Source organism: Artemia franciscana, chromosome 13 (genome assembly GCF_032884065.1).
Source record: "Artemia franciscana chromosome 13, ASM3288406v1, whole genome shotgun sequence".
NCBI lineage: Eukaryota > Metazoa > Arthropoda > Branchiopoda > Anostraca > Artemiidae > Artemia > Artemia franciscana.
The window spans coordinates 37,329,670-37,612,993 of NC_088875.1; the positions used below are offsets into that span (position 1 = coordinate 37,329,670).

The 283,324-nt window shown below is 35.0% G+C and overlaps 4 protein-coding genes and 1 long non-coding RNA gene across 5 annotated transcripts; 2 read left to right on the plus strand and 3 right to left on the minus strand.

The window, feature by feature from the left end:
• The first annotated feature begins 41,430 nt into the window (after positions 1-41,430).
• Positions 41,431-44,134, plus strand: LOC136035107 (uncharacterized). Its single transcript, XM_065716688.1, has 2 exons — positions 41,431-41,892; positions 42,895-44,134. The coding sequence occupies exons 1-2, from the start codon at positions 41,786-41,788 to the stop codon at positions 43,529-43,531; spliced, it is 744 nt and encodes a 247-aa protein (XP_065572760.1). The 5' UTR covers positions 41,431-41,785; the 3' UTR covers positions 43,532-44,134.
• Positions 44,135-44,457: 323 nt separating this feature from the next.
• LOC136034315 (uncharacterized) lies at positions 44,458-44,793 on the minus strand. The gene has a single exon (XM_065715450.1). The coding sequence runs from the start codon at positions 44,791-44,793 to the stop codon at positions 44,458-44,460; it is 336 nt and encodes a 111-aa protein (XP_065571522.1).
• Positions 44,794-44,802: 9 nt separating this feature from the next.
• Positions 44,803-48,026, minus strand: LOC136034316 (uncharacterized). Its single transcript, XM_065715451.1, has 2 exons — positions 46,905-48,026; positions 44,803-45,149 (listed from the first exon to the last, which is right to left on the minus strand). The coding sequence occupies exons 1-2, from the start codon at positions 47,056-47,058 to the stop codon at positions 44,803-44,805; spliced, it is 501 nt and encodes a 166-aa protein (XP_065571523.1). The 5' UTR covers positions 47,059-48,026.
• A 6,573-nt stretch (positions 48,027-54,599) lies between these two features.
• Positions 54,600-177,026, minus strand: LOC136034895 (uncharacterized). Its single transcript, XR_010619278.1, has 13 exons — positions 176,847-177,026; positions 168,020-168,125; positions 124,806-124,931; positions 108,284-122,392; positions 102,168-102,314; positions 99,380-99,496; positions 98,515-98,631; positions 94,773-94,920; positions 84,626-84,772; positions 80,978-81,094; positions 77,227-77,374; positions 74,874-75,012; positions 54,600-57,467 (listed from the first exon to the last, which is right to left on the minus strand). It is a non-coding gene; the product is annotated as an uncharacterized LOC136034895 (long non-coding RNA).
• Positions 177,027-194,748: 17,722 nt separating this feature from the next.
• On the plus strand, positions 194,749-225,892 carry LOC136034896 (uncharacterized). Its single transcript, XM_065716391.1, has 2 exons — positions 194,749-194,972; positions 220,860-225,892. The coding sequence occupies exons 1-2, from the start codon at positions 194,814-194,816 to the stop codon at positions 225,750-225,752; spliced, it is 5,052 nt and encodes a 1,683-aa protein (XP_065572463.1). The 5' UTR covers positions 194,749-194,813; the 3' UTR covers positions 225,753-225,892.
• The last annotated feature ends 57,432 nt before the right edge of the window (positions 225,893-283,324 follow it).

Genomic DNA, 283,324 nt, shown 5'->3' on the forward strand with positions numbered 1-283,324 from the left:
GTTTAAAATGCATCCTTATATTGCTTTCATCATGGAATGGTTATTGATCTACATCTACAGTACTATATTCCTATGTGTTTATTATTTTATTCTTACACCTAGAACTATGGTGATTAAGGTAATATTGAATAAGCATGTTAATGACATAATTTAACGCGATAAAGCTTATATTCCTACACCTAACATTAATAAAATCCACTTCAGCAAAACTACAGGTTTACATTGAGAATACCTAGTTTAAATTATTATTATTATTTAAGAATTAACGACGCTTCTTGTTTTGATTCATTGAGTTACTGGTTCACGCAACTTATACTACTTTTTGACGTGTATACTCAACTAGATTCATCAAAGTTTACAATATTAAATAGAAAGTTGTTTTAATTTTTCAAAGTTTCTTGATTTTATTTGTCTTTGAAAAGTTTCTTGATTCTTTAATTATATTTTTCTATGACTGGTTTTATCGAGGCGCTTTTGTCTTCGCTGATCGTTGTGGGGTGGAAAATATCAGTAGTGTTGTTTTTCGGGCATACTTCGGTGGTTGATTAATCATGAAAATAGATGTAACTTGTTGTTTGATTTTATACCATAACGTGTGAGTAGTTGCTGCCATAATATTCCAGTGTCTGTAATAAAAATTTTCCGGCAGAATTGCATTCTCAATAAGTAAAATAGAACATAAAATAGGTAAAATTATTATAACAAAATTGAAAATAATAAAAAATTAACAATATTTTAAGGATTATTATTGCACCACTAATTATAGGGTTGTGGTCGTGAATACAAGAACGCTTCTATAAAATAGATAACTACTTGGTAGATGTTAGTATTGAGGAGGGGGGGTTAAGTGAGTGAAAGATTAAAGTAGTGATACGTCATTGATTAAGTCCTATATGTTTGACAAGAGAATCATGTTAGGGGTGGATGGTTTTTATTATGTTACCTTTATCTTATAGATTCCCTACTGAGTGTTCCTAGAGGTCACGAGAATAATACCTAGTATCTGGATCTATAAGCAAAGACGATATAACAAACAATAACTTTATTTCGGTACCTACATACAAATTGTCTGATAAATGCACTTCAATTGATCGAATATCCAGGCGAAGAAACGAAAAGTATAAATCAGGTTCAGAGATAATATTTCTAATGTTTCTTAGTCCTCTCAAAGTTAAATCTTGACTGCCAAAAGCCTTCAGTCATTACGTATATATTCTGTGGATATGAGATGTTTGATCTTCCTCTAAGCCAGGATCTCAGGACTTCGCAATTTCACAACGTTATTCATTTTTTTTGTATTAATGAGGTACTCTTTTCTCTTGAAATTATTTGGACGCATATCCGAAATTATGGGATATATGTTAAAAATTATGGGATGATATTAAAATTTATGGGACATATATTCAACATAATTAACATTTGTTTATGAAATCGGTTATGAACATTGTCGCAGTCACGAAGTAGTCAGAAGCTAGTTTTTTTATCATGCTTTTTGTCTAATTACTTTTTGGATAATTGTTGGCTAAATTTTCACTATTTAGAAATCGGGTTGCAAAATAACAATTTTCAAACCCATAGTGGATTGTAAGGGAGTCATAGTGTTTCATGTTACATGTTCCCCCTCCCCTCGTAGAATGATGTCATCCTCATTCAGACTAATATTGCATTTATATAATAGTTTGTTTTAAAATTTATTTTTTTATAAACTTGCTATCGTTTATCAATGTTTAAACTGCATTCTTATATATGTTTATTATTTTTTCTAACACCTGGAACTATGATAATTAAGGTAATCTTAGTGACGTAATTTAACACAGTAAATCGTACTGTCCTACACCTTAAATTAATATACTACACTTGAACAAAACTGTAGGTTTACACCGTGAATACCTAGTTTCAATTGTTTTGTTTAAAGGCGTACTATTTTTATGAGAATTGATTTTAATTCAACTATCTTTCTAATTGATTCAATGTATTCAAAAATATTAAAGCATAATTGTTGGGTTAAATTTACATCAAAAATTAAATAAACTTGACAGTTTTATAATATTCTGCAAATAGCTATTGGTATATTCTGATTAATTTTTCACAAAGTTTGTTTTATAATATTCTGCAAATAACAACTGGTACATTCTTGTTAGAATTCAACACTAAGTTTATTACGTCTCTTTCTTTCACATCTATGCCATTATCTTGTCCTTTGCCTATTTCATTTTTTGATTGGGTTAATTATTGTTCATCCCTATTAATATAAGTTTTTTGTTTTTGATTGTCCCGCTTTAACTTATACCACTTTTTGATATTTATACTCTACTAGATTCGTCAAAGTTTGTAATGTTTCATAAAAAGTTGGTTCAATTTCAGAGTATTTCTCATTTTGTTTTTGAAATGTTTTTTTGTTTCAGTTATTAAAACCTCGCTTGGATTTGTCGATTCATAAGTTATAACATTGCAGCTGACGTCAGGCAATTAAATTCTTGATTGTTGCTAATGTTGATACCTTGGGTTTCTTTATAGCTTGAGTTGCAGGCGATCTATTGGTTGTTTTGGTCGGAGTACTATTGTATTTGTGGTGGATATCTTGCTTATTTGAGTTATTGCTTCGTGTTATCCGAAATTTTTAGTTTGAAACCAGTTTGTGTATCAAGCTGTACACGTTTTCTTCTCAGGTCGGTATCATGACAGTAGATGTTACTCAATAACAATAATGAGTTGTTTGTTGCTGCCACAGTATGCCAGTCCCTACAATGAGAATTTCTTGGCGAAATTACATCATCAATAAGTAAAACAGCACATAATATTGGTGAAATCATTGTAACAAAATCGTAACTGCAGTACTTTATAATATCAGCAGCTATATATAATATCAGCAGCTATATAATCAGCAGTACTTTAATTATCATTACTTCACCACTAATGATAGTTTTGTGGGGGGTGAATACAAGAACACTATTATAAAATTACTAATTTTTTGGTAAAGTTAGTGGTCTGATTTTACAACTAATATTTTTCTGCCACCTTTTTTGTTACTGACGTATGGCTACGTCAGAAGGAAACACAATTCATTCTGTCATAGCCGCTCAACTATACATTAGCCATTTTTATTTACAATAGGGGTGGATATTGGTATATACAAGAGACGACCTCTCAACTCTCTTGTATTTGCGATATCCTCCCAGTTTTTATGAATGAGATATTATAGGGAGCAGTGTGGTTTAATTGATGCATCTTTTTTGCGTCAATTATCTCATGTTTGGGTTTTGCCCTCCCTAGTTTTAAGAGTTTTTCATAGTTCTGCGTTAGCAGTGCTCTTCTTGTTAGTGAAATGAGAAATACCAGAAATATGTTATTATGATATTGTACCAGGACTTTGGCGAGAATAATCTATACTGCCTTAATTCTAATGTTTCCTTTATCTTTGTTAATTGCGTTGTATCTTTAATTTTCTTGATTTTTTGCCACATGGAGGACTTTGTTTTCTCATTGTTTGTATTTGGGATTGTGAATGACAGATTTGTTCCTTGCAAATTATTACTTTTGGGCTTATGATTTTCGTGCTTGTTGTGATTAAGGGTGTTTGAACGGTTTTATCTTTGGATACTAGTGGCCAACCTTGTTTAATAGTTATTGTTCCAACTTCATGTAAGACTAGCTGAGTTCGATAACTGGGGCCAATTTTGTCGGTGCTATTGTAACAGGATATAGTTCTTAATGTCTTTTTTTGTACAGTAAATAACCATAGATCATTTCGTAGATTGATAAATATTTCTCCTCTTGTTCTTCCTATTAGAGCCTCACACGAGTTAGGAAAATTTTTCTGTTGTGATTCTTTTGAAAAAGATTTAACAAATATGATCATATTTTACGCTTTAGATGGGTAACATTTGTTAGCACAAACTGGACGTTTTCCTGGACGTTTGCAAGCACATATTTTCTTTTGTGTTGATCAATGAGCAGGTATTCTAGTTCCGGCACGATGCTCATGAATTGGTTTCCTTAATGTTAAGGGGAAAGGTAGATATTTTGTATAAATCGCATATGGAATGCTGATTGATGAGTAGAATTGTTACTACTGCGAAAATTTCATTATTTTTGGTGACATCTACCTTCAGTTTAGTGTAATATAAAAGTAAGTGTCCCACTTTTGGTTCTATTGGAAAATGAAGACTAAATTTTAACTGGGTCTTCATTTCATTTAGAATATTTTCGAGCTTTTGTGCTCATAAATCGTATGATAGGGTTCCACCCGTTAAGGCGAACAGTTCGAACTCGAATTTACTGACATCACTAGCCAGATTCAGTAATGATATTATCAATATATCAGTTAAATCCGTCGTAAAGTTTAAATTAGGAACTACTCATCTACTTCATTTTTCAAGTAATTCATTTTGCTGACTGTTCTGAATGTTTTTGGAAATAGCCTTAATTTTTTTTTTGATAGTTGGCTATACGTGCTTGTATTTTTTGTACATATGGCGTGGTATTAATGGCTGTATTTAGTCTTCACATTTTCGCTTAGTATACTTAAATCTTCGTTGGACAAACCGAATAGGTGAGATGGAAGTTCGTCGATAATGGGATTTAGGCTGGTTAATCTTCAGTATTTACGTCTTCGAAAAAAGACTATAAAGATTCGTGTTGTACTTTGTTTGAGCATTTGTATTTCTGCATTAAACGGTTCAAATAATCTTTCCAACCTTAGCCTGTATAGTAATAGCAAGGCTTGGTGATTAGATATTTTTAATGCATATTCTTTAGTTAATTCTGGAAGAACTTCAATTTGCTGTTCTTCAGCCATTGCTAGTCGTGCACAGGTCTTTACCGTCGATTGTTCAACACGCTTCTATATTTGTCACTCGGACAATTTTCATCTCTATTCATTTATTTTGTATTAGCATAGTCAGTATCAACGATAGGGACTTTCACACTGAATTTTGTTCTTCCTACAGTTCTTGAGAATGTTCCTACCTATCTGGTGGATTTTCATGGTTGTCTTATTATTATTACATATTTGTTATCATCTTCTTTTGGTCTTAGCTTATCAGAGATGGTTTTCGTTGTAATTTCTGAAAGAGGTATCCAAACCCTTAGGATGTGGTTAAATATGTGGTATTGTTGTAGGGGAGATATATTCCGTATACCTTGAGGTGGTAGATTTAATTTTGAACGTAGTCTTTTCTTCGTTTGGTGTTCAGAATTGCCAGAAGATAGGCGTGGTTGAATATTTCTTCGAGATGTATTTTTCCGAAGATGCTGATGCTTTACTAGTGGTTGTTTCTATATGATTGCTGATTGTAACATTGAGATATGGGGAGATATTTTAGATATGGAGAGGATGTCCATACCTATCTGGTGGATATTGCTGGCTCTCTTAATGTTATTAGATACTTGCTGTAATCTTCTTTTGGTCTTAGCAAATTAGGGATGATTTTTGTTGTAGTTTCTGAAATTGAGGTATCCAATCCCTTTGGCTGTGGGTCAGTATGTGATATTCTTGTAGGGGAGATATCTTCCATATATTTTGAGGTGGTATGTTTAGTTTCGGACGGTGTCTTTTTTTCATGTTGATGGTTTGCTAGTGGTTGTTTCTATATTACTACTGATGATAACATTGAGATATGGGAAAACATTTTTATTTTTCTCTATTTTCGTTGTTGTTTTTATTTTTTTTTTACAAAAATATTGGCATTTAAGTTTGTGTGTCGTTTTACTTAGATTATTAGTAAAATATGTCGTTTCTTATATACCTTCGGTACCTTTTAATATTTCTGATATTTTATTTCTCCATGTTACAATATTTGATTTTGATTTGAGTTGGTTGAATTTAAGGTGGCATGGTTTCTGATGTATCTTGAGGAATATTTGCCTTAGACTTGACATAGGTTGGCTTGATGTCAGTCGGTTCGGTTTCAGACATATCTCGGGCCTTATTTATAACGTTTGTAATGTCTTTATTTGTTGATTTTTATCAAAGATACTGGATAATATCTGTTTTTGCAACAGTCCCTTGCAGAAATTCCATATATTTGGGATTTCAATTAATAATGCGTAAATTCCATCATAGAATCTTTTTTCCTTTGAGAGGGTTTATTTGTTTTCTTTGCGTCCAAATGCTTTATTTGATTTATTGAAGAGGTCGGGTTTTCATTTATTGATTTCTTTCGTCTGTGTTTATTCCTATGGCTTTGTTAATTTCAGCCATTTTATTGTCAAAATCTTTCATTAAGCTTATAGATCTGAGTTCAGGGATTGTAGGGAACGAGATATCCCTTTTTTTACTTTTGCGGATGCACTTTATTACAGTATTTTGTTTGATCATAGGAGTCGAAAAATGGATTCCTTTAGTCCATTTTTAATTTTTTCAAGTTTTATTATTTGTTGGAATAATATTTAAACCGGTTTAGGATCTAGTTCTATGGATATTTCAACGCATTTTGACTGGTTAGAAGCGAATTTTTGCTTGAATGCTACTCCTTGTTTTACGTTGTACTGAGCTCTTACATGAAGGAAAATCCCTCATCAAAGTCGCCATGACCTTCATTTTGCTTTCTAATTTTAACCTTAATATTAGTTATTATAAGAATTTTACTACCCATCATAATGTATAAATACCCAAAATATGGAGTAGGAAAAATTAGGAAAAAACTGCACAGCATTACGTAATCAACAACAGATTCTCACCTACTTTCAGAAGTCTATATATCAGTTGTCGGGTCAAGATCTTGCCTGTACCGCAGTAGACGTTTTTGCACGGAAAAAAGGGGTGGGTCACTCCTTAATTCCTTGTAATATGCTGCTGTTGCTTGACCAAGGCAGAACTATCAAAAAATATTTTGCAAACTTATAAAACACTTACATAGTGCTTTATTATCAGCCTTAGTAAAAATACACCAAAACGGTACTAATGCAAGGAAGGGGGAAAACGAACGTATTATACACTTTACCTAGAATTGCTTTACAAACGTAGGATTAAATGCAATAAGAAGGCTATAAGCTTTACGAGTTTTTTCGGCAAAACAACTTTTCAGCAACTGACGAGTAGCACGAACACTGGGTCTAATTGGCAGTCCCATATATATTAAAGAATCCTTGGGCCTTAGCAACTCACCACCAATAACAATTTCAATAGGCTCTTTTGAACTAGGATTAAAAATCATTAGTTCAATTTTGCTTTTGTTGAACGATAAGCCTACTTCTGCATAGTTTGCATTAAGAATACGAAAATTCGATTCGATTCCCCTTATTTTACTGCTTATATTTAGAATGTCGTCAGCATAATTAGCCATTGATACATCTAATCCATCTAGTATACAAGTTGTGATCGCTTCTCTTGGGGTATTAATACACTACTATTAAAAAGTGGTGGGGAAGTAACTGCTCCCTGTCGGATACCTTTCTTAATAGAGATGGGGGGTTTGAGATTTTCAAGTGCATGATGAAGTACCTTTACTCCTCTATTCAGCTTATTGTATATATTTCTTAGCACTCTAATCGCAGACGAAATAACTTCCCTACAATGAGCAAATTCTAGTATATTGGCAGGAATACTAGAATCAAAAATTGAAACTCTAGGGAAAGATAAAAATGTTAATAAAACTAGTGGTATTTAATCCTATCTAAAACTTATGGTCTCCAGTCGTGTCTAAAACTTGTGATCTCGGGGGTGGACTCGTCGTCGTTCTCCTGCAGGTGTAATGTCCCCTGAATGGATCCTCTTGATATTTTTAGGGGTACTTTCGTACCTCTTGACTCCACGGTATTCATGTATTTGGTATTCTTCTCTGTTTCTGAGATCCAAAATATCTGAAAATAATTTTATTTTTCCATGTTCAAAAGTAATTATTTGAATTACACCGTTTTTTTATTTTAGTTTTTAGATAGAATGTTTGGAAGGTATTTTTTTTTATATTCTATTATCTACTTTGAGAAAAATGAATAGTCTTGAAGTAACTATTGACCATGGATCTCATTGGTCATAGTGTTCAGCCAATCATTTGATTTCTGTTGGAAACCTTTTTCTTGTTTGGTTATGCGGCAAGAGACTAAAATCAATGATTTACATATGTGCAATAGGCACAATTTTCAGAAGTAAGCAACTATTGTTAAACAAATACGAATTTATTTTACTTAGATAACTGATAAATCGTGCCATCAACGTCAGTTAAATTTTATTTTTGAAGACCTGGGCTGGGCGACCTCCAGTGCCATTAGGGCTACACTATTTATTAATTTAATTATTACTGTTTTATATTATGTTACTATTTTTATATTATATTTTATATTACTATTAATAAACTATTTATAAATAAAATGCAATTTAAAAGACGACAAATTGCCAACAATATCAGTTGAAATTTTAATTGGTTAGGTCTGGACTGGGCAACATCCAGTGCCATTAAGGCCACACTACTCACTAATGCTGATTTAGGTAATTTCTATCCAATAGTAATATAATAGGGAGTAATTAGTCCTGTTATTAAGTATCTTGTTGTACATAACAATTATAGATCAGCAGAACATATTTTTGCAAAAGCAGTCTGCTAGTAACATTACAATATCAATGTTAGTAGAATAGCTTGTAATCTACCACGAAGGAAGCATAGGCTTTTCAAATCCCGCTCCCTCCCCAACCCTTACTCTCCAATGACCTGTCTCCCAGGTGCAAGTGATGCAACATTCTAATGACGTAAGGGTAGGTATTTACAAACACCTGGTGGTTATTGCACAATTTATACTAGACTACTAAATATATGAATTTTAATTCTGTCTATGCTAGAAAAAATATGCTAAGAATAGGTCTAGTTTTTCCTAGCTTCCAATATGGTATAGCTAGTCAAAGTAAGGCGTAGGCATGAAATAATCTATTGTACAAAATAAAAAACACAAAATACATAAAATATACTAATTAAATAAAATATATACATAAATATAGTTTCCTTGTGAGAAGTTCCAGAATGCTGGAGGAGAATCCTATAAAGAAAAAAGATATTAACGATTTGCACAAATGCAAATGAAACTAAGAGAGCTATTGCGGAAAAGGGGGTTACATTCTTTTTGCCTATCTTGGTAATTACATCCTGATGGTCAGCACACAAAGGTGTTATCGAACACAGGGTTAGACATGTTTTGCAATTGTTGACATTTTTGCATTTCGATGACTGGTAAAATTAGGTGCTACAGAAAATGTGGTCAAATATCAGTCAAAAATTTGGACATATTGATATTTCAATCAGCGGCAAACTCCTCAAGTAGAATATTGATTGAAATGTTCCAGGCATTGTGAAAAGGGGAAGGGATTTCCCAATATTCATAATCTGGAGCGAAAGCTATAAAGGGCGAGGGTTTAAAGGTCATTGCATCAGTTACAGTTTTGATAATGATAAGAAAGTGTTCAGTGATTTATTATGGCAAGTGAAAATTTGAACAGTGGAAGTAGTCAGGGTTGTGGATTTTCAAAACCATCTGCGAAAAAACTAAGAGTTTCAATTAATGTTAGCGACACACAAATCAGTGTTGACTTGCTAGACCAAAATTTTTCGGATGTTGACGACGATGATCTCTTCTTACAAGTCGGTTTAGATCAACCACGTCCTTATAATCAGTTTGGAGGTGCTCAATTTGAATTGAAAAATCATGCCTTCCGCAATTACTTAAGATCATACAGCTTTAAATCCAATGTTGCCTTTATAAAACAAAGACCTGGAGAACTAGTTAATGTTTTGCGCCAAACTATCGGTGGAATTATACGGCAAATTCAAGCAGAAGAACGTACTAGTGTAAGGGCTCAACTGGCAATTAACTCAACTTTTAGCCGGGAAGATGAAGAGGATAGGACTGTTCCTTTGCTTTCGTACATGGAACGTTTGAAAAGAGGTGGGGAAATAGATGTGGAAATTAATAAATGCATCACAAAAATCAACAAATCAGCGGAGAAGTATGCTGAAAATGGAAGCAGATATTCTTTTACTTGAATTTCTTGAGTCTTGATATTTATATTGCGAAATTTTACGGGGATTTTCTCCTTCCCGTCGGCCGGAAAGGACCTCCAGTCCCGCAAACCCTTGCTAGCAAAAGCACAATTTTACGGATACGGTTCGACCGAGGGTTGCAATGTTTCAAATGGTCAGTCTTGGCAGCGGGACATCAAGTTTTAAGAGAAAATTCTGGTCAGTCTACTTTACAAGAGTTATATAAGAATCGGCTAGAAGGAAGTCATGGAGAGCCCGGCATTTTTCCAACCGTTACATTCGACTGTTTTGAGGGAAAATGGACAATCAAAATTAACGATATCTCAAAATGGAAGCAAGAAATTGCCTTTGCCTCAGTAGGAACATGTGTATTATATTCTAATGAACTAGAGAATGCAATTTGTTCAATTCGTGCCCCATCTCATTTTAATGTAAAATACTATGCCTATTTACTGTACGGAGAGTTGGAGGAATGACAACTACGCTCATGTTTGGCCTATTGTAAATCTATGCCGTTTACAATCTTCAGAAAAATTTACGCAAGGCGAGTCTATTGTCCATATTGCCTGTCACCATCAAGAAACACCATCAAGGAACATTAAACCTGCTCTCCTCACGGTTTACAAACACGGTATTATGGCTGATACGTTTTGGGACAATCTTGTTCCATATTATGGTGGCCCTCTTTCTGGCAGAACTTATTTAGCTAATTCCGATACTGACTCTTTCTTTATTAAGGTATTTGGAAAGGATTTAGTTGGCGATTTGACATCCCTAGCCTTCCGACCCATCATGGACTCCCAACTGGGACCCCACCAAATATCCCCATCTGGCGATATGTTCATAGAACTAATCGCCGCTTTGCCTAAATGCCACTATGTTGTAATGCAGAACGAGAGGGCTGCCAAAGGAACATCAAAACATCTGATGAAGAAAAATCTCACTGCGGAAAGATTTAAAGAAGCTGTTTTGAAGGAAGCGTAATTAGAACTACAGCCAACACCATAAGATCTCTCAAGTTGAAGTTATATACAACAGAAGTTATGCCCACTGCCATCTCTGGTGTTTCAGACAAAGTATATATTTCTGATGATGGAATCACTAACCTACTTCTTGGAACATTACAAAATTGAAGAAATGAAGTCATCTCAGATATGGTGTAATCATTTTCTGGTTATAAATTGAAAATTCCCAAAAATAGTATTGTATGAAAAGTGCTATTGAAACAATGTGTACTACAGTTAGTTTTCTTTTTGATTGTTTAGAAATCCTGTGTCAGGATTTAATAGTAAGATATAAATGCAAGTGTAAAATATATATGGAATATAACGATTCAGACATTTTAAATAACCGAGTTTGTATTTCGTGCAATTCTTCACCTGAGCTACGGATACGACTCGTAGAAAACGAAAGAGAAAGCTAATGCAGCGAAACAACAATTTTGGATGTTTTAACGTTGGAAGTAAAATTAACAGGCTATAGTAGCCATAGTGGGATATACGACTTTGAAGATTCAATTAGTAATTGTCTACAGAACACAATGCTATACCATATTGATAATAAAGATTAGAACAATTATACAAAAACGGAACAAGCTTTTAATCCGTTGCTCTGAAGACTACAAGAAATTTCTTAAGGACATTTAAAACCAACACTTTTTTTCTTCGGAGGACTGGATATAGATAATCTATAAGAGGAGTGGATCATCTTGAAATGCGACAGTTTAAAGAAGAAAAGCAATCAGTCAACATGTTTTAAATTGAAATACCATTTCGGATGATTATTTCCTTCCCATCGATGTCGGAGATAAGCATTTTCATATCTAAATTAATTCAAGAAAACGAAAAACTGTATGAGAAGCCTCCAAGGAAAAATTTATTTTTGTTATCGAGCAGCAGACACCATATGATAAAATATAAGAAGAAGTACCATGTCCATTTTATTCAGAATTTCGATGTTCTTGAGAACCTCAAGCCAAATTCTTTAGTGATTTTTGATGACCTTGCAACGCACACGGAAAAGCACTCGGAAAAGCTGTTGGATTTATGGACAATCAAATCCCATTATATGAACATTTCAGTGATATTAGTATTGCACAATCTTTTTCAACTAACAAAAAGTATTCGAACGACGAGTTTAAATACAAACATATGTGTATTATTTCGACAAGTACGAGATCAATCCTCTATTAGAACCTTAGGGAAACAAATGTTCCCACGAAACCCTCGCTATTTGTCCGACAGCTATAAAATGGCAACCGATAAATCTTTTGGACACTTATTTATAAATTTATATAGCAAGGAAAGAAATCTTATGCGATCAAGTAACGTTTTCGACAAAGAAACAACAGTATATCTACCATACGCATGGAAACTTACATCAAAAACTACCAAACACATCAAAACCTTTTGAGATTCTTGTTGAGATGTATTTGCAGCCAATGCAAGACGGCTTGGAGAGGAAAGAGCGCCAAACTCACCAATATTTTCATTAACTTGCTTTAATATTTGCAATTTCCCTAGTAACGAAATCTGTGTCGGGTAACAAGTAACAAATGTTCGACTCAAACCAAAAAATCTGACAAAATTCCGACTTTAAAAATGAATTTTCTCATTTTCTACAAATTTATTGACCCATTTATACCTTTTTCTTTTCTGCGGGAAGAAAGCTTGAGCCTTTCTTTTTACAAGCAGCTGCGCAAGAAGTTCATTGCGCCGACGTTGATTTTTACGGTTGATTCGCTGTGGACCATGGGCTGATTGGCTAGTCCAGTTCAGGTTCTTGGACCTTGGTAGATGGAACTGATAATCTGGTTAAGGAACCGATACAAGGCTATGATTTCAAAAATGCATAACTACTCATGGCTAGTCCAGTTCAGGTTCTTGGACCTTGGTAGAAGGAACTGATAATCTGGCTAAGGAACCGATACAAGGCGGTGATTTCAAAGATGCTTAACTACTCATGAGAATTCATTTAGTGGTATCAAAAAGCACATTAATAATGTAAACAGTTATGGCCGCCTTTGGCCATAGTTCAAAACAATGTCCAATTATTCAAAACAATAAGAAAAAAGCGCTGTAGCTCTGCCCTTGTAGATAGTACAGGTTCATAGGGCTATGCACAAACGAGTGACGTAAGGCTGATGCCAGAAGCGTAAGAACAGTTTATTTATTTTCAGCTCACGACTTAAGCTCGGCAATTTTTGCTTTATACGAGACACCTGAAACAATGGAAAAGTAATAAAAAGCAGGGTTTTCGAATTGATTTTAAGAGAGATATTTTCGGCTCATATTTTTTATGCTCCTTACCCTCTTATATCGTTCATCCGCGCCTAGCTTAAATAAAAGCTGCAGCTGTACTAGACTGAGCTCAATCGTCTGCCCTCGCGTTTGTTTTCACAGATTTTAGTAGTTTTAAGAGAGGAGCATCGACCTTTAAGTAATGGGACACATGTTTCTTTTTTTTCATGCCAGACTTGGCCCGCATGATAGAGGTAAGGGTCACACTTTTGAACTACTTCCTGTGATCTGTTTTAACGTCTTTCAAGGTCGAAAAGAAGTGTTCTAGAAAAGCGTTAGAAATTGGCAAGATCAGAAGATATTCCACAATGCTAACTATGTTGGGGAACCTCTGCTTACCATTTGGCGTTTTTATAGAAGCCACATGACGCCAAAAATCACAGACATCTGTCACGGCTGGAAGGTCAAAAAGCAGTAAACTTCGCCATTCTTCTACTATTTTTCTTAAATCCCACGACGCCGCATTATATCCCCTAAGAATCTTTTGCAAAATACTAATTGCACCTATATCCAAAGTTTTCCTAGGGTCAAGGAATTCGCACAATGTAAACAGTTCGTCTTTAAACGAGAATCGCTGCTTGATTTGCTTCACCGCCTCCACATATAACTTACGAGCACATTCATAGATGACTTTCACATCACTTTCATCTGCTTTGTACTCAGATCTGACTGAAATGTTGGAAGAGACTGGTGAGATGTCATTCCAAAGTACACATCTTTAACTTGAATGTATTCACTTGTTTTGTCAGGGTGGAGATTCAAAGGCGATGTTGGTCTAACGTAGCTAGTCTTCATGAAATTCATGGTCAGTTTTCTCAAAAGTATCTCCACCTCTACTTTTATTTTTTGAAACAATGGCTTTTCACTTTGGAAAAAGATTAAAATCTGTAAACATCTCAAGCACATAGAGCTGGAACTCAAGTTGAATCAGATGCGATGGATTCTTTAGGGCTTTTGATGCCCTGTCATTTACATGAGTGAGATCTTCTGCTGCTACTCCCTGAAATTAGCTACTAAGCGCATACCAATCATAGTCGGTCAACGCACATCCGAAGAGACAGCCAACGTGTCTGACCTGGAGCAAGCACATTCAGGACTGCGGTTTCAGTAAGCTTCTGATGCAATTCGAGCTCAAAGCGCCTTTTGGCGCTCATGCTGAAGTGATTATATACAGTGCGACACAGATCTTCCAGCTGCTTGGGCAATTGCTCGCAAGTGTAAAAAGCAATCAAACGAATTGAATGGCTGCTGCATTTGACACATATCACAGATGGGAATTTTTCTTTGACTCCGCTCACAACCGAGTAATCACAGCCAAATATAGTATTACATGTGTCCCCACAGAATCCAACCCAATTCTCTGTAGGTATATCCTTATCTTGAAGAACCTTGCAAATAAAGTTGAAAATGGTTTCCACATTTCCATCACAACACTCAACGTATATCTAGGAGGTCTAATTGTATTACAAACTGTTTATTGCAGGAAAAACTGTAACAGCAAGTTGTTTTTTCACAGCCACATCAGTTGTTCCACCGATAATGAGAGAAAAGACGTCACTCTCAGCTGATTACACTAAATTTCATTGTAGTGTGGTCCTAAGGCATATCTGATCACATTTGTCTTATTCTGCTTGCCCAGCTTGATTTTTTATACAACAGCTTTTTTTGTGTGTCAAGCTATTCACAAAAGGTACAAGTTTCTACAAATGATAAAGGAAGATTGTTTTCAACAATGAAAACAGCAATCTTGGCTTTTAGAGTTTGTTCTTGGTTTTTGTCGGTGTTAAGGATATGATCAATCCTTGTGGTGAACTTCTTTGTAGACTCTAGTTTCCTTGTACTGTCACTGTGCTTTGCACTCTTTGCATGTTTTTAGAGTTTGGATTTACCACAGCACAAGGACTGACTGCAATACTAACAGAAAGCGTTTTCATCGGAAGACTTGTCCTTAGAAAGCCGCCCTTTAAATTCAGGGACGTACAGCCAGCTGTGCGGGAATTTCGCTTTTTCCCTCTGCACCTTATTTTTCCGGAAGGGCCTTCTTTCTTTTTCGTTTTTTTTTTCGCCACTAAGATTTTCAATGTCAGTTTCAGAACTTTCAGAAGATGAGATTTTGTCTAACATGACGGTACTTCCGGCAATCAGACTTAATAAGTAAAACAAACTAATTATATTACAGCGAAGGATCTTTATTCAGCATGCTTTACTTCAAAAGAAAATATCTTCACTATCTCTTCACTGATATTCACAAATATCCACAAATACAGTAGGGCTATGATGGTTTAATGCTTTCCAGCTAGGGTAGCCACTAAAAAAAAGTAATTAAACCTGAGCTTTTGAAGATCAGAATGTGATTTTCCTATATTTATGCTTTAATTTGAGACCAAAATCACTTCTCTATCTTGCCTCTAAGCATTTTAAATTTTTTAGAAAACAATATTTTACAGGAGGAAATACCTATGTTCAACTATTGAATTTAGGGTTCTGTCAATCTAGTAGCCAAATTGGGACTATATGTTTCAATGAAATTCTATGAAAGTGGGTGGTTTTGAGCTGGTTTTGGGTACATAGGGAACCCCAGCAAGTAAGTTAGATAGGAAAGTATGAATATGACCAGCAAGGCTATAGTCTCATAGACCTATTACTGCTGTAGGTTGCTTACTTTTTCTCCTTAGTATCTATAAATTTTTGTAGGCAAGCTCAGCTGTTTTTTTACATCTAAATATACATTCAAAATTAAGAAATAATATTAAATAGCTAGGACATCTTACCGGTGGCCTTACAAAACACAATTTTGTCCAGAATGCAATGATATTTTTAAAATACTTTTTAGAGATGTTTTAGATAAGTAAACCTAAAAAGAAAAATTCACAGCTATTTTGTTCTTTGACAAATAAATCGCCAATTTGTGTCACTAGGTGTTTATGTGGCAACCCTATTACATGTTCAATACTCCGTACCAGACACTGTATCCTGCTTGGCCCAGAATCCGTTTAATTCTGATTTGCCGTAGTGGAGTAGGCTAAAGCAGACTTATGATGGCCCTGTGTGCTTCACAAGCTCAATTTTAGGTAATATAATTGCAACAGCCTAATCCCTATTAGAATGAAATTTTGACCAAGAAGAGGGACAGTTTTATCAATCTTCTACTATTGTACTCTACATACCAGGGCCCAGACCCAATTTCTTTCTTCTATTTGGTGGACTTTGTCTTCATTTTTTTCAACATTTTGGACCTCTGGCTATGAGTAGCCATAGTAAAACTAGAGTATAGCTAGCTCTCATGTACTTTATTGACAATAGAAAACAAAGCTATTGGATCATTCCTTTTTCATCCTATACTGGCAAAAAATCTCACCTTAACTTTACTTAAATCCCAAATTGGCAGCAGCAGCAAACACACATATGCAAATTTTCAAAAGTTTTGCCTTTCTCAAACTAGTGGAAAGGATTTTTTTAAAATCACTAACAGAACGGCCCACCAGTGTTGCTAGTTTGAAAATCCTTCACTAGAAAAAAAAAAATCTAGAACCATTCAGAACAGGTGAAATATCCGTTCCTTATTGAAAATCCGACAAAATTTATATATACAATCTACGATTTACATCACTTCTCTCCATTTTGCGGAGCTTTAACTCAAAAATTTAATTTTTACTCTCTCTTGGAGAAATTTTGGGAGTTGGATTACAAACGACTGGATGATTCTGACACGCAACTTACAGTTTTTGAAAGATCGGCTTATCACCACCCCTGGCCGAAAGTTCATGACCCACACGGGAACAGTCAGTTTCCACCACATAACTATCACTTGTAAACAAACTTCCATGACCATTTTTTACTTTTTGATGACAGCGAGACGTTAGGAGAACCAGAAGGATCTAATATGTAAATCAGGATCACATTCGTAAATAAGGATCAAATACGTATTATAGGATCAAATTGGTAAATCAGGATCAAATGCCTAAATCAGGGTCAAATACGTAAAGACAGCTCAATGTAAAACCTGGGATGCGACAGGTGCTTCTGGAGATAACTAGATGACATTAATAGATGTACTGCATACAAGGATGATAGTTGTTTGAATGATTACTTAAGATGTACTTCGATAGGATTAGTCCAACTATTTATATACTGCAGGCAAATTCCTTGGCTTCCTCTTCTGCCTACATGATGCTTCAAAGAAAGTTTGGAAAATGGAGAACTGAATACCAAGTGATGTCTCGTCTTCAAAAAGTATGGTTCTCATATCACGTCGATGAATCTACTCTGGGCCGACCAATGAAGATTCAAAGTGCTTTTTTTCTTCAAAACGTAATGGATATGGATGGATATAGAAAAGAGCCATGATTGAAGATCGATGTGGTGTTGGTGCGCTGCCGGGTGTAGGTCGTTGAACCTAGATGTATGGTGACTATCAATTACTTATAAAACACCAAATTAAAGGGAAGCTTTACTCTGAGTAACGTTTTACTCCCAGGTTTTTGAAATCTATTTCTTGTTTCTTTTCAAAATGTAGATTAAAGAATATTGTTTCTATAAAACGTTCATATAAATCTGCAATGCTAAGTTGATTTTGTAGGGCTGGTTCTTTACTCATAATTTTAGTATTATTTAAAAATTCTTTACATCCTTCCCATTGTTTTGTTTGCTGTCTCTCTTTATTCTCATAAAAAACGTTGCTACCATCTAAATGTGCAACGGAATGCTGGGAATTTTCTGTTTCTTTACTGCTAGTTGACGCAGAAAATCGTGCAATTAATTCATTGCTATAAATTTCTAGCTGTTGGTCATCAACCTGAGCAACTTTTTCTTGCTTGAATTTTTGTTTCCAAAATTTGACTTAATATTAATCTACTTGATCTGAATCTTTACAAAATGGCTTTTGATCATAGCCATGAACACGAAAGGAACTCTCTAAATCCGTTTTTATATTTGGCGTAGTAGTTACCAGCAATCTTTCCAGCTTAGTCTTTTTTTACTCAGCAAGCAAATTAATTACTATATTGTTATTATATGTTGCAATTTCATCGAAACCTTCAATTAGGATTACTACCTGCATTCCATCTACAGAACCAATAAGAAGATTATTCTTTAATAATTTCTTCTCTAAACCATCATCAAGCTTTAATAGTCTGTTGAGCAAAGAATCTATTCACTGATCCATTAAACTGGCTACTATTAACCGAGTCATTTAGTGTTTTCAACTGACCAGTGTGCTTGATTAAACCAATTCTTATCATCCATCTACTGAGATATTTATATATTTTTTTCTCTGATAAGGTAGTCAGAACTGTCGTTTTCCCCATCCCTTTTGTATCAGAAATGATTCTTACTTTTGTTTCTTTAATGTGATCCCCCATCCCATTCAAATGAACCAAACGAAAGATTTTTTTTGTTATACGTTATAGTTATGCTAGCTACTATTAGTTTGAATGTATTGTTCAAATTCTTTGAAGAAACATACGGCCTTTTCCCATCAATCCATCCAGAAGGACGACCCCCTTTTTTAAAATAGGCCTTCTTCTAGACTTTGTTGATACTGTTTAAATGAATTACCAAGTGTTTCATTAAAAGGAGTACCTTTAAATATTTCTTGCTGATTTCGACCACTAAGTTCCAAATCTAATAAATCTGCCTTAGGTTGATTAATTAAAAAACTAACCGATTTAAAAAGTTGTTTATTTCGTCTTTATGTTCGAGTTTTGTTAAACATTGTTGGTTGTTATTTTGACTTTCAAAATGACAAATTGTTTGCAATAGCCTTGTTTTCAATTCATCACTTATTGCATCTAGCTGTTTATTGTTCTTATTGTATTTTTTTTTTAGGTTTTTCTGGCGACAGGTCAAAAAATCTAAAATACCTAAAGGTTTTTCCTTTTTGAATAGGAAGTTTACTCTTTCTAACTGTTCATTGTCAAAATAAGCACTAGTAAACAAGCCCATATATTGTACTTCAGCTCCTTATAAATATTTTTTGTTATTTCCTCTTCATTATCCCTTTCCCTTCCCTTGGTCTGAGGCCTTAGGCTTTGTCCGAGGCTACTCTTTTCGTCGGTAAATATTCTAATATTCTGTTTAAAGTTGAGGTAAGAAAAGTAGTATTGTGTACTGTAGTTTTGCTGGTAATATAGTACATTTGGCTGGTTCTCAATCCTACGCCTGAACGGAAGCGAGAGCTTGGATACTACTTTATTTATATGATATTACTAAACTAGAAACATAAATACTCAGAATATATTCAACATTGCTTTTCTTCACTAGACTTGAAATTGAACTGAACTCGTTTAAACACTCCCCTGACTGACGACATACAAAAGAGTCATTACTGACGATCGATTTCTTTATTTGTGGTTTCTTATCAACGATACTGTATAATATTTGTTTTGCCACAATCCCTTGAAGTAATTCCATATATTTGGAATTTCATTTAATAAAGCTTAACTTCCGTCATATAATCTTTTTTCTTTTTTCCTGTTTCTTGTTCTTTTTCGTGTTTGGTTATACGGCAGGAGACTAAAATTAATTATTTACATATGTGTATTAGGCAGGATTTCTAGAAGTGAGTAAATATTGTTAAACTAATATGAATTTATTTTATTCTAGTCATATAACTGATAAATCGTGCCAAGAACATCAGTTGAATTTTTTTGAAGACTGGGGCCGGGCGACCTCCAATACCATGAGTTCTACACTACTTATGAATTTAAAAAAGAAAATGCAGTTTAATAAGCGATAAATTGCCAACAATATCAGTTGAAATTTTAATTGTTTATGTCTTGGGCAGGGCAACATCCAGCGCCATTACGGCCATTCTACTCGCTAATGCTGTTTTCGGTGATTCCTATCCTGTTGTAATATAATAGGGAATAATTACTTTCTTGTTATTAAGTATCTTGTTGCGCATAACAATTATAGATCAACTCGACATATTTTTGTAAAATCGGCATGCTAGTAATATTAGAATATCAATGGTTTTTAAACTTGGGAAAAAGAAAAAAATATTTGCATTAAGTTTTAAAATAGGATAAAACATTGTTTATCAGTTATTATAAGAGCAGATAAGATAGAAGGTAGGGAACTTATTAATATTTAAATAATAACAATTATGATAGAATTTATTAAATTGGAAAGAATTTTCTTACTTTGGATTATTCTTTTTATGGCAAGTGTGTTTAGTCTATGTTCATTCAATCTTTCGTATTAGGTTATAAAGGCTTGCATGTTGATTCATCAGAAATCTAAGTAAAAAAAAGATCTCAAGAGTTTTAATTACACTTTCCCTATGTAGAATATGGATAAAATGGAAATTTCACACTTGGGGTATCAGAAATGATTCTTACTTTTGTTTCTTTAATGTGATCCCCCATCCCATTCAAATGAACCAAACGAAAGATTTTTTTTGTTATACGTTATAGTTATGCTAGCTACTATTACGAACGTTTGAATGTATTGTTCAAATTCTTTGAAGAAACATACGGCTTTTTCCCCTCAATCCATCCAGAAGGACAACCCCCTTTTTTAAAATAGGCCTTCTTCTAGATTTTGTTGATACTGTTTAAATGAATTACCAAGTGTTTCATTAAAAGGAGTTCCTTTAAGTATTTCTTGCTGATTTCGACCACAAAGCTCCAAATCTAATAAATCTGCCTTAGGTTGATTAATTACAAAAACTAACCGATTTAAAAAGTTTTTCATTTCGTCTTTATGTTCGAGTTTTGTTAAACATTGTTGGTTGTCATTATGACTTTCAAAATGACAAATTGTTTGCAATAGTCTCGTTTTCAATTCATCACTTATTGCATTTAACTGTTTATTGTTCTTATTGTAATTTTGTTTTAGGTCCTTCTGGCGACAGGTCAAAAAATCTAAAATACCTAAAGGTTTTTCCTTTTTGAATAGGAAGTTTACTTTTTCTAACTATTCATTGTCAATATAGCACTAGTAAACAAGCCCCTATATTGTACTTCAGTTCCTTATAAATATTTTTGTTATTATCTCTTCATTATCCGTTTCCCGCAAAAACGCAAAAACGAGGCTTGGCTTTCCCTGTGAATACTGTGTTGAAAAGGTGTTTTAGACAGAGGTAATTATGACGTTAACTTTTTTTAATTAACCTTTTCTTTAAGAGATGTACCAAACGATAAAAAAATGGAAGATTTTAAAAAATTAAAAAAACTTCTTATGAAACATTATAAACTTTGACGAATTTAGTGAGGAGCATAAAAGGTGATATAAGTGAAAGTGAAAAAATCAAAAACTCGAAATACATCTACCACACATACAGCAGTGCTCTCATTGTTATGTGCCATGGCAATGAGTGCTATCTCATTGCCATGGCAATGAGTGCTACACTACACATACAGTAGTGCAGCACTCATTGCCATGAGTGCTACACTACTTATTAATTTAAAAAAGAAAATACAGTTTAATAAGCGATAAATTGCCAACAATATCAGTTGAAATTTTAATTGTTTATGTCTTGGGCAGGGCAATATCCAGTTCCATTACGGCCATTCTACTCGCTAATGCTGTTTTCGGTGATTCCTATACTGTAGTAATATAATAGGGAATAATTACTCTTGTTATTAAGTATCTTGCTGTGCATAACAATTATAGATCAACATGACAGATTTTTGTAAAATCGGCTTGCTAGTAATATTAGAATATCAATGTTTTTTAAACTTGGGGAAAAGAAAAAAATATTTGCATTAAGTTTTAAAATAGGATAAAACATTGTTCGTCAGTTATTATAAGAGCAGATAGGATAGAATATAGGATACTTGTTAATATTTAAATAATAACAATTATTATATAATTTATTAAGTTGGAAAGAATTTTCTTACTTTGGATTATTCTTTGCATTGGTCTACCATCTTGTTTAAAAGTTTGTATTGAAATAAACATTTATGGCAAGTGTGTTTAGTCTATGTTCATTCAATATTTCGTATTAGGTTATAAAGGCTTGCATGTTGATTCATCAGGAATCTAAGTAAAAAAAAGATCTCAAGGGTTTTAATTACACTTTCCTTATGTAGAATATGGATAAAATGGAAATTTCGCACTTGGGGTTAAGTGACAATTAAGACTGATGGCTGTCAATGTATACATTGACTTAAGGTCAAGAATTTAGTTAGCAGTCTACCTGAGAAAAAATCTTCAACTAAATGGCCCATATTCTATGTCCGAAGGATTTTATCCTCCTTCAGGCAAGGTCTTTCAATAATAGATTCAACCCACCGTTCAATAAACGTCACAAGTGATCCAATTGAGTGCTTAATATATGTCTATTAATAAGTTATAACATAGCAGCTTACGTCAGGCATTTCTCATATTCATGATTGCCGAAAATGTTGATGTTTTGGGTTTTTTCATAGCTTGGCTTCTAAGCGATCTGTTGTCTGTTCATTGTCCATGTCGGAGCACTGCTGTATGTGTGGTAGATGCATTTCGAGTTTTTGATTTTTCTACTTTCACTTATATCACCTTTTATGCTCCTCACTAGTTTAAGCAGGGACTTTATGCAGGTTGAGTTTGGAGCATGTACACAATATCCTCTTTTTCTGATGGTCAATTTTCGTAATAAGTTTTGATAGTCTCCTGTAAATTCCCCTGAAAACAGAACATTTGTATATGTTTATAATGGGGAAAATCCAGGGGCATGCAGGGTCTTAAAACAAGTGGAATGGCTTATCTGTGCAGTAGGCGTATGACTGACGTTCGCAGTATATACTCGCTGTGATATATCGCAAAATAAATAATTATCTAAAATTTTTAGGAACCGCTTGGGACCAAATTTGAAAAAAATATATCTGGGCAGTAATTGACGTTCATATTATATGGAATTGGTAATTTTTTTACGATCACATTTTGTGTATCCGCATATTATTCTGCACTCTTGTCAATCTTGCAGTCAAATGCGTTTATAACACTAAACGCAGGATCAATCTTCGCCATTATGTTTGTATAAATAACGTCAGTCTATAAAACTGTCCCGATTTTCACTTTTCTTACTGGAATATTGTTGTCGTTGAATAGTTTAGGCAGGGACTTTACGCAGGTTTAGTTTGGAGCATGTACACAATATCCTCTTTTTCCGATGGTCAATTTATGTGATAAGTTTGGCTGTAGTGTGGCTGTACTCAACAGGTGGGCTAACACCGAAGGTTTGAGCAGAGGAAGGGAGTGTTTTTGCTCGGAAAGTTTATTTTGAAAGACCTCGTTCTAGTCAATGCCTTAAAAAGGAATTCAAAGTTATATTTTAATGACGACATATGAATTCACTTTTATCTTTAGTACCTAGGAGCAAAGACTAGGAACTGCTGAGCTATATTTTTAACGGTTAGCTGTTCCGTATTTTTTTTTTTTAGAAGTTCTTTGTTATTTCATTTCTGACATTTTCCGATAATTAAGGGAAGGCCAGTGCCCCTTTGAACCTTTCAACTGATGCCTCTTGCTTTTTCCTTGTACTTATACAACTAAAATTTCAGGTTTATTTATTTTATTTTCACATGTTTAATTTTAATACTTGTGATCCTTATTATAAATGTCTCAAATGCGATTATAACACTAAACGCAGGATCAATCTTCGCCATCATGTTTGCATATATAACGTCTGTCTTTAAAACTGTCCCGATTTTCACTTTTCTTTCTGGAATATTGTTGTCGTTGAACAGTTTAAGCAGGGACTTTACGCAGGTTGAGTTTGGAGCATGTACACAATATCTTCTTTTTCTGATGGTCAATTTTTGTAATAAGTTTTGATAGTCTCCTGTAAATTCCCCTGAAAACAGAAGATTTTGTAAGAACGGAGATATCATTTCTTCATATTTATCAGCTTAAGAAAAGGAATCTGCATCACACACAAACAGATAGATCCTTACACAAACAAACACACACACACACAGATATATACACACAGACGGACACAATTAAAAATTCTAGTGCCCTTTTTAAGTGACCAAAAAGATTTAGAGGACAACTAAATCCCTCTTACTCCCTTTTTTTCCCAAAACTCGTCAGATCAAAATATTGAAATAGTAACGTTCATATTGACGTTCATATTATATGGAATTGGTAATTTTGTACGATCATATTTTTTGTATCCGCATATTTTTCTTCACTCTTATCAATCTTGCTGTCAAATGCGATTATAACATTAAACGCAGGATCAGTAATTGACGTTCATATTATATGGAATTGGTAATTTTTGTACGATCACATTTTTTGTATCCGCATATTTTTCTTAACTCTTGTCAGTCTTGCTGTCAAATGGGATTATAACACTAAACGCAGGATCAATCTTGGCCATCATGTTTGCATATATAATGTCTTACCTTAAAATTGTCCCGATTTTCACTTTTCTTACTGCAATATTGTCGTCGTTGAATAGTTTAAGCAGGGACTTTACGCAGGTTGATTTTGGAGCTTGTACACAACATCCTCTTTTTCTGATGATCAATTTATGTGATAACTTTGGCTGTAGTTTTTGGCCAGACATATATCCAGATATGGGATTCTATCTAGACATGCATAAGACCGCTGATTAATGAAAAGTTCTTGTTTCAAATTACAGTAAGATGTTTATGTGTAATAAAATAAAAGTTTATAAGCTGACTTTTTGCTTCCGTTTAAAACATTTAGAGTAATATCAAAGTATAAAAAGAAAAAAACCTTTATAGTTTATAACACCATCACCATCCATGTATGTTTAATCTGTGGTCATCGTACATGACTTCACACCACCAGCACGGCGATTTCTTCATATATTTCTTCATTCTTTTTTTGCTAACCCTACCAAGCAGCATTTTTGATTCGCAGAGCCAAGACGGTTCTTCGCCTGGGTGATGATTTACTTGCAGATGACACGGCAAGGATAGTTTCCTTACAGAAAATTTGTCGGCCTGTTTATCAACTGGAACGTCGAAAGCAATGATGCTATACAATACGGGATCCAAGTGTGACATTATGTTGGTATGTTGAATGTCTTTCTTATACACTGTACCAATTTTGGCACGACAAACAGGAATGCCGTGGAAGTTGAACAGTTTCATTCTGTCATTTTAAAATTAAAATGACAAATTTAAACATTTCACGTTTTTTGTATCCGGATATTTTTCTTCACTCTTGTCAATCTTGCAGTCAAATGCGATCTTAACACTAAACGCAGGATCAATCTTCGCCATCATGTTTGCATATATAACGTCTGTCTTTAAAACTGTCCCGATTTTCACTTTTCTTACTGGAATATTGTTGTCGCTGAATAGTTTAAGCAGGGACTTTACGCACGTTGAGTTTGGAGCATGTACACAATATCCTCTTTTTCTGATGGTCAATTTTTGTAATAAGTTTGGATAGTCTCCTGTAAATTCCCCTGAAAACAGAACATTTTGTACATGTTTATAATGGTGAAAATTTAGGGGCATGCAGGGTCTTAAAACAAGTGGAATGGCTTATCTGTGCAGTAGGCGTATGCCTGACGTTCGCATTATATACTCGCTGTGATATATCGCAAAATAAATAATTATCTAAAAATTTTAGGAACCGCTTGGGACCAAATTTGAAAAAAATATATATCTGGGCAGCAATTGACGCTCATATTATATTGAATTGGTAATTTTTTTACGATCACATTTTGTGAATCCGCATATTATTCTGCACTCTTGTCAATCTTGCAGTCAAATGCGATTATAACACTAAACGCAGGATCAATCTTCGCCATTATGTTTGTATAAATAACGTCTGTCTTTAAAACTGTCCCGATTTTCACTTTTCTTACTGGAATATTGTTGGCGTTGAATAGTTTAGGCAGGGACTTTACGCAGGTTTAGTTTGGAGCATGTGCACAATATCCTCTTTTTCCGATGGTCAATTTATGTGATAAGTTTGGCTGTAGTGTGGCTGTACTCAACAGGTGGCTAAAACCGAAGGTTTGAGCAGAGGAAGGGAGTGTTTTTGCTCGGAAAGTTTATTTTGAAAGACCTCGTTTTAGTCAGTGCCTTAAAAAGGAATTCAAAGTTATATTTTAATGACGACATATGGATTCACTTTTATCTTTAGTACCTAGGAGCAAAGACTAGGAACTCCTGAGATATATTTTTAACGGTTAGCTGTTCCGTTTTTTTTTTTTTTTTTTTTTTTTTTTTTTTTTTTTTTTTTTTTTTTTTTTTTTTTTTTTTTTTTTTTTTTTTTTTTAGAAGTTCTTTGTTATTTTATTTCTGGCATGTTCCGATAATTAAGGGAAGGCCAGTGCCCCCTTGAACCTTTCAACTGATGGTTCTTGCTTTTTCCTTATACTTATACAACTAAAATTTCATGTTTATTTATTTTATTTTCACATGTTTAATTTTAATACTTGTGATCCTTATTATAAATGTCTCAAATGCGGTTATAACACTAAACGCAGGATCAATCTTCGCCATCATGTTTGCATATATAACGTCTGTCTTTAAAACTGTCCCGATTTTCACTTTTCTTACTGGAATATTGTTGTCGTTGAACAGTTTAAGCAGGGACTTTACGCAGGTTGAGTTTGGAGCATGTACACAATGTCCTCTTTTTCTGATGGTCAGTTTATGTAATAAGTTTTGATAGTCTCCTGTAAATAACCCTGAAAACAGAAGATTTTGTAAGAACGGAGATATCATTTCTTCACATTTATCAGCTTAAAAAAAGGAATCTGTATCACACATAAACAGATAGATCCTTACACAAACGAACACACAAACACACACACAGATATATACACACAGACGGACACAATTAAAAATTCTAGTGCCCTTTTTAAGTGACCAAAAAGATTTAGAGGACAACTAAATCCTTCTTACTCCCTTTTTTTTCCCAAAACTCGTCAGATCAAAATATTGAAATAGTAACGTTCATATTGACGTTCTTATTATATGGAATTGGTAATTTTGTACGATCACATTTTTTGTATCCGCATATTTTCTTCACTCTTGTCAATCTTGCAGTCAAATGCGACTATAACACTAAACGCAGGATCAGTAATTGACGTTCATATTATATGGAATTGGTAATTTTTGTACGATCACATTTTTTGTATCCGCATATTTTTCTTCACTCTTGTCAATCTTGCAGTCAAATGGGATTATAACACTAAACGCAGGATCAATCTTGGCCATCTTGTTTGCATATATAACGTCTTTCTTTAAAACTGTCCCGATTTTCACTTTTCTTGCTGGAATATTGTTATCGTTGAATAGTTTAAGTAGGTACTTAACGCAGGTTGAGTTTGGAGCATGTACACAATATCCTCTTTTTCTGATAGTCAATTTGTGTAATAAGTTTTGATAGATCCTGTAAATTCCCCTGAAAACAGAACATTTTGTAAGAACGGAGATATCATTTCTTCATATTTATCCTGATCTGAGGACATTTACTTTAAAGTTAGACCTCAATTTGCCAAAGATGCACTTACGAATTTTTTCAATATCTTTTATTGAGAAGTGAATGACCTTATCTACCCCTGAAAGTCGGATAGCTGACATTTCCCGTAGTAAGTAAGGAGAGGGGTTTCTTGATGGTTGTCTTGGGGCTGAAGACCTTTTCTGGGGTTGTCTTGTTACTGGGGAGGGGGGGAATCTACAGGCCTCTCTCTCTTATTTCTCTTTGGTTGTTGGACTATCTGAAAGCCATCTTTAGTAAGGTAATCAGGTGGTAGTGGTGTTGGGCTTATGTCCTTGGTGAATCATTTACATTTATAAATGCTGCTATTTCTGAATCAGCTTCATCCATAGATTGCTCTGGAGAGACATGGTCTTGGATATCCGCCTAGTAGGGGTTTAATCCCCAGCTCATCAAACATCAAAAAGAGGGGTGTTGACTATTTATATAGGCTTATATATAGGCTATATATATATATATATATATATATATATATATATATATATATATATATATATATATATATATATATATATATATATATATATATATATATATATATATATATATATATAGGATTGACTATGTATAATGGGGAAAATCCAGGGTCTTAAAACAAGTGGAATGGCTTATCTGTGCAGTAGGGGTATGCCTGGCCCTCGCAGTATATACTCGCTGTGATATATCGCAAAATAAATAATTCTCTCAAATTTTTAGGAACCGCGTGGGACCAAATTTAAAAAAAAATTATATCTGGGCAGTAATTGACATTCATTGGTAATTTTTGTACGATCACATTTTTTGTATCTGCATATTTTTCTTCACTCTTGTCAATCTTGCAGTCAGATGCGATTATAACACTAAACGCAGGATCAATCTCTGCCATCATGTTTGCATATATAACGTCTTTCTTTAAAACTGTCCCGATTTTCACTTTTCTTGCTGGAATATTGTTATCGTTGAATAGTTTAAGTAGGTGCTTAACGAAGGTCGAGTTTGTAGCAAGTACACAATATCCTCTTTTTCTGATAGTCAATTTGTGTAATAAGTTTTGATAGTCTCCTCTAAATTCCCCTGAAAACAGAACATTTTGTAAGAACGGAGATATCATTTCTTCATATTTATCAGCTTAAGAAAAGGAATCTTTATTACACACAAACAGATAGATCCTTACACAAACGCGCACACACACACCGATATATACACGCAGACGGACACAATTAAAAATTCTTGTGTCCTTTTTGAATGACCAAAAATATTTCGGACAACTAAATCCCTCCTACGCCCTTTTTTCCCCAAAACTCGTCAGAAATAGTCGTTTTGTTTAGCTTAGTGAATGTCAGAGAATTTTTACCTTTGGAAATACCAAGTCCTCCACCCTCCAGCCCCTGGGGTTAGGTATGTAAGTGTGGAAAACTGTGTGGTTGTACTCAACAGGCGGCTGAAACCGAAGGTTTGAGCCGAGGAAGGGAGTGTTTTTGTTCAGGTCTCTCTCTCTCTTATTTCTCTTTAGTTGTTGGACTATCTGAAAGCCACCTTTAGTAAGGTAATCAGGTGGTAGTGGTGTTGGGCTTTCTGTCCTTGGTGAATCATTTACAGTTATGAATGCTGCTATTTCTTAATCAGATTCATCCATAGATTGCTCTGGTGAGAGATGGTCTTGGAAAACCGTATGGTAGGGGTCTGTTGTCCTCTCATCAAGACAGCTGCTTTTTATTTCTTCTGTTGAATAATCAGATGTGCTATTGTATACAGGATTACGATACCGACAGCTTACAGGATTGCTTCCCTTTGAGTTTTATTTCTTCTGCCTTTACTGCAAAGTTAAGGACTTCTTTAATCTGCAGGGCTTGTTGTATAAGTTGCCTATTCTAGAAATAAATGTCTATGTCACCTGATCTGAGGACATTTACTTTAAAGTTAGACCTCAATTTGCCAGAGATGCACCTACGAATTTTTTCAGTATCTTTTATTGAGAAGTGAATGACCTTATCTACCCCTGAAAGTCGGATAGCTAACATTTCCCCTAGTAAGTAAGGAGAGGGTTTTCTTGATGGTTGTCTTGGGGTTGAAGACCTTTTCTGGGGTTTCAAAGTCCTTGGCTTCCTCTTCTGCCTACATGATGCTTCAAAGAAAGTTTGGAAAATGAAGAACTGAATAGTAAGTGATGTCTCGTCTGCGAAAAGTATGGTTCTCATATCACGTCGATGAAGCTACTCTGGGCCGACCAATGAAGATTCAAAGTGCGGTTTTTCTTCAAAACTTAATGGATATGGATGGATATAGAAAAGAGCCATGATTGAAGATCGATGTGGTGTTGGTGTGCTGTAGGGTGTAGGTCGTTGAACCTAGATGTATGGTGACTATCAATTACCTATAAAAAAACAAAATAAAGGGAAGCTTTATTCTGAGTAACCTTTTACTCCCAGGTTTTTGAAATCTATTTATTGTTTCTTTTCAAAATGTATATTAAAGAATATTGTTTCTATAAAACGTTCATATAAATCTGCAATGCTAAGTTGATTTTGTAGGGCTGGTTCTTTACTCATAATTTTAGTAGTATTTAAAAATTCTTTACATCCTTGCCATTGTTTTGTTTGCTGTCTCTCTTTATTCTCATAAAAAACGTTGCTACCATCTAAATGTGCAGCGGAATGCTGGTAATTTTCTGTTTCTTTACTGCTAGTTGACGCAGAAAATCGTGCAATTAATTCATTGCTATAAATTTCTAGCTGTTGGTCATCAACCTGAGCAACTTTTTCTTGCTTGAATTTTTGTTTCCTAAATTTGACTTAAAAAAATCTACTTGATCAGAATCTTTACAAAATGGCTTTTGATCATAGCCAAGAACACGAAAGGAACTCTAAATTCGTTTTTATATTTGGCTTAGTAGTTACCAGCATTCTTTCCAGCTTAGCCTTTTTTTACTCAGCAAGCAAATTTATTACTATATTGTTATTATATGTTGCAATTTCATCGAAACCTTCAATTAGGATTACTACCTGCACTCCATCTACAGAGCCAATAAGAAAATTATTCTTTAATAATTTCTTCTCTAAACCATCATCAAGCTTTAATAGTCTGTTGAGCAAAGAATCTATTCATTGATCCATTAAACTGGCTACTATTAACCCAGTCATTTAGTGTTTTCAACTGACCAGTATGCTTGATTAAACCAATTCTTATCATCCATCTACTGAGATATTTATATATTATTTTCTGTGATAAGGTAGTCAGAACTGTCGTTTTCCCCATCCCTCTTGTATCAGAAATGATTCCTACGTTTGTTTCTTTAATGTGATCCCCCATCCCATTCAAATGAACCAAACGAAATATTTTTTTTGTTATACGTTATAGTTATGCTAGCAACTATTACGAACGTTTGAATGTATTGTTCAGATTCTTTGAAGAAACATGCGGCTTTTTCCTATCAATCCATCCAGAAGGACGACCCCCTTTTTTGAAATAGGCCTTCTTCTAGATTTTGTTGATACTGTTTAAATGAATTACCAAGTGTTTCATTAAAAGGAGTACCTTTAAATATTTCTTGCTGATTTCGACCACTAAGTTCCAAATCTAATAAATCTGCCTTAGGTTGATTAATTACAAAAACTAACCGATTTAAAAAGTTTTCTATTCCGTCTTTATGTTCGAGTTTTGTTAAACATTGTTGGTTGTTATTTGAATTTCAAAATGACAAATTGTTTGCAATAGCCTTGTTTTCAATTCATCACTTATTGCATCTAGCTGTTTATTGTTCTTATTGTAATTTTTTTTAGTTCCTTCTGGCGACAGGTCAAAAAATCTAAAATACCTAAAGGTTTTTCCTTTTTGAATAGGAAGTTTACTTTTTCTAAATGTTCATTGCCAAAATAAGCACTAGTAAAAAAGCCCATATATTGTCATTCAGTTCCATATAAATATTTTTTGTTATTTTCTCTTCATTATCCCTTTCCCATCCCTTGGTCTGAGGCCTTAGGCTTTGTCCGAGGCTACTCTTTTCGTCGGTAAATATTCTACTTTTCTGTTTAAAGTCGAGATAAGAAAAGTAGTATTGTGTACTGTAGTCTTGCTGGTAATATAGTACATTTGGCTGGTTCTCAATCCTACCCCTGAACGGAGCTTGGCTACTACTTTATTTTATATGATATAACTAAACTAGAAACATAAATACTCAGAATATACTCAACATTGCTTTTCTTCACTAGACTTGAAATTGAACTGAACTCGTTTAAGCACTCCCCTGACTGACGACATACAAAAGAGTCATGGCTGACGATCGATTTCTTTATTTGTCGCTTCTTATCAAAGGTACTGGATAATATTTGTTTTTGCCACAATCGCTTGAAGAAATTCCATATGTTTGGAATTTCATTTAATAAAGCGTAATTTCTGTCATAGAATTGTTAGCTGGAACATTAGTTTTTTCTTTCTGATAAACTAAAATGATCTTTTTCTTAGAACCTAATTGAATTATGCTAGACAATAAGGATTTATATAGATCAAATAGACTATCTTGACTGTATGACCGATCATTACCTGCTATTATCAATAAGTTTATGACTGAGCCATTGAATGCGTTTACTACAGCTTCTTTATGTTTACTGCTTCGTAAAACGTCTTCTAGGGCTACAGACATTCAATTATCTTTCCCATGACTATAGCCGTTTCTGGTGTTAAGGTACTACAAAAGTTTTATACGACTCAATGGGGGTTTTGAAGTTTGTAGAAACAATACATGTCCATTGTCATCATCTAGAGATCGATTTAGTCCAGTTGATATATGTGAGCTTTCAAATGAACAATACGAAAGAGTTTGTTTGTTATACATTTTAGTTATGCTAGCTACTATAACGGACGTTTGAGCCATGAATGAAGATCGATGTGGTGTTGGTGTCCTGTCGGGTGTAGGTCGTTGAACCTAGATGCATGGTGAGTATCAATTACTTATAAAATAACTAAATAAAGGGAAGCTATATTCTGAGTAATCTTTTACTCCCAGGTTTTTGAAATCTATTTCTTGTTTCTTTTCAAAATGTATATTAAAGAATATTGTTTCTACAAAACGTTCATATAAATCTGCAATGCTAAGTTGATTTTGTAGGGCTGGTTCTTTACTCAGAATTTTAGTAGTCTTTAAATATTCTTTACATCCTTGCCATTGTTTTGTTTGCTGTCTCTCTTTATTCTCATAAAAAACGTTGCTACCTTCTAAATGTGCAACGGAATGCTGGTAATTTTCTGTTTCTTTACTGCTAGTTGACGCAGAAAATCGTGCAATTAATTCATTGCAATAAATTTCTAGCTGTTGGTCATCAACCTGAGCAATTTTTCTTGACTGAATTTTTGTTTCCAAAATTTGACTTAAAAAAATCTACTTGATCTGAATCTTTACAAAATGGCTTTTGATCATAGCCAAGAACACGAAAATAACTCTCTATATCCGTTTTTATACTTGGCCTAGTAGTTACCAGCAATCTTTCCAGCTTAGTCTTTTTTTTACTCAGCAAGCAAATTAATTACTATATTGTTATTATATGTTACAATTTCATCGAAACCTTCAATTAGGATTACTACCTGCACTCCATCTACAGAACCAATAAGAAGATTATTCTTTAATAATTTCTTCTCTAAACCATCATCAAGCTTTAATAGTCTGTTGAGCAAAGAATCTATTCACTGATCCATTAAACTGGCTACTATTAACCGAGTCATTTAGTGTTTTCAACTGACCAGTGTGCTTGATTAAACCAATTCTTATCATCCATCTACTGAGATATTTATATATTTTTTTCTCTGATAAGGTAGTCAGAACTGTCGTTTTCCCCATCCCTTTTGTATTAGAAATGATTCTTACTTTTGTTTCTTTATATGATACGTATGTGATGATTTTTTTGTTATACGTTATAGTTACGCTAGCTACTATTACGAACGTTTGAATGTATTGTTCAAATTCTTTGAAGAAACACACGGCTTTTTCCCCTCAATCCATCCAGAAGGACGACCCCCTTTTTTAAAATAGGCCTTCTTCTAGATTTTGTTGATACTGTTTATATGAATTACCAAGTGTCTCATTAAAAGGAGTACCTTTAAATATTTCTTGCTGATTTCGACCACTAAGCTCCAAATCTAATAAATCTGCCTTAGGTTGATTAATTACAAAAACTAACCGATTTAAAAAGTTTTTCATTTCGTCTTTATGTTCGAGTTTTGTTAAACATTGTTGGTTGTTATTTTGACTTTCAAATGACAAATTGTTTGCAATAGTCTCGTTTTCAATTCATCACTTATTGCATCTAACTGTTTATTGTTCTTATTGTAATTTTGTTTTAGGTCCTTCTGGCGACAGGTCAAAAAATCTAAAATACTTAAAGGTTTTTCCTTTTTGAATAGGAAGTTTACTTTTTCTAACTATTCATTGTCAAAATAAGCACTAGTAAACAAACCCCTATATTGTACTTCAGTTCCTTATAAATATTTTTTGTTATTATCTCTTCATTATCCGTTCCCCGCAAAAACGCAAAAACGAGGCTTGGCTTTCCCTGTGAATACTGTGTTGAAAAGGTGTTTTAGACAGAGGTAATTATGTCGTTAACTTTTTTTAATTACCTTTTCTTTTTGAGATGTACCAAACGATAAAAAAATGGAAGATTTTAAAAAATTAAAAAAACTTTTTATGAAACATTATAAACTTTGACGAATTTAGTGAGGAGCTTAAAAACTCGAAATACATCTACCGCACATACAGCAGTGCTCTCATTGCCATGTGCCATGGCAATGAGTGCTATCTCATTGCCATGGCAATGAGTGCTACACTACACATACAGTAGTGTAGCACTCATTGCCCTGAGTGCTACACCACTTATTAATTTAAAAAAGAAAATACAGTTTAATAAGCGATAAATGCCAACAATATCAGTTGAAATTTTAATTGTTTATGTCTTGGGCAGGGCAACATCCAGTGCCATTACGGCCATTCTACTTGCTAATGCTGTTTTCGGTGATTCCTATACTGTAGTAATATAATAAGGAATAATTACTCTTGTTATTAAGTATCTTGTGTGCATAACAATTATAGATCAACATGACATATTTTTGTAAAATCGGCTTGCTAGTAATATTAGAATATCATTGTTTTTTAAACTTGGGGAAAAGAAAAAAATATTTGCATTAAGTTTTAAAATAGGATAAAACTTTGTTTGTCAGTTATTATAAGAGCAGATAAGATAGAATGTAGGGAGCTTCTTAATATTTAAATAATAATAATTATGATATAATTTATTAAGTTGGAAAGAATTTTCTTACTTTGGATTATTCTTTGCATTGGTCTACCATCTTGTTTAAAAGTTTGTATTGAAATAAACATTTATGGCAAGTGTGTTTAGTCTATGTTCATTCAATATTTCGTATTAGGTTATAAAGGCTTGCATGTTGATTCATCAGGAATCTATGTAAAAAAAAGATCTCAAGGACTTTAATTACACTTTCCTGATGTAGAATATGGATAAAATGGAAATTTCACACTTTGGGTTAAGTGACAATTAAGACTGATGGCTGTCAATGTATACATTGACTTAAGGTCAAGAATTTAGTTAGCAGTCTACCTGAGAAAAAAACCTTCAACTAAATGGCCCATATTCTATGTCCGAAGGATTTTATCCTCCTTCAGGCAAGGTCTTACAATAATAAATTCAACCCACTGTTCAATAAACGTCACAAGTGATCCAATTGAGTGCTTAATATATGTCTATTAATAAGTTATAACATAGCAGCTTACGTCAGGCATTTCTCATATTCATGATTTCTGAAAATGTTGATGTTTTGGGTTTTTTCATAGCTTGGCTTCTAAGCGATCTGTTATCTGTTCATTGTCCTTGTCGGAGCACTGCTGTATTTGTGGTAGATGTATTTCGAGTTTTTGATTTTTCTACTTTCACTTATATCACCTTTTATGCTCCTCACTAAATTCGTCAAAGTTTATAATGTTCCATAAAAAGTTTTTTTAATTTTTTAAAATCTTCCATTTTTTTATCGTTGGGTACATCTCAAAAAGAAAAGGTAATTAAAAAAAGTTAACGACATAATTACCTCTGTCTAAAACACCTTTTCAACCCAGTATTCACAGGGAGAAGGAAAGCCAAGCCTCTTTTTTGCTGAAATTCTGGTTATAACCTTCTAAAAAATGGCATCTCTTGGGTTGGCATTCCCTGGAAATATATTTCTTCGTTATTCCCTTGAATTTTCTTGCCTTTTTTTCTCTTTTGCAAAATCTTAGTGCCACACCTTAAAATAATATCTGAGGGAGCCTTAAATTCGTAGTAATTTTTCCGATCTATGAATATAAAAAAAAAATTTACTTACATGTAAGAATGTTGCCTTAAGACCACCATTCAAGTGTAAATTAAGTTTTTATCATGAAACCTGTAACTGAGCTAAGTAACTAACTATTTTATCACAGAGACTTTTTTTTTATAATAAACTTTCAACCTTAGATTGAGCGTCACAAGAATAATGTTGAAAGTGAAGTTAGCTATGAATACTTGCAGTAAAAGTTCTCTTCAAATCGCGAACCCATAAACAATTTTTATCAGAAGAATTATGAGCAAAACTCGTATTTCTTGTTATGTCAAATGATGTTATTGGGTTGCAATGAACGTTGGTTAACTAGTGTTTCCAACTGATCAGTATGCTTGATTAAACCAATTCTTATCATCCATCTACCGGCATATATATCTATTATTTTTCTCTGATATGCTTTTCAGAACTGTCGTCTTCCATATCGCTGCTGTATCAGAAATGATTATCACTTTTTTTCTTTAATGTGATCTAAAACTTAACTGTAAATATTGACCATTACAACTTCCTCCAGACTTGACATATTTACGTAATAGAGATACAGAGCCTTTTGATTTTTGCCAAATTAATTTTTCCAGGCTTTCTTTTTAGCCAATGGGTGTTGGCATCAGGTTTTCTTTCACAAAACAGATCAAAACTTTCGTTCGTATTAAGTGGCGTATCCTGAATTGATGTGTCATTTTCTATTCCCGTATTTATTTTAACCTGATGGAATTTACGATCTATATAATAGTCCTTAGTTTCAACAAAATTTTTTAGTTGAAAACCCATATTCATCTCTTTACCTCGAACAAGATTAGCAAATGTATGTATATCTAGAATGTCTCGAGGAAATGGATGTGTCAGTTGCTTAAAACTTATTCTTCTACTTTACTACTACTACTACTACTAATAACTCACTGCAGCACCAAGCCGCCTGAGGCCAACACAGCTACGCACGCTCCTCCTCCAACCTATTCTATTTAAAGCCTCCCTCTTTACACCCTCCCAGGAAGTTCCCATTTCCTTTAAATCCTTATTTATGACATCCTCCCAACCCAGACAAGGACGACCTGCTTTCCGTGTAGCCCCAGACGGTTGGCCAAAAAGGACAATCTTCGGTAATCTGTCATCCTTCATCCGTAGAACGTGGCCTAGCCATCTCAACCTTTCTTTCATTATAGCCCCAGAAAGCGGGATTGAACCACACTTTTCGTACAACCTACTGTTTGAAATACGGTCAGTCAGCCGGGTACCCAGAACAATCCGTAGGCAATTTCTCTGGAAAACATCTAGTAAATTTTCATCTGCTTTTCGGAGTGTCCATGCTTCAGAGCCATATTTGACCACTGTCATCACTTTAGCTTCCAATATTCTAATCTTGGTTTGTAGGCTTATCTTTCTATTCTTCCAAACTTTTTTTAACTGTGAAAAAACACCCTGAGCTTTAGCTATTCTACTTTTAACATCTTCACTGCTCCCACCATCTTTACTAATAATACTACCAAGGTAACTGAAGCTCCCAACCTGATCAATCTTTTCGTTACCTAAGGTCACCTGTTCATCTTCACTTATTCCTAACCTTAGTGACTTAGTCTTCTTAACATTAATTTTCAAGCCTATTTTAGCACCCTGAACTCGTAAAACCTCTAAAAATTCATTCATTTTGCTCACACTTTCATCTAATATGCTTAAATCATCAGCATAATCTAAGTCCAGGAGCGTTCTTCCTCCCCATTTGATTCCATGGTCTCCAATTGCCTTTCCTGTGCTCCTTAATACGAAGTCCATCAAAATGATCCATATAAAGGGGGATAGAACACAACCCTGCTTAACTCCTGATTTAATACAAAACCAGTTGCTAACCTCATTTCCTACCTTAACCGCAGCAGTATTATTCTCGTACATAGCGCAAATCACTTTAATGTATTTTTCTGGTATACCATATAACGATAAGACCTTTGTTAACGCTGTTCTATCAACAGAATCGAAAGCTTGCTCATAATCGATAAAACTAAGGACCAAAGGTGTTTGACAACGAAGGGACTTCTCAATTATTAACCTAAGAGTGAAAACATGGTCGACACATCCTCTACCTTTTCTAAAACCGCATTGTTCTTCCCTTAAAACTTTGTCTACAGCATGTCTCAGTCTAAAAAGTATCATATTACTCAGTAATTTGCTACCTACAGAGACCAGACTAATGCCTCGATAATTACGACATTCACTCTTGTCACCTTTCTTATACAGTGGTTTAATTAAGGTTTTCCTAAAATCATTGGGTACTTCCCCTTTTTCAAAAATCATGTTCATAATCTTCAGTAGCTTATTCCTAACCTCAGAGCCACCATATTTAAAGAACTCATTAATCATACTATCAGCACCTGGGGCCTTATTATTTTTTAATCCTTCTAGTACTGTCGCTAATTCTTCCTCACTAAACAAATCTTCCTTCACATCCAAGGTATCACAAACTTTTTCATTTTCATCTATATCTTTTCCTGCAACTGTATCTCGGTTTAGCACATTTTCAAAATGTTCCACCCATCTTTCTTTAACTTTTTCCTTATCACTAATTGTGACCCCATTTCTATCTTTAACTGGGACTAGTCCGGATCGGCTATTCCCTTTCAATTTATTAACATGCCAGTATAATATTTTACTATTATGCCGTCTAGCCGCATCTTCCAGATCCTCAGCAATTTTATCCATCGCCTCCATTTCACATCTCCTTAGTTCATATTTTAATGCTTTCTCCACTTTCTTTACATTCCTTTTGTTTTCATACGACCTATCGCTCAGATAATTCTTATACAAACCCCTTCTACTCTCTATTAAACCTAAAGCTTTTTCACTAATATTCCTAGTTGCTGTCTTAGCACTCTTCCCTAGGACACCATCAGCAACTTCACAAATTGTTTTTCTGAAATTATTCCATCCATCTTCCACATTGTCAAATTTTAGTCATAAAATGAGCAATTAGTATTCTATTATTAATACCTTCCCAGCCTAAACAAGACTTAGCAGCTTCCTTATTCATCATGAGCCCTACTCCCTGTCTATGTACCCCATCCTTCCTTCCTGAGTAAACAAATTCTGTCACCTAATTTCATGCTTCCTACCCCTGGGATATGAGTTTCTGAAACTCCTAATAAATCCAGTTCAAACCGTCTGAATTCGTCAGTCAAAATGTCGATGCGATAGTCATTTTTTAACGTCGTAACATTCCAAGTTCCAATTTTCATGTTCTTTAAATCTTTGAAATTATTTTGGCCTCAAGAAAAGCAGTGATCCCGGATACCAGTGCAGGATGGGGACCAACATATCTTCTCAAGTCTACACCGAAGCGCTTAAGCCGGCTTAGAACCGGACAGCAAGAAGTTTCTGGGACCTCCAGTAAGTTGGAGGCTTTGTGCAATCCTGGGCCCATCTTGGTCACAACATGGTTTTCAGCACTTGGCGATGCTCTTCTATCAACAAGAGTCGAAATCCTGCACAGACAGTCCCAAAGGCTCTGCACATGGTTTCAAGTCCTGCAGATGAATTTCATCATCTACTTCATAATAATTTAGTGCATTATTACATTGAAAATTGTTAGCTGAAACATTAGTTATTTCTTTCTGGTAAACTAATTTTTCTTAGAACCTAATTGGTTTATGCTAGACAATAAGGATTTATATAGATCAAATAGACTTTCTTGACTATATGACCGATCATCACCTTCTATTATCAATAAGTTTATGGCTGAGCCCTTGAATGCGTTTACTACAGCTTCTTTATGTTTACTGCTTCGTAAAACGTCTTCTAGGGCTACAGACATTCAATTAACTTTCTTAAAACTATACCCGTTTCTGGTGTTAAGGTACTACAAAAGTTTTATACTACTCAATGGGGGTTCTGAAGATTGTAGAAACAATACATGTCCTTTGTCATCATCTAGAGATCGATTTAGTCCAGTTGATATATGTAAGCTTTCAAATGAACAATACGAAAGAGTTTGTTTGTTATACATTTTAGTTAATCTAGCTACTATTACGGACGTTTGAATGTTTTGTTCCACTTCTTTGAAGAAACTTACGGCTTTTTCCCCATCAATCTATCCAGGGGGTGCGGTTTTTCTTCGAAACTTAATGGATATGGATGGATATAGAAAAGAGCCATGATTGAAAATCGATGTGGTGTTGGTGTGCTGTTGGGTGTAGGTAATTGAACCTAGATGTATGGTGAGTATCAAATACTTATAAAAAAACAAAATAAAGGGAAGCTTTAGTCTGAGTAAACTTTTACTTCCAGGTTTTTGAAATCTATTTCTTGTTTCTTTTCAAAATGTATATTAAAGAATATTGTTTCTACAAAACGTTCATATAAATCTGCAATGCTAAGTTGATTTTGTAGGGCTGGTTCTTTACTCAGAATTTTAGTGGTATTTAAAAATTCTTTACATCCTTGCCGTTGTTTTGTTTGCTGTCTCTCTTTATTCTCATAAAAAACGTTGCTACCATCTAAATGTGCAACGGAATGCTGGTAATTTTCTGTTTCTTAACTGCTAGTTGACGCAGAAAATCGTGCAATTAATTCATTGCTATAAATTTTCAGCTGTTGGTCATCAACCTGAGCAACTCTTTCTTGCTTGAATTTTTGTTTCCAAAATTTGACTTAAAAAAATCTACTTGATCTGAATCCTTACAAAATGGCTTTTGATCATAGCCAAGAACACGAAAGGAACTCTCTAAATCCGTTTTTATATTTTGCCTAGTAGTTACCAGCAATCTTTCCAGCTTAGTCTTTTTTTACTCAGCAAGCAAATTAATTACTATATTGTTATTATATGTTGCAATTTCATCAAACCTTCAATTAGGATTACTACCTGCACTCCATTTACAGAACCAATAAGAAGATTATTCTTTAATAATTTCTTCTCTAAACCATCATCAAGCTTTAATAGTCTGTTGAGCAAAGAATCTATTCACTGATCCATTAAACTGGGTTCTATTAACCCAGTTATTTAGTGTTTTCAACTGACCAGTATGCTTGATTAAACCAATTCTTATCATCCATCTACTGAGATATTTATACATTATTTTCTCTGATAAGGTAGTCGGAACTGTCGTTTTCACCATCCCTTTTGTATCAGAAATGATTCTTACTTTTTTTTCTTTAATGTGATCCCCCATCCCATTCAAATGAACCAAACAAAATATTTTTTTTGTTATACGTTATAGTTATAGGCTACCGAAGAGATGCCATTTTTTAGTAGGTTATAACCAGAATTTCAGCAAAAAGGAGGCTTGGCTTTCCCTGTGAATACTGTGTTGAAAAGGTGTTTTAGACAGAGGTAATTATGTCGTTAACATTTTTTAATTACCTTTTCTTTTTGAGCTGTAACAAACGATAAAAAAAATGAATGATTTTAAAAAATTAAAAAAACTTTTTATGGAACATTATAAACTTTGACGAATTAAGTGAGGAGCATAAAAGGTGATATAAGTGAAAGTGGAAAAATCAAAAACTCAAAATACATCTACCACACATACAGCAGTGCTCCGACAAGGACAATGAACAGACAACAGATCGCTTAAGGTTCCTTCACATTGAAAACGTAAGACCTTACGTTCCGGTTAATGCTACGGTTGTTACGTTTCATATTACGGGTCTTACGTTTATGTTCTTTCACATAAAAATTCTTCCCTTCACACCGAACCGTTTATTTGTAATAAAGTTATAGACCATTATCGCAGAAAATCGATCACAATCATCATCTGCTAAAGTTTGAATTTGCAAAACATGGAATCAACAAGTTGGAATTGGAACACTGGAACAAGTAGTGACAGTGAAGAGGATATGATAATCGCTGCTGTGGCTATCCTTGCGGAATCTAAACAGCTAAAAAGGTATGTTGTCCTATTTATTCCAATTTTCTTTACAGAAAGCTTGCGTGTTTTTGCTCTCTTTACTTTGAAAAGACTTGTCTTTACTTATTTTCAGCGCTCATATTTTTGTTTGAGGATTACTTTCCTTCCAAACAAAATTTGTAATAAATGCTTATAATAAATGCTTTAATGGTCATGTGATTTTTTTCCAATAAATTGTACTCTTTGTTTAAAGAAGCAATAGCAGCTAGAAATCAGTCTGCATCTATGTGACCTAACTGATAACTCTGAAAATAGCAACGAAGACCACACTGCTTTTCCATAACAAACAAACACAAAGTAGAAACAATAGGGAAAATCTTTTCAAGACAGTGGATATTTTGGCCCTATGTCCAAGGCTCTCTTCAGCACAATACAAGAAAGAATATATATATATATATATATATATATATATATATATATATATATATATATATATATATATATATATATATATATATATATATATATATATATATATATATATATATATATATATATATTTATATATGAATAAACTTGCATTAAAATTTGAGAATTAATTAGAAAAAGTGTTTTTAAAAACAGCCCTACCATCCTTACTTCCACAAAGTTCAACCAGGGCTACATTGATGTCCACTGTCTTGAAAAGATTTTCCCTATTGTTTCCACTTTGTGTTTGTTTGATAACTTTGAAATTATTAACTGAATAAATAAGCTTTTTAAATTCTTACTATTTTTGGTAATAATATTCCAAAATTGAAGCAAAATACAAACTGGTTCCTTTTGTGCTCATTAATTATTACTAGATGACAGCAATTGTTATTAAGGTTGGGAAAGGGACATTGCTTAAGAATTCTTACCAGACGGTAGGCTATATTATAATGGCTTTAGATTCAATTGAATCAATTCCTGGTTCTAAACCATAGTTCCAGTAGCATATTCACCTCTGTTTGGCAACAGGAATAATACTAACCTCCATTAAAATCCTGGTTTTTTTTTTAGAAAGAAGAGAAGAATATGGGTCCGTCCAATCTTCAGTCAAAAGGAAAGAGAGGAGAAGGGCCAGATTGCCTTGGTACAACACATGTTGCTTGTTGATGATGAGGAGAAGTTTTTTAACTATACACGGTTTACAAGACATGAGTATTTTCAAATATTTGACAAAGTAAAGAACAAGCTGACAAAGAATCATACCAACTTTCGGAAGCCAATCTCACCAGAAATAAAGTTAGCATTAATATTTAGGTACATTGCCACAGGAATGTCAATGACCTCTTTGCAATATGATTTTAGAGTTGGCCTTTCAACAGTATCTGGCATAATAAAAGATGCATTGAATGCTATTTATGAAGCTATCAAGGATGACCATTTAAAACTGCCTGATACCTGTGATCTAGAAGAAATAAGCCAAACATTCAAGGCAAAATCATCACTTCCAAACTGTGTGGGAGCCATGGATGGAAAACACATTAGAATTCAGTGTCCATATAATTCAGGCTCCCAATTTTACAACTATAAAAATTACCATAGTATAGTTCTGCTAGCAACATGCAATGCAAATTGCCAATTTAAATTTGTTGATGTTGGTGCATATGGAAGTGGAAGTGATGGGGGTGTCTTTTCAAGATCAGAGTTTTGACAGAAAATTGAAAGTGGTGCAATTAAATTCCCAGATCCAAGCCCATTGCCTGGAACTCATGATAAATTCCCTTTTTTCTTTGTTGCTGATGAAGCATTCCCTCTAAAAGACTACATAATGCGCCCATACCCTGGAAACAGGCTTTCAGAGGAACAAAAAATCTATAACTACAGAATATCAAGTGCCCGCCGATCAATTGAGAATGTGTTTGGTATTTTTGCCCATCGATTTAGAATATTTCGGAGTGAGATTATTCTCCAGCCAGAAAATGCAAAATTACTAGTTTTAGCATGTTTATGTTTGCATAATTTTCTCATCCAGACTCGTGGAGCTCAGAGTGATCAAAATGAAACATCAACTAGCTTTGTCTTATCTGAACACAGACGGTTTGGAAGCAACAATGCATCACGAAACTCCCAATGTCTCAGAGACAGTCTGGCTAGGTATTTAGTTTCACCTACTGGAAGTGTACCTTGGCAAAGGGAAAGAGCATTACGTGGCAGTTTCTAAATTGTTACTACTTTCACATTAATTATAGGGATATGACAGCCATGTCTTTTGACATATTTTAATTTACTGTATATTAAAATTGTCTCCTCTTTACTTTGTTTTTCTCCATCTCCCTAAGAAATAGGAGTCTAAACTAAAGCTATTATAAGAAATTTTGTTTAAAAAAATATTTATAGCCAGCTACTCTGTTTCAAACACAGCCATAAAATGTTGCAACTATTTTCTCAAATTACGTTTTATTTTTGTACTAGAATAATTATTCTTCATTATTTATATTGATGGCCTATTTATAATTTTTTTGACCTACTAACCATTTTTTTAATTTAATACAATGCTTAAATTAAATCGGAAACTAAAAAGCTTTATTTTATTTGTCTATAAAACTGATTAAATATACTTCAAAATACACTATCTGATTAAATATACTTCTTAATTGTTTGTAACATATCTAGTCGACAATCCAACATCAAATCATTTGGTACTTTTTTTAAATGAGGCAAGAGTGACTGTAAAAAATATTTGTCTGGATCATGCTGATCCAAGTTGCTATCTGGATTATTTTTTTTGCAACCTCTTTGCTTGAAATAATCTGTCAGAATTTTATTCAAGTCACTTGAATCTGCAGACACAGTCCTTTTTCTTTTTGAAGTTCCTGGTAGTGGGGTTGTGGCATTCTGATGAAAAGATGAAGCACTTGATTCATTTGCCATAAAAGTCTCTTTGCTTGGTGTAATAAAATCAATACACTCCATCAATATTCACTACTCCATCACTATTTGAAGGCTGGTTTCTGCAGACTGTGAAAATTCTGACTCTTGATTATCTGCAGACTGTAAAAATGTTGAATCATGACTATCAGCAAAAATGGTGGTGGTGTAGTCCAGTGGATTCTCATTAGTAATACCACTTCCACGCTGAACAGTATTTCCTGTAGTTTTTCTGCTTCTCTCCACAATATGGCTATGAAGGAAGTTAATTTTTTCAACAAGTTTTCGCTCTTCTGGCTTTAAGCTTGAATCAGCACTAGAGCCACTGGGAGCTTTTCCTTTTTTCTTCAGACGGACATAGCGATCCCTCAAATTACCCCATTTTTTCACAAGCTCAGTAACTGGAAAAACAACAATAATTACTATGTTTAGCAATTTTAGACATGCTCTTTTTACAGCAAATTCAACTGGGACCTACATAGCTATTCCCTATAAACAATATTTTGTAGATAGAAAGGGTAATGAAATGTGAAAGAAAGATCCTTTAAACCAACTTAAGCTTGTTGTCACTTCAACAACATTAAAAATTTGTAAAATTCTTATATCAATACTATTCATTGATTCTGAGTTAAAGTACTTGTAGCAAGAAAATTATTGTCTTTGATGCGCTCAACCCATATATTTCTGTTTTTATTTCTTAGCACTATGTTTAGTAATAGATTTGTAAAGTATAGTTATTCTGTTTTTGTTTTTTTTTTTATAAAGTTTTCAGCTAAAAATGATGTAACTGTTCAGTCTTCAAATGTTCAAAGTTACTTTGTTTTGAAACTGAAGGAACACAATTGCTGAAAATTAGTTTCAATAGGGTATAAAATCTGAGTGAGTAAAATAGTATGTGGGATAATGACTTAAGTTGACTTGTAATATATTACTTGAGCTTCTTTACAAAAAAGACAAAAAGCAGATATGAAATCATTCACATCCCTTAAAGGCTCTTTGCCATAAAGTTACACATCTCTATATGCCCTATACGTTTTACCAAATCCTCATTTATAAACTTCTTCACAGTATAAATACAAAACAAGATGCCAACAGTACATGGAACAACATAAGAAAAAGATATTGCTCAACATATATGCAAATAGGGAGACTAATAGGGGAATTAATCATCACAGTTTTGAAATTATAAGCAATGACCTCCTTTGATTTGAAAGCTTTGTTAATAATAAAGATAATCTAACAGTGTCATTCAATCTCTTTTGCTACATGGTTTACTAATGACAATGTAAAATATATAGCCAATGGTATGGACTATATATGAAACTTTAGTGATTGTTTTGACTTGCATTGTTTATTGTAGGCTACTTATTTCCAACAGTATTGCCATTTTCAGAAAAAAATCAACAGACTTTCATGTACAGCCTGGCTATTTTAATAGGCTATATTATAGCTAGATAGCTCAAATTGAAGAATATCAGGTGAAAGGAGAATAGGCTAGGATGCAAGGTAGGCTACTATTCTAGATCCAGAGTTCCATAGGAGGAAACAGTCTATAAGCCTAATACTGAAAGCAGTAGGCTACCACTAGATTCCTTATTTTATGTTCTCTTTATGTATCACATTTGTGTTTTTGACAACGCACCTTACCCTCCTCTTAAATATGGGCTACCAGATTTAGCCCTCAGTAGCCAACCTAAAAAAATACCAAATTACTGAATAATGATTAGGTTCTTAAATATAAAACATATCATGTATTTTATCAATCAGATTATGATGTTTCTAGCATTATTAACCACATTTTAACCATTTTAGCCTAGCCTATCTTAAATTCTTTATTTTTTATGATCTTAAATTCTTTCCACATTAAAGAATAATTTCAACAATGGGTCTAATTATGAACAGGCCTAGAAAAAGATTACTTCCAAAAGAGTTTCACTTATTATAACAGATACAGTTGGCTAGGGTAAAATACCAGTAGGCTAGGCTAATTTTGTTTCAAATATTTGAAAAAAAAACAACAACAGAAAAATCAATTCAAATATATAATGCATTGTTAATTTTTTCAGCATTACTTACAGACTGCTAGTAAGTGAAATAACAATATTTAGCAAAACATACCCTAGCCTACAAATCAAGAAAATGCCAAGAATACTCACCACTAATGTCTTTACCAACTGAAGCAAAGCTTTGGCTCAGGCTTTCCCACGAATTCTGCTTCAATTGCCTATCCTTGAAACCAGGGTCCTTTGAGCTATATAAATATTTCCTAGCTTCAACAAATTCAATAATTTGGTCATCAAAAACATCCATTTTGGCTTTTAACGTAAACGTAAGAAGTTAAAATAAATTGAACTTCTCCGTTAAAGCTCTCGTATACGGTTACGGTTACGGTTACGTTAACGTAAGATCTTAGGAAGGATTATTGAGCCTTACGGAATCCAGTGTGAAGGGGATAACGGAACGCCAAAACTCAATGTGAAGGAACCTTTAGAAGCCAAGCTATAAAAAAACCCAAAACATCAACATTTTCTTATAATAAACTTTCAGCCTTAGATTGAGCGTCACAAGAATAATGTTTGAAAGTGAAGTTAGCTATGAATATTTGCAGTAAAAGTTCTCTTCAAATCGCGAACCCATAAACAATTTTTATCACAAGAATTATGAGCAAAACTCGTATTTCTTGTTATGTCAAATGATGTTATTGAGCTGATCAGTATGCTTGATTAAACCAATTCTTATCATCCATCTACCGGCATATATATCTATTATTTTTCTCTGATAGACTATTCAGAACTGTCGTTTTCCATATCGCTGCTGTATCAGAAATGATTATTACTTTTTTTCTTTGATGTGATCTAAAACTTTACTATAAATATTGACCATTACAACGTCCTCCAGACTTGACATATTTTTTACGTAATAGAGATACAGAGCCTTTTGATTTTTGCCAAATTAATTTTTCCAGGCTTACTTTTTAGCTAATGGGTGTTAGCATCAGGTTTTCTTTCACAAAACAGATCAAAAGTTTCGTTTGTATTAACTGGCGTAACCTGAATTGATGTGTCATTTTCTATTTCCGTATTTATTTTAACCTGATGGAATTTACGATCTATATAATAGTCCTTAGTTTCACCAAAATTTTTTAGTTGAAAACCCATATTCATCTCTTTACCTCGAACAAGATTAGCAAATGTATGTATATCTATAATGTCTCGAGGAAATGAATGTATCAATTGCTTGAAACTTATTCTTCTACTTTGCCTTGGAGAAGTATTAGCTTTTTGTCCAAAGGCTCTGCAAATGGTTTAAAATCCTGCAGATGAATTTCATCATCTACTTCATAATAATTTAGTGCATTATTACATTGAAAATTGTAAGCTGAAACATTAGTTTTTTTCTTTCTGATCAACTAAAATGATCTCTTATCTTAGAACCTATTTGGATTATGCTAGACAATAAGGATTAATATAGATCAAATAGAATTTCTTGACTATATGACCGATCATCACCTTCTCTTATCAATAAGTTTATGGGTGAGCCATTGAATGCGTTTACTAGAGCTTCTTTATGTTTACTGTTTCGTAAAACGTCTTCTAGGGCTACAGACATTCAATTATCTTTCTCAAAACTATAGCCGTTTCTTGTGTTAAGGTACTACAAAAGTTTTATACTACTCAATCGGGGTTCTGAAGTTTGAAGAAACGATACATGTCAATTGTCATCATCTAGAGATCGATTTAGTCCAGTTGCTATATGTGAGCTTTCAAATGAACAATACGAAAGAGTTTGTTTTTTATACATTTTAGTTATGCTAGCTACTATTACGGCCGTTTGAATGTTTTGTTCCAATTCTTTGAAGAAACTTATGGCTTTTCCCCATCAATCTATCCAGGGGGTGCGGTTTTTCTTTGAAACTTAATGGATATGGATGGAAATAGAAAAGAGCCATGATTGAAGATCGATGTGGTGTTGGTGTGCTGTCGGGTGTAGGTCGTTGAACCTAGATGTATGGTGAGTATCAATTACTTATAAAAAACAAAATAAAGGGAAGCTTTATTCTGAGTAACCTTTTACTCCCAGGCTTTTGAAATCTATTTCTTGTTTCTTTTCAAAATGTATATTAAAGAATATTGTTTCTACAAAACGTTCATATAAATCTGCAATGCTAAGTTGATTTTGTAGGGCTGGTTCTTTACTCAGAATTTTAGTAGTATTTAAAAATTGTTTACATCCTTGCCATTGTTTTGTTAGCTGTCTCTCTTTATTCTCATAAAAAAACGTTGCTACCATCTAAATGTGCAACGGAATGCTGGTAATTTCCTGTTTCTTTACTGCTAGTTTACGCAGAAAATCGTGCAATTAATTCATTGCTATAAATTTCTAGCTGTTGGTCATCAACCTGAGCAACTTTTTCTTGCTTGAATTTTTGTTTCCAAAATTTGACTTAAAAAATCTACTTGATCTGAATCTTTACAAAATGGCTTTTGATCATAGCCAAGAATACGAAAGGAACTTTCTAAATCCGTTTTTATATTTGGCGTAGTAGTTACCAGCAATCTTTCCAGCTTAGTCTTTTTTACTCAGCAAGCAAATTAATTACTATATTGTTATTATATGTTGCAATTTCAAGGAAACCTTCAATTAGGATTACTACCTGCACTCCATCTACAGAACCAATAAGAAGATTATTCTTTAATAATTTCTTCTCTGAACCATCATCAAGCTTTAATAGTCTGTTGAGCAAAGAATCTATTCATTGATCCATTATACTGGCTACTATTAACCCAGTCATTTAGTGTTTTCAACTGACCAGTATGCTTGATTAAACCAATTCTTATCATCCATCTACTGAGATATTTATATATTATTTTCTCTGATAAGGTAGTCAGAACTGTCGTTTTCCCCATCCCTTTTGTATTAGAAATGATTCTTACTTTTGTTTCTTTAATTTGATCCCCCCCATCCCATTCAAATGAACCAAACGAAATATTTTTTTTTGTTATACGTTATAGTTATGCTAGCCACTATTACGAACGTTTGAATGAATTGTTCAAATTCTTTGAAGAAACATACGACTTTTTCTCATCAACCCATCCAGCACTAGTAAACAAGCCCATATATTGTACTTCAGTTCCTTATAAATATTTTGTGTTATTTTCTCTTCATTATCCCTTTCCCATCTCTTGGTCTGAAGCCTTAGGCTTTGTCCGAGGCTACTCTTTTCGTCGGTAAATATTCTACCTTTCTGTTTAAAGTCGAGGTAAGAAAAGTAGTATTGTGTACTGTAGTCTTGCTGGTAATATAGTACATTTGGCTGGTTCTCAATCCTACGCCTGAACGGAGCTTGGCTACTTCTTTATTTTATATGATATAACTAAAATAGAAAAATAAATACTCAGAATATACTCAACATTGCTTTTCTTCACTAGACTTGAAATTCAACTGAACTCGTTTAAACACACCCTGACTGACGACATACAAAAGAGTCTTGGCTGACGATCGATTTCTTTTTTTGTTGTTTCTTATCAAAGGTACTGGATAATATTTGTTTTTGCCACAATCACTTGAAGAAATTCCATATGTTTGGAATTTCATTTAATAAAGCGTAATTTCTGTTATAGAATTTTTTTTCCTGTTTCTTGTTCTTTTTCTTGTTTGGTTATAGGGCAGGAGCCTAAAATTAATTATTTACATATGTGTATTAGGCAGGATTTCTAGAAGTGAGTAAAAATTGTTAAACTAATATGAATTTATTTTATTCTACTCATATAACTGATAAATCGTGCCATGAACGTCAGTTGAATTTTTTTGAAGACTGGGGCTTGGCGACCTTCTTTGCCATGAGTGCTACACTACTTATTAATTTAAAAAAGAAAATACAGTTTAATAAGCGATAAATTGCCAACAATATCAGTTGAAATTTTAATTGTTTATGTCTTGGGCAGGGCAACATCCAGTGCCATTACGGCCATTCTACTCGCTAATGCTTTTTTCGGTGATTTCTATCCTCTAGTAATATAATAGGGGATAATTACTCTTGTTATGAAGTATCTTGTTGTGCATAACAATTATAGATCAACATGACATATTTATATAAAATCGGCTTGCTAGTAATATTAGAATATCAATGTTTTTTAAACTTGTGGAAAAGAAAAAAATATTTGTATTAAGTTTTAAAATAGGATAAAACATTGTTTATCAGTTATTATAAGAGCAGATAAGATAGAAGCTATTAAACTTATTAATATTTAAATAATAACAATTATGATATAATTTATTAAGTTGGAAAGAATTTTCTTACTTTGGATTATTCTTTGCATTGGTCTACCATCTTGTTTAAAAGTTTGTATTGAAATAAACATTTATGGCAAGTGTGTTTAGTCTATGTTCATTCAATCTTTTTTATTAGGTATAAAGGCTTGCATGTTGATTCATCAGGAATCTAAGTAAAAAAAAGATCTCAAGGGTTTTAATTACACTTTCCTTATGTAGAATATGGATAAAATGGTAATTTCACGCTTGGGGTTAATTGACAATTAAGACTGATGGCTGTCAATGTATACATTGACATAAGGTCAAGAATTTAGTTAGCAGTCTACCTGAGAAAAAACCTTCAACTAAATGGCCCATATTCTATGTCCGAAGGATTTTATCCTCCTTCAGGCAAGGTCTTACAATAATAGATTCAACCCACCGTTCAATAAACGTCACAAGTGATCCAATTGAGTGCTTAATATATTTCTATTAATAAGTTATAACATAGCAGCTTACGTCAGGTATTTCTCATATTCATGATTGCCGAAAATATTGATGTTTTGGTTTTTTTTTATAGCTTGGCTTCTAAGCGATCTGTTTTCTGTTCATTGTCCTTGTCGGAGCACTGCTGTATGTGTGGTAAATGTATTTCGAGATTTGATTTTTCCACTTTCACTTATATCACCTTTTATGCTCCTCACTAAATTCGTCAAAGTTTATAATGTTCCATAAAAAGATTTTTTAAAATCTCCATTTTTTTATCGTTTGGTACATCTCAAAAAGAAAAGGTAATTAAAAAAAGTTAACGACATAATTACCTCTGTCTAAAACACCTTTTCAACACAGTATTCACAGGGAGAATGAAAGCCAAGCTTCCTTTTTTCTGAAATTCTGGTTATAACCTACTAAGAAATGGCATCTCTTGGGTTGCCATTCCCTAGAAATATTTCTCTTCGTTGTTCCCTTGAATTGTCTCGCCTTTTTTTCCCTGTTGCAAAATCTTAGTGCTACACCTTAAAGTAATATCTGAGGGAGCCTGAACTTCGTAGTAATTTTTCCGATCTATGAATATAAACAAAAATTACTTACATGTAAGAATGTTGCCTTAAGACCACCATTCAAGTGTAAATTAAGTTTTTAGCATGACACCTGTAACTGAGCTAAGTAACTAACTATTTTATCACAGAGACTTTTTTTTTTATAATAAACTTTCAACCTTAGATTGAGCGTCACAAGAATAATGTTGAAAGTGAAGTTAGCTATGAATACTTGCAGTAAAAGTTCTCTTCAAATCGCGAACCCATAAACAATTTTTATCAGAAGAATTATGAGCAAAACCCGTATTTCTTGTTATGTCAAATGATGTTATTGGGTTGCAATGAACGTTGGTTAACTAGTGTTTTCAACTGATCAGTATGCTTGATTAAACCAATTCTTATCATTCATGTACCGGCATATATATCTAATATTTTTGTCTGATAGGCTATTCAGAACTGTCGTCTTCCATATCGCTGCTGCTAAGTGATTATCACTTTTTTCTTTAATGTGATCTAAAACTTTACTGTAAATATTGACCATTACAACTTCCTCCAGACTTGACATATTGACGTAATAGAGATACATAGCCTTTTGATTTTTGCCAAATTAATTTTTCCAGGCTTACTTTTTAGCCAATGGGTGTTAGCATCAGGTTTTCTTTCACAAAACTTTCGTTTGTATTAACTGGCGTATCCTAAATTGATGTGTCATTTTCTATTTCCGTATTTATTTTAACTTGATGGAATTTACGATCTATATGACAGTCCTTAGTTTCACCAAAATTTTTTAGTTGAAAACCCATATTCATCTCTTTACCTCGAACAAGATTAGCAAATGTATGTATATCTATAATGTCTCGAGGAAATGGATGTGTCAATTGCTTGAAACTTATTCTTCTACTTTGCCTTGGAGAAGTATTAGCTTTTTGTCCAAAGGCTCTGCACATGGTTTAAAATCCTGCAGATGAATTTCATCATCTACTTCATAATAATTTAGTGCATTATTACATTGAAAATTGTTAGCTGAAACATTAGTTTTTTCTTTCTGATAAACTAAAATGAGCTTTTTCTTATAACCTAATTGGATTATGCCAGACAATAAGGATTTATATAGATCAAATAGACTTTGTTGACTGTATGACCAGTCATCACCTTCTATTATCAAGAAGTTTATGGCTGAGCCACTGAATGCATTTACTACAGCTTCTTTATGTTTACTGCTTCGTAAAACGTCTTCTAGGGCTACAGACATTCAATTATCTTTCTCAAAACTATAGTCGTTTCTGGTGTTAAGGTACTACAAAAGTTTTATACTACTCAATGGGGGTTTTGAAGTTTGTAGAAACAATACATGTCCATTGTCATCATCTAGAGATCGATTTTGTCCAGTTGATATATGTGACCTTTCAAATGAACAATACGAAAGAGTTTGTTTGTTATACATTTTAGTTGTGCTAGCTACTATTACGGACGTTTGAATATTTTGTTCCAATTCTTTGAAGAAACTTACGGCTTTTTCCCCATCAATCTATCCAGGGGGTGCGGTTTTTCTTCGAAACTTAATGGATATGGATGGATATAGAAAAGAGCCATGATTGAAGATCGATGTGGTGTTGATTTGCTGTCGGGTGTAGGTCGTTGAACCTATATGTATGGTGAGTATCAATTACTTATTAAAAAACCAAATAAAGGGAAGCTTTATTCTGAGTAAACTTTTACTCCAAGGTTTTTGAAATCTATTTCTTGGTTCTTTTCAAAATGTATGTTAAAGAATATTGTTTCTAAAAAACATTCATATAAATCTGCAATGCTAAGTTGATTTTGTAGGGCTGGTTCTTTACTCAGAATTTTAGTAGTATTTAAAAATTCTTTACATCCTTGCCATTGTTTTGTTTGCTGTTTCTCTTTATTCTCGTAAAAAACGTTGCTACCATCTAAATGTGCAACGGAATGCTGGTAATTTTCTGTTTCTTTACTGCTATTTGACGCAGAAAATCGTGGAATTAATTCATTGCTATATATTTCTAGCTGTTTGTCATCAACCTGAGCAACTTTTTCTATCTTGAATTTTTGTTTCCAAAATTTGACTTAAAAAAATCTACTTGATCTGAATCTTTACAAAATGGCTTTTGATCATAGCCAAGAACACGAAAGGAACTCTCTAAATCCGTTTTTATATTTGGCCTAGTAATTACCAGCAATCTTTCCAGCTTAGTCTTTTTTTACTCAGCAAGCAAATTAATAACTATACCTGCACTCCATCTACAGAACCAATAAGAAGATTATTCTTTAATAATTTCTTCTCTAAACCATCATCAAGCTTTAATAGTCTGTTGAGCAAAGAATCTATTCATTGATCCATTAAACTGGCTACTCTTAACCCAGTCATTTAGTGTTTTAAACTGACCAGTATGCTTGATTAAACCAATTCTTATCATCCATCTACTGAGATATTTCTATATTATTTTCTCTGATAAGGTAGTCAGAACTGTCGTTTTCCCCATCCCTTTTGTATCAGAAATGATTCTTACTTTTGTTTCTTTAATGTGATCCCCCATCCCATTCAAATGAACCAAACGAAAGATTTGTTTTGTTATACGTTATACTTATGCTAGCTACTATTACAAACATTTGAATGTATTGTTCAAATTCTTTGAAGAAACATACGGCTTTTTCCCATCAATCCATCCAGAAGGACGACCCCCTTTTTTAAAATAGGCCTTCTTCTAGATTTTGTTGATAATGTTTAAATGAATTACCAAGTGTTTCATTAAAAGGAGTACCTTTAAATATTTATTGCTGATTTCGACCACTAAGTTCCAAATCTAATAAATCTGCCTTAGGTTGATTAATTAAAAAAACTAACCGATTTAAAAAGTTTTTTATTTCGTCTTTATGTTTGAGTTTTGTTAAACATTGTTGGTTGTTATTTTGACTTTCAAACAAATTGTTTGCAATAGCCTCGTTTTCAATTCATCACTTATTGCATCTAGCTGTTTATTGTTCTTATTGTAATTTTTTTTAGATCTTTCTGGCGAGAGGTAAAAAAATCTAAAATGCCTAAAGGTTTTTCCTTTTTGAATAGGAAGTTTACTTTTTCTAACTGTTCATTGTCAAAATAAGCACTAGTAAAAAAGCCCATATATTGTACTTCAGTTCCTTATAAATATTTTTTTTGTTATTTTTTCTTCATTATCCCTTTCCCTTCCCTTGGCCTTAGGCTTTGTCCGAGGCTACTCTTTTCGTCGGTAAATGTTCTAATATTCTGTTTAAAGTTGAGGTAAGAAAAGTAGTATTGTGTACTGTAGTTCTGCTGGTAATATAGTACATTTGGCTGGTTCTCAATCCTACGCCTGAACGGAAGCGAGAGCTTGGCTACTACTTTATTTATATGATATAACTAAACTAGAAACATAAATACTCAGAATATACTCAACATTGCTTTTCATCACTAGACTTGAAATTGAACTGAACTCGTTTAAACACTCCCCTGACTGACGACATACAAAAGAGTCATGACTGACGATCGATTTCTTTATTTGTTGTTTCTTATCAAAGATAAGGTAAAGGTAAAGGATACGGCATTAGACTTTACAGTCCCTACCGGCGGTGCTGATCTCCGTTTCTTGGCCCTTCAGCCAGGAAGTGCAATGGGGGGTTGGGGGCCAGCCATCCTGTGCTTTCACACACCCTTCCTGTTTACCTTCCCCAGATTTCTCCAGGTACCCATTTAGAGCTGGGTCGACTCTGGCTAAGCTTACAGAGTCACGCCACTGACCCCCGTCCCAACTGAAGAATTGGGTACACTGGGATTCGAACCCGCGTCCTCTCAGACAAAGGATCCCGAATCCAGCGCACCAACCAACTCGGCCAGGACGGCTCAAGATATACAGTATTATTATACAGTATCAAAGATACTGTATAATATTTGTTTTTGCCACAATCCCTTGAAGAAATTCCATATATTTGGAATTTCATTTAATAAAGCGTAACTTCCGTCATAGAATCTTTTTTCTTTTTTCCTGTTTCTTGTTCTTTTTCTTGTTTGGTTATACGGCAGGAGATTAAAATTAATTATTTACATATGTGTATTAGGCAGGATTTCTAGAAGTGAGTAAATACTGTTAAACTAATATGAATTTATTTTTTCTACTCATGTAACTGATAAATCGTGCCAAGAACATCAGTTGAATTTTTTTGAAGACTGGGGCCGGGCGACCTTCAATGCCATGAGTGCTACACTACTTATGAATTTAAAAAAGAAAATGTAGTTTAATAAGCGATAAATTGCCGACAATATCAGTTGAAATTTTAATTATTTGTCTTGGGCCGGGCAACATCCAGTGCCATTACGGCCATTCTACTCGCTAATGCTGTTTTCGGTGATTCCTATCCTGTTGTAATATAATAGGGAATAATTACTCTTGTTATTAAGTATCTTGTTGCGCATAAAAATTATAGATCAACATGACATATTTTTGTAAAATCGGCATGCTAGTAAAATTAGAATATCAATGTTTTTTAAACTTGGGGAAAAGAAAAAAATATTTGCATTAAGTTTTAAAATAGGATAAAACATTGTTTGTCAGTTATTATAAGAGCAGATAAGATAGAAAGTAGGGAACTTATTAATATTTAAATAATAACAATTAGGATATAATTTATTAATTTGGAAAGAATTTTCTTACTTTGGATTATTCTTTGCATTGGTCTACCATCTTGTTTAAAAGTTTGTATTGAAATAAACATTTATGGCAAGTGTGTTTATTCTATGTTCATTCAATCTTTCGTATTAGGTTATAAAGGCTTGCATGTTGATTCATCAGGAATCTAAGTAAAAAAAAAAGATCTCAAGAGTTTTAATTACACTTTCCTTATGTAGAATATGGATAAATGGAAATTTCACACTTGGGGTTAAGTGACAATTGAGACTGATGGCTGTCAATGTATACATTGACTTAAGGTGAAGAATTTAGTTAGCCGTCTACCTGAGAAAAAAACCTTCAACTAAATGGCCCATATTCTATGTTCGAAGGATTTTATCTTCCTTCAGGCAAGGTCTTACAATAATAAATTCAACCCACAGTTCAATAAACGTCACAAGTGATCCAATTGAGTGCTTAATATATGTCTATTAATAAGTTATAACATAGCAGGTTACGTCAGGCATTTCTCATATTCGTGATTGCCGAAAATGTTGATGTTTTGGGTTTTTTATAGCTTGGCTTCTAAGCGGTCTGTTGTCTGTTCATTTTCCTTGTCGGAGTACTGCTGTATGTGTGGTAGATGTATTTCGAGTTTTTGATTCTTCCACTTTCACTTATATCACCTTTTATGCTCCTCACTTAAGTCGTCAAAGTTTATAATGTTCCATAAAAAGTTTTTTTAATTTTTTAAAATCTTCCATTTTTTTATCGTTTGGTACATCTAAAAAAGAAAAGGTAATTAAAATAAGTTAACGACATAGTTACCTCTGTCTAAAACACCTTTTCAAAACAGTATTCACAGGGAAAGCCAAGCCTCCTATTTGCTTAAATTCTGGTTAGAACCTACTACCAGGGGGTTTTCCCTGGAAATATTTCTCTTCGTGGTTCCCTTGAATTGTCTCGCCTTTTTTTCTCTGTTGCAAAATCTTAGTGCCACACCTTAAAGTAATATCTGAGGGAGCCTTAACTTCGTAGTAATTTTTCCGATCTATTTATTTATTTTATTTTTTTTTATTTCCCTCAAAAAATGAGGAGTACGCTACAATATAATATAAAGAAAAAACAACTGATAACACTTACAATCAAAACGTATCAAATATTGATCGAACACTTAAAAAAAAAAAAAAAAAAAAAAAAAAAAAAATATGAAAAAAAAGATGAAATTTACCATCTATATTACAGTCCTTAGTTTCACCAAAATTTTTTAGTTGAAAACCCATATTCATCTCTTTACCTCGAACAAGATTAGCAAATGTATGTATATCTATAATGTCTCGAGGAAATGGATGTGTCAATTGCTTGAAACTTATTCTTCTACTTTGCCTTGGAGAAGTATTAGCTTTTTGTCCAAAGGCTCTGCACATGGTTTAAAATCCTGCAGATGAATTTCATCATCTACTTCATAATAATTTAGTGCATTATTACATTGAAAATTGTTAGCTGAAACATTAGTTTTTTCTTTCTGATAAACTAAAATGATCTTTTTCTTATAACCTAATTGGATTATGCTAGACAATAAGGATTTATATAGATCAAATAGACTTTCTTGACTATATGACCGATCATCACCTTCTATTATCAATAAGTTTATGGCTGAGCCATTGAATGCGTTTACTACAGCTTCTTTATGTTTACTGCTTCGTAAAACGTCTTCTAGGGCTACAGACATTCAATTAACTTTCTCAAAACTATACCCGTTTCTGGTGTTAAGGTACTACAAAAGTTTTATACTACTCAATGGGGGTTCTGAAGTTTGTAGAAACAATACATGTCCATTGTCATCATCTAGAGATCGATTTAGTCTAGTTGATATATGTAAGCTTTCAAATGAACAATACGAAAGAGTTTGTTTGTTATACATTTTAGTTAATCTAGCTACTATTACGGACGTTTGAATGTTTTGTTCCAATTCTTTGAAGAAACTTACGGCTTTTTCCCCATCAATCTATCCAGGGGGTGCGGTTTTTCTTCAAAACTTAATGGATATGGATGTATATAGAACAGAGCCATGATTGAAAATCGATGTGGTGTTGGTGTGCTGTCGGGTGTAGGTCATTGAACCTTGATGTATGGTGAGTATCAATTACTTACAAAAAAACAAAATAAAGGGAAGCTTTAGTCTGAGTAACCTTTTACTTCCAGGTTTTTGAAATCTATTTCTTGTTTCTTTTCAAAATGTATATTAAAGAATATTGTTTCTACAAAACGTTCATATAAATCTGCAATGCTAAGTTGATTTTGTAGGGCTGGTTCTTTACTCAGAATTCTAGTAGTATTTAAAAATTCTTTACATCTTTGCCATTGTTTTGTTTGCTGTCTCTCTTTATTCTCATAAAAAACGTTGCTACCATCTAAATGTGCAACGGAATGCTGGTAATTTTCTGTTTCTTAACTGCTAGTTGACGCAGAAAATCGTGCAATTAATTCATTGCTATAAATTTCTAGCTGTGTGTCATCAACCTGAGCAACTTTTTCTTGCTTGAATTTTTGTTTCCAAAATTTGACTTAAAAAATCTACTTGATCTGAATCCTTACAAAATTGCTTTTGATCATAGCCAAGAACACGGAAGGAACTCTCTATATCCGTTTTTATATTTTGCCTAGTAGTTACCAGCAATCTTTCCAGCTTAGTCTTTTTTTACTCAGCAAGCAAATTAATTACTATATTGTTATTATATGTTGCACTTTCATCAAACCTTCAATTAGGATTACTACCTGCACTCCATCTACAGAACCAATAAGAAGATTATTCTTTAATAATTTCTTCTCTAAACCATCATCAAGCTTTAATAGTCTGTTGAGCAAAGAATCTATTCATTGATCCATGAAACTGGCTACTCTTAACTTGGCTTAATATGGATCAATGTTAACTCTTAACTTGGCTTAAACTTGGCTTAATATGTGTATTAGGCAGGATTTCTAGAAGTGAGTAAATATTGTTAAACTAATATGTAACTAATAAGTTAAACTAAACTAATATCAATCCATCCAGCTACCTTCTTTGCCTTGAGTGCTACACTACTTATTAATTTAAAAAAGAAAATACAGTTTAATAAGCGATAAATTGCCATCAATATCAGTTGAAATTTTTAATTGTTTATGTCTTGGGCAGGGCAACATCCAGTGCCATTACGGCCATTCTACTCGCTAATGCTATTTTCGGTGATTCCTATACTGTAGTAATATAATAGGGAATAATTACTCTTTTTATTAAGTATCTTGTTGTGCATAACAATTATAGATCAACATGACATATTTTTGTAAAATCGGCTTGCTAGTAATATTAGAATATCAATGTTTTTTAAACTTGGGGAAAAGAAAAAAATATTTGCATTAAGTTTTAAAATAGGATAAAACATTGTTTATCAGTTATTATAAGAGCAGATAAGATAGAAGGTAGGGAACTTATTAATATTTAAATAATAACAATTATGATATAATTTATTAAGTTGGAAAGAATTTTCTTACTTTGGATTATTCTTTGCATTGGTCTACCATCTTGTTTAAAAGTTTGTATTGAAATAAATATTTATGGCAAGTGTGTTTAGTCTATGTTCATTCAATCTTTCGTATTAGGTTATAAAGGCTTGCATGTTGATTCATCAGGAATCTAAGTAAAAAAAAAGATCTCAAGGGTTTTAATTACACTTTGCTTATGTAGAATATGGATAAAGTGGAAATTTCACTCTTGGGGTTAAGTGACAACTAAGACTGATGGCTGTCAATGTATACATTGACTTAAGGTCAAGAATTTAGTTAGCAGTCTACTTGAGAAAAAAACCTTCAACTAAATGGCCCATATTCTATGTCCGAAGGATTTTATCCTCCTTCAGGCAAGGTCTTACAATAGTAAATTCAACCCACCGTTCAATAAACGTCACAAGTGATCCAATTGAGTGCTTAATATATGTCGATTAATAAGTTATAACATAGCAGCTTACGTCAGGCATTTCTCATATTCATGATTGCCGAAAATGTTGATGTTTTGGGTTTCTTTGTATCTCGGCTTCTAAGCGATCTGTTGTCTGTTCATTGTCCTGGTCGGAGCACTGCTGTATGTGTGGTAGATGTATTTCAAGTTTTCGATTTTTCCACTTTCACTTATATCACCTTTTACGCTCCTCACTAAATTCGTCAAAGTTTATAATTTTCTATAAAAGTTTTTTTAATTTTTCAAAATCTTTCATTTTTTATCGTTTGGTACGTCTAAAAAAAGGCAATTAAAAAAGTTAACAACATAATTACCTCTGTCTAAAACCCCCTTTTCAACACAGTATTTACAGGGAGAAGGAAAGCCAAGCCTCCTTTTTGCTGAAATTCTGGTTATAACCTACTGAAAAATGGCATCTCTTGGGTTGCCATTCCCTGGAAATATTTCTCTTCGTTGTTCCCATGGATTGTCTCGCCTTTTTTTCTCTGTTGGAAAATCTTAGTGCCACACCTTAAAGTAATATCTGAGGGAGCCTTAACTTCCTAGTAATTTTTCCGATCTATGAATATAAAAAATTACTTACATGTAAGAATGTTGCCTTAAGACCACCATTCAAGTGTAAATTACGTTTTTATCATTACGTCGGTAACTGAGCTAAGTGACTCTTACTACTTTATCACAGAGACTTTTTGTTATAATAAACTTTCAACCTTAGATTGAGCGTCACAAGAATAATGTTGAAAGTGAAGTTAGCTATGAATACTTGCAATAAAAGTTCTCTTCAAATCGCGAAACCCATAAACAATTTTTATCAGAAGAATTATGAGCAAAACTCGTATTTCTTGTTATGTCAAATGATGTTATTAGATTGCAATGAACGTTGGTTAACTAGTGTTTTCAACTGATCAGTATGCTTGATTAAACCAATCCTTATCATCCATCTACTGACATATTTATCTGTTATTTTTCTCTGATGGGCTAGTCAGAACTTTCGTCTTCTATATCCCCGCTGTATCAGAAATGATTATCGCTTTTTTTCTTTATTGTGATCTAAAAATTTACTCTGAATATTGACCAATACAACTATTGACCAAGACAATAAGGAATTAAATAGATCAAATAGACTTTCTTGACTGTATTTCCGATCATCACCTTCTATTATCAATAAGTTTATGGCTGAGCCATTGAATGCGTTTACTACAGCTTCTCTATGTTTACTACTTCGTAAAACGTCTTCTAGGGCTACAGACATTCATTTATCTTTCTCAAAACTATAGCCGTTTCTGGTGTTAAGGTACTACAAAAGTTTTATTCTACTGAATGGGGGTTCTAAAGTTTGTAGAAACAATACATGTCCATTATCATCATCTAGAGATCGATTTAGTCCAATTGATATATGTGAGCTTTCAAATGAACAATACGAAAGAGTTTGTTTGTTATAAATTTTAGATATGCTAGCTACTATTACGGACGTTTGAATGGTTTGTTCCAATTCTTTGAAGAAACTTACGGCTTTTTCCCCATCAATCTATCCAGGAGGACGACCCTGTTTTCCAATTCCTTCTAGATTTTGTTGATTATGTTAAAATGAATTACCAAGCACTTCTTTTTTTTTTTCATCTCAAAATTTTGATTGAATATGTCATATATATATATATATATATATATATATATATATATATTCCATTCGGTGTTTCCATTTGTCATTCCTTCGGGATTTGGCTTGCTGCACGTGTGACTATATATCCATTCGATAACACCTTTTCCTATCACGAGAAAAGAATAAGATCAAAGATGAAACATGACAATTGTGGAAACGGCGGTAACTACCCATTCCCAGACACCTTAATTCATGATGCCAGATGACCAATTCCAATGATATGTCGATTGCTCCTCAGGAGCATTAAAAGGAGTACCTTTAAATATTTCTTGCTGATTTCGACCACTAAGTTCCAAATCTAAGAAATCTTCCTTAGGTTACATTAATTACATAGACTAACAGATTTAAAAATTTTTTTATTTTGTCTTTATGTTCGAATTTTGTTAAACGTTGCTGGTCTTTATATTGACTTTCAAAATCAGAAATCGTTTGCAATAGCCTCGTTTTAATTTATCACTTATTGCATCTAGCTGTTTATAGTTCTTATTGTTATTTTTTTTTAGGTCCTTCTGGCGACAATTCAAATTATCTAAAATACCTAAAGGTGTTTCCTTTTTTAATGTGAAGTTTAATTTTTCTAATTGCTCATTGTCGAGATTAGCACTAGTAAACAGGACCATATATTTTCTTCGGTTCTTTCAAAATATTTTTCTTTATTTTTTCTCCATTATCCCTTTCCCTTCCCTTAGTCTGAGGCCTTAGGCTTTGTCCAAGACTACTCTTTTCCTCGGTAAATATTTTAATATTCTGTTTAAGGTCGAGTTAAGAAAAGAAGTATTGTATACTTTATAAATATTCTGTTTAAGGTCGAGTTAAGAAAATAAGTATTGAGTCTTCTTGGTAATGTCCGGGCGCCATATCCGGAAAATGTGACACCCCCCTCACCCAAAAGGTGCACTATTTTGAATGTGGATTTCCCATCAAATTCGAACGCGCTGATTATGACTATGCCGGGAACAGCGATCTGAATTGGGTGCTTAAAATAGAATTGATGCCTAATACAATCGAATACTTTCCCTTCAGTAAGTGTTTGAAAATTGTTCAGTAGTTTGAAAAATGAAATCTAGCCGAAATCGATCATGCTCACAACGAAAAGATTCATCCCCCCCCAAAAAAAAGGCTTCAAATCGGACAAGCTTACTGGTTAAGGACAGATACATATCCAATATATTGCTTAAATATATTAAATCAAAAACTGTTCTAGTAATTATGATTCACAAATGATGCTTGAATAGATGACTGTACTTCTTTGGCTTGTAGTATTAACGTCATGAAAGACAAACGTTCGATTAGAAATCAAGAAAGTTCTCAACAAGCATCTCAAATAAGCTTATTAAAAGATAGAACGATTCAGAAGAAGTTTCATAAAGGGGGTCGAAGAATTTTGGTAAAAGTAGGCTTGGTAAAAGTAGTTTGGTAAAACTTTATGTGAAGCTACATCACACTCGGATTAGTCACATTAAAGATGACTGGGTGAACAAGCGCCGATTATCTTAGCGAATAGTTGATTAATGGATATTAAATTTGAGACAAGTCACGATTTCCATTTAAACATAAGAAAAAAAGATAGGAAATGGTTAAGCAGGTAAGACATGCATGAGAAACTCACCTTTCTTTATTTTTCATCGGAATCTATTGAGCAGCTGCCACTACATGGGCAAAGTAGATCACACTTCCCATCAAATGAGCAAGGGCACCGTTCTGCATATTCATTTTTGCAAGAGCATGATTTGGGTACACCTTTAAATGTCGAAGACCACTGCAGAAGCCTTTTAGTTATTAGAAATACCCCATTTGCATGGCTATATGCCAACCCGAAATACAATGGTTTGTGAATATATGGCTGTGTTTCTGAGGCTTGCAGCATCAAAGACCACTGAAAGGCAGCTCTTTTCACATGGTATTTGAAAGTGGTTTTTGTTGGTGGAAGGCACTTTAGACAGCTTTTCTTGTGAAATAAGTGAACTCGCAGATAATTTAAACTGGAAAACTCTTCATATCGCTTGCCGTAGGCAACAATGACAGCGTTTCTAAAAATGTTTGCTAGGTCCTCCAGAAACTCTGTTAAACACCGGGGCGCACTAATCACCTTCGCTGTTAACTTCCAGCTCGTCCAGGACATCGGCTTAAGAGCCGCAGTAAAGTAAGTCTTTTTGCCTTTTGAATAGAAGAAGCTTACAGTGTCACAGTCGGTAAAACAGTAAAGAAAGAAAATAGTGTTTATGACGGCGACCGGGATCTTTTTCACTAATTGGTGGATCGGGAATGTTTTATCTCTAAACTTGAGGTACAGCTCAGGATCGGATGCAGTACACTTATAAGTCATAATCTTGAAATGCTGAATAAGCATGGCCAAAATATCTGTGTCGTTGGTTTTCACTATCACCTGGTGATGACCTCTGCGAAAACAGTGAGCGACATGTAGTACCAGCCCCGTATCAGCTTCCTCATGGGTACTCGCTAGGCTATCAGTAAGTTCAGAGCAAACATAAATGGTAGACCTTTTACTTAGACTTCACGTCTATCACTAAACCCACCAGCAAGCACCAGCGGAAAGGGCGTCTTTTCTGTCTGATCTTTCCAAATTTCAAGTATAACCTCAGCAATTCTCGCCTTCGTCGATTACTGCGTCAGTATAAGTTCCCAGTTTTCCAAGGTCACAGACCGAGGGATTGCGAATGTTCTGATAGTGCCCTCGCCCCTTCTACTATGACAGCCGCTGCTTTTTTTAGGAGAATAGGACAATCCTCTGGGTCCTTTATCAAATAAAGGCCATCGTATCTGTCTGATATGACATTTAGTTACGTCAAATCTGTCAATTCTTTCGTTATTTTTCGCAAAATTCTCCAAGGTATCGGTTTTCGACGGAAATTGGGTTCTAAAGAATGCCACGAAGTCTAGCAAGACTGCCTGCTTTGCCTCAGGTCTTAGAGTGACATTCATAGGTTAATCAGTACCAAATACTTAAATCAGGATCAAATACGTATATCAGGATCAAATAGGTAAATTCGGATCAAATTAGTAAATCAGGATCAAAAGCGTAAAAACAGCTCAATGTAAAACCTGGGATGTGACAACTACGTCTGGAGATAACTAGATAACTTATTTACTAGTGTTTCTTAGTTGTTTGAATGATTATTTAATATGTACTTCGATAGAAATAGTTCAACTATTTGGATACTGCAGGGGAAGCCCATGGCTTCCTCTTCTGCCTAAATGATTCTTCAAAGTAAGTTTTGAAAATGGATGAATGAATAGTAAAACAAGTAAAAGAAGTCTCGTCTGCGAAAAGTATGGTTCTCATATCACGTCGATGAAGCTACTCTGGGCTGACAAGTGAAGATTCAAAGTGCAGCTTCTCTTTGAATCTTATTGGATATGGACGGATACAGAAATGAGACATGGTTGACGATCAATATGGTGTTGGTGTGCCTTCGCGTGTAGGTCGTAGCATCTAGTAGTATGGTGACTATCAATTACTTAGAAAAAAATTAAGGGATGCTTTATTCCAAATAACCTTTTACTCCCTAGTTTTGTGAAATTTATTTCTTGTTTCTTTTCAAAATGTATATAATAGAATATCGTTTCTACGAAACACACCTAAGAATCTTTAATGCTAAGTTGTCTTGATAGGGCTGGGTCTTTACTTAGAATTTTAGTGGTATTTATTAATTCTTTACATCCTTGCCATTGTTTTGTTTGCTTTCTCTCTTTATTCTCATAAAAAAATTGATTTGATTTGGTGTTGGTGTGCCGTCGCGTATAGGTCGTTGTATCTAGATGTATGGTGAGTATCAATTACTTATAAAAAAATAAAGTGAAGCTTTTTTCCAAGTAACCCTTTGCTCCCTCGTTTTATGAAATGTATTTCTTGTTTCTTTTCAAAATGTATATTAAAGAATATTGTTTCTACAATACGTTCATATAAATCTGCAATGCTAAGTTGATTTGGTAGGGCTGGTTCTCAGAATTTAGTAGTATTTAAAAATTCTTTATATCCTTGCCATTGTTTTGTTTGCTTTCTCTCTTTATTCTCATAAAAGAAACATTTGCCACCATCGAAATGTGAAACGGAATGCTGGTAAATTCTGTTTCTTTACTGCTAGTTGATGCAGGAAATCGTGCAATTAGTTTATTGCTACAAATTTCTAGCTGTTGGTCATCAACCTGAGCAACATGTTCTCGCCTGAATTTTTGTTTCCAAAACTTGACTAAAAATCCTACTTGATCTGAATCTTTACAAAATGGCTTTAGATCATAGCCAAGGACACGAAAGGAACTCTCTAAATCCGTTTTCATATTTTGCCTGGTAGTTACCAGCAATATTTCCAGCTTGGTCTTTTTTAACTCAGCAAGCAAATTAATTACTATATTTTTACAGTTTGGGTCAATTTCATCAAAACTGTCAATTAGGATTACTATCTACACTCCGTCTACAGAACCAATAAGAAGATTATTCTTTAATAATTTCCTCTCTAGACCATCATCAAGCCTTAATAGTCTGTTGAGTAAAAAATCTATTGCAAAAATCTGATCCCTATTAAACTGGCTACTATTAACCCGGTCATTTTGTGTTTTAAACTGATCAGTATGCTTGATTTAACCAATTCTTATCATATATCTATCGGAATATTTATATATTATTTTCTCTGATATGCTAATCAGAACTGTTGTCTTCCCCATCCCTGGTGTATCAGATATGATTATTACTTTATTTTCTTTAATGTGATCTAAAACTTTGCTCTGAATATTGATCAATACAACTTCCCTCAGACTTGACATATATACATAACTAGCTTATCCTGAATTAATGTGTCATTTTCTATTTCCGTATTTATTTCAACTTGCTGGAATTTACGATCTATATAATAGTCCTTAGTCTCACCTAAATCTTTTAGATGAGAACCAATATTTATCTCTTTACCTGGAACAAGATTAACAAATATATGTATATCTATAATGTCTCATGGAAATGGATGTATCAATTGGTTGAAACTTATTTTTTCTACTTTGCCTTGGAGAAGTATTAGCTTTTTCTTCAAAGGCTCTGCACATGGTTTAATATCCTGCAGATTAATTTCATCTTCTACTTCATAATAATTTAGTGCATTATTACATTGAAAAGTTTTAGCTAAAAGATTAGTTTTTTTCTTTCTAATAAACTAAAATGATCTTTTTTTTAGAACCTAATTTGATTATACCAGACAATAAGGAATTACATAGATCATATATACTTTCTTGACTGTAGGACCGATCATCATATTCTATTATCAATAAGTTTGTGGCTGAGCTATTGAATGCGTTTACTGCAGCTTTTCTATGTTCATTGCTTCGTAAAACGTCTTCTAGGGCTATGGAAATTCTATTACCTTTCTCAAAACTATAGTCGTTTCTGATGTTAAGGTACTACAAAAGTTTTATACTACTGAATGGGGGCTCTGAAGTTTTTAGAAACAATTCATGTCCATCATCATCATCTAGTGATTGATCTAGTCCAGTTAATATATGCGAGCTTTTATATGAACCATATGAAAGAGTTTGTTTTTTATACATTATAGTTATGCTAGCTACTATTACGGACGTTTGAATGTTGTGTTCCATTTCTTTGAAGAAACTTACGGCTTTTCCCCCATCAATCCATCCAGAAGGACGACCCCTTTTTTTCAATAGGCCTTCTTCTAGATTTTGTAGATACTGTTTAAATGAATTACCAAGTACTTCATTAAAAGGAGTACCTTTATATATTTTTGCTGATTTCGACCACTAAGTTCCAAATCTAATAAATCTGCCTTAGGTTGATTAATTACAAAAACTAACCGATTTAAAAAGTTTTTTATTTCGTCTTTATGTTCGAGTTTTTTCAAACGTTGCTGGTCTTTATTTTGACTTTCAAAATCAGAAATTGTTTGCAATAGCCTCATTTTTAATCCATCACTTATTGCATCTAGCTGTTTATAGTTTTTATTGTTATTTTTTCAGTTTAGGTTTGATGCAACCAACCTGGGAAAATACTAAAAAATTTTATAACTCTAACAAAAATATATTGTAAATAAAGACGCAGTTGTTCGGCTAAAGGAAGTATATATATTTATTATTCTTGTGTTTTAATTCACGAGATGTGAAATAAGTTGTCACAATTGAGTTAAGAAAATCCGGTGTGAATTCAATTCTCCCTTCCTGTTAATATATAGAAGAATCATCAATTTTATAGGATTTTTTCTTCTGGAAGCTGTTGAGATTCTCACCGTTACATCTCTTGTGGTTTTACCAGCTTCTGCTTCAATCTTACCGATAAAATTTTGTCAACGCCCTTGGAATTATCAACGTCCTTAGCTATTGCTTTTCCTTACCTAATAATTTGTATATGAAGTTCAATTGAATCTGATGCAATGTTTACCATCTTTGTTACCATCCTATAAACTCCAAACCTATATTTGCTGCTATTTCATCGCTAAAAGCTCTTATAAAATGTTGAACGTTTTGATCTACTGCTTTTTCTTCGATTAGATCTTTAACTTTTGGATCGGCTTTTCTTATGTCTTCATGAAAAACATAAAGCTGAATCTTTCTTTTTTTTAAGAGAGAGTGATGTATTATCAGCTTCTTCGTTAAGGTCCTTATAAACTCCAATTAGTAAAATGTCAAATAATAATGTGCCATTTCGAGATTTCACAAGTTAGTGTTTATGATATATTTTCTTTTGTTCAGATCCCATTGTCTGCCTATGCAAACTACTCATTTAGAATCGTAGCGCTAAATGAAAATGATCTTTCCGTGCCATCTAAAATGTCCCATGAATGCTAATACGCCTGCCAAATTTCATCTTCCTAGCTTATCTGGAAGTTCATCAACTAGCAAAACCGGGATAGACAGACCGACAGAATTTGCGATTGCTATATGTCACTTGGTAAATACCATAATTAATAAAGTGCCATGAAGTGCCATAATTAATAAATATAATATACCTGATAAACATTAAAATTGGAAACGCTGCACCGAAAGCTCTCTGATGTTACTCTTGATGGGGTTTCTCCACATAATCGGTGTACTTTTGTCGAGAATTTCATTTCTTGTGTGTATTTAATGTTGAAATTTTCTATTTTTCTTTAGTTCTTTTTTGTGCGTTTGCGTTAATTTAATGTTAATTTTTTCCTATAGTTATTATTTGTCGCGTTTTTGTCTGGTAATTTTTTACCAGACATTTTAAAAATAGTATAGTGTTTTGTGAATAATAAATAAATTCTTTATATTATTATTAAAATGCCCAATAAGCAAGGACTTTCTGGATTGCATAAAGGATTTCAAATTTCACCCACGTAGTTATTTCAGTGATTTTGTCGGTCTTGACTCTTGATTAAAGAAGAAATATTTTTTAAAAATCAATTTGGGAATCTTGCGAGTTTTATGACTATTAATCATGAAACTTTAAGTCTGGTTAGTGTATCAAAGTTTGCTTTTTTTTTTGGGGGGGGGGAGGGTTGTATGTGGGTAGCTGTTTCCAAATACAGTTCTCGTTCTTGATTTAGACTTGGGATCCATTGAGAATATTAAGCCATAACCTAAGGAACCATTTGGTTCAAAGGAATCTTCTTGAGATTTATTTTCATTTCAGATCTGATTCTAAAAATCTCATTAAAACAAGCTCTCCAAATATTACAGCCACTACCATTGAAATTGCATCTTGGCCTTATGCCCTTCTGAGGCCATAGAGGCCCTGGTGAAGGTACTCTATTGCAATCTACAGCTTACAGTTGACAGCCTAGCAAATTAGGCTTTAGAGAAATAAACATGTTTAGAAGACAATTCTTGCTTTATAATATGGAGAAAAATTATAGTTGGCAAGTTTTGAAATTAATTTGATTGGCCTATGTTGTACTCTCTCCCTCTGTAATGCAAATATATAGCCCAACGTATGAATTTCTCTTGCATTCTGCCATGTTATCAGTTAAAAGAAGAGATTTTTATAGGTTTGTCAGTTTTATCAGTTGTTATCAGTTTAAAGAAGATTTATCAGTTAAAAAGAAGAATATTAAACAGAAGCGCCGGAAATTAGTGCAACAAGGAAGTGGCTTTTTTGGTGTATTATTACCAATTATTGGAAATTTAATTGGCTCTCTAGTTACCAGAAATGGCAGCAGTTCGACCGTACAAGCTCATTCCACTAGAGAAGGCTATTCAGCCAAGGCAGCGCTTTGAATATGAGATGGCTGATTTCTTGAATAGCGGTTCCATATCTAATTCTGAAAAACTACTAATATTTCAATCTGCAATGTCTCGCCTTCAAAAGTATCGAAGTGATATGACAAAACAAATTAAAGTGAATGTTGTTTCAAAACCTAGCCTACCCTCAGAATTACAACCCAGCGGACCTCTAGCATCACGACAGGACCCAACCGCGGTAAATCAGAATCCGGGCCCGTGCGCTGCGCCGGTGAATCAAAATCACGGTCCGGGGGTGGCGGAACCTTTTTCACCACAGGCGAGCACATAAGAGTACGAAGGTCTTTTTGAGAAGCTCCCTGTATCCTACCGACAGTCTGCAGAATTATTATATCATCACTTGCATCAACTGGATGGATTTGAAAATGAACGTGGATTTAACAACATAAAAATTCACGACAAGCTCTATAATGCAACAGATTTATTAACAGACCTAATTTCGAATAGGAAGTCACGATATGCTATTGATTCAAACATTTTAAACTTTTTGGCTGACAGCAATATCCCCCTCAGTCTAATCAGAAATAAAGGCATTTTAAAAGACGTGCAAAATTTAAGAAGAATCAGTTCAGAACAAGTCACTGAAAGTGACCGATCTTTTGCAAGTGTCAACTCTACAGTTCTCGAGTCACCAAGCCAGTCACCAATCAAATCGCGACAACGATTCAAGACTGGTACTTTTAGAAGTCATTATCGACGATCATCAACAAGCCCAACACAGATTTCGTTACTAAGGAAATGGCAAAAAAATTGAAGCAAGTTTCTGAAAATATTGGCAAGTTTGGCGCTATTTCCTCTCCACGCCGTCTTGCATTGGCTGCAAATACATCTCAACAAGAAGCTCAAAAGTTTTTGGAGAAGCAAGAGTCCCATACTTTGCATAGGAGATCTGTTAAACCGAAACATTTTAGAAAAACTATAGCCCTCTACCCCTTTGAGATTGCTCAAGCAGCTTTAATGAGTTTGGATGGATCTTATGCCAAGCATAATGCACCATACAAGTTTTTACTGGTCATTATTGATATTTTTTTACGCAAACTTTTCGTAAAGCCATTGACAAGTAAGCATGGAAGTGAAGTTGCAAAACAATTGGAGCAAGTGTTTTCTGAACAGACATTTAAAAAGATTCACATAGATACAGGAAAGCAATTTTTGATTCCAAGTGTGAAAAAGACTCTTGAAAAGTATCAAATTGAACTCTATCATACCCATAGTCATCTGAAAGCTACAATAGTTGAAAGAAGCATACGTACACTTTGTTCTCATCTAAGTGCATTTTGTACTCATTTTAATACATTTTCTTTTGTAACAAGACTTGACTTAACTGTTTCTCAGTATAATAATTCACCGCATCGTAGCCTTGGAAATTTAGCACCGAATCAAGTGATCTTGCAAAATACACCTTATATTGCTGATTTTATGTATGGAAAAAATTAAAGCAAGCAGAAAAAGTTTAGGAATCAATTACAAGTTGGGCAAAGTGTTAGAATTTTACGTGGTAAAGGAATCTTTGAGAAAGGACAGTTTAATTTTAGCAAAAAAAATTTTCGAATTGCTAGCGTTCAATCCACAGATCCAGTCACATTTAAATTAGTGGATTTGTCAGATGAGCCTGTTCTTGTATGTTTTTATCAAAGTGAACTACAAAAAGTTCAAGAGCCGATGAATACGTTATAGCTAAAGTACTTAAACGGCGAACATATCGTGGAGTTAAACAGTTGCTTGTCAGTTGGCTAGGATACCCCACCTCTTTCAACACTTGGATAAATGCAGATCAAGCTAGAAATGTCGATTGAATCCTTCTATGTTTCATTTACTTCGGACGTCCCAGACCCTGTTTATGATCAAACAAACACGATTGCAGATTTCCTGACAAAGCTTAACCCCCCGATTGTGCTTCAAGGATCAGGATGGAAAAAGGCCTTAGTATCCCTCCATTTAAGCAACTCTTTCGATTCTTTGAGACAAGATCAAGACTATTTTTTCCATTTTTTTGGTGATAGCAAAGATCCAAGCAAACGTCTAGGCACTAAAATAACGCTTCCAAAGGATAAGAGGTACAATACAATTCCGGAAATTATCAGAGACATGAATAATTTGGTTTATACCGGCAAAGACTCGGTTAATTTTCACTACAATAAACTATACGATCGAGTCTATATACTGGGACTAAAAGTCGGCGAATCCTGCTATCTTAGTGATGGTTTGCGAGAAGTTCTTGGATACAAAAAAACATTATTGAGCCAGAACCGGATAATAATTTTCACCAGACTTATAGCATTGAAGGACCATTAGTCCCAGGACTTTGCTATCAGTGGAATTCAATCTTTGTGTACACGGACATTGTTCAGCGTTCACGTATTGGAAATACATCTGCTCCCATCCTAAGAATACTCCCGAGAAAAATGACAAGCCAGGAAGTGATTAGCTATTCGTTCCAGCCCCTTATTTATTTAGATATAAGTAGACAAAACATTGAAATTGTTCATTTTAGTTTTAGAACTGAAAAGAATAACACCATACCCATTAATAGAGGACCAATCTCGCTTACAGTCGAATTTAGAAAAGATGAATAGCCGTAGACAATTTGTTTGTTCCTCTGTAGACTGTTTTGTGAAAACAATACAAAATGGAGGTGGAATGGATTACTATCAAGGAAAAGCTACACCTATGGTTGGATATGGTGCCTTTAGCCAATTTTTTGGAAAAATGATGCGATTTGCCATACCTCTTTTAAAAAGATTTGTTATTCCTGCGGCGTCTGATGTTGTTGGCAATACAATCACTGACTTTTAAAAAGGACAAGATTTTGGTTCATCCTTGAAAGAAAATATACGAAATAAAGTACGTGACATTACAAAAAGTATGAAACAACGTGGAAGTGGTATGAATAGACCACGCAAACAAAAATTGATCAGTTTGCATCGATCCAAGGTGAAAACAAGACCTCTCCGGAAAATTAACTGCTCAAAAGCAGATTTTTTGGCGAAAAATGAGTTTCATTCCAACCGAAGACAGTGTGCCCTCAGTTAGTCCAGCCATCAGCTATTTTCAAAGCCCAAATGCTGATGTATCTGTCAAGTCTGCATACTTTGATCCAATCTACCCAGTAGTCCCTTTATCGAATGGTTCACCTATTCACTTTCGCTTTTCAAGTAACGAAAACTATTATTCTGATATGCGGAACAGTATTTTAGAGTTAAAATTCAAAGTTTTTAAATCAGATGGAAATCCTGTAACAGATAGCGACAAAGTTTCATACGATGATGGGGGCATTATGAATACTTTATTCCGAAACATTCAAGTATTTGTCAATGATAGGCTTGTATCGAGTAGTAATTTGTTGAGTGCCTACACTTCATTCGCATCGTATACATTATTAACGCCAAACAGTACAAAAAAATCATTTGGATCAAACTATGGTTTCTACACAAAAGAAGATGGTACTTCGGATGCTAAATTTGCGGTACTCGCCACTAAAACTTTACACCTTGCTGCGCGACCATCGCACGGTTTCTTCCAATTAAATCAGTTTATACCACCTGGATTAAAAATTGACATAAAGTTTTTCCCATCATTGCCTGGATTCATTTTTCGAAAACCAAAAAAGCCGCTCCTGATGTTACACTTACAATAAGTGAAGCAGTTTTACATATCCGAAAAGTAAACATTGTATCCTCGCTAGCATTGGCAGTAGAAAAGGTCAAAGCAAGCGGAAATCATCTGGAAATCATGATTCCAAAACTGCTGCCTACAGCAAGAATTATTCCAACTGGAAGTCTCTCTTTTGCTGAAAGTTCATTGACGACATCCGGACATCTGCCTTCCAAAGTTATTATTGGCCTTGTAAAAACGTCAAATCAGCTGGGAAGCTACGAATCCAGCCCGTTTAAATTTGAGCTTTTACATCTATCTTCTTTGCATCTTAAAGTAAATGGACAGACAATTTATTCACTAAGCTTTTATGATCAGAGTTACAGACTTCTTTACGAAATGAGCATGCGAACTTTGGGACGAGACGAAACAACCTTTGAAAATGGACTATCGTATGATAAATGGATACGTGATTCTTCCCTTATGTGCTTGGATATTTCTGGAACTCCAGATCTATCTATTATTAAAGACGGAACTCTTCGGTTAGATCTCACTTTTTTACAAGATACAGATGCGTCTGTTAGCCTTATAATTATCGGATTTCAAGAGAAATTGACAATTCAGGAGCAATATTTCTCCCGATTGCACCATGAATACGGTTCAAGTGCTAGCTGTTTTAAAAAAGGTCATTGTTGCTAAATAATACAAAAGTTTCTGCTTACCTTCCGACTTTCTTGTTCGTCCTGCAATTACCAGTTTCCCGACAATCATTGTGGTAAATACCAGTCCATCTAGGCTGCTTTTTGGGCATTGGGTTGGTTTACTAGTGATAAACCGGAAGACGATTGAGGTTTTTGACACCTAAGGAAGAAATTATTCTGAATGGAAGAATATTGGAGAATTTGTAGACAGATTTGAAATAGTGACTCCGAATCAAAGAAAAACTCAAAATACAATCACTATGGCTTGTGGATTTCATGTTTTAGTGTTTATTCTTTTACGCTTACGTCGTTATTCATTTCAAAGTAGTGTTAATATTTTTACACCTAATTCGTTGTGGAAGGATTTTTTAAGTGAGAATATTATTGTGAAATTCTCTAATGTTGATTTTAAATTATTGTCTCCGTTCTGTATTGATAAGCATTGTGAACAAGTATCACTTTCTTATTAAATTTTTGTATCTATCAGCTTTGTTCAATAAAAAATTTTAAACTCAAAAATGTGTTTATAGAAAGTTAGACATTTGAGACAACAAAGTATAAACACAAGTGGTTGAAAACTGGACCTTTTACGTACTTTTCCGGTGGAGGCTCGAACCAAAGTCCTGTATGAAAAAGTTGGAAATGCCAGTCCAGTGTAGAAAATATAGTCCAAGCTGTATCTAGCCTAGGTAGATTTCTCTATTCAGACTTTGCAAGACTTTAACTACTTGTCAACTTTTGCTTGTCAGTTGGCTAGGATACCCCACCTCTTTCAACACTTGGATAAACGCAGATCAAGCTAGAAATGTCGATTGAATCCTTCTATGTTTCATTTACTTCGGACGTCCCACACCCTGTTTACGATCAAACAAACAAGATTGCAGATTTCCTGACAAAACCTAACCCCCCGATTGTGCTTCAAGGATCAGGATGGAAAATGGCCTTAGTATCCTTCCATTTAAGCAGCTCTTTCGATTCTTTGAGACAAAATCAAGACTATTTTTTCCAATTTTTTCGATTTGTTGGTAATAGCAAAGATCCAAGCAAACGTCTAGGCACTAAAATAACGCTTCCAAAGAATAAGCGGTACAATAAAACTCCGGAAATTATTAGAGACATGAATAATTTGGTTTATACCTCTTGACATTCATATTGCGTAATTTGACGGGGATTTTCCCATTCCCGTTGGCCAGAAAGGTCCTTCAGTTCCGCAAGCCCTTGCTAGCAAAAGAGGAATTTTACAGATACAGTTCGAACAAGGATTGCAATGTTTCAAATGGTCAGTCTTGGCAGCGGGACATCAAGTTTTAAAAGACAATTCTAGTCAGTCTAATTTACTAGAGTTAAATAGGAATGGGCTAGAAGGAAGTCAAGAAGAACCCGGTATTTTTCCAACCGTTACATTCAACCGTTTTGAAGGAAAATGGCCAATCAAAATCAACGATATCTCAAAATGGGAGCAAGAAAACGCCTCAGCCTCAGTAGGTATATGCGTATTACATTATAATGAGCTAGAGAAAGCCATTTGTCCAATTCGTGCTCCATCTAATTCTAATGTAAAATATTATCCCTATTTACTGTACGGAGAGTCGGATGATGCAGACAACGCTCATTTTCGGCCTATCTTAAATCTAAGCCGTTTACTATCTTCAGGAAAAACAGCACGATTCTTTTGCCCATTTTGCCTGTCACCATCAAGGACTGAGGATAAATTAAAACACCATATCGAAGCCTGCTCTCCTCACGGTCCGCAAACAGTATCTATGCCAAAGGGCGAAAAAGCAATAATCGAATTTAAGGATTTCTATAATAAAATGCCCTTTCAATATAGAATTTTTGCAGATTTCGAGTCAATCATCAAAAAAGTTGATGAACCTATTCGAAAAGGAATAATTTCAGTGCACCGGCCAGCAGCGTAAGCACATGCCGTCGTCAAATACGCTAAAAAACTTGAGCAATACCGAGATACCTATGGACCAACTTGCAATATTGACGGCACGATATTACTCATTCAAGACGCACAAAACTGCTTAGACGAAATATATGATACTTGTCACGAGATGATAATTACCGAAAAAGATAGTCATAAGTTTCAAGAGACTAATTGTGGTATATGTGAAAAACCCCTGATCGAAAAACCGAAAAAAGTAGGAGATAGAACAGTCAGACACCACTGCCATTATATTAAAGGACCGAATTTTGAATGTTTGGCTCACGCGACATTTAACACCGTTTTAACACATAAGCGGTATATTCCGGTTGGGTTCCATAATTTAAGTTATGTCATAAAACATGTTTTGGAAGCCTTTTCACAAATTTAAGGTTCTAATCTACAGTACGAACCATTGGCTAAACCAAGCGAAAAATTTCTCACCTTAAAAATTAGCTGCTCCCGGAGCCATGAAAATAACCAAGAACACCGCTATTCAATTCTCTTCTTTGACACTTTTGCATTCCTGCCAAAATCCTTGGAAAATTTGATTGCTGTACAAAAGGCTGAAGATCCACAGTCTTTCCAAATCCTATGACAGAAATTTTAAAATGATCATCAATACAATCTACTTGCGCAAAAGGTTTTCTCGTATTGTTATATGAATGAATTTACACGGTTTTTTCTCGTATTGTTATATGAATGAATTTACACGGTTTTAAGAACCAAGTTTAATATCCCAAGCATCTTTTTATGATGATCTCAACCAAAAGGATATAAGTACAGAAGAATACGCTCTTGCGCAAGAAGTTTGGGATGTCTTCGAGTGCAAAAATTTGTGGCATTATTGCGGAGTTTATCTTGCATCAGACGTGTTAACTCTAGCCGATGTTTTTATGATCTTTGTTGAAGATGTACTAGAGATTAGTACATTATATAGTATAGACCCAATGCATATTTTTCAAGACCATCTTTAGCATACCAACTAATGCTGAAATTTGCAGCTCCACATAAAATCCACTTAATTGAAGATTTATAAAATTCATCTTAAGATTGAAAAAGCTATATATGGTGGTCTGGTATTCCATAATGATCGGTACATTCAATGTGACCCTACTCATCCTGATTCTCCGAGCTACGGTTTGTGTTTAGATTATAATGGACTCTATGCAAACTGCATGTCAAATTATAAAATTCCCACTGGTGACTATAAAATTTTAGAATCTCAGGATTACCCCGACTTTTCTACTATAGAACAGAATGGAGAGAATGGCTATTTTGTGAAAGTTAGCGGAGAAATTCCACGAGAGTTCCACGACTATTATCAAATGATGCCACACCCTATTTCCAGGCAGAAAATCTGCTTTGAAGATTTGTCCCCATACAACCAAAAACGCATAAAGGAAGACAAGATTCCATGGACGTCAACAAATAAATTGCATGCATCTTTTGGCTACAAAAAGGAAATTACCCTACACCATACATACTTGAAATTCATAGTCAATCATCATTTTCGTCTAGATAAGATCCGTAGTGTAATTCAATTCAAACAGGAATTTTTTTTAACCGTACATTGACCATTTTATGGAAAGAAGATCACAAACAAAATCTAAAACAAAAAGTGAGCTCTATAAGCTATTTAACAACATTTTTTTTAGGAAATCTGTAGAACAAGTACGAAAAAGGACGTCGTGTGTATTTACAACAGATCTGAAAACTACAAGACGTCTGGTTGGAGACTGTAATATATCTTCTTTCTCAATAGTTAATGAGAATCTTGCGCTGATATCTTGAAAAAAGAGACACGCCCTCCTGAACAAAAATATTGCAGCTGGTGCAGCCCTCCTGTCTATATCCAAGAAAATTATGGCTTAGACGTTTTGTGACAATCTAGTTCCATATTATGGTGGGACTTTTTCTGGTAGAATTTATTTAGCTTATTCTGATACTGACTCAGTCTTTATTAAGATATTTACAAAGGATTTAGTCGGCGATTTGACATCCCCAACCCTCCAACCCATCATGGACTTTTCCAATTGGGACCCCATCAAATATTCCCATCTAGTAAAAAGCCAGAAGAAGAATGATTTTGGCAGGCTTAAAAACGAACTAGAAAGCGATACGTTCATGGAATTAATCGCCACTTCGCCTACATACTATTGTGTTGTAACGCAGAGCGAGAAATTAAAGAAGGCTGCCAAAGGAACATCAAAACATCTGGTGAAGAAATATCTAACGGCGGAAAATTTTAAAGAAGCTGTTTTTGAAGGAAGGGTCATTAGAACTACAACAAAGGCCATAAGATCTCTCAAGTTGAAATTATATACAATAGAAGTTGTCCGCACTGCCATCTCTGGCGTTTCGGACAAAGTGTATATTTTGGATGATAGGATCACTACCCTTCCTCTTGGACATTACAAAATTGAAGAAATGAATTCATCTCAGATATGATTGAAAATTTCAAAAACAAATTTAGTATTGTATAGAAAGTGCTAGTGAAAACATGTATACTACAGTTAGTTTTCTTTGTGACTGTTTTTTTTTCAAGTTCTATTTATTTTCATAAAATAACAATAACAAAAACAATATCCCAAAGGGCTCAATGGCCCGTTATTTGGGAAACGGCATACAATAAATAAAGAATCATAAAAACTTGTCATAAACATACTAAACAACATCTAAATATAAATATGTAAGGAAAAGAAATCAACTCACCGGCAGTCCCCACGAAACAGCGACCCTCACACCACCCGATAATAAAATACAAATTAAAATTCTCGCGTCATCGAGGATACAACACCAACAAAAAAACAACCCAAAAAAAGGAAAAAAAAATAATAAATAAACCATAAGAAACATTTAATAAGAAAATCCTATGTAAGAATTTTATAGTAATATATAAATGCAAGTGTAAAACATTTATGGACTATAACAATTGGAACATTTTAAATAGTCGAGTGTGTATTTCACGCAATTCTTTACCTGAGCTACAGATAAGGCTCTTAGAAAACGAAAGAGATTGTAAATGCAGTAAAACAACAATTTTGGACGTTTTAACGTTGGAAGCAAAATTAGCAGGATATAATAGCCATAGTGGGATGTGTGACTTTGAAGATGCAATTAGTAACTGTTTACAGGACACAGTGTTATACAATAATGATAAAAAAGAAACACAACCTCAAGAAGTTAGAGCAATTAATCAAAACGGAACAATTTTTTAATCCATTGTTATGAAGACTGAAAGAACTTTCTAAACGACATTTACAACCAACACTTTTTTTTCTTCAGAGAACTGGACATAGATAGTTTATAAGAGAAGTGGATAATGTTGACAAGTGACAGTTAAAAGAAGAAAAGCAATCAGTAAACATGTTTAAAATTGAAACACCATTTCGGATGATTATTGCTGGCCCATCGATGTCGGGGAAAAGTGTTTTCATATCTAAATTAATTCAAGAAAACGAAAAAAGATTTGAATAGCCTCCAAGAGAAATTTACTATTGTAATTCAAGTGCTGGTCTATATTAATCACTTATTTAGGAAAACACTTTTCCCTTTCTCCTTCTATCTCCTTTCTTTTTTTTTGTGTTTGTGCTGTTACTTTGATGATTTCTCTTTTCATTATATATTTGTATTATTTCGACAAGCGCGAGATCAATCCTCTATTACAACTTTAGGGAAACAAATGTTCCCAGGAAACGCTCGCTATTTATTGGACAGCTATAAAATGGCAACCGATAAACCTTTTGGATACTTATTTATAAATTTGAATAGCAAGGATAGAAATCTTACGCTAACAAGTAACATTTTCGAAAAAGAATCAACAATATATCTACCACACCCACACGCATTGAAAAAGTGACACTAGTCTTGAAGATAGAACGACTGAAGCAACTTCATCCTTTTGTAGATATTTTAGCTAAAGCTAAACCCAAGCTAAGACATGCTTTATTAAAAAATTTGGACAAGGATATTGTGAAAGCATTTTCACAACTTTGTTTAAATATCACCAATTCAAATATTTCGATGCCATTATGTCAAAAGAAACGGTGCAGTCAACATCGTAAAATTATCCATGATTTATCAGGTAAAAAGAAGAATATTAAACAGAAGCGCCGGAAATAGTGCAACAAGGAAGTGGCTTTTTTGGTGTATTATTACCAATTATTGGAAGTTTAATTGGATCTCTACTTACCAGAAATGGCAGCAGTTCGACCGTACAAGCTCATTCCAATGGAGACAGCTATTCAGCCAAGGCAGCGCTTTGAATATGAGATGGCTGATTTCTTGAATAGCGATTCCATATCTGATTCTGAAAAACTACTTTTATTTCAATCTGCAATCTCTCGCCTTCAAAAGTATCGAAGTGATATGACAAAACCAATTAAAGTGGATGTTGTTTCAAAACCTAGCCAACCCTCAGAATTACAACCCAGCGGACCGCTAGCATCACGACGGGACCCATCCGTGGTAAGTCAGAATCCGGGCTCGTAAGCTGCGCCGGTAAATCAAAATCACGGTCCGGGGGTTGCGGAACCTTTTTCACCACTGGCGAGCACACAAGAGTATGAAGGTCTTTTTGAGAAGCTCCCTGTATCCTACCGACAGTCTGCAGAATTATTATATCATCACTTGCATCAACTGGATGGATTTGAAAATGAACGTGGATTTAACAATATAAAAATTCACGATAAGCTCTATAATGCAACAGATTTATGAACGGACCTGATTTCGAATAGGAAGTCACGATATACTATTGATTGAAACATTTTAAACTTTTTGGCTGACAGCAATATCCCCCTCAGTCTAGTCAGAAATAAAGGTATTTTAAAAGACGTGCAAAATTTAAGAAGAATCAGCTCAAAACAAGTCACTGAAAGTGACGGATCTTTCTCAAGTGTCAACGAGTCACCAAGCCAGTCACCAATCAAATCGGGACGGCGATTCAAGACCGGTACTTTTAGAAGTCATTATCTACGACCATCAACAAGCCCAAAACAGATTTCTTTACTAAGGAAATGGCATGATATGATGAATATGAGATGGCTGATTTCTTGAATAGCGATTCCATATCTGATTCTGAAAAACTACTTTTATCTCAATCTGCAATCTCTCGCCTTCAAAAGTATCGAAGTGATATGACAAAACCAATTAAAGTGGATGTTGTTTCAAAACCTAGCCAACCCTCAGAATTACAACCCAGCGGACCGCTAGCATCACGACGGGACCCATCCGTGGTAAGTCAGAATCCGTGGTTCTTCAAAACTTAGCCTAGTTCGTGAAAATATTGGCAAGTTTTGCGCTCTTCCCTCTCCAAGCCGTCTTGCATTGGCTGCATATACATCTCAACAAGAAGCTCAAAATTTTTTGGAGAAGCAAGAGTCCTATACTTTGCAAAGGAGATATCTTAGACCGAAACATTTTAGAAGAACTATAGCCCTCTACTTCTTTGAGAATGCTCAAGCAGATTTAATGAGTTTGGATGGGTCTTATGCCAAGCATAATGCACCGTACAAGTTTTTACTGGTCATTATTGATATTTTTTTACGCAAACTTTTTGTAAAGCCATTGAAAAGTAAGCATGGAAGTGAAATTGCAAAACAATTGGAGCAAGTGTTTTCTGAACATACATTTAAAAAGACTCACATAGATAGAGGAAAGCAATTTTTGAATCCAAGTGTGAAAAAGACTCTTGAAAAGTATCAAATTGAACTCTATCATACCCATAGTCATCTGAAAGCTACAATAGTTGAAAGAAGCATACGTACACTTTGTTCTCATCTAAGTGCATTTTGTACTCATTTTAATACATTTTCTTTTATACCAAGACTTGACTTAACTGTTTCTCAGTATAATAATTCACCGCATCAAGTGAACTTGCAAAATGCACCTTATATTTCTGATTTTATTTATGGAAAAAATGAAAGCAAGCAGAAAAAGCTTAGGAATCAATTACAAGTTGGACAAAGTGTTGGAATTTTACGTGGTAAAGGAATCTTTGAGAAAGGATAGTTTAATTTTAGCAAAGAAATTTTTCGAATTGCTAGCGTTCAATCCGCAGATCCAGTCACATTTAAATTAGTGGATTTGTCAGATGAGCCTGTTCTTGGATGTTTTTATCAGAGTGAACTACAAAAAGTTCAAGAGCCCGATGAATACGTTCTAGATAAAGTACTTAAACGGCGAACATATCGTGGAGTTAAACAGTTGCTTGTCAGTTGGCTAGGATACCCCACCTCTTTCATCACTTGGATAAACGCAGATCAAGCTAGAAATGTCGATTGAATCCTTCTTTGTTTCATTTACTTCGGACGTCCCACACCCTGTTTACGATCAAACAAACAAGATTGCAGATTTCCTGACAAAACCTAACCCCCCGATTGTGCTTCAAGGATCAGGATGGAAAATGGCCTTAGTATCCTTCCATTTAAGCAGCTCTTTCGATTCTTTGAGACAAGATCAAGACTATTTTTTCCAATTTTTTCGATTTGTTGGTAATAGCAAAGATCCAAGCAAACGTCTAGGCACTAAAATAACGCTTCCAAAGAATAAGCGGTACAATACAATTCCGGAAATTATTAGAGACATGAATAATTTGGTTTATACCTCTTGACATTCATATTGCGTAATTTGACGGGGATTTTCCCATTCCCGTTGGCCAGAAAGGTCCTTCAGTTCCGCAAGCCCTTGCTAGCAAAAGAGGAATTTTACAGATACAGTTCGAACAAGGATTGCAATGTTTCAAATGGTCAGTCTTGGCAGCGGGACATCAAGTTTTAAAAGACAATTCTAGTCAGTCTAATTTACTAGAGTTAAATAGGAATGGGCTAGAAGGAAGTCAAGAAGAACCCGGTATTTTTCCAACCGTTACATTCAACCGTTTTGAAGGAAAATGGCCAATCAAAATCAACGATATCTCAAAATGGGAGCAAGAAAACGCCTCAGCCTCAGTAGGGATATTCGTATTACATTATAATGAGCTAGAGAAAGCCATTTGTCCAATTCGTGCTCCATCTAATTCTAATGTAAAATATTATCCCTATTTACTGTACGGAGAGTCGGATGATGCAGACTACGCTCATTTTCGGCCTATCTTAAATCTAAGCCGTTTACTATCTTCAGGAAAAACAGCACGATTCTTTTGCCCATTTTGCCTGTCACCATCAAGGACTGAGGATAAATTAAAATACCATATCGAAGCCTGCTCTCCTCACGGTCCGCAAACAGTATCTATGCCAAAGGGCGAAAAAGCAATAATCGAATTTAAGGATTTCTATAATAAAATGCCCTTTCAATATAGAATTTTCACAGATTTCGAATCAATCATCAAAAAAGTTGACGAACCTATTCGAAAAAGAATAATTTTAGAGCACCGGCCAGCAGCGTACGCACATGGCGTCGTCAAATACGCTAAAAAACTTGAGCAATACGGAGAAACCTATGGAAAAACTTGCCATTTTGACGGCATGATATTACTCACTCCAGACGCACAAAACTGCTTAGACGAGATATATGATACTTGTGACGAGATGATAATTACCGAAAAAGATAGTCATAAATTTCAAGAGATTAATTGTGGTATATGTGAAAAACCCCTGATCGAAAAACCGAAAAAAGTAGGAGATAGAACAGTCAGACACCACTGCCATTATATTAAAGGACCGAATTTTGAATGTTTGGCTCACTCGACATTTAACACCGTTTTAACACATAAGCGGTATATTCCGGTTGGGTTCCATAATTTAAGTTATGTCATAAAACATGTTTTGGAAGCCCTTTCACAAACTGAAGGTTTTAATCTACAGTACGAACCATTGGCTAAACCAAGCGAAACATTTCTCACCTTAAAAATTAGCTGGTCCCGGAGCCATGAAAATAACCAAGAACACCGCTATTCAATTCTCTTCTTTGACACTTTTGCATCCTGCCAAAATCCTTGGAAAATTTGATTGCTGTACAAAAGGCTGAAGATCCACAGTCTTTCCAAATCCTACGACAGAAATTGTCAAATGATCATCAATAAAATCTACTTGCGCAAAAGGGCGTTTTCCCGTATAGTTATATGAATGAATTTACACGGTTTGAAGAACCAAGTTTACTATCTCAAGCATCTTTTTAATGATGATTTCAACCAAAAGGATATAAGTACAGAAGAATACGCTCTTGCGCAAGAAGTTTGGGATGTCTTCGAGTGCAAAAATTTGTGGCATTATTGCGGAGTTTATCTTGCATCAGACGTGTTAACTCTAGCCGATGTTTTTATGACCTTTGTTGAAGATGTACTAGATTTTTATAGTTTAGACCCAAATGCATTTTTTCAACACCATCTTTAGCATACCAACTGATGCTGAAATTTGCAGCTCCACATAAAATCCACTTAATTGAAGATTTATAAAATTCATCTTAAGATTGAAAAAACTATATATGGTGGTCTGGTATCCCATAATGATCGGTACATTCAATGTGACCCTACTCATCCTGATAATCCGAGCTACGGTTTGTGTTTCGATTATAATGGACTCTATGCAAACTGCATGTCAAATTATAAAATGCCCACTGGTGACTATAAAATTTTAGAATCTATGGATTACCCCGACTTTTCTACTATAGAACAGAAAAGAGAGTATGGCTATTTTGTGATAATTAGCGGAGAAATTCCACGAGAGTTCCACGACTATTATCAAATGATGCCACACCCTATTTCCAGGCAGAAAATCTGCTTTGAAGATTTGTCCCCATACAACCAAAAACACATAAAGGAAGACAAGATTCCATGGACGTCAACAAATAAATTGCTTGCATCTTTTGGCTACAAGAAGGAAATTACCCTACACCATACATACTTGAAATTCATACTCAATCATCATTTTCGTCCAGATAAGATCCATAGTGATCTTGTCTAGAAAATTATGGCTGAGACGTTTTGGGACAATCTAGTTCCATATTATGGTGGGCCTCTTTCTGGTAGAATTTATTTAGCTTATTCTGATACTGACTCAGTCTTTATTAAGATATTTACAAAGGATTTAGTCGGCGATTTGACATCCCCAACCCTCCTACCCATCATGGACTTTTCCAATTGGGACCCCAACAAATATCCCCATCTGGTAAAAGCCAGAAGAAGAATGATTTTGGAAGGCTTAAAAACGAACTAGAAAGCGATACGTTCATAGAATTAATCGCCACTTCGCCTAAATGCTACTCTGTTCTAACGCAGAATGAGAAATTAAAGAAGGCTGCCAAAGGAACATCAAAACATCTGATGAAGAAATATCTAACGGCGGAAAGATTTAAAGAAGCTGTTTTTGAAGGAAGGGTCATTAGAACTACAACAAACGCCATAAGATCTCTCAAGTTGAAATTATATACAATGGAAGTTGTCCGTACTGCCATCTCTGGCGTTTCGGACAAAGTATATATTTTTGATGATAGGATCACTACCCTTCCTCTTGGACGCTACAAAATTGAAGAAATGAATTGATCTCAGATATGATTGAAAATTTCAAAAACAAATTTAGTATTGTATAGAAAGTGCTAGTGAAAACATGTATACTACAGTTAGTTTTGTGACTGTTTAGAAATCCTATGTCAGAATTTTATATTAATATATAAATGCAAGTGTAAAACATTTATGGACTATAACAATTGGAACATTTTAAATAGTCGAGTGTGTATTTCATGCAATTCTTTACCTGAGCTACAGATAAGGCTCTTAGAAAACGAAAGAGAATGTAAATGCAGCAAAACAAAAATTTTGGACGTTTTAAAGTTGGATGCAAAATTAGTAAGCTATAGTAGCCATAGTGGGATATATGACTTTGAAGATGCAATTAGAAACTGTTTACAGGACACAGTGTTATACAATATTGATAAAAAAGAAAGAAAACCTCAAGAAGTTAGAGCAATTAATCAAAAACGGAACAATTTTTTAATCCATTGTGTGAAGACCGCAAGAACTTTCTAAAGGACATTTACAACCAACACTTTTTTTTCTTCAGAAAGCTGAATATAGATAATCTATAAGAGGAGTGGATAATTTTGACAACTGACAGTTAAAAGAAGAAAAGCAATCAATGAACATGTTTAAAATTGAAACACCATTTCGGATGATTATTGCTGCCCCATCGATGTCGGGGGAAAGTGTTTTCATATCTAACTTAATTCAAGAAAACGAAAAAATATTTGAAAAGCCTCCAAGAGAAATTTACTATTGTCATTCAAGTAATGGTCTATATTAACCAATAATTTAGTAAAACAGTTTTCCCTTTCTCCTTCTATCTCCTTTCTTTTTTGTGTTTGTGCTGTTACATTTATGATTTCTCTTTTCATTATATATTTGTTTCAAAACCAAGCCTACCCATTACAACCCAGCGGACCGCTAGCATCACGACGGGACCCAGCCGCGGTAAGTCAGAATCCGGGCCCGTGCGCTGCGCCGGTAAATCAAAATCACGGTCCGGGCGTAGCGGAAACTTTTTCACCACAGGTGAGCACACAAGAGTATGAAGGTCTTTTTGAAAAGCCCCCTGTATCCTAGCGACAGTCTGCAGAATTATTGTATCATCACTTGCATCAACTGGATTGATTTGGAAATGAACGTTGATTTAACAATACAAAAATTCACGATAAGCTCTATAATGCAACAGATTTATGAACGGACCTGATTTCGACTAGAAAGTCACGACATGCTATTGATTAAAACATTTTAGCTGACAGCAATATCCCCCTCAGTCTAATCAGAAATAAAGGCATTTTAAAACAATAACAGACATTTAAAAAGATTCACATAGATAGAGGAAAGCAATTTTTGAATCCAAGTGTGAAAAAACTCTTGAAAAGTATCAAATTGAACTCTATCATAAGCATAGTCATCTGAAAGCTACAATAGTTGAAAGAAGCATACGTACACTTTGTTCTCAGCTAAGTGCATTTTGTACTCATTTTAATACATTTTCATTTGTAACAAGACTTGACTTAACTGTTTCTCAGCATAATAATTAACCGAATCGTAGCCTTGAAAATTTAGCACCGAATCAAGTGAACTTGCAAAATACACCTCATATTTCTGATATTATGTATGGGAAAAATGAAAGCAAGCAGAAAAAGCTTAGGAATCAATTACAAGTTGGACAAAGTGTTAGAATTTACGTGGTAAAGGAGTCTTTGAGAAAGGACAGTTTAATTTTAGCAAAGAAATTTTTCGAATTGCTAGCGTTCAATCCACAGATCCAGTCACATTTAAATTAGTGGATTTGTCAGATGAGCCTGTTCTTGGATGTTTTTATCAGAGTGAACTACAAAAAGTTCAAGAGCCAGGTGAATACGTTATAGATCAAGTACTTAAACGGCGAACATATCGTGGAGTTAAACAGTTGCTTGTCAGTTGGCTAGGATACCCCACCTCTTTCACCACTTGGATAAACGCAGATCAAGCTAGAAATGTCGGTTGAATCCTTCTATGTTTCATTTAGTTCGGCCGTACCAGACCCTGTTTACGATCAAACAAACAAGATTGCAGATTTCCTGACAAAGATTAACCCCCCGATTGTGCTTCAAGGATCAGGATGGAAAATAGCTTTAGTATCCTTCCATTTAAGCAACTCTTTTGATTCCTTGAGACAAGATCAAGACTATTTTTTCAATTTTTTTCGACTTGTTGGTGATAGCAAAGATCCAAGCAAACGTCTAGGCACTAAAATAACGCTTCCAAAGAATAAGCGGTACAATAAAATTCCAAAAATTATCAGAGACATGAATAATTTGGTTTATACCGGCAAAGACTCGGTTAATTTTCACTACAATAAACTATACGATCGAGTCTATATACAGGGACTAAAAGTCGGCGAATCCTGCTTTCTTAGTGATGGTTTGCGAGAAGTTCTTGGATACAAAGAAAACATTATTGAGCCAGAACCGGATAATAATTCTCACCAGACTTATGGCATCGAAGGACCATTAGTCCCAGGACTTTACTATCAGTGTAATTCAATCTTTGTGTACACGGACATTGTTCAAAGTTCACGTATTGGAAATGCATCTGCTCCCATCCTAAGAATTCTCCAAGGAAAAACGACAAACGAGGAAGTGATAAGCTATTCATTCCAGCCACTTATTTATTTAGATATAAGTAGACAAAACACTGAAATTGTTCATTCTAGTTTTAGAACTGAAAAGAATAACACCATACCCATTAATAGAGGACTAATCTCGCTTACAGTCGAATTTAGAAAAGATGAATAGCCGTAGACAATTTGTTTGTCCCTCAGTAGACTGTTTTGTGAAAACAATACAAAATGGAGGTAGAATGGATTACTATCAACGAAAAGCTTCACCTATGGTTGGATATGGTGCCTTTGGCCAATGTTTTGGGAAAATGATGCGATTTGCCATACCTCTTAAGAAGATTTGTTGTTCCTGCGGCGTCTGATGTTGTTGGTAATACAATCACTGACTTTGAAAAAGGACAAGATTTTGGTTCATCCTTGAAAGAAAATATTCGAAATAAAGTACGTGATATTATGGAAAGTATGAAACAACGTGGAAGTGGTATAAGTAGACCACGCAAACGAAAATTGATCAGTTTGCATCGATCTAAGGTGAAAGCAAGACCTCTCCGGAAAATTAAGCGCTCAAAAGCAGATTTTTTTTGGCGAAAAATGAGTTTCCTTCCAACCGAATACAGTGTGCTCTCAGTTAGTCAAGCCATCAGCTATTTTCAAAGCCCAAATGCTGATGTATCGGTCAAGTCTGCATATTTTGATCCAATCTACCCAGTAGTCCCTTTATCGAATGGTTCACCTATTCACTTTCGCTTTGCAAGCAACAAAAACTATTATTCTGACATGCAAAACAGTATTTTAGAGTTAAAAGTCAAAGTTTTTAAATCAGACGGAAATCCTGTAGCAGATAGCGACAAAGTTTCATACGATGATGGGGGCATTATGAATACTTTATTCCCAAACATTCAAGTATTTGTTAATGACACGCTTGTATAGAGTGGTAATTCGTCAAGTGCCTACACTTCATTCGCATCGTATACATTATTAACGCCAAACAGTACAAAAAAATCGCGTGGATCAAACTATGGTTTCTACACAAAAGAAGATGGTACTTTGGATGCTAAATTGGCCGTACTCGCCACTGAAACTTTACACCCTGCTGCGCAACCATCGCACGATTTCTTCCAATTAAATCAGTTTATACCACCTGGATTAAAAATTGACATAAAGTTTTTCCCATCATTGCCTAGATTCGTTTTTCGAAAACTCGAAAAAGCCGCTCCTGATGTTACACTTACAATAAGTGAAGCAGTTTTACATATCCGAAAAGTAAACATTGTATCCTCGCTAGCATTGGCAGTAGAAAAGGTCAAAGCAAGCGGAAGTAATCTGAAAATTATTATTCCAAAACTGCTGCCTACAGCAAGAATTATTCCACCTGGAAGTCTCTCTTTTGCTGAAAGTTCATTGACGACATATGGACATCAGCCTTCAAAAGTTATTCTTGGCCTTGTAAAAACGTCAAATCAGCTAGGAAGCTACGAATCCAGCCCGTTTAAATATGAGCTTTTTCATTTATATTCTCTGCATCGTAAAGTGAATGGACAGCCAATTTATTCACTAAGCTTTTCTGATCAGAGTTACAGACTTCTTTACGAAATGGACTATCATATGATAAATGGATACGTGATTCTTCCCTTATATGCTTGGATATTTCTGGAACTCCAGATCTATCTCTTATTAAAGACGGAACACTTCGATTAGACCTCACTTTTTCACAAGCTACAGATGCGTCTTTTAGCCTTATAATTATTGGATTTCAAGAGACTTTTTTTGGAAATTGACAATCCAGGAGCAGTATTTCTCCTGATTGCACCATGAATACGGATTAAGTGCTAGCTGTTTTAAAAAAGGACATTGTTGCTAAACAATACGAAAATTTCTGCTTACCTTCCGACTTTCTTGATCGTCCTGCAATTACCAGTTTCCCGACAATCATTGTGGTAAATACTAGTCCATCTAGGGTGCTTTTTGGCCATTGGGTTGGTTTACTAGTGATGACCCGGAAGACGATTGAGGTTTTTGACACCCAAGGAAGAAATTATTCTGAATGGAAAAATATTGGAGAATTTGTACACAGATTTGAAATAGTGACTCAGAATCGAAGAAAAATTCAAAATACAATGACTATGGCTTGTGGATTTCATGTTTTAGTGTTTATTCTTTTACGCTTACGTCGTTATTCATTTCAAAGTATTGTTAATATTTTTACACCTTATTCGTTGTGGACGGATTTTTTAAGTGAGAATATTATTGTGAAATTCTTTAATGTTGATTTTAAAGCATTGTCTCCGTTCTGTATTGGTATTGATAAGCATTGTGAACAAGTATCACTTTCTTATTAAATTTTTGTATCTATCAGCTTTGTTCGATAAAAATTATAAACTCAAAAATGTGTTTACAGAAAGTTAGACATTTGAGACAACAAAGTATAAACATAAGTGGTTTAAAACTGGACCTTTTACGTACTTTTCCGGTGGAGGCTCGAACCAAAGTCCTGTATGAAAAAGTTGGAAATGCCAGTCCAGTGTAGAAAATATAGTCCAAGCTGTATCTAGCCTAGGTAGATTTCTCTATTCAGACTTTGCAAGACTTTAACTACAGGTACTAGTTGAAGTACAGTATAATTTTCTAAAACCTACCTATGCTAGAAAACATAATGTAAAAAAAAACTTACCTCTTTTAACTGCAATCTATCCATAGGTGTGTGTTTTTATTCACAGTCTAATCTAAAATTGTTGCAAATCCATACTTCACAATAAACCCAACGTATGAACAACGTTTTGGTCCCAAGCTTTTGACCGCTAGCTTTGTTGAAACAAACGTATGAACAAAAATTAAGCATTGCCCAGATCGACTGCTATCTGCGTAGAATTTAGTTTATTTTAAATTGTATCGGGTCACACGTAATTTTTCCATGTCTTTAATTAGGAATGCGCGAATAAGAAATAAAAATTAAGAGTAATGTTGGGTGGGGGGAAAGGGGTAGAGAATCGAGGATCATTTAGTAAAGGCTTAATTATACCTCCTAGATACTTATGCCATATTGGAAGCTAGGAAAAACCTAGACCTACTCTTAGAAATATTTTTTCTAGCCTAGACTATATTGTGTAAAACCGCCAGAATCGAATATACTTACCTTTGCGACATCGCAATTTTGTGTCACTTGCTTCTGAAAGACAGTTGATTGGAGGATTGGGGTGGGGGATTTTCTTGAAAAGCATATCCTGGTCGTGTGAATTGTTACGACCTATACTACTTCAAAAAGTAAAGGCCGTAACAGTTCATACGACCAGGATAGGCTTTTCAAGCCCCACCCCTATCCTCCAATCAACTGTCTTCCAGATGCAGGTGATGCAACATTGCGATGTCGCAAAGTTAGGTATTTACGAACCTGGTGGTTATTACACACTATAGTCTAGGCTAGTAAATTTATGAATTTTAATTCTTTCAAAAATATTTCTAAGAGTAGGTCTAGGTTTTTCCTAGCTTCCAATATGGCATAAGTAATTAAGAGTAAGAAGTAGACATACAATAATTTATTGTACACAATAAAAATACACAAATTAAATAAAGTATATACATAAATATAGTTTTCTTGCGAAAAATTCAGGAATGCTGGAGGAGAACCCTGTAAAGAAAAAGAATATTAATGATTCGTACAAATGCAAATGAAATTAAGAGAGGTATTGCGGAAAAAAGGGGTTACCTTCTATTTGGCAATCTTGGTAACTACATTCCGATGGTCGGTAAACAAAGGTGTTATTGAAAACAGGGTTAGACATGTTTTGCAATTGTTAAAATTTCAGCATTCCAATAGGTCATTGGATTTTCCAATCAAATTGTGAAAAGGGGGGATTTCCCAATATTGCACAAATTTCACAAAATTGCATAATCTTGAGCAAAAGCTATAAAAGGCGAGGGTTAAAGATTATAGCATCAGTTACAGTTTTGCTAACGATAAGAAAGTGTTCAGTGATTTATTATGGAATGTGAAAATTTAGACAGTGGAAGTAGTCAGGGTTCTGCATTTTCATAACCAAAAAAGATAAGAGTTTCACTTAATGGTAACGACACACAAAACAGTGTTGACTCGCTAGTCCAAAATTTTTTCGATTCTAACGAAGATGATCTCTACTTACAAGTAGATTTAGATAAACCGGGGTCCTTCTAATCAGTTTGGAGGGGCTTAATTTTAATTGAATGGTAGCGACACACAAACCAGTGTTGACTCGCTAGTCTAAAATTTTTTAGATGATAACGACGATGACCTCTTCTTACAAGTAGATTTAGATCAACCGAGTCCTTCTAATCAGTTAGGAGGAGCTCAATTAGAATTGAAAGATCATGCCTTTCACAATTACTTAAGATCGTATAGCTTTAAATCCAATGTCGCCTTTAAGACCCAAAGATCTGGCGAACTAGTCAATTTTTTGCGCCAAACTATTGGTGGAGTAATACGGCAAATTCAAGAAGAAGAACGTAGTAACGTAAGAGCTCAACTGGCAGTTAATGCAATTTTTAGCCGGGAAGATGAAGAGGATAGGACTGTCCCTTTGCTTTTGTACATGGAACGTTTTTATAGAGGTGGGGATATAGATATAGAAATTGACAAATGCATCACAAAAATCAATGAATCGACGGGTAAGTATGCAGAAAATGGGAGTGGATATTCACTTACAGGAATCCAGAGTCTCGACATTCATATTGCGAAATTTGACGGGGATTTTCCCATTCCCGTCAGCCAGAAAGGTCCTTCAGTTCCGCAAGCCCTTGCTAGCAAAAGAAGAATTTTACAGATACAGTTCGAACAAGGATTGCAATGTTTCAAATGGTCAGTCTTGGCACCGGGACATCAAGTTTTAAAAAACAATTCTAGTCAGTCTAATTTACTAGAGTTAAATAGGAATGGGCTAGAAGGAAGTCATGGAGAACCCGGTATTTGTCCAACCGTTACATTCAACTGTTTTGAGGGAAAATGGCCAATCAAATTTAACGATATCTCAAAATGGGAGAAAGAAAACACCTCAGCCTCAGTAGGGATATACGTATTACATTATAATGAACTAGAGAAAGCAATTTGTCCAATTCGTGCTCCATATAATTCTAATGTAAAATATTAGGCCTATTTACTGTACGAAGAGTCGGATGATGCAGACTACGCTCATTTTCGGCCCATCTTAAATCTAAGCCGTTTACTATCTCCAGGAAAAACAGCGCGATTCTTTTGCCCATTTTGCCTGTCACCATCAAAGAGACTGAGGATAAATTAAAACACCATATCGAAGCCTGCTCTCCTCACGGTCTACAAACAGTATCTATTCCAAAGGGCGAAAAAGCAATAATCGAATTTAAGGATTTGTATAATAAAATGCCCTTTCAATATAGAATTTTTGCAGATTTCGAGTCAATCATCAAAAAAGTTGATGAACCTATTCGAAAAGGAATAATTTCAGTGCACCGGCCAGCAGCGTAAGCACATGCCGTCGTCAAATACGCTAAAAAACTTGAGCAATACCGAGATACCTATGGACCAACTTGCCATATTGACGGCACGATATTACTCATTCAAGACGCACAAAACTGCTTAGACGAAATATATGATACTTGTCACGAGATGATAATTGCCGAAGAAGATAGTCATAAGTTTCAAGAGACTAATTGTGGTATATGTGAAAAACCCCTGATCGAAAAACCGAAAAAAGTAGGAGATAGAACAGTCAGACACCACTGCCATTATATTAAAGGACCGAATTTTGAATGTTTGGCTCACTCGACATTTAACACCGTTTTAACACATAAGCGGTATATTCCGGTTGGGTTCCATAATTTAAGTTATGTCATAAAACATGTTTTGGAAGCCTTTTCACAAATTGAAGGTTCTAATCTACAGTACGAACCATTGGCTAAACCAAGCGAAAAATTTCTCACCTTAAAAATTAGCTGCTCCCGGAGCCATGAAAATAACCAAGAACACCGCTATTCAATTCTCTTCTTTGACACTTTTGCATTCCTGCCAAAATCCTTGGAAAATTTGATTGCTGTACAAAAGGCTGAAGATCCACAGTCTTTCCAAATCCTATGATAGAAATTTTAAAATGATAATCAATACAATCTACTTGCGCAAAAGGTTTTCTCGTATTGTTATATGAATGAATTTACACGGTTTTTTCTCGTATTGTTATATGAATGAATTTACACGGTTTTAAGAACCAAGTTTACTATCCCAAGCATCTTTTTATGATGATCTCAACCAAAAGGATATAAGTACAGAAGAATACGCTCTTGCGCAAGAAGTTTGGGATGTCTTCGAGTGCAAAAATTTGTGGCATTATTGCGGAGTTTATCTTGCATCAGACGTGTTAACTCTAGCCGATGTTTTTATGATCTTTGTTGAAGATGTACTAGATATTTATATAGTATAGACCCAAATGCATATTTTTCAAGACCATCTTTAGCATACCAACTAATGCTGAAATTTGCAGCTCCACATAAAATCCACTTAATTGAAGATTTATAAAATTCATCTTAAGATTGAAAAAGCTATATATGGTGGTCTGGTATTCCATAATGATCGGTACATTCAATGTGACCCTACTCATCCTGATTCTCCGAGCTACGGTTTGTGTTTAGATTATAATGGACTCTATGCAAACTGCATGTCAAATTATAAAATTCCCACTGGTGACTATAAAATTTTAGAATCTCAGGATTACCCCGACTTTTCTACTATAGAACAGAATGGAGAGTATGGCTATTTTGTGAAAGTTAGCGGAGAAATTCCACGAGAGTTCCACGACTATTATCAAATGATGCCACACCCTATTTCCAGGCAGAAAATCTGCTTTGAAGATTTGTCCCCATACAACCAAAAACGCATAAAGGAAGACAAGATTCCATGGACGTCAACAAATAAATTGCATGCATCTTTTGGCTACAAAAAGGAAATTACCCTACACCATACATACTTGAAATTCATAGTCAATCATCATTTTCGTCTAGATAAGATCCATAGTGTAATTCAATTCAAACAGGAATTTTTTTTAACCGTACATTGACCATTTTATGGAAAGAAGATCACAAACAAAATCTAAAACAAAAAGTGAGCTCTATAAGCTATTTAACAACATTTTTTTTAGGAAATTTGTAGAACAAGTACGAAAAAGGACGTCGTGTGTATTTACAACAGATCTGAAAACTACAAGACGTCTGGTTGGAGACTGTAATATATCTTCTTTCTCAATAGTTAATGAGAATCTTGCGCTGATATCTTGAAAAAAGAGACACGCCCTCCTGAACAAAAATATTGCAGCTGGTGCAGCCATCCTGTCAATATCCAAGAAAATTATGGCTTAGACGTTTTGTGACAATCTAGTTCCATATTATGGTGGGACTTTTTCTGGTAGAATTTATTTAGCTTATTCTGATACTGACTCAGTCTTTATTAAGATATTTACAAAGGATTTAGTCGGCGATTTGACACCCCCAACCCTCCGACCCATCATGGACTTTTCCAATTGGGACCCCATCAAATATTCCCATCTAGTAAAAAGCCAGAAGAAGAATGATTTTGGCAGGCTTAAAAACGAACTAGAAAGCGATACGTTCATGGAATTAATCGCCACTTCGCCTACATACTATTGTGTTGTAACGCAGAGCGAGAAATTAAAGAAGGCTGCCAAAGGAACATCAAAACATCTGGTGAAGAAATATCTAACGGCGGAAAGTTTTAAAGAAGCTGTTTTTGAAGGAAGGGTCATTAGAACTACAATAAAGGCCATAAGATCTCTCAAGTTGAAATTATATACAATAGAAGTTGTCCGCACTGCCATCTCTGGCGTTTCGGACAAAGTGTATATTTTGGATGATAGGATCACTACCCTTCCTCTTGGACATTACAAAATTGAAGAAATGAATTCATCTCAGATATGATTGAAAATTTCAAAAACAAATTTAGTATTGTATAGAAAGTGCTAGTGAAAACATGTATACTACAGTTAGTTTTCTTTGTGACTGTTTTTTTTTCAAGTTCTATTTATTTTCATAAAATAACAATAACAAAAACAATATCCCAAAGGGCTCAATGGCCCGTTATTTGGGAAACGGCATACAATAAATAAAGAATCATAAAAACTTGTCATAAACATACTAAACAACATCTAAATATAAATATGTAAGGAAAAGAAATCAACTCACCGGCAGTCCCCACGAAACAGCGACCCTCACACCACCCGATAATAAAATACAAATTAAAATTCTCGCGTCATCGAGGATACAACACCAACAAAAAAACAACCCAAAAAAGGAAAAAAAATAATAAATAAACCATAAGAAACATTTAATAAGAAAATCCTATGTAAGAATTTTATAGTAATATATAAATGCAAGTGTAAAACATTTATGGACTATAACAATTGGAACATTTTAAATAGTCGAGTGTGTATTTCATGCAATTCTTTACCTGAGCTACAGATAAGGCTCTTAGAAAACGAAAGAGATTGTAAATGCAGTAAAACAACAATTTTGGACGTTTTAACGTTGGAAGCAAAATTAGCAGGATATAATAGCCATAGTGGGATGTGTGACTTTGAAGATGCAATTAGTAACTGTTTACAGGACACAGTGTTATACAATAATGATAAAAAAGAAACACAACCTCAAGAAGTTAGAGCAATTAATCAAAACGGAACAATTTTTTAATCCACTGTTATGAAGACTGAAAGAACTTTCTAAACGACATTTACAACCAACACTTTTTTTTCTTCAGAGAACTGGACATAGATAGTTTATAAGAGAAGTGGATAATGTTGACAAGTGACAGTTAAAAGAAGAAAAGCAATCAGTAAACATGTTTAAAATTGAAACACCATTTCGGATGATTATTGCTGGCCCATCGATGTCGGGGAAAAGTGTTTTCATATCTAAATTAATTCAAGAAAACGAAAAAAGAATTGAAAAGCCTCCAAGAGAAATTTACTATTGTAATTCAAGTGCTGGTCTATATTAATCACTTATTTAGGAAAACACTTTTCCCTTTCTCCTTCTATCTCCTTTCTTTTTTTTGTGTTTGTGCTGTTACTTTGATGATTTCTCTTTTCATTATATATTTGTATTATTTCGACAAGCGCGAGATCAATCCTCTATTACAACTTTAGGGAAACAAATGTTCCCAGGAAACGCTCGCTATTTATTGGACAGCTATAAAATGGCAACCGATAAACCTTTTGGATACTTATTTATAAATTTGAATAGCAAGGATAGAAATCTTACGCTAACAAGTAACATTTTCGAAAAAGAATCAACAATATATCTACCACACCCACACGCATTGAAAAAGTGACACTAGTCTTGAAGATAGAACGACTGAAGCAACTTCATCCTTTTGTAGATATTTTAGCTAAAGCTAAACCCAAGCTAAGACATGCTTTATTAAAAAATTTGGACAAGGATATTGTGAAAGCATTTTCACAACTTTGTTTAAATATCACCAATTCAAATATTTCGATGCCATTATGTAAAAAGAAACGGTGCAGTCAACATCGTAAAATTATCCATGATTTATCAGGTAAAAAGAAGAATATTAAACAGAAGCGCCGGAAATAGTGCATCAAGGAAGTGGCTTTTTTGGTGTATTATTACCAATTATTGGAAGTTTAATTGGATCTCTACTTACCAGAAATGGCAGCAGTTCGACCGTACAAGCTCATTCCAATGGAGACAGCTATTCAGCCAAGGCAGCGCTTTGAATATGAGATGGCTGATTTCTTGAATAGCGATTCCATATCTGATTCTGAAAAACTACTTTTATTTCAATCTGCAATCTCTCGCCTTCAAAAGTATCGAAGTGATATGACAAAACCAATTAAAGTGGATGTTGTTTCAAAACCTAGCCAACCCTCAGAATTACAACCCAGCAGACCGCTAGCATCACGACGGGACCCAACCGTGGTAAGTCAGAATCCGGGCTCGTAAGCTGCGCCGGTAAATCAAAATCACGGTCCGGGGGTTGCGGAACCTTTTTCACCACTGGCGAGCACACAAGAGTATGAAGGTCTTTTTGAGAAGCTCCCTGTATCCTACCGACAGTCTGCAGAATTATTATATCATCACTTGCATCAACTGGATGGATTTGAAAATGAACGTGGATTTAACAATATAAAAATTCACGATAAGCTCTATAATGCAACAGATTTATGAACGGACCTGATTTCGAATAGGAAGTCACGATATACTATTGATTGAAACATTTTGGCTGACAGCAATATCCCCCTCAGTCTAGTCAGAAATAAAGGTATTTTAAAAGACGTGCAAAATTTAAGAAGAATCAGCTCAAAACAAGTCACTGAAAGTGACGGATCTTTCTCAAGTGTCAACGAGTCACCAAGCCAGTCACCAATCAAATCGGGACGACGATTCAAGACCGGTACTTTTAGAAGTCATTATCTACGACCATCAACAAGCCCAAAACAGATTTCTTTACTAAGGAAATGGCAAAAAATTTAAAGCAAGTTTGTGAAAAAGTTTGGATCTCTACTTACCGGAAATGGCAGCAGTTTGACCGTAAAAGCTCATTCCACTGGAAACAGCTATTTAGCTAAGGCAGTGCTTTGAATATGAGACGGCTGATTTCTTGAATAGCGATTCCATATCTGATTCTGAAGACTACTTTTATTTCAATCTGCAATGTCTCGCCTTCAAAAGTATCGAAGTGATATGACAAAACCAATTAAAGTGGATGTTTCTTCAAAACCTAGCCTAGTTTTTGAAAATATTGGCAAGTTTTGCGCTCTTCCCTCTCCAAGCCGTCTTGCATTGGCTGCAAATACATCTCAACAAGAAGCTCAAAATTTTTTGGAGAAGCAAGAGTCCTATACTTTGCAAAGGAGATATCTTAGACCGAAACATTTTAGAAGAACTATAGCCCTCTACTTCTTTGAGAATGCTCAAGCAGATTTAATGAGTTTGGATGGGTCTTATGCCAAGCATAATGCACCATACAAGTTTTTACTGGTCATTATTGATATTTTGAAAAGTAAATTTGGAAGTAACCATTGAAAAGTAAGCATGGAAGTGAAATTGCAAAACAATTGGAGCAAGTGTTTTCTGAACATACATTTAAAAAGACTCACATAGATAGAGGAAAGCAATTTTTGAATCCAAGTGTGAAAAAGACTCTTGAAAAGTATCAAATTGAACTCTATCATACCCATAGTCATCTGAAAGCTACAATAGTTGAAAGAAGCATATGTACACTTTGTTCTCATCTAAGTGCATTTTGTACTCATTTTAATACATTTTCTTTTATACCAAGACTTGACTTAACTGTTTCTCAGTATAATAATTCACCGCATCAAGTGAACTTGCAAAATGCACCTTATATTTCTGATTTTATTTATGGAAAAAATGAAAGCAAGCAGAAAAAGCTTAGGAATCAATTACAAGTTGGACAAAGTGTTGGAATTTTACGTGGTAAACGAATCTTTGAGAAAGGATAGTTTAATTTTAGCAAAGAAATTTTTCGAATTGCTAGCGTTCAATCCACAGATCCAGTCACATTTAAATTAGTGGATTTGTCAGATGAGCCTGTTCTTGGATGTTTTTATCAGAGTGAACTACAAAAAGTTCAAGAGCCCGATGAATACGTTCTAGATAAAGTAATTAAACGGCGAACATATCGTGGAGTTAAACAGTTGCTTGTCAGTTGGCTAGGATACCCCACCTCTTTCATCACTTGGATAAACGCAGATCAAGCTAGAAATGTCGATTGAATCCTTCTATGTTTCATTTACTTCGGACGTCCCACACCCTGTTTACGATCAAACAAACAAGATTGCAGATTTCCTGACAAAACCTAACCCCCCGATTGTGCTTCAAGGATCAGGATGGAAAATGGCCTTAGTATCCTTCCATTTAAGCAGCTCTTTCGATTCTTTGAGACAAGATCAAGACTATTTTTTCCAATTTTTTCGATTTGTTGGTAATAGCAAAGATCCAAGCAAACGTCTAGGCACTAAAATAACGCTTCCAAAGAATAAGCGGTACAATACAATTCCGGAAATTATTAGAGACATGAATAATTTGGTTTATACCTCTTGACATTCATATTGCGTAATCTGACGGGGATTTTCCCATTCCCGTTGGCCAGAAAGGTCCTTCAGTTCCGCAAGGCCTTGCTAGCAAAAGAGGAATTTTACAGATACAGTTCGAACAAGGATTGCAATGTTTCAAATGGTCAGTCTTGGCAGCGGGACATCAAGTTTTAAAAGACAATTCTAGTCAGTCTAATTTACTAGAGTTAAATAGGAATGGGCTAGAAGGAAGTCAAGAAGAACCCGGTATTTTTCCAACCGTTACATTCAACCGTTTTGAGGGAAAATGGCCAATCAAAATCAACGATATCTCAAAATGGGAGCAAGAAAACGCCTCAGCCTCAGAAGGGATATGCGTATTACATTATAATGAGCTAGAGAAAGCCATTTGTCCAATTCGTGCTCCATCTAATTCTAATGTAAAATATTATCCCTATTTACTGTACGGAGAGTCGGATGATGCAGACTACGCTCATTTTCGGCCTATCTTAAATCTAAGCCGTTTACTATCTTCAGGAAAAACAGCACGATTCTTTTGCCCATTTTGCCTGTCACCATCAAGGACTGAGGATAAATTAAAACACCATATCGAAGCCTGCTCTCCTCACGGTCCGCAAACAGTATCTATGCCAAAGGGCGAAAAAGCAATAATCGAATTTAAGGATTTCTATAATAAAATGCCCTTTCAATATAGAATTTTCGCAGATTTCGAATCAATCATCAAAAAAGTTGACGAACCTATTCGAAAAAGAATAATTTTAGAGCACCGGCCAGCAGCGTACGCACATGGCGTCGTCAAATACGCTAAAAAACTTGAGCAATACGGAGAAACCTATGGACAAACTTGCCATTTTGACGGCATGATATTACTCACTCCAGACGCACAAAACTGCTTAGACGAAATATATGATACTTGTGACGAGATGATAATTACCGAAAAAGATAGTCATAAATTTCAAGAGATTAATTGTGGTATATGTGAAAAACCCCTGATCGAAAAACCGAAAAAAGTAGGAGATAGAACAGTCAGACACCACTGCCATTATATTAAAGGACCGAATTTTGAATGTTTGGCTCACTCGACATTTAACACCGTTTTAACACATAAGCGGTATATTCCGGTTGGGTTCCATAATTTAAGTTATGTCATAAAACATGTTTTGGAAGCCCTTTCACAAACTGAAGGTTTTAATCTACAGTACGAACCATTGGCTAAACCAAGCGAAACATTTCTCACCTTAAAAATTAGCTGGTCCCGGAGCCATGAAAATAACCAAGAACACCGCTATTCAATTCTCTTCTTTGACACTTTTGCATCCTGCCAAAATCCTTGGAAAATTTGATTGCTGTACAAAAGGCTGAAGATCCACAGTCTTTCCAAATCCTACGACAGAAATTTTCAAATGATCATCAATAAAATCTACTTGCGCAAAAGGGCGTTTTCCCGTATAGTTATATGAATGAATTTACACGGTTTGAAGAACCAAGTTTACTATCTCAAGCATCTTTTTAATGATGATTTCAACCAAAAGGATATAAGTACAGAAGAATACGCTCTTGCGCAAGAAGTTTGGGATGTCTTCGAGTGCAAAAATTTGTGGCATTATTGCGGAGTTTATCTTGCATCAGACGTGTTAACTCTAGCCGATGTTTTTATGACCTTTGTTGAAGATGTACTAGATTTTTATAGTTTAGACCCAAATGCATATTTTTCAACACCATCTTTAGCATACCAACTGATGCTGAAATTTGCAGCTCCACATAAAATCCACTTAATTGAAGATTTATAAAATTCATCTTAAGATTGAAAAAACTATATATGGTGGTCTGGTATCCCATAATGATCGGTACATTCAATGTGACCCTACTCATCCTGATAATCCGAGCTACGGTTTGTGTTTCGATTATAATGGACTCTATGCAAACTGCATGTCAAATTATAAAATGCCCACTGGTGACTATAAAATTTTAGAATCTATGGATTACCCCGACTTTTCTACTATAGAACAGAAAAGAGAGTATGGCTATTTTGTGATAGTTAGCGGAGAAATTCCACGAGAGTTCCACGACTATTATCAAATGATGCCACACCCTATTTCCAGGCAGAAAATCTGCTTTGAAGATTTGTCCCCATACAACCAAAAACACATAAAGGAAGACAAGATTCCATGGACGTCAACAAATAAATTGCTTGCATCTTTTGGCTACAAGAAGGAAATTACCCTACACCATACATACTTGAAATTCATACTCAATCATCATTTTCGTCTAGATAAGATCCATAGTGATCTTGTCTAGAAAATTATGGCTGAGACGTTTTGGGACAATCTAGTTCCATATTATGGTGGGCCTCTTTCTGGTAGAATTTATTTAGCTTATTCTGATACTGACTCAGTCTTTATTAAGATATTTACAAAGGATTTAGTCGGCGATTTGACATCCCCAACCCTCCTACCCATCATGGACTTTTCCAATTGGGACCCCAACAAATATCCCCATCTGGTAAAAGCCAGAAGAAGAATGATTTTGGAAGGCTTAAAAACGAACTAGAAAGATACGTTCATAGAATTAATCGCCACTTCGCCTAAATGCTACTCTGTTCTAACGCAGAACGAGAAATTAAAGAAGGCTGCCAAAGGAACATCAAAACATCTGATGAAGAAATATCTAACGGCGGAAAGATTTAAAGAAGCTGTTTTTGAAGGAAGGGTCATTAGAACTACAACAAACGCCATAAGATCTCTCAAGTTGAAATTATATACAATGGAAGTTGTCCGTACTGCCATCTCTGGCGTTTCGGACAAAGTATATATTTTTGATGATAGGATCACTACCCTTCCTCTTGGACGCTACAAAATTGAAGAAATGAATTGATCTCAGATATGATTGAAAATTTCAAAAACAAATTTAGTATTGTATAGAAAGTGCTAGTGAAAACATGTATACTACAGTTAGTTTTGTGACTGTTTAGAAATCCTATGTCAGAATTTTATAGTAATATATAAATGCAAGTGTAAAACATTTATGGACTATAACAATTGGAACATTTTAAATAGTCGAGTGTGTATTTCATGCAATTCTTTACCTGAGCTACAGATAAGGCTCTTAGAAAACGAAAGAGAATGTAAATGCAGCAAAACAAAAATTTTGGACGTTTTAAAGTTGGATGCAAAATTAGTAAGCTATAGTAGCCATAGTGGGATATATGACTTTGAAGATGCAATTAGAAACTGTTTACAGGACACAGTGTTATACAATATTGATAAAAAAGAAAGAAAACCTCAAGAAGTTAGAGCAATTAATCAAAAACGGAACAATTTTTTAATCCATTGTTGTGAAGACCGCAAGAACTTTCTAAAGGACATTTACAACCAACACTTTTTTTTCTTCAGAAAGCTGGATATAGATAATCTATAAGAGGAGTGGATAATTTTGACAACTGACAGTTAAAAGAAGAAAAGCAATCACTGAACATGTTTAAAATTGAAACACCATTTCGGATGATTATTGCTGCCCCATCGATGTCGGGGGAAAGTGTTTTCATATCTAACTTAATTCAAGAAAACGAAAAAATATTTGAAAAGCCTCCAAGAGAAATTTACTATTGTCATTCAAGTAATGGTCTATATTAACCAATAATTTAGTAAAACAGTTTTCCCTTTCTCCTTCTATCTCCTTTCTTCTTTTGTGTTTGTGCTGTTACATTTATGATTTCTCTTTTCATTATATATTTGTTTCAAAACCAAGCCTACCCATTACAACCCAGCGGACCGCTAGCATCACGACGGGACCCAGCCGCGGTAAGTCAGAATCCGGGCCCGTGCGCTGCGCCGGTAAATCAAAATCACGCTCCGGGCGTAGCGGAAACTTTTTCACCACAGGTGAGCACACAAGAGTATGAAGGTCTTTTTGAAAAGCCCCCTGTATCATAGCGACAGTCTGCAGAATTATTGTGTCATCACTTGCATCAACTGGATTGATTTGGAAATGAACGTTGATTTAACAATACAAAAATTCACGATAAGCTCTATAATGCAACAGATTTATGAACGGACCTGATTTCGACTAGAAAGTCACGACATGCTATTGATTAAAACATTTTAAACATTTTAGCTGACAGCAATATCCCCCTCAGTCTAATCAGAAATAAAGGCATTTTAAAACAATAACAGACATTTAAAAAGATTCACATAGATAGAGGAAAGCAATTTTTGAATCCAAGTGTGAAAAAACTCTTGAAAAGTATCAAATTGAACTCTATCATAAGCATAGTCATCTGAAAGCTACAATAGTTGAAAGAAGCATACGTACACTTTGTTCTCAGCTAAGTGCATTTTGTACTCATTTTAATACATTTTCATTTGTAACAAGACTTGACTTAACTGTTTCTCAGCATAATAATTAACCGAATCGTAGCCTTGAAAATTTAGCACCAAATCAAGTGAACTTGCAAAATACACCTCATATTTCTGATATTATGTATGGGAAAAATGAAAGCAAGCAGAAAAAGCTTAGGAATCAATTACAAGTTGGACAAAGTGTTAGAATTTACGTGGTAAAGGAGTCTTTGAGAAAGGACAGTTTAATTTTAGCAAAGAAATTTTTCGAATTGCTAGCGTTCAATCCACAGATCCAGTCACATTTAAATTAGTGGATTTGTCAGATGAGCCTGTTCTTGGATGTTTTTATCAGAGTGAACTACAAAAAGTTCAAGAGCCAGGTGAATACGTTATAGATCAAGTACTTAAACGGCGAACATATCGTGGAGTTAAACAGTTGCTTGTCAGTTGGCTAGGATACCCCACCTCTTTCACCACTTGGATAAACGCAGATCAAGCTAGAAATGTCGGTTGAATCCTTCTATGTTTCATTTAGTTCGGACGTACCAGACCCTGTTTACGATCAAACAAACAAGATTGCAGATTTCCTGACAAAGCTTAACCCCCCGATTGTGCTTCAAGGATCAGGATGGAAAATAGCTTTAGTATCCTTCCATTTAAGCAACTCTTTTGATTCCTTGAGACAAGATCAAGACTATTTTTTCAATTTTTTTCGACTTGTTGGTGATAGCAAAGATCCAAGCAAACGTCTAGGCACTAAAATAACGCTTCCAAAGAATAAGCGGTACAATACAATTCCGGAAATTATCAGAGACATGAATAATTTGGTTTATACCGGCAAAGACTCGGTTAATTTTCACTACAATAAACTATACGATCGAGTCTATATACAGGGACTAAAAGTCGGCGAATCCTGCTTTCTTAGTGATGGTTTGCGAGAAGTTCTTGGATACAAAGAAAACATTATTGAGCCAGAACCGGATAATAATTCTCACCAGACTTATGGCATCGAAGGACCATTAGTCCCAGGACTTTACTATCAGTGGAATTCAATCTTTGTGTACACGGACATTGTTCAAAGTTCACGTATTGGAAATGCATCTGCTCCCATCCTAAGAATTCTCCAAGGAAAAACGACAAACGAGGAAGTGATTAGCTATTCATTCCAGCCACTTATTTATTTAGATATAAGTAGACAAAACACTGAAATTGTTCATTCTAGTTTTAGAACTGAAAAGAATAACACCATACCCATTAATAGAGGACTAATCTCGCTTACAGTCGAATTTAGAAAAGATGAATAGCCGTAGACAATTTGTTTGTCCCTCAGTAGACTGTTTTGTGAAAACAATACAAAATGGAGGTAGAATGGATTACTATCAAGGAAAAGCTTCACCTATGGTTGGATATGGTGCCTTTGGCCAATGTTTTGGGAAAATGATGCGATTTGCCATACCTCTTAAGAAGATTTGTTGTTCCTGCGGCGTCTGATGTTGTTGGTAATACAATCACTGACTTTGAAAAAGGACAAGATTTTGGTTCATCCTTGAAAGAAAATATTCGAAATAAAGTACGTGATATTACGGAAAGTATGAAACAACGTGGAAGTGGTATAAGTAGACCACGCAAACGAAAATTGATCAGTTTGCATCGATCTAAGGTGAAAGCAAGACCTCTCCGGAAAATTAAGTGCTCAAAAGCAGATTTTTTTTGGCGAAAAATGAGTTTCCTTCCAACCGAATACAGTGTGCCCTCAGTTAGTCAAGCCATCAGCTATTTTCAAAGCCCAAATGCTGATGTATCGGTCAAGTCTGCATATTTTGATCCAATCTACCCAGTAGTCCCTTTATCGAATGGTTCACCTATTCACTTTCGCTTTGCAAGCAACAAAAACTATTATTCTGACATGCAAAACAGTATTTTAGAGTTAAAAGTCAAAGTTTTTAAATCAGACGGAAATCCTGTAGCAGATAGCGACAAAGTTTCATACGATGATGGGGGCATTATGAATACTTTATTCCCAAACATTCAAGTATTTGTTAATGACACGCTTGTATAGAGTGGTAATTCGTCAAGTGCCTACACTTCATTCGCATCGTATACATTATTAACGCCAAACAGTACAAAAAAATCGCGTGGATCAAACTATGGTTTCTACACAAAAGAAGATGGTACTTTGGATGCTAAATTGGCCGTACTCGCCACTGAAACTTTACACCCTGCTGCGCAACCATCGCACGATTTCTTCCAATTAAATCAGTTTATACCACCTGGATTAAAAATTGACATAAAGTTTTTCCCATCATTGCCTAGATTCGTTTTTCGAAAACTCGAAAAAGCCGCTCCTGATGTTACACTTACAATAAGTGAAGCAGTTTTACATATCCGAAAAGTAAACATTGTATCCTCGCTAGCATTGGCAGTAGAAAAGGTCAAAGCAAACGGAAGTAATCTGAAAGTTATTATTCCAAAACTGCTGCCTACAGCAAGAATTATTCCAACTGGAAGTCTCTCTTTTGCTGAAAGTTCATTGACGACATATGGACATCAGCCTTCAAAAGTTATTCTTGGCCTTGTAAAAACGTCAAATCAGCTAGGAAGCTACGAATCCAGCCCGTTTAAATATGAGCTTTTTCATTTATATTCTCTGCATCGTAAAGTGAATGGACAGCCAATTTATTCACTAAGCTTTTCTGATCAGAGTTACAGACTTCTTTACGAAATGGACTATCATATGATAAATGGATACGTGATTCTTCCCTTATATGCTTGGATATTTCTGGAACTCCAGATCTATCTCTTATTAAAGACGGAACACTTCGATTAGACCTCACTTTTTCACAATCTACAGATGCGTCTTTTAGCCTTATAATTATCGGATTTCAAGAGACTTTTTTTGGAAATTGACAATCCAGGAGCAGTATTTCTCCTGATTGCACCATGAATACGGATTAAGTGCTAGCTGGTTTAAAAAAGGACATTGTTGCTAAACAATACGAAAATTTCTGCTTACCTTCCGACTTTCTTGATCGTCCTGCAATTACCAGTTTCCCGACAATCATTGTGGTAAATACTAGTCCATCTAGGATGCTTTTTGGCCATTGGGTTGGTTTACTAGTGATGACCCGGAAGACGATTGAGGTTTTTGACACCCAAGGAAGAAATTATTCTGAATGGAAAAATATTGGAGAATTTGTACACAGATTTGAAATAGTGACTCAGAATCGAAGAAAAATTCAAAATACAATGACTATGGCTTGTGGATTTCATGTTTTAGTGTTTATTCTTTTACGCTTACGTCGTTATTCATTTCAAAGTATTGTTAATATTTTTACACCTTATTCGTTGTGGACGGATTTTTTAAGTGAGAATATTATTGTGAAATTCTTTAATGTTGATTTTAAAGCATTGTCTCCGTTCTGTATTGGTATTGATAAGCATTGTGAACAAGTATCACTTTCTTATTAAATTTTTGTATCTATCAGCTTTGTTCGATAAAAATTATAAACTCAAAAATGTGTTTGCAGAAAGTTAGACATTTGAGACAACAAAGTATAAACATAAGTGGTTTAAAACTGGACCTTTTACGTACTTTTCCGGTGGAGGCTCGAACCAAAGTCCTGTATGAAAAAGTTGGAAATGCCAGTCCAGTGTAGAAAATATAGTCCAAGCTGTATCTAGCCTAGGTAGATTTCTCTATTCAGACTTTGCAAGACTTTAACTACAGGTACTAGTTGAAGTACAGTATAATTTTCTATAACCTACCTATGCTAGAAAACATAATGTAAAAAAAACTTACCTCTTTTGAATGCAGTCTATCCATAGGTGTGTGTTCGTATTCACAGTCTAATCTAAAATTGTTGCAAATCCACATTTCACAATAAACCCAATGTATCAACAACGTTTTGGTCCCAAGCTTTTGACCGCTAGCTTTGTTGAAACAAACGTATGAACACCAATTAAGCATTGCCCGGATCGACCCCTATCTGCGTAGAATTTAGTTTAATTTAAAATTATATCGGGTCAAACGTAATTTTTCGATGTCTTTAATTAGGAATGCGCGAATAAGAAATAAAAATTAAGAGTAATGTTGGGTGGGGGGAAAGGGGTAGAGAATGGAGGATCATTTAGTATAGTCCTAATTATACCTCCTAGATACGTATGCCATATTGGAAGCTAGAAAAAACCTAGACCTACTCTTAGAAATATTTTTGAAAGAATTGAAATTCATAAATTTACTAGCCTAGACTATATTGTGTAATAGCCACCAGGTTCGTAAATAACTACCTTTGCGACATCGCAATGTTGCGTCACTTGCATCTGAAATACAGTTGATTGGAGGATTGGGATGGGGAGGGGGCGGGGCTTGAAAAGCCTATCGTGGTCGTGTGAACTGTTACGACCTATACTACTCACAATGGCTTCTTAAAATTTTTTTTTGGAAATTGATGGCTTGGAGTGGGTGGAAGGCCTCTTGTCCTCCAATAACTTTTTAATATTAAAAAGAGCAATAGACCTTTCCATTGCTAATTGAATAAGCCTTTTTTGGAGTTTCTCCGACAACAAGTGGTAATCTTAAAATTTCTATCAGATGTATTTCGAGAAAATCGAGGCTTGAGGGGTATCCCCCCGTCAATTCGTTTGAACCTTAAAAAGGGCACTGAAACTTCCGATTACCAATCAAATGAGCCCCCGACGAAGTTCATACAACCATGCCATCTTATAAAAAACCGTATTTGCCCCCGGAGGGTAACTTACAAACCCTGCCCTGAGGGCTATGGGGGGAGGGGGTCGTCATCCTCAATGACACAATTTCCAAATCTTTCAACCACGCTGAAAAAATTGCGGTATCCAAATTTAAATTGGGTGTTTCTGGGGAAATGGGAGGCTTGGGAGAGAGGTTAGTTTCCCTCTAATCACATTGATTATTTAAAAGGACGATAGCTTTTTTCAAATCGAATGAGCCCTTTTCGAAGTTTCTACGACAACTCCTTCGGCACGAAGTGCCCTGGTCTAGGAAAAAAATACATTGTACCCACATCGTTCTTTAGATAGACTTTGCTATTGCACTGTTTATGATAGTGTTGTCTGCTTCTTTTTTATTCTAATGAGGTGAAAATAAACATTTGAACATCGATTACATTCAATCCTTATTCAAAGAGAATACCATTCAAAAAGCTTCATGAATAATGGAAATATTCATCCAATTTATTTACGTGTCAATTATTTGAATACTGTTGATTTTTATCAATCCTGCTATCCTTTCGGGCCACTCGTTGAGGCAAAATACTAAATTTAAGTTGCACAAGAACCTTTTTAAGGTTCCTTGTACTCATTAAACAAAGGTTCTTTATCCACAGAGAATTATATTACTCCTAGTTTTACACGCTCTGTTGGCATTGTATAGATGGTTCGGGATGTTAATTTTTATATGTTGTTATTCTAACAATTTAAGCTTACTTGGGGCATAAACAATCCTCAGTTTCTATAAGGTTTAGAAGGTTCTCTATTTATAGCTACTACCCCGCACCTCTTGTCAACTTCCTTGGATTTTCCCCTGCCAAAAAACATAACTTTTGTTCTCTGATTTTCATTGCAAACCAGTAAAAAGTAAGTTTAAAGAGTCCAGAACTTGGAGGGAGATAAAATTTATTTTTTTGATAAGAAAAAAGGGTATTGAGTTATAATTAAATTTTGGGCACAAATTTTTGTATAGTTTTTCGTGGTTTTTTTAGTTTGAATGAGTGATCTCAGAGAATCTGAAATGGAAACTGCTGTCGCCACCTGTGTGCAGCTTAGCATTCTATTGGGGTCAGGTATTTAAATACATGTATTATCACAGGTGTACACAAGGTTGATCCTGAGGACGAGGGGGTCAAAACACAAAAGGTTATTTTAAAATAACGTTTTGAAAACTACTGGGGGGGGGGTCTCAGACAATGCGTGTAGACCGTCATGCAGATTCTCTGTTTGTCCTCTAACTGTCTGTTACTTAGGTAATGCCAGAGATTAAACTAAGCGGTCCAGGGTTCTTCTATGGAATGTACTGGCGTCAAAATATTACGGGATCTGAGTTCGAATTTCGCAAAGAAAACGATTGGACGAAAAGCTGTGTTGTTATCTTGAACCAGCAAACATATGAACACATCAATGTGAAGGTTGTTGCCATCAATGACCTGGGCAGGCCAATGGCCTGAAGAAAAGAACGATTACAGTAGCATGGAAAGTGAGAACAAAGTCTTTTAGTTATAGTTTTAGTTATTGGTTGGCTTATTTTAAAGCTATCTTGTTGACCGTTGGCGAATCCGGATATATTTTTAGTTCTGACCGTCAAGTTTGACTTTGAAATCCTGACGAGTGATAGGACTGGAGACGAGTTGTTCTTTAAATAAAACTGAGGCATTAGATAACGTATCTTCATGTGCGATACCACTTGGTCACTAGGTTAATTATGTAAATTACATTTTGTGCGTTCTTTAGTCCCGAAGCAATCTTGACCTTATCTTTTTACAACCTTTAATTTAGAGAAATACAGGTCCAATATTTTATTAAAAGAATGCTGTTGTGTTAAATTCTATGGCATCTGATTATTAGTTTAAATTGTTTTTAAGGAGAAAGAGTATATCTTGCATAAACCTATTTTATGGACTGTAATTAATCTGATTAGGTACTCCTCTCTCCTCCAACTTCTGTCTCTGTCTGTTTATATTAATTCTTTGTATGTTTGAATAAAAATTGGATGGTATTATTTTTACCAACTATCAAACTTTGTGATTATTTTATTAATGGATGTTACGAGTCCAGGCATAAAGTTGGATTTATCATATGTGAATAGGTTCAGAGAGGGTTCCCCTGTTTGTAAAATTGCTTCCTTGTATTTGAAAAAAAAATAATTGCTTTTTCTTTTTTCTTGTATATATATTTATTTTATATACGTATTATAGATACCAATTCAATACCAATCGAAATACCAATTCAAATAAAATAGTACGGACTTTCTGCAAGTTCATGCAAGATCGACACAAATCCATCGTAATGGTCTTCGCCTTTAGTCATCAATCAATGTGTTATAATCACTAGTTACGCAGCTTTTATGCCGTACTTTATCGATTTCACCGGAAACGAGCTTCATCAACAAAAATGAAAAAAAAACATCATTTTCAAAACTTGAGGCAGTTACATATAACGTATGAAAAATGTAGACATCACATTAAGCCGTGACGATGGCAATAAATTGAAAAACAGTGTTATTTTGTTTTAGACGAACTACCCACTTATATGTAGGTTTGAATTTTATTTCTTTGCCTAATAGATGAACCCGATTCTAGAAAATGTCAGGACAATTTTTGGGGTTCTACTTGGTTTATGTATCATGGTTGTGGTGTCCGTTTTGACGCATGTTGTGTGTCGTCAGTTACAAAGAAGAAACGCAGAATCTGGGATGACTAGAATTGAGTCCGACGTAGCTGACTCGAATTTAGTTTGCAGCTAAATTTTTTTCTTTATTCTTTTTTTTTATCTAATGATAGATTATTATATCAGCACTCTCTCGTGAGAAATATCTCTCGTTCATTAGCAAACTCGTCAAGTTTGCTAGTAAATAAAAGAAAAAAAAGATTTTGAGGAATATGATATTGCATGAATCATTGTTTTTCTTAAATTGCCTTCTAATATTTCATGATTAAAAATTTTAGTTATTTCCATCATTAAAGTTTTTATAGTAAAATTTGTAGCAATACAAAACTTGCAGCATAATAAGTAATCGAAAGGGTAGTTGGTTTAAAACAACTCATTTCTTTGGTACAAATATGCACATTGTCTATGATTCATTTCAGTCTGATTTGGTATATCCCACCTATAAAATCTGAACACGAAATTACTTCTTTCATAGTGTTTTACACAATGGTTGACAGCTTTTCACGTATGTCTGAATTTCACAAAAGAATTAAAATCAGAAAGTTGTAGCGGTACTAATTTCGATTTTTTTTTGAAGTTTTTAACAAGAATTAAAAGTGAGAAAAAAAAAGCGCTAGTTGAGGCCACCAAGCTTAGGCGGCGACTTATCCTATTCCAGTTTAATTTTAGCACAAAGATTGGGGCGAACGGAAGCACCAATTTTTGCAAATGATTTCACAAATTTAACAAAATTCCTGTACCTTGGTCTTCTTGATGCCAATGGCAATTACATTTTCTCTCATGACCATCACTGCTAAATACTGGAATACGAGCAAATACAAAAGGAAGAAGAGGTTGTTAAAGAAAAATAAACTGGAAAGTTTTCACAATTCTAAGCATGTCCAGGAGATCAACTGCGCTAATATTAACAGATACCACTACTTTGTTTCCACTTTCCCATGCTATGGCATCTAAGTAAACCCGCATGTTGGATTGAAAGTTGAGCTTTTTTATATTCCAACTAGTTCTCGGGGCGCTCAAGTTTTTTTCTACACTTCATCGTTTTTATCACTCGAAGAAGTGACCGCGTTTGGAAAATTTGACTTCTATTATCCTCATTATTTCCACCTATTTTGAGAACCAGAAGGATTGAAGCCTTATATTTTATTCAAACATATTGTCGTTAGTCTTAGGAAAAAGTACCAAGGAACTAAATTTATTTTCTGCATCCCCCTCCCCCCAGAAATGGAAATCTAATATTTGTTTAAAACTTGAAGAACTAGACAATATATCATAAATTAACAAATAAAAAGGTTCCAACTAGAAAACAGTTTACTGAAAACACACTGTATTTTAAGTGCATTTCACTCATTTAACAAATAAAGAAGCGTTATGTCTTTAAGGAAGAAATATCAGAATATGTACATTAAACTGACGTTCCACAGTTATTTGTTTTTAATCAAGTGCAAATTATGTTTTGGTGTAAGACATGGGGCGTAAGCCCTAATCCTTTTAGTTTTTGCTCGTTTTGAGTTTGGCTAGGCTTTCTATTATAATTTCTATTCGTTTAGTTTCGTTTATTTACTAATTGTGATTTGTAGTAGTTTTAAGCTTGGAAGATGAGAAAAACTAACTCATAGAATTTGAAAATGCTTTCGTCCGTAAAAACTTAAGCAATACGAATTTCCAGGGGGCATTTTCTGCGGGGGATATTTTTCGGGCGGGGGGTATTTTCTGGTGAGGAGGGGTATTTTTCGAGGGGTAAATTTTCTGCAAGAGGTACTTTTGGGAGTGGTATTTTCAGTGCACAGGGGGAGGGTTTCTGGGGGTATTGTCCTAAAGGGATAAGGATTAACGCCTAGAACCGTTTAATTCAGTAACCTAGATTAACCTAGCCTAAATCTAGTCTAGTTTCCCTTAATCTTATATGCTTTAGATCTTCGGCTGTATTTGGTTCCTTTTAAATACATTCCTTTCTAATTTAATGTAAATCAACTGATGAATCGTTTACTGATTAGGTGACCCAAAAAACAACTCCAAAAAACTAGAGAGACTGATTCGGAAGTTACAAATATTCACTTCAAAATTTTAATTTGGTATCCGTTTCATCTCTTTTTGAGGTAAATAGAATCAAGAGAAAAAATTTTGACCAAAGAACCCTTTTAAATGCTTCAAAGTAAATTGAAAGCTAATATTATAATTATTCTATGAAATGCTTATTTTTCCTTCCTATAACCTTGATTAGTATTATGGTAAATTTCTTAGTTGATGTTTTGGCAAATGATGTTTTCGTTGAGTTTTTGAAAAAAAATTGACTTCTCAATACCAGAAAATAATTTGTTCTTTACTTCAAAAATATACCTTTAAACTGTGTTCACTTTTTACTTTTATAAAAGCATCCTGAAACTTTAAGAAATAAATATCTGTATATGTATATTAAACTGATATTCCAGAGTCATTTTTTTTTCTTCTCTTATTTTTGAATTAAAATCAAATCGCCATCAAGCCATGGCTAGTTGGTGATAAAGCCATGACTGATAGTCTGAGTATAAATGCAATATTCAAACATGCATATCTTTCTCAATAGTATATACTATATGCAAACAATGAACAAATCGCCTAACTTAGAGCCCTTAACCTGAGGAATCTGGCGAAGTTGAAATTCCTAAAGACATAATTACTGGACCTTTCAACAATGCTAAACAAAATAGTTCTCTTACAATTTTAATCAGATTTGTTTAGAAGAATGACAGACCTGTGGGGGAAGGATAGGTTGCTTTCAATTCACTTTTGATACTTTAAAAGGACAATAAATCTTCAAACTTCCAATCAAATGAGCCCCAGCCAATCCAAAGTTTATACAAAAATCTGTTCCATAAGATAGTATTCTCGGGGCACAATATTCAGCTCTTGCTCCTGGAGGGTTCTTTCTTTCCGGAATGCATTGTTGCATGCTCGTTGGATTATTTTGAACAAATTTGCTGTTTCCACATTTTGATAAGATGCATTTGGGAGGCCTAGTGTCAGGGGCCTAGTGTCTAGTTTTCCCCTTAACTTTTGACTTAAAAGAGAAGTAGAACTAGATGCATTTGGGAGGCAAAGGGTCAGGGGGAGGCCTAGTTTTCCCCATAACTTTTGACTTAAAAGAGAAGTAGAACTTTAAATATCCAATCTAGTGAGTCTTCTCTAAAGTTTAAACAGCCACACCTTCCCTGAAAAGCTTATATACCCGTGAGGCATAACTTTAAACCCTCATCCCCAGACTAAGTGTGTTGTGTCATCCCCAAAACCTTTTTGTGTGATTTTTTACAGATTTTGAACAATTGGCTATCTTAAAATTCATATTGGATGCACATGGGGAAAACAGACCGTAAGAAGGGGGTGGGCCTAGCTGCCCTCCAATCACTTTGACTCTTCTGAGAAACTTCTAATTTCTAATCAAATATGTCCCTTCTGAAGTTTATACGACCACCCTTTCCATAAAAACTTTATATGCCCTGAGACATGACTTGCAGCCCTTGCTGTGAGGGCTTTGAAGGAGGGTCATCTCCAAAAACATATTGACTGAAACGCTGGACAAAATAATGTCTCAAAATTTTAATTGTATGCGTAAGGAAAAATGATCGGCGGGGGGCTGGCTGCCCTCCAGTCACTTTCAACTATTCAAAAGGGTATCATGAGCAGCGCTATTGCGATGCCCATGATAAATCCTGCATGTGAAAAGGGACAAATTCCGTAATTTATAAACTCTGTCCGCAGGGCTAAAGGGGGCATTGCATCCCTTGACATATACATACTAAGTTCTGTTCATGATGTATGCTTTTCTTCTCAGCCCTTTGACTCCCAGGCCTCAGGAATGTTCTCTATGTTCAGGTATGTTGTATTTTTCTCTTTTTTTTGTAGTTGTTGCTTATATTATATCCCACTTGTATATATTGCTTATATTGTAGCTTTTATTTGTATTTTTTTGTACCCCCCTTGTATCCCTGGCCATGGAGCCCTTCGAGGGGGGAATACGTGTATTGTAATGCCATTTTGAATTGTATTTTGTATTGTATTGAATAATTATAAACCTCTTCTTCTACTTCGAAGTCTTTTGATTGTTTTCAATGAAATCGCATTCTGAAAAATTTCGTCTGTGATCAGAATAGGGTGATAATCTCAAAGGGCCATGGGGGCCTGGTTTCTAATATATAGCTCTTAAATATTCCCCTCACCATTCCCTGAAAATTTCAACTTAACACCCTCAGCCGTTCCTTAGATTAGTTCCTTAGTCAAGTGCGGGAGTGTTTGTTTTAAAAATGTGAGTTCTTGTTTCTTTTATGTTTGATTGTTTATATTTTTAGTTTGGTTTAGTTGTCGTGGCATTTTTTAAAATGTCTTAAAAATAGTCTTAAATTGTTGTAATTTTCTCCCTTTTTGTTTTTTTTCCCGTTGAGAAAGGCTCCCAGAGGTGGGGCCGAAATATTCGGAGTATTTTTATTTTTTGTTAGTTAAAGTGTAGTTTTTATTTTATTTTGTTGTCACTGCTTTATTTATAAAAAAATTAAACCCGTTTTTTCTTCAATTATTTGTTTAGATATTGCTAATACACCCTTTTCAACTGATAAATCCTGCATTGGAAAAGGGACAAATTTCATAATTTATAAGCCCTGCCCAAAGGGCTAAAATACATAGTTTTGGTTTTCAAAATTATATAAAGTTTTGAGCCGTTTTATCAACTTAAAGGCTCAAAAGGTAATTTTCCCCAGAAGCAATTGGTGAATTCTGAAATCGTATAAAGAAGGCAGTGTAAGCCTAGAATCGGGACCACTGAGAAGGAAATTAATTAAGAAAACATAATGTGCTGATAAATTGTAATTAGCTCATTTTGACTGCGATTCAACTATACTTTACCTCCAACCCCACTACTGCACAGATAGCCCAAATTGTATATTTTCTATGCATTTTGTCATACGTTAATCCTGTGCTTCAATCCATCTACCCGTAAATCGAATCAAAGCGGACGAAATCAAAAAGCCAAAAGCAAATGGGAAATATATATTTTGGGCTATGTATTTGCACATTACAGAGGAAAGGGTAATGTATTGTGGAGTCTTAGTCCAAATTTGTTAACTAGAATTATTCTCCATATTATGAAGTGAGAAGTGTTTTCTTAACATGTTTCATTTTCAACAGCTCCAATTTTTCCATTCCACCATTATTTTTAACTTATTTTTTAACAAGTATGAAAAGTATTCATTTTTTGGGTTTTCGAATTTCTGGTTTTTAGAGTTCGCTTCCTTTCGTTACTTGTACGGTTCACAACCATCAGCTGTTTGAAAATCGAGTCTTTTTCAACAATGAAAGATAATCTACGCAAATTTATGTGCCAAATGTTTTTCTTGTCAATTAAAGGAGAAAGCGTGAGTCTTTTCATATCTCACCAAGTTCTTAAGAGTCACTTACCAATAGAGGGTGTGCATTAGCCAAGCCGTTGGAGTCACTTACCATTAGTGGTTGTGCATGAACCAAGTCATTGAGTCATTTACTAATAGTGGTTGTGTGTGAGCAAGTTTCTGGAGTCACTTACCAATAGTGGCTGTACGTGACCCAAGTTTTTTTTACCACAGTACCACTAACGTTCACAAAGCACAGCTTCGCTTCTCACCTCTTGTGCATGTCAGACGAGAAGTCAACACTAAATGGGATACCTAAGGTGGTAGCTGAGGTAAAAAAAAGTGGAATCGCTTGGTGCTGGAGAAATTCGCGTTTTAGCAGATTGAAGCTTGAATTGTTTTATGTGCTTTTGTTGACTTGAAAAGCTGATTACAGTAGTTTGTTCTGAAACCGTCGAAACAGTCTTGTTCAAACCGAGTCATGGCCTGTGAAACTTCGACTATGTTCACGAAGTTCTGGCAAATCAACGATGTATTTGAACCAATCATTGAAACCAGGAGGGACGTAATTGATAACAGCAAGGAAATTCAAAGCAGCTAGTTTAGCGCCTTGTGATACACCAAATTCAAATTCCGTCTATTCTGATTCGAGCAACCATCGGAAAAAGGGTGTAAGCTTTTCGATACAGTTGCCCAAGAAAAATCGACTAAAAATAGAAGAGTAGACTTACGAGTGCTCAAGGCTTTGAGATCGTGAGCTGCAAGAAGATTTTGGGTCCACTCAATAGCCTTTCGGTAGTCTACAAGAAATAAATGAGCAAAAGAAAATTCAACTACCAATAAATGAGCAATGTAACTATTTAACTACTAAACGGTAAAGCCGCAATAAATAGCAGCTACAGGCTAACAAGCAACCATATTGGAATGGGTCATGTGGCAGTGGGTACCTAAGTGACTGACCATATCTCAAACAGTAACCTCTACGAAAAACATAGTTCAATCCCACTTTCTCTGGCTATAACAAGATAAAGATTGAGATGGCTGGGAAACGTTCTGCAGATCAAGGATAATAGATTGCTGAAGATCGTCCTTGTCAGCCAACGGTCTAGGGAAACGAACAATTAGCAGGTCGTCCTGAACGGAATGGGGAGGATGTCGTTTTCTAAGAAAAGATTTAAGGAAAATGAGAACTTCTTGGGAGGGATTAAAGGGGGTGACTTAATACATCGGGATGAAAAAGGACCTTGCATAGTTGTGTCTGCCTCAGGCGGCTTTGTGTTGCAGTGAGTTGTTGGTAGTAGTAGAGCAGTACTAAGCGACGGTAATACTTGTGGAACTAGTCGGTAGAATAAAGATTCTGTAAAAATTTGTTAAGTTCTTTGTGTTTAATATACATCTCAGCATATTGCAAATTTTGATCCTTTAACTTTTGAAACAACACGAACACAGAAATGCTTCTGTGCACCGAGAAATGTCTGTTCAGTGAACCACTGATTGACCATCGATTCCCAAGTTTGGCTAAAAATATCGCAGACTTACGAACGAGTTTGACCGACAATTTACCGACACGGTTGATGGTGATGATTTGGTTTCGAATCTTCGGCTGCTGCAACTGCTTCCGCTAAAATAGTCATTTTGTTTTTCCTCGGCTTATAGATACCTTTTTTGCTTGCCAAAGAATGTTCTAGTGATCAGGGCTTGACGAGAACCCAGAGGTGGGCTTTTCAACAATAGAAGTGATAGAATTTTAAAGGATGTTTGAATTTGTTTTTGGAAATTAGAGGAAGGAATTTTAGAAAATTACTAACATAATAATCAGTAATTTGGTTAAGGTTTGGCGTCGTTTCGATTATTTTATCTAGTAGAATAGCGGTGTGTAATTTGTTGTTAGTAAAAATTAAGGTAGTAGGCTAGGACTAGGTAGGACAACATATCAAGGAATGGGGGATAACCCCAGCTCAAAATCTGACATGGCCAGAGGTCAAAAGGGGGTAACAGATGGAAATCAAAACGAACTGTATATATTAGGGCATCTGACCAAAGGTGGAAGTGGGTCAAATAGCCCAAAGCAAACTGGAAAGGTCCCTGAAGCAGCAAAAAGATATGTGGCAAAAAGCTCAGTATTCTGCTAAAGGCAAGTGGTATAAAAGAGGGCTATGGTGAGGTTATGAACAGATCAGGGCCAGGAGGCTCCATAGTGATTCATGTAAAAAATGAATTGTATGCACAAAAGATTCTTGAGATGAAAGAAATAAAGTTCAATGAAGATTTGATTGTATTTGAAAAGGGTGACAAAGATACAATGTTTAAAAACAAAATTGCAAAAGAATAGGAGTGATGTTTATGGATAAAGAAGTTGCAAGCTATGAAGAAACAAAGCAAGAACTACTTGAAAATGAATCTGTATCAGAGATACGCCTAATGGGCAAACCAAGTGATGAGAGAAACGCTTTTGGTGTGATCATTACTTATAAAGCTGATCAAGAATTTCCCACGAGTATTGGAGTCTGGGGTATCAGAAAACGTGTATCCCAGTATCTGCCACAACCAGTACAATGCTTTAGATGTCAGAGGTTTGGACACCGTGCTCTAGAATGTAGAGGGAAAGAGAGATGCATGATTTGTGCAGGAGCTCATAGCAACAAGGACTGCACCAGCAGAGGAGACATGGGCACAACAAAATGCATAAACTGTGGTAAGAACCATACAGCAAACTCAAAAGAATGCCTAATAAGACAAGAAAATGCTCTTATACTTAAAAAAGCAATCCTTGAAGACCTGCCAGTGCATGAACCAAGAAAAAAAATTGCTAGTACACAACTGCAACTGCCACCAAATTTCCAAGATGAAAATGCCTTCCCACAGTTAGTGTCTAAAAATTCATTCCCTCTGACACACAAGAAAATGATACAAATAAACAAGCACTAGCAACTCTTTCAAAAATGGTAGAGAAACAAAATGAATTGATTACCAAACTAAGTAATATTGTTCCAAGCTTAATTATGATCATTCCAACAACCACAGCAAACAAAAAGAAGTTGAAAGAAATAAAAAAGAAGACGCAAGAAATAAAAGAAGAATCTGAAACTGAAGAGAATAGTGAAGAACATGACTCAGATGAGGCCATGGAAAATCAAAACTTCAACTCAAAAAGAAAGACAAGTTCAGAGTCCCCACCCACCATGCTTCCAAAAACAAAATCAAGAAGATCATGAGGATTATGCAGATTAATGCCAACTGTTTCTCACAATCAAAAAGAATATAATTAATAAATGTCCTTGTAAGAGAAAAACCTGATGTAGTGTGTGTTCAGGAAACATTCCACACAGCTGCTGATAAAGCTCATTACCAAGGATACCAGTCATTTAGATGGGACAGAAAATCAGGAAAAGGAGGTGGTCTTTTAACACTGGTGAGTGACAGATATACTGCAGAGGAAAAAAAATTAGTTACAGATGGATCTCCTGAATTTAGAGTGGTTAAGGTAACAAATACTAAAGACAAGGCAATTAACATAGTTAACTATTATAATAATAGAACAGGAAATTTCAGCAAATCTCAGTTTAGAAAGATACTTAAAGAAACAGAACACCCATAGATAATAACAGGAGATTTTAATCTTCATCACACTCTATGGAATGACAGTCACACTGAAGATGGTAAAGCTAAAGAATTAATAGAGATACTGATTGATCCAGATGAACGGATATGGTTCACTGTTACTTCTAGTAACAGTGAACAATATCTAAATGACTGGTAAGGTTTCTTTTATTCTATAAACTTCGAACTGCTAAGTTGCGTAATTAGTGTTTACATATCCTCTTCAAAAGTAGTATCAGACCTTGAAAAATCAAACTCATAATTTAGAGATATAACTTTAACCTCGAAAGCAACATTTTTCGATTCAATTTACTATTACACTGAAAAACTGTTATTTTCATTTATCTGACAAAAGACTTACGTTTATAAGCTACGGCCAACGCTCATGACTATAATATTTTTCTAACTATAGTGGAGAGGTATAAAATACCCAGAAACTAGTTCTGGAAGCTAGACTGTGTTTCTGAGGATTCACCTGCATTTTATTTTTTTTTTTTTTTTTATCAAACTCTCAACCTTAGATTGAGCGTCACAAGAATAATGTTGAAAGTGAAATTAACTATGAATACTTACAGTAAAAGTACTCGCCGAATTGCGAAACAATAAACGATTCTTATAAGAATTATAAGCAAAACTAGTAATTTCAAATGATGTTATTGGCGTAACATCATCACTTATTGCCTCCCACTCAACACTGGCACTTCCTAGGTTGCATTGAACGTTGGTTAACTTTGGAGCATTAGGTACATCTGAAAAAGAAAAGGTAATTAAAAAAATGTTAACGACATAAATAACCTCTTTCCAAATCCCCCTTTTCAACACAGTATTCATAGGGAGAATGAAAGCTAAGCCTCCTATTGCTAAAATTCTGATTATATCCTACTCTTTCATAAAATTAATAAAAAGTTTTTAAACAAAAGTAAAAAGTGAAGCTATGTCGTAAGTAGAACAAAATCAATAACTGAAATTATAATTAACAATGAACTAAAATTGAAAAAAAACAAATATTATGCTTAATCAAAAAGAAGTTTTTTCTAGGTTAGTTAAAGTTTTTTTTTTAAAGTAAAACATACCAACTGTCTTCAGTATATGTGTTGAAGATGGTCAATGTATACGGGACCGAAATAGCCAGAGATTTTGTTATTGTTTTCACTGTCAAATAAAATGATTTATCCCTACTAAACTGTTATTTGTACGTAATAAAAAGGTAGTGTAGAATTCAAAAATAACTACAAGGGACTTCTTTTCCCCTCCAAAGTCCTGTGGTGGTGCAGTGGATTTGACCTTAGCTTGGTAATACGAGACCCAGAGATCAAATGACGCTGCAGGAATGCACTGCAGGGCCGACACAGGGAGCTTAGTAGTCAAGAAGCGTCGTTAATTCTTAAATAATAATTTTCCCCTCCTCCCAAATGATTATCAACTTTTAATAGGATTCTTACTGCGTATTCAAAAATAACTCATATGATCTCCCTATTTCCTTTGGTTGACTTACTCAGTTTTCTACATCGAATAGAAATCAACCTATTTGTCAACTTAATCACCATTTAATTTATTCTAGTCAGCTCTGCTTTCCGTTTGAGTGGAAGTGTGACTTTCTTGGAGATTAACAATTTTAGCTAGTTTAAGCAGCAAAGTAGTGGGTTACAATATCAATTTTCCAACCAATAAAAATTTCCTAACTTTCATAGTTTGGTTACTTTTCATCATTTTTTTTTAATATTAAACAAGAAGCAATGCTATAATATAATTATATTGATTAATAATAGGCCGTAACTTTAGCACGGTGCATAAAACTACAAACCTAACTTTCAGCTGTATGTTAAAATTGGAAGCAAAATATGACTAGTATTTCCTACCTAGCGTAGAACATTTGCAACTCTGTAACTACAATGAGCAGAAAAAAAATACATAATACATACTATCCTTAAAAATATTCTCCTCCTTAAAGAATTCCGCCTCCCTACCTTGGCAGTCCAATATGTCACTCAATACTAATTTTGGGAATAATCTGCGTTGTAACCAATGCTTTCAATGCATACTATCAGCCCCTTATTGCTCTCTAAATGACTGTTTATCATTGTTTTGGCCTTATGGTGGTTCAGTCTGATATGCTAAAAATTATCCAGAAGAAACCCCTGAATATTATTTAAAGTCAGGTCCACCCTAAGTCCAAAATGCCACATTGGACATGCATACTCAAGCAGCGGAATGACAAAAGATATGTAAAGGTGGAGGATATGTGCTTTTGGGCATGAAAATTTAGCAAATAGCCTAAGGAGAGACAGAAATGCACTAGCCTGTTTAACAAGAGTAAATGTAGGCCTCTCATTTCAAATCGCTAGTCAGTGTGACCCATAAAAGTGTAAGCCTCCCCCCCCCAAAAAAAAAAAACTTTTTTTTAGAATTTCAGTCTAATCCCTTTCAAAATATCATCTAAAACAACAACCCTGGAATGTTGGCCATATATACAACAATAACTTCTCTATTAAATAACAAATAAAATTAATAGAAGGTAAACCACCTGCTATCAGCAGGCAATAATTCAACCAGCATGATCTTAATTGCATTGTTATCTCCAATTATTGGCAGTTTTGGGCATTTTAAGGGTGAAAAATAGGTGGTTTGCTGACAACGTCTACCTTGAGGAAAAAAATTGAGCTTTTTATAGAAAAAATCTATTTCAAACTGCTTAAATTCAAAAGCTGGCAAACTAGTAAAGTCAAAATGTTTTTAGATGCCAGCAAATAGTACAGAACATTATTCTTCAAACAAAGAATTGTTTGTGTTAAGACAGTATAATTAATTATACATATTTCCAATCATTATGAGGAAGCCATACCCTTTTTTTTAGTGGAAGGTGACTTTCCCTTATCCTTTAGTAAGAATCCCCCCATACACAGAAGTGTTCAGGATTTTTTTCTCTCTTGTAATGGAGGTAGTTTTTTTTAAGACCACACTTGCCACACTACACAGGAGAATTATCACCAGCAGATATACTCAGTTTATTTGCCTGTGACAGCCACTTTATATGTGATCAAAATGAGTAGAGATTATTTTGTTGCAGTTCACTGTCTAATAAAAGTATTTTCCATATTGATATGTTATTCATAAGTAATAGAGGTTGAACCACTGTCTTACAAAAACACAAAAAAAGCTTACCTATCCACAGTGTAAGCAGCCTTGTTTAAGCCCCTTGCGAGGCCATCATTGATAAGAGCGTGTTTAAGGACCTCTTGAAGGGATGAATTCAAACCCATAGGCCCAGCACCAGCAGGGACATCATCCCTAAAAAAAGGTATCCAATAAAAACAAGCTTGAACAAGCAGTGAATAATCATGTTATTTAATCAAAATAAATTGGTATTTAGTCTTAGTCTTTATCATGGCAAGTCCGTGCAGATGGTTGAGTTAAATTGAAAACTTGGGATAGACTTGTATAGAAGTGGCAATAGTATCTGCATTGCAACATACTTGAATAAACCTACTATAAATAATTTTGTGAATTACAATTTGAAGTCAAGATATTCATTAGGTTTTCTCATGGGCAATGAAGCAACACAATTTCATTTTTTGTAGCATTGTAAATGAAACACAATTTCATTTTTTGAAACTGTAAATGAAGCAACACAATTTCATTTTTTGTAACATTGTAAATGAAAATGACCACATTCCCTATGAATGTGCCTTATTTGATTTATAATGGAAAAAAATTCCTACATCATAAGTAAGCCAACCGAAATGGAAAAAGTAAGCTGAAATGAAAAGCAAAAATGAATAGTTGGTTAAGAATTCAAAAAATCTTGAGCCAAATTTATGGTTAAATATGGTTGCCCTGACTCCAAACCTGTCTCACTGTGGCTAATTGTAACTACAATTGGAAGCAAGAAGAGGAAGATTAGAAGCAATTAAGCGAGTGAAAAATTTGTATGAAGCTAAAAGCACTGTTTGGACTCCAAGTGCTGGTTTTCAGAAGAATAAGTTATTTTGTTTTTTAAGATGTTGAGAATGTCTATAACACTAAACCTTCCATATTTCTTGAAGATTGTTTTAAGCTTCAAGTTATGAATTCCTTTTAGAATAAAATACTATAAATAAATATCTTCACTGTAAAGATAAAAAATAATAATAGCCATAACAAGAGCAGAGCATATAAAGTTGTGAGAAGAAAGCTCAGAAATAAAGATGATTTGAAGAGGAGTTTAAGTCCAATGATGTATCATTTTCCCAATTTCAGGCCCCATTAATAAAACATCCCAACTTTACCAAGGATTAAACCTGCGCGTAGGCATGGCTAATGCCCATAGATGGACAGTTATGTAGCCCAAAAAAAATGACAGAGCACCAATTTATGAAAAAAAATTCTCAAAATCTAGGGGCAAGGGACAAGTCTTTTGCTTTTTTTAGTGAAAATACATAAAAAGGATACTTTTCAATAAATATACCAAAAGTTATTTTTCAAATCTAGAGGAAAAAACATAGGGGGAGGGCAAGTAATCCCCTCTTCAATTGGTGCCAAAGAGGGGGGAGGGCAGGATTTCCCCAAAGGATTGCGAATACCAAAAGTAGGGAAGAATTTTCAAACCCCTACAACTTCTCTATGCAGACTTTATCAGTTCATGAAACTTCTAAGACCCTGTACTGCAAGTTTGTGACCACGCAAAGAAATATCTTCCAGCATGCATCAAAATTGTCCACCCCCCCCCCCTGGATGTATCTACCCAAGGCTCCAATACCAAAGTTAGTAAGTGTGCAGCTGTGACCTTTGGGTATAACAATTTCATAAGCTGTTTGTCAATTATGGCATTGCCCCTCAACTCCCTACAATCCAAGGCTGGCCCATGTATCTGGCAAAACACTGATAAAATAATTAACTGTCCTGAAAGCTAGGATAAAAAACATATCTAGCATAATACTGACCCAATAATTAGCCCCTTAGAATTAAAGACTAGCTAGGCCCACATATCTAATCAAACTCCACAAAATAATCAAATCTCCTACAAAGCTACAAAATAAAATTATCCTAAGATGATTCCAAAGGCAAAGGGTGTCAATCCTTTTTGCTACCTTATAGTCTCTTTCATTCAGATAGTAATGCTGTAGCTATGAAACAGGATTATGCTTACAAGAACACATGTTGAAAATGACTTACATGAAACCAAAGCAAGAGAAATATTAGTCCTTTTCCAGGAGAATTACATATAGGCCTATAATATATTACCAGAAACCACTAGGCCAGGGCGAAAAACTAAATTAAAAAATTGTATCTAAATAGGATCTTAAGAATATAAACAGATTTACATTAAAGCTACACAAAAGTCTAGTAGTATGTAAATGTAATTTTTCACTTCACTTTCAAAATATGTTACAGTAATTGGGAAGCGAAATTCAATTAGGCTATACAGGCAGATCGCTCGCTGTACCACTGCAGATTTAACCAAGATATTATGACATAAACCTAGAATTAAGGCAAGGAACCATATTAATGAAACAACTTCAGTAAATATTTTGCTGTTCATTATTGAATAATAAATAAAGCAAATTTACCCCTTGATGTCTTTTTTTTAATGCTCTTTACAAACATAATAATTGTTTTTCTTGAAAATTCAAATTTAATCCACAGCAATGATTTAATAATCCACAAGCATTGATTTATTACAATTAAGTTGGATAGGATATTCAAAACAATTCCTCCATTTTTCTGTCCACCATGTTTCTTAAATCACAGCTTGGAGTGACATAAGGATTTTTTATCCTTGTGATGCTCCAGTGAGAAAAAAAATTTGTTTGGTGTAGATTGTGGTTGTTGATCTAGACTCTTGTGGAGGACTCCCAATTGTAAAGGATAGGGAATGGCTCTGCCAGGAGCCATTCCCTATCAAGGTGGGACTCTTGTGTCAGCTTTTATATTTTTTGACATATAGGTTAAGTGGCATAAAACTGAATATGGTGGATTTATTTTGAATTTCTTTCATCAACTTAATCTTGACAAATCAATGTTTAAGAATTAGCCTATACAACTTTTACAAAATTGATTTATAATGAAAGAGTAAGTTTGAAACAAATGTTATAACCTAACTGATCTGGTAAATTTATGGCAAACCATATACTGGTAACTGGCTTTTGTATAAAGTGAATATACCACTTGATGCCTTTTTTTATGCTCTTTACAAAAATAATAATTGCTTTTACCTTAAATTCAGATTTAAGCACTTTTTTTGCTCTGACTTAGCTCTGACATATAACTGACTTACCAATAAAGCAAACATACCACTTGATGCCTTTTTTATGTTCTTTATGGATATAACAATAACTTCTACCACAAATTCAAACTTCAGCACTTTTAAAGCTCTTAAAAATTACAAATTTTCAATTAAAATGTGAGTTATCTGTTGTTTCTGACAAAATAATACTATGTTTTCTCCATGCTGTTTTTGACAAAATAACTAAGCTATATTTTCTCAGTGCTAAAATTATTTGTAATAAGGTTAGTTTATGTTAGGTTAAAAAGTGCTTAAATCTCAATTAAAGGTAGAAGCAATTATTATATTTGTAAAGAGTATAAAAAAGGCATTGCGTTGTATATTCACTTTGTACAAAAGCCAGTTAGGATAGTGGTTTGCTATAAATTTACCACTGATCTTTATATCCCAAAAGTATAGAATGAAATTATTATTTTATTGGGTCCTACCAAGGGCTTAAAATTGGATTGGCAAGAAAAAAATTATATTCAGAAAGAGCATCTAGTGGTAGGCTATGTTCAATTTATGTGTAGGTGAATAATATGAACAACAAAATAGGTAAAATTCTAGTTGATTGACTTCTTGCTATCTTGGAAAGGGGTTAGGTTAGGCAAATGAAACTTTCAGGGATGGATCTAAAGGCTAAAGTATGTCCCGGAAAGGTATTTTGAAGTACTCACCTCCACTCCATCTCCCTCTAGAGCGCCCCAGAATATGCTTACATGAATGGTCTATACCTATTGAAATTTTGACAAACCAACATTTTACCTTAATTTTCAGTTACCAGTTGCTTTTTCTCCGCCTTTAGTTCTGAAAATAAAATTCCTGTTATTTGAGTAGAATTCTGAGCCATGTCAATATTTTTTTTTTCAAAATTTAGGAAATGTATTTGCATATCTGTAAAACCTCATAAATTGGGATTAATCAAAATTGTGAAGCTGAAAAAAATTTTATTGTACTTCATTTGAAGCAGAAGATATATTTTGTAACGTTTCACTTTTATAACACACATATTTATAGGGATCATCAAAAGTGTGGACCCTCTAGAGGGAGAAGGAGTGGAATTGGGTACTTCAAAATACCTTCCTAGGACATATTTTAGCCTTTAGACTCATCACTGAAAGTTTCATTTTCTTAACCTAGACACCTTTCCAAGACACCCAAAAGTCAATCAACTAGAATTTTACCACAAAATGTTTACCACAACTTTAACTTCATAATATGCAGAAGAATAGTAGGCCTAGTTGTCAAATTTTGAAAAAAAAATTCTACATAGCCTACTTTGCCCAAAACCTTTACCTAATTTGCCAATATATAGCCCAGATTGCATGAACTAGGCTTGACTTCAGATACTTTTTTCCATTTCTTGACTTGGTCATCATTAATCAAATTTATTTTCATTAATAATGACCAGTAACATGGCAGAATGCAAGAGAAATTCATAAGTTGGGCTATATATTTGCATTATAGAGGGAGAGAGTACAACATAGGCCAATCAAATTAATTTCAAAACTTGCCAACTATAATTTTTCTCCATATTATAAAGCAAGAATTGTCTTCTAAAAAGGTTTATTTCTCTAAGGCCTAATTTGCTAGGCTGTCAACTGTAAGCTGTAGATTGCAATAGAGTACCTTCACCTGGGCCTCTATGGCCTCAGAAGGACATAAGGCCAAGATGCAATTTCAATGGTAGTGGCTGTAATATTTGGAGAGCTTGTTTTAATGAGATTTTTAGAATCAGATCTGAGATGCAAATAAATCTCAAGAAGATTCCTTTGAACCAAATGGTTCCTTAGGTTATGTCTTAATATTCTCAATGGATCCCAAGCCTAAATCAAGAACGAGAACTGTATTTGGAAACAGCTACCTACATACAACCCTCCCCCCCAAAAAAACTTTGATACACTAACCAGACTTAAAGTTTCATGATTAATAGTCATAAAACTCGCAAGATTCCCAAATTGATTTTTAAAGAATATTTCTTCTTTAATCAAGAGTCAAGACCGACAAAATCACTGAAATAACTACGTGGGTGAAATTTGAAATCCTTTAAGCAATCCAGAAAGTCCTTGCGGACTTGAGGAAAACAGCTCAGCGTGGTATATTATTTTTGAATTGAGGGTTTGATATTTTTGTTAATTTTTTGGGTATAGTGGTGTGTTTTACCTGGGATGCAGGTAAAATGGGATCCACATCACTCTCCTGGAGTGATGGTGGGGCCAAATGCAGTAGGTCCAAATAATGAGCAAGGACAGGCCCCCATGTACACAACATTAATTCCACAAGTTGTACCTATGTCTCAAGCTGTACAGTACCAGGGTCAGGTTATACAGCAGACACCAGGATTTAATCAGGCAAGACAATCACCATATGTCACAACTCTAGCCCCCCCACAATAGTCAATACAGTCAGCAGCAAATCTATATCTCACCATACTCTCAAAATAGATTCATTGCTACAGTCCCTACATAAAATTCATTTGAAATTTTGAATTCAATAGATGAAAATTACCCACCTCTTTCCCCAGATGAAGCCATGAATTTAGGCAGTGCAAACCCTAAAGAAGTGGAGGGTATCATAAATTTCCCTAAGCTAGGATTATCTCATGACTTAGGAAAAGGAGCCAAAAGAGCTATATCCCCAACCCTCATTGAGGAAAACAATAGAGTTGCAAAAAGTCGCTACACAGCTCCTCCTAAGTACAACCCAAAAAATAAGAGAATCCAGATTCTTGACAGATTTGACAATAGAGTAATCTTGTCTAGCAAAGTTGAAACAAAAATCTTGCCTATGGAAAGAGAAACCACTTTAAGCCTAAAAGAAGCATTGAAACCTGAGCACTTTGAATTTGAACTGAGCAAAGATAAAAAGAGAGTCACAATATTTCTTACAACTGAATCTGCTGTAGCAAAAGCATTGACAATTAAGAAAAGAGGTGAAACAGAAGTCCAAGCAGAGGAATTTAAACCCAGATGTCAAGGAGTAATAAGAGGAATACCTAAAGAAATCACTGAAGAAGAGATTAAAAGTGATCTTGAATCTGAGTCTAATGCTAATGTGAAATCTGTAAAAAGATTGAAAAGAATTTAATAGAGAAACAAAAAAATTAGAAGATAGCCTATCAGTCTGTATTACATTTGAAAATAATCTCTTGCCCTCAGCTCTATGACTATATGGTAGGAAAAGAGAAGTTCAAGGATACCAAAGGCCTATTATCCAGTGCTTCAAGTGTCAAAAGTATGGACATATGCATGCACAATGCAGGGCACCACAGCCAGTTTGTCTCAGATGTGCAGGTCCTCACCAGTCAAAAGATTGTGAACTTAAGAAAGTGACATTAAAAGAAGAAAAATTCAAAAAGTATAGCTGTTTAAATTGTAGGGGTAACCATTCTTCTACTTGTGGATTGTGTAGGGTAAGAGATCAAAATAAAAATATTTTAAGATTATCTCAAGAAAAAAATATTGGCTTTAATATGGCTTCCATAGCATATAGATCCTATGCAGATGCATTAAATAAGAAAAAGGCCATAGAGATCAATGAACAAAACCAAATCCAAAAAGAAATTCTAACAAAGCTAGTGATTTTTGTTTCAAGTGCACCAGAAGTGGTTGACTTGAGGGACTTGGAATTACAAGAAAGGGTCCAGAAGTTATGCTCTCTTATGAAAACATTATTCAATGAGAAACTAGAATCAAGTGAAATTCTAAAGCTAATCAACATAAGCCCTTAAATGAGAATTTTATCTTTCAACACTCAACCAGTCAAAAGAGTTAAAAAGGAATTAATTGAGAACTTTGCAAAGAATAAAGGAATTGATATTATCTGCCTACAAGAAACATGGCTGACAAGCAGAGATACATGTTTAATGAAAGATTTTCACATAATTCGAAAGGATCGAGAAGAAGGTAGAAGAGGCGGATTGATTACAGCCATCAAAAAGACAGTGTACCATCAGGTATTAAATTTTGGATCATTAGTAAATCAGAAGGTAGAAGTGTTGTTGTGTAGAGTTTATAGATATAGAAAACCAGCACTGATATTAGCCAATGTGTATAACCCAGAAGAAAACAATATGGATTTGGAGACTGTTTTTAATTTTGTAAAAAATGATGTAAAACCAACAGAAGAGTTTTTAATAGTTGGGGATTTTAATGCCCACTCTGATATTTGGTGTGGTTGTGGAAATAAAAATGGTAGTGGAAATGCCTTGGAGAAAATCCTAGAAGGACAAGATGAAATAATTCTTTTGACACCATATGGATTACCCACTAGGGCAAATCCACACAGGGGTTTATATTCAACAATTGATTTAGCCTTTGCATGTGGTAGAATGGCAACTAAGACAGCTGTCACATCAGAAATAACTAGTGACCTCATCAGTGACCACTTTCCTGTAATTGTGGATATTGAAGGCAGAACTGAAAGCCCAAATATTCATAACCAGCCAAGGTTCATTTTCAAAAAAGCTAATTGGAAAGAGTACAGAACAAGTCTGGGATCTATTGAACTGGAGAAAGAACTCAATTCTTTTCAAAACATAGAGGACAAAATTTGCAAATTCCAACAACTTCTGCTGGAGACAGCAGAAAAAATCATACCACAGAGCAGAAAAGGGAAGACTAGCCACAAAGAACCTATACAGTGGAATACTGAATGTGAAAATACCAAGAAAGCAATGAATAGGGCAGCAAACAACTATGGAAAAATTCTATCTACAGAGAACTACATTAAACTAAAGCAAGCTAAAGCAAAATTTGTAAGAGCCACAAGTGATGCTCGAAGTGATTCATGGACAAAGTTTTTAGAGGGTTTAAATTTTAGAGATTCATATGGGAAAGTCTACAAATTTATAAAAAGAATGGGTAGTAGAAATAGCCCTCCAAATCGAAACACCCCAGTGCAATTTAATGGAGAGCTAATATTTGATGACAAGAAGAAAGCTGAAGCAGGAGTTAGGCACCTAAGTCAGACCATAGGCAAAGAGGATCCATTTATAAAGACAGTCCTTCACTCTAAAGTATTTTCTAAAGCAAGGAAACTTGCAGAGGAGGAAAGTAATGAACCATACAATTTGCCTTTCACAGATGTAGAACTAGAAGTTGTGTTAAATAAATTGCCAGAAACAGCCCCTGGGCCTGATAGAATCCACCCAGCATTATTGAAGAATTTTCCAACTAGATGGAGACAAGAACTATTAAAAATAATTAACATTTTATGGAAAGAGGGAAGATTTCCAGATTGTTGGAAAAAAGGCATAGCTTTAATGATACCAAAACCGGGTAAAGATAATTTAGTGGAAAATCACCGATTTATAACATTGCTGCCGGTTGTAGGAAAGATCTATGAAAGACTGGTCAAAAAAAGGTTGGTTTACACAGTGGAAAAAACACAAATTCTTCAAGATATTCAAAATGGATTCCGACAAGGGAAAAGCACAACTGATAGTCTTCCAAGCATTTTGAGAGATTCACTCTATGCATTAAATAACAGGAAAGTCATGATACTTATATTTCTAGATGTTAAAGGTGCATTTGACAACATTGTTTACCGACAAATATTAAATGGACTTGTAAAAGCAAACATCCAAGGCACACTGATGAATTTTTCAATAGAATATATGTCTGGCAGAGAAGTTGCTGTACTTGTTGGAGAGTCAAAATCAGCATTAACATTAAATAAACGCAAACGCACAAAAAAAGAACTAAAGAAAAATAGAAAATTTCAACATTAAATACACACAAGAAATGAAATTCTCGACAAAAGTACACCGATTATGTGTAGAAACCCCATCAAGAGTAACATCAGAGAGCTTTCGGTGCAGCATTTCCAATTTTAATGTTTATCAGGTATACTATATTTATTAATTATGGCACTTGGTATTTACCAAGTGACATATAGCAATCGCAAATTCTGTCGGTCTGTCTATCCCGGTTTTGCTAGTTGATGCACTTCCAGATAAGCTAGGAAGATGAAATTTGGCAGGCGTATTAGCATTCATGGGAAATTTTAGATGGCACGGATAGACCATTTACATTTAGCGCTACGATTCTAAATGAGTAGTTTGCATAGGTAGACAATGGGACCTGAACAAAAGAAAATATATCATAAACACTAACTTGTGAAATCTCGAAATGGCACAAGTGCATTAAATGATTCTGTCTAGTCTTCATTAGTGCTGTTCGGGGTACAAAGAAACTATTTAAAGGGTATTCTTCTCATTCATAGCACAAATAATAGGTTTACTTTTTGGAGCACAAATCAACGAATTTTACATCTATTATTATTTGACATTTTATTAATTGGAGTTTATAAGGACCTTAACGAAGAACCTGATAATACATCACTCTCTCTTAAAAAAAAGAAAGATTCAGCTTTATGTTTTTCATGAAGACATAAGAAAAGCCGATCCAAAAGTTAAAGATCTAATCGAAGAAAAAGCAGTAGATAAAAACGTTCAACATTTTATAAGAGCTTTTAGCGATGAAATAGCAGCAAATATAGGTTTGGAGTTTATAGGATGGTAACAAAGATGGTAAACATTGCATCAGATTCAATTGAACTTCATATACAAATTATTAGGTAAGGAAAAGCAATAGCTAAGGACGTTGATAATTCCAAGGGCGTTGACAAAATTTTATCGGTAAGATTGAAGCAGAAGCTGGTAAAACCACAAGAGATGTAACGGTGAGAATCTCAACAGCTTCCAGAAGAAAACAAATCCTATAAAATTGATGATTCTTCTATATATTAACAGGAAGGGAGAATTGAATTCACACCGGATTTTCTTAACTCAATTGTGACAACTTATTTCACATCTCGTGAATTAAAACACAAGAATAATGAATATATATACTTCCTTTAGCCGAAAACTGCGTCTTTATTTACAATATATTTTTGTTAGAATTATAAAAATTTTTAGTATTTTCCCAGGTTGGTTGCATCAAACCTAAACTGAAGCCACGACACTATGAAGAACCTGATATTATGTCCAGTTATAAGAAAAGCGACAACCAGAGCCAATATATGCGAACCTGCCCGAGTTTGCCGGGGCCCAAACTTGAAAGCGGCCACAGAGTTTTATTTTCAGCTTACATTTTGAGATATCTGGTGAAAAAACTACTACAACTACTAATAACTCACTGAAGCACCAAACTGCCTGAGGCCAACACATTTACGCACGCTCCTCCTCCAACCTAATCTATTCAAGGCTTCCCTCTTTACAACCTCCCAGGAAGTTCCCGTTTCCTTTATATCTTTATTTGACATCCTCAAAATCCAGACGAGGACGACCTGCTTTCCGTGTAGCCCCAGACGGTTGGCCAAAAAGGACAATCTTCAGCAATGAGTCATCCTTCATTCGCAGAACGTGGCCTAGCTATCTCAACCTTTCTTTCATTATAGCCCTAGAAAGCGGGATTGAACCACATTTTTCGTATAAAATACTGCTTGAAATACGGTCAGTCAGCCGGGTACCCAGAACAATCCGTAGGCAATTTCTCTAGAAAACATCTAGTAAATTTGCATCTGCTTTTTGGAGCGCCTATGCTTCAGAGCCATATTTGACCACGGTCATCATTCTAGCTTCTAATATTCTAATTTTGGTTTGCAGACTTAACTTTCTATTCTTCCAAACTTTTTTTAACTGTGAAAAAAAAAACACCCTGAACCTTAGCTATTTTACTTTTAACATCTTCACTGGTCCCACCGTCTTTGCTAATAATACTACCAAGGTAAGTGAAGCTCCCATTCTGATCAATCTTTTCGTTATCCAACGTAACCTTTTCATTTTCACTTTTTCATATCCTTGGTGACTTAGTCTTCTTAACATTAATTTTCAAGCCTATTCTAGCACCCTGAACTAGCAAAACCTCTAAAAATTCATTCATTTTGCTCATACTTTCATCTAATATGCTTAAATCATCAGCATAATCTAAGTTCAGGAGCGTTTTTCCTCCCCATTTGATTTCATGGTCTGCAATCACCGTTACTGTGCCCCTTAAGACGAAGTCCATCAAAATGATCCATATTAAGGGGGATAGAACACAACGCTGCTTAACTCCTGATTTAATACAAAACCAGTTGCTAACCTCATTTTCTACCTTATCCGCAGCCGTATTATTCTCATACATAGCAAAAATCACTTCAATATTTATTTCTAGTATATCATATAAGGATAAAAACTTTGCTAACGCTCTTCTATCAATAGAATCTAAAACTTTGTCATAATCGATAAAACCGAGGACTAAAGGTGTTTGACAACGAAGAGACTTCTCAATTATTAACTTAAGAGTGAAAACTTGGTCGACACATCCTCTACCTTTTCTAAAGCCGCACTGTTCTTTCCTTAAAACTTTGTCTACAGCATATCTCAGTCTAAAAAGTGACATATTACTAAGTAATTTGCTATCTACAGAGACCAGACTAATGCCTCGATAATTACCACACTCACTCTTGTCATCTTTCTTATACAGTGGTTTAATTAAGGTTTTCCCAAAATCATTACGGACTCCTCCTTTTTCAAAAATCATATTCATAATCTTCAGTAGCTTATTCCTAACCGCAGAGCCATCATGCTTAAGAAACTCATTTATCACACTATCAGCACCTGGAGCCTTATTATTTTTGAATCCTTTTAGTACTGTCGCTAATTCGTCCTCACAAAACAAATCTTCCTTCACATCAAAGGCATCACAAACTTTTTCCTTTTCATCAATAACTTTTCCTCCAATTGTATCACGGTTTAGCACATTCTCAAAATATTCCACTCATCTGTCTTTAACTTTTTCCTTATCACTAATTGTCACCCCTTTCCTATCGTTAACTGAGACTAGTCCAGATTGACTACTCCCTTTCAATTTATTAACATGTCAGTATAATATTTTACTATTATGCCATCTAGCTGCACCTTCCAGATCCTCAGCAATTTTATCCATGGCCTCCACTTCACATCTCCTTAGTTCATATTTTAATACTTTCTCCACTTTCTTTACATTCCTTTTGTTTTCATACGACCTATTACTCAGATAATTCTTGTACAAACCCCTTCTACTCGCTATTGAACATAAAGCTTTTTCACTAATATTCCTACTTGCAGTCTTAGCACTCTTCCTAAAGACACCATCAGCAACTTCACATATTGTTTTTCTAAAATTATTCCATCCATCTTCCACATTGTCAAATTTTAGACTCATAAGTTTAGTATTCGACTGTTCCTGGAAGGTTTTTCTCAAATTTTTATCCTGGAGTCTACCAACATGATAACTTTCTAGGACTTAGTTATCCTTCCGAAATATGAGCTTTAAATTAACCTTAGACACTACTAGATAGTGATCTTTACTTTTAACATCAATAACAGCATTCCTATACAACCTACTACTTTGTATTGATCCTGCTAGTCTTCGGTTGACAATAACATAATCAGGACGGTTTGCTGTTTTACCATCACGTGAATACCATGTCAACTTATGGACCATTTTGTGACCAAACACTGTATTGATTATAACTAGGTTGTTATACCTACAAAATTGAAAAAGTCTATAGCCATTACTGTTTTCTTTTCCTACACCAAATTTACCTGACCAACCTGGGCGTTAAAATCTCTAGCAAAAACACCATATTTCTACCTGGTATCCTGTCTATTTGCCCCTGTAACTGTAAGTACAATTCATCTGAGTCACTAGTATCTCCGTCAGTTGATTCAACAGGGGCGTATACTACTATAACTGATACTCTGAACTTTTTAGTCATAAAGTCAGCAATTAGTATACTATTATTAATACCTTCCCAGCCAAAACAAGACTTGGCAGCTTCCTTATTTATCATGAGTCCTACTCCCTGTCTATGTACCCCATCCTTCCTGCCTGAGTATACAAATTCTATGTCACCTAATTTCATGCTTCCTACCCCTGGGATTTGAGTTTCTGATGAAAATAAGTCATATCAACAATCTGGTGAAAATAAATCACAACTTTGAAAAGGGTCATTCCATGTGAAATCACCCAGTAAATAATTAATTTGAAACCCACCTCTTTAGATTATGATGAAACTTGGCACAATTGTTGCATTTGCTATCCTATTGATAAATACCTAATTTTATTTCTCTATCTTTTAGTTTTTTTTTCTACAAATTTTTTAATTTTCTTAATTTAACGCAATTTTAGGCCTCGGATTTTGCGTCTAGAAATGTAACTTGTAGCTTAAAAAATTAATATCTTGAAAGCTATTTGAGATATCACCATGAAACTTTGCACAATATTTAATTAATATATTTAAAATAAAGAAAAAATACATTCACCAACCTATCTCAACTCCGAAATATAATAAAAATATTATAATCAGAATTTTTTTTATTTGTAAACCATTGTCAGGATTTACTAAAATTGCAATATCTCAGGTCTCAGACCTGGTAGAGTGTTCATATTTTTTTTACATACTCCTAGATACATAGGCTAACAGATAAGCAAAAAAGATGCATGGCTTTTTCACATGTTTGAGGGATATTCAACATTATTTATGAGTAACAAAATTACAGACCAACTAAAAGAATACGCAATTTGAAACATTTGGTTTGAAAGTAAATTAAAGTTTAATTTTAACTTCTCTTGTATTAAGTTGTTATCAGAATAAAAATACTCAATTAAACAGGATGCTCAAATCACTTTGAATTTAAAAGTATTTACAAAACCTTTATGAAGATACATTGTAAATTATTTACTACTGATCATGTTTGTATCAACTATGAAGTGTTTAAAATTTTATATGTCCACTTATTTGTTATAATTATTTCTAAAATCAATTAATTATTGATAGAGCAAGGAGTGAAGACCTATAGTGCAAACTTCTTGTACAGTGATGGTGATTTTTAATTTTATTAAGTGAAAAGTGAAACATAACAGTTACAGCATATAACTGTGATTTCCATTAAATGTTTTTTAATAAAACTATTTAGTTTTGAAGTAAAGATGCATCTTTTAATTTTGGAAATCAACAAGAGTCAATTTTCTCTGACTCGGTGATTGCGTAAAACTAAGTGAATAGGCTAGTTACAGGTTGTACCTATTTTCTTCTTGGATTTTAAAATGGGGTAAGCCAAAATAAAAATGACAAATCCTCAAGCTTCTAGTATTGGTCTATTTAAACAATCAGACTGTTTAAGACAACTTATACACCTTCCAAAAAATTACAATCTTTATCAGAATTAACCGAGGAAGAAAAAGAGTTAATTCAACTTAGTACTCGAATCGATTTAATTGAATTTAAAAATGTTTGTTCCCATCACAGCTACTACTTTCTCAATGTGACTATTAAGGGTGAAAAATATCAAACAGTATGCATAGATCCATTAAAAAAACACAAAAAGTCACTAAGAAGTGTATCTTTAAGTTTTCAAAACAATTGTGTGACAAAAAAAGTATTTTAGATCAAGGTCCCAGTGATAACCGGTCGACCTTGCGGACGTGGTTACCAGATCTACTTAGAGCCATAAGACCTACAAATTCAAATTGTTGTCAAATTAACGCATGGCCAGACAAATCGGTGGCGCTTCCCATTTTCATGACAATTGTTCTAATTTTTATTATGTATTTTACCGGGTTATTTACCATTTTAAGGATGTTTGTTGATATTCTTTTTTTTGTTTTGTTTTTTTAAATTTCCTTCATGTCAAAACTCCTGTGAAGAAAAAACTAAAATCACTGAAAATGAATCTGATGACAAATTAATGATTGAATTGGATTCATTTGAATCTAGAAATGTCTCCCTTTCACAAACAAATGCAACCTTAGATGATTTGGGTTTAACTCCAATTAAACTTCATAATTTGTCATCATGTAGTAAGGGACCGTATTACAAAAGAAAAGTTGAAAAAGTAACAAAACAAGTAAAGAAAAAATCTCCAAACTCTAGATTATGACATTGAAATGTCAGAAGACGAAAAAGAAGACAAAAGAAATTCTTATCAAACAAGCAGAAGGTTTTGATAAGCTCGTGGGCCTTTTAAAAGAAAAACTTATGTCTGTTGGGAAATCCCAAAAAGTTCAGATTCTGACTTTGGTGCCTGAATCTTGGAGCCAGAAAAAAGTTGCTACAGAATTTCAGGTGATCGAATATATGGTAAAACAAGCAAGAAAACTTAAAGGAGAGAAAGGTATCCAAGCTATCCCTGACCCTAAAAAAGGTAACACACTCCGAAAACACAGTTAAACTTGTGACAGACTTTTACCAAAGTGATGAGAATTCAAGAGTTTTACCCAGAGCAAAAGATAAAATGAACATTAAAAAAATATTTATATGCAAAAAAGACTTATTCTCAGTGATTTGAGAGAGCTTTACTCTTGTTTTAAATGCGGATGCCCTTACTTGAAAATAGGATTCTCCAAATTTTGCAGCATAAGACCAAAGTGGCGTGTCCTTGCTGGGTCAGCAGGTACCCATACAGTATGTGCATGCAGCATACACCAGAATGTAAAATTTTTACTAGATGCTGTAAAAATTGAAGAAAGTTACAAAGATTTGATCAAGATGTTGGTTTGTAATGTTGAAAACAGTGAGTGTATGCTACGCCATTGTGACAACTGTCTGTCTGATGATGCCCTGATTGAACACTTAACTGCAAAATTGAGCGAAGATTATGATTTAGAAGAAGAAATAATTCTAAGCCAATGGGTTAATACTGACAGGACAGAAATGGTTAAGCAATCAATCAGCGTTGAAAGCTGTATTTCTTTACTGAGCAAATCTGTAGAAAACCTAATCCCACATTCATATATTACAAAATCACAGTCTAAAACTTTCAAAAAACTGAAAGAAGATCCGCCTTTGAATACAGCAATTGTAGTAATGGATTTCAGTGAAAATTATTCTTACACCATTCAAAATGAAATCCTAAGTTATCACTGGAACAGAGGTGGATGCACAATTCATCCAGTTGGACTCTACTTGAAAAAGAATGATGGAGTTTTTATTTCTAACCATTGTTTCATAAGTGATAATTTACAACATGACACTTCTTTTGTGAATTATGTACAAAAAGAAATTTCAGAATGGCTGAAAGAAAATCATCCCAAAATAAACCAAGTTCATTATTTCACTGACGGCTGTACTGGTCAATACAAAAATAGAAATAGTTTCAAAAACCTAACCAACCATCATGAAGACTTTGGAATGAAAGCCGAGCATTCATTCTTTGCAACAAGCCACGGGAAATCAATATGTGATGGCTTGGGGGGAATTGTTAAGAGAATTTTGCGAAAACCCAGCCTTCAACTTTCAGATGAAAATCAAATCAAGACATCAACAGCAGCTTATGACTTCTGTAAAGTCAACATTGAAAAAGTAAACTTTCACTTTATTGACAAAAAAAAATGCTGAAGCTTTCAGATTGGAGTTAGCATCATGATTTTTAATCACCAAGACTATTCCTGGTACTAAAAGTTTCCATTATTTCGAACCATTAAATACAAATGAAATTGAAATAAGGAGGACTACTGATAGTCCTAATCCTACTCTAATGTTTTCTTTTGATTCTGCTATGGATTGGGTCTGCATTCAACCATCTTTAAACGATTATGTTGCTGCAAACTACAATGGAAAGTGGTACTTTGGACTCGTTAAAACTGTGTTTCATGAAGAAGAAAATGCTGAAATTCTTTTTCTTCACACTCCAGGACCTGCTGCCAGCTTTTACTGGCCTCAAAGAGAAGACTTGTGCGTAATACCTTTGGAGCACATTATAGTACAGTTGATGCACTGCAATCAAGTAGCACTGGCAGAATGTGCTACTTCAAAAAAGAGTATCAGAAAAACAGAAGAGTGTTGGAGGAAGTGGAAAAAATATAACAAGCAGAACTAATAATTGCTGTAAAAGATATTGATTTTTAGACTTCAGTTTTTATTTTATTTCACATTTATTAAATGTAAGTAAACCGTAATATTTATAATTTCTTAATAATATTCTACTTTTTGGAATATTAACTAAACATGTGAAAAAGCCATACATGATATATAACTCTGACAGTGCTATTTTACTTTTTAGCTATGAATGTACCCTCTTTGACTTTCTATCTATTCTGTTAGATCTTTTCGGCGGTATTGTCTTAACATCTCTAATAATTTACTTTCTTACTGTTCACGGTTAGTTTCCGGTCCCTGGCTGTAGATTAGGGTTATTTACTCAAAGATCGTTGGTATTAGAGGGAAATATAACTGTAAATCTCAATGGAATTTTTTTTTTATATTAACTTAAGTTAATTGCCACCCTTTCATCCTCTTGAGTCTGTGCCTTTTTTTCCGAGTTTTCTTGTTTTTCCCTCTTTTTGTCCTCTACTGTTTTACAATATTGTGTTAGAGAGTTGGTGATAAACTAATCCGAATAAGAAGAAATGTTTCGTCTATTTCACCGCCAAAATTGATATCGGTACATGATTCATCATTTTTGTGTGTATGAGCTATTGAAAAAATCAACCCTTAATCGTAGGACCTAACCTTTTATTGGTAGGGCTCTAAAATGTCAAAGGATTAACATCCTTGGAATCGAACCCAGGTCTCCAGGATAAAAGCAAGATACCCCAGAGGTCTGTCCTGGGCCAAAATCAACATGATCCATTTTTGCTGCCCTGGATAAAGCTATGGAAGTTGTGTCCGAGGGGTGGGGCTACTGAACACTCGTGTGCTTAAAAAACATGGAGACAGGTTGGCTTTTACAAGCCTTGTGTATCTTGCAGCCATTATGACTCTCCCATTTTATACCTTCATTAATTTTGTCCTCTACTCCCTTATTATTTTGGTCACACTAGTACCATTAGGCAAACCCTGCAAAAAGAAAATAGAAAAGAAAATTATGAGTACTGATGAGGACAGCCATTACTTGAGGGGAAGGGAAGGGATATCGGGATTTTATTTCGGTGGACAAGTAAAACCAGTCATGACTTTTTAACTTTGTGTCAAGATAAAAGGGGTGTGCATTGAAGCCACCTCCCTCGATGTAAAGGTATGAGACTCGTTGCAATGAAAAATTAAAGTTTGTCAGCTCTAACTAGTGGTACGCTGCGGCAAAACGAATAGATCGGTTCAGGAAAAAAAATTCTGGGGAAAGACTAGGGGCTCCATGATGTAAAGTCTTCGAGAGATTTCAAAAATCTTCCTCTATCCTCCTTCTGTTTGGTGCAATTTCTGCCCAATGTATCTTTGTTGATACTTTACCTGTATTTCCTCTCTAAATTTCTCTTATGTAAATCTTATCCTTTTTTTATGCGCTTGTATTTTCAAGATCGTTTTCGTGAGGTTCAACGCGAGGACCGACGGCGTTGAAAGAAAAAAATGGTCGCGCAGTCAGAATCAAGCAAGGAGGGAATAACCCAAAACCTTTCATATTTCCGCTTTGATTGATGATTGCTAGATTGATTGCCTTATTAAATAAATGTAGATTTCTTTCACAATGTGTGTAAGATTTATTAGAGGCAGTTGAAAATTACTCTTCATCTGAGAAAAATCAGGAATTATTACTAAGATTTAAAGAAAAATAAGAGAATATAAAAGGTTGATAAAAAAATGACAGAAGCTTAGAGAAGAACAGAAGGAGTTGGAGTAAGCTTTCAATCTAGGTAATATAAAAGATTTCTGGTCAAAAATGAAATCTAAATGTTGATAACAGAAAGCTTATCAGATACCCCTGCGCCGATACTAGGTCAATTTATTTAGAGAGTGTAGAATGCATAGAATTAAGTAATGAAAATTGGAGCGATTTTTCGTTGTTCCCTATGAGAGAAAAGGATTATGATTCGGCAAGAGAATTTTGTCAGAAGAATTAGAAAAGTTGTTAGGAATATGAAAGGAAAATCTGGACCAGGAGCTGATGGAATACAAGCAATTTTGATAAAGAGGTCACTTAATGTGATATTGCATGTGTTAGTTTACTAATTTAATAGAATTATTAGTAATGAAGTATGGTCTTCTACATGGAGAACATCGATAATGGTACCTATATTTAAAGGGGGAATCCCAGAGACCTCAGAGTTAAAGGCTGATAGCGTTAGATCCTATATTTAGCAAAACCTTGGATAAAATTTTAGATAGCCAGTTAAATGATTGGCTAGAGGGTTTTGGAGTTATGAAAGAAGAAGAGGAGGATTTTAGAAAAGGTTTTAGTACTACGGATAGAATATTTATTTTAAGTTGATTCATTGAAAAGTGTGGATCAGGAGAAAATAAATTATGTGTTGCGTTTTTGGACTTAAAAAAAGTGTTTGATAATGTTAATAGAGTTCTGCTTAAAAAAAGGCCTAGATGATGTGAGGCTGCCTTCTTGTTTTATTCGTTTGGTTGTAAATATGTATTTTGAATCTAGTGCAATATTAAGAGTTCGTATTTTAAGAGGATGTATTTTGAAACTAGTGCAATATTAAGAGTACGTGGGTCGGGTCTTTCAAGACCTTCTATAGTTAAGAAAGGAGTAAAGCAGGGAAGTGCCTTGTCACCTCGACTTTTTGGTCTTTTTATTAATGTCGTTACTGAATTTTTAACAAAAAATGGGCGCCAACAGTCAGATTAGGTAATAGAAACGTTTCAGTGCTGTTGTTTGCGGATAACACTGATCTAGTGGCAAATTCAGCACATAATTTACAGAAGCTACTGGATTTGACAGAAGATTATCTTAAGATGAAGTGCCTTCAGGTAAATGTTCATAAACCAAAAGTAGTTGTATTTAACACGAGGAATGATAACTATGAAAGTAAATATTCATTTAAGGGGAGAGGAGATTACCAATGTAATGGAAGATGGAATTCACATATAAAGGGAATAAAAATTTTTCGTTTCATAAAAGGGTTTTTTTGTTGAGAATAATTCCCATTCTACATTACAGAGTAGAGATTTGGGGTAATGAAAAACCGGCTCAGCTACAGAATTTTCGATAAGTGTACTTCAAGAGATTGTTTGGGCTGGATCGAACAATTCATTCCCGGTTTTTAAATGGCGATCTCGTTATATGGCCACGAAAAATTGCAGAGTAGTTTCAATGCAGCTTATGAAGATTTACTCTCACAGAGGAAAAATGATCATATCCATTAAAAATAAAAGAAATTTTAGACAAAACCACATTTTCTTTTGTTTGGAATGAAGGCAGAGGACCAACGGAAGTACAAATTGGGAGAATGAGATTAAGATAGTACTAGAGAGTCGAATGATCCAAAAATGGAGAAAAATTCAGAAACATTAAAGTTTAATAAGGATGTTATGGAGGCTTATGGGCAGGAGTTCTTCTTTAAGTTGATTTTGCCAGCTAGATATTTGTCGTTGTGGATGAAGCTCAAGACTGCCTGCTAATTAGTGCAAGATTTAAATTAAGCGCTAAAGAAAGATGTGCCAATGAAGACAGATATAGTGAACCACTTTGCAGAGCTAAATAGAATTATTTAGTGCATTGCTTAAGCCGGTTAAAATGGATAAAATTTTAATAAAAAATGGGATAAAATGGGTCGATACTTCCAGGTGTCTTAACTAGTACGTCCCTTAAGTTCATTTTTAGAATAGCAAAGTATCTGGAAATTTTGTTAAATAAAAACAAAAAATAAAATAAAAGAATTACAGCATAAAGTAAATATAATAATTTATTTATGCATTTTTCCAAGTATTAAGTGTTTTCAATGATTGTGTTTTCAAATATTAAGTACTATTAGATTACTGTAGTGTTTCATTCAAGTGTTTTATGATGCTAACTCATCGGAGTTTATGTTATTTATATCTTTCTTTTATTTTACTGTGTTCATGGTCGTATATTTGGCTTTAAAATACACTTATCTGTCTATGTATAATTGACGATAGTTGTAATGATTCCAGATACCTTGAGTAAGAAATCAGTATGGTTGTATCTCTTCTTTATATCTGCATTCACTTGAGACTAACTGAAATAATGCCAGTTGATTTGCCAATGGGTCTTTTTGGGAAAGTCTTTTTAATTAAGACCAGTATCTGGTAATCCTCTGTATATACCTCCGACACGGCTTGAAGTAACAAAGAGGATTGAATCAATTGGTACTTTCAACCGCTGGTATTTATTCGAGAACGAGAAACAAAACATAAAAGTGAGACAGAAGATGGACCTGTGATAGGTTCATACACTTGCTGAAGTTAGAAAAGGTTTTTTGCACTGATGAAAATCTGAATATTCTTCACAAGAAAAAGATCAAGAAACCTTACAGAGTATCAAATGATGAAATTATAAATCTATACTCAAAATTATCTACAGTTAAAAAAAAAACAATCATTCTTATGCCTACCCGAAAAGATTGTATGGCTAATAGGCATATAATCATATACATTACACGTTACAGGATCCTTTGTCAAAGAGGGAGATGGTTCGAATCCTGGTGTTCCCAATTATTTTGTTTGGGAAGGGGGTCAGTGGTTTGACTCTGTAAGCTCAGCCAGAGTCGACCCAGCTCAAAATGGGTACCTGGAGAAATCTGGGGAAGGAAAACAGAAAGGGTGTGCAAAAGCACAGGATGGTAGGCCCCCAACCCCCCAATGCACTTCCTGGCTGAAGGGCCAAGAGACAGAGATCAGCACCACCAGTAGGGGCTGTAAAGTCTAATTCCATATTCTTTACTTTTTTATTAGATACAGGAAAAGCCTATGGACCTTTCCCTTATTTGGAATAGTAAAATAGAAACCACGGTGTTCACCCAGCTAATTCAATCAAATATGGGATGACAGCCAGAGAAGCGGCTTTTCAGAAGTTGCTTCTCGTTACTGTCAACTGTTTACTTGTTACTGTCTACTGTCAACTCGTAACTGTCAAGAATCCCCTTGATAGTTACAAAACTTGAACTTAGGTGTAAGTACTGAGTTTTGACAGGGGCAACAGCCTATTTCATACACCCTATTTTATTTGAAAAGTATATAGCGTATTCATTTTATTTGAAAAGTATAATGAGCTCCAATTATCTAAGCCTTGCTATACAATAGTTCAGTTTCTAGCGTAAAAAGCAACGGGTTGATGGGAGAACTGCCCTGCTGTATTGAGGATGACTCTTAATGTAACATTAAACACAGCAATCGTACTTATATCAACAAACTCTTTCAAATGCAGTTGAGTAGTGACATTAAAATTCAGAATGTCCAAAAATGTCCTAGGGAAGGGAGGGGCTGCTACTTTCGACTCTCCACTCTTTATACTAAAGTTTTACTATCGTTGTTTCAGTGCTTTAAGTGCGATTCAAGGTCAATATGAGGGCAGTATGATGAAGAGCTTAGTGTTCTTCACACAACGCTTTCAGATTGAAAGTTTCTCTGTTCAAATTTCCTTCAAATAACAAAACCTTTGGTTCATATATTTGAAAGTCAGTCAGGTAAATATTAAGAAAAGCCACTCTTATCGAAATGTTACCATTAACAATAATATAGAAAGAACCACAAATAAAACATCAGCATCTTCAGAAAAATGTATCTCGAAGAAATGTATAACCAAACCTATCTTCGGGGAATTCCTCACTCCAAACACAAAAGACCATACGTCCAAAACTAAATATACCACCTCAACAGATATGTAAAATGTCACCCCTAAAAAAACACACATATTGACCCACATCTACAGGAATTTGATACCTAAATTTCAGATACTACAACTAAAACCATCCCTGATATGGTAAGACCAAAAGATGATTACAACAAGTACCTAATGACACTAAGACAACTAGAAAAATCAACCAGATAGGTGTGGACATTCTCACGAACCTTAGGAAGAATACAATTCAGTGTGAAAGTCTCTATTGTTGATACTGACTATGGCAATACAAAATGTGTGAATGGAGATGAAAATCGTCCAAGTGATGAAAATATAAGCGTTCAACAATCGACGGTAGAAAGACCTGTGCGCGACTTGCAATGGCTGAAGAACCAGCAAAGAACAATTTCGAAGTTCTTTCGGAATTAACTAAAGAAAATCCATTCAAAATATCTTCTCACCAGGCCTTCCTATTACTATACAGGCAAAGGTTGGAAGAATTATTCGAGCTGTTTAATGCAGAAATACAAATGCTCAAACAAAGTACATCGGGAATCTTTAAAGTCTTTTTTCGTAGAAGCAAATGCTGAAGGTCAACCAGCCTAATTGCTATTATCGGCGAACTTGCATCTCGCATATTCGTTAGTCCACCCAAGATTTAAGTATACTAAGAGAAACTGTGAAGACTAAATACACCCACTAATTCCAGGGTACATTTACAAAAATACAAGCAAGCATAGCCGTCTATTAAAAAGACAAAATTGTAACTATTTCAAAAACCGTGAGCACAATGAATTATTTGAAAAATGAAGTAGATTAATTTCTGATTCAAGCGCTACAATGGTTTCGATTGATATATTGACAATGTCATTACTGAATATGGCTACTGATATAAGTAAATTCGAGTTTGCACTGATTGCTTTACGGGTGGAACCCTGCCATACGACTTAGTAGACGCCACAAGCTTGAAAAACATCCTACATGAAATAAAGACCCACTTAAAATTTGGTTCCCATTTGCCAGTAAAACCAAAAGAGGCAAATTTTTTTTATATTACGTTAAACTGAAGGTACATATCACTGAAATAAATGAACAACTTTTTGCAGTAGTAACAATTCCACTAATCAATCAACAGTGTTTGGTCACAAAATGGCCCATAAGTTGACATGGTATTCACGTGATGGTAAGACAGCAAACCTTATTGATTATGTTATTGTAAACAGAAGACTAGCAGGATCAATACAAGATACTAGGGTGTATAGGAGTGCCGTTATTGACGTTAAAAGTAAAGATCACCATCTAGTAGTGTCTAAGGTTAATTTAAAGCTGAAATTTCGGAAGAGTAACTCCCTCCCGGAAAGTTATGATGTTGGTAGACTTCAGGATGAAAATTTGAGAAAAAAATTCCAGGAACAGTTGAGTACTAAACTTGAGGGTTTAAAATTTGACAATGTGGAAGATGGATGGAATAATTTCAGAAAAACAATTTGTGAAGTTGCTGATGGTGTCCTAGGGAAGAGTGCTAAGACAGCAACTAGGAATATTAGTGAAAAAGCTTTAGGTTTAATAGAGAGTAGAAGGGGTTTGTATAAGAATTATCTGAGCGATAGGTCGTATGAAAACAAAAGGAATGTAAAGAAAGTGGAGAAAGCATTAAAATATGAACTAAGGAGATGTGAAATGGAGGCGATGGATAAAATTGCTGAGGATCTGGAAGATGCGGCTAGACGGCATAATAGTAAAATATTATACTGGCATGTTAATAAATTGAAAGGGAGTAGCCGATCCAGACTAGTCCCAGTTAAAGATAGAAATGGGGCCACAATTAGTGATAAGGAAAAAGTTAAAGAAAGATGGGTGGAACATTTTGAGAATGTGCTAAACCGAGATACAGTTGCAGGAAAAGATATAGATGAAAATGAAAAAGTTTGTGATACCTTGGATGTGAAGGAAGATTTGTTTAGTGAGGAAGAATTAGCGACAGTACTAGAAGGATTAAAAAATAATAAGGCCCCAGGTGCTGATAGTATGATTAATGAGTTCCTTAAATATGGTGGCTCTGAGGTTAGGAATAAGCTACTGAAGATTATGAACATGATTTTTGAAAAAGGGGAAGTACCCAATGATTTTAGGAAAACCTTAATTAAACCACTGTATAAGAAAGGTGACAAGAGTGAATGTCGTAATTATCGAGGCATTAGTCTGGTCTCTGTAGGTAGCAAATTACTGAGTAATATGATACTTTTTAGACTGAGACATGCTGTAGACAAAGTTTTAAGGGAAGAACAATGCGGTTTTAGAAAAGGTAGAGGATGTGTCGACCATGTTTTCACTCTTAGGTTAATAATTGAGAAGTCCCTTCGTTGTCAAACACCTTTGGTCCTTAGTTTTATCGATTATGAGCAAGCTTTCGATTCTGTTGATAAAACAGCGTTAACAAAGGTCTTATCGTTATATGGTATACCAGAAAAATACATTAAAGTGATTTGCGCTATGTACGAGAATAATACTGCTGCGGTTAAGGTAGGAAATGAGGTTAGCAACTGGTTTTGTATTAAATCAGGAGTTAAGCAGGGTTGTGTTCTATCCCCCTTTATATGGATCATTTTGATGGACTTCGTCTTAAGGAGCACAGGAAAGGCAATTGGAGACCATGGAATCAAATGGGGAGGAAGAACGCTCCTGGACTTAGATTATGCTGATGATTTAAGCATATTAGATGAAAGTGTGAGCAAAATGAATGAATTTTTAGAGGTTTTGCGAGTTCAGGGTGCTAAAATAGGCTTGAAAATTAATGTTAAGAAGACTAAGTCACTAAGGCTAGGAATAAGTGAAGATGAACAGGTGACCTTAGGTAACGAAAAGATTGATCAGGTTGGGAGCTTCAGTTACCTTGGTAGTATTATTAGTAAAGATGGTGGGAGCAGTGAAGATGTTAAAAGTAGAATAGCTAAAGCTCAGGGTGTTTTTTCACAGTTAAAAAAAGTTTGGAAGAATAGAAAGATAAGCCTACAAACCAAGATTAGAATATTGGAAGCTACAGTGATGACAGTGGTCAAATATGGCTCTGAAGCATGGACACTCCGAAAAGCAGATGAAAATTTACTAGATGTTTTCCAGAGAAATTGCCTACGGATTGTTCTGGGTACCCAGCTGACTGACCGTATTTCAAACAGTAGGTTGTACGAAAAGTGTGGTTCAATCCCGCTTTCTGGGGCTATAATGAAAGAAAGGTTGAGATGGCTAGGCTACGTTCTACGGATGAAGGATGACAGATTACCGAAGATTGTCCTTTTTGGCCAACCGTCTGGGGCTACACGGAAAGCAGGTCGTCCTTGTCTGGGTTGGGAGGATGTCATAAATAAGGATTTAAAGGAAATGGGAACTTCCTGGGAGGGTGTAAAGAGGGAGGCTTTAAATAGATTAGGTTGGAGGAGGAGCGTGCGTAGCTGTGTTGGCCTCAGGCGGCTTGGTGCTGCAGTGAGTTATTAGTAGTAGTAGTAGTAGTCTATATACGATTTATATAAAATATCTATTTTTCAAGTTAACATTAAGGAATATAACTATTTCATGAGCATCGTGCCAGATGTAGAAAACCTGCTCATTGATGAAGACAGAAGAAAATGAATGCTTGTAAACGTCCAAAATCAAAAGAACATGTCTCATTCAAAAATTTTGTTTGCTAACAAATGCACCCATCTATTGCGTAAAAATTGGTTTGTGTATCTTGGCCCTTTTTTATAAGAATCACAACAACAAAATGTTCCTAACTCAAGAGAAGCTCTGATAGGAAGAATAAAAGGAGAGATAATCTAAGAAATGATCTATAGCAATTTACTGTACCAAGAAAGACAGTAGGAACTCTATCATGTTACAATGACATGGAGAAAAAGACCCCAGTTATAGAACTGAACTACTCTGACAGGAGGTTGGAACAATAACTATTAAAAAAGGTTGCCAACTGGTAACAAAAGAGACAACCGTCCAAACATCCTTAATCAAAACAAGCACGAAAATAATAAGACCAAAAAGTAATAAATTTCAAGGAATTTATCATTCACAATCCCAAATACAAACAATGAGAAAAAAAAGTCTTCCATCTGGCCAGAAATCGAGAAGATTAAAAATAAAGTGCAATTGACAAACATAAAAGAGGCATTAGACTTACAAATACCACTCTTCACTAATGAGGACCAAAGATTAAAATATGTGGAAAGGCAGTATGGATATTTTCGCCAAATTCCTGGTACAATATTATTATTATAATATTTCTGGTATTTTTTATTTCATTAACAATAAGAGCACTGCTAACGCCGAACAATGAAAGCTCTTAAAATTGTGGAAAACAAAACCAAACACGAGATAACTGACGCACAAGAGATGCATCAATTAAAACCCCACTGCTCCCGACAATATCTAAACCATAAACACTGAGAGGATATCACAATACAAGAGAGTTAAGAGGTCGTCTCTTTTATACACCAATCGTAAATAAATTTTGCTAATATATAGTTGAGCGGCTAAGACACAGTGAATTGTGTTTCTTTCTGGCGCAGCCATACGTCAGTAATAAAAAGTGGCAGAAAAATAATAAATGTAAAATCAGCATCTAACCTTTACCGAGTAATTAACTATTTTATAAGAGTGTTCTTTTATTCACCGCCACAAAAATATAACTAGTGGTGAAGTCATAATAATTAAAATAGTGCAGATAATGTACTATTTATAATTTTGTTATAATTATTTTACCAATTTTATGTGCTATTTCACTTATTAAAAATGTGATTCTGCCAAGAAATTTTCATTACAGGAACTGGCTAACTGTGGCAGCAACAGACCACTCATTATGGTCATCAAGTAAAATCTACGGTCATGATTTTATCAACCGCCGATGAATGCCCAGAGAAGCCAAACATCTAAAATTTTCCCACCCCAAAACAGAATAGAGAACGCATCTAGTCCCAGTCATAAAGCAGATAAATACAACTACGATTACTACATTAATCACCTTAAATCCACATCTTAATACCAATACAGCAAGACCGAGTCGACCTAAGAAGAAAGCGTATACAGCTGAATACACGAACTGGTTTCAAACTAAAAATTTCGGATAAGGCTTGAAACAATACCTCAAAGAAGCAAGACATCTACCACACATACGATGATGCTCTGACAAGAAAAATCGACAGATAACCCGCAACCCAAGCTATAAAGAAACCAAAGGTATCAACATCAGCAACAATCAAGGAATAAATTACCTGACATTCGATGCAATGTTATAATTTATGAATCGACATATCTAAGTACGCTTTTAATTACTCTGAATCAAAAACATTTCAAGAAAAAAAATACTCTTTGAAAAATTGAAACAACTTTTTTTGAAAAATTATAAACTTAGACCAATCAAGTGAAGAGTATAGACATAAAAAGGGGTATAAGTTAAGGTGGAAAAATCAAAAACTAAAAAACTTTTATTAATAAGGATGAACAATAATTAATCCAATCCAAAAGTGAAATAGGCGAAGGACACCAAAAGATTATGGCTTAGGCGTGAAAGAGTGTTTTTAATTGTTGATGTATATTTAACCAAACTATTATACTTTAATATTTTTGAATACCTTGAATCAATTGGGAAGATAGCTGAATTAAAATCAATTTTCATAAAAATAAGTACGACTTATCGAAAAACAATTGAAACTAGAGTTTGAAAAAAATTTATGTCTCATTCAATTAATACATGTGGTGGAATTTTTGATTAAGCTGATGCAAATTATTTTTACAGGAATCTTGTACTAGTGGTTCAACAAAGAAGGATTAGAGATCCAGAAGAAAATCCACTATTGGCGGATTTTATCGGCTTCTTGAGTGAACTGGCTATTTTCATCCAGTATCACGATGAAATTTCAGTTGACTGGTTACAAAACTGTTATGGCTTCGACGGTGTAGCATTTCTGTATTATGTGACTTCCCATTTTATTGTTTGGCTACTAGTAAGAAACCCAAGATCAAGAAACGAACGCCATTGCGTCTTGGAGTTTATTTATACGCTGCAAATCTTGTGATTTATCTTCATTTTTATAGCTACGCTATTCCCCTGTTTAGCCAAATTAATGTATTTAATAGAGCAGGACGAACAGGTTTCAGCCTTTCACCATTCTGCCACCTATAAGGTCGAACGTCTCACCATCATGGTCTTCAGTTCTAATTGCATATTTGTTCTTTGTTGTCTGCATACCTGCCAAGAAGAACCAATTGGAGGTGCAATTGGACTTGCTCGATGATGATTTTTTTTCTGCATCTAATGGCCAAGTTAATTTATCGATTCGCCAGCTACGTTTCACTTGAGGGGATATTGGCAATTCCTTTTCACCTTTTCAGTCGCAGCGGCAATATCAATAAAAACTTCGTACCAATATCCCCCCACCCCCGAAAAGAAGGCAAGGGCAAGCAAAGATATGGCTCCTACTGCAGTAACTTCAAGATCAACGGCTGAAAATGCTCAACTAAAGACTAAAAAAAGCTAAACCTCAACAAGCCCACCCTCTAAATTAAAGAGTTTTTTCGTCCCCTTCATCCGCAAGGTTTTCTAAGCAGAACTGTTGAATGAGTCCATGACAGCTTATTTTTGGTTGGAATGAGGATTTTACTTTTGAAATACTAATGTTTTTTTTTAGAAACAATTATAGTACATTCCTTCAATTATATTATATTCATTGGTATTCACAGTGTAAAGCTGCAGTTTTGCTCAAGTGTGTTATATTAATCTAAGATGTAGGAATATGAGATTTATTGCGTTAAAATTATGTCATTAATTTTACTTTGATTATCATAGTTCCAGGTGTTAGAATAAAAATAAAAAACACAAAAATTTATAACTGAAGATGTAATCATTAGCCATTCCGCGGCGAAGGAAATAGAAGAATGAATTTAAAATATTAATAAACGATAAGAAGTAAAAAAAATTAAAATAAACTATTATATAAATGTAAGATAAGTCTGAATGAAGAGGACATCATTGTACGAAGGAAGGTATATATATTTAGGAGGTATATATTTTTCTGTATATATAATCTATCTCTTTAGGAATTACTACTGGCCCAACGAGCTTACGACGGGTAAGGTATGGGGAACTGTTGAGTCGTAGCAATTGCCACCACCAGCTCAAACCCGGGCGTTCTCCGGGACATCTTCGGGCTAGAGCGGAGACCCGCTGTGAGGGGCGGTGCGAAAAAAAAATTACGAAAATTCCAAATATGAATAAACAGAATGCCTCGGAAGTTCAGCCAGGTAGAGCTGCTTCAGCTCGAACTCGGGAAATAAGCGATAATATAATCAACGATCCGGGTAGGGCTTCAAATGACCGGACACGGGATTTAGGAGAAATAGTCAAAGAGTTGGGGTTTGAAGTGAGTGACGAGTCGGTGACACGCGAAGCACCGGACCGGACTGTAGCCTCGATAGATTACAGTAACATAGACATCATTTTAGAAGGTGTTCCACCTATGAGTTACTTTGGCCAGACACTTAAGCCGTCTAAAACACCTATGGAGATACTTGGGGATATAGTAGGGGATGTTAATATGGAGAAAGACGAGAGCGGGATACCTCCTCCCTTCCTCTTATGGAAACAGCGGAGAGTTCGGAGTCTAGCGAGGAAGAGGGTGAAAATGCTGCTTCTCAGGGCAGTCAATCTAAGCCAGTTCTGAGTCTACGCAATCGGGTAGTTAGACGCACTATCTCGGAAACCTCGGACAGCAAGAGGTTTATGGAGGCAGGCACAAGCCCTATCTCAGACTCTTTTATTGAGGCTGCTTTAGCGGGAAAGGGCGAAATCTACACTGTACCGGTAGTCCATACAGCAGAGGAGGTTGAACCAGACTCCGATTCGAAGGGGTCTCGAGAAGAGAAGAAAGTGACTGATATAATAGGGTATCACGGACGTGAGTGTGACGACCCAAGCCATACCAACATAGACTTGGCAGAATTGGGACACAGTGGGCTAGGTGGGGATCTTCCAGCCGTGTCCTTACTAAAGAACAGTTGGACATGGCTTCACCCGGAGAGGCCACTCGATTCGTAATCGAACGTATTTACGGAGTTACGGCTAACGCTCCAAAAACGGTAATCTGGAAGTTTCTGCTCTGGGAAAATTCGTCCTGGATAGGGAGATGTGCCAAAAGGAAGGATTGGAGTACTCCATTCCCACACGAAACTGGTATGCACTGTTAGATTCTATTGACATTGAAGATCAAGCCGGAATAGATCCTGAGGAATTACAGGAGTTATAAGAAGTATTTAAGAGCGGGACGGGTTGCCAACAGTGCGAAACCGAAGAAGTTAGTGCCGGTTGCCAAGCCAACACGAGATAGGGCTAAGCCCTTCCAGTCCTTGAAGAATACTCAGGAGCCAATGTCACCAGGAGTGAAAGCAAACAGGGCCAAGATACGACAAAACTCCATCCGGCGTATCCGAGAGAAGCTAGCCGCAGCTGTTTCTTTATACAATCTGACGTCTACAGCGGGGATTTTTCTGAAGCATTCCTTCACCCCCTTGACTGAATCATTAATGGAGCACTCGAACATGAGTCTGCTGACAGCTCCAGTGCCTTCAGCTCCGATTTGAAGAACTGGCTGCTATATTGCACACGTGCCCAGATCTCAAAACGCCAGGCTCTTTGGGACAGTCTGCATTTTATACTGAATTGTGACTTCGGCATTGTGACAGATACCTGCTGGATTCGTTGTCTAGCAGAGGATGGGGACGTAGAGACGAACTCTGGACCTGTCAATTTTTCGATGGACGATGTGTGTGATTGCAAAGATACTTCAGCATATCTATCCGATGACCTGTCTGACGCCGGAAGCGCGATTAATGTAATCCTATCCGGAACTGTGGAACAACGCGAAGAAGGAGAGATGCCGGGACGCGAAGTAGATACGATCTTACACCAACGCTTGGCGGTACACGACCGCGACAGGGTTAGGACCACCAACACCCATTTGCCTATATTTTAGTCATCTTTATTTCCAAACTACGTGATAACTACCACTGCACGGAGGGTTGCTCGTGACGTGGGCACGCCTATATTATTTTTTCGAGGAGACACCTTTCGGTGTGGAGGGCCTTGGAGAGTGCCACAGGCAATAATAGACGTAGCCAAGAATTTTGACACTGGAACTCCTCTGAGCTTGCGTCTTTCCATCAAATACTTGCACCATGTCACTCATGACACCATTGCGATAGCAGGGAACCTAAACGGCTCATACAGAAGTTGTAGAATCATACAAAATTTCAACTTTTACTTTTCTTTAGGCTACTAGGCTGTGTACCATAATTAAAACTCAAACATCCAGTAATTCAATTTGACCAGTTTCAGCAAATATGTTGCTCCTGTACTAGGTTCATGGCATTTAAACAAACCTTTGACATTACCTATCTAGTTCCATGAAGAATAGAACAGATAATGATATCACTACATATTCTGAAGTGTCTTATCCCTAATAGGCCTACCTTGAAGCAATTGTTCATTGACATTATCTAGACTGCTTACAACTAGAAAAATGAAATAAAGATTTTGAAAAATAAACTAATGAAAATAAAGAATTGGATAAAGGAATAACCAAGGACAAGTTTTGAATTTATTAAATTGATACAAGAAAATATATATATATATATATATATATATATATATATATATATATATATATATATATATATATATATATATATATATATATATATATATATATATATATATATATATATATAGTAAATAAAAAAAAATATTTTATATATATATATATACATATATATATTTATAGTACCTTTTATTTATGTTTTTACCTGCGATATTCCTCGAATTACGAGTATAGATTGCCAAATTGCTGAACAAGGAGAAAAGGTTCTAACAAAGAAGAACACAAATTCAAGCAAATTACCAAGTGATTCGCATAGAAATATTTTAGCTGAATATGCTGAAGGAGATTGTGAAGTAGTTTGTGAAAAAATATCTTAGCAGAGATGCATGAAATATCCGCCCGCTTCTTCCTTGCTATATTTTAGAGTGGCGTTCGTTAAAGGTTGCTTTGTCCTTAAATGTGTCATTTAAGGAGGATTCAAGGCGACATTTACGAAGCTAATTTATAAACCTTGGTTCTAATTATAAAGATATTAAACATTTCAGTTGCAAAAGATTGAATAACCCTTACATAAGATTTACTTCAAGTTATATTAATCTTTATCAATTTAAACACAACCCAGTTTAAACCTACCTTTAGAGTAATAAAATATACAACTAATAAGCGGCTGCGGAAAATTATTTCTAATTCTTAAGGTATATATGAACTTGAGATATACGCCAGTATATTCCATTTACCAGTTATATTTGGGGTGATGTTACTTGTGAAGTCAGTTACTGAAGTTGCACTATGCAGTAAATAAAAAAAGAATTTTTTCTGTTAAATGTTATTTTTCTTCAGCCAAAAAAATACAATGTATATATTATGAGGAGGATAATTAAAGATATTTCTTTGCGAACCACTTTCATGTATAGCCCTCTAGAATTTTTTTTCCGTTTCTTTATTTCAATTATTATTAAAATGACTTAAACGCTATAGATTTTCGGCTTCAGTGTTTCTTAATTTTTTCACCTTTCCAAAAAATCCATATCATTTCGTCCCAGCTAAAGAACGTCTTTAGTCGAAACCAGATAATAGGACTACGTATTTTTCGCCGTTTTACAATGGTTTTAGAGGTTTTGTGGGGTCCAAGTATAGGAATGGGGTTCAAAATACATCTTAAGGATATCAAATTGCTAATTTTAGGTAACAAGAAAATGGATCAAGTCAATAGCTTCTCTTGCCTGAGGAGTTATGCTAGTTATTATAGTGGATACAATGATAATTTAAAAAGTAAACTGGCTAAGTGGCAGGTTCTTTTTTTGTGTTCAAAAATTTTGGTAGAATAGGAACATTCAACCTGGTATTCAGATTATTTCAAACTTTGAAGTACAGCTAAAGTATTCTAAACCACATTAATAAAAGTGACGAAGTTTGGCTCTGAAATGCTTAAGTACATCGTCGTTATGTCACGTTACGTCAGAGACATCCCTTCAAACTGAAACAAGTTCCTTCACAATAAGCTAACATAGAAAACGATAAAACCATCATAATCATCGTCAAAACCATCTTAATCATGATAAGGAAACTATTCTAAATTTGATTGGAAATGGAGATTCAAGCACTGGTCAATTATGTAAGGCTGTCAAGGATAAACTTATTAATATAATTCGAAGATTTATTATTTACTCATCCATAAATTCTCTTTGCTGCTATGCTGGCTTTCTCACGATGTAGCATACACACATGTACGTTGAATTTTCTTGTTTGATACCGCTTTTCTTTAAAGAACACATTTGTGAAAACCCTGTCCCATCTCAAGGTTTTAAGTAGTAGCTATGAGATTAAGGTGGGTCAGCTTTTGTCATAGCTTGTCATTCACCTCCCTTTTATATAAATCTATGGCAGAATGTTCTACAAAAAGAAATTATGCCCGAATCTAGATATTACAGATGTTCCCAGATGAAAATTACGTAAGATACACCGCTATCCATTTTACGCCGTCGTCAAAATTGGACGGCATCACTTCTTCTGTGAAAGTCAGATACTTTGTTTAGAACGGTAAAATAAAACAATTGATCCAGTAAACGCTTAATTAGATGTAGTAAAATGGGAACATAACACAAATAGAGACGACGTATGAACATAAGATTCATCGGCCAGAGTATAGACTTTTTTTATTCTCTAATAAGGTATTTCTTGGCACTAGATCTTTTAACAAGATAGTATTACTGAGAAAACTCAATTTCCATAATTCAGTAATTTTTTCTTTTTAGTCAAAATCCCTATATACTTTGAAAAACCATTTTTGGTCATAATCAACGCGACTACCAATATCTGGAAAACAAAGCAATTAGCTATATTTTTTCCAACAAAAGGCTTGAGATGGAAGTTGACTTGCTGGACTTAATTGAGTGTCCTGATGGCACAGCAGCCACAGTTTTTGCTAAACTCAAGGAATGCTTCGATGGTCTTGTAAGACATGGAGTTACTGTTCGCAACTTTATAGGCTTCTGCAGTGGCACAACTAATTCGATGATGGGGCCCCAAACTCGTTGGATCATATGCATGTAAGAAACTTCCCAATACTCTTCAGTTCAGGACTTGATTCGAAATATGAACAGCCACTTCAGTCATAAAGCAAAACGAGTGAATTCATTGAAAGCTTTCCAAGACTTCTTAGAAATGGACAATCACCAGATATTGTCCCCTGAACAAACTAGATGGTTATCTGTACATAGCTGCGTCAGAAGGATTCTTGAACAATGGGATGCTCAGACATTATATTTTACTGAGACTGTGTTTTATGATCCTACCCATGGAAACGATTTAGCTTTTGGTGGCTTGAAAAACACCTTTATGAAAAGCAAGAGAATTTTAAAAGGGAGCAGTTGCCACAGATGAAAACCAGGTACATATTTGATGATGATTTGTATGAGATGTCCTGTCTTATAGAGTCTTCAAATGCTGCTAAACTCAATCCTTCTAGTCTTGCACCACTTTTAGTTAAGTATTTCCCACCTACGCGTCCTAGAGCTGCCATTGAGCGACCATGGCGTGAACTTAGCTCTATTGATGTTTTGAAGGATCTGTGTCAGTCACCAATAAAATATTGGAGATTCGTTTTGTCCATTGTTACCCCAAGCGGCCGACCAAGATTTGCAAATCTAAGGCACGTTATTTACTTTTTCTTTTCATTGCCTTTCTCGAATGTTGTTGCAGAACGTCTTTTCAGCACTTTAAAAGAGTGAAGACTGATAAACGAAATAGATTGTCGACGCTGACCTAATCTACCACCTTGCGTACCAAATGAAGGACGAAGAGGTTGAATATGCATTCTTCATCACTGATAGTTGATTATGAATTAGAGAAACGGCTAAAGGAAGTACGAGCATCTGAGACCGTTGAAGAGTGTATATGAGTGATCAAAGTTAGTCTATTATAGCAAAAGTTTCTGTTTTGTGTTGCATTAGATATTTAAAACTACCACTGTTCCTGAATCGTTGTTTGAAGACAAAAGTGTGCTTTATTGATTTATTGTGATGGAAAGTACTTATATAGCAGATTAGAATTCAATCAACGTATGTATTGATACGATCCTAGGCTGTAGCTTCAGAATGTTAGTGATGTATATCTACGGTGGAAGAGCAAAAGTTTCTGTTTTGAGTTGCATTAGATATTGGAAACTGCCGCTGTTCCTGAATTGTTGTTTGAAGACCAAAGTGTGCTTTATTGATTTATTGTGATGAAAAATACCTACCAAGCAGATTTGAATTCAATCAGCGTAATCTACCGATGCGATCCTAAGCTTGGTTCCATCGTTTGCAGTTGCGTATCAGTTGCTTTAATCATTTGAATCCAGTATCTGATTTGTTGTTTGAAGTCCAATTTTAAGTGCTTTACTATGATGAACAGTACCTGATTAAGTAGAATAGGATTCCATCAATAGTAACTGAGAATATTGAAAGTGCGTTTTATTTTAGCCCCGTTGCGTGTCTAGCTAAGCATCGGAGTTTATGCCTGATGTGGCAAAATATTCGTGTCGGAACATATCTTGTTCCCACGTAGCCATAAACACCAAATGCCAATTAAATTAATATATGAAAATCATTCTTTCCTTATGTGAGCATTCGGATTCACAGATGCTGCAAATTTGCAGCAACTCCTACAAATGCCACGTTTGCAACACTTTAGAATCGCCGCTAGCTTAAAAGTGTACCATATTAGTATACTAGCGATTTACAAGAACCACTGCAAACGCTGCATTTGCAATGACTGCAACAATTCGTAACTGTCATTATTACGAGATCAAACAACGCCCAATTACTCTTTTGCAGTTTTAAACAAAACATGGCTTTAAATCATCGTATGATCAATCGTAAGTCGATAGACCGTTGTAGAATGGTCTAAATCTGAATTGACCTGGGACTTCAGCAGGAAATTGAACATTTTTGCGAACTTAACATGCACTAAGAGGGTTTGGGCATGTCTAAAAATTCCCTAAAGATTTTTCTACTGATAGCCTGACGCCATCTACCGACTTTCGAATCATGCGAAGTGGAAACACTGGACACACGATCAAACTGTAATAATAACCATTCTCCCTCGACTTTCTCTATGTTCAAAAAAAAGGAAGTTCTCTTGCGACATAGAGAACATAATTGCAGCCCATTGGTTAGGATTCTGGCTTGGGAAGGCTGAAGAAGGTAAGGCTCCGGAAAACTCGTTATAAACAGTGCATTTCGCCAAAAAATACATGTTCAGCTGCTTCGACGTGCTTCCTAACTCATAGGGAAAAAGGTTTCTATCTTTCTGAGTCACTTTTGAAAAAGCAAGAGCTGCAAGGTTGCTCTAGACATACTTCTGCTGCACTATCTACGCTCTCGATTTCCGCGGCGAAGTGATGGTTGACATCATCGGTACGTACAATCTGTCCGAAAAGAATTGTGCATAAACGAAGCAACTAAAAATTCAGTGCATAATTAATGACTTTTGTCATTAAAACAATCCAGTGAGTGAAGTGAAGGTATTTGCAGAACTCACAAAAGATTCGATTTTAGCTTTTATCGTTGGTTTTCTTAGTCAACCGACAATTTTCAGATACTTAGGATTTAAAATAAATTGCTTTAAGCTCTTTTTCTATGGCAAGAATTACAGAAATTATTCAATCATAGCAGGCCATTGCTCAATCAGGCGGTTTGCAGCTTTTTTCATGGTGGGCCACCTAGTGGGGACGTGCTTTACGACCTCATATGTATAGGAACCTTAACTTTTAGCCAAAAGTGGCTAAAATCGTCACAACAAGCAGACCATCCGCTGAAAAAATGGTAAACGGCAATTATCAAATCAGGACATTTTTCCCCAAGTTCTGGTAGTCCTTTTTAGAACGTATTATGCCCTGCATCGATGTTGTAGGTACCAATATTTAAATAACCTTTCAATACCGTTTCTTATTTTCCAATTCAACAATTGACCAAACTTTCATATTGACAGCTAAAGTTATGAAACTAAATTTTGTCCAGTAGCTTCAGTTACTGGTCTGGATTTTCATAGCTTCATTTGTAAAGTAATCAAATGTTTTCTTGATGTGGTTATATTTATCTATTTATTTTTTATCTATTTTATTCATTTACTTACTATATATTTCATTAGTATCGTTGCTTTGTTAGGTAGGGACTTAGTGCTCAATTAATTACTTTTTTTTTTGTCTTCATTATTTAGGGTATCCTCTAGAGGACAGTCATCATGAATTATCGTCAATTATTTATTAATAACAGTGGCCTAAAATGGCAGAAATAAATGAATCTTGCCTTTATAATACTTATTCTGCACCAAAGATGCTAAATTTTGTTAGTCCATTACGAACTTAAATCAATAATGATTCATGTGCATTTTTTTATCTGTTGTTTGAAAAAAAAACTCTGTTTGAAAGTCTGGACAAGATTCCTTGAAAATATTTATTAAACTCTCTTGATTTTAGACTCATGAGGTTCTCTGGACTGAAGTCGCCGCATGAATTAAGTCAATAAAATGTAAACACAAAATTATAAATTGTATTTATTTCTATTTTCGATTTATTCTTTTTACTTATTCCTAATTATGGTCCCTAGGCCTACTTGTAAGCTTTGACGAAATAAAATCACGGAGCCTTTGGCTAGCTTAACGAAGCCTTCAGAAAATGAAAGGTTGGCACAGGCAGGTTTGCTTACTAAGTCCTAGCATATGTCAAGAGGCGGTTTTGGGGGAGGGCAAAGGGGCAGTTGCCCAAGGCACAGAAATTTACAGACCGTAAAATATCAAATAAATAGTCTAACAGTTAGAATCATTTTGTAATTTTGATATTTTGTTTGTATTAAAATTAAGTAGAGGATGCAGTTAATAAATGAGAATAATTGATAAATTATTAATTAATTAATTAAATGTAATAAATTAAAATATAGAGATCATTAAATAATAATAAGTAAAATAGTTAAGCTAAAATCATTAAATAATTAAAATTATAAATTAAAAGATGATTAAACAATAAATTAGTAATCAATTAATAAACTGAAAATAATTTTGTTAATAAATGATATTTTTGTTAAAATTTGGCCTAGAAACTTTGTGGGAGACCGAGAGGAGGGGGATTTTCCCTGGGGAAGAGGAGCCAAAATCGCCCTGCATATGTGGTAGCTCTAAGAGGAGATACTTCCTATCTATGTTCTGATATATTCTATTAGCTGACAGTTGTTTGAAATAGGCAATAGTTCGGACAATCCTCTAATACGATTAAATCATTAAGTATTTCTACTCTTTAAGTAGGATGAACTTTCTTTTTTGTTTTAAAGAAAATACTAAAACCAGGCGAATCAAACTTTCAGGAGAACTCAAATGCCAAATCCTAAAAACCTGAAAGTTTCATTTACTTTGCAGAACCAATTATCAGTAAAAGCTGAAGACGGTTTGTCCGAAAAGCGACTTTCGGACTTTATTAATTTTGATTGAATTTAAAGCAAAATAAGTTTGGACAAAATTATCAGGTCGTAGAATGTGGAATCTTTCAGCTGTAATATGGAATAAGTAAATTTACTTGACTTAAAAGTAAATATTCAACTTTAAGCCAACTCTAAAAGTAAATGATAAGAAATTTCGAAAAAAGAAAATTTCTGAACACATTTTTCAGAGAGGAGAGAGTAGACTAAATTGGTAACACAAAAACAAAACAAAAATATCTAAACCGAGTAGGAGAAGAAACAAACACTTTCAAAGTCTTAAAACACAAAAATACCCATTTTTTAAAGGAGAGTAGAATAAAATGCCAAAAAGAAGTTAAAACGACTTCAAAAAAGACAAAATTTCAAAAATTACTTAGGACAAAAATACCCTTATTTTGTAAAGAAGAGAGTATAGTAAAATGGCAAAAACAAACGACATCTGAAACGATTGGGAGAAAAAACACAAAATTTCAAAAACACAAAAATGCATATTTTTCACTGAGGGGAGAGGCGTAAAACGATGAAACAATCAGTTAAGACAACTAGGAGAAATAAACTGACAATTTCAAAGGCACAATCCACACAAAAATACCCATTTTTCGGAGAGGAAAGTAGAGTCAAATGGTAAAAAGAACAGGTAAATCGACTAGGAGCAAAATGGTGAAAATGTCTGCGATGTTTCAAAAGGCATAAGGTTAAATATATTACAACCTCTAAAAATGAAACTCCCTCTAAAATATTTTGAAGAGCCTCTTCTCTCAAAAATAGAGGCCATTAGATTCAATTGATTTGATTTTGATTCCTTTCTGAAAAATATCTCTGATCCGTCAGAAGAGTTTTCAAGGAGGGGGGTCAAGTTGAAAACAAAGTGTTACATATTAAATCAGCTTCCTATGTGACACATTTAAGATTTATAACCTGTAAGTATACCAACTAATTTTATACCTTCTAATTGTAATTACAGAAAGAGATGAGCACAAAAATAAAAAAAGGGGAAAAATTAAGATTTACAAAGAGAAAAACCAATCAGACCAGAATTTATAGGTTTTCTCACTTGTAACAAGGCGCCATTTACAGCCATTTTTGATCCAAACTGGTGTGTGATTCACTTCATAAAGGCTCCTTGCTAAAAATTGACCATAAAACATGAATAATACTTACTTAAAGATAGGTTATTCAAAAAAAAGGCACTAGATACCTAATTTGTTTCACGTTTCATCGTTCTGTAAAACGTTCTTTTACAAAAACTAACAGTTCCTTTCTTTTTTTTACAAATTTTATGTCTGTTTTTACCCGAAGCTCTTTAGTCAGAAAAACCAACTTCATTGATTTGGTCTATCCAGAAACAAATCATTGTCCAAACCTCCTTATTTACGTGACACAACGTCACTAGGAACGAGTGGATCTAATTTTGATCATCCCTCTTTTTTTGTGCAACGTTAAAGGAGGATAGAAGTTTTTTCCCTATATAAAACTCTTCTGGATTCTCTATTTTTCTCAACAGTTACATTTTTATATTAACATCGCAGTAGTGCTCTAATTTAAGGAATTTCGCTCAATAAATACTAAAATACCTACAAAACTGTCAAACTGTCAGAAACATAAAGGCTACATGCTAAAAATTGACCGTAAAAGATGAATAATACTTACTTCAAGATAGTTTATTCAGAAAAGAAGCACTAGATACCTAATTTGTTTCACGTTTCATCGTTCTGTAAAATGTTCTTTTACAAAAACTTACAGTTCCTTTCTCCTTCTTTTTTTACAAATTTTATGTCTTTTTTTACCCTAAGCTCTTTAGTCAGCAAAACCAACTTCATTGATTTGGTCTACTCAGAAACAAATCATTGTCCAAACCTTCTTTTTTAGTACTGGATACTCCTTATTTAGTACTTATTTTCTGCTTGCTTAGTATTGAATATGCATAAATAAGAATAACTTTAAAACTCAAGCCCCCTGACTCCCTTCCTCCCTTCACCGTTTTCAAGCAAAAAAATCTTTCGCATTATTTGGCCAGCAATCATCGTGACACAACGCCTCCTCTCCTCCCTTCCTTTGATAAAGCAAATCGCGTCTTAAAATATTTCAAAATAATCAACTGTAAAAAAAGAACACAATTTAAGTTATTAATGCCAAACCATTATTTGCCAACCATTGAAGTATACCAGAACCCTCAAAACAAATAGTTTGTCTCCAACTCCACCCGATGCAACCTCATTCATATTTTTCTAACAGAATTATATGATTCTATCGCATTTCATCTTTAGGTGCGTACAAGTCCAACCTTTAGGGGGAGAATCAAACCACTCTCCGGGGGAGGTTAACTTTCTGTGGTTATTTTTCAGTTTTTCTATCGTAACGGTATCTCATACCAATCTCAAGGACCCATCAACCGTATCTTGTTTTTTCGCACAGATCCATCCGTGGAATTCTGAGATTTTTGGGGAACACCGGTTGAGGAAGGATCAGGTAAATGGAGGACGTCAACATTGTCTGTTATAAAAAGGACACCAAAAGGAAAAAATCACCGCATTTGGTGACAAATCCCCTATGGTGGCAACACTGCTTAGGTTTATTCATATCTGAAAAACTATAACTTTCTATAATTCTTTTTTTTATTATAAAAATTTCAGGGCAGTATCAGATTTCCAACATTTCATCATATTCCAACCTTTAAGGGGGGAGAGAAGGGGCATAATGTCAATTTTTCTGCAGTACAATTTCCCCATGGGAATTGAATCTCAGACCATTTTCAGGGATCTCCTCCTCTCCTAACCTGTACTCAGGTATGAGTCAACCGTAGCTTGTTCTGAGGAATCCTGATATTTCTGAGGAACACTGTTCGAGGATATCTTATGCCAGACAATTGGAGGAATTCAACAACGTCTATCATAAAAAGGCCACTGTGCCGTTGGTGGTCACTAGGAACGAGTGGATCTAATTTTGATCATCCCTCTTTTTGTACAACGTTAAAGGAGGATAAAAGATTTTTCCCTATATAAAACTCTTCTGGATTCTCTATTTTTCTCTACAGTTACATTTTTATATTAACATCGCAGTAGTGCTCTAATTTAAGAAATTTAGCTCAATAAATACTAAAATACCTACAAAAATCTCACAATCTTAGGCTCCATGAGTCTCAGTCCCACGGGCACTCCTCCCTCCCATCCCGGCCAAACTTTCCGCTTTAACCACCTTCCAGGAAATATTTAGAGATGCTAGTCTCTTTCTTTCTTTTCTTACGACCCCAGAGTATTCTAGCTTTTTCAACCTATCATTGCAGTTCATGCAGACTTTTAGTTATAGGAATTGTAGAGACCATGTCTTTGCATATCTATAAGACAAGCCCAAGCCAGTCTTCTATAAAAGGGGACGCCCATGTTCCGATCCAAATTAGGGGATCATAACGCGTAGCTCATTAAGTCGCAATTAGCACCTTCTTTTTTTTATAATACTTAGTAGTATCAGGCATATTGAATGTATAATAAGTCGTTAGTTCATTAGTAAGCTTAACCACTAGGTTTTATACATCTACAAAATCTTTGTTTGAAACAATTAATAGGTGACTTTGGTCGGATTACCATCTCAGGAGTCAGCTCTAAACAGACATGCAACGGCAAAATAGATGCTTTTCGTCTAATCTTATTCACGCGTTTTCCCTGCCATTAATTCTGCTAGACAGGGTTGGTGCCTAAAATTATCCTTAGACAATTCTCTGAAAACATCCAAGATTTCCATAGAGGGATTCCTTGTTCTTCTTCAACTCTACATTGCTCAAAACAATCCAAAAATCAAATAAAACCGTCTAATCTTATTCACGCGTTTTCCCTGCCATTAATTCTGCTAGACAGGGTTTGTGCCTAAAATTATCCTTAGACAATTCTCTGAAAACATCCAAGATTTCCATAGAGGGATTCCTTGTTCTTCTTCAACTCTACATTGCTCAAAACAATCCAAAAAACACGTGAAAAAGATAATTTCATTATTAACAAACTGCAGAGGTGAAAGTAAACACAATGCACGAATATACACAATGGACTCACCTCTTCAGCCTTTTCTTCTAAGGAGTCCTGAACTCGTTTGATTTTTCTAAGCTGAAGTTTGCAAATATCTATTGGAGGAACTTCTACTGGTATTGCTAAATCTTTCCTAAAAAAAAACAACCAGAAAAAAAAAGCAAATACACAAAAAGAAAAGACAAGCCTGTCCATATAGCAAAGGAAAGAAAGGAGAAGAAAAGATGAAAGAAAAAGGGAGCTAATGTGCACCTTAACAAAATCTTAAATAGAAAGATTAAAACTTCAATATACTTAACAGCTTTGTTTCACAGTGTTTGCGACTACAAAAAGTTCTATTTAAAATGATTATTTTAACGTCTTCCCAATTTTATTAGATAGGCTTTCCCAATTTGGTCGTTTTTTTCTGTGTTCTTTTTTTAAGTTCTTCGTTTTCAAAAGTTCCACTACAGTAGGCCACCTACTTTCATGCATAAATCAAACACCTCAAAGTACCCCCGCAAACATTCGTTAAGAAACGCGATACTATTACTACTACTTCTACTACTACCAACAACTCACGGTAGGACCAAACCTACCGTGAGGTAGGTTTGGTCCTACCTCAGGACCAGTCACCTTTGTCACCTCTTCAGCCTTTTCTTTCCCTGAACTCGTTTGGTTTTTCTAAGCTGAAGTTTGCAAATATCTATTGGAGGAACTTCTACTGGTATTGCTAAATCTTTCCTAAAAAAAACAACCAGAAAAAAAAGCAAATACACAAAAGGAAAAGACAAGCCTGTCCATATAGCAAAGGAAAGAAAGGAGAAGAAAAGATGAAAGAAAAAGGGAGCTAATGTGTACCTTAACAAAATCTTAAATAGAAAGATTAAAACTTCAATATATTTAACAGCTTTGTTTCACAGTGTTTGCGACTACAAAAAGTTCTATTTAAAATGATTATTTTAACGTCTTCCCAATTTTATTAGATAGGCTTTCCCAATTTGGTCGTTTTTTTCTGTGTTCTTTTTTTAAGTTCTTCGTTTTCAAAAGTTCCACTACAGTAGGCCACCTACTTTCATGCATAAATCAAACACCTCAAAGTACCCCCGCAAGCATTCGTTAAGAAACGCGATACTATTACTACTACTTCTAATACTACCAACAACTCACGGTAGGACCAAACCACCTGAAGCCAATACAGCTACGAACACGTCTCCCCCATCCTAATATATTCAATGCCTCCCTTTTTGCACCCTTGCAGAAAGCTCCCTTATCTATTAGATCTTTTTTCACAAAGTCCTCTCACCACCCCAATCACAGACAACCTCCGTTTGGCACTAAATACTTGGCCGAAAAGGACAATCTTCGGCGATCTGTCGTCCTTCATCCGCAGAACGTGCCCTAGCCATCTCAACCTTTCTCTCATTATGGCCTTAGAAAGTGGGATTGGACGCGAGACTGAAACTTTAATTGACATAATCGGAACTGATTTGCTCTCTTTGGGGTAGTTGGGGGGGGGGAGTAATTCTTAAAAATTAGAAAAATGAGGTATTTTCAACTTACGAACGGGTGATCGGATCTCAATGAAATTTGATGTTTAGAAGAATATCGTGTCTTAGAGCTGTTATTTTAAATCCCGACCGGATCTGGTGATGGGGGCGGGGAGTTGGGAGGGGGAAACCTAAAACTTGGAAAACACTTAGAGTGGAGGGATCGGGATGAAACATGGTGGAAAAAAATAAACACAAGTCCTAGATAGATGATTGACATAAACGGAACGGATCCACTCTCTTTTGGGTAGTTGGGGGGGGGGGGTATTTCTGAAAAATAAAAAAAAATGAGGTATTTTTAACTTACGAACGGGTGATCGGATCTCAATGAAATTTGATATTTAGAAGGATATCGTGGCTCAGAGCTCTTATTTTAAACCCGACCGGATCTGGTGACATTGGGGGGGGGGAGTTGGGAGGGAGAAACCTAAAAATTGGAAAACACTTAGAGTGGAGGGATCGGGATGAAACTCGGTGGAAAAAAAACACGAGTCCTAGATACATGATTGACATAACCAGAACGGATCCGCTCTCTTTGGGGTAGTTGGTGGGGGGGTTAATTCTGAAAAATTAGAAAAAATGAGGTATTTTTAACTTACGAACGGGTGATTGGATCTCCATGAAATTTGATTTTTAGAAGGATATCGTGTCTCCAAGCTCTTATTTTAAGTCCTGACCGGATCTGGTGACATTGGGGGAAGTTTGGGGGGGAACCTAAAATGATGGGAAACGCTTAGATTGGAGGGATTGGGATGAAACTTGGTTGGAAAAATAAGCAGAAGTCTTGCATACGTGATTTACATAATTGGAACGGATCCACTCAATTGCGGGGGGGGGGGTAATTCTGAAAAATAAGAAAAATGACGTATTTTTAACTTACGAAGGAGTGATCGGATCTTCATGAAACTTCATATTTAGAAGGACCTCGTAACTCCGATATCTTATTTTAAATCTCAACCGGATCAAGCGTAATTGGGGGGGGGGGGAGTTGGGGGGACCGGAAATCTTAGGAAATACTTAAAGCGGTGAGATCAGGATGAAACTGACCGGTCTGTCTGTCGGTCCCGGTTTTGCTACTTTAGGCACTTCCAGGTAAGCTAGGACGATGAAATTTGGCAAATGTATCAGGGAACGGACCAGATTAAATAAGAAATAGTCGTTTTCCCGAGTCTGTCTGTCGGAAGAATAGAAACCTGTCTAAGATACGTGACTGACATAACTGGACCGGATCTGCTCTCTTTGGTGGAATTGGGGGGGGGGGGGGGGTAATATTGAAAATTGAGGTATTTGTAACTTACGAAAGGGCGACCAGATCTTAATGAAATTTGATATTTAGAAGGATCTTGTGCTTTAAAGTTCTAATTTCAAATTCCGACCAGATCCTGTGACATTCGGGGGAGTTGGAGGGGGGAACCGGAATTCTTGGAAAACATGAAAATTGGAGTATTTATATCTTACGAATAGATGATCGGATCGTAATGAAATTTGATTTTTAGAAGGAATTCATGTTCAGAGCTCTTATTTCAAATCCCGACCAGATCTTTTGACATTGTGGGGATTTGGAGGGGGAAATCTTGGAAAAACACTTGGAGTGTAGGAATCGGGATGAAGCTTGGTGGATAGAATAAACAAATGTCCTTGATACGTGATTGAAAGAATCGTACTGGATTCGCTCTCTTTGGGGGAGTTGGGGGGAGGGGTTCAGTGATTTGGCGAGTTCGGTGCTTCTGGACGTGCTAGGGCGATGAAAATTGGTAGGCGTGTCAGGGAGCTGCACAATTTGACTTGATAAAGTCGTTTTCCCAGATTCGATCATCTGGGGGGCAAAAGGGAGAGGAAAAATTAGAGAAAATTAGGTATTTATAACTTACGAGTGGGTGATCGGATCTTAATGAATTTTGATATTTAGAAGGACTTTGTGACTCAGAGCTCTTATTTGAAATCTTGGCCGGCATTAAGCCTCTTATTTTCCTTTTTAAATCAATCTATTGATTCATAGAATTTTGTTAGAGCTCATACCATATGATCTCTTGGCTCTTAGCTCTTATCGCCTCGTCACAAGTGCCATATGAGCTCTTAGCTCTTGTTTAGTCAGCAAACTACAAAGGCCTAATCAATGAAAAATAAAGCGAATCTTAAGCTCATCAAAGAAGTAAACACGTAATTCTCAGGCACTGTGGCTTTATTAATTGATTATTATTTTATTAATTAATTAGTAATTTATTAACTATTTTTATTTATTAAGTACACTGTACTTTCTTAGACAAAAATAAAATAAAAAAATAAATAAAAATACTCATAACTGTTAGAATATTTATTTGAAATTTTGCGCCCCTTAAAACTTCCATGCCCGTGACAAGTGCCACTATACCCCCCCCCCCCGAATAAAACCGTTTCTTCTCCTTCTTCAAAATAATCACCTTCGACTCTAAATATGTATGTTTCACTTGAGGATATACTTCAGGATATAGCACTAATGTGAATAGCAGTCGGTGACAGTTTGAGGAGAGGTTCAAAGAAATGGCATTTTTGTTTTCCAACGTTGCCAAATGTGGTACTTGCGTAGATTCCCGATTATCTCAGGGGAGGGGCCTTAAAATTTTTAGACTTAATTGCTACTCGTTCAAGAAGGTCACATTCGGGTCTACTTGTATCTGTCTCTACTTGTCTATGTCATTGTCCTTTCACTTAAAAAGTGAAGACGAGATGCCCTTTCAGAGATTTTGACTGTGCCTTCCATTTCTACCACCTGCTTCAAGCCACTTTTAAAATAAGCTTGGTTTCTGGCCTTCCAGGCGAAGCTCAGAAGATTTTACCCACTACCCTCCCCCCCTTCCATGAAAAAAAAGTGTCTTACCAACTCTACTTGTTTATGTCTATGTCCTATCACTTAAAAGGGCAGAAATTATAAGGTGAAGACGAGATGCCCTTTCAGATATTTCGACTGTGCTTTCCTTTTCTAGAAAGGTAGCTAATATTGTAAAACCACTCTTGGGACCAACGAGATGAATCTTAACTGTCGTTCCCTGAAGTTAATAGGCTGATTACTCGACCTTTTTCCCCTATAAAATGGAATGTTAGGAGATTCAAAGTATTCCCAAGCCCTTAGAGAGTAGATGGGTAAACAAATGAGTCGTTAAAATATACTCATATGCCCATCTGGGCTTTTAATACACCCCAGATATAAGATGTGCCACAGAAGGCACACATCATTCTGATCATCCTTGCATCAAGCCACCTGTAAAATAAACTAGCTTTCCGGCCTTCCAGGCAAAGCTCAGAGGATTCTAACCTCCCCCCCCCCTTCCATGAAAACAAAGTGTCTTACAAATTGTGCACGGTACCGTATATCGCAGAAATTACACCTTGCGCAAACAGTTGCTATTTTTTTTTCAATCAAACACAATTATTTGCCCTATGGTGACAAATGAAATAAAGCTGTATTATGAAACCCCAGGTCTTGTATTACTTCTGGTACATCATGTTTATATTCCCATTTTATTGCTATTTGCATTATCCTAGTTGTTTTTGGGTTGCAAAATTTTAGGAAATCCCCAGCTTAGTCTACGTCAGTTTGCTCAAAAGTTCCCATTGATCATTAAGCCATCTTTAAGTGGATGATTTAAGTCCTGTTCTTCGAATTTTTAAGACCCAATTTTATGACAGTAGAATTTGGATTTTTAGGCAGTTCAAAACGTGGTATTTCGAAAATTTCTTGTTATAAGCTTCAAGTATGTGACCATCAAATTTATAGTCTATATAGTCCTATCATTCAATATATAGGTGTTGTTCTTTATCGCTTTTGTCTTTACAAACCTGTATTCATCACTTAAGCGTAAAACTTTGATAAAATACTGAACCGATGCATTTTCTGTCCAATATTTTCTCATTTTCAATTAAAAAAGTATCCTTCTTTGATTCCTTCTCATTAACTACTTCTCTTTTATCAATCTACATACTTTATACAACAAAAATTAAACCGCCCTAGATCTCCTTAAAACCAACAGAGAAATAATACATGTTAGATCTGAAGCTTTGAAAAGAAGTAATATTTCAAAAAGTTATTTAGAATAAGAATATTATTGAATATTTTCACGAAAAATTCCAGTTAAAAAATTTTTTCCTCTTCAATTTGCTCTTAGGTTTTCTAATACCACTGTAAACAAATTTATACAATATAATCAAACTCAGTAATTTCTGGCTACTACATTATCGGCGCGTACAAACAGCTCCTCCCATTTAATCTGCCATCAGCAGTCCAGTTTATAGTACCCTGGAACACATATTTTGGCAGAAATTTTCAAAAAATGCCTTTGAAACCGAATCAAGACTTTGAAACCAACTTATAATTTCTAAACACGTCTAATAATAATATTACACTACTAATTATCAATTTTTATATATGTATTAGAATAAATTATTTCAAAGTTAGACTTTAAAAGTTACAAAGGTGAAGCCAAGTTTGGCATTCAAGAGAAATCTGACTTTTCTACCCATTCGGAAATCTATGTTTCTGCTTGCTTAAATGTTCTCCGGACCACTTGCATCTTGGCCCGGCTTCGTCTAATGGTTTACTAACATTAATATTTTTAGGCCCCTTCTAAGTCGGAGGAGTCCATGCTATCGATATCCTGTTTCAAACTCTCAAATCCGGCATCAAATAAACCTTCTAAACATTCACGTTTTACAGAAACAGCAGATTGCTGTTCTTTGAAGTCTTTTTGCAATTTCTCGATTGTCCGTTTCAAACCTTCAATTTCTGGCAATACCTTCCTCTAGATTGAACGCTACCTTGGTGAGAGTCACTTATTTCATGATTCGTTTACTAACGTTAACGGAGTTCGTTTAACGCAACAGAAACGGATAAGGTAACGTTTGCGAAAAAAGTGAGCATTTACTTAATATTTAATTCATAGGTAAAGGGGATTGGTGTAGGAAATCCTTCAAATAATTTTAAACCCGTTTTATTAATTTATTACCTATTAAGTTATTCTGTTTTTTTTATTATTATTTATTGTATTTAATGTCTAATAAAAACGGTCACTTAATATGAACTTAGGTTTACCATGAAGATAGTGTCAAACAGAAGAGGGGAGAATGGAGTGATGTCCCATTCTACCTACTGTTTCTACTATTTATTTTAATAAATTTATTCAAATCTACTTACTTGTTTTTTACTTAAAAATATTTTCATGTCTACTATACATAATCTTTTTTCTCTGTACAGCTTAGTATTTTATCTACAGCAGCCAATAGTTAAAAATAAGTGTAAATTTCATTTTTCACCTCCAAACTAAAATCTTGAAAATTAACTGAACTGAACGGTATACAAGTAAAGTCTTGAGCCAATAACGAGCAGGAAAAATAAACGCCGACAGTAAATACTTGATAAATTCTGTGGTTTTTAAAAGTGCGCATTCGATGACAGTAATAATGAAAAAGAATTCAGATTACCTATAATTATCAGATTACCTGTGAAAAAGAATTCGTAAAGAGTAGCTAAAGTTTAACAACTGAATAATTTTTTTAAACAAAGATTTGCCAGAAATATTTACCCTATGCAGTAATTTCCGGAGCTGCAAATTACGCGACAAAGAAAAAAAAATGACAAATCAGAAATCTTGCTTAGGAGGCCGGTTGAAAGTAAAATAAGAAAGCACTGATAAAAAAATTTAATAGACCTACGGCGACCTAAGTTTTGAAAAGAATACCATTAGCAACAGGAATACCATTACCAACAAAAGTATTCTAGAAATCAGGAAAGGACATATATTTCACGAGAGGAAGGCTCAATCTTTTGTGATGGGAGGGGAGCCTGGGGAAGAAACAAAACTAGCCGAAATACGTGGTAAATATATAAACAAAATCTATTTTCTGTTTAGGTTAGAGCATTTTCACCGATGGGTAGTTTTTAGTTTTTTGGCGTCCATAAAAATTCAGGAATAAACAACTTATTGGTTTACACCTTCAAAAGAAAGCTGTACCTTCTAAGCTATTTTATGTCATTTTGTTTTAGCTGATTTTCCACCCACGTTTTTTTCTTATAAATTGGACACCCGCTAATGCCAAAAACTATACAACTCCTATAGAGATTTTTCTATTGAAATGATGTCCCAGTTTTTGTAACTATTAAAGATTGATATAAGTCTGTAAGTTTCCAATTCAAACAACCAAATTTCGTTTTCACTGTCTTTACTGCAACCAATATGATTTTAAATACCATAATAAGTTTTAATTTTTAAAAACAATATATTTTTAAATATCCTTAGCAGGATGTCACCAGAGATACTCTGCTTTTAACTACTCGTTTTATATATTTGTGGTTGTTTCTTTATTGCTGAAATAATATATCTATTTTACATACTGTTTTAATAATTTATTTACCATAAACATCAAAAACAAGAAAAACAACAAGGAATTCTTTTTGCAAGACAGAGGAATTATTTTAAATTCATTAAAATGTTTTTATTTCATATATTTTATCAAATATTTTAAATTCATTTTGACCTTATATCCAAGGTCCGTCTTCAGCAAAACATTAATATATAAAGAGACTTACAAAGAATACGGCCAATAAAGCTAAAATGACATTTTTTCAAAGCAGTCCCAGCATGCTTACTTCAGGGAGAATGAAGAAAGTCCTGGTAAAGGATTAAACCAAGATTTATAATCAGTCCTGGATAATAAAATTGAAACCTGGTTAAACTTAGCTGAAATAAGGATATTGGGACTGTTTAAAAAAGAATCGTTTTATTTTTAATGATCGTATTTTATTATCTCTTTTCTTTTATATACTTATGTTTTGCTAAAGACGGCCCTTGGATATAAGGTCGAAATATTCATTCAAATTAGAATTTCAGTCTTGTGAATAGAATTTCCTGCTGTTCTTCTGGTTTTTTATATTTTTGATAAAAAGGCAGTGTGGTCTTCGTCACTATTTATTTTGTATACCGTCAACCCTCTGCCTCCATTTTTACACGCCGTGGAGCTTTTGCAAGAATTAATCTCCCTTGTTTTTATAACGGTTGTGTGCTTTCACGAATATATAATAAATAAAATTAGCAACTTCCGCTCAATTCTTAACCTGAAAACATTCATTTGACGTTATGAAGCGGGTACCTGAAGCTCTATCGTACAATCAGTCATTTTTTTGTCTCAATAGACTCGTAGGCTATTTTAGAAATACTTATCTTAAAGAATTATCTTCTATGAGAAATACAAAATTTAAGTAAAAATTTGTCGTATCTAAGAGTTCCAGAGTATGGGGGAAGAGGAGGGAGTAGGGCTACCGTCCCCCTGCGTACAAATCTGCCCGAGGAGCCTACGATTAGAGTCCCTTCTTGGACTACTTCTTCCACCTGTGTCATTATATTTGCAACTTGATTCCTTTTTGGCATCTTCCTTTGATGATTTTCTTTTTTCTTCTGTTTTATCTCCTTTTTCTGTTCTTCCTGGCTCTTCGTTTCCTTTCTTTTGAGCTTCTGAGAATGAAAGCAGATTCATCGCCTAAAAAAAAAATTCATAACATACAAGCAATCTAAGACAAACCCAGATGACTTTACTAGATCAATCATTTGAGTTACAATAAAAAGAAGAAAAAGATGTATATATTTGGTACAAAATAATAGCAGCTTTTTCTTAAAACAGAAGACACTTGTCTACAAGGCCGTTAACCGTCATCGACCATTAATAGAACTATAGTACCTTTTTTTTTGTCTAATTCAGAATAATTTTCCGATCTTCTGTTTCAATCTCAAATATAAAGACATCTACCTGTCTAAAAATAGGATTTATTTGGTGGAATTTACATGAAACTATTGAAGAACAAGAGCTAAGAGCTCATATGGCACTTGTGACGAGGCAAGAAGAGCTAAGAGCCAACAGCTCATATGGTATGAGCTCTAATAAAATTCTAAGAATCAATAGATTGATTTAAAAGGAAAATCAGAGGCTTAATGTCGGTCAGGATTTAAAATAAGAGCTCTGAGTCACGATGACCTTCTAAATATCAAAATTGATTAAGATCCGATCACCCACTCGTAAGTTATAAATACCTCATTTCTTCTAATTTTCCCTCTCCCTTTAGCCCCCAGATGGTCGAATGAGGGAAAACGACTTTATCAAGTTCATTTGTGCAGCTCCCTGACACGCCTACCAATTTTCATCGTCCTAGGCACGCCCAGAGGCACCAAACTCGCCAAACCACTGAACCCCCCCCCCCCCAATCCAGTACGGTTACGTCTATCACGTATCAAGGACATTCGCTTATTTTATCCACCGAGCTTCATCCCGATTCCTCCGCTCCAAGCGTTTTCCAAGATTTCCCCCCAATGTCAACAGATCTGGTCGGGATTTGCACTAAGAGCTCTGAGAAATGAATTCCTTCTAAATATCAAATTTCATTAAGATCCGGTCACCCGTCCTTAAGTTAAAAATAATTCAATTTTTCTAATCTTTCCAAACCAACATCCCCCCCAGCTCCTCCAAAGAGAATGGATCCGTTCCAATTATGTCAATCACGTATCTAGAACTTGTGCTTATTCTTCCTATCAAGTTTCATCCCGATTTCTCCACTCTCAGCGTTTTCCAAGATTTCTGTTTCCCTCCTCCAACCCCCTATGTCCCCATATCCAATTCGAGTCAAAAGTGGAGCATCTGAGAGATAAGATCCTTCTATATATATCAAGTTTCATTAAGATCCGATCACCATTAATTAAGAATTTTTTTTTAGTCTGTATGGTTTAGAAATTATGTTTTTGACAACCCCTATACCATCTCAAACCAGAACATAATTTGCACTCTACTGAAAAAATAGCATTATACTGAAAAGTATATATATATATATATATATATATATATATATATATATATATATATATATATATATATATATATATATATATATATATATATATATATATATATATATATATATATATACTTTTTCAGTATAATGCTATTTTTTCAGTAGAGTGCAAATTATGTTCTGGTTTTGAGATGGTATAGGGGTTGTCAAAAACATAATTTCTAAACCATACAGACTAGAAAAAAAATCAAATGTCTCTGGTAGTTGTATAATCTCGTAGAACAGAGAAGTGAATTAGTAGAAAAATACAAGTATAGTATCAATTGAGGCCTGTCAAGACTGAAGCCCCAGTGATGGATTCCTCATGTTTCAAAAATATCGCGAATGTTGTTGAAAAGTTTCTATTTGCTAAGGCTTAGTATTGTGGATACTGTTAGATAAAGCCACTTCAACAAACGGTGGAAACATTTCAAAACGGGGGGAGACACCCCCTAAAAGTCAAAGAATCTAAATTAAAATCACAGCATCAGATTCGGCGTATTAGAGAACCCTTCTGTAGAGGTTTCAAGCTCCTATTTGCAAAAATGTGGAATTCTTTATTTCTTGCTAGACAAAAGATCATGGATGAATGTGTATTTGTTTTTTGTTGTTGTTTTTTCCAGGGGTGATTGTATTGACCCAGTGGTCTTAGAATATCGCGAGAGGGCTCATTCAAACGGAAATTAAAAGTTCTATGAGGTTGTTAGCCCCCTTGTCAATGCCTTGCTCTTTGTACTAAAGTTTAAGTACTTTCAAAAGAGCTATTTATTCTAATTAAAATCTTTGTGATCCAGGGGTCATTCTTGAAGAGTTGGAACAAACTTTGAATTTCAGCGTAAAGAGCAATACACAGACGAAGAGGTGAACCCCCTCGTATACATAATAATTTCTGCTCGTTTCAAATTTTAATCTTGCTCCTTACCTTCAGCTGAAAAAACTTGTTTTTTTATTTAATTTTTAATCAGTTTAAGGTTTCTGCCGCAGATACCAAGAATTGTTCAGATTTCTGGATATTCTTTGTCAAACAATCCCCAGATATTCTTTGTTAAACAATCAGGTAAGTTAATAATGCTAACTTTATTTTCGAATACTTTCTAATTTGAAATAAGGTCACTATTTAAATGTAAGGAATATGTCACAATATAATATTACACAATCTGTGGTAATACTTTGACTTGTCCTGTACCTTTGCTTGTACAGCGCTATTGTGCTGCCAATGATTTTTGTTTTGGCTTTATGTGGCTTACTGATGCTAATGCTATTTATTAATATAGATCAGCGAACCCACAAAAACATAAATGTAATAAAAAATCATAAATAATATTTCAATAAATCACATATATTAAAAGTCTAGCACAACAAATTAAATCTTACAGAGTCAAAGCCCATTCAAAATTATATGCAAAGTCATTCTTCCAAATTGAACTTCTTGTTTTTGCTCTAAAGCGACATAGGGAAACAGCTACCTCTTCAGACCTCTTTAAGCACGATACAATGTGGCTATAATAAATATTAAGCTGAATTCTGGCTTGCGGGACCCAACGCTTGTACACAACAGATTAAAAGGGACTTTAATCGTTGATAGAAGGCTAACAAACGTAGAAAAATAAAGAAGCCAATCAGCTTTGAGGCCAGTCTTCTCTTCAGTAGCATTAAGGGTAACAGTGAGGGATAGGGGGAGATGGTCGTAATCACGCTCATCCTGATCAACATGGACTTCGCCACAGATGAGACCAGAAGAAATGATACAATGGTCAATGTCTGAAAGTGAGCCACTATTATGGATATGGGAATGGGAGGCATCTTTCTTCAAAATTTTGTAACTATTCGGTAAGGAATCTAACGGAAGCTCAGTCCGCACTGATGAAGAGTTAATGTTACAGTTCAGATCACCAATTAATAACAAATCCAGTCCATTTCTCTCAATGCCATTCAAAAGACTTTTTATTAATGCGAAAGATTTTGTAAATTTAGTTAAACTTCGGAGGTATTTCTGGTCGCAGGGGAGATAAACATTAATGAGGACAAGGTTGGCAAGACAAAAAGCAATATAACAATCACTCTCGTGATAGCATAAAGGGGGTGGTGAAAACAGCGTCTTTTTTATTAAACATGCTAGGCCACCTGATGGTCTGCCAGATGTTTTGCGTGCACTTTTAGAAAAAACTTAGTGTTCGTTACTTCTCTGTAGGGAGTTTAAGCTCACTAAAGGTAGGAGATGCTCCTGGAGGAATAAAACATCAAAATTTTCTAATTTCTGATCTAAAGAAACGTCTTTATCCTTAGTACCGTTAATATTGAACGAACATATAGTGAAATTAGTCTTAGCACTCATTTTCTAGTATAGGACGATCGTTTCGACAGAAGTTCACGAAGAATTCGGCATTTCATTGAGAATGACACATGATTGCCTTGACAGTTCGCACATTTTGGTGTAGCCTGGCACGGAGAATCAGACGAGGATTCATGTTGCTCTGCGCAACGGGAGCAGCATTTTTCTTTATCACAATTTGATTTTAAGTGATTTGGTGATTGGCAATTATAACAGGATTTGGGTGGGCGTTGGTATTCGTAAGCTCGATATATCTCATACCCAATCCTTATACCAAGTCGAAGTGCATTAGCGAGCGCAACAGCGTTTTCAAAAAACACTCTAAAAGCCAAAGAATCGCCTATTCGTTTCGCATGAGTAATATTGTTGCAATCAATTAACATTCCCTCATCAAAATTGGTCGGTATACCTTTAATGATTCCAATATATTTCGTTTCTTTTACTTTGACGTCACAATCTCTCATTACAGTTGGAACGGCATTGCAAAAGTTCCTTGCAGCAATCTTGTCAATTCGTACCACTAGCTTATCGCCAGAGGGCTTAACGCTGTGAATACATTCATGACCTGGAATAGAGTCTATTATTTCGCGACGCTTGGCAGGATTATCTAGTTCCGATGGGACTTTAGAAATAACAACGGTGGTCAGATCGGGATTCAATGAATGAGCGCCAGGGCTGCTAAGAGGGGGGAATTTAAGATCATACGACGAAATCTTCTCACGGATTTGCCTAAGTTCCGAATCAATGCTTACAAGCTTTGAGGCGAAGCTAGAATAAGCCACAGCAGGAATAACAGGAACCTCGGTAGGTAAAATAATCACGTATGTAGGCAAAGACAAATTTTCGCTGTCACATTTCTGGAAGATTTCCATCATGTCCTTAATGTGACGGTAATTAGCTTGATCGCCTTGGCGTCTTTGCACACGTTCACCCTCGTAAACATGAGACCATAGTTCTATTTTAGCCGCCATAATAGACTTCTCATCGAAAAACCCAACAGCATGGTTAGCAATAACTTCATCACTTACTCCTTTTTTAAGATTTGATTGCACGAAATTCAACACTGACGAATGTACATATTCCGTCATAATGGTATAACCAACAAATATGGACAATTAGCCAAGGTCCAAAATCAAATCAGTTTATTACTCACCATGCTGTCAAACAGCTAACATCCGATTAAATTAGTTTCAAAATAATCCTTTTCAAAGTAACTGAATTCGTTATTTTCGTCACACTAAAGCAGACCGGTTTTACTCACAGTTCATAAATATTCAATTTAAACCAAATCCTTTTACTTTGAACTCCGAATCAATATAATCCAGTTATTTGAGATGTTCTCACTCTGAAAGCTAGGTTAGCACTGAAAGTGTTGTATTTATTATTTCCAGAAGATATAGAATTCCTGGCTAAATCGGCCTCGAATTTTCAAAACAAGTTAGAAATTTTGAATAGTTATCTAGTATGTAAAAAATTAGTTTAAGTTTTAGTTTGGTAAAACCAAATTTAGTAACCAAAATTAGTTTGGTAAAATTTATCATATTTAGTTTACCTATTGTTGCTAAAAAGAGGGATATATTAACAGGATAAGCTTGTTTTGGTGTTACTTGGTTGTTTTACATTTGCTGTTTTTTTTTCATAGGCATGTATTTGGGGGTGATACCTGACACGGGGATGCCATGGATATTCTGTGGTAGCCACAACACTTGGCTGGGTAGAGAATTTAAAGTGGCGAAACCCTATAGGCAAGTTTATTCTCCTGATGAGCCCTTGTGTTGGTTTGTTGCCTCTGAATTATTTGTCTTTATTATTTTTTCTATTGTTTGGTAAATGACGACTTATAATTATTTACGACATGACTGCCTGTCCATGGATTATTCTTTATGGTTGATTGTGTATGGCTATGATGTTTGACCTATGTGATTGTATGGATGAGTAGGGTTAAGGCCTCATTCAAATACTGGTCTATAGTAATCACTAATTTAGGAAAACAGTCTTCCTTTTCTCCTTCTGTCTCTTTTTTTTATGTGTTTGTGCTGTTGCATTGGTGATTTCTCTTTTCATGATATATGAGTTATATTAGTTTTTAGTAAAGAGACAAGGTAAAAGAATAAATATTGTTTTAATGGGAAAAATAAATGAAGTTAAGGGTTTTATTTATTGGCGATGTAAGTTTACAAGCTCAGGAAGGTGGAGTGGCCAGTTCTACATCGTGAGCTAGAAAGATCAGAAAGCGTTTCGGGTCCTAGCCCCCTTAGTCATTTAGTACTAACAGATATTAAGTTACATAAGAAATTTTTTTTGTTAAAAATAGGAGTACTTGTGAGCTATGGTAGGGAAGTTGGTGGGAGGGCTTAAAAGCTAAAAAAATCGAAAGATTATATTATGGGTATCACAAGAAACATTAATGTTTAAGTGAAAAGTTGAATAGTTTCGCATTAAAGGGTAATTTAGAATTATTTTCATTAAGTGTAAAAAGGTTGGTTAGAATAATAGGAAATCGGTCAAATGTGATAAATTTACCGAAAAACAGGTTAGCATATATATCTTATCTTGAAGTGTTGCAGGATGGAAAAAAAGTTAATGGACTTTGCAGGTGAGATCAACTTTAGACAGCTGTGGGTTATCAGTTGTTTGGAATGAAAAGATGGGACAGGACTGGAGATAGGAAATGTAGCAAGATTAGTGAATTGTGTGTTGAAAGATCAGGATATTCAGAAAAAGGTAGTGTGTAGTCGCAGCCTCTACGTCCCTTGAAGTTTAGTGACGATGGATGGAGATATAAGGATGTGATGGGAAATAGTGAAGAATTTATTTGAATTAAAAGAATTTAATGCTAGGACGGATAATAATCTAGCACACGGACAAAAAGGAAAATATATATGACACATGCTCATAGCACTTAGAATAACAAAACATTTGGTGGAGGGTTTTTATGACATGTAATATACACCACCCAAAAAATATAAACGCCTTTTCTTTGAAAACTTCATTGTTTCGCATTTTAATTTCAAGTTTGTCAGACCTTGAAAATTTGGCAAATAATTTGTCAGCGATACAAGATTTGTGTCCATGTTTTGCCTTTATTGCCTTTGCTTTCTCATACTTAAATTTCTGGGAAATATGAAAATTTGCTGCGATTCTGTCAATTATGATACTGCAATATTTAAGACGATTTATATTTAGAGTAGATTACCTGATTTTGGACCTGACTATTTTGGATGTTTTGAAATTCCTTCTTTTCTTCAGTATATTCATTTGCAATATTTTCTACGTGGCTGCTCAGCTTTGCATTTGAAGGGAATTTCCCATGGAGAGGGAAGGGAATTAGGGGATAATTCCATAAAGGGCAATTACCTAGGGGGAATGAGCCTAGTACCGAAAGAGAGGACTCAATATTGACAAACAGAACAAATAAAAGCAGAAATTCCACTGGGGGTTGAAGCTGGTTACTATCTGATGCGAGCCGAGCACTTAGCTTAGGCAGGAGGTACCGAGTAATGATGGCTTGATTTATATTTTCTCATGTAGGGCTCAAGTGACCCACCCAGCCCCAGGAGCAACGACTCCAAATTTTGCGAATTGCCTACTCTTCAAAGATAGGTTATACAGTAGAGAAAAGGCAAAGCTTGATCTTGGTTGTCTGGTTAGCTACAAAACTTCTGAATATCAGCTTTTTGCAGGGGAGGAAAGGTGTTTGGGCCCATAAAATGGAACGAAACCTTTTCTCTTCTTTGGGTTTGAAAATTTTACTTGTTAGTGACTGGGCTAAGGGGGATCTCAAGATAGATTTAGGTTATGGGCACAGGCCATAAAAAATGGAACCCCGAGAACGTTATTTTTTCGCTCTGCGTGAAACTACTTACTTTATTCTTTAAATTTCTTATTGACTTGAAGCAGTTATCCTATGTAAATATGTAGCATACGGAGAAGGTTTATTCTTGAAACATGTACTCAAGAAGTTGACCACAAAAAGATCCCAAAAACCCTTTTTGAACGATATCAGACTTGCAGCGTAAGTCCCAGCGTAAAGAGGACCCTTAAGTACCAAACAATCTTAGGCTGGAGAACATTGGGATATGGTCTTTTCTAAGAAGAACAATACAAAACATATTGGTTCGACCAGATATGGAGTCAAAATAGATTTATAAAAGCATTTGGAAAAATAAATTCAGAAGTTCCTACACCAGTTCCTACCGGCAATAGGGCACTAAACTGCAAAAAAAGACTGTCCTGCACGAAAAAGCCCCAAAACAGTTTTCCTACAAACGATTTGAGTTTTGTATCTCTTAGTGTTTCTTGTGTCTCTAAGTGTGTTTAAGTGTTTCTAAGGGCCTTAGAAACACTATCGGAGGAAATATTTAGATTGGGGACGAAGGCCCTTAGAAATTAGGCCTCAAAGTTGACAAAAGAGCGTTCTGTCGATTGGCTTAAAATTAAATCTGTAAATTTTTGGGCTAAGAGGACCACTATGCACAACGAGGAGCTAAATTCTGATTGCCCTATTGGAATCCTTGTGCTTCATTCACTGTTACATATGCATAATTCAATTTTGAACAAAATGGCACATGTCCTGCTTTTAATTAAATAGATGTTAGATTTTTTCCCCCGGTCTATTACTTCCTAAAATCTTTCAGTTTAAGATAAAATTTTCTTGTTTTAAAACTTTCAAAAATCAATATGAATACACCCTCTACATCTGGAAATAGAATAAAAATGGAATAACTGAAAAACAAGAAATCATTGAAAACAAGAAGTTTTTTCATTGAAAAGCAGGGAAAAGAAATCATTGAAAAAGAAAATAAGACGGTGCTTTTTATAATGATATTCGTACCGCAGCTAGATAGGCCAAATCAGGTGTAGTTCAGTCATAGATGTTAGTAGGGGGGGGGGGAATCATCTCTAGGAATTATTTAATTGTTTTAATTTTTTAACGTAGATAACTTCGAAGACCACACTGCCTTTCCAAGACGAAAGTAAAACAGTTCAAAATAGGGATGAAACCTTTTTATTAACAGTGAACAGAAATAAAATTTAACTGGATATTTCGAACACATATGCAGTGTTCATCATCAGCAGTAAAACTCTGCTGATGATGAATACTGTATATGTGTTCGAAATATCCAGTTAAATTTTATATCTGTTCACTGTCAATAAAAAGGTTTCATCCTTATTTTAAACTGTTTTAATTTAATTTTTTAATTTCAAATATTTAAATCAAAACTTCAATATAGTTTTAATTTCTCGTATATGTAATTATGACGCTTAATAAGCGCTTCCTTGAGTTTTGGATTCATATACCAAGCCATAAATGTAGAACTGTCTCTATATACAATACCATGATGACTTCTTAATATTTTTGCTTTTTTTAGATAATTCTTTTAACCAGCGCCAAAAAACGAATTAACATAAATATACTGAGGGTTATTACTGGTATTAGTCACATTTCACATAAGACCAGCGCTACCTGTGTAACATCTATCTCTGCATCAGCATGCTGTCCAAAACGTCTGCTGCAAGAAGGATAAAGTGAATCCAATCAATATATGTGTATTTTTCTCATGATTTAGATGGTTTATGGTCACACCTAAGTTGTACCAACTCACACTCAATATCTATTGTTATCAGTTTTAATATGCAGCACAAGGAGACCAAGCCTCGCTTGATGAAAGGAATTTTAGACATAAAAATATATTCATTACTCCCCCTCCCCCCATTCCGGAAATATATATCCGAATACATCGATGCACATAAAAAAAATATGTGATTTTTTTTTTTTTTTTTTACTCGGATACAAAGAGAAAGGTAATTTTTAAACTCCAGGTGTAATTTTTTTTCGATCCGATTAGTATCCCTGGCAAGTTTTAAGTAATGTAAGGCTTCAATGACTATGCTAAAAATAAGTAGTCAAATTTTCTGGATTCTTAATCAGACAATACTTAACGAGGATTTTATAAATCACAATTTTTTTCGAATACTTTAAATTAAAAATACTGCAGCTATTTCAAATGTAAGGAAAATTTCCATGGCGATTCTCCATGGAGAATTTACGCAGGGGTGAGAGAAATTTGTCCGCAAAGTTTTTTTATTGGAAAACATTCTTTTTTTAAGGAAAACAACCAAAAGTACACCTAGGTTCCATATAGCCCTTTATGATTGCTTTATTAAGTCAGATTTATAAAGAGCAATTTAATATAAAAATTAGTTTATAAATGGGCAAACAATTAGCCCTCTATGATTTACATGTTTTTGGACCAGCATCTCTATTCCAAACATATAAGATTGTGCTTTTAGATTACCATGTGGCCCTTTATGTCTATCATAGGCAGCACAATACCACTGCCTAAGCAAAGAGCGATGTGGGCACAATGTATTTTTTTTTCTTTTCTTTTCAGACCAGGGCACTTTGTACCGAAGGAGTTGTCGAGGAAACTTCGAAAAATGCTCATTCGATTAGAAATTGGAAGGGCTTGCGCCCATTTTAATGGTAGAAAGTGATTAGGGAAAACTACTAACACCCCTTCCACGCCCACCATTTCCCAAAACATATCCAATCTAAATTTTGAGATAACTATTTTGTTCAACGTAGTTAAAAGGCCTGGAAATTATGCCTTTGAGGAAGAAACCCCCAACCCCCAGAGCCCTCAGTGCAAAGGTTGTAGGTTTCGCTCAGGGGGCATTTAAGGTTTATATAGAAAGGGTGATCGTATAAACTTCGGAAAGGCCTCATTAGATCGCTTGTCATAAGTTTTAGTGCGCTTTTTGAGATTAAGAGTGATGGGAGTGTGGAAACCCCCCGCACTTCATATTTTGCCAAAATAAAGCTGATGGAAATTTTGAGATGGCTATTCTCTGTTGTAGAAATATAGACAAAGGCTCATTCGATCGGAAATTGAAAGGGCTAGTGTACCTTTTAATGGTCGAAAGTGATTAGAGGGCAATTAACCCCCCTCTCACACCCACTATCTCCCCATACACATCCATCAAAATTTTCAGATAGCCATTTTGATCAATGTAGTTGAAAGACACGAAAATTATGTCTTTGAGGATGAACCCCCCCCCCCCATAAGAGCCCTCAGGGCAGGATTTCCCAAAATACTTCTGATAGAAATTTTGAGATGGCTATTTGTTGTCGTAAAAACTTTGAAAAAGGCTCATTCAATTGGAAATTGAAAGGGGTAGTGCCCTTTTTAATAATCAAAAGGGAATGGAAGGCAACTAACCCCCCTCTCACGCCCACCATTCCTCCAAACATATCCAATCAAAATTTTGAGATAGCCATTTTGTTCAATATGATTGAAAACTCCGGAAATTATGTCTTTGAGGATGACAATCCCTTTAAATTCTACAGGACAAGAGTAGTAAGTTTTTCCCTGGGGACATATAAGTAAATTTAGAGAAGGTGATCGTATAAACTTCGGATGGGCTGATTGGAATGGCTATCAAACTTTTTAGTACCCTGTTTAAGGTTCAGAGTGATCGGAGGGTGGATACCCCCCACACCTCGTATTTTTTCAAAATGCATCTGATAGAAATTTTGAGATGGCCATCTTCTGTCTTAGAAACTTCAAAAAGTGCTCATCCGATTAGAAATTGAAGGGGATAGTGCCCTTTTTAATAGTCAAAAGTGATTAGAGGGCAGCTAATCCACTCTCCCACGCCAATCATTTCCCTAAACACATCCAACCAAAATTTTGAGATGGCTTTTTTTTAGCTTAATTTTAAGGCCTGGAAACCATATCCTTAATAATGAAAATTCCCCCAAAGTCCTCAGGGCAACGGGTTCTAAGCTATGTCTTAGGGGTATATAAGGTTCATGTAGATGGTTGATTGTTTAAAATTTAGAGGGGCTGATTGGATTGATGATCGGAAGTTCTAGTGCCATTTTTAAGATTGAGAGAGGTCAGGGGGGAGATACCCCTTGCTCTCACACCTCGTAAATTCCTGAAATGCATCTGATAGAAATTCTTAGATGGCCATTTATTGTCGTAAGAACTTCAAAAAGAGCTCATTCGATTGGAAATGGAAATGGCTAGTGTCTTTTTTAATAGTCAAAAGTATTTGGAGGGCAACTAGCCCCCTCCCAAGCCCACCATTTCCCCAAAAACATCCAATCAACTTTCAAGTCTCCATTACTAGTTTTGAGTGTCCCTGCCCTTAATCTGAATTTTTTCTTACATTAGGTCTTCTTGGCCAAGGAAATTAGGCAGCCGGTTTTAAAGCCTTTTGAGAAAACGTTATTTAGTCATTTTGTTTTGCTCACCGGTTTTCAGCGAACCAATATTTTTCTTTTTTGTCCTTTGGGATCCTCTTGACTTAAGAACTTATAGATATAACTCTTGAGGCGATGAAGACAACAGTTTTTTGGGCTTATTTATGGGGGCTTGCGTCCCCGCTTAAATTTTGGATGATAAATTAGAGTTCACTTGGCAAAAAGTATAACCGATGTAAATTTAAAACTATTTGAAAAAGAAAATGTTTCTCTGCCCATTTTTGCCTCAATTTTTCAACTTGTTGTGGACATTACATTATGTCTCTTTGACAAAAAAACTCACAAATATAAGTCATATGTTAATAAAAAGACTATTTGTTTCATTTTTTGGGGGTGGAGTATATAACTCTTACCTAATTTTTTGTGCATTACATTCTCGTTCACTCGCGAGACTACGGATGCAACTTTTAAGAAATTGAAAAAGAGAACATTTTCTTGCCTTTATTTGGGCCCCAATACTGGTTGAACCAATTGGTGCTGGGGTCTGCTTGCTCCAAGGACTTAAGGATGCAATATACGAACTGACTTGAATAGCATGTGATTTCGCCCTTTTTGGGTCCCATTTTCGGACGAACCAAATTTTTCTTCAGCTCCTCGTTGTACATAGTGGTTCTCTTAGCCCAAAAATTTACAGATATAATTTCAAGCCAATTGACAGAAAGTTGTTTTTTTCAACTTTGAGGCCTAATTTCTAAGCGCATGTGTTCCCAATCTAAATGCTTTCTCCGATAGTGTTTCACAAGCCTGGGGACTTATAGATACAAGACTCAAGTCGTTTTTAGGAAAGTTGTTTGTAGGAAAGTGGGCCCTTTTTTTGCAGGACAGGCTTTTTTTTGCAGTTTAGTGCCCTATGGCCCAAATCTTAAGAAAATAAGTTTTAAGCTGATCACAAATAAAGGGACCTTTCCCTATACTTTATTTGTTTTGTAGAATAGGATTCCATTATCTCAGGGTGATAATGAGATCTTTTTTGTCTATATTAGGTACCCTTTCTCCCAGGGACTGACATATGCAAGTTCCAAATCGATTAGAGAGAAAAAAACGTTTCCCCCCGAGGTTGTTTTGAAAGCAACTGACATGACTACTCTGCAGAAAAAAAAAATTAGGATTGACTATTTTACGTTAACACAGAGCAAGCTAAGGCTCTTACAAACCTCCAAACTTCTCAATGCTTCATTTGCTTTCAACACAACCTCTTCAATCGATTTAGCACACAATGTCAAAGCTATATCATCAGCTAAGGTTGTTATACAGACATATTGAAGATAAAAACGCATCGCATCTGCGTAGACAAGATAAAGTAAGGGGCCTAAATTGGAACGTTGCAGAACTCCAAATTTTAGTCGATAAGAAGATGAAGTCACATTATTAAGTACTCCATGCAAGGCTTTTCCAAGGAGATAACTTTCAAACCAATGTAAAGAAGTGCCGCGAATTCCCAGACACTTGAGTCGGTTCAGCAAAATCTTGAAATCTACAGTATCAAATGCTTTCCTTATATCAATGAAAATTGACATTAGTAAGTAACTTTTATCCAACGCACGACTAACACATTCCACCAGATACGTCAAGGCTTGAGTTGTGGAGTGTTAGTTACGGAGCCCAAATTGGGTTTCGCTTAATAATTCGTTAACCTGGAGAAAATCATATAGGCGTTTATGGACAACTTTTTCTAATATTTTTGAGAAAAGAAATAAAATCGAAATCGGTCCCCAGTTTTCAATATCCCGTCTCTTTCATCCCACTCATCAGTTTTCACCCCACATGTTTTTCCATGCAGGGCTCAAGTGACCCATCCAGCCCCAGGAGCAACGACTCTATATTTTGCGAGTTGCCTACTCTTCAGAGATATGTTATATAGTAGAGAAAAGGAAAAGCTTTTTCTTGGTTGTTTGGTTATCTAAAATAGTTTAGAATATCAAATTTTTTTCAGGGGAAGGGGAGGTGCTTGGGCCCATAAAATGGTACAAAACCTTTTTTCCTGTTTGGGTATGAAAATTCCACTTGTTAGTCACTGGCCTTAGGAGGTCTCAAAATAGATTTAGGTTATGGGCACAGGCCATCAAAAATGGAACCTCAAGAACATTATTTTTTTCGCTCTGTGTTAAACTCCTTACATAATTCTTTAAGATTCTTATTGGCTTGAAGGAGTTATACTATGGAAATATGTAGCATATGGAGAACATATTTCCTTGAAACGTATACTCGAGAAGTTCATCAGAAAAAGATCCCAAAAAGCATTTTTTTTGAACGATCTCAAACTTGCAGTGAAAATCCAAGCGAAAGAGGACCCCTATGTACCAAACAATTTTAGGTTGGAGAATATTGGGATATGGTTCTTTCTAAAAAAAAAAAAATAGAAAAAATAATGGCTCGACTAGAAATGAAGTCAAAATAGGTTTATAAAAGCTATTTTAAAAATAAATTCAGAAGTTCCTACACCAGTTGGACTTAAGCATATAAAGAAAATTAGGGTTGGAGCACAGGCTTGTCAAGACTAGGCCTAAAAACGGGACATAAACTTAATTTTGATATCAGGTTGAAAATTTCATGGAACATTCCTCCGGGGCAACAGGACCTTAATTTTTGTTAAGGCGTTCAGGGGGAACCGTGTTATGTCTCTAATCGATTTGGAACTTGCATATGTCAGTCCCTGGGAGAAAGGGTACTTAATATACAAGAAAATTCATAATTTCCCTGAGATAATAGAATTCTAATCTACAAAACAAATAAAGTATAGGGAAAGGTTCCTTTATTTGTGATCAGCTTGAAACTTATTTCCTTAAGATTTGGGCCACAGGGAACTAAACTTCAAAAAAAAAACTGTCCTGCAATAGAAAAGGGCCTACTTTCCTACAAACAACTTTCCTAAGAATGACTTGAGTCTTGTATCTACAAGTCCCCAGGCTTGAGAAACACTATCGGATAAAGTATTTAGATTGGAGATACAGGTACTTAGAAATTAGGCCTCAAAGTTGAAAAAAAGCTTTCTTACGATTGGCTTGAAATTATATCTGTAAATTTGTGGGCAAAGAGAACCACTATGCACAACGAGGAGCTGAAGAAAAATGTTGGTTCGTCCGAAAATGGGACCCAAAAAGGGCAAAATAACTTGCTTTTCAAGTCAATTTGTAACTTACATCCTTAAGTCCTTGGAGCAAGCTGCCCCAGCACCAATTGGTTCAACCAGTTTTGGATCCCAAATAAATGCAAGAAAATGTTCTCCTTTCCAATTTTTTTAAAGTTGTGTTTGTAGTCTCACGAGTGAACGAGAATGTAATGCACAAAAAATTAGGTAAGAGTTATATATTCTGCCCCCAAATGAAACAAATAGTCTTTTTATTGACATATGACTTATATTACATATGACATATGACACCTTAGGGTTAAGGTGTCACGGATTTTGGGTATCATTCGCAAACCTAGACTCACATTTCCTGGATCTATTCTAAAACTTCTTTTTTTCTGTCTTGTCCAGTCATATGTTTCTTATTGCCCCATTGTATGGATGTCTACTTTTCCGTCTACGCTGCGGTCACTTTCTGTCATGCATAATAAGGCACGGCGTCTGGTTATGGACACCGACCGTTCCTCACCAACACCGCTCTAAGTCTACAGTCTATTTACATTATTTCTTGTGCTTTTGTATTCCGTCAGCTTCACGGCAATCTTCCAAAATCTCTTCAGAAAACTCATATGTTTATTTCTAATTTAGCTCCATATACCCTTCGTTCTTCAAATAATATCTACATTCCGCCTACCCCAACTAGTCGATCAGACTTCAATTCCCTCATTGCTTGTCAACAGGTCTGGAATTCACTACCTTCTTCTGTACAGAGATGCCACTCTTTTGGGACTTTTAAAAAGTCTTTTAAGGATCATTTAATAAAGAATAAAATAGAATTACTTTTTTTTATAGTTGTTGCTTATATTGTATTCCCCTTGCATATATTGCTTATATTGTAGTTGTTGCTTGTCTTTTTTCTGTTAATCCCCCTTGTATCCCTGGCCATGGAGTCTTCTGAGGGGGAATAAGTGCATTGTGATTAAATTTTGAATTATATTTAGTATTATCTTGTATTTAATAATAAACCTCTCTCTCTCTCTCTCTCTCTCTCTCTCTCTCTCTCTCTCTCTCTCTCTCTCTCTCTCTCTCTCTCTCTCTCTCTCTCTCTCTCTCTCTCTCTCCCTATTTGTGAGTTTTTTGTCAAAGGGACATAATGTACTGTCCACAACAAGTTGAAGAATTGAGCCGAAAATGGGCAGAGAAACATTTTCTTTTCCAAATAGCTTAAATTTACATCCGTTATATTTTGTGCCAAGAGAACTCTAATTTATCATCCAAAATTTAAGTGGGGGCACTAGCACCCATAAATAAGCCCAAAAGCGGTTGTTTTCATCGCCTCAAGAGTTGTATCTATAAGTTCTTGAGCCAAGAGGATCCCAAAGCACAAAAGAGAAAATATTGGTTCGCTGAAAATCGGTGAACAAAAAAATGACTAAATAATGTTTTCTCAACTGGCTTAAAAACTGCTTGCGTAATTTCCTTGGCCAAGAAGACCTAATGTAAGAAAAAAAATTCAGATTAAGGGGAAGGACCCTCAAAATTAGTATCTGAAATGGGCCAAAAATTTTGTTTCCCAATGAGGTTGAAACTTAAAGAGATCATTCCTTGGGCCAACGAGTACCTCCATTGTTTGTAAAGGGAATGTCTTGGATCAGTTCGAAATTTTATAAATCTAAGCTCCTGGGGTACCTAATTTACAAAGAGATTAAGTTTGGTAAGGGCCCCTCAAGAATAGGTTCCCAATAAGGTTTTTTTTCCAATTCGCATGACACTGAGATGCCTAAGTCTTTGAGCCTTTTGTACTTTTAAAATCCTATAAACACTCTTTTGCAAACAACTTTCGACAGATAATCTTCAGCTTGTTACGTTTTGTTTAATCGGAATCGTTGTAACAACGGGTTTCTTTTAACGTGAAAGGATAGTATAAAACCAAAAGTGGGCAGAAATAAAACCGTCCTGTAAATATAACATATAGCCTATCAAATGGATGTTACTATAGATAAATAAATCAATAATTGAGACCTAAAGCGAACAGCTTTTAATTTGAGCAAATGAACAAAATTAAATGAAAATTCAAACTTAAAACGAACAAAATAACCCTAAAATTAGGACGGTGCTTTTGCCCTTTTAAACCCTCTAATTAACAGAATATCCATGACCCCTAGGCTCATCTGGAGTCCAGAATAACTTCCTCTTTCTATTGTGATACATAATTCTTATTTAAAAAAAAAAAAAAAAAATCTGTTTTGGGGGGTTTGGGACATTTGGAACCCAAGCCATTTTTTGTCTTTAATATAAATCCTCCAGAAGATCATATCAACCACTTTATTTTCCTTGTCGAATTTTCGATCATTTATGAAAGTCATGTTTTTTTCTTACTTTTAAGCGCGTATCCACTTATTGATCGTATTTGAAGAATTTATACTAAATTCTGGTATAATTTCAGAAACTAGTAAATTGGAATTTTACAAGCGCTATTTCTTCTCAAGACAAAACACTAAGGTATGGAAGATAAAATTACCCATTAATTAAGTGTTCTAATGCACACAAGTTTTTTCTGTTGCTGACCAGTTTAGCAGCGATTTTGCACTCTCATTAAGACCACTAGAGTTTGGCAGAAGTACAAGAAAAACAACAAAAAACACTGTGTATTAGCGACGCCAAAATCTGACGTGGTTTGTATTTCCCAAAGAAATTGTTGAAACTATAAATTTTTTCTATATATAGGAGAAGTAGTAGTCTACATGTTTCCAATCACACAAGTCTTTAAGCTAATATGAATTGGTACTTGGTGTGGTTTTTTATCTCGTATTTTGGCCAAAGTCACTGTAACTATAGTTATTTTGAACAAAATGTTGTCAAATTGGTTGACTTTGTTGATACTATTGACTGGATTGATTTGGACAATGATCTGATCCTGGAAGGGGGCGCTAAGGTATGGTTCAGTTAATTGTTATTCCTTCAGTGAAAAGACCAATCAAATAATTAATATTCTAAACAAAACGATCACTTTCTGGACCGATATCAGATAATTAACTGAACTGGTCGAAGAGATAAAAGGCATCTATAATTTAACATTTCAGCTAATTTCTGAAAGTGTACTTACCACTAAAAGTACTTACAATTATAAGGTTGTCAAGCCCCTTAGTATTTGTTCTATGTTGACTGAACCCTTAAAAATTAAAGTTTTAATAGTTTTACGTAATTTTATCACTGTACTTTTCGTTTTTATTATTCCTCTTTTCTGATACTTCTCTTCGTGTGTTTATCTTATGTACCGGTGATAAAACTAAATTATTATTAGTAGTAGTAGTAGCAGTAGTAAGAAAGATTACCCTAATACAGGAATTTGTTTAACTGTATCTTTTTATTCTTTTATTTCATTATTCTATTTTTGTCAACAGTGTCATTTAGTATCATGTAAATCAAACAGTTCGTGGTAACGAACTTTAGTAAAATAAACACACGAACTGTGTGATTATTTGTTTTTTTTTTGTTTTTTTCCCCAGGGGTAATCGTATCGACCAAGTGGTCCTAGAATGTCGCAAGAGGACTCATTCTAACGGAAATGAAAAGTTCTAGTGCCCTTTTTAAGTGACCAAAAAATTGGAGGGCATCTAGGCCCCTTCCCACGCTCATTTTTTCCCAAAATCAACGGATCAAAATTTTGAGATACCCATTTTGTTCAGCATAGTCGAAAACCATAATAACTATGTCTTTGGGGATGACTTACTCCCCCACAATCCCTGGAAGAGGGGCTGCAAGTTACAAACTTTGACCAGTGTTTACATATAGTAATGGTTATTGGGAAGTGTACAGACATTTTCAGGGGGGATTTATTTTGTTTGGGGGTGGGGCTGAGGGGAGGGGGCTATGTTGGAGGATCTTTCCTTGGAGGAATCGGTCATGGGGGAAGAAAAATTCAATGAAAAGGGCGTAGGATTTTCTAGCATTACTATAAGAAAACAATGAAAAATAAACATGAAAACGTTTTTTCAAATGAAAGGAAGGAGTAGCATTGAAACTTAAAACGAACAGAGATTATTACGCATATGAGGGGTTCTAAAAACACTTTAGCATAAAGAGTGAGGTATTTAGGAGGAGATAAACACTCGCTCTTTATGCTAAAGTATTTTTAGTAATTTCAACTATTTATTCTACGGCCTTTCTGATTCAGGGGTCAGTCTTAAAGAATTGGGACAAAACTTACGATTTAGTGTAAAGAGCGAGGTATTAACGAGGGTACAAACCCCCTCGTATACATACTAAAAATATAAGATTATGAAAGTTTGTTATGTAAGTGAATTCTTAAGTTACGTATATTTTTTACTAATAAAAACGTTCGTTAAAAATTAAAAGTTCTAGTTGCCTTTTTAAGTAACCGAAAAATTGGAGGGCAACTAGGCCTCCTTCTCCGTCCCTTATTTCTCAAAATCGTCTGATCAAAACTAAGAGAAAGCCATTTAGCCAAAAAAAGAATTAATACACAAACTTCATTTTAATAATTTATGTGCGGAGAGCCAAAACCAAACATGCATTAATTCAAAAAGGTTCAAAAATTAAATAAAAAAAACTAACTTTTTTAGCTGAAAGTAAGGAGCGACATTAAAACTTAAAACGAACAGAAATTACTCCGTATATGAAATGGGTTGTCCCCTCCGCAATCCCTCGCTCTTTACGCTAAAGTTTGACTCTTTGCCACAATTCTACTTTTTAAAAAAATTAAAAGCTTTAGCGTAAAGAGTGAGGGATTGCGGAGGGGACAACCCATTTCATATACGAAGTAATTTCTGTTCGTTTTAAGTTTTAATGTCGCTCCTTACTTTCAGCTAAAAAAATTAGTTTTTTTTATTTAATAAAAGTATATAGAGCAACCACCCGGTCACCAAAGAACAAAATTTTCATACTTTATTTCACTCTTGGTAATAACCCTAACAGTTATTCCATTTTACATGTTAAATAAAAAGTTTTTTATATAATTTGTCACCTTACAAGCTCTCTAAACAGTGTGTTTTTTCCCTTATAACAATCTGCTAGAAAAGATTACAATTTTTTGTGCTTTCCTTTAACAATCTTAGTTTCCTAATATTTTTTCGTATAAATTACTGATATTTTGAGCATTTTAAAATTCAACCATGTCAAGAGTTACCAAGTTGGAAATATGTTAAAATAGAAAATATATTTTAAAGATATTTTAATATTTACCAAACCTTCGCTTCAGCAAAGGAATTTTTTAAACTTCTCAATAAACAAAAACTAATAATTAAATGTATATTATTAACAAAAATATAAAATTTACAAAAAATAAACAAAATTTTTTAATAAGCAAAAATTAAATTTACTGTAAAAAAATAAGAAAATGTTTCAGGCTACCGGAAATAAAATTAGACCAGTCGATTTTTAATAGTTTGGTTTCCTTTAAATTTACTGACACGGTGTCAGTGTCAGTGTCAGTATAGTGTGTAGTGTGTTTTATTGTCAGTGACACTATATAACTACTCGATTGAAATAATTTCTCAGGTATACAATAGTTGGTTTACAGCTGTTTTGTACCAGTAGAATTATTTCTTCCTGAAAACATCAATTCTTCCTTTCTTCCAAGAAGTAAAACTTCGTGACGATATTCATGCCAAAGACGCAAGTATTTTTCCTTTGCGTACAATCTGGAGAAGATCGAAGATGTATAAATTCCTGATAAACTAATGATTTTTTATTTATTTAGCTAATTATCAACTCTGACTAATAACACTTTTATTTAACTGGTTACTATAATATTTTTTAACCTTTGACTTTCCTATTCAATTAACCAGTATGATGATAATTAGTCTCAATGTTTAAAACTTAATTGAAAGACTTTAATTTCCATTCAAGGATTTTTTTTTACCAATAAAGTAACGGTCAACCCAAGGTCAACCAAGCGCATCATTTGAAAAACTTGGCAATTTACTTTGTCTCTTTAACCATATGTTTTGGGGAGGTTTCATGAGTGATGTTATTCAATGTTGAGCAAATTAAAAAGGTTGCCTTTGGTTCTTTAATTTTGTGAGAAAAAAAAGCATGAAAGCATGATTCGATTTCATTTTCATACTTTGTGATGCATTTTCACAAGTCCTTCCCACCATTCCTTATTTCTACGCAGGGAGGGGGAGGAGCCTAGTTTGTCAGAAAACGGCAGGAAATTTCTGGAGAGATGAATAACTGTGACTTTTAAGAAACTGATTGTTTCTTTTTTGAGAAATCATAAGCCAGTAAAAAGCACAACAAGTTTTTGTTGCGATATTTCTTACAGGTAAATGTACTTAATATTCGTAATAGCGAGGAAGCTAAATTTGACGTCAAATGAAAACCCACATTGGATAATAGACTCGATTTGGTCAAACAGTTCGTGGTAACGAACTGTAGTTAGGAGCGACCCGGCTCAATAGTAACCAAAACTCTAAAAAATGGAATTTTGATACCAATAGCTACATCAAAAGAATCGCATTTTAATGCTGGTTTTAAATATATAAGTTTCATCAAGTTTAGTCTTACCCATCAAAAGTTACGAGCCTGAGAAAATTTGCGTTATTTTGGAAAATAGGGGGAAACGCCCCCTGAAAGTCATAGAATCTTAACGAAAATCACACCATCAGATTCAGCGTATCAGAGAACCTTACTGTAGAAGTTTCGAGCTCTTATCTACAAAAATGTGGAATTTTGCATTTTTTGCCAGAAGGCAGATCACGGATGCGTGTTTATTTGTTTTTTTGTTTTTTTGTTTTTTTTTTGTTTTTTTTCCCCAGGGGTGATCGTATCGACCCAGTTGTCCTAGAATGTTGCAAGAGGGCTCATTTTAACGGAAATGAAAAGTTCTAGTGCCCTTTTCAAGTGACCAAAAAAATTGGAGGGCACCTAGGACCCCTCCCACGCCAATTATTTTCCCAAAGTCAACGGATCAAAACTCTGAGATAGCCATTTTATTCAGCGTAGTCGAAAAACCTTATAACTATGTCTTTGGGGACGACTTACTCTCTCACAGTCCCCGTGGGAGGGGCAACAAGTTACAAGCTTTGACCTGTGCTTACATATAGTAATGGTTATTGGGAAGTATACAGGCGTTTTCAGGAGGATTTTTTTGTTTTGGGGGAGGGGTTGAGAAGAGGAGGATATGCTGGGGGAACTTTCCTTCAAGAATTTGTAATGGGAGAAGAAAATTTCCATGAAGGGAGAGCAGGATTTACTAGCATTATTAAAAAAAAACAATTAAAAAATAAAAGTGAAAAAGCTTTTTCAGCTGGAAGTAAGGAACAGCAATAAAACTTAAAACAAACAGAAATTATTACACATATGAGGGGCTCACCTCCTTCTAATACCTCGCTCTTTACGCTAAAGTATTTTCGGTAATTTCAACTACTTATTCTACGGCTTTTGTGATTCAGGGGGTCATTCTTAATGAATTGGGATAAAATTTAAGCTTTAGTGTAAAGAGCGAGGTACTGACGATGGGGCGAATCCCCTCATATATGTAATAAAAACATGAGAATACAAAAGTTCTTTGCGTAAGCTAATTTATAAGTTACGTAAATCTTTTACCAATAAAAAGATTCGTAAAAAATTAAAAGTTCTAGTTGCCTTTTTAATTAACCAAAAAATCGGGGGGCAACTAGGCTTCGTCCCCCGCTCTTTTTTTCTCAAAATCATTCGATCAAAATTATGAGAAAGCCATTGAGCCAAAAAAAAAATATGCAAATTTCGTTTTGATTATTCCTCTGCGGAGAGCCAATATCAAAACATTGATTCAAAAACGTTCAGAAATTAAATAAAAAAACAAGTTTTTTCAACTGAAAGTAAGGAGTGACATCAAAACTTAAAACGCACAGAAATTACTTCGTATATGAAAGAGGCTGCTTCCTCATCAACGCCCCACTCTTTACGCTAACGTTTGACTCTTTCTCTCAATTCTTCTTTCTAAAACAGTAAAAAACTTTAGCGTAAAGAGCGGGGCGTTGATGAGGAAGCAGCCTCTTTCATATACGAAGTAATTTCTGTGCGTTTTAAGTTTTGATGTCACTCCTTACTTTCAGTTGAAAAAACTTGTTTTTTTTATTTAATTTAAATCAGGCTCCGGAAGTTACATGCGAAGCTGTCATATCCCTAAGCCTGTCTTAAATTATGAAATAAAGTTAAATAGGTGGCTAAACATTAGGAAGCTTATGCAGACATTATAGAGATCAAAAGGGACCGGAACTTTTATTTTCTTTGTGAGTCTCCTTATTTATAGCTAGCTATAGGAAGATCAGAAGAGGCACTGCCTAATTAATTGGAACGTAACCAATCCTCTTTCATGCCCATTAGGTTATCCACCACCGTTTGACCCCCATGAACTTCAATCAAATTTGAAAAATAGCCATTTTCCTTAGAATAGTTGAAAAAAAAGTGTGTCCTTTGGACATGGACTCGAAATAATACAAATTACCAGTTGTTTACACTGAGATCTTGTAATGAATTAAATAAAAAAACAACAAGTTTTTTTTTAAACTGAAAATAAGGATCAACATTAAAACTTAGAACAAACAGAAATTATTACGTATATAAGGGGGATCGCCCCCTCGCTAATACCTCGCTCTTGACACTAAAGTTCGAATTTTGTTACAATTCTTTAAAAATGACCCCTGAATCACAAATTCCGTTTAGTTAGAATTAAATAACTCTTTTGGAAGAACTTTAAAAAGAACTTTAGCTCAAAGAGCGAGGTATTGACGCTCTTTAATTATTAGAGAGGTATAACCTCATATACGTAATAATTTCTGTTCATTTTGTTTTAGTGTTGCTCCTTACTTTCAGTTGAGAAAACTTGTTTTTTTAAATTTAATTTCTGATCATTTTTTACATAATGCATGGAAACCCTTCATAGAAAATTCTTTTCCCCCATTTAAAAATCTTCCATGGAAAGGTCCCCCTACGTAACCTACTTCCCACCCCCACCAGAAAAAAATCATACTACAAAACGTCTATATACATCCCAATAGTATATGTAAACAATTGACAAATTTCATAATTTGCAGCCCTTTCCCGGGGGACCGTGAGGGATATAGTCACCCTCAAAAACATAGTCATTAGATTTTTCCACTACGCTGAACAAAAAGGCTATCTCAAAATTTTGACTTGGTGACTTTGGCAAAGAATGTGTGTGGGACGGAGCTTTGTTCCCTTCAATTTTTTTGGTCACTTAAAATGGACACTAGAACTTTCAATTTTCGTCAGAATGAGCCCTCTCGCAATATTCTAGGATTACTTGGTTGATAAGGTCACCCCTGGGAAAAAAAGCAAAAAAATAAAAATAAATCTAAAATAAAATAAACACGCATCCGTGATCTTTCTTCTATAAAAAAAATATAAAATTCCACATTTTTGCAGATACGAGCTTGAAACCTCTACAGTAGGGTTCTCTGATACACTGAATATATTGTGTGATTGTAATTGTAATTATATGACTGTTAGGGGGTGTTTCCCCCTTTTTTTGAAAATAAGGTAATATTTTCTCAAGCTCCTAGCTTTTCATGAGCTAGACAAAACTTGATGAAACTTATATGTTTGTAATCAGCCTTAAAAAAATCTGATTCTTTTGATGTGTCTATTTGTATCAAAATTCCATTTTTTAGAGTTTCGGTTACTATTGAGCCATTCACTTCATAATGCGAGTCGGGAGGGTGACAGGGGGTCCTAAAATTGAGTAACAGACACTTTGTACCTTATCAGTTTGCAATTCAGAGCCTTAAGCCCACGGACCAAGAGTGCCATAATGTTAAAAAAATAGTTTGAGGGCATTGGTCCCTCGAAAGTTGGGTCCAAAAAGGGCTAAAGGAGTTTTGTTTTCATTGGCTTGAAATTTGTACCCTATAGTCTCTCGCGAAAAGACCCAAATACAGACAGAAAAATGGAACAAGAAATATCGGTACCACCAAAAAAAAGTCCCAGAAAAGGGGCAATTATTTTCCCTCGGCCACTTTATGTTGAAGGGGTGGCCATAAAACGTGGCAGGGAGTGCATTCGATTGGATATCAAAGCTTCTAGTGATGGTTAAAAATCGTCGGAAGGCAAAAATATACCCTAACAGGAAAGTAGCTTTTCATACCTTTTTATGCCACCCGGCCTCCGATACTCTGCCAAAATTTTGAGATTTTGAGCCATTTTTTAGAATTGTTAAGAGGTCTAATAATTTAATTTTACTTGGTCGGTATCAACCCTTGCAGCCCCAGGAGCGGGGGCCCTTAGTTATGTGAGTTTCACATTGTTCACAGACGAGCTTAGAAAAGGCTGCCATGTTTGGCTTTGGCTGTCTAAACAGTTAGGAACCCTTAGGAATCATTCGCTAGGCCATGATTCCTGTATTTTCCGAGGCTATACTCCGAAACGATAGGCCTGAATAAATTATAAGATGATACGTGACATTCAGTTTTCAAATTATTTATTGTATCAGGAGAATGGCTTGGTGAATCGACTTGCAACATTCAAGGATCGTTAGAGGGTCAAGTAAAACTAAAATTTTCACTTTAGGGGAGGGAAAGATAAATCAAAAGATGCGATGTGGTTTAAAAAGCCGATATGTATTATTTTGGAAACAGCTTGGGGGTTGGAGTTGAAACTTTAAATATACTACTTTGGGAGAGGAAGGGAGGCGGGTAAGACATGGGTACTTCAAATTTTGTGTTGAGAGAGAGGGGCTGAAATTTTTTTGCTTCCTATTCTTCAAAGCATATTTGCAGTATAAATTATAACTTACGGACGGTTAGGCAGCATCTTAAATGAAAAGATACCATGTGTTGCCACGTTATAAAAATGTTGTACCTTCAATATCACAGGAACGGCTTGAGGTTTCAAGATGAAGCTTTCATTGAGAAGTGATTGGGAGGGGGGATATTTAATTCTGGATAGGAGGAGAGTGCAGAACTGTATTGAAAGGCATCAGATGCACACAGGTAATCGAAGTAGCATCTTTGCAAAATTCCAGCAACGGATTGGGGGATGGAGTTAGAACTTTCAAGTAGTGTTGGAGAAGGAAGTTTCCCACACCTTTCATCTTTCCTCCGTAACTTAGACTAACTGTTCCTGATTCGTATATTGGCTCTTTGAAATATTTATAATTGTCTTAAAAACTAGGCATTTCAATATAGGATTGCTTAGGATCATATGTGTATCATATATTAAAGATTCATATGTGTTCCAATAATTTGTAGTAACATTTTTAGGCGAAAATCTAGACCGTTCGGAGACAATGAAAGGCACAGGAAGCTTACTTAAAGGACAACGAGCATTATATGGTCGGACTGAGGGAGAGCCTGGAAAAAATGATTTAAAACAATCTGGTTGTAGATCCTTTAGATAACGGACACGGAAAAGTATACATTGAAAAGCTAAAATTTGTCTAAATTTGTTAATCATTGGCACTTCCTTTCTTATTGAGATTAAATAAAAAAAAATAGTTTTTTTAACTGAAAGTAAGGAGCGACATTAAAACTTAAAACGATCATAAATTACTCCGTGTATGAAAGGGGCTGTTCCTTCCTCGCCCCGCTCTTTACGCTAAAGTTTGACTCTTTTACTCAATTCTACTGTATAAAACAGTAGATAACTTTAGCGTAAAGAGTGGGGCGTTGAGGAAGAAACAGCCCCTTTCATACACGGAGAATTTCTGTTCGTTTTAAGTTTTAATGTCGGTCCTTACTTTCAGTTAAAAAAAAAAATGTTTTTTATTTAATATCTGAATGTTTTGGAATTAATGCATGTTTGATTTTGGCTCTCCGCAAATGAGTAATTAAAACGAAATTTGCGTATTTTTTTTTTTTGCAAATGGCTTTCTCTTAGTTTTGATCAGACGATTTTTAGAAAAGGGGTGGGAGAGGAGGCCTAGTTGCCCTCCAACTCTTCGGTTACTTGAAAGGCAACTAGAATTTTAATTTTTAACGAACGTTTTTATTAGTAAAAGATATACGTAACTTACAAATTAACTTACGTAACGAACTTCTATATTCGTATATTTTTATTATGTATATGAGGGGGTTTGCCCCCTTGTTAATACCTCGCTCTTTACACTAAAGCTTTAAATTTGTCCTAATTCTTTAAGATTGACCCCTGAATCACAAAGGCTGTAGAATAAATAGTTGAAATTAATAAAAATACTTTAGCGTAAAGAACGATGTATTTAGGATGAGATGAACCCCCCATATGCTTAATAATCTTTGTTCTTTTTAAGTTTTAATGCTGGTCCTTACCTTCAGTGGAAAAAACTTTTTCATATTTATTTTTTCATTGTTTTTTTCTAAAATAATGCTAGAAAATCCTGCGCCCCCTTCATGGAATTTCTCTTCTCCCATGACAAATTCCTCCAAGGGAAGATTCTCGCACGTAGCCCCCTCCCCTCAACCCCCCACACCAAAAATACCCCTGAAAAGGTCTGTTCACTTCCAAATAACCATCACTGTATGTTAACGCTGGTAAAAGTTTGTAACTTGCAACTCCTCCCCCGTGGACTGTGGGGGAGTAAGTCAGCCCCAAAGACATAGTTGTTATGTTTTTCGACTATGCTGAACAAAATGGCTATCTCAAAAGTTTGATCCGTTGATTTTGGGAAAAGAATGAGCTTGGGAGGGGGCCTAGGTGCCCTCCAATTTTTTTGGTCAGTTAAAAAGGGCACTAGTACTTTTAATTTCCGTTAAAATTAGCCCTATCGCGACATTCTAGGACCACTGGGTCGGTACGATCACCTCTGGAAAAAAAAAACAACAAAAAACGAACAAACAAATAAACGCGCACCCGTGATCGGTCTTCTGGCAAAGAATACTAAGTTCCACATTTTTGTAGATAAGAGCTTGAAACTTCTATAGTAGGGTTCTCCAATATGCTGATTGCGATGGTGTGATTTTCGTTAAAATCGTATGACTTTTAGGGGGTTATTCTCTCTATTTTCAAAAAAGGCAAATTTTCTCAGGCTCGTACCTTTTGATGAGTAAGACTAAATTTCATGAAACTTGTTTAATTAAAATCAGTATAAAACCCGATTCTTTGATATATCTATTAGTATCAAAATTCCATTTTTTTAGAGTTTCGTTTACTATTGAGCTGGGTCGCTCCTTACTACAATTCGTTACCACGAACTGTTTGACTGCCCGAGGTAAAGACTCGGTTGTAGTGACCGTTTTATATCGCATACAATAAATCTCCATTTATTATATATTTAAATTATTAAACAAATTAGATTATGAAACATAGTGATAAACACTAACATATTTCTATGTTCTCAAGAAAGTCTTAAGAGTTGTAAATAGCAAGAAATTAAAATCCTCTTGCTTGACTATTTTTTTAACGTTTGGAACTTGGTTTAATAATATCAGCTCCTAATAAAAGACTGATATTGCAGAATTGGTTAAAGGTTGTTTACAACAAAAATCCGAATTTGTCAATATAAACAATCGATTACCGCATCGATTAATACCCAGGTTGGTTGAAATAGGGATAGATGGTATTCTAGCCTAGGTAAATTTGGTGTAGGAAAAGAAAACAGTAATGGCTATAGGCTTTTGCAATTTTGTAGGTATAACAACCTAGTTATAACCAATACGGTGTTTGGTCACAAAATGGCCCATAAGTTGACATGGTATTCACGTGATGGTAAGACAGCAAACCTTATTGATTATATTATCGTAAAAAGAAGACTAGCAGGATCAATACAAGATACTAGGGTGTATAGGAGTGCCGTTATTGATGTTAGAAGTAAAAATCACCATCTAGTAGTATCTAAGGTTAATTTGAAGCTGAAATTTCGGAAGGGTAACTCCCTCCCGGAAAGTTATGATGTTGGTAGACTTCAGGATGAAAATTTGAGAAAAAAAATCGAGGAACAGTTAAGTACTAAACTTGAGAGTTTAAAATTTGACAATGTGGAAGATGGATTGAATAATTTCAGAAAAAACAATTTGTGAAGTTGCTGATGGTGTCCTAGGAAAGAGTGCTAAGACTGCAACTAGGGATATTAGTGAAAAAGCTTTAGGTTTAATAGAAAGTAGAAGGGGTTTGTATAAGAATTATCTGAGTGATAGGTCGTATGAAAACAAAAGGAATGTAAAGAAAGTGGAGAAAACATTAAAATATGAACTAAGGAGATGGTGAAGTGGAGGCGATGGATAAAATTGCTGAGGATCTGGAAGATGCGGCTAGACGGCATAATAGTAAAATATTATACTGGCATGTTAATAAATTGAAAGGGAGTAGCCAATCTGGACTAGTCCCAGTTAAAGATAGAAATGGGGCCACAATTAGTGATAAGGAAAAAGTTAAAGAAAGAGGGGGGAACATTTTGAGAATGTGCTAAACCGAGATACAGTTGCAGGAAAAGATATAGATGAAAATGAAAAAGTTTGTGATACCTTGGATGTGAGGGAAGATTCGTTTAGTGAGGAAGAATTAGCTACAGTACTAAATGGATTAAAAAATAATAAGGCCCCAGGTGCTGATAGTATGATTAATGAGTTTCTTAAATATGGTGGCTCTGAGGTCAGGAATAAGCTACTGAAGATTATGAACATGATTTTTGAAAAAGGGGAAGTACCCAATGATTTTAGGAAAACCTTAATTAAACCACTGTATAAGAAAGGTGACAAGAGTGAGTGTCGTAATTATCGAGGCATTAGTCTGGTCTCTGTAGGTAGCAAATTACTGAGTAATATGATACTTTTTAGACTGAGACATGCTGTAGATACAGTTTTAAGGGAAGAACAATGCGGTTTTAGAAAAGGCAGAGAATGTGTCGACCATGTTTTCACTCTTAGGTTAATAATTGAGAAGTCCCTTCGTTGTCAAACACCTTTGGTCCTCAGTTTTATCGATTATGAGCAAGCTTTCGATTCTGTTGATAGAACAGCGTTAACAAAGGTCTTATCGTTATATGGTATACCAGAAAAATATATTGAAGTGATTTGCGCTATGTACGAGAATAATACTGCTGCGGTTACGGTAGGAAATGAGGTTACCAACTGGTTTTGTATTAAATCAGGAGTTAAGCAGGGTTGTGTTCTATCCCCCTTTATATGGATCATTTTGATGGACTTCGTCTTAAGGAGCACAGGAAAGGCAATTGGAGACCATGGAATCAAATGGGGAGGAAGAACGCTCCTGGACTTAGATTATGCTGATAATTTAAGCATATTAGATGAAGGTGTGAGCAAAATGAATGAATTTTTAGAGGTTTTGCGAGTTCAGGGTGCTAAAATAGGTTTGAAAATTAATGTTAAGAAGACTAAGTCACTAAGGCTAGGAATAAGTGAAGATGAAGAGGTGACATTAGGTAACGAAAAGTATGATCAGGTTGGGAGCTTCAGTTACCTTGGTAGTATTAATAGTAAAGATGGTGGGAGCAGTGAAGATGTTAAAAGTAGAATAGCTAAGGCTCAGGGTGTTTTTTCACAGTTAAAAAAATTTGGAAGAATAGAAAGATAAGTCTACAAACCAAGATTAGAATATTGGAAGCTACAGTGATGACAGTGGTCAAATATGGCTCTGAAGCATAGGCGCTCCGAAAAGCAGATGAAAATTTACTAGATACTTTCCAGAGTAATTGCCTACGGATTGTTTGTTCTGGGTACCCGGCTGACTGACGTATTTCAAACAGTAGGTTGTAGGAAAAGTGTGGTTCAATCCCGCTTTCTGGGGCTATAATGAAAGAAAGGTTGAGATGGCTAGGCCACGTTCTACGGATAAAGGATGACAGATTACCGAAGATTGTCCTTTTTGGCCAACCGTCTGGGGCTACACGGAAAGCAGGTTGTCCTTGTCTGGGCTGGGAGGATGTCATAAATAAATATTTAAAGGCAATGGGAACTTCCTGGGAGGGTGTAAAGAGGGAGGCTTTAAATAGATTAGGTTGGAGGAGGAGCGTGCGTAGCTGTGTTGGCCTCAGGCGGCTTGGTGCTGGAGTGAGTTAGTAGTAGTAGTAGTAGTAGATTACCGCATTATACAATTAATGAATTGCGGTCACATGCCAAAGATAATAAATTAAAGATAATTGACAAGAACTTAAAATATTCAATACCATAAACGATCATCTTAATAATAAAATATCAATGTGCGATCACTATATTCAATGGTCACGAAATTTCTAAATAGAAAAGAAAACATAGTGAACCTGAATTAAACCTAAAATTAGAGAATAAAATCAAACAAAAGTATAAAATGATTTCAGAATAAAAACTTCAATGTAATAGTGACAAAATAAAGATATTACTAAACTTAAATTTTTTAAAGATCGAAACAGATTTCAAGTGCTAGAAATTGTAACAACATAAAGGTAAAAAAAGGTAAAGGGTACGGCATTAGACTATACAGTCCCTACCGACGGTGCTGATCTCCGTTTCTTGGCCCTTTAGCCAGGAAGTGCAATGGGGGGTCGGGGGCCAACCATCCTGTGCTTCCGCACACCCTTCCTGTTTACCTTCCCTAGATTTCTCCAGGTACCCATTTAGAGCTGGGTTGACTCCCACTGACTGAGTCACGCCACTGACCAACGTAACGAATAAAGTAAAAAGTTATTTTAGTAATCAAATAGAAGTCAATAAAAAGGATGCTGATGAAAATCGACAATTCATGCGAAATGTAACTGGTAGAGAGTTTGTTAAAAAACAACGGAATATTGATAATTTGAATTTACTTATAAATAAGAAAAAACAAATGAAGTTCCAGACAACCCAGAGTACATGTCTATAGAAAAAACACGATAGTAATTCCTATTCAATGGATTAGACAACATTCCATTACAGTTTATATTTCAATAAATGTAAATGGAGCTGATTTTGAACCACTTTTTGACTCTGGTGTTCGAGATTTAAACAATAGAATGAATGATAGAGATAGCTATAGGATTCAAATTACAACACGTCTAATATTTGATTCTCAGAAAGTCCTGTGGTGGCGCAGTTGGTTTGACCTTAGCTTGGTAATACGGGACCCAGAGATCGAATCATGCTGCAGGAATGCACTGCAGGGCCGACGCAGGGACCTTAGTAGTCAAGAAGTGTCGTTAATCCGATACAATACAATTATTCTCAGAAAGATAATTAATAAATCGAACCTATTCATTATCTTAGCTACTCCTGGAATTTTTAATATAAATAGTGATATTGAAAAAGCCATGTAAGTAATAATTATAGGAATATACACACAATAATCATAGAGAATGCACCCAGATCAGGTTTACAATTTGAGAGAATCGATGGAGCTGATTTATTGAATGACAAGACTACCAAATCATGTGAGAGGTACTTATAAAGAATTACCTGAGGTACTTATAAAGAATCACCTGAATTTGCAAAAAATTTAAAAGCTTGCATTAATATAACAATAATGATAGTAAATGCTTTCTTTGGTCAATACTTAATTATCTTCACCCAGTTAATGACAGACATGTTGATAGACTATCAAAGTATAAACCCTATGAAAATGAATTCCACTTTAAAAGGCTCACTAAATTTCCAATGGATATTCGAGATATTTATAAATTTGAAAATAAATGTAATATTGAAATTTGTTTATTAGAAATAAGTGAAAATAAAGTGGGTAGAGCTTATTCCTAAGCTCTTTATTCCTAAGACTAAGATCAATGTAAAAACTGCTACACATGGGATTATTTTACTCTCTTTTGATAATCATTTAGTTTTAATTAAAGATTTAAGTAGACTAGTGCTAACTCAAATTACTAAACGTAAATCCAAAATTTATCTTTGCACCCTCTATGGAAGAAATTTCACAGAAGAGCAAAAGTTTGAAAAATATTCTAAAAAGGATAACTGTGATATCAATAAATATTCCAAAGGATCCTGACATCATTGTGACAAAACCATGATCTGAAATTGAATTTAAAAATATAGCTAAACAAGTTCAAGTACCTTACTGTATTATAGCTGATTTTGAATCGCATAGTGCAGAATTTAATCAAAAGAGAGGTAAAAAATAGTTGAAGTACAAGAGCAAAATCCATTTGCTTCTGGATTCCAGGTAAGTTGTTCTTTTGATACAACACACAATAAAAATTACAAATACTTTGGCGAAGATGCTAGTGGGCATTGCGTAACTACCATGACAGAAGCGTGTACAAAATAGCCAAATAGTTTGAAAATAGACAGAGATCATGGTTATACACAAGAACAAGTAAAAGAAAAATTGAATAATACAACTATTAAAAGCTGTCATATTTGTGAAAAGGAAAAAGTAGAAAATAATCTTCATTTAGACCACGACGATATGACTGGTAATATCCGTGGATTTACTCATGCAAATTGTAATAAAAAATTTATTATTCCTAAGCATATCCCTATTGTAATGCATTATCTCTCAAAATATGACTCATTTATTTCTTAAGAGTATTAGTACCTGATAAAAGTATGTTTGATTCAGCGGAGAGTTTTATATCATTTTATAAAACAATAAGTGTTAATGCAACCCAATACGAAATGCATCTCATAGATTCACTCTGTTTTATGGCTTCATCGTTAGATAGGCTTTCTAAAAATTTAGCTAAATGTAAATGTAAAGTAAATTCCAATTGCTTAACAAATAATTGTAAGTATAATTCTGATTTGTTTCAAGATACTGAAGAATTCAAAGAAATAATAAGGAAAAGGATTTATCCCTATGAATATATTAATAGCAATGAAAATAATGAAAAAAATACCTTCAATAGACAAGTTTTATTCTAGATTAACTGGGAAAAAATATTTCTGAAGAAGAATATATAAAAGGGAAATCTATATGGAAATTATTTAAACGTAAAACACAGTTAGATTACACTAGATTATATCTGAAAAGTGATGTTTGAATTTTTTCATATGTCTTAGAAAATTTTATAAATGTATGTTTAAGTAATTATAAACTAGATCTACTGCAGTTCTCCTCAGCAACAGGACTAACGTAGGAAGCTTTTCTCAAACACCCTAAAGATGAATTTCCATTATTTTATGACGAATTTATGTATACGTTTATGTAAAAAAAAGAGGAGCGTGTATCTCAGTGTATGAAAAGATATGCTGGAGAAAATCATAAATATATGAAACACTCTAATAAAACACAACCTTCAAATTATTTGATGCATTTATATGCTAATAATTTATACGATTGGGCAATTTCACAAACTTTACCAGAAAAATATTTTTTATTTATTAATATACCCGACAATTTTAAAACAAAACAACACTTCACACTATTACCAACAATTTTTCTTAATAGTCTAAAATTCCAAACTTTACACTATTACCAAGACTACTACATTCAATCAGAAATGAATAAGGATAATGTAGGAGCCATTTAGGAAGTTGACTTTGAATATGCAAGAGGGTAATATAATTTACATAATTTTCCACTTGTTCCGGAACATTTTTCATATAAATTAATTACAACTTTAAATAATAATATAAATTATGTTGTGCATTATAAGAATTTAGAATCTTATCTAAAACATGGCTTAGTATTGAAAAAAGTACATAGAATACCAGAATTTATTGAGTCACCCTATTTAAAAGAATGTATCAATCATAATACTAAATTACGACAAAAGGTAACGAATAAGTCCGAGAAATATTTCTTTTAACTGTCAGAAAAAGAGCAAGTATTGAAATAATTACTAGTTATGAACAAAGACAAAAAATAATTAAAAACATAACTTTAGATCAGAAGTAATGTTTAGCAAGAATTTCTCAGTAGGCGGAATGGCCAAGTCAAAAATAAATATAGATAAACCTATTTATTTTGGATTTGCTGCATTAAAGTTATCTTAGTTACTTGTATATGAATTTCATTAGGAATACATGAAACCAAAATATAGTGAAAAATTTGACTTATATTATATGGATATGGAGAACTTTCTTTATGTTATTCTAACTGAGGAATTTTATGAAGACCTTGGAGCTGACCTCCAAGAAAAATTCCATACTTTGGATTATACAAGGATAACCCTTATGACTTCTCTTCAGTCAATAAAAAAGTTATAGATATGATGAAAGATGAATTATCTGGAACAGTAATTAAAAGTTTGTAGGTTTGAGATCAAAAGTATATGCTTATTTAAAAGAGGTTGACGATGAAACGAAACCAAAGAAAGAATTTAAAGGTATTAAATAGAATATCGTGAAAGTTCGAATAATATTACAGAAGTATAAAGATGTGCTTTTCGGAAAAGTGGAAAGCTTATCAGAAAATCAGTATACTTTCAGACTGAACAAAAATACAATTTTCTAAGAAAAACAAAATAAAAAATCTCTAGACCCTAATGATGCTAAAAGAAAGTTTTTGAAACATAAAGTAAACAAGGTGCCCTGGGAATCTAATCTCTTAAAGCTACAAGCTATTTAAAGTATTATTAAGCTAATTAAGATATTATAGTTAAGCTAGTTAGGTATAAAAGTTAAGCTTCATAACTAAAGTTAAGCTATAAGCTTCAGGTCTATAAGCTTCAAAATTGAATTTTACTTAACAAAATTTTCACCTCGTAAATGGATGGGAAAGCACCTATTAAGGTATATGAAGATGGAAAAATAGCGATCTTTTTAAAAATAAATATTTGCTGACACCTCAATCACCATTTCGACTGTTGATTTGTTGTAATTCTTGATTTGGTAAAACGAATTTACTCTTGAACTTGATTCATGATTATTCGTAATTTCAAAAAATTTATCTATATGCTAAAGATCTTGCAGAAGATAAATATAAAGATTTAATGATTCTTGGATGAAAAAAAACTGACATGAATCTTTTGGTTGCGAGTAATGATAAAAGTGATATCATTAATGTAGATGACCTAGATCCCGATTGTCAAAATTTAGTTATCTTTGACAATTTTGTAACAGAAAAAGATCGGAAGAAGTTGAATATTAATTCGTGAGAGGTAGAAAATGAAATGCATCAATTATCCATATTTCAAAGAGCTATTTTGATACACCTAAAATTATATGATTAAAATGTAATTATTTTGCGTTTTCAAGTTATGTAATCCAAAAAAATTCATATAATCACAAAAAATCCTGCATCTGACTTGAAAAAAGAAAAATTTATCAACTTCTTTAATGAAGCAACAAATAATCATGGATTTTACTAACTGATATGAAAACAAATGATGCATCTTTCAAGTACAGAAAGAACATGGATATTCACTTAATAAAATTTGGTATACTGAATGAGCAAGTTTGGAAGCCTAGGAAGCAATTATCAGAAGTATACAAGCAACGAAAGTAGATTCTTTGATGCTAATGGTAATCTTGATTTACAATTAAAAACAATTAACCAATTCAGGTGATCCAAAATCAGAGAATTACACAAAGAATTTACAAATGTAAAAATTATTTTAAACGATTTCAAGGGTGAAGTTGTTAACCAACAAATTCTTAGAAATCATGTTTAAGTGACGATATTAATAGATTAAATAAAATTTATCAATCACCCGACAATATATTGACTAGAGTTAATGACAAAGGACTATTAGTAAAAATACCTTAAAAATAACGAAAGAACGTATTAATGCAGGAAATAGAAGAATTATAAATTTTGCAAACCCAAACAATGGCGCAGATGCAGTAAATTTGCATTAAACTTACCTCTTATGACTTAAACTTACCTATAACGAGATTATGCGAAACATAAAGAAGAAATATTACTCAAATGTAGGAATGAGTAGTCTTGACTCGAAGAAACGTAGCAGTTTCGTTAAAACCTCTAAGAAGAAAATTAATGCAAAAATGAGTCTCTTTCTTACTGCAGGTGCATCTAATAGAGCAATAGAAACGAGGTATTTTCAATAAGACCTCTGAGAAATGCCTCTTAATATGAAAAATAATTGTTCCTCTGGAAATAGTTACTATGGTCTCCCGGCTTTCTTTAATTAACGCTTGTCTTGCTTTGATTTTATTCTATATCTTTTTTTGGCGTTTTGTTTTTGTGTTTGTTGAGTTTTAATTGCTTTTCCGTGGTTTCATGGTTTTGTAATATTTTTTTTATTTATACAATTTGAATGTACAATGGTTTTTGTCATTTATATTTCGTGTTCCAGGATAAATCTTTAATACGTAATCATTTACAATGAAATATCTAAGTCTAATGCTAAGGAGCATCTGACATGTAACTTACCCTGTCTAGGTCACGTTAGAAAGTTAATAACATTGCTAGGAGCAGGTGCGCGGCACATGTAAATAATTTGCAAGCCATCGATTTTCTTCTTTTAACTCATGTGGAAAGGAAAGGAAAACATGCGATCCATTTAATCACTCTAGAAAGCGGGCAGGGAATTCCCTCGTGCGTAGAATAGGTTATCACATAGAAGTTATTTCTTGAATCAATATATCATCGATGGCTTTTTGGTCCAAGTCTCTAACGCCCCATTCCATTGAAGTTAAATCTCTTTTGAATCCAAAAGCAGACAAACATCTTCGAAATATAAAGGTTCGATGAGAAAAAGGGAATGAAAAATCCTGAGGTAAAAAGAAAAACATCGCTTAAAGTATTATGTAACATCTCGTGTTTGCATTGTCATTACGTATCACCCTAAGTGTGTATCCTCCGCAGTTACAATAGGGTATTCCCTACGTCCCCTGAAGAAATATGTCATGCGAGACTACGTCATCCTTAACATAAGTAAACATTCTCCTATTATGTAACAATTTGGATATCGAGTACTTTATCTCTCTGGCTTAAGCTCTGCCTGTTTAACGGCAACGTCCTACCCGTCCTCCTCTATGCACTGAAACTTGACATCTCATTTTCACGGCGCATTTTCATTAAGACATGTCAGAAATATATCTTGATGTTCCTTAAATTTACCTCTAACGAGATTTTGCAAAATGCAAAGAAGATAATGTTTAAATGTGTACTTGTCAGCCTGAAACACATAGTCTTGGCTCAAAGAAACGAGGTAAGACCTCTAGGAAGTCCCTCTTAATCTGACTTAAACTTACCTCTAACGAGATTATGCGAAACATGAAGAAGAAATATTATTCAAATGTAAGAATGAGTAGTCTTGACTCGAAGAAACATAGCAGTTTCGTTAAAACCTCACAGAAAAAAAAATAATGCAAAAATGAGTCTCTTTCTTGCTGCAGGTGCATCTAATAGAGCAATAGAAACGAGGCATGTTCAATAAGACCTCCGAGAAATGCCTCTTAATATGAATAATCTTCGCCTGTTCATTAGCAACGTCCTACCCGTCCTCCTCTATGCACTGAAACATGGCATCTCAACCACGAACAAGAGAGGAGAATTAAGTCGTTTAAAAACATGTGCTTACGTTGACTTCTCAGCATCTATTGGACCCTGAAGGTAACGAACGAGCACATTAGAAACATCACAGGTCAACCGTCCCTCACCGAGACCATACGAGGCGCAGGTGGAGCTACCTTGGACATGTGCTGCACATGGACGATTCCAGAATTTCTGGTTACCCGAAGGCACCCGACACAGAGGAAGACCCATAAATACACTCCATCGTACCTACAATAACGACCTGCAGCACCTTCACGCCTCAATACAGCCATAGTGGGAAGACATCGTCGCAGCCGCAAGTTTCAGAGACGACTTGAGACTCTTCTTGGATGCCCTAGGCGCCTCTGGAGGCGCAGGAGGATCTAAGGTCTAAGGTAAGGTAATTGTATAACAACCAAAGGAATTTTGAAGAAAATTGTCTTAAAGAAAAACTTTTTGGGAAAACGTTTTGAAATATCTCGAGAAACGTCATGAAGAAAAATATCATGAAAAACATCTGGAAAAGTCTTGAAAAATGTATTGAAAAACGGCTTGAAATGTTTTGAAATGTCTTGAAGAAAATGTCTTAAAAACGTCCTGAAACGTCTTGAAAAAAGTCACGAAGAAAAATTTCTTAAGAAACTTCTTCAAACTTTTTGAAACATGTCTTAAAGAAAAATGTCTTAAAAGCGTGTTGGAATGTTTTGAAACGTTTCGAAATCGTCTTTTCGGTGAAATTGGTTACTAGGGGCTTGCGGTGAAATTAGATGCTAGGGGCCCGATTAAATTCGTTACTAGGGCCCCTTTCCGTTGGATTTGATTGGTTGCTAGGAGCCAATTGGAATTGGTTACTAGGGCTCAGTGTCTTGAAGGTCCCCCACCAGGGCCTTGAAGGTTTTTCCCGGCCCTCTTAGGTTATTTTAAGTAATCAAAGAAATTTCTCTCTATTATATAGCAACCAAGCCCTATTACGGAACGACCAAAGAAATCCTGATTTGCGGGCCCCTGAAGGTTGTTTCTCTGCCCATCACAGGTGCCCATCACACTTGCATTGTCTCGAAAATATTTCCTATTACGTAACTTACTGGTGAACTTTAAAGTTACAGATGCACTTTAGTATTGCGTAAGACCCAGGTTTGCGTAATTACGTGTTGAGGGAATAGCAACTTCAAATTTACCCCACATGGGTACCTTTAGATCCAAAGGACTGCCACTGCTCTTACAACCTTGACTTGAACTCCTGCATTTTCGTTTCCGTTTTTTTAGCTGTCGGTGCCCCCATTTCTTTATGTAAATTATTGCTTTACTGCGACTCTTGACTACTTTTCTTGTAATTTTGGCTTCTGTTTTCGCAGTTTCGGTGATATTTTTTTGAATTCTTCGTGAAAATTCCTGCATTCTTAGCAAAATTTTTGTAATTCTTAGCCCAACTTTTCAATATGTGTCCTATTCTTTTGTAAAAATCAGCTACTTTTCTTGCAATCTCTTTTCAATTTTGCGTACTCTTGGCGATATTTCTTGAAATCCTTGGTGACAATTTCTGAAATCTCAGCTCCAATTTGTGCAATCACGGGCACAAACTTTTTGGTCTCGTCAACACTTCTGCATTTCTGGTTGATTAGTTTTTTCTTATGAAAATCTTAGCTTCAGGGTTGTTACTTTTGGCTCCAAACAGGGGAACCTTGGACCCACTAACTCGTTTTGACCTAAAAGAAATGCTATAGCGAGAGAATGGAAAAATTAATTATAATGCTAACTATTTTCCCCGACCCACATAATTTGAAAGGGTGATCGTAGAAATTAAAAAGTTCTAATGCCCTTTTTAAGTGTCAAAAGTGACTGGAGAGAGACCTGACCCCTCTCTTCTTTGTTTGCTACTCAGCCCTCTATTACCGCATTAGACGTTTGTTTAGAATTTTGAGATAGACATGTTGTTAAAAGAAATGTCAAAAGGTCCAATAAATATGCGTCCACAGACGGCATGGTCCCAACAGGCTCTTGGGGAAGGGCGGTAGGCCTAAGTATGGTAAATTGACAATTGTTTTAACATATTTTTTATAAGGGAAAAGAGGGGTTGGTGCAATATATAAGGAACAGCTAAAGTTATTAAGGTATTAAGTTGAAGCCTTGAGGTAATAATGAAGGAGAAGTTGAACTGAATCAAAAGACAATATGAGCATCCAGCTAATCAAAAGAGCGTACCGGTAATATTTCAGGAACCGTTAAGGAATAAAACTTTAAACTTTAAAAGAATCTTTAAGGGAATGTTGAGAGAATATTGAGCCAAATCTAAGGACACCATGTTCACCGGGTTGTCTAAAGGACATATTTGCAATATCTAAGTAAATTTTCAGTGAATTTTTAGGGGTGCTTACCACCCTATATGCATCCAGGTTGTCATAAAGGCGCATCTGAAATACCTTGGAAATGGCTGTGGGTATTAAGTTGAAACTTTTATGGAATTTTAATGAAGATGTTAAACTAAAGCTAAAATCACTATATGCCTCTAGATTATCTAAGGGAGTATCTGAAATATCTCAGAAACAGCTAAGGATATTAAGTTAAAACTTTCAGGAATTTTGAGAGGATGATGAGCTAAATCAAAAAACCCAGTGTGCGTACAAGTTTTCAAAATGGCGGTGTGCATCCAGGTTTTAAGAAGAATGAATGTACAATATCTCGGAAACGACTAAAAGTATTAAGTTAAAATTTTTCGGGAATTGAGCGAGATGTCGAACTAAATCAAAAGACAGTGTGGACATCCAAGATTTCAAAAGAGTGCCTCTGCAAATATTCAAGAACGGCTATGAGTGTAAATTGAAACTTTTATGGATGGATTCAGAGGAATGTCAAAATAACTCTAAATACATTGTGTGCATCCAGGTCGTCAAAAAGATATATCTCCAATATCTCAGAGACGGCACATAGTATTATATAAAGAAGCATTATATTAAAGATCCTGTAATTACAGGATCTTTAGTAAACCCAGACAAATACGTAAATCCAAAAAAAAACATAAAAAGTGGGTGTTTAGGATAGCCTATATTGCTCATTTTGCAAAATTTTAAGTTGTTAGAACCCAACAAAATTTAGAAAATTTTGAACTCCAACAACACAAAATAGCAATATATTTTTCCGTAAAGTATTATAAAAAACCAGAAAACTTTCGATTTAATAGTTGTGGAACATATATTTAATAGTCTATATTATAATAAACTATTTAAAAAAACGAAAATGATTTGTAATTGTTTTGGACAATAGGAAGATATCGATTAAATTCAATTTAAAATAATTTAATTAAGTAAAAGTCAAGATAAACTAAACTTTGTAAAAAGTCATCGAGCTTTTGCTATTAAAGAATTATATTCTTTAATTGAAATTAAATTGAAAATTTAATTGAAAATCATTACAGATTAGTAATGAAAGAAGTTCGTTTAATGTGTCAAACACAATAGTTTCTTGACATGTTGTATGTTTTTAATTAATTCAACCTAGGGCATAAATAAGATTTTCAAATAAAAAGACTGTTTTATGTTGCTAGGGTACCATATCAGAAAATTAACTCAGGCATATGCGTAAAGTAATATAAAAAAGGTTTGCAGAAATATTGCATAGAAATTTAAGACAGTATAATAACTTAGACTTCAAGTTGCATCACAAATCGATAGGGCTTGCAATGTTCTTTTCAAGTATAAATATTTAAGAAACACGCCCAAATGATCAATAGCTATGAATGATCTTTGAAGCATCTCTTCTATAATTTTGTGGTCACCTGCTAGTTCAAGTGGTGTCAATAGAGGGAGACAGGGGTGCCTGTACCCTCTAGTTTTTGCCCAGCCAGATTTTGCTTTTGCAGTGTTTTCCTTGGAAAATGCCTTCTTGTCTGTGTTTCTATTGAAACAAATGACAAAACAACAAATTTGGCCTTCACTTCGCGATGTTAAAAATACAATTTAACTCCCCCCACTAATTTTTTGTGAATCTAGTTTTGCCTAGAATTACCCTGGCCTATATAATTAGAGCATGCCTTTTAGTCAGTATATGATTTTTAATTTATATAATTATTGGGGGCGCTGAGAGGGGGACTATAAATGAGTGGGAATTTAAAGCCTCAGGTGTAGGGTTTTCAACCATTGGGATTACGACAGTGCCCTCTTTATTCTTCCCACCCTTTTTGCCCCAGAAATGGCACCCAAAATCTCTTTTTGTGTGCCATATGACTTGTTATGATAACATCATAAAGTCGAATTCTACCAAACATGTAGATACAAAAGTTACTCTGAAGGTCATAAAAAGGATTTAAGACCTGTATTTACTATACCTTGGGGAAACGAGTCTTATTATTAATTGTATTTTCATTCCACAATGATTAAAAAAAAAAAAAATAGAGCACTGAGAACTGATCATCTGAAAGAATTTTTTTATACAAGATTCTTACTTAGGTTACCGCGGCCAAGGTGAAAAGTCGTTGGCGTTAGACTGTAAAGCCGTGTATAGAAAAGTTTGTTTTATACCCTTTGCTGATTCCAATCATCCGTTTTTTACATGCTAGAAATTTAAGATAATATAAAAAGCTGAAAGATACCTCTGATGTATATTTCTTCTCGTATTCTATTTTCATTCCTCTGTTATGTTTTGGAGTTTCTCATCGGAGAATCAAGAGCCTTTCCAAGCTTTGGTTTCAAATTATATAAAATTTAAGGAACAGCTTGGTTTAATGCAACCAAAATCAATGTCAGATCAACTTATGTAACTGCAGTGATTCTGTTTTTAAATAGTTTAATTTAACTTATTCAGCGTGGTGAAATTTTATTCTTGTATGATCAACCAGATCCACTTCCAGATACATTGAGTTTGTAGATACATTGAAACTACCTTCAGCAAAGGCTAAAGACTTTAGAAAGACTAAAGAACAGCTTTAGCTTTATAAATCAAATGAATCCAGGTTAATTGATCTGATATTTTAGATACGGATTGATTTTTACTGGCAATACACACATCAATTACCATTAATCAACTAATTCTAAATTTAATTAACCCTTATATATTCTTTTTGCTTACATAGTAGGCCTACAATAAAATACCACTTTATCTATACCTCATATTTTCTGATAATGACTAAAAACTAAAATCAAAGAATAAAAACAGTAAAGTGATAATATTGAAAAACACTTCTTTGAAACGTCCTTATATCTCCAAATGCAAGAAATATTGTACAAACAAAAAATATGTCCGTGACTCATTCTAAGATAGCTACTTCTATGTTATAGATAATCAACCAAAACGAGCTATAGTTGATGGTAAATAATTCCATTATTCAATTTACAACCTATTGTATCTAATGAAACTATTACCAATAATTAATAACTATGACTACCATCGCGTAGTAAATAATTGAGCATTTATTGATTAGTTAAATTTCTTGACGTCTTTTGGTTCAGACTAGAATTTTATTTTAGTCTGTCAAGCAAAACTTTCAAGTTGGAAAAAAAACGAATTCCGTATCACGATACACCATGTATGCTAAGAATGGCAGTGACTCAAAAATCTAATCAATATTTATCACTATTTTTTGCAGGTGCAAAGCAGAAAAAGAAGCCAGCAGCTTCTTCTTTACAAAGATGCTTCTGCAAAGCTTTCAGTGAAGAATGATTTCAAATACTTATTGCTGAAATCTTCCTGTACAAGAAATTCAAAGATGTTTGAGATTACGTTAGATAGTAACTCTGGCGGCAAACCCCTTTTGTATTCAAGCTGTATTAATAGTACATGGACATTTTTACTAAATAAAAAATCCCGTGGTACCTTAACGATGAAGAGTAACTACCCAAAAGAAATTACAGTTCACAAATTAGGAACAGGAGAGGTAACAGAAGAAAAAACGCTTGGTGTTCTCCAAGAGAGCGGGAAAATTAGGTTAGAAGAACTTGGCACCTTTTCTAGGCCACAAGTACTTGTGGCTCTTTTGGGACTCCGTGGATCCGGAAAATCAACAATTGCCTCATTGCTATCAGGAAATGAAAAAATGTTTCTCCAGGGAAGAAGAAGCACGAAAACAACAACTTTGGGAATTGACATTTCCCCAATAATTTCTACTAATGAATATGTTCCTGCAATATATAATGCATTAAAAAATGGTTTCGATAACAGTGGATCACCCTTTCCGTTAGTATTTACTGACAGTGAAGGAATGGGAGTGAGAGGCGACAGCATTGATTTCGTTTCAACAATTCCTCCTTTGCTTTTTTCCAACGTTATAATTTGGGTGACAACTGATTCTTTACGTGCAGACGAGGAACTTACAAAATTGAATCGCTATCTGAATTTGGCAAATAAAATCCAAGATGAGAGTGGTGAGCTTTGCACTGACTTTATGGGTGGGCGATTAGTCGTAATAGTGAATAAAATGCAAGGCTATGAAAGTGACGAAGAGCTTACAGACGAACTTTTAGAAGAAGAGTTTGAATCAGAAACCCAAACTGCAACAAACAGAAATTCTATACGCAAAAAACTAAAGCAATGTTTCAAGTCAATTCAAGTTGTAGGATTCCCTTATTTGTATCTGCCGAGGACAGATGAGTATTTAAAATATACTAGCCTTAAAGGGGAAGGATCAGATCGTTTCAAAGAAAGCCTTACTAAAATAATAAAGTTAATTTTAAATGCACAAAATGAAGTTAGAATCTTGGCTGGGACAATCATTACGCCATCTGTACTGACACCCCTTTATGGTCTTATCCTTGAAAAGATTAATACTAATGCTGAGTTCTTAGATGATGACCTGAGAGATGCCCTGTTTATTGTCAAGATAAAAAATAATATAACTGGATATGAAGTCCGCTTTAATAAGTATCTAATTGAAATTGAAAGAAATAAGAAAAATGAAGCCCTTGTTGTTGCTATTCATGCATTGATAGATGACAACAAAAAGGCATTAGCTGCGCTGTTGGAAGAAGGCAAAACTAAAAGACAGACAAATATTGTTATTAAAGAATGGGATATAGTTCAACCTCACTTGATAGATTCTTTAGAAAAGCTCGTATATTTTTATTTTAATACGACTTTAAGCAATAGTCGGTCATTGCTGCTAAAATTCCTTCCGGTATGCAAGTACTTACCCGCAGAAATTCATCACTGTTTGAAAGATCACTTTTCAGCAAGAATCTCTAGATTTCGAAGTCAAATGGATGAATTACCGTTAGAAATTTTAAAAAGAAGCCATAAGCTAGCAGACTTGTTTGATGAGGAAAAAGAAGAAGTTTTTGGTTTCTGTTCTGAGCAAAGAACGGCTTATGCCAGTACTGAACGTGCCGAAGCAGAACAACTTTTAAAATCTGGAATTAGTATAATTGAATCTGTAAAATCAGCAGGGAAAATTGACAAAGCCCTTAAAGCCTTTGCAAGTGTGCAAGATATTATAGTGAAAAAGCCAAAGTTTGACGTTTCTTCATCTGTTCTTCCCTGTAATGTATGGGGTTCCTTGAAAAAAGTACAAGCAATTTTTAGATACATTGAAAGTACCTTCAGCAAAGGCTTAGATAGACTGAAGAACAGCTTTATCTTTAGCAATCAAATGAATCCAACTGAATCCCATTTTGACTTTATCAGTGTAACTCCTAATATTGTCTCAAATGGCAAAAAGGCAAGAATCTTTGACCAGATTTGTGACCTACCATCAATTTTATCATCGCTGGGACCTGATATAGAAGAACTTAGTCTAATTTGTTTTAATACAACAGCATATGGATATACTAGTACACCACTCAAGGTATTATTAGTTGAAACTGGGTATCTTCATATCAATATTAAGGGTTCTACTGTCCGTCTAACTGAACCACCTTCTCCTCCAAAGTCAGAACCTGGTCAACCGGGGTTGATTGGCCTTAGTGGAGGAACTGTTCTCATAAAAGTTCATTTTGCTGTCAAAGGTGGTGTGTTGAAAATCATTGGAAATGGAGGGGATGGTGGCGATGGTGGAGATGGTCTTCCTGGTTTAAAGGGAGAAGACGGGAAGAATGGGGTTATTTCTCCTAGCCTTTATGACAAATCGTATTATGATTCCTTAAGCCCTAACGAGTTAAATCTAATACATACGGCCGACCGAACATGCACACGTAGAAGAGGTGGTCTAAACAAATATTTTAAAAGGGATAGAAAATGGATATGCGGACAAACTCGGAATTATGAACAAACTTTTGTACATCTATCAACTGGGGCCACGCCTGGAGCAACAGGCATGACTGGCTATTCAGGTCAGCCCGGAGGCGCCGGGGGTGAGCCAGGGGAGCTAAAACTTGATACTGATATAAGCTTCAGGAAATATTTTATAGTACTCGCCCAAGGCGGAAAAGGAGGAAAGGGCGGTAATGGTGGTTTTGGAGGTGTTGGAGGTAGAGGTGGAGAAAATAAGATTTTGGAGGTAACATACACTCGAGTTTGGGAATGGAAGGAAAACCAACCCGATAAAATGCTAAGTAGCACTATAGGATCAGGTGAAAAATTTACAGGAAGACAAGATAACGGTGGCCTTGGGGAAGTTGGAGCCAAAGGCAAAGATGGGGAAGACAATAAAAGAAAAAGTCAAATTCAGCATTTAACGGTTGTTGGGAACAGCCTCTTTTCCATATTTGAAGCAATAAATTCTTTTATTGCAGAAAAGTCAGAAAGAAGGTATGACGGTGAAAAATCCGTTCTAAGAATAATAGATTATATTGAAAATTTGGTAATACTTATGAATCAACAGAAAGATGCTTTATCCACACTTAGAGCTCACTATACAACCCAGTTGATCGGAATGAGTTTAGACAGTCTAATCAGAAGTGAAATGAATTTAGCTGATGCTTTAATAGTATCATACAAAAATAAACAAGAGTCTTTATCGACTGATTTTCAAAGTTATATAGAAGCATTGAAGTCTGTTGATGACCTTATAAGTCAAATTAAAACAGGCAGCTTAAAATACATTGTCGACAAGTTAAGAGATAAACTTTTATCGGAGGCACAAACTGGTTTAGCTCATGGAATTCAAGAAGTTGAGGAGGCAAGAAAACAGACAAGAGGCTCTATTGGAGCTTTTTTTTCAAAAGTGTTCGCTGTGGTGAATATCATTTCAGGTTTTTATGGTAACCCCGGGGCCATCACTGGGATTCGTGGCCTTTTTGATTCAACGAAAGATTTATTTTCATTGGCAAAGAAGAATGACCTTGAGGGGTTAAAAAATACTTACGATGATATTAGAAGTAAGTTAGAAGATGTCCAGATTACTATTAATGATGTGAATACGATTTCTGAGCCTAAGCCTCCAAGAAGCCCAACCGACATGAATGCAGTGTTCGAAGACTATTTCTCACTCGTTAATGATACCTTTGATGCAACTGAATCGTTAAGTGACTACATGGAAAATTTTATTAAGGATCTAGATGATATCGGAATAAAAAGTCAAATAGAACTTGGCATTGAAGTTTCTGATCTAATGAAAGCCTACACCCCAGCTTCTTTTGCAAGTAGCGATGTCAGTAATAGATTCAAGCGTCATGAAGTCCGTCAGCTAGTGTCTCGATTGAAATCAGTTTTGTTCGAAGCTTCAACTGAATTAGGGGCCCAAAATATACCTGACATTGATTCATTGATATCAGCTATTGATATGAAAGTTGAGCTTGGTGAAAAGCTGATTAAGGCCAGCTCAGATATTTCAGATATACAACTGACGATTGATGGACTCAAAAGGCGCAAAAGCAGCTTGCTTCAAACATCTAAAACTACAGTAACCAATTTGGCCTCTGCCCAAAATGCACTCGATAACATAGTGGCCAACTCGGTACTAAATCTACTGTCAACAGGAAAACAAATTTGTTCTAGTTTATCTGACCTTACGAACATTGCTGCACATATTCGACAGAACAATAATTTTTTATCGAAAATGCAGCCAGTTTCACCCACATCATCCCCTGTGAAATTTAGAACAGCCTTAAATCTTCTTAAAAATGAACTAAATGAATGGAATAGTATGCAGGATGGTAAAATAGAAATAGTGCTAGATGCAATCGATTTTCCTTTCGAGTTTGTGCAGCTCAAAACTGAGCGACGTGCCGTTTTTCCCATTTTTGTCGAAGGAAAAAGTAATTTCTGGATTGAAAGTGTTCATGCAACTCTGACTAATATTTCAACTAATGGTGCATACTACACAATATTATTGGAGCACAGTGGCTCACATCTCTTTGATTTTGGCAACGATCTAAAGCTTAAGCCGACGGTATTTGAGAGTACTTATCAAACTCCAGGGCCTCAATGGAAAAGTGTACCAAAGTCAGCTTATAATACTGTTGAACTTACAAATTACCCATTATCATCTTACTACAAAATTGAAATACCAGAAAACTATAAAACCTTGAACATCGTCAGCAATGTTAATATAAATATGTCCTTGGTTCATCAATTAGTGTTGATTTTTAAAGTTTGGTATGAAAAATAAGAAACTTGCAGCAACTAGGCTACTATATTGTAAGAGTTTTAAAAAAGTTTGTCTCTAACTATTTAGAAATTGGTAAGAAGACTTTCAGATTTGGTCATTGTTGTACAGAAATAGGAAATCCAATAAAACATTGAAAACTATTCCTAAATGTAAAAATATTCAGTAAAGGTATAGATACATTATCCACTATTCACAAATGAGACAAAACTAGAAGCCAGTTCATGCTAGGTTTTCATAAAAAAGTTTGTATTTCTTTATGATTAAATGAAAAAAAAAAAGTTTTTAACTGACAGAAGAGACATTAAAACTCAAAACGAGCAGAAATTATTTTGTATATAACAAAAGGCTGTCCCCTCCTGAATACCCCGCTATTTACGCAAAAGTTTTTTATTTCTTTAAGAAGTGGAGTTTTTACAAAGAAATAAACTTTAGTGTAAGGAGCGGGGCGTCGTCTTTTTCATGTACACAATCATTTCTGTTCGTTTTAAGTTTGAATGTCGCTCCTTACTTTCAGTAAAAAAAAATATTTTTATTTTAATATATGAACATTTTATAACTAATGCAGGTTCAACTTGGATAATCGAATTTGGATCACCGGCTTCTGATCCATAGAAAATTTCTTCCCCTAACAATAAATCCCTCCATTTAAAATTCTTTCCAAATAAAACACTCCCCTACCAGTAAAATCCCCCCAGACAATTCCATTCTAGCTGAAAATTATCAGCGAAAACTATCTTGCGGACGATTCCGGCTGAAAATCTTTTCTTATCCCACTTTCATTTGAAAATTTCATTTTCAAATGTTATTTTTAAATCTAGTTATTCTAGTTATTTTTAAAATAACTCTAATAAAAATAACTAGGAATCTAGTTATTTTTAAAATCATGCCGAAACACCCTCCTTGGAAAATTCTTCTCATCTCCCCCCATCCCCTAGTAGATTGGTGCGCCCACAGAAAATACCGTCTGGAGAATTTATCCTGTGGAAAAATCCCCCATCGAGAATTTCTCCCGTAGAAAGCCCCCCATCTACGGGAAGATAACCTAGACAATTTCAAACTGGTAAATATTTCCCTTGGACAATTCCCTTTGATATTCAAATGTAAAATTGAGTCTGCAAGGAAAAAGTAAGATAAACAAAAATAATTTTTTATAGGAATCCTGGCAAATTCCCCCAGTAAAGAATTTTTCCTGAAGTTCAACCCCCGGTAACTTTCCTCCCCAAAGAAGATTAGCCCCGTAGAAAATCCTGCTTGGATAAAATTTCTGTATACTCCCCTCTCCGGAAACTGTATACTCCCCTCCCCGGAAAATATATGTATACTTCCCAATAAGAAACACTATACGTAAACAGTGGACAAGTTTCATGGCTTACACATTTTTCCCAGGGGCTGTGGGGGTTATGTTATCATCAAAGACATAGTTATTGGACTTTTCGTCTATGCTGGACAAAATGGCTATCTCAGAATTTTCATCGGGAGGCTCTTAGAAAAAAAGGTGGTTTGCAGGGGGGCCAGTTGCCCTCCAATCTTATTACTCGCTTAAAAAGGCCACTAAAACTTTTAGTTTCCGTTCAAGTAAGCCCTTCCTGGATATTCTAGGACACGTGGTTCGATGTGATTACCCCTAGGGAAATTTAAAGGGAAAAAAAATCAAATAAACACGCATCCGTGTTCTGTCTTCTGGCAAAAAACACAAAAATCTACATTTTTGTATACGGGAGCTTGAAACTTCAACATAGGGTAATGGCGTGATTTTAATTAAGATTCCATGGCTTTTATGGTTTTTCCTGATCTTTTTTAAAAATCAGGCACATTTTCTCGGGTTCATAACTTTTGATGGGTAGCACTAAACTTGGAGATGTATATATGAATGGAGTCAACATAATAATCCGATTCTTTTAGTATATCTATTGATATCAAAATTCAGTTTTTTAGAGTTTTGGTTACTATTGAGCCGCATCGCTCCTTACTTACAGTTTGCTACTACGAATGAGGAGGGAACAGTCCCTTTCATATACGGAGTAATTTCTGTTCGTTTTAGTGTTTAATGTCGCTCCTTGCTTTCAGCTCAATTTTTCTTATATTTAATTTCTGAACGTTTTTGAATTAGTGCATGTTTTAATTTTGGCTCTCCGCATATGAATAATAAAAATAAAATTTGCATATTAACTTTCAGTTAAATGGCTTTATCTTAGTTTGAAGGGGCGGGGGAGGAGGCCTAGTTGTCCTCCAATCTTTTGGTTACTTAAAAAGGCAACTAGAACTTTAAATTTTGTACGAACGTTTTTATTAGTAAATAATAATCATAACTTACGAATTAACTTACGCAACGAACTTCTATATTCGTATATTTGCATTACGCATATGAGGGGGCTTGCCTCCTCGTTAATACCTCGCTCTTTACAGCAAATCTTAAATATTGTCCCAATTCTTTAAAAATCACCCCTGAATCACAAAAGCCATAGAATAAATAGCCGAAATTACTAAAAATACTTTAGCGTAAAGAGTGAGGTATTTATGAGGAGATGAACCCCTTATATGCGTAATAATCTCTGTTCGTTTTAAATTTTCATGCTGCTCCTTACTTTAGGTTGAAAAAACTTTTTCATATTTTTTTTTTCATTGTTTTTTGTTTTAAATAATGCTAGAAAATCCTGCACCCCCTTCATGGAAATTCTCTTCCCACTTGACCAATTCCTCCGTGGAAAGATCTTCCCATTTAACCCCTCTCCTCAACCCCCCCCTCCAACCAAAAAAAAATTCCCCTGAAAATATCTGTACAATTCGCAATGACCATTACTATATGTAGACACTGGTCAAAGTTTGTAACTTGCAGCCCCTCCCCCAGGGACTATGAGAAAGTGAGTCGTCCTCAAAGACACAGTTATTAGCTTTTTCAACCATGCTTTACAAAATGGGAATCTCAAATTTTGATCTGTTGACTTTGGGAAAAAATGAGCGTGGGAGGGGGCCTAGGTGCCCTCCAATTTCTTTGGTCACTTAAAAAGGTCACTAGAACATCTGATTTTCGTTAGAATGAGCCCTATCACAACATTCTAGTCGACTGGGTCGATACGATCACCCCTGGAAAAAAAGAAGACAAACACGCACCCATGATCGGTCTTTCGGCAAAAAATACGAAATTCCACATTTTTTTAGTTAAGAGCTTGAAACTTCTACAATAGGGTTCTCTGATACGCTGAATGTGATGGTGTGACTCTTAGGGGGTGTTTCCCCCTATTTTCCAAAATAAGGAAAATTTTCTTAGGTTCCTAACTTCTTATGTTTAAGATTAAATTTAATGAACTTAAATATTTAAAATCAGCATAAAATCTAATTCTTTTGATGTATCTATTAGCATCAAAATTTCGTTTTTTTAGAGTTTCGTTTACTATTGAGCCGGGTCGCTCCTTACTACAGTTCGTTACCACGAACAATTTGATAGAAGGTAAGGAAGCAAATTAAATGAAAATAAATAATCAAAAATTTAAGGCTAACAAAACTGGATCATTTTTAGAAAATAATTTCCATTATTTGTCTGTCATCTAATATTGTCTCTGAACACTTTTTAAACTATAAAAACAGGATGTTTTAAAATAATAAATGTATAAAGCACATTTTCTAAACAGGTAGCTTTTGAAAGAAGAGTAAAGGACCAGATTAGAATTTGTGACGAGCAGATAAATTTTGTATAATAATTCAAACTTAAAAAGAACAGAAGCAATCGATAAATGAACGAAACAAAAAACGAAAAGAAGCTGGAATTATGCTGATTAGGCAGCTTAAAGTGTTACAACCACTCTTTGTCAGCTTCACCAACAAAAATTTTGATCAGAAACAACATTTTGATCAGGAAGCTAAAAAAGTAATTTAAAAACATTGAGTTGACTTTGTAGCCAGTGTAGATAACTTCGAAGACCACACTGCCTTTCCATGACGAAAGTAAAACAGTTAAAAATAGGGATGATACCTTTTTATTGACAGTGAAATATAAAATTATTTAACTGGATATTTCGAACACATATACAGTGTTCATCATCAGCAGTAAAACTCTGATGATGATGTGCAGAGTTTTACTGCTGATGATGAACACTGTATATGTGTTCGAAATATCCAGTTAAGTGGTTTTATATTTCACTGTCAATAAAAAGGTATCATCCCTATTTTGAACTGTTTTACTTTTGTAGCCAGTGGAACCTTAAATTTATATGAACCATGTCCCCTTAAATATATCGGTAGCAAATTATTGACTTTGTAGCATGCTGAAAATATATAGATCATCAGCTCGTCCAATTCATCAATTTTCACTACAGGGAGTACCCACTCAAAATTTCCCCAGTGATATCAATTCTGACTAGGACACGGAGAAAATATAAACTAATTTGCGAATGTTCAAATGCCTTATCCTCGAAAATAACCATCTTTCCAATTTTTACTTGCATGTTCCTCTCCATAGCGGACGTAAAAACCAAATTTATCGTATCCTTAAATGTATTGGAGGCCAACACTAAGGAACCCTATTGGCGAAAAATACCAGCCCCTCAAGTTTAAAGCTGATGGTGGTATAAGAAAAGGAGCTATTCTTTACCATAATAATTGTGAAACTGTGTCATTGTGATGCATTTTTATTAACAATCGCGTCGTAACCGCTTGGAGACCGAGTTTTTTTGCTACTACCACTATTAGCAACTCACCGCTGCATCAAGCCGACTGAGACTAACATAGCTACGCACGCTCCTCCTCCATCCCGATCTATCCAAAACAGCCCTGTATATACCCTCCCTGGAAGTTTTTATTTCCTTTAAATTTTTCATTATGTCATCCTTCCGCCCCAGACAAGGACAACCTGCTTTCTGTATAGCCCTAGACGTTTGGCCAAAAAGGACTTCGGCAATCTGTCATTCTTCATCGATAGAACGTAACCTAGCCATCTCAACCTTTCTTTCGTTTTAGCCCCAGAAAACGCGATTAAACTACATTTTTTTACAACCTACTGTTTGAAATATGGTCAGTCAGCCGGGTACCCAGAACAATCCGTAGGCAATTTCTATGGAAAACATCTAGTAAATCTTTATCCACTTTTTGGAGTGCCCATGCTTCAGAGCCATATTTGACCATTGTCATCACTGTACCTTCCAGTATTCTAATCTTGTTTTGCAAACTTATTTTCCTATTCTTCTAAACTTTTCTTAACTGTGAACAAATGCCCTTAGCCTTGGCTATTCTACTTTTAACATCTTCACTGCTCCAACCGTCATTACTAATAATACTACCAAGGTAAATGAAGCTGCCAAACTGATCAATCTTTTTGTCACCTTTTATATTCATAGGTTCCTAGCGTTAGTGACTTAGTCTTCTTAACATTAATTTCCAAACCTATTCTAGCACCCAGAAATCACAAAACCTCTAAAAGTTCATTCATTTTGCTCACACTTTCATCCAGAATGCTTAAATCATCAGCATAATCTAAGTCCAGGAGTGTTTTTCCTCCCCATTTAATTCCATGGTCTCCCATTACTTTTCCTGTGCTCCTTAAGGCAAAGTCCATGAAAATTATCCATATAAAGGGAGATAGAACACAACCCTGTTTAACTCTTGACTTAATACAAAAACAGCTGCTAACCGTATTTCCTACTTTAACCGTAGCAGTGTTATTCTCGTATATACCACTAATCACTTTAATGTTTTTGTCTGGTATATCATAAAAGTATATGACCTTTGCTAAAGCTCTTTTTTTAACAGAATCGAAATTTTCTAGCATTAATTAAAAAAAAACAGAAAACCAATAAAAAAAGGTTTTTTCACCTGGAAGAAAGGAGCGGCATTAAAACTTAAAACGAACAGAAATTATTACGTATATAAGGGCGTTCGTCGCCTCCCCAATCCATCGCTCTTTAAGCTAAAGTATTTTTAGTAATTTCAACTATTTATTCTACGGCTTTTGTGATTCAGGGATCATTCTTAAAGAATTGGGATGAAATTCAAGCTTTAGTGTAAAAAGCGAGGTATTGACGAGGGCGCGAACCCCCTCATATACGTAATAAAAATATACAAATATAGAAGTTCATTACGTAAGTTAATTCGTAAGTTACGTGTGTTTATTACTAATAAAAACGTTCATAAAAAAGTTCTTGTTACATTTTTAAGTAAACAAAATTGTGCTTGGCCTCCTCCCCCACTCCTTTTTTTTTATCAAAATCGTCCGATCAAAACTATGAGAAAGCCATTTAGCCAAAAAATAAAATAATTTGAAAATTTTGTTTCAATTAATTCTTCCAATTAATTTGTTTCATTTAATGCTGCTCCTCAGATTCAGTTAAAAAAAAACTTTTTTATATTAATTTTTTCATTGTTTTTATTAAGAATGCTAGAAAATCCTAACCGCCTTCGTAGCATTTCTCTTCCCCTTTGATAAATTCTCATGGAAAAATCATCCCACATAACCCCCTCCCCTCTACTCACTGCTCACCAACCAGACAAATCCCCCTGAAATCGTCTGTACACTTCCCAATAACCATTGCTATATGTAAATAATGGTCCAAGTTTTTGACATGCAGCCCTGGAGAAAGACATAGCTTTTAGGTTTTTCGACTATTCTGAACAAAATGGCTATCTATAAATTTTGATCCGGTGACTTTGGGGAAAAATGAGCGTGGAAGGGGGCTAGGTAACCTCGAAATTTTTCGGTCACTTAAAAAGGGCACTAGAGCTCATATAGGTAATAGGAATATACAAATGTAGAAGTTTAATGCGTAAGTTAATTTGTAAGTTACGTATATTTATTACAAATAAAAAAAAATCGTAAAATAAAATTAAAAGTTCTAGTGGATGTTTTAAGTAACCACAAAAGTTGGAGGGAAACTAAGCCCCCTCCTTTTTAAGCCGCCTCTTTTTCTCAAAATCGTTCGATCAAAACTTTGAGAAAGCCATTTAGCCAAAAAAGTAAAGTCAATATGCAAATTTCGTTTTAATTGTTCATGTACGGTGGGCCCAAATCAAAATCTGCATTAATTTAAAAACATTCAGAAATTAAATAGAAAAAAACATGTTTTTTCAACTGAAAGTAAGGAGCAACATTACAACTTAGAAGGACAGAAACTTTTGCGTATATGAGGGTTTCATCCCCTCCTCAATAACTCACTCTTTACGCTAAAGTATTTTTAGCAATTTCAAAAGAGCTATTTATTCTAATTAAACGGCTTTCCCTTCCTCAATGCCCCGCCCTTTATACTAAATTTTGACTCTTTCTCATAACTCCACTTTTTAAAACAATAAAACACTTTTGCGTAAAAATGGGGCATGGAGGAGGGGACAGCCCCTTTCATATACAGAATAATTTCTGTTCATTTTAAGTTTTAATGTCGCTTCTTAATTTCGGTTATTTTTTTTTTTTTAATACTGTTAAAGCATGATGAAAAGTCCACTTCTTTTGAGATTAGGGGCTTCTTAAAGCCCCTAAAAACTATCGAAAGGGCCCTGATATTTTGCCAATTATTAGCCGAAAAGAAACTATTTTGTGAAATGGGCAATACCCTCAACCCCCCTCCAGGAGTAGCAAACAAGGTATTCAAAATCTAATTATTTCCCAATGCCGAAAAGCAATAAGTTGTCTACCGCTAAAACGTTAAGCTTTTCGGAAAATATCAAAGAGAATCCGTGACTTTACTTACGCTTGGGTTGGCAACTTCATCTTGCATGCTGGTGCCAGCTCGTGAAGGGCCCGCATCATGGGAACAAGCATTTTGGGAACAAGGTTCCCAAAATCCTAATTATTTCCCCATGCCGGAAAAACATTAAGTTTCCAACCGCTAAAACATTAAGATATAGGAAAAATATCAAAGAGTGTAAAAGACTTTCCTTACGCTAGGGCTGGCAAACCCATCTTGCATGCTGGACCAGCTCATGAAGGTGCCCATATCATGGCATTGTAGAGCGGAAGTGGCTGCATCTCTCTGCTTTGTTGGGGACCGCTGAAGGGCCCATACCTTCGCTTTGTATGGCGGAGGTGGTTGCATCACAATCGCACGACTTCGCTCTTTTTTTGGGAGGAGGACATTTCTCAGAATTTTCCTTATATAGAAATATAATTTTTGTTTTTCCTGAAACCAAAGGGTTAAAAATACATCTTATTTTAACCATTTAAAAAAGTTGGAAAATGCTTGAATTGTCAGCTTTATATGCAGTATTTAAGCTGAGAAGCATTCTTCGAATGTATAAACAAAAAAATTCTGGAAAAAAGTTTTTTCACAGAAAAGTAAAGAAAAAGGTTTAAGTGTTGTTTAAAAAAAAAATTCGTCATTCTAATGCCAGAGAAGTACAAAAGTGCCTCAATTCTCTGCCAAGAATTCAAAATTCATGCCGAAATGGGGTATTCAAATGATAATAAAGAGTTTCGCTTTGACGTAAGTGCACAGATTAAAACTTATTTCCTTTGAGGGTGATAAAATAAGCTTATTAGGTGCCTCAAAATTCTTTCCTAGGACATACATTAGTCTATAAATCCGTCTCCAAATCTCTAGTATCTTCTTTCTTTTTTTGCAATCCAGTATTTCAGATAATATAATTGTTTTAATTCAAACGATACATAGGTGAAAAAATAAGGAACTCAATCTCTGACACAATTTCTTGAAAGAACTTCAAATAATACAGAAGTAAAATATAATGAACAAAACAATCACACAATATCTTTGGAACATTGAAAGATTTATTTGCACAATACGCACAGAAGTCATTTATTATGGTCAAAGAAAAAATTATTGGTTTTCTAATATACCCGTGTTAAAAAGCATCCTTGAATTCTGTTGGTCTATTTCTGTGACTTGTCTTAATAAGACAGTCATATTTTTCCTTTAGTCAATTCGGATAAGGAAGCCGAAGAATCTGCTTTTTATTTTACTCGTGTTGCTGTGTCAAAATTTTTATCCAGTAAAAAATAAGGTAAGCCATGGTTGGCTCTTTTCTGGAAATTTTTTAGAAAATTTCAAGCTTTAAATAAGATTCGACAAACTATAATTGCACTATACGAGAATTATTGCATTAAAACACTTTTACAAGTGAAGTCTCTGTTTCTATGTGCTTTTGCTCCTGAGTCATATTTAATAATTTGTTGGTTTCACTAGGTATTTCAGTGCTCCTTGTAAATCATCACCTCCCCTAGGGTCAGTCATGAACATCGTATGCTTCAAAAACTTAATCGAAAATGGTTTAGGGTCTGTACCCCAATTTGGAAAAAATGTGAGGTGTTGCTATGGAAACTGTCGTAGTATATATTTACATATAATATAATTTATTATGATTTGAAATTTTATGTCACTTCCGTGAAAATATCGTAAAGTCAAAGATCAAATTATCAGATCTAGGCTTCATATTCATCAGATTTAGAGGGTCAAGTCATCCTCAAAGACATAGTTATTAGATTTTTCGACTATGCTAAAAAATAGCTATCTCAAAATTTTGGGAAGGAATGGGAGTGGGAGGGGGGCTAACTTCCCTACAGTATTTTTAGTCATTAAAAAAGGCACTAGAGCTTTTGACTTCCGATCAAAGGAGTCCTTTCCCGATATTCTACGATCACTGGTTCCATTTGATCACCCCTGGAAAAAAAACACAAATTAACACGCATCCGTAATCTTTCTTCCCTCAGAAAATTCAACACGCTATCCAGTTCACATTTAGCAGTCAATGAATAAACTTGTCTGACTGCTTTTGCCCGGATACAACGGTTGCTGTGTTGTGTTGTAGACTTATGAGAATAATTAAATAAAAAAAAACTAGTTTTTTTAACTGAAAGTAAGGAGCAACATTAAAACTTAAAACGAACAGAAATTATGCGTATATGAAATGGGTTGTCCCCTCCGCAGTCCCTCGCTCTTTACGCTAATGATTCCTCTCGCGACATTCTAGGACCACTTAGTCGATAAGATGACCCCTGGGAAAAAAAAAACAAAAAAAAAAACAAACAAACAAATAAACACGCACCCGTGATTTGTCTTCTGGCAAAAAATACAAAATTCCACATTTTTTTTAGATAGGAGCTTGAAATTTTTGCTATAGAGTTCTCTGATATACCGAATGCGATAGTGTGATTTTCGTTTAGATTCTATGACTTTTAGGGGATGTTTCCCCCTTTTTTCCAAAATAGGGCAAATTTTCTCAGGCTCGTAACTTTTGATGACAAAGACTAAATTAATTGAAACTTATATATTTAGAATCAGCGTAAAAATTCGATTCTTTTGATGTATCTTTTAGCATCAAAATTCCGTTTTTTAGAGTTCCGTTTACTATTGAGCCGGGTCGCCCCTTACTACAGTTCCTTACCACGAACTGTTTGAAAAGAAAATAATTCGGTATTTCGGGGCTTCTGACATTATTACTCCTTTGCGGAAGTTAGGCTCAAAATTGAAAAAGGATTATATTTTTTCTCTGGGCCCCTTCCACCTCTTAGTTCGTTTATTTTCCCGTTAGTTTTCACCTGTTTTCGCTTCATAGTTGTGTTATCTCTTAGCAGTTCTTTCGTTAGTTGAGTTATGGTTGTGGTATATATGTTTTATCGCTCGTATAGTTGTGTTATTTTCAAATTATACTCCATAATAGAGAGGCTCCGAACACCCAGCATTGTATATTAAGCTCTTAATTTGACGTTTTTTTCTAACGTGACCAGATTCGTCCTGCGCCCTTTTCATTGAATTTTTTCCCCCATGGCATATTTCTCCAAGGAAAGATCCTCCCACATAGCCCCCTCCCTCAACCCTACCCCCAAAACCAAAAAAATCCCCCTGAAAACGTCTGTACACTTCCCAATAACCATTATTATATGTAAACACTGGTTGAAGTTTGTAACTTGCAGCCCCTCCCCCAGGGACTGTGGGGGAGTAATTCATCCCCAAATACATAGTTATTATGATTTTCGACTATGCTAAACAAAATGGCTATCTCAAAATTTTGATCCGTTGACTTTGGGAAAAAATGAGCGTGGGAGGGGGCCTAGATGCCCTCCAATTTTTTGGTCACTTAAAAAGGGCACTAGAACTTTTCATTTTCGTTAGAATGAGCCCTCTTGCGACATTCTAGGACCACTTGGTCGATACGATGACCCCTGGAAAAAACAAAACAAAAAAAACAACAAATAAACACGCACCCGTGATTTGTCTTCTTGCAAAAAATGCAAAATTCCACATTTTTGTAGATAGGAGCTTGAAACTTCTACAGTAGGGTTCTCTGATACGCTGAATCTGATGGTGTCATTCTCGTTAAGATTCTACGACTTTTAGGGGTTATTTCCCCCTATTTTCCTAAATAAGGCAAATTTTCTCAGGCTCGTAACTTTTGATGGCTAAGACTAAACTTGATGAAACTTATATATTTAAAATCAGCATTAAAATGCGATTCTTTTGATGTAGCTATTGATATCGAAATTCATTTTTTTAGAGTTTTGGTTACTATTGAGCCGGATCGCTCCTTACTACAGTTCGTTACCACGAACTGTTTGATATCGTGATAATTGCTTGAATTAATTGTTACAATTGAAATCTCGGATACAAAGGAGTATTTTACGTTCGAGATAGTTCCTGAGGAAACCGGATGTGGGTGTCAGCCGTGCCCTTTTAACGGTTTATGCAAATTGCACGTTCTAGACTAGCGCGGGTAAATGTAAGTTTTTGCAAAGGTAGGTGACTTATATTATTTTGATAAAGTCAGAATGGGAAATTAAAATTTTTGAAATAGTCCAATCTATTTATGTGAACATGGAAACCATAGAGAAGAGTCTACTTGAAATTCAGAATGATTTGGGTACAGTTAACAGTCGTGTTATGCTGCTAGAAAATTAAATAAAAAACTAGTTTTTTTTTTAACTGAAAGTAAGGAGCGTCATTAAAATTTAATATGAACAGAAATTACTCTGTATATGAGATGGATTGTCCCCTCCGCAAGCCGTCGCTCTTTACGCTAAAGTTTTTAATTGTTTTAAAAAGTAGAACTGTGGAAAAGTGTCAAACCTTAGCGTAAAGAGCGAGTGATTGCGGTGGGGACAACCCATCTCATATACGAAGTAATTTCTGTTCGTTTTAAGTTTTAATGTCGCTCCTTACTTTCAGTTAAAAAAAATAGTTTTTTTATTTAATTTCTTAACGTTTTTGAATTAATGCATGTTTGATTTTGGCTCTCCGCATATAAATTATTAAAATGAAATTTGTATATTAATTCTTTTTTTGGCTAAATGGCTTTCTCTTAGTTTTGATCAGACAATTTTTAGAAATAAGGGGTGGGGAAGGAGGCCGAGTTGCCATCCAATTTTTCGGCTACTTAAAAAGGCAACTAGAACTTTTCATTTTTAAAGAACTTTTTATTAGTAAAAAATATACATAACCTAAGAATTAAATTGCGTAACAAAATTTTATATTCTTATATTTTTATTATGTTTATGAGGGGGGTTGTACCCTCGTTAATACCTCGCTCTTTACACTAAATCTTAGGTTTCGTCCCAATCTTTAAGAATGACCCCTGAATCAGAAAGGCCGTAGAATAAATAGTTGAAATTACTAAAAATACTTTAGCATAAAGAGCGAGGTATTAATACTAAAAAAACTTTAGCACAAAGAGCGAGGTATTTATCTCCTCCTTAATACCTCGCTCTTTATGCTAAAGAATTTTTAAAACCCCTCATATGTGTAATAATCTCTGTTCGTTTTAAGTTTTAATGCTACTCCTTACTTTCAATTGAAAAAACTTTTTCATGTTTATTTTTTCATTTTTTTTTTATAGTAATGCTTGAAAATCCCGCGCCCTTGTCATTGAATTTCTCTTCCCCCATGACATATTCCTCCAAGGAGGGATCCTCCCACATAGCCCCCTCCTCTCAACCCCACCCCCAAACCAAAAAAAAACTGAAAACGTCTGTGCACTTCCCAATAACCATTACTGTATGTAAACACTGGTCAAAGTTTGTAACTTTCAGCCCCTCCCCCAGGAACTGTGGGGGAGTAAGTCATCCCCAAAGACATAGTTATAATGGTTTTCGACTAAGCGGAACAAAATGGCTATCTCAAAATTTTGATCCGTTGACTTTGGGAAAAAATGAGCGTGGGAGGGGGCCTAGGTGCCCTCCAATTTTTTTGGTCACTTAAAAAGGGCACTAGTAATTTTCATTTCCGTTAGAAAGAGCCCTCTTGCAACATTCTAGGACCACTTGGTCGATACGATGACCCCTGGGAAAAAAAAACAAAAAAACAAATAAACACGCACTCGTGATCTGTCTTCTGGCAAAAAAATACGAAATTCTACATTTTTGTAGATAGAAGCTTGAAATTTTTGCTATAGGATTCTCTTAAACGTTGAATGCGATGGTGTGATTTTCGTTAATTGATTCTACGAATTGGTAGAATCGAAATTGATTTTCGTTTCTACGACTTTTAGGGGGTGTTTCCCCCTATTTTTCAAATGAAGGTAAATTTTCTCAGGCTCATAACTTTTGATGACAAATACTAAATTTGATAAAACTTATATATTTAGAATCAGCATAAAAATCCGATTCTTTTGATGTATCTTTTAGCATCAAAATTCCGTTTTTTAGAGTTTCGTTTACTATTGAACCGGGTCGCTCCTTACTACGGTTGGTTACCACGAACTGTTTGATAGAAGCAGTGCAACGGACAATGAAATTGCAACAGTGAAATCAGAACTTCAGTGAAGCTCTGCAAAGTTTTGTGAAAGCCCAGTCACTCTCTTGTTGATGAAAATCGGGACAAGTTGCACAATTTGCTGTTTTGGGGCCTTAATGATGTCCTTTAGAATGATGCTGCATCTCGGGTTTCCGAGGTAATTGTTCGGTATCTTCGCTATCTCTAACCATCCTGGAATATTTAAATAGGGGGGCCTTTGACCACAGCAATTGATCGACCTTTCTGTTACATTACAATGTTTTTGGGTCTGATTACTGCATATTCATGTTATTTTCTGCGGATGTAGTTTTAGTACCATGTCATTAAAGTTGGCCATTGAATATATTTTCTCATCATGTAATTTTTTGGCCCGTATTTACTTAATTGAATAATGAATTTCCTATTGCTTTCGAACCTTGTTAAAAAAAAAGACTATGAGGATTTACTAGGATTTATTTTTATATACCCAAGTCAACCTTAGCAAGTTCCAGAAAATTTCCCCGAAAATCACCAAATCACAGTGTCACCTCTAGTAACTATCTCTAGTAAATATTACTTTACATCCAGTGCTGCAACAAGTACTCCAAATTTTTACTTAAGCATCAAGTATTAAGTACTCATTATTTTTTTTTACTTAAGTATGAAATAATAAGTACTTTCCAAATTCTTACTTAAGTATCAAGCATCAAGTATCTATACCTACCAAATACAAAAATAAAAAACACTTAATAATTTGTTTTTTAAGGAGTATTTCGACTCTTATACTTAGTTTGAAGCAAATACCTACATGCATCTTCATTAGAGTTCATATTTTTCTGACGATTTTGGTCTTTATTCAAATATTTTTGGATGAATAGAAGAGGAAATACTGACGAAGAGCTCTAAACTGACATAACTATAGACTGACAGGACTAGTCATTACAAACATTCACCTAAATATTGAGGTAGACATCGACTTTGCAATAAATAGATATGGCGGGAGTGGAAATTGAGGAATAGACTTTTTCTTATAAAAGTGTAATTCTGTAATTTAAGTGAAATATATCAAACTTTAAAACATGGAAAGATACGCTCTGAAAAGTATAATTTTGATTAGTAAATTTTTGAGATTTCGTCAAAGTTGACACTCTTTACTAAAACACTATTTATAAAAGGAAACAGTGATTAGTTAATGCTTTATTGCCTGTACTTAAAACCCTCGTTTTAAATGTTTTCTATGCATTTCTGTCTGTCACTTTATAACAAAAAGAAAACATTCTGTTTTTTCTTGTTACATTCCTAAAAGAGCTAGTATTTAATGTTTAACATATCTTTTACGAATATACAAGTTGTATCTTTATCCTCATTCTCTATTCTTCATTACTGCTATAGTTACTAAGCGATGCTACACAGTTAGGCGACATGCTAAATGCTTTGACCTGTACAAATTGTCACAAAGTGTGCATGACTCCAAAAGATGTTTTAAGATCATTTTCTTTTTCACAATAATAAAATTAACTCACTCGCTATGGTGGTAAGATGTGTAAAAGCAAAAAATTATGCAGAAAATATTAAATATAATTTTTTTATAGATGGTGAATAGCTTTTTATTTTTTTTTTATGGCGGGATGGTTTTTATAACTTACTATTATTGTATCAATATTTTTATACCATTTTAATTTCGACAGCTTTATTAGAACTTTAACCCTCACCAGGTTTTGGAATAGATTACGACCATTTCCACTACCTACTTACGGCACGTAGTTGTCGAGGTTCCCTTTAAATTGCAGGCATTTCTTTGTTCTCAAGTTTATCAGAGCAACTTATTATGCGCCCTCCCTAAAGAAAATCCTGAATCCGCCCCACTTCAATAATAACCGAAACTCTAAAAACAGCAGACATATCAAAAGGATTGGCTTATTATGCTGGTACCAAATATATAAGATACTTTAAGTCCAGTGTTACCCTTCAAAGACTACAAGCCTGAGAACATTGGCTTAATTTTTTTTAAAGTTGAAAACACTCCATAAAAATTTCAGAGATCCTTAACGAAAATAACACCATTAGATTCAGCGTATCAGAGAATGCAACTGTATTGGGTTAAAGCTCCTATCTGCGAAAATGCAGACTTTCCCAGAAGATGTATTTTTCCATGAGGATGGCAACTATGCCCCCTTCCGCGCCCTTCCCCCCTTAAATTGCTTGATCAGAATTTAGAGATACCGTAGTCATTTTGTTCAGCATAGTAGAGAGACCCAATAACTTTGTCTTTGGAGTTAATTTGACTTCCCACAGAACCTGGGGAAAGGTTTTAAAAATATATAATTTGCCCATTGTTAACGTATAATATCTGCTATTTGGAAGTATGCATTCTTTTTTCGGGTAAAGGATTGAACTTTCTGCTGGAGCATTTTCTGCAGCGAGAACTTTCCATTGGGAAGCATATTTAAGGGGGATAAAATTTTGAGGGGAAATTTTACACTGGGGGATTGGCCAGAAATCCTAAACAAAATTCTTTTTGTTTATTTTAAGTTTGTTTTTGGAGACCCAATCTTAAGCGTGGAGATGTTAAGGGTAATTGTCCGGGATAAATTTTCACCGGTATTGAATTGTCAAGGCGTTTTTTCCGGGGAGAGGAATAATTTTTTCGTCGAGGTGGAGCTGGATTTCCTGGCATTAAAAGAAATTTTTTTGAAATAAAATAAAAGTTTTTTTTCGTCTGAAATTACGCCTAAGGAGCAACACTAAAATGAACAAAAAATATTACATATGTGAAGGGGATTGTCCCCTCTTTCTTCACGCTTAAGGTTGAATTTAGTCCCGATTCCGTAAGAACCACTCCCGAAACACGTTTGTCGTTTAAGCAGAACAATGAGAAGCGAAAGTACTAAAAAACTTCAGCATGAATAGTTGGGTGTTCAGAGGGGGCAATCCCCTTGTTATGTTACTGTTTCTATTCGTTTTAATTTTTACTGTTGCTCAATGCTTTCAGGTGATTTTTTTATTAAATTCCTGGTGTAAGTTCATGTTTACTTGCCGAAGAATATTCATTAATTTGAAGAAATCATTGTATTTGTTACTGCTGTGTATGCGATTATTGCCTTTCTATGCTTTATTTTTGTCGTCTTTCTGAAAATAAATGACATAAAAGTCTTTTTTTCTGGCTAAGAGAATAAAGCAGCAAAGATAATATAAAACCTAAAGCAACAAAGTTTCAGAGTGTAATTCAGCCTATTTGTTTTAGTTTGAAAACAGTTTTGAGGTTTTGTCCGTAATATCAGCAATAATTGTTTTTAGCTATGGGTTCCAATCCCGTACTCTGGCTCTAAAACCTACTCTGTTAAAAACTTGATCTACTACGTGGACCCAAGCACTGCTTAAGCCTGAAAATGAAGCTATAACCAATATTGGCTCCCAAATTTTTGGCAACGAAATTTCATTTTGAACGTGCCCCCGAAAATCTCCCGAATCTTGAAGACTTGTCCCAGAAAACTCCCCAAATTTTTTAAAACTTGTCCCCGAATTTTGAGATTCAAGAGTGGAAGCACTGAAATATAGGGTTATTCAGAAACATGTGGGAATGGTGGAAAAAATAGGGAAAATAGAAAAACAAACTTCGGATTGGCTTTAAAACAGATAAAAGGTAATAAAGTAGTTCATTCTCTGATTCAATAAGTTAAAACGTTAGCAACAAAGAAAAACTATATTTTAAAAGTAAGGAGTCAAGTGAGTCAGTTGCAGACGTTTTTGATAAAAGAAAGAACAAAGCTCAATAAAAAGGAGCAGCAAAAATTCACACATTCGGCAGCTATCTGAAGGTTGTCAGCGTGCTGAAAGTAAAGAACAATTTGAAAATGATGTCTTGATTCATACTTTGACGACATGTCTCGCCCTCGACGTCTTTCAAACAAACTGCCTCAAGTTTTCAAATTATTAAATTAAAAAAAAGACAAGTTTTTTTTAACTGCAAGTAAGGAGCGACATTAAAACTCAAAACGAACAGAAATTATTCCGTATATAAAAGGGGTTGACCCCTTCTCAGCGCCTCGCTCTTTACGCTAAAGTTTGACTATTTCTAACAGCTCTACTTTTTGAAACCATAAAAAACTTTAGCGTAAAGGGCGACACGTTGACGAGGAGGCAACTCCTCTTATATGCGGAATAATTTCGGTTCGTTTTAAGTTTTAATGTCGCTCCTTACTTGCAGTTAAAAAACTTTTTTTTTTAATTTTATTTCTGAGCGTTTTTTGATTAAGGCATGTTTTGATTTTGGCTCACCGCACATGAATAATTAAAACGAAATTTGCATATTATTAATTTTTTTTGGCTAAATGGCTTTCTCATAGTTTTGATCGAACGATTTTAATAAGAAACTGGAGTGGGCAAGGGGGCCTAGTTGCCCTCCAATTTTTGTGTTACTTCAAAATGCAACTAGAACTTTGAACTTCTATATTTGTTTATTTTTATTACCTATATGAGGGGGTTCACCCCCTCGTCAATACCTCGTTCTTTACACTAAAGCTTGAATTTTGTCCCAAATCTTCGAGAATAACCTCTGAATCACAATGGCCTTAGAATAAATAGTTGGAATTACTAAAAATACTTTATCGTCAAGTGCAAGGTATTGTGGAGGAGAAGAATCCCCTTGTACATGTAATATTTTATGTTCGTTTAAAGTTCTAATTCTGCTCAATACTTCCAGTTGAAAAAAAAATATATTTATTTTCTCATTGTTTTTTTTTTAATAATGCTAGAAAATACTGCGCCGCCTTCATGGAAATTCTCTTCCCTCGTGAAAAATTCCTCCATGGAAAGATCCTCCAACGTAACCTCCTACTCGCAACCCACCCCCAACCCAACGCGAAAAAGTCCCCCTGAAAACGTCTGCACACTTCATAATTAACAATTACTATATGTAAACAATGGTCAAAGTTTGTAACTTGCAGCCCCTCTCTTAGGGACTGGTGGGATTAAGTCGGGGGATTACAATCACCCCTGGAAAAAATGCATCCGTGATCTGTCTTCTGGCAAAAATACAAAATTCCACATTTTTGTTGATAGGAGCTTGAAACTTCTACGTTGAGGTTCTCTGATACGCTGAATCTGATGGTGTGATTTTCGTTAAGATTCTAAGACTTCTGGGGGGGGGTTTACCCCTATTTTCTACAATAAGACAAATTTTCTCAGGCTCGTTACTTTTGATTGGTAAGACTAAACTTGATCAAACTTATGTACTTAAAATCGGCATTGAAATGCAATTCTTTTGATGTAACTATTGATATCAAAACTCCGTTTTTTTAGAGTTTTGGTAACTATTCAGCCGGGTCGCTCCTTACTACACTTCTTTACCACAAACTGTTTGAAATTTCAGACGCACTATGAAAAAGTATGGCATCTACATCCAATGGCCGGTTTTTACTCAAGCAAGCCGCATGCTGCGTAGTCAATTCAGATGGTCGGTAAAACTCCCTACACACATAAATTATAAAATCATGGGGCCTGCAGCAAGCCCGCTGATTCAGATGTTTTCCATACGGTTGCTCAAACTGCAGAAGTTACAACTTATCTATTTCTAGCAGCAGTTTACACACCATGAAGTGGCAAAAACCATAAGACTAAGTCGGAAATCTCACGGGAAAAAAAGGCATAAAAAAAGTAAATTTTCTCTGGGGATGGAATATTTGGTTGAAGGTTGGCTTCAGTATGGCTCATTTTGGAAAAAGGGTTATTTCCTGGCTTTGGGCAAGTCATGGGTGGAATTAGTTATAGGCCCTACTAAATTGAAGAAAAACTCAACTTTCTTAAAACTTGAGACCCCCTCCCCCTTGCTGCATCCTAGGCATCTTTGATCTAGCTTTCATTCGGATCTGTTGCTCCATTCGTAAGTTATACTGAATTCAACAAAAAGTTCGACTTGTTTCAGCACTTAAAACCCACTCCCCCTCGTTCTATTTGAGTCTCTTTCGTTCTATTTTGGTTCTCTTTTGGCATCTTTGGTTTAATTTTCATTGAGATCCATCACTCCACTCGCAAGTTACACTGAATTGAATGAAAAACTCAACTTTTTCTTAGCACTTAAAGCCCTCTCCCCTCACCCTAATTAAGCTAGGGTCCAACTCCAAACATCATGTGTCTTATGGTTTTGGCATCTTTGACGTAATTTTCATTGAGATCCATTACTTCATTCGCAAGATAAACTGAGTTAAACGAAAAAGTCAACTATTTCAGCACTTAAAGCCCCCTCCCCCTCGACCTAATTAAGCTAGGGCCTCCGTCCCAGAACTCAATACGTATCATACTCTTAGGCATCTTTATTCAATTTTCATCAAAATTCGTCTCTCCATTCGCAAGTTACACTGAATTAAACGAAAAAATCCTTTTTAACTTAAAGCCCACTCCCCATCGCCCTAATTAAGCTCAATGTTAACCCAAATAGTTCAATTTTAATCCAAATCCGACCGGCGGTTCTCCCGCTATACTCGATCGCACAGACGGGCGGACGGACAGACATATCCCCAAAACCTATATTGATGGATTTTTTCCACCATCAAAATAGGTGACGATGCCTGGATGATGATATACTATTCTTTCCTTTTTTGGGATCCAATGAGCCAACATGGCTACCTAAGACGTTGCAAAACCTGTCCGTCCGTCTGTGCAATCGAGTATAGCGGGAGAACCGCCGGCCAGATTTGGATGAAAATTGAACCATAGGTGCCAAGGACCATGAGACACACAAGATGAAGACCCTAGCTCAAATAGAACAAGAGAGGGGGGGCTTTACTTGACAAAGAAAAGTTTTTCGTTCAATTCAGAGTAACTTGCGACTGGAGTGATGGATCTTAATGAAAATTGAACCAAAGAGGCCTAAGACCATTACACGTATCAAACAGTTCGTGGTAACGAACTGTAGTAAGGAGCGACCCGGCTCAATAGTAACCAAAACTCTAAAAAATTGAATTTTGATATCAATAGCTACATCAAAAGAATCGCATTTTAATGCTGATTTTAAATATATAAGTTTCATCAAGATTAGTATTACCCATCAAAAGTTACGAGCCTGAGAAAATTTGCCTTATTTAGGAAAATAGGGGGAAACACCCCCTAAAAGTCGTAGGATCTTAACGAAAATGACACCATCAGATTCAGGGTATCAGAGAACTATACTGTAGAAGTTTCAAGCTCCTATCTACAAAAATGTGGAATTTTGTATTTTTTGCCAGAAGACAAATCACGGGTGCGTGTTTATTTTTTTTTTTTTTTTTTTTTTTTTTTTTTTTTTTTTTTTTTTTCCAGGGGTCATCGTATCGACCAAGTGGTCCTATAATGTCGCAAGAGGGCTCATTCTAACGGAATTGAAAAGTTCTAGTGCCCTTTCTAAGTGACCAAAAAAATCGGAGGGTACCTAGACCCCCTCCCACGCTCATTTGTTTCCCAAAGTCAACGGATCAAAATTTTGAGATAGCCATTTTGTTCAGCATAGTCGAAAACCATAATAACTATGTCTTTGGGGACGACTTACTCCCCCACAATCCCTGGGGGAGGGGCTGCAAGTTACAAACTTTGACCATTGTTTGCATATAGCAATGGTTATTGGGAAGTGTATAGACGTTTTCAGGGGGATTTTATTTTGTTTGGGGGTGGGGCTGAGGAGAGGAGGCTATGTTGGAGGATCTTTCCTTGGAGGAATCTGTCACAGGGAAAGAAAAATTCAATGACAAGGGCGCAGGATTCTCTAGCATTACTATAAGAAAACAATGAAAAATAAACATGAAAACGTTTTTTCAAATGAAAGGAAGAAGTAGCAATGAAACTTAAAACGAACAGAGATTATTACGCATATGAGGGGTTCTAAAAATACTTTAGCATAAAGAGCAAGGTATTTAGGAGAAGATAAATACCTTGCTCTTTATGCTAAAGTATTTTTAGTAATTTCAACTATTTATTCTAGGCCTTTCTGATTCAGGGGTCATTCTTAAAGAATTGGGACAAAACTTAGGATTTAGTGTAAAGAGCGAGGTATTAACGAGGGTACAAACCCCCTCGTATACATAATACAAATATAAGGTTATGAAAGTTTGTTACGTAAGTTAATTCTTAAGTTACGTATATTTTTCAAACAGTTCGTGGTAACGAACTGTAGTAAGGAGCGACCCGGCTCAATAGTAAACGAAACTCTAAAAAACGGAATTTCGATGCTAAAAGATATATCGAAAGAATTGAATATTTATACTGATTTCAAATATATGAGTTTCATCAAGTTTAATTATTGTCATCAAAAGTTACGAGCCTGAGAAAATTTGCATTATTTTGGAAAATAGGGGGTAACACCCCCTAAAAGTCATAGGATCTTAACGAAAATTACACCATCGCATTCAGCGTATCAGAGAACTCTATAGAAAAAATTTCAAGGTCGGATCTACAAAAATGTGGAATTTCGTATTTTTTGCCAGAAGACAAATCACGGGTGCGTGTTTATTTGTTTTTTTTTTTGTTTTTTTTCCCAGGGGTCATCGTATCGACCAAGTGGTCCTAGAGTGTTGCAAGAGGGCTCATTCTAACGGAAATGAAAAGTTCTAGTGCCCTTTTTAAGTGACCAAAAAAATTGGAGGGCACCTAGGCCCCCTCCCACGCTCATTTTTTTCCCAAAGTCACTGGATCAAAATTTTGAGATAGCCATTTTGTTCCACATAGTCGAAAACCATAATAACTATGTCTTTGGGGATGACTTACCCCCCACAGTCCCTGGGGGAGGGGCTGCAAGTTACAAACTTTGACCAATGTTTACATACAGTAATGGTTACTGGGAAGTGTACCGACGTTATCAGGGGGATTTTTTTGGTTTGGGTGTGGGGTTCAGGGGAGGGGGCTATATGGGAGGATCTTTCCTTGGAGGAATATTTCATGGGAGAAGAGAAATTCAATGAAAAGGGCGCAGGACTTTCTAGCATTACTATAAAAAAAACAATGAAAATATAAACATGAAAAAGTTTTTTCAATTGAAAGTAAGGAGAAGCACTAAAACTTAAAAAGGAACAGAGATTATTACGCATATGAGGGGTTCTAAAAATACTTTAGCATAAAGAGCGAGGTATTTAGGAGGAGATAAACACTTCACTCTTTATGCTAAAATTTTTTTAAATAATTTCAACTATTTATTCTACAGCCTTTCTGATTCAGGGGTCATTCTTAAAGAATTGGGATAAAACAAGATTTAGTGCGAAGAGCGAGGTATTAACGAGGGGACCAACCCCCTCATATATATAATCAAAAATATAAGAATATAAAAGTTTGTTACGTAAGTTAATTCTTAAGTTACGTATTTTTTTTTTACTAATAAAAACGTTCGTTAAAAATAAAAGATCTAGTTGCCTTTTTAAGTAACCGAAAAATTGGAGGGCAACAAGACCTCCTTCCCCACCCCTTATTTCTCAAAATCGTCTGATCAAAACTAAGAGAAAGCCATTTAGCCAAAAAAAGAATTAATATGCAAATTTCATTTTAATAATTTGTGTACGGAGAGCCAAAATCAGTCATGCATTAATTAAAAAACTTTCAGAAATTAAATAAAAAAAAACAAGTTTTTTTAAATGAAAGTAAGGAGCGACATTAAAACTTAAAACGAACAGAAATTACTCCGTATATGAAAGGGGCTTTTCCTCCTTGACACCCCGCTTCTTGCGCTAAAGTTTGATTCTTTCTCGCAACTCTACTTTTTAAAACAATAAAAAACTTTAGCGTAAGGAGCGGGGTGTCAAGGAGGAAAAGCCCCTTTCATATACGGAGTAATTTCTGTTCGTTTTAATTTTTAATGTCACTCCTTACTTTCATTTAAAAAAGCTTGTTTTTTTTATTTAATTACTAATAAAAACGTTCGTTAAAATTAAAAGTTCTAATTGCCTTTTTAAGTAACCGAAAAATTGGAGGGCAACTAGGCCTCCTTCTCCACCCCTTATTTCTCAAAATCGTCTGATCAAAACAAAGAGAAAGGCATTTAGCCAAAAAAAGAATTAATATACAAATTTCATTTTAATAGTTTATGTGCGGAGAGCCAAAACCAAACATGCATTAATTCAAAAACGTTCAGAAATTAAATAAAAAAAACTAATTTTTTTAGCTGAAAGTAAGGAGCGACATTAAAACTTAAAACGAACAGAAATTACTCCGTATATGAAATGAGTTGTCCCCTCCGCAATCCCTCGCTCTTTACGCTAAAGTTTGACTCTGCCACAATTCTACTTTTTAAAACAATTTAAAGCTTTAGCGTAAAGAGCGAGGGATTGCGGAGGGGACAACTCATTTCATATACGGAGTAATTTCTGTTCGTTTTAAGTTTTAATGTCGCTCCTTACTTTCAGCTAAAAAAATTAGTTTTTTTTATTTAATCAAGTCTTAGGATGAAGACCCTAGGTCAAATATAACAAGGTGGGTTTTAATTGCTGAAAAAATTTAAGTTTTCTGTTTAATTTAGTATAACTTGCCAATGGAGCAACGGATCCGAATGAAAGCTAGACCAAAGATGCCTAGGATCAGGGTTCATATCAGGTTCTGGTATCACAAGCCCTATCTCAAATAGGGCGAGGAGGAGGGGGTTTCAAGTTTTAACAAATTTGAGTTTTCCTTTAATTTAGTAGGGCCTATAACTTATGAATGGAGTGACAAATCTGAAGTCAGATTTGTCTGAATACCTGAATTTGCTGGAATGAATTTGACAAAATACCCCTGCATTGGATCCAGCTAGAACTCCACAGACTTGTTTATTGCAGACAACATTTGGATGGGTAAAGATTCATAGCTTCAGTAGTCTTACCAATAATATGGTCCTGAAGATGATGAAATGGTAGAAATCTGGATAATTTGACAAGATGACAAACTTAAACACAAATGTCAGAAACACAAGCCCAAATGGGACTACAGTATACACCATTTAGCACAAAACAAAGGATGCTAGCTCCCTGTCGACCAGTGAACTGTGAAATAATTAAAAAAAAAATTATTATATAAATTTTAAACAAAATTAAACCAAGTGGTAATCATACTATATTTTTTTTCGTCATAAACAAATACCTTATTTCACATACAATCCCGTTTTCTTGTACATTGCCAAAGCACACGCACAAAAAATTTCTGTGTCAAAGGTAAAGTATTTGAAAAACAAGTACATTATCAGTATCTTGAGTAATAAGTATTTCGTAATCTTACTTAAGTACCAAGTAAAAAGTACACCCTAGAGTTTATACAAAGTACAATTACAAGTAATGGAAAATTTTACTTAAGTAGTACTTCAAGTAAAAGTACTTCAAGTAAGTCGTTCGTGGTAACGAAATATGCACGAAAATTCAAAATGTTACCCATCAAAGGCTAAAACCTGAGAAAATTTACCCAATTTCTGAAAAAGGGGGGAAATACCCCCCAACAGTCAACGATTCGTAATGAAAATCACATCATCATATTCACCGTATCAGAAAACCGTACTGTAGAGGTTTCAAGCTCCTATCTGCAAAAATATAGAATTTTATATTTTTCGCCAGAAGAAAGATTACGGCTCTGCAATTATTATTATTATTTTTCTCAAGATGTGATTGTATCACCCCCTTGGTTCGTAATGTCGGGAGAAGGCTTATTCAAACAAAATTAAAATTTCTACAGCCCTTTTTAAGTGAGTAAAAATACTGGAGGTCTATTATGCCCCTTCACACGCCCCTTTTTCCAAAGCTCGTCAGATGAAAATTTTTAGATAGCCATTTTCCAGCATAGTTGAAAGACCCAGTAAATATGCTTTGGGAGATAACATGACCCCCCACAGCCCCTGGAGAAAGGTCTTTAAGTTATAAAATATGCCCATTGTTTACTTAAGTATTTGTTATTGGGAACTATGCACATATTTTTTTCAGTGGAGGGGGGAAGGTATTTTCTACCTGGGGAATTGTCTAAGAGAAAAATTTTTATAGGGAGGGAAGTTTCCCGAGGGTGAACTTTTCAAGAGAAATTTTTCACTGGGGGAATTTGCTAGAATTCCCATACGAAATTCTTTTTATTTACCTTGCTTTCTCTTTGCTGATTCAATTTCAAGCGTGGATATGTTAAGGGTAATTGTCGCGGTAAATTTTTACAGGGATTGAATTGGCTAAAGGATCTTTCTATGGAAAGGTGGGATTTTTCTGTCGAGGCGGAGCCAGATTTCCTGTCAATATTTAAAAAAGATCAGCAATTAAATTAAAAAAATAAGTTTTTTCAACTGAAAGTAAGGAGTAACATTAAATCTTAAAACGAACACAAATTATTACGTATATGAGGCGGTCTGCCCCCCCTCAAGCTAAAGTTTTGCCCTTTAAGCTAAAGTTTGAATTTTATCGCAATTCTTTAAGAACGATTCTTGATACACAAGGATTGTTTAACTAGAACAGTAAAAAGCTTTTTTTAAAGTACTTAAAAATTTTTTAAAAGTACTAAAAGTACTAAAATCATTTCCTAATATTATTTGATTGAAAAATCAAGTTTCTTCAACTGAAAATAAGGACCAACATTAAAACTTAACATGGACAGAAATTATAACATATATGAGGGGGATTGATCCCTCTACAAAACCTCGCTCTTCACGCTAAAATTTTAGTACTTTTAAAAAAGCTTTTTATTGTTCAAATTAAACGACCCTTGTGTTTCAGGAGTTTTCCTTATAGAATTGTGACAAAAATTCAAATCTTAGCGTAAAGAACAAAAGGCTGAGGAGGAAGAGCCTCCCTAACATTCATAATAATTTCTATTTGTTTTAAGTTTTAATGTTACTCCTTATTTACAACTTGTTTTTTAATTTAATAATACTAGGAGACGATTTATCGGAAGGAAATTCACAGTCTCGCAACCTTTTGAAGTTGGAAAAAAAAAATCCCACTTAAAACCACCATTGTTTGTCAATTTGGTTTACAAAAGAGCAACTTTTATCAAACAGTTCGTGGTAACGAACTGTAGTAAGGAGCGACCCGGCTCAATAGTAACCAACACTAAAAAGAATGGAATTTTGATACCAATAGCTACATCAAAAGAATCATATTTTAATGCTGATTTCAAATATATAAGTTTCATCAAGTTTAGTCTTACCCATCAAAAGTTACGAGCCTGAGAAAATTTGCCTTATTTTAGAAAATAGGGGAAAACACCCTCTAAAAGTAATAGGATCATAACGAAAATCACACCATCAGATTCAGCGTATCAGAGAACCTTGTGATAGAAGTTTCAAGCTCCTATCGACAAAAATGTGGAATTTTGTATTTTTTGCCAGAAGGCAGATCACGGATGCGTGTTTATTTATTTATTTTTTTTCCCGGGGGTGATCTTATCGACCCAGTGGTCCTAGAATCTTGCGATAGGACTGATTCTAACGGAAATGAAAAGTTCTAGTGCCCTTTTTAAGTGACCAAAACAACTGCAGGGCATCGAGGCCCCCTCCCACGCTAATTGTTTTCCCAAAGTCAACGGATCAAAATTCTGAGATGGTGATTTTATTCAGCGTAGTCGAAAAACCTTATAACTATGTCTTTGGGGACGACTTACTCCCCACAGTCCCCATGGGAGGGGCTACAAGTTACAAACTTTGACCAGTGCTTACATATAGTAACGCTTATTGGGAAGTGTACAGACGTTTTCAGGGGGATTTTTTGGTTTGGGGGAGGGGCTGACAAGAGGGGGATATTTTGGGGGAAATTTCCATCGAGAAATTTGTCATGGGGGAAGAAAATTTCCATGAAGGGAGCGCAGGATTTTCTAGCTTTATTTAAAAAAAAACAATGAAAAAATAAATATGAAAAGTTTTTTCAACTGGAAGTAAGGAGCAGCATTAAAACTTAAAACGAACAGAAATTATTACGCATATGAGGGGCTCAACTCCTCCTAATACCTCGCTGTTAACGCTAAAGTATTTTTAGTGATTTCAACTATTTATTCTACGGCTTTTGTGATTCAGGGGTCATTCTTAAGGAATCGGGACAAAATTTAATCTTTAGTGTAAAGAGCATGGTACTGACGAGGGGGTGAACCCCTTATATCTATATATATAAAAATAAGTTGTCTGTCTGTGTGTCTGTCTGTCAGGTGACGTTATGTTTCTGTGTCGACTGACGTCATGAAGTTAGTTGTCGTAATTTTTGCTATGACGGTGACGTCATTAAAGATATTTAAGACATATATGTTCACGTAGAAATCTATTAATGTTTAAGTTTAAAATGACTGATGAACTTACAATGGCAAAAGCCGATGAAGATGCTCAAAGAGTCTATGCCAAAAAACTTGCTGCTGATAGAGAAAGTCAGAAAAGAAAGCGTGCCGAGGAATCAAAAGAACAGCAAGGAAACAGGCTTGAGACTAAAGAACGCAAAACCGCGCAGTTAGATGAAGATCCACCTGGACAGCGAGAGTCAAAACATATCAAAACTGAAAATGATAGCGATGATGATTGGGTTTGGGATTTTGACTTGGATAAGGTCATCAATGCCTACCAGATTTTATTTAAAAAAACAAAGGTTCGGCGATATGTATTTCATAGTGAAGCTGAAAAATAAAGAAGAAAAAGAAAACTGAAAAAAGAAAAAATGTAAAAAACTAAAAAATACTAAAAAGAAAAAACACCCAAAGAGAAATTACAGACCGGGACACAAATGACGACCGGGACAGAGGGAATATAAATAACGACCGGGACACTCAAAGAGAAATTACAGACTGGGATACCGGGACACAAATGACGACCGGGACACAGGGAATATAAATGACGACCAGGACACAGGTATTTAAGAATATCGTTCAAAGACAAATTTTTAATTGTAAGAAGACCGTTGAAAGAGAAATTTCTAATTGTAAAATGACTGAAGAACCTACAATGGCAACACCCGAGGAAGCTGCTCAAAACAAATGTATTCAAGCCGAAGTAGCTGAGTTGGTAAAGTGTTATGTTTCAGGTTCTAGGTCCGAGAGGCTCCAGGTTTGAACCTTGGCTTTAGCATTAATACAAAAGAAGAAAAAAACTAAAAAAGGTAAAACTACAAAAAAACTAAAAAGAAAATCTATATATATATAAATAAGTTGTCTGTCTGTGGACCGTGTGTCTGTCAGGTGACGTCATGTTTCTGTGTCGACTGACGTCATGTTTTCAACTGACGAAATTACAGACCGGGACATCGGGACACAAATGACGACCGGGACACTGGCACATAGGGAATATAAATTACGACACTCAAAGAGAAAGCAACCGGGACAAAAGGAATGTTCGATTAGCAATCACCATCAACAAAGCACCGGGACATAAATGACGACCGGGATACAGGGAGTATAAATGACGACCAGGACATAAGTAAAAAAAAACTAAAAAAAAAGGTAAAAACTACAAAAAACTAAAAAGAAAAAAAAAAACTAAAAACTAATAAAAAAAACTAAAAAAGCTAAGAAACTAAAAAAAAACTAAAAAAGAAAAAAAATAAAAAAGGAAAAAAATGAAAAATAAAGGAGAAAAACAAAACTAAAAAAACGAATGTATATACAGACCGGGACACCGGGATACAAATGACGACCGGGACAGAGGGAATATAAATGACGACCGGGACACAGGGACACAACTACAACGGGGACGCCGGGGGGCACAGGGGGATATAAATGACGACCGGGACACAAGGAATATAAATGACGCCCGGGACACTCAGAGAGAAATCACAAACTGGGACACCGGGACACAAATGACGACGGGGACACAGGGAATATAAATGATGACCGGGACACAGGGACACAACTACAAAGGGGACGCCGGGGGGCACAGGGGGATATATAAATGACGACGGCGACACAGGGAATGGTCGATTAGCAATCACCATCAACAAAGCTCAAGGGCAATCATTAGAATCATGAGGTATAGATCTGAATACGGATTGTTTTCCCATGGACCATTATATGTTGCACGTTCAAGAGTCGGTAAACCTGACAATCTATTTATATGCACAGACAATGGGACAGCAAAGAATGTTGTATATTCGCAAGTTTTACGTAGTTAAAAACATATATATATATATATATATATATATATATATATATATATATATATATATATATATATATATATATATATATATATATATATATATATATATATATATATATATATATATATATATATATATATATATATATATATATATATATATATATATATATATATATATATATATATATATATATATATATATATATATATATATATATATATATATATATATATATATATATATATATCACAGGTGGGCCATAGGGACACAACTACAATGGCGAGTAACTAATATGGCGCGTAACTAATATGGCGCGTAACGACTTAAGCGCGCGGGGGGCTTGGGGGGGCACGAAGCGCCCCCACCAACTAGGTGTTGGGGTGGCGCGAAGCGCCACCCCAACAGCTAGTATGTAATAAAAACATGAGATTACAAAAGTTCCTTGCGTAAGCTAATTTATAAGTTACGTTTATCTTTTACTAATAAAAACATTCGTAAAAAATTAAAAGTTCTAGTTGCCTTTTTAAGTAAACAAAAAATCGCAGGGCAACTAGGCTTCCTCCACAGTTCCTTTTTTTCTCAAAATCATTCGATCAAAACTATGACAAATCCATTTAGCCAAAAAAAAAACTTGCAAATTTCATGTTAATTATTCCTCTGCGGAGAGCCAACATCAAAACATGCATTGATTCAAAAACGTTCAGAAATTAAATTAAAAAAAACAAGTTTTTTTTTATCTGAAAGTAAGGAGCGACATTAAAACTTAAAACGAACAGAAATTACTTCGTATATGAAAGGGGCTGCTCCCTCCTCAACACCCCACTCTTTACGCTAAAGTTTTTTTACTGTTTTAAAAAGCAGAGTTGAGAGAAAGAGTCAAACTTTAGCGTAAAGAGTGGGGCGTTGATGAGGAAGCAGTCCCTTTCATATACGAAGTAATTTCTGTTCGTTTTTAGTTTTAATGTCACTCCTTACTTTCAGCTAAAAAAAACTTGTTTTTTTTTTATTTAATCTCAAATAGAGGCAAATACTACCAAGCGAAAATTTTTGATAACCTTCCTGTTTAGAAAGTAAATTAAATTTCTTATTAAATTCTCTTTTTTCATGCGAGTATAGAGCAACATTGAAAGAAGTGACAATCCTTTCTATGTGAAAATTAATTTCTGTTCATTTCGATTGTTGTTATTGCTCTTTACGTTCTTAAAAAACAGGATTTATTTTAAATACAATGCACTCAGTGGAAAATTCTACCTGTGTCCGACATAAAAGATATCTTATAGTTTTCTTATAGTTTCTTATAGTTTTCGGCAGGACTATCTATTTTTGACCCTCTTTCATGTCATGTGGTTGGAAGTATAGATATATGAATGTATTACGTCAATCGAAACCGTTTCTCAAAGCTATTATAGGTTTTGTGGGGTCAAAGTGCAAGAATAGGGTTCAAAATTTATTTTAAGAATATTAGGTTAACAATTATAAGTAAAAAGAAAATGGATAAAGTCGATAGATTCTCTTCCCTGAAGAAATATTTTAGTAAGGATAGGATTACAATGAAAATGTACAAAGTAAACTGGCTAAGTGTTTTTTTTTTTTTTTTTTTTTTTTAGAAAAAGTTTGGTTGTATATAAAAAGATTATATAGGAATATTATTAGGAATGTTATATATAAATAATTTACGAAAGTTCAATTAAAGATTTGAATTAAGATTCGAACTTTGAAATATAACTAAATTGTTCTATTCTACATTAATGCAAGAGGTCCAGTTTGGCTCTGAAATGTTTCATTACGTCATTATGTTATGCTACGTCAGACGTGACTTTTCAAACTGAAACAAATTCCTCCACATTAAACTAACATAGAGAACAACAAAACCATAATAATCATCGTCAAAACCATCATAATTATGATAAGGCAACCATTCAAAATTTGAGTGGAAATAGAGATTCAAGCACTGATCAAACATGAAATGCTGTCAAGGATAAACTTATTAATATAATTTTCAAAATCATAATGTAGCATAGACATGTATAACTTGAATATATGTGTCTGGTACAACTTTTCTTAAAAAAGACATATGTGAAAACCATAAATGGGTCAGCTTTTGTCATAGCTTATCATGTACGTCCTTCTTATATAAGGTTATGGCGGAATGTTCTACTAAATAAAAAGTGTATCTGAATCCAGATGTTGCTAATGTTCTCAGATGGAAATTCATACGAAATTTCCCTATTCATTTTACGATGTCGTCCAGATTGGACTGCATCATTTATTCTGTGAAATTTGGATATTTCATATAGAACAGTGAAATAAACGCAGTTAATCCGGCGAACACTTAATTATATGTAATAAAATGGGAACCTAATATTATATACAGAAGACATATGAGTACTGGGTTCAGCTGTCCAATTATAGACATTCTGCATTTTTTAACAAGGCTTTTGTCGGTGTTAGATCTTTTAACAAAATTAAATTACTGAGACCTCAATTCCCATAATTCTAGCAATTTTTTTCTTTTGGTAAAATTCCTATTTTCTCGTTTTCATATTTTTCATATTTCTTTTTCTTTTTCTAAAAGGTTACAGAAGCGAAAGTTCCCTACTTACAAGAAAGATAGCAAGATGTGATAAACTAGGAATGAAACAAAAAAAAATTCATAAGAGACGGAGGGAGGAGTGCTAAAAATATTGTTAAATATGCGTGTGTTGTTTTTTTTTCCTATTTTCGTTCATGTTGTCGAAATGTTCTTTTTTTGTGTTAAGAGTACTTATTATTCTATTAATTAGTCTGTTTTAATGGCCCTGTGCCTGTTTCAAACAGTTCGTGGTAACGAACTGTAGTAAGGAGCGACCCGGCTCAATAGTAACCAAAACTCTAAAAAATAGAATTTTTATACCAATAGCTACATCAAAAAAATCGCATTTTAATGCTGATTTTAAATATATAAGTTTCATCAAGTTTAGTCTTACACATCAAAATTTACGAGCCTGATAAAATTGGCCTTTTTTTAGAAAATAGGGGACAACATCCCTTAAAAGTCATAGAATCTTAACATAAATCACACCATCAGATTCAGCGTATAAGAGAGCCCTATTATAGAAGTTTCAAAATCTTATCTACAAAAATGTGGAATTTTGTATTTTTTGCCAGAAGGCAGATCACGGATGCGTGTTTGTTTGTTTGTTTTTGTTTTGTTTTTCACAGAGGTTATCGTATCGACCCAGTGGTCCTAGAATGTTGCACGAGGAAATTCTAACGGAAATGAAAAGTTCTAGTGCCCTTTTTAAGTGACCGAAAAAATTGGAGGGCACCTAGGCCCCCTCCCACGCTAATTATTTTTCCAAAGTCAACGGATCAAACTTCTGAGATAGCCATTTTATTCAGCGTAGTCGAAAAACCTTATAACTATGTCTTTGGGGACGACTTACTCCTCCACAGTCCCCGTGGGAGTGGCTACAAGTTACAAACTTTGACCAGTGCTTACATATAGTAATGGTTATTGGGAAGTGTACAGACGTTTCCAGATGGATTTTTTGGTTGGGAGGAGGGGTTGAGAAGAGGGGGATATGTTCCATCGAGGAATTTGTCATGGGGGAAGAAAATTTCCATGAAGGGAGCGCAGGATTTTCTAGCATTATTTAAAAAATACAATGAAAAAATAAATATGAAAAAGTTTTTTCAAATGGAAGTAAGGAGCAGCATTAAAACTTATAATGAACAGAAATTATTACGCATATGAGGGACTCACCTCCTCCTAATACCTCAATCTTTACGCTAAAGTATTTTTAGTAATTTCAACTATTTATTCTATGGATTCAGGGGTCATTCTTAATGAATTGGGACACAATTTAAGCTTTAGTGAAAAGAGCGAGGTACTGACGTGGGGGTGAACCCTTATATATATATGTAAAAAAAAACATGAGAATACAAAAGTTCGTTAAGTAAGCTAATTTATAAGTTACGTATATCTTTTGCTAATAAAAACATTCGTAAAAAATTAAAAGTTCTAGTTGCCTTTTTAAGTAACCAAAAAATCGGAGGGCAGCTTGGCTTCCTCCCCCGCTCCTTTTTTTCTCTAAATGATTCGATCAAAACTCTGAGAAAGCCATTTAGCCAAAAGAATAAATATACAAATTTCGTTTTAGTTATTCCTCTGCGGAGAACCAAAATCAAAACATGCATTGATTCAAAAACGTTCAGAAATTAAATAAAAAAAAGTTTTTTCGAACTGAAAATAAGGAGTGACATTAAAACTTAAAACGAACAGAAATTACTTCGTATATGAAAGGGGCTGATTACTAATCAACGCCCCACTCTTTACGCCAAAGTTTTTTTTTACTGTTTTAAAAAGAAGATTTGAGAGAAAGAGTCAAACCTTAGCGTAAAGAGGGGGGCGTTGATGAGGAAGCAACCCCTTTCATATACGAAATAATTTCTGTTCGTTTTAAGTTTTAATGTCGCTCCTTACTTTCAGTTAAAGAAACTTGTTTTTTTTTATTTAATTGAAATAAATATCCATCTATAATGTTTTGCTTTTAGCATAGACCTAAATTAATTATACAATGCGTTTTTTTCAAAACAAGCTCCTTTTTCTGCCCTCGCGTAGAATTATATGTCACCTAAATTAGATGTCAGATTTCAGTAAATGCTTAGATTTCCGTAAATATTAAGGGAAAACTAACAAAGTCTTAAAATGGAAACTACTATTAATAACTATATTTCGGAATTATTTCTTAGTAAATTTCTTTATTGGAAATGTTGAGGGGAGTGTAAATTTCTCTCGAACTTCGAGGTGTTTATCTCACACAAAAACGTTCAAGCAACGTGATATATGAATGTCCAGGGGCAAGAGATCCAAATTATTTTATTGTTTGATCTAAATAGAGGCTCATAGACCAATTCAAGTAGAAAATTGGATATGGTCCATCAGGTCAAAATCAGAGTCGATTTTTATGTTTTTGTTCTGTTTTTGTGTTTTTTTTTTTTTTGTTTCGCTGCCTGATTCTACTATAGTCAAGCCAACTGTAATTCTGACATAATCCAAATGTAAAAAGTCCACTTATTTGTCAGTAAAACATTTTTAGATCCTTAGTCACATTTCCAGATGTATTTAAATCCATTTCTTGAAAAAAGCATTATTGATAAAAAATTCTTGAACAAAATTCCCAATATCCGTAAGTGACTACATTCTAGCCTTGCTCCTTTACAAAGGTCATAAAAATCAACCGGAATTTGAGGGTTAAACGATCAGAACAGCAGAGACTACAGTGATTAAAAAGTTGAGCTAGAGCCAATTGAAGTATAATACAGTCATAGATGACAAGAAGCAGATTCAAAATGTCTTAGGACAAAATTAGAACTGCAAGGTATTCTTTTGTAACATTTTGAGTATTCCATGCTTGGGGGTTATGAAGTCCATCTTCATCTGTTTCAAACACAATTTCTTCTTTAGTGAATCGTAGGGTATAGTTAAACTTTTCCTTAAATCCGTTTGCTTTCTTTCCTCGAAAGTTTTGTAAGACAATGAACTTGAACTTGAAAAAAAATTCTTTAAAAAAAAATAAATATTATTCTTTGGAGTAGAAAAAGCCCAAAACAAGCCAAATTAAAAAACAATAGGCCCAGTTTCCCGCCCCAAGCCCGCAAAAAAACGCCCGCCCCAGTGCAGAGAAATAAGCCACCGGGGCTTGAAACAAGCCATTCTGGCAACACTGAATACGGTCATCAAAAGTGAAACACTTGAACGCCATCTAGATATGTGCAATTACATTTAATGTAATTTAGATAGCAGTAATACAACGGCTGTGTTTATGCCGTGGATAAGGAGAAGCTATGAAGATAACAACTCTAGTTGCTAATGGGACTAACGAATATCAAAAAAGAAAATCTGTCATTTATGTTGGGGAAATTGTTGAAGACAGTTGTTTCATTGTAGGTACCCGTTTTTCAGCTCTTCCCGTAATTTTAGAAAAGATTAAGTTTTGATGATACAAATATACAAAAACCGATGTGGTGAAAACTATTTCGTATCGGATTTATATCTTAGCAAATTTCTTATCAACTTAATTTATTGGGTCTTAAGCTGTTCAACATGATTTTGTTATTTCTTATCAGTATTATCTTATTCTATGTTTGTCATAAATATTTTGGCTCACTACTCAATGAAGGAGACGGGATGCTGACAATGGGAAATAGTCCCAAAGATATTTGGAATATACGAGGCAATTTACGGCATTTTTGTTCCATATATATTTTATGCATATGGCAATTTATAGCACAATTTTGAGACTTGCAGGAAATTTTTCAGATAATTAAAAAAAAGTCCTTATAAAAAAAACCGTAACACGATCTTTATCAAAAACTTTAAAACCAATAAATGAAATCCACAATATCCGTAAGTGCCTGAAATTGACTCAAGTTCAACTAAAGCCAACTATAATTAACTAAAATAAACTGCAGTTAGTTAAAATGAAGCGCCTGAACGCAATCTACATATTCCCAATATTTAATAATAGAATATGGATGTCAGTAATGTATCAGCTAATGTTCATGCCATAGCTCAAAAAAACTTTTGAAGTACTACCTCTAATGGGCTAACGAGACTAAACAAAACCAAAAAAAGAAAAGCTGTCACATTCAGGGAATTTTCAAATGTTCAAGGTAGTTTTTGTAGCATGCTATTTTAAACTCGATTACCAATTTAATATTGTAGTTTTGAAGGAGGATTTCACAAGATAAAATTTGTTCAATTTTGGCCTTTTGTTGCTCAAGTATGCCTCAGGATGCTTTTTTAAGATGGAGCCTATGTTCTGTGTAATTAGGAGCTCCTAACAGGGTATGTGTAGTTTGGATAGTTCCTTACGAAATTTTGCCATAGCCAGCCACATAACGTTTTGGGCAAAGATGAGTCTTAAATTTAAAATCTATAGTTGGTATCACCTTTGTCCTATTGTTTTCATAATTATACACAGTATTCAGTTTTTTTTTAATACCGATATCATAGATAGCGCAATAGTGCTGCCTAAGAAAAGAGATTTACTTTTTGGGGGGCTTTTATTTTTTTTTTTTTTTTTTAGAACAAAAACATAGAAGAAGTTATCATAAAAACTTCACAAGGGGCTCATACAATTGGAAATTGAAAGGGCTGGTGCCCTTTTTAATTATTGGAAGTTTTTGGAGGGTAACCGAAAATGCATCTGGTACAAATTTTGTTATAGCCTTTTGTTGAAAAATAGCTCAAAGATCACATAAGAAAGCTTTTGGGGTTGACACAGCCTCCCAGAGTCTGGGGACATGGCTTGTTGGCTATGTTCGTTACAGGGTTGCTGAAAAACGTTGACACGAATATGTTAGTCAAGGTGAAGGCCAAATAATTTGTAGGTATTATTAAACGCGTTTCCGAGAAACTCGAGGCCTCGGCCGCAGATTTAGTGGACAATGGTCAGAAAGCCGAATGCTGTGAGATAAGTCGAACTTTTAAGCTTTATTTCCCTTCGGACGCAGACTTACACTTTGCTTTTACAAATCCCCCTAAGCTGGGGTACGAAAGGCTCCCAATCGAATTATATCGTGTTCTTCCGCGTAGATTCTACCAATTCCAACAAGCTGATGGTCACCTGGCGAAGAATTGTCCAAGCTCTAAAGTTTGCTCCCATTGTGGGGAGGAGGGACTGATAGTCCGAAGGCTTCTTCCTGTAAAAAAAAATGAGATGTGACGTAAGCAAATCAGATAGGTATCATTGTTACTCCTTCTAATGCCCGGAAAATAGAAAATACAGCGAACAAACACCATTAGCTCGTGATGGCTAGTGAAACTGAGTTCTTGATTTGTTCGTGAAACTTAAATGGTAAAGTTTCAGAGAAGCTACCGCTGCTAGAAGAGATGTTAAGCAAATCGGATATTATATGTCTATAAGAACATTTTTTATCCCAGGACAAGTTTAGTCTTCTGAATATGTTGAATGGGTTATTATTCAGTTCCCCAGCTACCCAACGAAAATCGCGCAGCGGCGCTTCTGGAGGTATAGCGATTATCTGCAAACGCCCAGCCACAATTATGAAGAGTGCGAATTGCTTTATTAGTATTCGGATGAGCGATCTAGTCGTGATTAACGTTTATTTGCCAACAAATTACGGAGATCAGTCTTCCGAAAGAATGTTTCATACTGCAGTTTGACTTCTCGCTAAGTGTGTCAAGCAGTCTGCTCGGAAGAAGTCTCGCTGTCTAATAATCGGGGACTTTAACTGTAACTCTGCGGATGAAAAATGTTCTCGCGCGCAACTCATCAAAAGTGTGTTACCGGAATCTTTTACCCTGCTGCGAAGAGACAAACAGTATTCGTATATTTCTACTAGTAATGCAGTACAAACTTGAATCACGTGCTATATTCCGGCAGTGCTAATTATAAAGTGAAATTAAATTCGGAAGGTTTCTATAGCGAACACTTGCCCATTTCTGTAGCTGTTCCTATCCAAGGTCCCAATATTCAACGTGATCATAAATGGTGAAACCGAAAAATGTGGGAAAGAACAGATCCCTCAGTGTTTCAGCTAGTTAGTGATGAGATCCTTGATAAGATAAGAGTACCATTTCACCCCCTCCAGGCAAATTCGAGTTGTAGCGAGCCAGAGATCCGTCTTCAATTAGATAACTATTGTGCAGAGATTATTCATGCTTTGAAACGTGCAGAGTCCGTGGAAGTGGCTGTTAAGAGTATTAGATTAAAAACCGAAAAATTCGGTTGGTCTTCAAACCCTTTACTTCAAAAAGCGTGCTATGACTCGAAGTTTTAGCTGAGAATCTGAAACGAGTGAGGCAGGCCGAGATCGGCGCTGTGAATTCGGTTCGTATGTTTTGCAAGTGCAAATTGAACCGTGAACTAAGTCTGCTCATGGTAGTGGTGAAAATTAATAGTGCTAACAAAATCGCTTAAAATCCCAATTTGATATGGAAGCTACGTCCTAGTCCTTCTGGTGTTCCGAGCTCTAGAGTTATTCCTGTACCTGAGTGGGCTAGTCATTTTTCTGAGCTGAAGTCGAATTTGATAAATAGATTGAAAGTATTTTACAGACAAAGCCGAAAACGAGTAGGGTTGTTGTCTCGTCTGGTATAATTAAAGATATAGTAAGAAAACTGAAGAAAAAAATCATCGTCTGGATACGACGGGCTTTGTGCGCGACATTTGGAATTGGGTAGTGCCTTGCTGTTTGAGCATTTAGCTTTGTTATTCCAGATGATATTTTGTTCGGAGGTTGTGCCTGATAATCTTTGTATTAGGGTAATTACATCAATTTACAAAAATGGTAAATGAAGCTTTAGTTGGAATTCCCATCGTCCTATTACGGTGTCGAGCGTATTATCAAAAATTTTTGAGCTGTTGATTATTCATGATGTTCAGAAGATTTTTAAGATGCCCCCCTTCCAGTTCGATTTTCAGCAGGGGCTTGGGTGCTTCCAAGCACTGAGCTTTGTGCTTGGAAGCACATACCAATAGATTACCAATCTATTAGAATCTACCAATAGATTCCGAACAGAATCTATTGGTAGATTCTGTTCAGAAAGGTGGAAGTTTAGTTGTTAGTGCATATGATATTACTAATGCATTTGGTTCATTGATTCATTCGCAGGCAATGTTGGAGCTCATTAGGCGTGGGGTTGCAATTGATTTTGTCGGTCAGCTGTTTTAGATGTATTGCCACCTAAAGGTACGCCTAAAAATTGAGGGGTAAATCGTCCCGGTGGATATTCCTGTGTATATAGGCATTAAACAGGCGCAAATACGTCATCGATGGTGTATAATAATGCTACACTGCCAGCTCAGGATAGCATACCGATTTCGTGTGCTGTAGAAGCGACAAACGCGTCAGTATTATTTTATGCATATGACTTGCTAAACTTGAGTCGGTCAATTGATTTGAATCTTAATGCTGGGAAGTCCCAAATTCTTCTGTTTAATTGTCCGTCTGAGCTGGCTTCAACTTCAGTGGATCTTGGTGGAGTATCCACTGCCTCTTCGCAAGAGCTTTTTAACCTTGGTCCACCTATTGGATGTTCAATGTCTTCAACAAGAAAGTTGTTGGGGGCTAGAACTGAAAAGAAAATTCGGGCTGCTTATGCTTCTTTAGTGCTGTCGCAAACATCATTATTATGTATAAAAGTCAGGTTGGCCTCAGAGAATATATGACAAGAAAGCTCCTCGCGAAAATGTATAATGCTGTTGTTCTTCCCCATGTTTTATAGTTAGCTCCGTTCACAGTTATTCTGAATGAAAGTGATAAGAAGCAGATTTGATAGCTATTTTTTCTTTATGCGAAGTTTCTTCTGAGTGTTCCGATAAGGTCCCGTAACACCGTACTGAAACAATACTACGGAGTTCTCGACCCGATCGTACAAATGGATAATTTATATGTAAAATTGTCGTCAAAAGAGGTTTTCCACCCTTGAAGTGGTTTACTTCTTTGAAAAGTCTAGTTTATTTATGTTTTTATTTTGTATATATTTGTTCCTATTTTTTAATGTGTCTTTCTTTTTCCTTTTTTCTTCTTTTTGATAGTCCATCGCCATGCCTTTCTGCTATTGATGTCTTATAAAATACATTCATTCATTCATATATAAGTTTTTTATGGAAGGAGCGGTCGTGTGAACTATAGAGGAGGCTCAATTGATCAGAAATATATAGTTCTAGTTCCCTTTTAAAAGTCAAAGATTATGGAGGTCTACTATGCCCCCCTCCCTGACATCCTGTTTTCTCCAAACGCATCCAATCGAAATGGTGAGATAGCCATTATGTTCAATAAAGTCAAAACAGCATACAAAAGTTTCTTTGCGGTGGACACAACCCAGAGCCCAGGGGAAAATGTTGTAAGCTATGCCCTGGGGAAAATTAAGGTTTTTATGGAACGGATGGTCGTATGAATTTCGGATTGGTGCTGGCTTATTTGATTGGAAGTTGCGATTTCTAATACTCTATTTAACATTTAAAAGTTAATGAAGAGTAACCATCCCCTTCAAGCCTAACTTTCCCGAAAATAAATTTGATCAAAATTTCAAGAGGACTGTCTTATTCAAAATTGTTGGTTCCAGTAATTGTGTCTTTTGAGATGTGAACCTCTCAAGAGTCCTCAGGAAAAGGGCAGTAAGTTAGGTAATCCATTCGTTGTTAACATATAGTATATGTTATTGAGAGAAAAAAAAATTCATGTTTGAACCTTAATGTCGATATAGACGAAGAACATTCAGGTGATCCTTTCAGGATATGTAGAGGGGAGTGTTGAACTAAATGTTACACCTTATAAACATCTGATACACGTTATGTATCAGACTGTCAAAAGGGTGTAAGTCAGAAATGACTAGGTAAATTAGTTTGGAATTTTCAGGAAACAAAAAGTGAGATGATCACGACGGCAATATTTGCATGTCAAACTACAACTACCACCACTATTACTACCACACTACATGATTTACAATATTGAGGGGAAATTTTAACTAAATCAAAAGAAACTCTTTGATTGTACATTGTCAAAAAAGAGCGTATCTCAAGAATTGATTTAGATATTAAGTTGGAGCTTTCAGAGAATGTGAAAAGGGGAAAATCATCTGACCAAAAGTTAACATATGCACGCTACTACTATTACTGCTACCACTCATACACTTACTACTATCGCTATTACTTTTAATAATACTACCAGTAATACCAATACTTCTACCAGGGGTGGAGATCCACGCTTTTGTTGGGGGGGGGGGGGTATGAGGGACATCCATCCACAGAGTCAAGGGGTATAGGCTATCTTATAATTTTTTCTCCAAATTATTTGGAGTAAAAAAATATAACACTCCTGACTACTACTGTGACTACTATTATAACTATGCCTAAATGTATGAAGGTGGCATGTTCAAGGAATTTGAGAATCAGAAGGTGAAGTTTTTAAGGAGTTGTTTGAGGTTGAGCTAAATTAAACAAACTATGAGCACCTGGATTTTAAAAAAGGTAACCAAAAAAATCTAAAGAATAGCTGAAAATATTAATCTAGACCTTAAAGGGTACGTTATGGTGGATTTTGTCAGAAGGAACTAGCCAGAACTGTAACTAATGACACTAAGAGTATTAAGGTGAAACCATTCGGAATGCATAGGGGAGTTTCAATTAAGCGAAAAAACAATTTATTTACAGGTTTTCAAAAGGGCATATAAGCATTATAATAGGCAGCGCTGCCTTATAATAAATAGAAATATTACTAAAATTTTTATAGGAGCTAGTTCAAATCAAAAACTAAAGTTTTTATGTCCTTTTTAAGAGTAAAACGGGATTGGAGAGCAAGCAGCCTGCCCCCCCCCCAACCCATTCATTTCCTAAACTAATCCAATGAAGATTTTGAGACAGTCGTTTTGTTCAGCATAGTAGAACAGTCCAGCAGCTATGTCTCAAGGGATATTGAGTGTATCAACACCCACAGTTATGCAACTTGTCCATTATGCTTTAAAACTAAATATTGCTTTAAAACTAGATCACAAGGCACCGTGTGTATAGTTGCCAATAAGAAGTCTCAGCAATATATCGAGAACAACTGGGGGTATTAAGTTGAAACTTTCGTGGCTACTGCTATCATTGCTTCAGCTCTTGCAATTTAAATAGATCCAAGTAGTGTCAGTACATCCACGTTGTCAAAGAGGATAGGTCAACATTTTTGGAATGACATTAAGTTTTATTTTTCTGGTCAGCTTGAGGAGGTATAAGTTTAAGTTAAACAGTATTATGTGTGTCAGGATTAAAAATCTTGTTGAAAATGTTTCTCCAGCTTGCAAATAACAAAGCAAACTAACAAGAGTAGGGCTGAAAACCCCCATGACTTCTCAAGACTAAAACATAATCTGTACTTTACTTAAGATAAAATATATTTTAGATGTTTTAACTTTTTTCCTTTAATAGAATACTAGCTGTTGGGGTGGCGCTTCCTGCCACCCCTACACCTAGTTGGTGGGGGCGCTTCGTAACCCCCAAGCCCCCCCGTTCGCGTAAGTCGTTACGTGCCATATTAGTTACGGGCCATTGTTGTTGTGTCCCTGTACGTAAATATATTTTTAACTGCGTAACTCTTGCAAATATACAACATTCTTTGCTGTCCCATTGTCTGTCCATATAAGAAGATTGTCAGGTTTACCGACTCTTGAACATGCAACATATAATTTTCCATGGGAAAACAATCCGTATTCAGATCTATACCGCATTTTTATAACGATTGCCCTTGAGCTTTGTTGATGGTGATTGCTAATCGAACATTCCCCGTGTCCTCGTCGTCATTTATATATCCCCCTGTGCCCCCGGTGTCCCTGTTGTAGTTGTGTCCTGGTCGTCATTTATATTCCCTGTGTCCCGGTCGTCATTTGTGTCCCGGTATCCCAGTCTGTAATTTCTCTTTGAGTGTCCCGGTCATCATTTTATTCTTATAATGACGTCATATACTAAGGACGTCATATACATCGTCATAACAAACATGACGACAACTAACTTCATGACGACATACAGATCAATCCTTATAATGACGTCAGTCGACAGACACACAAATAGCTTAGTTATATATATATACTAGCTGTTGGGGTGGTGTTTCGTGCCACCCCAACACCTAGTTGGTGGGGGCGCTTCGCGCACAACCCCCAAGCCCCCCTGCGTGCGTAAGTCGTTAGCGCCATATTAGTTACGCGCCATTGTACTTGTGTCCCTGTGTTCCACCTGTGAATATATATATATATATATATATATATATATATATATATATATATATATATATATATATATATATATATATATATATATATATATATATTTAACTACGTAAAACTTGCGAATATACAACATTCTTGGCTGTCCCATTGTCTGTGCATATAAATAGATTGTCAGGTTTACCGACTCTTGAACATGCAACATATAATTGTCCATGGGAAAAACAACCTGTATTCAGATCTATACCTCATTATTCTAATGATTGCTCTTGAGCTTTGTTGATGGTGATTGCTAGTCGAACATTCCCTGTGTCCCCGTCGTCATTTATATATCCCTTTGTGTCCCCCGGCGTCCCCGTTGTAGTTGTTTCCCTGTTTCCCGGTCGTCATTTGTGTCCCGGTGTCCCAGTCTGTAATTTCTCTTTGAGTGTCACGGTCGTCATTTATATTCCCTGTGTCCGGGTGTCCCGGTCGTCGTTTTTGTCCCTATTCTAATGATTGCCCTTGAGCTTTGTTGATGGTGATTAATAATCGAACATTCCCTGTGTCCCCGTCGTCATTTATATATCCCCCTGTGCCCCCCGGCGTCCCCGTTGTAGTTGTTTCCCGGTGTCCCAGTCTGTAATTTCCCTTTGAGTGTCGCGGTCGTCATTTATATTCCCTGTGTCTCGGTGTCCCGGTCGTCATTTTTGTCCCGGTCGTCATTTATATTCCTCGTGTCCTGGTCGTCATTTGTGTCCCGGTGCTTTGCTGATGGTGATTGCTAATCGAACATTCCTTGTGTCCCGGTCGCTTTCTCTTTGAGTGTCCCGGTCGTCATTTATATTCCCTATGTCTCAGTGTCCCGGTCGTCATTTGTGTCCCGATGTCCCGGTCTGTAATTTCGTCAGTCGACAAGCATGACGTCAGTCGACACACAAACATGACGTCACTCGACAGACACACAGACAACTTATTTTTATATAGATAAAATATATATCTATCTATATATATAAAAATAAGTTGTCTGTGTGTGTGTCGAGTGACGTCATTTTTGTGTGTCGACTGACGTCATGTTTGTCGACTGACGTCATTATAAGGATTGAGCTGTATGCGTCATGAAGTTGTTTGTCGACTGACGTCATGTTTGTAAACTGATGAAATTACATACCGGGACACCAGGACACAAATGACGACCGGGACACAGTGAATATAAATGACGACCGGGAACCTCAAAGAGAAATTACAGACTGGGACACCCGAACACAAATCACGACCGGGACACAGGGAATATAAATGACGACCGGGACACAGGGACACAACTACAATGGGGACGCCGGGGGCACAGGCGGGATATATAAATGACGACCGGGACACAGGGATTGTTCGAATAGAAATTACAGACCGGGACACAGGGACACAAATGACGACCGGGACACCGAGACACAGGGAATATAAATGACGACTGGGACACTCAAAAAGAAATTGTAAACTGGGACACCGGGAAGCAAATGACAACCGGGACACAGGGAATATAAATGACGACCGGGACACAGGGACACATCATTAGAATAATGAGGTATAGATCTGAATACGGATTGTTTTTCCCATGGAAAATTATATGTTGCATGTTCAAAAGTCGGTAAACCTGACAATCTTCTTATATGGACAGACAATGGGACAGCAAAGAATGTTATAGCAAAGAATATATATATATATATATATATATATATATATATATATATATATATATATATATATATATATATATATATATATATATATATATATATATATATATATATATATATCATGAAAAGAGAAATCACCAATGCAACAGCACAAACACACAAAAAAAAGAAGAGATACAGAAGGAGAAATGGAGGACTGTTTTCCTAAATTAGTGATTAATATAGACCAGCACTTGAATGAGGTCTTAACCCTACTCATCCATTCAATCACATAGGTCAAACAGCATAGCCATACACAATCAACCATAAAGAGTAATCCATGGACAGGCAGTCATGTCGTCAATAAGTATAAGTCGTCATTTACCAAACAATAGAAAAAATAATAAAGACAAATAATTCAGACTCAACAACCCAACACAAGGGCTCATCAGGAGAATACACTGGCCTATATAGGGTTTCGCCACTTTAAATTCTTCACCCAGCCAAGTGTCGTGGCTACCACAGAATATCCATGGCATCCCCGTGTCAGGTATCACCCCCAAAATACATGCCTATGAAACAAAAAAAAAACAGCAAATGTAAAACAACCAAGTAACACCAAAACAAGCTTATCCTGTTAATATATCCCTCTTTTTAGCAACAGTAGGTAAACTAAATAGAATAAATTTTACCAAATCACAAATATTAACACATTGCAAAAAACCTGAACGAACTAAACAATTATAGAATTCATTTTTACCATGTGGCTAATTTAAAAAAAAATCCGCTCAATTAGAAAAACAATTCAAAATAAATGGCGCTGCAACAACATTTCTCGAACCTCCGAAATTAGTTGAAAATTTCTTTAAGTATTTCTAGATAATTCTACCTTTTCTGCCCTCAGGCTCGCTCAACTCCTTTTCTGAGGTTCTTGGTTTTCCCCACCTGTTTCTAGGCTATTCTGTTTTTCATAATTTTTTAATGACGTATTTGGTCCCTTACAACCTTTTTAGTCTATTCTGACACTCAGCGTTCTTTTCCGACTTTTTTAAGTCTCCTTTACCCGATTTTTCGTCCCATCAAACTTACTTTGCTGCCATACAACTTACTTGACAATCTTTCAAATTGATCCATCTCTCTCTGAATTTCTTAAAGGCTTGCAGCTTTCCTTAGATTATTCCAGCATATATTTTTTTTCGACGTCATTTGTCTGTCCAGCCTTCTTTCTCCAATTCGTCTCCATTTTCCTTGGAGGATAGTAACTTTCTTTACTATTTTTCAAACCCCTCAAGTCCTTTTCCAAAGATATTACTTTACTTCACTTTCTCTTAGACTATTCCAACTTTCATTGGTCTTTTGCATCGATATTGGTTTCTCCCACCCTCCTTAGCCACATCTGACATCTTTTAGTGCCTTCTGTCTTCCCCTACTGCGTTGCAATTCACTCTGTTCTTTTCTGTCTGTTTTAGTAATTGCAACTTTCCACATATTATTCCGACTTTCATAGTTCTTTTCTAGTGTTTCTGTTCTTATCTATTTTCTTTAGTACCAACCAGCTTCCTTTACCTTTTTTGACATCCTTTGCAACCGTGCGTTTTTGTCTAATCCTTTCCCGACATTTTTATTCTTCTCAAGCTTCTCTAAGACTATTCTGACTTTCAGTACTTTTCCAACTTTCCAGGTACCCTCCATGGTACCGTCCTGGTACTGTCTCCTCCTGGTACCGTCTCCTTAAGTCTCATATGACTTCTTTTACTGTCTTCCAAGTTACTCTTGGATTTTTCTTACGTTTTGATCTCCTTCATCTCCTCTTAGCCTAGTCCGCCTTGTATAGTCCTTTTCCGGCATTTTTCTTTCTTCAAGCCAACTTTAGTCCCATTCGACTTTCTCCACAAGCTGCACTTGTCTTTCCCCACATTTTTCGTCTATTTATAACTGCTACCTACAATTAAATAAAATATTATAAAAAACATAATTTACCTTCTAACACTCTGGAAGCAAATTTTACAAGGGACACATTTGAGAAAAACAAGAGGTAAATATGTTTTGGGGCTGTAATTACATCCACGGAAATACTACAAAAGCATTGAAATGCCCCAATCGTTGAATTTGAATTGGTTTTTGACAATTACCTGCCGTAAACCAACTTTCGTCAAATTTTGGAATAGCATACATACAAATAAATTCTATCAGTTGATGTCTCACCACCATCCAAAAATTATATACCAACTTCGTGAGCGAAAATAAACTATAACCAGAAACAGATTTTTGTTCCCTTTTGACGTTTCAGGTTCTTGACATTTGAAAACACGCGAGTGCCAGATGTCAATAAGTTAAGGCTAAATTGTGCCTCTCAAAAAATTTTAACGCATATTTACCCCTAAAACTAATCTCGAGATTCACAAAATTGAACAAGTTAATTTTGGATCTTGGATTCAAGTTCCTCTCCGATGCGATTAGCGCAGACTTAAATCTGAAGTCAGGAAATATAACATATACGGTGATCTATTTTGCAGCATTAAAAAAAAATTAAAGTAGCAAATTATAGCTGCTAAACTGGAAAAATTGTAATCTGAAATGCGTTTTTTAAAGACTTTTCACGTTTCTAGACACCATTATCATGTCCAACTCTTCTCTATGGTTTGGACCTGTGTACATGTACATTTTTGACATACGACAGTTTTTTTTTCAAATTTTTAACTCGTATGTACATTTACGTCAGTGAAAAGAGGAATCCGATGTGTACTTGTTTTTTAGTTTTTCATCTCGCGGTATTCCTGGAACAGATCAGTCGCAGATAAAAGATGCAGGTCATAGATAAAATTGAAAAAGGTCATTCAAAAAGCAATCGAAGAAAAAATAGAGCAAAATTAAATTCATTTTACAAAATTTTGCCTCCTAAACCATTTATTCTGTCGTGCACTCCGTTTTCAAGTATCTATATAAGGTAGAACAATTAAACAATTCTTTGGTACAAAAACACATAGAAGTAAAAATGTCATGTGTCTATTGTTGCAGTATTTGGCATTTTATTGCAACAAGGAAGCTGAAGTCACATTGTCCAAAATGGGGTAGTGAAATAGTTTCATTGTTCAGTGTTGCGAAACGAAACTTATAGCTCTTTTTTTGTAATTCCTCAAAAAGGGTGTAATCTGATTACTGAGCGTGATGATATAAACAAGAATGAAATATGAATATTTTAAAGAGAAGAAGAAAACGATTGTCATCTTTAATGGAATGAACTTATAAATATTGAAAAAGAAATCATTTTCTATTATATTTGTTGCTTGTATAAATTAATTTGTTCCCATAAATTTATTGCGCCTTCATAAATTATTCTGTGCATAAGGGAGGTTGCCCTTTCCTTAATCTTCTGCTCTTTTAACTTAAATTCTACGGTACTTTACTGAAAACGGTACCAGGGGATCGACCGTCACACGGTTACAATTATAAAACAAATATTTAAAATACATTTGGTTTTCAGCAAAGCACAAATGACTCAATAGTCTTTAGAAGGTCTAAAGTGGGCAATAGCCCTAAACAAAAAGGAAGAAAAAAGACAAAAACAAAACTGAAACAAAAACAAAACTAGACAGAAAAGAAGGGACATATGAGAAGGTTCGGTAGGTAGTTCGGTATCCAGAGGGGGGGGGGGGTATGGGTTTAGAACCCCCCCCCCCGAAATGTTTGCCAGACTCGTAAAAAACGTAACTAAAATGAAAATAGACAAATTTTTGATGCCTTATATAAAGTCAAAATTTTGTCAAAATTTCCGTCAATAAGTTTGACTTGACTATTCTTTTTGATTTTTAATCGTTTAAGGATTTATTTATTCGTCTTATTCATCATTCATAATTGTCACTTGTCTTTTAACGTGATTAATTGTTTCAATTTATGTGTGTTTTGGGTTTCGTTATTCAGTGATAATTTCTAGCTGTTTGAGTTTGAATTACTACACGGCTCAATTTTTGCTGGTATTAGATTTTCATATAGCGCTTTTATTTAAAAAAAAAACAAGATAAAAAGAAAAAAACTGTTCTGTTTTTGTAGTTAAATTTTAATTATTGGTTTACATTATGAACAATTTTTCATGCTATGATCATTTTAGGAATCTAGATGCTCACAGTGCCTTTAGATTTAGTTCAATATTCCACTGAACATTCCCTGAAAACCTCACAAATTGTAGCTTTAAGTTTATGCTATATGGTATTTAGATAAAAACAAAGCAGGCTAGCCGATTTCAGATGCGATTCTTTGATAGTCTTATGAGCTATTTACTCAGTAAGAGAAGCATCTCAAGGACATCACCTTCCCTTCCGGGCTGGGACTGCTTGAAATTTCCCAGAAGATTTTAGGACATCAGTCCTGTGTTTGAAATCATAGGAAATACTTTTCTAGCAGCTCAAAATCCTGGTATTGCTGTATTATAAAATATATTCGTAAGGTTCAAATATTCCTGTTGCTATCAAGAAAAATCATCAGAAAATTATATGCTCTGAATGGATTTTTAATTATAATATAAAAAGTACCCTGACAAAACTTGAATGGAACTGGTTCTATTATCATGGTTGCGGCGGTAGCTGCAACCTAGTAAAAAGCAAACAAGAGCCCATAGTAACCAAAAGTTAAAAAGTACGTTTATAAAAAAATGTCTAGTATAAAAATTGCCCTCTGACACTGATTCAAGAATGGCAACTATTGGTTCGGTTCATCTTAAAAGTTTATTGCGGAAAAAAATTTATGGTAATTGAAAAAGCCTGAAATCCCTTGAAAATGGTATCAGATCAAAATGCAAGCTGTACCATTGGAAGCTTTACACTAGTCAAAATCTTGAATAGGGAATAGGGATAGTCCCCCACCTTGAACAAAAAGAAAAATCCCTTTGTTTGCATCGGTAGCACTGATCTCTTTCTCGATTTTTTTCAGGGCTAGCGGTTTACTAGAACATTATAGAGAGATATTTAAAGGCTCATTCAAAAACTGTTTCTCATATCTACGTGCTTTTTATAAATTCCGCCATCTGCAAGTGCCAAATGTCACTCAAATGGCACCTTTTGTGTCAATTTGGAAGGAGTGGAACTAGCTTGCTACCAAAACATCATAGAAAGATTAACAGGTCACATAAAACCTATTTCTTATATCTACGTTTTTTATAGATTCCACCATATGCAAGTGACAAATGGCACTAAAAATGGTACTATTGGTGCCATGTCTCAATTAGAAAAGCTGGGGCAATTGGGCTACCAGAACTTTTTAGATGTCCAATTGCGTATTTGAAAGCCATTACTTATATCTACATGTTTTTTTTTTATCTGTATTCGTAAGAGCCACATAGCACTAAATACGGCGCTTTGGGTATCACTTCTTAAGTGGAAAAGCTTGGAAGTATAAAACGGCTCCGTTGTAATAATTATGGTCCAAAACCCTTAACTGGAGATTTTCAGGAACCACTCTCCTACAACCCCCCCCACCTTCCAGCTCTCTTAGTAAGTCTCATTAGTCTGTTGGGAGAATTCACTATAGACTCTTTAGCAAGTTCAGCCGACGTTGCGGCTCGCAAAATTGTTTCGGAGATATCGGATGTTCTTTAGAGGAAGGAATTCATAGAATACCTAGTAATTAAATCTTGAAATTTTAGATGACTATTTCTTGACATACCTCCTCCCCTTTTCCTTTTCGCACAAGTTCAGCTTTGCTGAATATAGTTTAATGGTCTCACTCTTTGTAATAGAAACTTCAATTAATTCAATATTTGCTAGACAATTATTAATTAATTGTCTAATGGGCTGTACGCTAGACAATTATGGTCCAACTAGAACAAATAGATTAGATTCGATCATCAGCCGCTTCATTAACTAGCACGTTAGACTTCAAATCAGAATGGCAAGGGCTCATTTCCTTAATCGGGCTTTTTTTAAAATCATAGTTTTGTGCCTTTTATATCATTTTTTTCTGCTAATTTAGTATTTTTGTATATTTTTGGGAATTTTGAAATTTTGTATGCACTATTTTTGGAAAAAAAGGACGCACCTGACCCCAACTCCTTGCCATTTGGGTGTTGGAGAAACGTAGGCGCTGGTTTTCGAACCACTCAAAGTTGTATCTTTAAAGAAGAATCACCTATTGTTATATCTATTTATTTATATTTTTTACTTTTTTCTAACTATTTAAAGACCGAATAGAAATATTGTAATGTACATAGAGAAATCATACCACTAAAAACCTCTTTGTATTTATTTTTATGTGCTATATTTCTTGTTTTGTTCTTGTTTATTGCTATTCTGCACCTGTTTGTCTGAAGTTGTTTCATTTTATCAGGGGGAGGGGGAGGTGTTTAGTGAAATAAGTTAGACATACCAGCAATTTGATTAGGTTTTGAAAACCTTAAGAATCTTCCTTAGAAAAATAGTTAATCTTTGCCAACTGTCAAGGTTGTCCACCTTCAAAAATCGATTACACCATTTTATGTAGTATGGATTTCCCGGATATATTTGACAAATGATCAGAAATTAAATGAAAATAAGTTTTTATTCAACTGAATGTAAGGAGCGACATTAAAACTTAAAACGAACATAAATTATTCCGTATATGACGGGGCAGCCCCCACCCAAAATAAAAATATAGAAAACATCTTTGCAGTGTTGCTTCTAAATTAAATTTAATTTAAAAAACTAAGTTTTTAAGGGAAGTAAAGAGCAAAGTCGAAACTTAAAACGAACAAGAATTATTACTTCATGGTCTATCTAACATATATCAATAAAACTAGTAAAAAAACGACTAATTATATTTTCCTATGTTTTTAGGGTTCCTATGTTTGTAGGATATGTTTGTAGGTATTAAAAACTAGCGCTTTACTGAAAACACAAGACAATATAGGACACTGATTAAGGACACTTTTTACAGTATAAAATAAAGCTTGTTTATTATTATTACAATTTAAGATTGTTGATAACTTATTATTGGTATTATAACTGGTGAAACCCATTTGCTACCTGATAAATCAATCCAATATTTCTGTATGCTGTTTAGTGACTTACTACTACTACTACTACTAATAACTCACTGCAGCACCAAGCCGCCTGAGGCCAACACAGCCAAGCACGCTCCTCCTCCAACCTAATCTATTTAAAGCCTCCCTCTTTACACCCTCCCAGGAAGCTCCCATTTCCTTTAAATCTTTATTTATGACATCCTCCCAACCCAGACAAGGACGACCTGCTTTCCGTGTAGCCCTAGACGGTTGGCCAAAAAGGACAAGCTATCTCAACCTTTCTTTCATTATAGCCCCAGAAGGCGGGATTGAACCACACTTTTTGTACAACCTACTGTTTGAAATACGGTCAGTCAGCCAGGTACCCAGAACAATCCGTAGGCAATTTCTCTGGAAAACATCTAGTAAATTTTCATCTGCTTTTCGGAGTGCCCATGCTTCAGAGCCATATTTGACCACTGTCATCACTGTAGCTTCCAATATCCTAATCTTGGTAAGTAGACTTATCTTTCTATTCTTCCAAACTTTTTTTTAACTGTGAAAAAACACCCTGAGCTTTAGCTATTCTACTTTTAACATCTTCACTGCTCCCACCATCTTTACTAATAATACTACCAAGGTAACTGAAGCTCCCAACCTGATCAATCTTTTCGTTACCTAATGTCACCTGTTCATCTTCACTTATTCCTAGCCTTAGTGACTTAGTCTTCTTAACATTAATTTTCAAGCCTATTTTAGCACCCTGAACTCGTAAAACCTCTAAAAATTCATTCATTTTGCTCACACTTTCATCTAATATGCTTAAATCATCAGCATAATCTAAGTCCAGGAGCGTTCTTCCTCCCCATTTGATTCCATGGTCTCCAATTGCCTTTCCTGTGCTCCTTAAGACGAAGTCCATCAAAATGATCCATATAAAGGGGGATAGAACACAACCCTGCTTAACTTCTGATTTAATACAAAACCAGTTGCTAACCTCATTTCCTACCTTAACCGCAGCAGTATTATTCTCGTACATAGCGCAAATCACTTTAATGTATTTTTCTGGTATACCATATAACGATAAAACCTTTGTTAACGCTGTTCTATCAACAGAATCGAAAGCTTGCTCATAGTCGATAAAACTAAGGACCAAACGTGTTTGACAACGAAGGGACTTCTCAATTATTATCCTAAGAGTGAAAACATGGTCGACACATCCTCTACCTTTTCTAAAACCGCATTGTTCTTCCCTTAAAACTTTGTCTACAGCAGGTCTCAGTCTAAAAAGTATCATATTACTCAGTAATTTGCTACCTACAGAGACCAGACTAATGCCTCGATAATTACGACACTCACTCTTGTCACCTTTCTTAGCGGATGACTTAGCGACTTAAGCGACTTATTTTTTAGTGACTTAGTGGATATTAAAAAAGTATTTATCTTTGTGCTTTTAAAATAATTGTAATTGTATACTGAAAGTTACTGATATCACAGCTGGTGTAAGACTAATGAAAAGCATTATAGAATAGTTTGTTGTTATCATGCTACGCACTTATTTTTAACTGATAAGTCAACATTCTTGTTTTTTATGCTTGGTGTCTGTGTTTTCAGCAAAGCGTTAGTTTCTATAACCCTACAAACATGGGGAAATATGTTAAGTTATTTTTTTTACTAGTTTTACTGATATATGTTAGATTGACTTTGAAGGAAAAATGTTTGTTCGCCTTAACGTTTAACTTCGCTCTTTACTTCCCTTAAAAAAGAACTTTGTCTTTTTTTATAGTGGATGTCAATAAATGTTCAATTGATGTCTGGAGCATGGTTTGAATGGTCTTCATTTGTTATAATCTTTGATTTGTTACTAAGGTTTCTTTATGATAGTCTGCGAAAGAATTAGCACTAATATCAGTAAAAGTGTCTTTGCTTGTTTGTGAATTGATGACTTGCAACGAATGAACTACCAAAGAACAATATAATTAATTTTTTAACAGTGCTTGTGCAAATGATCCAGAATTTAGATGTTGGCTAACTCAGGACGAAGAAAACAAAGATACAAGTTATTCCACATATTGCCCCCCCCCCACTCCGAGAAATGCTAACTGTTATTATCTGATAAAAAATAAATTATGTTGTACATCCGTAAATTCAAAAAATTAATTCAAAACCCTGTCCTTAAAAAGTCTATTAAGTGTAGACATCATTATTATTTATTGTGGTATTGCTGTATATACGTAAGTTTCAAATATTCCTGTTGCTATCAAGAAAAATCATCAGAAAATTAAACGCTGAACAAATAATATGAAAGGTACCCTGATAAAACTTGAATGAAACTGGTTCTGATATCATGGTTGCAGCGGTAGCTGCAACCTAGTAAAAAGCGAACAACAGCCCATAGCAACTAAAAGCTAAAAAATACATTTAGAAAACTGTTGATATGTGCTTAGAAAACGCTAAGAAAACGCTTGTTAATGTATGGTAAAAAAAAATTATGCTAAACATCCATAAATTTAAAAAGTAAATTTAAAACCCTGCCCTTAGAAAGTCTATGAAGTGTGCATATCATTATTATTTATTGTCTCCACATACTTTTTCCGAAACCTCCATCTTTTTGTAAATGCCCCTTGGGATGTTGCTTATTCCCCCAGAGGCGCCATTTGGGCCAAATCTTGGGGTGGGCATGAACTCCATCTTGCCCCCCCCCAACTCAATTCGTGTCGCGTAATAAAAAATTTTTTTATTGGGCTTTGGCAGCACATCGATCGAATATTCTAAGAAAAAGCGCATTTTCAGCACCCGCGTGTTGCTTGGAAATGTAACCTAATGTGGAACTCAGCCACACTGACCTCTAAGATTAATTATAACATCGAAGATCACAATCAACGAGGTTAAGTGATTAAACTGAAAGTGGAAAATTCAACCAGACTACAGGCTGGCCTTCCTCAACAAGAAACTTTCATATTTAAGTAAACAATACATCGGTGAAAGTAATCTTCATTAACATGCTGAGGCTTGTAACCAAAATCCCGGTTTTCCTTCAGCAGAAATCTTTCCGATCAAAAATATTAAAAAAAAGGAAAAACATAACAAGAGAAAAAAAAATTACAACACCCAAGGTAACAGGGGGAACCGCCAAAGTTTCATCTTTGTAAAATTGTCAACAAGCTGGTCGTAGTCCAATTTTTTACTAAATCCTTCTCTGCAAATATCAAAGGGAGGTGACTGAGACGATCATCTCCTGTTGTAGACTGCAGGTAGTTTTTCACTATTTCTAGGCTAGAAAACAAACGCTCATTGCTCGCTGTTGTCGCAGGAAGTGTGGCAGCAATGCGAAGTACTTTAATTACTTCTCAGTAAGCCACTGGTAATGCCTGAAGATGGTCGATAATGTCTAGGAAATTTTCCGACTTTTCCTCCTCATCGAGCAAGAAACGCTAGGCAAAACCAGCTTGAGATTCGAGAAGAATGTCGTCGATATCCAGCTCGCCGTAAAGAGCAGAGAAACACTTGAGCAACTCTGTATCCCCAAGGGTCGTCAGGTAATTACGCTCTTTGGTTAATAAGCGTGCAGTAATTTCAAATCAATTGAACAGAATGGATTATGTTGGACATAATGGATTATTATGGCCGGCAAAGGGCCCTTTGTGATGGAGGCTTGGGCCCACTGGAAAATCTGGGGTGGGCATTTGCCCACCCCTGACCCCCCAAATGGCGCCTCTGTAGTCCCCCCGTCGCATTTTAGTAATTGTTACATCTGAAAAGAGACACACTCGAACTAAGATCTGCTTTACTTAGTAAAAAGATCTTAAGCTACAAATCTCTATAAACGTTTTCGAGGTAAAAAAAAAAGAAAGAAATATTGATTACAATGAAACTTACATATAGAGCCACTGACAGTTTGGTTGGATGCAAGGGCAAAATAATATCTAAGCCCTTAAGACCCGTAGAACTAGAGACAACTAAATCTAATCACTTTATACCTCTTAATAATTTTATTAGAGAGGTATATGGGGGGATGCTTAAAGAGCCATGAGTTGACAACAATATGAAAGGAAATGCTCTCAGATAAAATGGCTCTACTTGTGAATGTATTCATAGATGCTTATCACACATAATTTCTTAAAGCAAAACACTGTTAGCACAATCAGTATATCGATTGTGATCAAGTATTAGTTATTATTTGAAAGTAAAAAAAAATGGGGTCTCAAATTCAAAAATCATATGCACTATATAACCATGTGGCGTTGTAGTAACCATGTAGGAAGGCTGAGATTGGTGAAAGTGTGTCTGTTCACGCCCAAGTGACCATTTCTGCCTACGCCACTAAATATCTAATGCTTATTCAACTAGCTTATCTTTTATTGTTGCAACAAACTAGACTCTATTCCCACTTACTAACCCGCTTCTAACATTACTGTTTCTTTTTTTCTGCTGCGTTGCCACTTTCAACAGATTTTATACATCATATAACACCATATACCCATATAGCCATGTGGCATTTACCACGCGCGGATTAGGAAGGCCGAGATTGGTGAAAGTGTGTCTGTTCATTTTAAAGAGGAGCCGACGCAAGATGTACCGTGATGCACCGAGATGTACATCAGATAATAGAGAATGGACAATCCCTCAGAAAAAAGTAGCAGTAACGTGAGGGGAGTAAAATCAAATATGATTTCTATGTTGTCTTTATAATTCCGAACATGGTTAGTACTATATAAATTATACATATGAATATCCATCAATGACTTAGTGCTTTTAAAATACATGTTGCGGTAAGAGTATAAAACAATAAAATGAAAGACTTTAACAAGGGAAAAGATCAGAATGGGTGACGTTAAGCGCTTAGAGTATCAGAATGATTGTTTCGATTGATTTTTATGATCCATTTAATTCGGTTATTGCTTTTACATATCGTATTTGACGAGCTAGTTATTCTTCGGTTTATTTTATTACTTGTCTGTTGGGGTTTTAAGTGATTCTATTTTTTGGGAAAGTGTGCTATGCTCTGAAAGAGATGGTCAAATTATAGCATTTCATTTTACGTAAATCTGCATCTAGAAGTATATATATAGCGAAGAAATTTAGCAATCAAAGACAACGCTCTAGCCTCTAAAGGAAACCAAGAACCCACCCCTCTTCTTTCTTTTACGTGCCTCCTCCCATCAAAACTGATCAAAAAACAGTCAATAAATTTAATAACTATGCCTCTAGGGTACCTTGCCCCCCCACAGACCCCATGACATGATTTTTAAATTTCTCCACTATCTTTAACAAACTTGCTGTTAATAATTTAAATTAGTGTAATTTTAGGGGGCATGTAAAATGGTGAGAAGGGTACTTCTGGGGCACCGTGCCCCAAGCTCCTGAGATAAGGATTGTAAATTATGCAATTTGCCCATTGCTTACACACAGGATTTATCACTGGGAAAGGGAGAATGTTTGAACATGGGTGTGTTAAAAAGCTAAGGATATTAAGACGAAACTTCAGGAAATATAGTGGGTATGTTGATTTAAAATTAAAAGACATTATGTACATCCGAGTTATTGAAAGGGGGTATCTGCTATTTCTTGGGAACTGTT

What these genes read in the sequence shown, in the direction of transcription:
- LOC136035107 (XM_065716688.1), top strand. Translation starts at nt 41,786, where the DNA reads ATGGAATCAACAAGTTGGAATTGGAACACTGGAACAAGTAGTGACAGT. An exon ending in GAATCTAAACAGCTAAAAAG is followed by an intron (nt 41,893 to 42,894) that starts GTATGTTGTCCT and finishes TTTTTTTTTTAG; the next exon opens with AAAGAAGAGAAGAATATGGG.
- LOC136034315 (XM_065715450.1), bottom strand. Translation starts at nt 44,793, where the DNA reads ATGGAGTGTATTGATTTTATTACACCAAGCAAAGAGACTTTTATGGCA.
- LOC136034316 (XM_065715451.1), bottom strand. Translation starts at nt 47,058, where the DNA reads ATGGATGTTTTTGATGACCAAATTATTGAATTTGTTGAAGCTAGGAAA. An exon ending in AGTTGGTAAAGACATTAGTG is followed by an intron (nt 45,150 to 46,904) that starts GTGAGTATTCTT and finishes TTGTTTTTCCAG; the next exon opens with TTACTGAGCTTGTGAAAAAA.
- LOC136034896 (XM_065716391.1), top strand. Translation starts at nt 194,814, where the DNA reads ATGAATTGGTACTTGGTGTGGTTTTTTATCTCGTATTTTGGCCAAAGT. An exon ending in TCCTGGAAGGGGGCGCTAAG is followed by an intron (nt 194,973 to 220,859) that starts GTATGGTTCAGT and finishes TATTTTTTGCAG; the next exon opens with GTGCAAAGCAGAAAAAGAAG.